Raw genomic sequence first — 288,358 nt, forward strand, 5'->3', positions numbered from 1 at the left:
CAGTAAGCAATTGACTGTCCAACAGTCCTTTGCGAGGAAGGTGAAATATCACAGCAGTCATCCTGCTGCAAAGCAAATAACTCAGGCCTTGGCAGCTGTGTTGGTGTTAGACGTGTGTCCGGTATCCACCGATAATTCACAGGGACTTAGAGAATTGCCTGAGGTAGTGTGTCCCCGGTACTAAATGCCATCTAGGTTCCACTTCTCTAGGCAGGCGATACCGAGAATGTACACAGACGTCAGAAAAAGACTCACCAGTGTCCTAAAAAATGCAGTTGTACCCAATGTCCACTTAACCATGGACATGTGGACAAGTGGAGCAGGGCAGACTCAGGACTATATGACTGTGACAGCCCACTGGGTAGATGTATTGCCTCCCGCTGCAAGAACAGCAGCGGTGGCACCAGTAGCAGCATCTTGCAAACACCAACTCGTTCCTAGGCAGGCCACGCTTTGTTTCACTGCTTTCCATATGAAGCACACAGCTGACAACCTCTTATGGAAACTGAGGAACATCATCGCAGAATGGTTTACCCCAATTGGACTCTCCTGGGGATTTGTGACATCGGACAATGCCACCAATATTGTGCGTGCATTACATGTGGGCAAATTCCAGCACGTCCCATGTTTTGCACATACATTGAATTTGGTGGTGCAGAATTTAAAAAACAACAACAGGGGCATGCAAGAGATGCTGTCGGTGTCCCGAAGAATTGCGGGCCACTTTCGGCATTCAGCCACCGCGTGCCGAAGACTGGATTACCAGCAAACACTCCTGAACCTGCCCCGCCATCATCTGAAGCAAGAGGTGGTAAAGAGGTGGAATTCAACCCTCTACATGCTTCAGAGGATGGAAAAGCAGCAAAAGGCAATTCAAGCTTATACATCTGCCTACGATATAGGCAAAGGAGGGGGAAAGCACCTGACTCAAACGCAGTGGAGAATGATTTCGACGTTGTTCAAGGTTCTGCAACCCTTTGAACTTGCCACACGTGAAGTCAGTTCAGACACTGCCAGCCTGAGTCAGGTCATTCCCCTCATCAGGCTTTTGCAGAAGAAGCTGGAGAGATTGAAGGAGGAGCTAAAACGGAGCGATTCCACTAGGCATGTGGGACTTGTGGATGGAGCCCTTAATTCGCTTAACCAGGATTCACGGGTGGTCAATCTGTTGAAATCAGAGCACTACATTTTGGCCACCACGCTCGATCCTAGGTTTAACGCCTACGCTGTATCTCTCTTTCCGGCAGTCTGCACATGTTCAAAGACCTGCCAGTGAGACACTTGTCAACTCAAGCGGAACGTGACCCATCAACAGCTCCTCCTTCACATTCTCCCGCAACTGGGGCTGCGAGGAAAAGGCTAGGAATTCCGAGCCCACCCGCTGGTGGTGATGCAGGGCAGTCTGGAGTGAGTGCTGACATCTGGTCCGGAGTGAAGGACCTGCCAAAGATTACTGACATGTCGTCTACTGTCACTGCATGTGATTCTGTCACCATTGAAAGAATGGTGGAGGATTTTATGAGTGACCGCATCCAAGTAGGCACGTCAGACAGTCCGTACATATACTGGCAGGAAATAGAGGCAATTTGGAAGCCCTTGCACAAACTGGCTTTATTTTACCTAAGTTGCCCCCCTCCAGTGTGTACTCCGAAATTGTGTTTAGTGCAGCCGGTCACCTTGTCAGCGATCGGCATACGAGGTTACTTCCAGAAAATGTGGAGAAGATGATGTTCATCAAAATGAATTATAATCAATTCCTCCGAGGAGACATTCACCATCAATTGCCTCCAGAAAGTACACAGGGACCTGAGATGGTGGATTCCAGTGGGGATGAATTAATACTCTGTGAGGAGGGGGATGTACACAGTGAAAAGGGTGAGGAATCGGAGGATGATGATGAGGTTGACATCTTGCCTCTGTAGAGCCAGTTTGAGCAAGGAGAGATTGATTGGTTCTTTTTTTGGTGGGGGCCCAAACCAACCAGTCATTTCAGCCACAGTCGTGTGGCAGGCCCTGTGGCTGAAATGATGGGTTTGTTAAAGTGTGCATGTCCTGTTTATACAACATAAGGGTGGGTGGGAGAGCCCAAGGACAATTCCATCTTGCACCTCTTTTTTTTATTTATCTTTGCATCATGTGATGTTTGGGGCCAATTTTATTAAGTGCCATCCTGTCTGACACTGCAGTGCCACTCCTAGATGGGCCAGGTGTTTGTGCCGCCCACTTGGGTCGCTTAGCTTAGTCATCCAGTGACCCCAGTGCAAATTTTAGGACTAAAAATAATATTGTGAGGTATGAGGTGTTCAGAATAGACTGGAAATGAGTGGAAATTATGGTTATTGAGGTTAATAATACTATAGGATCAAAATTACCCCCAAATTCTATGATTTAAACAGTTTTTGAGGGGTTTTTGAAAAAAATCACCCGAATCCAAAACACACCCGAATCCAACAAAAAATTTTCAGGGAGGTTTTGCCAAACCACGTCCGAATCCAAAACACAGCAGCGGAACCGAATCCAAAACCAAAACACAAAACCCAAAAAATTTCCGGTGCACATCTCTACGTATAACTAGAGATGTATGCTGACCATTTTTGTTGGTTTTGGTTCTAATTCATCATCTGGTTTTGGTTTTGGATTCGGTTTTAGATTTCGTTCATGACTGGTTTGGTTTTGGATTTTTCTCATAAATTGACAAAATGGCTAAAATCATATAATCATAACTTTTTTTGTTATCTTCTGTAACATCAATTTCCAGTCATTTCCAGTCAATTTTGACCATCTCACAGCTCACAATATTGTTCACCAACATAGGCCAAAGGTTGGCTGTCTAAACTAAGCAACAGAGCTTCAGCTCAAACACACAGCAGTTATTTCTGTTTTAAAATGCTTTGTAAAATAGTAATTTTTTAGTAATAACCAACTGAACCAACTCATAAGTACTTTCAATATAAAACAATCAAAGATAGAAATTTACTAATAATCATGTGGAATATCATTGCTCAAAAGTAGTAGTAGCTAACAAACAGCAAAGAAAAAAAACCCTATACCATGTGTAAAATAGAAACTGCAGACATGGATGTCCCTTACACAAGTGCACATGTCCCCAGCTCATGCCTATTCTCAGTGCCCAATCTCTCCTGGGGCCCTGGACCACTGAGGACTGGCACTCTGTGCCCATGTAAAGCCCCGATTAATCAGCCTTTTTGTTGAGCAGTTCCCAAAATCTCCCCAACCATAAACATGCATGTACCATACCTGTGGGTCAGATACAGTGCAGGTTACAGTGTGGGTTGGATACAGTGCAGGTTAGATACGGTGTGGGTTGGACAAAGTGTGGGTTGGATACATTACGGGATACAGTGCAGGATGGGTACAGTGTGGAATATACTGTAGTGTGCGTTGGATACAGTGCAGGTCATATTCAGTATAGGTTGGATGCATTGCATTTTGGATACATGTTGGATACAGGGGGTTATTCAGAGATGAATGCAGATGGCTGCATACGCTGCCAGATCTGTGTTCATCTCTGCACATGCTGGGGGCTGCCCAGCACAGGGCAAGGCCACCCAGCATGTTTAATGCCGCTTCCTGATGCTTCTGCAATCTAATTGTGAATGCATCAGATCTAAGGTTGACCCCTGGCAGAGCAACCTGGCTGTGCTGTCAGGCGGTCAGTGGCAATTTTTTTTATTGGAGCACTGCATGTAATGTCACGGAGCCACCCTAAAAACGGTCCTGGGTCGCCCCCATTGAGTGCCGTAACTAGCCATTTGAGCACTGTTTGCAAAAAACAGCATTGGCGCCCCCTATATACAAACCAAGGCCAGTGCGCGCATTAGTCATTTGCCAAAAATATTAGGGCATGGCTTCATGGGGAAGGAGCTTGGCCACATAGCTCCCAATTACGGCAGGCAGAGTCCCCTTTTCAAACATTATTGCAGGTAGAGTCCCCCTTTTTACACAGTACGGCAGGTACAGTCCCCCTTTTTACACAGTACTGCAGGTAGAGTCCCCTTTTTACACAGTACTGCAGGCAGACCTTCCTTTTAATATCTTTTATTTATTGTTAATATTGTTTTTTTTAAACAAAGTACCTGCATCGATTATAATATATGAATTGATTGTGCAAATAATGTAGCACCGAGTGATTACTCAGGTGTGTGGATTACTACTAAAACAGCTGATTGGATACAAAGTGATTTAAATGTTTATTTAAATAACATAACACCGAGTGAAAACTCAGGTGTGCACATCACTATTTTAATGCTGATTGGATACAAAACGATTTAAATATCCATTCATTCTTCCATTGGACATTCACACCTCCTGATGAAACCGCCGTTCGTTTAGGGCGGAGAAATGCGTTGAGGGCTGCGGGCACTGCTTGTCCACTAAAGGAGTTCTCATTCATCCTCCAGTACCCTGCTTTAATCTCGAGGTCTCCCCCTTGTTGGCGCCTGGTGAGACGGTACATCTTTATGCTCCACCGCTGTGCTTGAGAAGCCCCGTCTGCAGACTGACTACTGAGAACTTGCGGCGCTTCCTCCTGACATGCTAAGGAGGTTTACTTCCAGCCGCTCATAGTTCATGCTGCAAATTGCCATCGACGGGAATCAGCGGAGACCAGTTACCACGGGTGAGATCAGTGCCTCTTAAACCAGGAACTTTACAACAAATATAAAGCATTGTCTATCCAAAAAAGCATTGGGACGCTTTTTTCATTTCATATTTAACTATACCAAATTGGAGGACTTCCTTAATAAATAACGCCTTACCTTGGACTGCAGTACTGCTTCTTTTAAACGAGCTAATCAGCTGAATATATACACATTCTGCATATTAAATTATTAATGTGGTTTTATGTTACCTTGTAATTACTAGATAAATTGTTTATACTGTGGTAACTAATTTTGAAAAAATCAATAAAAAATATCACTTTTATGAATATTTTACTAGCGCTCCTTAGTGTTTCTATAGAAACCTAATTTATTATTTTTAGAGCTTCCTTTTACACATTAAAGCAGGCAGAGTCCCCCTTTTTACACATTACAGCAGGCAGAGTCCCCTTTTTTACACATTAGGCAGCATAGTTCCCCTTTTTACACATCACAGCAGCATAGTTTCCCTTTTTTACACATAGATAGCATAGTCCTGCTTTTTTACACATCAGGTAGCATAGTCCCCCTTTTTTACACATCACAGCAGCATAGTTCCCCTTTTTTACACATAGGTAGCATAGTCCTGCTTTTTTACACATCAGGTAGCATAGTCCCCCTTTTTTACACATCAGGAAGCATAGTCCTCCTTTTTTTACATATTAGGCAGCCTAGTCCCCATTTTTTACACATCAGGTAGCATAGTCCCCCTTTTTTACATATTAGGCAGCATAGTCCCCCTTTTATACACATGCAGTCAGTGAGCAGTGCACTCACCCATCGGCATCCTTTTCCTGGGAGTGCTGGCGATCATGGCTGTGGCGGGGGTTGTCCCTGTGTGGGTGATGGCGGAACAGACCCAGTGCAGTTGCTGCTGCCAGTCTGTTAAGTTCATTCAACTGGCTCCCAGCATCCCATGTGCGGCTTCCTGCTGCGAGGAGGCGCGTCCCCGGCCTGCGCTGCATGGCCATTGCCTGTACTGCCACTGACTTGTACTGCTGCTGTAGTCGAGGAGAGGGAGCGGACGGAGCACACGGCAACACAGCCATCACTGCGGCTATAATGTTTTAGCAGCGATGCGTCTGGCATAGAAGGAGCCGGGTGCAATGCTAGTATTATATATTAATGCAGGGAGCGAGGCATTTGGTGGTGGCCAGTGGTGGTGAATGTGGATGGTGCGCCCACAGCACAACTGCGCTGTGAGCGAAGCACCATCTGCCCACACCTAGTTACGGCCCTGTCCCCATTCACCCCGCATTGCCACCCCAAAAACTCCCAACACTGTCAATGATATTGCGGTCATGTGGGATACAGTGCAGGTTGTAAACTGTGCGGATTACATTGTGGGATGGATACAGTGTGGGATACAGTGTGGTTTGAAAACAGTGCAGGTCAGAAACAGTAAGGGTCGGATACAGTGTGGGTTGGATTCAGTGCGGGATACAGTGCAGTTCAGATACACCAATAATGCACTTACTGTGACAGGGGGTGCCAGTGGTATGCTCAGTGCAGGGGTACTGGCAGTTTCCTTAGTGTGGGGCTGCTGGCAGTGTCCTTAGTGTGGGGATGTCAACCGTGTTGGCTGCGCAGGAGTGCCGGCAGCATCCTCGGTGCAGGGGTTCTGGTGGTGTCAACAGTGTCCTCAGTGTCAGTGGTGTTGGCAGTGTGATGGTGCTGTCCATTTCCTTAGTGTGGAGAGCCGGTGGTGGTGTCCTCAGTGTGGAGAGCCGGCGGTGGTGTCCTCAGTTTCTTAGTGTGGCAGGGCGGGCGGTGGTTTCCTCAGTGTGGCGGGGGACACCAACTTCCATGTGTCTGCCCTTTGAAGTCTATAGGGAAGCTCTTATTGGCTGAGAGCCATAACAGATAGCTCTCTCAGCATATCAGCGGTCACCCCATTGATGAGTTTAAAGGGACTTTTGAAATTGGCAACCGAGGCAAAACCACAAGATCCAATAGCAGGATCTCGAGGTTTTGCCTCAGATTGGGATCCGGGGCAGACAGGGAGATTTGAGCCTTGGATCCCTGAAGTTTGGGCGGGCTCAGATTTCTTAAAATTAAAAACAGCTCATCTATATTTATAACTTGCTGTTACAGATCTATTTGGATTAAATGTTTGTACACTTTCACAACTACTGTCTACTATGGATCTTTACATAGGAGCATCATTATGCATTTCTACCACCTGTGGTCACTACTGTGGAACGACTTAACTAAACTGGAAACATGGGCAGCAAGATGGAGAATGAGATTCAACACAGACAAGTGTAAGGTAATGCACTGTGGGGGCAAGACCAAAAATAACACCTACATACTAAATGGGGTAATATTAGGGGATTCTGTACTGGAAAAAGACTTAGGGGTTCACATAGATAACAAATTAAGCAGCAGTACCCAAAGTAGGAGTGCAGCAAAGAAGCCTAATAAGATATTAGCATGCATAAAACGGGGAATTGATTCAAGGGACGAGTGTATTATACTCCCATTATATAAATCACTAGTGAGGCCTCATCTCGAATACTGTGTGCAATTTTGGGCACCATATTACAAAAAGGATATCCTGGAGCTAGAAAAGGTTCAGAGGCGGGCGACCAAACTAATCAAGGGCATGGAGACGCTGGAATACGAGGAAAGGCTTGCAAGGCTAGGCATGTTTACATTGGAAAAGAGGAGACTAAGAGCAGACATGATCAACATCTACAAATATATAAGGGGTCAATACACAGAGCTTGGGAGGGACCTATTTTCTATAAGATCAGCACAGAGAACACGTGGTCACTCGCTTAGGTTAGAGGAGAGGAGTTTCCGCACATTGAAGCGAAAAGGTTTTTCACAGTAAGGATAATACGTGTTTGGAATTCCCCGCCTGAGAGAGTAGTAACTGCGGACTCAGTCAACACCTTTAAGAATGGGTTAGATAAATTCCTATTGGATAAAGATATTCAGGGTTATGGTGTGTAGGCACCATTATAGTTAATATAACTAGTCCTAACATAAAAATAACTAGTCCTATAATAAGACTGCATAGGAGACCACAAATAGGTTGAACTCGATGGACAATTGTCTTTTTTCAACTTCAGTTACTATGTTACTATGTTACTGAGATCAGTGACCTCAGTATTTGTATATTCCAACTGCAATTCATAAAGCTAGTCACCTACATTTAGATAGAGGATAGCTGTAAAGCTGCTTTGCTGATTTGTTGTGTCCTGTTTCTGATTCGATGGACCTTATGCACAGGGCCGACTCCAGGCATGTTCGAATAGAGCGGCCGCGCAGGGCGCCACCTTTAATGGGCGCTGCGCGCTGGCGCCGCCATATTCGTACCTGGAGCCGACCCTGTGCAGCTCTCCCCGGCCTTTATGGTGCGCGCTATGCGCACTGAGCGGCGCCGGCGTCTGACGTCAGACACCGGCGCCGCGCAGCGCGCATAGAGCACACCGCCGTTAGAAGAGTCCTCCAGTCCCACGCCTGCAGAGAGCCACACTCCCCCTCCCGCGCAGCGCGCATAGAGCTGAGCACACAACCGTTGGAAGAGTCCTCCAGTCCCGGGCCGCGCCCTTTGACAGCAGCACTCCCCCCTACCGCGCCGCAGGTATTGTGGGGATCATCTATGGATCTGTCACTGTGGGGTCATATCTGGCACTGTGGGGGCATTTATGGATCTGTCAGTGTGGGGACATATCTGGCACTGTGGGGTCATCAGCACTGTGGGGGCATTTATGGTTCTGTCACTGTGGGGGCATATCTGCACTGTGGGGGCATTTCTTGCACTGTGGGGTCATCTGCACTGTGGGGGCATTCATGGATCTGTCACTGTGGGGTCATATCTGGCACTGTGGGGTCATCTGCACTGTGGGGGCATTTATGGATCTGTCACTGTGGAGGCATATCTGGCACTGTGGGGTCATCAGCACTGTGGGGGCATTTATGAATCTGTCACTGTGGGGGCATATCTGCACTGTGGGGGCATATCTGGCACTATGGGGTCATCTGCACTGTGGGGGCATTTATGGATCTGTTACTGTGGGGGGCATATCTGGCACTGTGGGGTCATCTGCACTGTGGGAGGCATTTATGTATCTTGCACTGTGGGGGCATATCTGCACTGTGGGGGCATTTATGTATCTGGCACTGTGGGGGCATTTATGTATCTGGCACTGTGGGGGCATTTGTGTATCTGGCACTGTGGGGGCATTTGTGTATCTGGTACTGTGGGGGCATTTGTGTATCTGGCACTGTGGGGGCATTTATTTATCTTGCACTGTGGGGGCATATCGGCACTGGGGGGGCATTTATGTATCTGGCACTGTGGGTGCAGTTTATTTATCTGGCACTGTGGAGGCACTTTATTTATCTGGCACTGTGGGGGCATTTATGTATCTGGCACTGTGGGGGCATTTATGTATCTGGCACTGTGGGGGCATTTATGTATCTGGCACTGTGGGGGAATATCTGCACTGTGGGGGCATTTATTTATCTGGCACTGTGGGGACATTTATGTATCTGGCATTGTGGGGGCATTTTAATTATCTGGCACTGTGGGGGCACTTTATTTATCTGGCACTGTGGGGGCATTTATGTATCTGGCACTGTGGGGGCATTTATGTATCTGGCACTGTGGGGGCATATCTGCACTGTGGGGGCATTTATTTATCTGGCACTGTGGGGGCATTTATGTATCTGGCACTGTGGGGGTATATCTGGCACTGTGGGGGCATTTGTGTATCTGGCACTGTGGGGGCATTTTTGTATCTGGCACTGTGGGGGCATTTCTGCACTGTGGGGGCATTTTATTTATCTGGCACTGTGGAGGCATTTTATTTATCTGGCACTGTGGGGGCATTTATTTATCTGGCACTGTGGGGGCATTTTTGTATCTGGCACTGTGGGGGCATATCTGCACTGTGGGGGCATTTATGTATCTGGCACTGTGGGGGCATATCTGCACTGTGGGGGCATTTATGTATCTGGCACTGCTGGGGGGCATTTATGTATCTGGCACTGTGGTGACATATCTGGCACTGTGTGGCCATTTATGTATCTGACATTGCTGGGGGGCATGTCATGTGTTGCTGGCACTGCTGGGGGCATGTCACGTGTTGCTGGCACTGCTGGGGGGCATGTCATGTGTAGCTGGCACTGCTGGGGGGCATGTCACGTGTTGCTGGCACTGCTGGGGGGCATGTCACGTGTTGCTGGCACTGCTGGGGAGCATGTCACGTGTAGCTGGCACCGCTGGGGAGCATATCATGTAGTGTTCCCGCTAGGCATCTGTGGCTAGGCAATGTGTCTCAGGTCATGCCCGCTTTTCCTGGAGAGCACGCATAGGGGTTGTGGGGGGGGGGGGGGGGGGCTTTTACATTTTCTCGCTCAGGGTGCTTATAGGCATGGAGCCGGCCCTGCTTATGCACCAAGCTTTATCACCCACAGAATCCTGTATTTTTTTACCTGTGTTAATGACTATCTACAGGAGCCAGCTTTTCAACCTACTGCATGGAATCCTTGTTACTGGCAAGACTACTTAAGTCTCTGCAGTAAGTACATGCTAAACAGCCTCATTCCTTTATGGACTTTTCTAAACTTATTCAAGTTGTGCATACACTGTACATATAATCAATAGTATTGCCTTTGTACTGTACAGATATTTTTTTCCACATAGTCACCATACTTGTCCACCATACTTGTCTAAGCATTTGTTCCAGTGGTACACCAAGGCATCTATCCCAGCATAGAAGAAATCAGTGTCAAGCACCTGAAACATGATGGCTTGCTAAACTTCCCCGCTGGGTGCAAATTGCGTTCTGCCCAGGTGGTTCTTCAGTGGTCCAAAGAGATGGAAATCACTTGGTGCCAGGTTAAATATACAAAGAAGTATACAGGTGCGCAATCAGCAACAGCTGGTGTAGGGATGGTCAAAGTCCCTTGTAAATGTACTAAAAGAAATAATAACTATTAAATAATAAATATACCAGCACTCCGTCACATGGCGCGTGCGTGCCGGTTCACGATCACGTGACTTTGTTCATGTGGTCGGCATCCGCCGTGTGCCCATTGGCATGAAACTCCGCCCCAGAGCAGAGTACTGATGACGGGGAGGAGGGGGAGTCACCCGGGACACGGAGCGGCGGGAGAGGCGGACTGGCGCGGGCGGAAGAACGGGAATTGGGATGGAAAAGGACCTCCTGCCTTAAGTATATCTTTCTCTCTCTCTCATTTTGCAGAAGGGTAGTCTGCCTGCTATAATGTGTAAAATGGGGACACTTGCCTGCCGTAATGTGTAAAATGGGGACAAATGCCTGCCATAATTTTTAAAATGGGGACACTTGCCTGCCGTAATGTGTAAAATGGGGATTTAATGTAGCAAGGGCACTGCGGTGTGTGGCATAATATGGTGCAGGGGGCAGTACTGTGTGGGGCTTAATATGGTAGATTTTTTATTTTATTTTTTCCTGTGGTGGCCGTGATCTATTGGTGCAGGGTCAAAAACTGGGGTGTAAGGTAGTCTTTTCAGATGAGGCCACACCCATTTTAACGAGACCATGCCCATTTTAATGAGGTCACGCCCCTTGTCTGGAGCACGTGCGCCGGAGGCGTGTGCAATTTTTTTAAATATATATCTATGGGGGGGCGCATTTTTTTTCATGTCAGGGGGGAGGGGGGCGCATTTTTAAATCTCACACTGGGAGCCAAATTGGCTAGAAATAGCCCTGCACGGGAGTGACTATTTGCACGTGCTTGCAAACGTGCAAACAAGTCACACCCATGAATAGCCACTGTTGCAATGGCAACAGCTACATCTGTAATTGTCAAGTCTTAATAATAATAATAATAATAATAATAATAATAATTTTATTTATATAGCACTCTTTCTCCAATAGGACTCAAGGTGCTTAACAGATACATGGCATAATATAGTACAGAAAATAATGAAGTACAGAACAGATTTTCATAAAATACAGAAGCATGGAGATACTAAAGGGACAATTATGGGAATGATTGAGTAAAAAGGAAAGTCTTGAGTCTACTTTTGAAGGATTCTATAGTTGGGGCCCCTCGCACTGTCCGGGGAAGTGAGTTCCATAGAGTCGGAGCCGCATGACTAAAAGCTCGACCCCCAGATGAATTACGGGAGATTCTAGGTACTGCCAAAAGTCCTTCATCTACAGATCGCAGTAATCGAGTGTGGCAGTATGGGGTCAGTAGCTGCTTCAGGTACCTTGGGCCCTGGTCATGTAGTGCTTTGAAACTCAGTAAGCCAATCTTGAAGATGATTCGCCATCTTACAGGCAGCCAGTGAAGGGAGTAGAGTATGGGTGTTATGTGGCTAGAACGGGGCTGGTCGGTTAACAGCCTGGCAGCTGTGTTTTGTAGAGATGAGCGGGTTCGGTTTCTCTGAAACCGAACCCGCACGAACTTCATGTTTTTTTCACGGGTCCGAGCAGACTCGGATCCTCCCGCCTTGCTCGGTTAACCCGAGCGCGCCCGAACGTCATCATGACGCTGTCGGATTCTCGCGAGACTCGGATTCTATATAAGGAGCCGCGCGTCGCCGCCATTTTCACACGTGCATTGAGATTGATAGGGAGAGGACGTGGCTGGCGTCCTCTCCATTAGAAATTAGATTAGAAGAGAGAGAGAGATTGTGCAGTGTCAGACAGAGTTTACCACAGTGACCAGTGCAGTTGTTGTTAGTTAACTTTTATTTATTTTAATATAATATATCCGTTCTCTGCTATATCCGTTCTCTGCCTGAAAAAAAACGATACACAGCAGCAGCCAGTCACACAGTGTGACTCAGTCTGTGTGCACTCAGCTCAGCCCAGTGTGCTGCACATCAATGTATAAAAGGCAAAGCTTATAATAATTGTGGGGGAGACTGGGGAGCACTGCAGGTTGTTATAGCAGGAGCCCCCAGGAGTACATAATATTATATTAATTTAAAATTAAACAGTGCACACTTTTGCTGCAGGAGTGCCACTGCCAGTGTGACTAGTGGTGACCAGTGCCTGACCACCAGTATAGTAGTATATTGTTGTATGTATTGTATACTATCTCTTTATCAACCAGTCTATATTAGCAGCAGACACAGTACAGTGCGGTAGTTCACGGCTGTGGCTACCTCTGTGTCGGCAGTCGGAACTCGGCAGGCAGTCCGTCCATCCATAATTGTATTACAATATATACCACCTAACCGTGGTATTTTTTTTTCTTTCTTTATACCGTCGTCATAGTGTCATACTAGTTGTTACGAGTATACTACTATCTCTTTATCAACCAGTGTACAGTGCGGTAGTTCACGGCTGTGGCTACCTCTGTGTCGGCAGTCGGCAGGCAGTCCGTCCATCCATAATTGTATTATTATTATAATATATACCACCTAACCGTGGTTTTTTTTTCATTCTTTATACCGTCATAGTGTCATACTAGTTGTTACGAGTATACTACTATCTCTTTATCAACCAGTGTACAGTGCGGTAGTTCATGGCTGTGGCTACCTCTGTGTCGGCAGTCGGCAGGCAGTCCGTCCATCCATAATTGTATTATTATTATAATATATACCACCTAACCGTGGTTTTTTTTTCATTCTTTATACCGTCGTCATAGTGTCATACTAGTTGTTACGAGTATACTACTATCTCTTTATCAACCAGTGTACAGTGCGGTAGTTCACGGCTGTGGCTACCTCTGTGTCGGCAGTCGGCAGGCAGTCCGTCCATCCATAATTGTATTATTATTATAATATATACCACCTAACCGTGGTTTTTTTTTCATTCTTTATACCGTCGTCATAGTGTCATACTAGTTGTTACGAGTATACTACTATCTCTTTATCAACCAGTGTACAGTGCGGTAGTTCACGGCTGTGGCTACCTCTGTGTCGGCAGTCGGCAGGCAGTCCGTCCATCCATAATTGTATTATTATTATAATATATACCACCTAACTGTGGTATTTTTTTTTCTTTCTTTATACCGTCGTCATAGTGTCATACTAGTTGTTACGAGTATACTACTATCTCTTTATCAACCAGTGTACAGTGCGGTAGTTCACGGCTGTGGCTACCTCTGTGTCGGAACTCGGCAGGCAGTCCGTCCATCCATAATTGTATTATAATATATACCACCTAACCGTGGTTTTTTTTTCGTTCTTTATACCGTCGTCATACTAGTTGTTACGAGTATACTACTATCTCTTTATCAACCAGTGTACAGTGCGGTAGTTCACGGCTGTGGCTACCTCTGTGTCGGCACTCGGCAGGCAGTCCGTCCAACCATAATTGTATTATATACCACCTAACCGTGGTTTTTTTTTCATTCTTTATACCGTCGTCATACTAGTTGTTACGAGTATACTACTATCTCTTTATCAACCAGTGTACAGTGCGGTAGTTCACGGCTGTGGCTACCTCTGTGTCGGCACTCGGCAGGCAGTCCGTCCAACCATAATTGTATTATATACCACCTAACCGTGGTTTTTTTTTCATTCTTTATACCGTCGTCATACTAGTTGTTACGAGTATACTACTATCTCTTTATCAACCAGTGTACAGTGCGGTAGTTCACGGCTGTGGCTACCTCTGTGTCGGCACTCGGCAGCCCGTCCATAATTGTATATACCAGTGACCTAACCGTGGTTTTTTTTTCTTTCTTTATACATACATACTAGTTACGAGTATACTATCTCTTTATCAACCAGTCTATATATTAGCAGCAGACACAGTACAGTGCGGTAGTTCACGGCTGTGGCTACCTCTGTGTCGGCACTCAGCAGCCCGTCCATAATTGTATATACCACCTAACCGTGGTTTTTTCTTCTTTCTTTATACATACATACTAGTTACGAGTATACTATCTCTTTATCAACCAGTCTATATATTAGCAGCAGACACAGTACAGTGCGGTAGTTCACGGCTGTGGCTACCTCTGTGTCGGCACTCGGCAGCCCGTCCATAATTGTATATACCAGTGACCTAACCGTGGTTTTTTTTTCTTTCTTTATACATACATACTAGTTACGAGTATACTATCTCTTTATCAACCAGTCTATATATTAGCAGCAGACACAGTACAGTGCGGTAGTTCACGGCTGTGGCTACCTCTGTGTCGGCACTCGGCAGCCCGTCCATAATTGTATATACCAGTGACCTAACCGTGGTTTTTTTTTCTTTCTTTATACATACATACTAGTTACGAGTATACTATCTCTTTATCAACCAGTCTATATATTAGCAGCAGACACAGTACAGTGCGGTAGTTCACGGCTGTGGCTACCTCTGTGTCGGCACTCGGCAGCCCGTCCATAATTGTATATACCAGTGACCTAACCGTGGTTTTTTTTTCTTTCTTTATACATACATACTAGTTACGAGTATACTATCTCTTTATCAACCAGTCTATATATTAGCAGCAGACACAGTACAGTGCGGTAGTTCACGGCTGTGGCTACCTCTGTGTCGGCACTCGGCAGCCCGTCCATAATTGTATACTAGTATCCAATCCATCCATCTGCATTGTTTACCTGAGGTGCCTTTTAGTTGTGCCTATTAAAATATGGAGAACAAAAATGTTGAGGTTCCAAAATTAGGGAAAGATCAAGATCCACTTCCACCTCGTGCTGAAGCTGCTGCCACTAGTCATGGCCGAGACGATGAAATGCCAGCAACGTCGTCTGCCAAGGCCGATGCCCAATGGCATAGTACAGAGCATGTCAAAACCAAAACACCAAATATCAGTAAAAAAAGGACTCCAAAACCTAAAATAAAATTGTCGGAGGAGAAGCGTAAACTTGCCAATATGCCATTTACCACACGGAGTGGCAAGGAACGGCTGAGGCCCTGGCCTATGTTCATGGCTAGTGGTTCAGCTTCACATGAGGATGGAAGCACTCAGCCTCTCGCTAGAAAACTGAAAAGACTCAAGCTGGCAAAAGCACCGCAAAGAACTGTGCGTTCTTTGAAATCCCAAATCCACAAGGAGAGTCCAATTGTGTCGGTTGCGATGCCTGACCTTCCCAACACTGGACGTGAAGAGCATGCGCCTTCCACCATTTGCACGCCCCCTGCAAGTGCTGGAAGGAGCACCCGCAGTCCAGTTCCTGATAGTCAGATTGAAGATGTCAGTGTTGAAGTACACCAGGATGAGGAGGATATGGGTGTTGCTGGCGCTGGGGAGGAAATTGACCAGGAGGATTCTGATGGTGAGGTGGTTTGTTTAAGTCAGGCACCCGGGGAGACACCTGTTGTCCGTGGGAGGAATATGGCCGTTGACATGCCAGGTGAAAATACCAAAAAAATCAGCTCTTCGGTGTGGAGGTATTTCACCAGAAATGCGGACAACAGGTGTCAAGCCGTGTGTTCCCTTTGTCAAGCTGTAATAAGTAGGGGTAAGGACGTTAACCACCTCGGAACATTCTCCCTTATACGTCACCTGCAGCGCATTCATAATAAGTCAGTGACAAGTTCAAAAACTTTGGGTGACAGCGGAAGCAGTCCACTGACCAGTAAATCCCTTCCTCTTGTAACCAAGCTCACGCAAACCACCCCACCAACTCCCTCAGTGTCAATTTCCTCCTTCCCCAGGAATGCCAATAGTCCTGCAGGCCATGTCACTGGCAAGTCTGACGAGTCCTCTCCTGCCTGGGATTCCTCCGATGCATCCTTGCGTGTAACGCCTACTGCTGCTGGCGCTGCTGTTGTTGCCGCTGGGAGTCGATGGTCATCCCAGAGGGGAAGTCGTAAGCCCACTTGTACTACTTCCAGTAAGCAATTGACTGTTCAACAGTCCTTTGCGAGGAAGATGAAATATCACAGCAGTCATCCTACTGCAAAGCGGATAACTGAGTCCTTGACAACTATGTTGGTGTTAGACGTGCGTCCGGTATCCGCCGTTAGTTCACAGGGAACTAGACAATTTATTGAGGCAGTGTGCCCCCGTTACCAAATACCATCTAGGTTCCACTTCTCTAGGCAGGCGATACCGAGAATGTACACGGACGTCAGAAAAAGACTCACCAGTCTCCTAAAAAATGCAGTTGTACCCAATGTCCACTTAACCACGGACATGTGGACAAGTGGAGCAGGGCAGGGTCAGGACTATATGACTGTGACAGCCCACTGGGTAGATGTATGGACTCCCGCCGCAAGAACAGCAGCGGCGGCACCAGTAGCAGCATCTCGCAAACGCCAACTCTTTCCTAGGCAGGCTACGCTTTGTATCACCGCTTTCCAGAATACGCACACAGCTGAAAACCTCTTACGGCAACTGAGGAAGATCATCGCGGAATGGCTTACCCCAATTGGACTCTCCTGTGGATTTGTGGCATCGGACAACGCCAGCAATATTGTGTGTGCATTAAATATGGGCAAATTCCAGCACGTCCCATGTTTTGCACATACCTTGAATTTGGTGGTGCAGAATTTTTTAAAAAACGACAGGGGCGTGCAAGAGATGCTGTCGGTGGCCAGAAAAATTGCGGGACACTTTCGGCGTACAGGCACCACGTACAGAAGACTGGAGCACCACCAAAAACTACTGAACCTGCCCTGCCATCATCTGAAGCAAGAAGTGGTAACGAGGTGGAATTCAACCCTCTATATGCTTCAGAGGTTGGAGGAGCAGCAAAAGGCCATTCAAGCCTATACAATTGAGCACGATATAGGAGATGGAATGCACCTGTCTCAAGTGCAGTGGAGAATGATTTCAACGTTGTGCAAGGTTCTGATGCCCTTTGAACTTGCCACACGTGAAGTCAGTTCAGACACTGCCAGCCTGAGTCAGGTCATTCCCCTCATCAGGCTTTTGCAGAAGAAGCTGGAGGCATTGAAGAAGGAGCTAAAAGGGAGCGATTCCGCTAGGCATGTGGGACTTGTGGATGCAGCCCTTAATTCGCTTAACAAGGATTCACGGGTGGTCAATCTGTTGAAATCAGAGCACTACATTTTGGCCACCGTGCTCGATCCTAGATTTAAAGCCTACCTTGGATCTCTCTTTCCGGCAGACACAGGTCTGCTGGGGTTGAAAGACCTGCTGGTGACAAAATTGTCAAGTCAAGCGGAACGCGACCTGTCAACATCTCCTCCTTCACATTCTCCCGCAACTGGGGGTGCGAGGAAAAGGCTCAGAATTCCGAGCCCACCCGCTGGCGGTGATGCAGGGCAGTCTGGAGCGACTGCTGATGCTGACATCTGGTCCGGACTGAAGGACCTGACAACGATTACGGACATGTCGTCTACTGTCACTGCATATGATTCTCTCAACATTGATAGAATGGTGGAGGATTATATGAGTGACCGCATCCAAGTAGGCACGTCACACAGTCCGTACTTATACTGGCAGGAAAAAGAGGCAATTTGGAGGCCCTTGCACAAACTGGCTTTATTCTACCTAAGTTGCCCTCCCACAAGTGTGTACTCCGAAAGAGTGTTTAGTGCCGCCGCTCACCTTGTCAGCAATCGGCGTACGAGGTTACATCCAGAAAATGTGGAGAAGATGATGTTCATTAAAATGAATTATAATCAATTCCTCCGCGGAGACATTGACCAGCAGCAATTGCCTCCACAAAGTACACAGGGAGCTGAGATGGTGGATTCCAGTGGGGACGAATTGATAATCTGTGAGGAGGGGGATGTACACGGTGATATATCGGAGGGTGAAGATGAGGTGGACATCTTGCCTCTGTAGAGCTAGTTTGTGCAAGGAGAGATTAATTGCTTCTTTTTTGGGGGGGGTCCAAACCAACCCGTCATATCAGTCACAGTCGTGTGGCAGACCCTGTCACTGAAATGATGGGTTGGTTAAAGTGTGCATGTCCTGTTTTGTTTATACAACATAAGGGTGGGTGGGAGGGCCCAAGGATAATTCCATCTTGCACCTCTTTTTTCTTTTCTTTTTCTTTGCATCATGTGCTGATTGGGGAGGGTTTTTTGGAAGGGACATCCTGCGTGACACTGCAGTGCCACTCCTAAATGGGCCCGGTGTTTGTGTCGGCCACTAGGGTCGCTAATCTTACTCACACAGTCAGCTACCTCATTGCGCCTCTTTTTTTCTTTGCGTCATGTGCTGTTTGGGGAGGGTTTTTTGGAAGGGACATCCTGCGTGACACTGCAGTGCCACTCCTAGATGGGCCCGGTGTTTGTGTCGGCCACTAGGGTCGCTAATCTTACTCACACAGCTACCTCATTGCGCCTCTTTTTTTCTTTGCGTCATGTGCTGTTTGGGGAGGGTTTTTTGGAAGGGACATCCTGCGTGACACTGCAGTGCCACTCCTAGATGGGCCCGGTGTTTGTGTCGGCCACTAGGGTCGCTTATCTTACTCACACAGCGACCTCGGTGCAAATTTTAGGACTAAAAATAATATTGTGAGGTGTGATGTGTTCAGAATAGGCTGAAAATGAGTGTAAATTATGTTTTTTGAGGTTAATAATACTTTGGGATCAAAATTACCCCCAAATTCTATGATTTAAGCTGTTTTTTAGGGTTTTTTGAAAAAAACACCCGAATCCAAAACACACCCGAATCCGACAAAAAAAATTCGGTGAGGTTTTGCCAAAACGCGGTCGAACCCAAAACACGGCCGCGGAACCGAACCCAAAACCAAAACACAAAACCCGAAAAATTTCCGGCGCTCATCTCTAGTGTTTTGCACCAGCTGTAAGCGGTGCAATTATTTTGCTGGGAGACCAAGGTGGAGGGCATTACAGTAGTCTAATCGAGATGATACAAATGCGTGGATGACTTTTGGCAGATCATTTGAGGGAATTAAGTGCTTGATTCTGGCTATGTTCCTCAGGTGAAAGAATGAGGATTTGATTGTGGCTGATATCTGATGTTTAAGTGTCAAGCCACCATCCAGGACAAGGCCAAGATTCCGCACACGATCAGTGGTTTGTAATTCTGAATCCCCGAGTGTAAGTCCAGTTGGTTGGCTATGCTGCAGTCTTGTCCTTTGATGTTGCGGTCCTATCATAAGGACCACTGTTTTATCCGGGTTCATCTGTCTAAAGCAGGTATTCCCAACCACGGTCCTCAAGGCACACTAACAGTGCAGGTTTTAGTGATATCCAGGCTGCAGCACAGATGGATAAATCAAAATAACTGAGGTACTTATTAAGTGACCTGTGCTGAAGCCTGGATATCACTATAACCTGCACTGTTAGTGAGCCTTGAGGACCGTGGTTGGGAATGCCTGGTCTAAGTATTACCTTCCTTGGAAAATTCAGAACTTGTTTATAATGTGTGGTTATTATTATCTCATGTACCTGATATTCTGCATGGCCTCAAGCCAGAAGTATTTCTATTCTTTGCATAAGTTTAATCTCTGCTGTGTGTAGTTATAATAATGGGGGTAATTCCAAGTTGATCGCAGCAGGAAATTTTTTAGCAGTTGGGCAAAACCATGTGCACTGCAGGGGAGGCAGATATAACATGTGCAGAGAGAGATAGATTTGGGTGTGGTGAGTTCAAATTGCAGTGTAAAAATAAAGCAGCCAGTATTTACCCTGCACAGAAACAAAATAACCCACCCAAATCTAACTCTCTCTGCACATGTTATATCTGCCTCCCCTGCAGTGCACATGGTTTTGCCCAACTGCTAAAAAATTTCCTGCTGCGATCAACTTGGAATTACCCCCAAAGATCTATGTTTTACCACATCCATCAATTTCTGCTACCACTGCTCTCTCACTAACTTCAGTCCACAGGTGAATAACAAAGGGTGGTCATTCCGAGTTGTTCGCTCGCTAGCAGTAAACGCTATGCCGCCTCCCACTGGGAGTGTATTTTAGCTTAGCAGAAGTGCGAACGAAAGGATCGCAGAACGGCTACAAAGTTTTTTTGAGCAGTTTTAGAGTAGCTCAATACCTACTCAGCGCTTGCGATCACTTCAGACTGTTCAGTTCCTGTTTTGATGTCACAAACACGCCCTGCGTTCGCCTAGCCACGCCTGCATTTTTCCTGGCACGCCTGCGTTATCTCGAACACTCCCTGAAAACGGTCAGTTGACACCCAGAAACGCCCACTTCATGTCAATCACTCTGCGGCCACCAGTGCGATTGAAAAGCTTCACTAGACCCTCTGTGAAACTACATCGTTCGTTGTAATAGTACGTTGCGCGAGCGCATTGCGCCACATACGCATGCGCAGAAGTGCCAATTTTTTGCCTCATCGCTGCACAGCGAACGAATGCAGCTAACGATTAACTCGGAATGACCACCAATTAATAGAGTATAAAATCTCTCATACTAGGTAGAGCCTAGTTTTGTGGCTCAGATTCACTGGAATTTGTTTCCTTTTGTACAGCTGGTCGAGACTCAGTACTTACCTGTTTCCATAATAATTTGTCGCAGGAAGGTTTAAATTGTTTCTTGTGACTGATTTCTTGTACTGTGCATGAGATGCTTATGTGTACTAAAACAATTGCTTACTCATAGCTGCTTATTACTGTATAGGGCAGTACAGTACATATATTAAACAGCAATGTAACTTGGGACAAGGGTTTCTTAATGTAAGATAGACAGTAAATAGACAGTGAATAGGTCAACACCAATGGTCGACAGGGTCAAAACAGTTGATGCCAAAAAGACACTTGTTTTTTTATGATTTTTCGTGTGTTTTGGGGGTTAGCGATAAGTTAGGCACTTGGGACAGAGAGGGTGATTCAGAGTTGATCGTAGATGTGCTAAATTTAGCACTTCTACGATCAGTTACTCTGACATGCGGGGGGGGGGGGGATACCCAGCACAGGGCTAGTCCTCCACACATGTCAGGACCTACCCTCCCTGCACAGGTACAAAAGCATTGCACGGTGGTGATGCTTTTGTACCTGATGAGTAGCTCCCTGCCAGCGCAGCTCCTACGCACTGGCGGGGAGCTACTGGCCGTGTCCCGGGTCGCAACGGCTGCGCTTGATGTCATGCAGTCACCACGGCCCGCTCCCCAACGGTCCAGACACACCTCCGTTGTCCCGAACACACCAACGTGCCAACGGCATTCTAATGCCCTCTCCTGCCCCGCGACCGCCTCTGTCTGTCAATCAGGTAGAGACGATCGCACCAGTGAGATGCTGATAGCATCTCACTGGCTGCACATGCGCAGTGCGTCCTGTGCATAGTAATTCAGACAGCGATCGCTGCCACTGCAGCAATCCAGTCTGAATTACCCCCAGTGTTAGGATTAGGCTGTCGGGGGGGACAGTTAGTTTTAGGCACTTGGCCGAGGGTTAGATTTAGGCAGCGGAAGGGGATGGTTAGGGTTAGGCACCAGGGGTAGAAGTAGAGTTAGGAACTAGGTCAGGGCCTAAACTAGGATTTTTGGCACCCGGGGCAAGGCTGTAGTTTGGCACACACCCAGAGGCGTAGCCATAACTTTGCATGCCCCATAGCAACATTTTGAAGTGGCCCCCGTCCCAGTGCTTCTAGAGAGACACTTCTCTGCACCAGTTGTTAATTTTATGCCCTATATTAGTGCCTGTAGTTCATTTTCTGAACCATAGTAGAGCCTTATTTAATGTTATGCCCCATAGTAGTGCCCTAGTTTCTTTCATGAATATCTGTAGTGCTTAATTTCACCCTGTGTCACATTTCAGAGCTGCCAGTACACATTATACCACACAGTACCCCCAATTCACATTATGATATATAGTGCTCCCTGTTCATATTGTGCTTCATTACAGTGCCCTGGTTCATACTATATAACATTAAAAGGCCCTCCAGTTCATTTTATACCACATTACTGGGGCATACCTAGATATATTACAGGCCCCGAGGAAAAAGTTTGAAAGGACCCCTACGTACCACAAAATGGCAAAAAAAAATGTACAGTATATAACACATATAACTTTGACAGGGAATGTGGGCCCCTCTCAGGTCTGGGCCCTCACCCCCACCCCCCCACCCCCCGCCAAAAAACAAACAAACCCTGTCAGACTAAAATAATCAGATTATCACTTTTTTTTTTAAATAGGGGATACTAGTGGACAATATTTTCTTATGTGCCCTAAATGCCCTAGGCATCACATGCCACCCCAGCAGTGTGTTCCACTACATGACTCCCTGTGTATCCCCATACATTGCACAATATCACTGCACTATATCATAACACTTCATCACTGCATTATATTCACCTATCCACTGTACATCACTATACTACAGTACATCCCCTACACGCTGAATTACATCATTACACTACGTGCCCCTATACACTGCACTACAGTACATACCCTATATGCTACACTACATCACTACACTATATCCCCTTATATGCTACACCACATTAGTGCACTACATGCCCCTATATACTGCAATACATTACTACTCTACATACCCTATATGGTTCATTACATCACTACACTACATCCCCCTATAAGCTGCACTAAATCAACCCATATGGGAGGCAAAGCGGAGGTTGTTACTGCTAACTGGGAGCACAGTGCTGATAATAAAGTCTGTCTTTAAACTCACCATAAAGCTGCTGTAGTGATACTCGGTGAGAGCTGGAGGTTGTCCAGGCTCTTAGTTTCCAACGGTAAGTAGATAGCTAGCAAAGTGAGCCTTTGTTTTCTGTAACATCGGTGACTGCACCTGTTAACAAGCAAAAGCCTGGGGCAGCAAGTGTATGTGGTGTGTAACCGGCAGTTTGTTATCAGTTGGTGCTGGGCAGGCAGCCGGGATCATAGTCTGCTGAAAAACACAGCACCAACAGCTCGCTTCTATAGCTTGCACGGTGCACCACACCGCACCTAGTCACAGCACCCCATGGCAAAGAAAAGAGTTTGAGACAGTAGCCGGCATAGGAGAGATCCCAGGTACTGGAGTTCACCTGTACAGCATCGGAGCCAGCTGCAAGCAGACAGGTGGGACAGAGACACTGCCCTGGTAGCCGTCTGCTGTCTCACTGGAGCAGCACAGCACTGCCGGTAAAAAAATCTAAAAAATCCCTGCTCATCTGTAACTTCTCCGCGCCCCCTCAAATCCTGCACCCAGGGCGCATGCCCTTTTAGGCTCCACCCCCCAGTTGAGGGCCTGACTAGGTGTAGTGTTAGGTTTAGGGTTAGGATTATGTTTAAAATACCACAAAAAGCATGTCTCAACCTTTTCTGTGTCGATCATTTGCATGCTGACCGCTTGGGCGCGATGTAAAGCCGTTTGAGTTGAGCGGTCATGTGGGATGGTGGCCAAACTCAGGGTTTTTTTTAAAGAGACAATCACTTGCAAGGCAAAAACATGTCTTCTAAGTGATTGCCCATTTAAAAAAAAAAATCAGAGTTTAGCCACCATCATGCCCTTTGACTGTCGGCCATCTGTTATCAACCTACTGACTCTCTATTTAGACACTGTCAAATTGATATGAATGTATCAGGACCTATGAAGGTACTCAAACTCCCTGACATACTGTCATGGCTCCATCTGTGCCTAATGCCTAGAGCGTCTCCGGGTGGGCGCGTGACAGAGACGCGCCCCATTCACTAGAATGGAAGAGCGTCTCTGTGCACTCCCGGCAGGGCTAGGCGTACGGATCACCTAGTCACGCCGGGAGTGCACGCCTGCGATGGAGACGCACTGGATGAGTGCGGCTCCATCTGTAACAATGAAATCTTGCTCTGGATTTCAGTGCAAGAAATACCAGATTATATGACCATAAATCTTTCAGTATTGGGATCCAATGGATTGAATTTTTAACATGTGCTAATTAGAAATGAGCGGGTTCGGTTCCTCTGAATCCGAACCCGCCCGAACTTCATGTTTTTTTTCACGGGTCCGAGCGACTCGGATCTTCCCGCCTTGCTCGGTTAACCCGAGCGCGCCCGAACGTCATCATCCCGCTGTCGGATTCTCGCGAGGCTCGGATTCTATCGCGAGACTCGGATTCTATATAAGGAGCCGCGCGTCGCCGCCATTTTCACACGTGCATTGAGAGTCATAGGGAGAGGACGTGGCTGGCGTCCTCTCCGTTTAGAGAAGAGAGAGACACAGTAGAGACGAGAGAGACACAGTAGTAGTAATTTTGGGGAGCATTATTAGGAGGAGTACTACTATACTACTATACTACTTGCTGAAGTGATATAGATTAGATAGTGTGACTGTAAGTGTATTGTATTATCTGACTTGTGGGGGAGACACTGACAGTGGGGAGCAGTTAGAGTCTGAGAGCAGGACTCAGGAGTACATATAATGTACAGTGCACACTTTTGCTGCCAGAGTCAGTGCCACACTGCCATTGTTGTGACCATCAGTATAATAATATATTTTGTGATTGTCTGCTTAGGACTCGGAGTACTAGTTGCAAGTTGCAACGTGAGTGACCTGACCACCAGTTTAATGATCAATCACCACCAGTTTAATATATATATATATATATATATATATATATATATATATATATATATATATATATTGTATATAATATATATATATATATATATATATAATATTGTATATCACCTACCCGTGGTTTTTTTTTTTTTCATTCTTCTTTATACATACTACTATAGTAGCTTACTGTAGCAGTCTGCGGTGCTGCTGACCTGACAGTGTCCAGCAGGTCCGTCATCAGTCATTACATAATAAATATATATAGTACCTGTCCGGCTGCAGTACTAGTGATATTATATTGATTTCATCTCATTATCAATAATTTATCATCCAGTCTAGACTCTATATTAGCAGCAGACACAGTACGTTAGTCCACGGCTGTAGCTACCTCTGTGTCGGCACTCGGCAGTCCATCCATAATTGTATACCACCTACCCGTGGTTTTTTTTTTTCTTTCTTCTTTGTACATACTACTATAGTATAGTAGCTTACTGTAGCAGTCTGCGGTGCTGCTGAGCTGACAGTGTCCAGCAGGTCTGTCATCAGTCATCATTACCTAATCAATATATTATCTACCTGTCCGGCTGCAGTACTAGTGATATTATATATACATACATATATATATTGATTTCATATCATTATCATCCAGTCTATATTAGCAGCAGACACAGTACGTTAGTCCACGGCTGTAGCTACCTCTGTGTCGGCACTCGGCAGTCCATCCATAATTGTATACCACCTACCCGTGGTTTTTTTTTTTTCTTTCTTCTTTGTACATACTACTATATTATAGTAGCTTACTGTAGCAGTCTGCGGTGCTGCTGAGCTGACAGTGTCCAGCAGGTCCGTCATCAGTCATCATTACCTAATAAATATATTATCTACCTGTCCGGCTGCAGTACTAGTGATATTATATATACATACATATATATATTGATTTCATATCATTATCATCCAGTCTATATTAGCAGCAGACACAGTACGTTAGTCCACGGCTGTAGCTACCTCTGTGTCGGCACTCGGCAGTCCATCCATAATTGTATACCACCTACCCGTGTTTTTTTTTTTTTTTCTGTCTTCTTTGTACATACTACTATAGTATAGTAGCTTACTGTAGCAGTCTGCGGTGCTGCTGAGCTGACAGTGTCCAGCAGGTCCGTCATCAGTCATCATTACCTAATAAATATATTATCTACCTGTCTGGCTGCAGTACTAGTGATATTATATATACATACATATATATATTGATTTCATATCATTATCATCCAGTCTATATTAGCAGCAGACACAGTACGGTAGTCCACGGCTGTAGCTACCTCTGTGTCGGCACTCGGCAGTCCATCCATAAGTATACTAGTATCCATCCATCTCCATTGTTTACCTAAGGTGCCTTTTAGTTGTGCCTATTAAAATATGGAGAACAAAAATGTTGAGGTTCCAAAATTAGGGAAAGATCAAGATCCACTTCCACCTCGTGCTGAAGCTGCTGCCACTAGTCATGGCCGAGACGATGAAATGCCAGCAACGTCGTCTGCCAAGGCCGATGCCCAATGTCATAGTACAGAGCATGTCAAATCCAAAACACCAAATATCAGTAAAAAAAGGACTCCAAAATCTAAAATAAAATTGTCGTCGGAGAAGCGTAAACTTGCCAATATGCCATTTACCACACGGAGTGGCAAGGAACGGCTGAGGCCCTGGCCTATGTTCATGGCTAGTGGTTCAGCTTCACATGAGGATGGAAGCACTCAGCCTCTTGCTAGAAAAATGAAAAGACTCAAGCTGGCAAAAGCACCGCAAAGAACTGTGCGTTCTTCGAAATCCCAAATCCACAAGGAGAGTCCAATTGTGTCGGTTGCGATGCCTGACCTTCCCAACACTGGACGTGAAGAGCATGCGCCTTCCACCATTTGCACGCCCCCTGCAAGTGCTGGAAGGAGCACCCGCAGTCCAGTTCCTGATAGTCAGATTGAAGATGTCAGTGTTGAAGTACACCAGGATGAGGAGGATATGGGTGTTGCTGGCGCTGGGGAGGAAATTGACCAGGAGGATTCTGATGGTGAGGTGGTTTGTTTAAGTCAGGCACCCGGGGAGACACCTGTTGTCCGTGGGAGGAATATGGCCACTGACATGCCTGGTGAAAATACCAAAAAAATCAGCTCTTCGGTGTGGAAGTATTTCAACAGAAATGCGGACAACAGGTGTCAAGCCGTGTGTTGCCTTTGTCAAGCTGTAATAAGTAGGGGTAAGGACGTTAACCACCTCGGAACATCCTCCCTTATACGTCACCTGCAGCGCATTCATAATAAGTCAGTGACAAGTTCAAAAACTTTGGTTGACAGCGGAAGCAGTCCACTGACCAGTAAATCCCTTCCTCTTGTAACCAAGCTCACGCAAACCACCCCACCAACTCCCTCAGTGTCAATTTCCTCCTTCCCCAGGAATGCCAATAGTCCTGCAGGCCATGTCACTGGCAATTCTGACGATTCCTCTCCTGCCTGGGATTCCTCCGATGCATCCTTGCGTGTAACGCCTACTGCTGCTGGCGCTGCTGTTGTTGCTGCTGGGAGTCGATGGTCATCCCAGAGGGGAAGTCGTAAGACCACTTTTACTACTTCCACCAAGCAATTGACTGTCCAACAGTCCTTTGCGAGGAAGATGAAATATCACAGCAGTCATCCTACTGCAAAGCGGATAACTGAGGCCTTGGCATCCTGGGTGGTGAGAAACGTGGTTCCGGTATCCATCATTACTGCAGAGCCAACTAGAGACTTGTTGGAGGTACTGTGTCCCCGGTACCAAATACCATCTAGGTTCCATTTCTCTAGGCAGGCGATACCGAAAATGTACACAGACCTCAGAAAAAGAGTCACCAGTGTCCTAAAAAATGCAGCTGTACCCAATGTCCACTTAACCACGGACATGTGGACAAGTGGAGCAGGGCAGGGTCAGGACTATATGACTGTGACAGCCCACTGGGTAGATGTATGGACTCCCGCCGCAAGAACAGCAGCGGCGGCACCAGTAGCAGCATCTCGCAAACGCCAACTCTTTCCTAGGCAGGCTACGCTTTGTATCACCGGTTTCCAGAATACGCACACAGTTGAAAACCTCTTACGGCAACTGAGGAAGATCATCGCGGAATGGCTTACCCCAATTGGACTCTCCTGTGGATTTGTGGCATCGGACAACGCCAGCAATATTGTGTGTGCATTAAATATGGGCAAATTACAGCACGTCCCATGTTTTGCACATACCTTGAATTTGGTGGTGCAGAATAATTTAAAAAACGACAGGGGCATGCAAGAGATGCTGTCGGTGGCCAGAAGAATTGCGGGACACTTTCGGCGTACAGGCACCACGTACAGAAGACTGGAGCACCACCAAAAACTACTGAACCTGCCCTGCCATCATCTGAAGCAAGAAGTGGTAACGAGGTGGAATTCAACCCTCTATATGCTTCAGAGGTTGGAGGAGCAGCAAAAGGCCATTCAAGCCTATACAATTGAGCACGATATAGGAGGTGGAATGCACCTGTCTCAAGCGCAGTGGAGAATGATTTCAACGTTGTGCAAGGTTCTGATGCCCTTTGAACTTGCCACACGTGAAGTCAGTTCAGACACTGCCAGCCTGAGTCAGGTCATTCCCCTCATCAGGCTTTTGCAGAAGAAGCTGGAGACATTGAAGGAGGAGCTAACACGGAGCGATTCCGCTAGGCATGTGGGACTTGTGGATGGAGCCCTTAATTCGCTTAACAAGGATTCACGGGTGGTCAATCTGTTGAAATCAGAGCACTACATTTTGGCCACCGTGCTCGATCCTAGATTTAAAGCCTACCTTGGATCTCTCTTTCCGGCAGACACAAGTCTGCTGGGGTTGAAAGACCTGCTGGTGAGAAAATTGTCAAGTCAAGCGGAACGCGACCTGTCAACATCTCCTCCTTCACATTCTCCCGCAACTGGGGGTGCGAGGAAAAGGCTCAGAATTCCGAGCCCACCCGCTGGCGGTGATGCAGGGCAGTCTGGAGCGACTGCTGATGCTGACATCTGGTCCGGACTGAAGGACCTGACAACGATTACGGACATGTCGTCTACTGTCACTGCATATGATTCTCTCAACATTGAAAGAATGGTGGAGGATTATATGAGTGACCGCATCCAAGTAGGCACGTCACACAGTCCGTACTTATACTGGCAGGAAAAAGAGGCAATTTGGAGGCCCTTGCACAAACTGGCTTTATTCTACCTAAGTTGCCCTCCCACAAGTGTGTACTCCGAAAGAGTGTTTAGTGCTGCCGCTCACCTTGTCAGCAATCGGCGTACGAGGTTACATCCAGAAAATGTGGAGAAGATGATGTTCATTAAAATGAATTATAATCAATTCCTCCGTGGAGACATTGACCAGCAGCAATTGCCTCCACAAAGTACACAGGGAGCTGAGATGGTGGATTCCAGTGGGGACGAATTGATAATCTGTGAGGAGGGGGATGTACACGGTGATATATCGGAGGATGATGATGAGGTGGACATCTTGCCTCTGTAGAGCCAGTTTGTGCAAGGAGAGATTAATTGCTTCTTTTTTGGTGGGGGTCCAAACCAACCCGTCATTTCAGTCACAGTCGTGTGGCAGACCCTGTCACTGAAATGATGGGTTGGTTAAAGTGTGCATGTCCTGTTTATACAACATAAGGGTGGGTGGGAGGGCCCAAGGACAATTCCATCTTGCACCTCTTTTTTCTTTAATTTTTCTTTGCGTCATGTGCTGTTTGTGGAATGTTTTTTGGAAGGGCCATCCTGCGTGACACTGCAGTGCCACTCCTAGATGGGCCCGGTGTTTGTGTCGGCCACTAGGGTCGCTTATCTTACTCACACAGCTACCTCATTGCGCCTCTTTTTTTCTTTGCGTCATGTGCTGTTTGGGGAGGGTTTTTTGGAAGGGCCATCCTGCGTGACACTGCAGTGCCACTCCTAGATGGGCCCGGTGTTTGTGTCGGCCACTAGGGTCGCTTATCTTACTCACACAGCTACCTCATTGCGCCTCTTTTTTTCTTTGCGTCATGTGCTGTTTGGGGAGTGTTTTTTGGAAGGGCCATCCTGCGTGACACTGCAGTGCCACTCCTAGATGGGCCCGGTGTTTGTGTCGGCCACTAGGGTCGCTTATCTTACTCACACAGCTACCTCATTGCGCCTCTTTTTTTCTTTGCGTCATGTGCTGTTTGGGGAGGGTTTTTTGGAAGGGCCATCCTGCGTGACACTGCAGTGCCACTCCTAGATGGGCCCGGTGTTTGTGTCGGCCACTAGGGTCGCTTATCTTACTCACACAGCTACCTCATTGCGCCTCTTTTTTTCTTTGCGTCATGTGCTGTTTGGGGAGGGTTTTTTGGAAGGGACATCCTGCGTGACACTGCAGTGCCACTCCTAGATGGGCCCGGTGTTTGTGTCGGCCACTAGGGTCGCTTATCTTACTCACACAGCTACCTCATTGCGCCTCTTTTTTTCTTTGCATCATGTGCTGTTTGGGGAGGGTTTTTTGGAAGGGACATCCTGCGTGACACTGCAGTGCCATTCCTAGATGGGCCCGGTGTTTGTGTCGGCCACTAGGGTCGCTTATCTTACTCACACAGCTACCTCATTGCGCCTCTTTTTTTCTTTGCGTCATGTGCTGTTTGGGGAGGGTTTTTTGGAAGGGACATCCTGCGTGACACTGCAGTGCCACTCCTAGATGGGCCCGGTGTTTGTGTCGGCCACTAGGGTCGCTTAGCTTAGTCATCCCGCGACCTAGGTGCAAATTTTAGGACTAAAAATAATATTGTGAGGTGTGAGGTATTCAGAATAGACTGAAAATGAGTGTAAATTATGGTTTTTGAGGTTAATAATACTTTGGGATCAAAATGACCCCCAAATTCTATTATTTAAGCTGTTTTTTAGTGTTTTTTAAAAAAAACACCCGAATCCAAAACACACCCGAATCCGACAAAAAAAATTCGGTGAGGTTTTGCCAAAACTCGGTCGAACCCAAAACACGGCCGCGGAACCGAACCCAAAACCAAAACACAAAACCCGAAAAATTTCAAGTGCACATTTCTAGTGCTAATCAATAAAGCTGATTATAATGGAAATGCTATATACAGATATATCCACGCTCATTGTGGCTACATCTGTGGCAGTTGGGCAGTCTCAGTGTAACTAGGTGTGCCCACGCCTAGCCATACGAGCTGCGTATTCAGTCATCCAATACATTGCGAATGGTGTGCGTCTAAGGCTTGTGGTAGCGCATAATAAGGCAGCTTTACCAAGATGTAGCCACTAGCCAGGATGAGCTTGGCTACATCTGTATATTTACTTATATCTGTGGATGAGCTTTCATTAATACACTGGTACAGTATGCCTGACTAATAATAATAATAATAATAATAATGTTTATTTATATTTGTACACCACTTTTCTACCAATATGACTCAAAGTGTTTTACATTTACATTTAAGAACACAAGATACAGAATAAGCTTAACAGAAAAAAAACTAAGCATTTGGGTTGTATTTTTTACTAATAGTCCTTCATCAACATATCCCAGTAATTGACGTAAGGGAAGCTGCTTCATGTAATTTGGATCCTGGTCATGTAGAGCTTCCAAAGTCAGTAAGCCAATCTTGAAACAGATTCACCATCTTTTAGACAGCCAGTGAAGGGAGTAAAGAATTGGTGTTCTTTGGCTGGAATGGGGCTGGTTGGTTAATATCTGGCAGCTGCATTTTGTGCCAGCTGCCAGCGGTGCAATTGTTTTACTGGGAGACAGGTAGAGGGCATTGCTGTAGTCTTGGCGTGATTATACAAATGCATGTATGGGTGTAGGCAGAACTTCAAAGGAAAGAGAATGGATTTGTTTGTGGCTAATACCCGATGTTTAATTATATACTTAACAAATTAACTGTGTATCCAAATGGTTTCAGTATTTCACTTACCCTTTAGTTAAAAAAACAACAACCCAGATGCTTCATGCTTAGTTCTCTTTTCTGTAGTCTATTCCTAAGCCTTTAAAAGTGATAAAGTAGAGAGAGTAAAACTACCAACCAACCAGCTCCTGTCATTTTTCAATCACAGCCTGTGACATGGCAGTTAGGAGCTGATTGGCTGCTACTTTATCACTCTCCACTTTATCACTTTTGAAGGCTTAGTACATCTCTCCCTATTGTAAGTTTTTTTTTTATTGTGTGTACTGTAAGTTTATTTTGCATTGTGTGTTTTTTTAATCTTCATGGGTACGCAATCACTATATAGATAACTTTATTATTAATATTGTACTATGGAATGTACAGGGTTATTGCAGCCTGACCTGATGAGTCCTCCTAACAAGGCCAGTACAGTAATTGTATGATGCACCATCTGTACATATGATGAGTGCAGTGTAAGCAGAACAAGAAAAGGTCATACGCACTAGTAGGAGATGTGAAACTCAAGGGTGCACTAACGTTTCCAGCTGCTTTGGAAGGTGCTGGAAACACTGCATTGATTTGCTCTAGTTAGCAACTACAAGACAGAGTTGGTATTCAGCCATGATGAATGCTCCTAAAGATGTTCAACATATGTTATATTTGAATAATATTTCTAAAAATAGGTAGAAAATCAGTAATAGATCTCTTGTAGGACAACGTAGCTCTTAATCATCCCCACCACAAATCTGCTGTTATTCTATGTAAATTGTGGTCAAGGTTAATAGCTTGTTGCCATTGGTACTGTAATACAAAAGTGCAGCCTAACCTTGTAGAGTGCTTATTCCCATCTCATTTTGTCCAGCACAAGCAATTCCATATTTACAGTGTAGTTATTAGAATTTTATGGCAAGGACACGATTTTTTTTGTCAGTTTTTTGTTGTTGTTGTGTTTTCTGATATGTTAATAATTAGAGATGTACAAAAGATGCAGTTTTAGGGCCTAATTCAGCATGGGTCGTAAATGTGGGAGAAGCCGCACATCTATAACCCATTAAACTGATATGCGGGGGGGGCGCCCAGCACAGGGCAGGTCCTGACCCCCTGCAGACATGCAAGTGCATCACACAGCGGCAGGGCTGTTGCTCGTTTAGGGTTGCCCTCTGCCTATGCAGCCTAGCTGCTAGCGCAGATAGCAACCCACCATCTTTTGAGTCACATGCAGCCGCTGCGGCCCGCCCCGCAAACAGTCCAATCACCCCAGCGTTGTCTAGACCGCTCCCCCCCCAATACCGCAATGCTGCCCCAAAACACCAACACGACGCCCGCCCTACTGCCCGGGCATTCACATATGTGAGATGCCATTGCATCTCACAGTGTGCGCACACATAGTGCAGCTTCTACACATGCGCACACTGTGGAGGGACCACTGAGCATCAGACCAGTTCTTTTTTTCTTTAGCCCAGGTAAGACGCTTCTGACGTTGTTTGTTGTTCAGGAACGACTTGACAAGAGGAATACAACATTTGAAGCCCATGTCCAGGATCTGTCTGTGTGTGGTGGCTCTTGATATACTAACTCCAGCCTCAGTCCTCTCCTTGTGAAGCTCCCCCACAATCGCCTGACCCGAACCCCATAGAGAATCTATAGGGCATTGCCAAGAGAAAGATGAGAGACATGAGACGGAACAATGCAGAAGAGCTGAAGGCACCTTTTGAAGCATCCTGATCTTCCATAACACCTCAGCAGTGCCACAGGCTGATAGAATCCATGCCACACCGTATTGAGGCAGTAATTCATGCAAAAGGGGCCCAAACCAAGTACTGAGTACATATGCATGATTATACTTTTCAGAGGGCCAGCATTTCTGTATTTAAAATCCTTTTTTTACTGATTTTATGTAATATTCTAATTTACTGAGATTATGGATTTGGGGTTTTCTTAAGCTGTAAGGCACAATCATCAAAATTATGACAAATAAAGGCTTGAAATATCTCACTTTGCATGTAATGAGTCTATATAATATATTAGTTTCACCTTTTAAGTTGAATTACTGAAATAAATGAACTTTTGCACGAGGAGTTTCACCTGCAAAAGACAGACCTGGGCTTTCAATTATAAAATAAACACAATATTTTCTTAAACATTTATTTATTCAATATGTCACCATCTTAAAGGCAAATTGCATAACTGAATCCCCTCAATGCTGGATGCTCATGGTCTGGGTACACTTTGTATACTGGAAACACAGACGTTTTGCTGAGCTAACAGGTATTGATGTAATGGCAGTGGACTATGAAAATAATGCCCTTACTTTATGGGTTCTCCCTAGACTTATCTGATATATGGATGGACCATAGTTATAGTAAACATTCCCCGTTCCATGGTGGTGGTTTATCTTTTTCTGGTCAGCTAGATTGATCTGGAGACATAGTAAATAATAACCCCTGGCCCTAGTACTATAAGAGTTACACATTCTCTTTCAGAATAGTTGGGGCAGAGAGAGTGAATATTATGGTCCCAGCCATGTGTCCTTCCACCACAGGTGGCCAATAGGGTGTTCCTGATTATTATATACATACAGTATTGTGCACAAATTTTAGGCAGGTGTGGAAAAAGTGTCGCAAAGGAAGAATGCTTTAAAAAAATAGACGTGTTAACAGTTTATTATTAACAAAATGCAAAGTGAATGAGAAGAAGAGAAATCTAAATCAAATCAAAATTTGGTGTGACAACCCTTTACCTTTAAAGCAGCATGAATTCTTATAGGTATACTTGCACAGTTTTTGAAGGAACTCAGCAGGGAGGTTGTTCCAAACATCTTGGAGAACTAACCACAGATCTTTTGTGGATGTAGGCTGGCTCATATCCTTCTGTCTCTTCATGTAATCCCAGACAGAGTTGATGATGTTGAGATCAGGGCTCTGTGGGGGCCATATAATCACTTCCAGGACTCCTTGCTCTTCTTTACGCTAAAGATAGTTCTTAATGACATAGTATGTTTGGGGTTGTTGTCCTTCTGCAGAATACATTTGGAGCCAATCAGATGCCTCCCTAATGGTATTAAATGATGGATAGGTACCTGCCTGTATTTATCAGCATTAAAGCATAAAGAAACGGGCAACGTTGAGGACCATAGATGCAGTGGTTGGCCAAGGAAACTTCAGAAAGTGCATCAGATGAAAGACACATCATGCTTACTTCCCTTCAAAATTGGAAGATGTTAAGCAATACTATTAGCTCAGAACTGGCAGAAACCAGTGGGTCCCAGGTACAGCCATCTACTGTTGGAGAACTTGGGCCAGAACTGGTCTTCATGGAAGAACTGTGGCCAAAAATTTGTACCTTCGACATGGAAACAAGGCCAAGCACTCAACTATGTACGAAAACATATGAACTGGGCTGCAGAAAAATGGCAGCAGGTGCTCTGGACTGATGAGTAAAAAATGTGTAATTTTTGGCTGTAAAAGAAGGCAGTTTGTTTGCAGAAGGGCTGGAGAATGGTACAATTATGAGTGTCTGCAGGCAACAGTTAAGCATGGTTGGGGTTCCTTGCAAGTTTGGGGCTGAATTTCAGCAAATAGTGTTGGGGATTTGGTCAAGATTAATGGTGTCCGCAATACTGAGAAATACAGGCAGGTACGTATCCATCAGGAAGCAGTGGCGTAACTAGGGGGGTGCGAGCAGGGCTCATGCCCTGGACATCAAGGCAGACCCAGAAGATGGGGGCGCCACTAGGGTGGTGTATCCAAAGGGTTTTTATTTTATGTCTGCAGCCACTGCGGCTCTTGGTGCGGGCTTCCCGCTAAAGCGGAGTGTGCTGCGGGCAGGAGGCTCTCTCTCTCCTGGGTCTCCTCTAGCTGCAATGCTGCAGCCACCTGGACATGATACTGGCTGCCAGATGTGTGGAGCTCCCGGGCTGCAGCATCGATCTTCCCGGATGGCCTCAGCCCCTGGGACACTGTGGCCCTGCTGCTGGGGAATTAGCCCTGGTTCTTGGAGGCCTGGTTCAGGATAGCCAAGCTGGAGATGGTCGCTGCCTACCTCAACTACATCTGGACACTGGAAGGGACCTCTGATGCACTGCTTGGGATCCAGCAGCCTCATCACCAGCCCAGGTCTATCTCATCTGTTAGCCTCATGTATGCATCATGTACTGTGTGTGTCATGTATGTATCATGTACTGTGTGATGTATATATTATGTATGTTTATGTCATGTATGTATCATGTACAGTTCTGTGTGTGCCATCTATGTATCATGTACTGTATGATGTATGCATCATGTACAGATGTAGCCACGCTCATCTATGCCGCAATGTGTGTGCACACATCGCGCCATTGTGCGAACATGCCACTCTGCAACTGACTGCAGCGTGCGTTCTCACCATAGATTTTAATGTGTGCATGTACAGACAGTCACAGACACACTAGACGTAAAATCACTGCGCATTGTGGCAACGATAAGTGTGGCTACATCGGTATGTGTGTGTCACGTATGTATTACGTATAGGATGCAGTACTCTGTACTGTGCACTGTAGGGATCTCTAAGGCTTCCTGTGAGGGGGCTTCTAATGTCTGTAATAATGTCATCTGGGGACTGGTATTGTGTATAATACACCTGTATTACTGTACCACATATAACACACACAGATGTAACACAGCACCACATACATATACTGACACCTATACATTCTCCAACATACACACGCTGACACCTATGCGTACACAATAACATACACATGCTGACACGTATACGTAAAGATGCTGACATCTATACATACACCGACATACACACACTGGCACCTATTCATACACTGACATACACACTCTAACACACCGACATACACATGCTGACAAACCGACATACACACACTGACACTGATACGTCATACACTGACATACACAGGCTGACACAGGATCTTGTGCTTTTTACACTATTTAGTTTATATTGTCTCCTATCTTTCTGTCTTTCTATCTCCCACTGCTTTCAGCCTCTCCCTGGTGTTACCCTCATCCTGTTATCCACTTCTGTCATTCTCACCCTGTCATGCACTGCTGTCATCCTCAACCTGTCAGTGAAACAATGCAGCAGGGAGATGATGGTGTGCTGAGAAATGACACAGAGGGAGATGATTGTGTGCAGAGAGATGATGCAGGAGGAAGTGATTGTGTGCTGACTGACGATGCAGGGGGAGGTGGTGTGCTGAGAGATGATGCAGAGGGAGGTGATGGTGTGCTGAGAGACAACACAGTGCAGGATGATAGTGTGCTGAGAGATGACGCAGGGGGAGATGATGGTGTGCTGAGATAAGCAGGAGGAGATTGTATGACAGGAGGCAACGCAAGGTGAGATGGTGTGGCTGAGAGACAAAAGGGGAAAATGATGTGGCTGAGAAATGCAAAGGGAGATGATAGTGTGCTGAGAGACAACACAGGGGCGAGATGGTGTGGCTCAGAGAAGCATAGAGAGATTGTGTGGCTGATGAATGCATGGGGTAGATGGTGTGGTTGAGAGACAATGCAGGGGTCAGGAAGTGACACAGGGGGAACGAGTTTGGTTGAACCATTGTTGTATGATGATGATCTTGTTAATATTCTTACATAAACAGACATCTTCCAGACGATGTGATCTCCTACATGATTAGTGAAAACGAATGAAGGCACTATCTTTCAAGGGAGAATACATTTCTTTAGAGGGTCCCCATTGTGGAAAACCATCATATAGGATAAGGTACATATGGAAAGGAAAGTAATGTTTCCGGAGTGAGTAGAAATGCATGGTGAGCCATGTTGACATGCCCCATATTCAGTGACCTTTCACCTTCTGGAATGTGGCAGCACCCTTTTTTTGGTATGTGCCTTTGGCACGTACACAAAGTTTCTTAAGGGTGAAGTGGTAGTGGGGTGCCATTCACCATCTTTCCCTGGGTTCCAAAGACCCTAGTTACGCCTCTATCAGGGAGGCATCTGATGGCTCCAAATTTATTCTGTAGCAGGATAATGGCCCCAAACATACAGCCAATGCCATTAACAACTATATTCAGCATATCCACGCCTGGTCCAATGTACAGATAAGTCCCCCCACTTTCTTGCTGCTAGTTGCAGCAATGGCAAGTCATTTGCTGTGACTAGAATTGCATTGGAACATATGCACCCGTGGCTATTTGTGAGCAGGTGTGAACAGTCGCTTCTGCAATCCATTCGAATGTGCAAATAGACCGTGGCAAGAATGAGGGAGGGCACATCTTTATGTCAACACTTATGACAAGTAGAAAATAGTGAGGGAGAGTGGGAATTACATATACCATAAAGAGATGTGACAATGTTCAGCTTGCATATAAATGTCTGCTGTGTGCATACGCATTGCGGCATCAATTATGTGTGACTAGTCGCAGCTGTGCATACACACCATTCATTCCTATAGAAGCCAATGCGTACGTATGTGTCCACGCACAGCCATAGGCACACCGGGGCTAATTCAGACCTGATTGCTGCTGTGCGTGTTCGCACAGCAGTGATCAGGTCTGAAGTGTGCATGCACCGGCGCATGGCAGACAGCCGACGGCTGTTGTAGCCCAGCGATCGCATCTGCCTGATTGACAGGCAGAGGTGGTCGCTGGGCGGAAGGGGGTGCACTGGCTGGGAGCTACTCTTACAGTACAAAAGCATCGCTGCTGTGCGATGCTTTTGTGCTTCTACGACGGGGTAGGGCCTGACATGCGGGGGCGGACTAGCCTTGTGCTGGGCATCCCCCCGTATGTCAGGGAAGCTGATCGTAGATGTGCTAAATTTAGCACATCTACGATCAGGTCTGAATCACCCCCACTATTCATGGATAACCTGCCACTAATAGCTGCTACTGGCTGCAAGATGAACACTGTCACATCTGTATGCCCTTTCCGTCCTCCCATTGGGTATGATTCAGAGGTGCACATAATGTTTATGTTGGATGCAGATGTTGGAGAGATTTTTGTTTAACCACTGTACATGTGCCAAAGTCGTCCTGTGTATATGCAGAGATTCATTACTTATAGCGCATGCACAGAGAATATATTTGCAAAGTGAATGACAAGCAGAAAAACCAGACATATTGAGCAGACAGAGATACAACAGATACGACAGATACAACAGATACGACAGAGATACAATGTAGTGCCTATGTGCTCCATTGTAGCCAATGGTGGGAACTTTGCGGTCAGCGGTTGACCGAAAGTAACCTCACCGCTGACCGCAAAGTTCCCACCATTGGCTACAATGGAGCGCATAGGCGCTACATTGTATCTCTGCCGTGTGCTGCCTCACAGACACTACAGGAGCACACACGACGTGGCGCTCCCTGATTGGCTGAAGGGACCCTCTGACAGGAGTCAGGAGGGGTCCTGGCAGTCGGGGAAAGGGGTCCCATGTGTAAACATGGGACCCCTTTCAGTGTGTGGTCGGGTTTCCGTTTTTTTGTTTTGCCAAGTACGTGGATTATACATTGGACACAATCTACACTGGATTATGTGAGTATAATTTTTTTCACAGGTACCCCAAGGATTCTACAGGGACAAGAGGACAGAGCCTCATGTGAACATAGGTAAGTATGTATGTTTGGAGGTGTGCATGTATGTAATAAAATTATACTTTCACGGTGTGTGTGTCCTGTTTTTTTGGGGGTATTTTTTTAGTAGTAGTACTACAGGTACCAGCAGGCCCGGTTTTCCACCGCATGCTGGTACTTGTGGTTCTCCAAGTACCAGCTTGCGGGGGAGGCTTGCTGGGACTTGAAGTACTGCTACTAAAAACAATATTCACATTTTTTCAAAAGGCTATCTGCCCCCCATCCGCCGCCCTTGGATGGGGGGGACAGCCTCGGGCTTCACCCTTGGCCCTTGGGTGGCTGGAGGGGGGGACCCCTTGATTTAAGGGGTTCCCACACCTCCAGGATACCCCAGCCAGGGGTGACTAGTTGGGTATGTAATGCCAGGGCCGCAGGGACCACTATAAAAGTGTCCCCCGGCTGTGGCATTATGTACCTGGCTAGTGGAGCCCGGTGCTGGTTTCAAAAATACGGGGGACCCCTACGCTTTTTGACCCCCGTATTTTTGGAACCAGGACCAGGCGCAGAGCCCGGTGCTGGTTGATTAAATATGGGGGTACCCCTGTCATTTTCCCCCCCATATTTTTTCAACCAGGACCGGCTCAAAGAGCCCGAGGCTGGTTATGCCTAGGAGGGGGGACCCCACGCAATTTTTTTTTTCAGTTTTTACACTAAGCAGACCCTTTCCCATAGATAACCATGCACAGATCTCACTGATCCGTGCATAGTTATCCAAACTCGACTGGAAAAAGCAGGTCTATTTTTTTGCTGCTTTTTTAACGAATCGAAAAAAAAAGACCCGCACTTGAGCACTCAGAAACTAACACCGAAATACGAATGAATAGTGATTGCCCGTATTGTATGAAATAACAGCCGCATTTGACCGATGGTCTATTCATTCGTATTTCAGAACTTTGCCAATCAAACCATTACGAATAGACCAGACACTGCCGAGTTTTCTACTTAGTGAATTCCCGGATTGGGACTTAGAAAAAAAAACACAAATCGGCCAAACTCGGATTTTTAGTAAATACTGGCCCAGGTGTCAAGCTGTAATAAGTAGGGGTAAGGATGTTAACCGCCTAGGAATATCCTCCCTTATACGTCACCTGCTGCACATTCATCAGAAGTCAATGTCAAGTTGTGAAACTTTGGGTAAGAGTGTTAGCAGTCCACTGACACCTAAATCCCTTCTTCCTCTAGTACCCAAGCTCCTGCAAGCCACACCACCAACTTCCTTAATGTCAACTGCCTCCTCAGTCAGGAACATCAGTAGTCCTGCAGGCTATTTCACTGGCAAGACTAACCGGGATTCCTCCGGAGGATCCTTGAGTGGTACTGCTGTTGCTGCTGCTGCTGCTGCTGTTGTTGCTGCTGGGAGTTGATCGTCATCCCAGAGGGGAAGTTGGAAGACCACTTGTACTACTTCAACTAAGCAATTTACTGTCCAACAGTCCTTTGTGAGGAAGATGAACTATGACAGCAGTCATCCTTTTGCAAAGTGGATAACTGAGGCCTTGACAGCTATGTTGGTGTTAGATGTGCGTGCAGTATCTGCCATTAGTTCAGTGGGACTTAGAGAATTGTTTGAGCTACTGTGTCCCCGGTATCAAATCCCATTTAGATTCCACTTCACTAGGCAGGCGATATTGAGAATGTACAGAGACGTCAGAAAAAGTGCCCTCAGTGTCCTAAAAAATGCAGTTGTACCCACTGTCCACTTAACCACGGACATGTGGACAAGTGGAACAGGGCAGACTAAGGGCTATATGACTGTGACAGCCCACTGGGTAGATGTATGGCCTCCCACAGCAACAACAGCAGCAGCACCAGTAGCAGCATCTCGCAAATGCCAAATCATTCCTAGGCAGGCTAGGTTATGTATCACCGCTTTCCGTAAGAGGCACACTGCTGGCAACCTCTTACGTAAAACTGATGGACATCATCGCACAATGGCTTACCCCACTTAGACTCTCCTGGGGATTTGTGATATCGGACAACGCCACCAATAATACATCTGGGCAAATTCCAGCACGTCCCATGTTTTGCACATACAATTAATTTGGTAGTGCAGATTTTTTTGTAAAATGACAGGGGCGTGCAGGAGATGCTGTCGGTGGCCCGAAAAATTGCAAGCCACTTTTGGCATTCAGCCACCGCCTGCCGAAGAATGGAGCACCAGCAAACACTCCTGAACCTGCCCTGCCATCAACTGAAGCAAGAGGTGGTAACGAGGTGGAATTCAACACTCTATATGCTTCAGGGGATGGAGGAGCAGCAAAAGGCCATTCAAGCCTATACACCCACCTATGATATAGGCAAAGGAGGGGGAATGCACCTGACTCAAGCGCAGTGGAGAATGATTTCCGTCTTGTGCAAGGTTCTCCAACCCTTCGAACTTGCCACACGTGATGTCAGTTCAGACACTGCCAGCTTGAGTCAGGTCATTCCCCTCATCAGGCTTTTGCAGAAGCAGCTGGAGAAATTGAAGGAGGAGCTAAGACGGAATGATTCCGCAAAGTATGTGGGACATGTGGATGGAGCCCTTCATTCGCTTTGCCAGGATTCAAGGGTGGTCAATCTGTTCAAATCAGAACACTACATTTTGGCCACCGTGCTTGATCCTAGGTTTAAAGCCTATGTTGTATCTCTCTTTCTGCCGAGGTTCAAAGACCTGCTTAACCAGGATTTACTGGTTTTATTTTAGCTAAGTTGTTCCCCTTCCAGTGTGTACTCCGAAAGACTGTTTATTGCAGCCGGTAACCTTGTCAGCGATCGGCGTAGGAGGTTACTTCCACAAAATATGGAGAAGATGATGTTCATCAAAATGAATTATAAATTCCTCTGGGAAAACCTTGACCAGCAATTGCCTCCAGGAAGTACACAGGGACCTGTGATTGTGGATTCCAGTGGGGACAAATTAATACTCTGTGAGGAGGAGGAGGATGTACACACTGAAAGGGGTGAGGAATCGGAGGATGAGGTCGACATCTTGCCTCTGTAGAGCCAGTTTGTGCAAGGAGTGATTGTTTGCTTCTTTTTTGGTGGGGGCCCAAACAAACCAGTCATTTTAGCTACAGTTGTGTGGGAAACCCTGTTGCTGAAATTAAGGGTTTGTTAAAGTGTGCATGTCCGGTTTATACAACAAAAGGGTGGGTGGGTGGGAGGAAGACAATTCCATCTTGCACCTCTTTTTCTTCTTTGCATCATGTGCTGTATGGGGCCTAGTTTTTTTAAGTGCAATCCTGTGTGCAACTGCAGTCCCACTCCTAGATGGGCCAGGTGTTTGTGCCGCACACTTGTGTCGCTTAGCTTAGTCATACAGCTACCTCATTGCACCTCTTTTACTTCTTTGCATGATGTGCTGTTTGGGTACTAGTTTTTTTAAGTGCCATCCTGTCTGACACTGCAGTGCCACTCCTAGTTGTGTAAGGAGTTTGTGCCGCACACTTGTGTTGCTTAGCTTAGTCATACAGTCACCTCGGTGCAACATTTTGGCCTAAAAACAATATTGTGAGGTGTGAGGTGTTCAGAATAGACTGCAAATGTGTGGAAATGAATGTTATTGAGGTTAATAAATACCGTAGGATCAAAATTACCTCCAAATTCTGTGATTTTAGCAGTTTTTATGTTTTTTTTTTTAAATCTTCCAGATCCAAAACCAAAACTCGAAAGGGTGGTTTTGGCAAAACCAGTCCAAAATCAAAACACGAGCGGGGAATTAGAACCAAAACCAAAACACGAAAAGTGCCTGCCGCACATCTCTAATTTTTATGACACGTCTCTCAGATGTAGCAGGGCACGCCCACACTTATAGATGTTACTTTCATAATCTCCCTGACATGCTGTTTCAAAAGTAGGCAAGTATGCTCTTGCGTAAACGCACTCTACAGTCATAATATGTCCCTGTGAAAATATCACGATGTAGATGTGGAGGACTTGCCTTCTCTCTTAATTAAAACCTGTGTATTTCCTGAAAATAATGAATTCCATTTAAAGTTCACAGACTCACCAAGTTCCTATATGGCTTCACTGGGCTTCAAAGAACATTATCTAAGAGGCAGATGGTAAAACATTTTAAACATCTCTGCTAATAAGTTCTCACTTTGATGCTTGCACTGACAATTTCTCTTTTCTCTCTTTAATGGACATGGAAAAAAAAATAAGCTACAGTCATCTACCATTTCACAAATCTGTAGAATCCCATAATTAGAATTGATATAATATGTAATTGTATGGTAGTAATTCCTTTAAAAATCTAATGCTGTGGCCAGGGCTACGCGTATATTGAGGCTGATTCAGAAGTGAGTGCTATTGTTGGCAAGGCTGCATCCTTGTACGTAGAGGCTGTGCAACAATTTGCAGATGCCACAGGAGGCGTTTTATGGAAATAGAAGCCTGCAGTGTCTGAAGACACAGCATCAGATTATCTGCGTGAACATCGGACATCTGATTAACTCATGTCCATTGTGGAGGCCACTAAATCTGTGTCGGAAGACGCAGTCTCTGGCCTCCGCACTCCTACAAAATCAAGGTGATGCACCTCTGTTTTCTGAAATAGTTCCCATCTCCTCCCCCAAGCAGCTGCAGCCTGTCAATCAGGCTGCAACTTCCCCTACAACGCTTCTGGAGCCGCAGCAGTATCGTGGCACATGCATGCGCACTATGGCTCTGGCACAATTTAAAAAAACATTAACTCAATAGATCCAACGTCCTTCTATGAATCAACCCCATTGTCCTTAAAAGCTGTTTTGATGCAGTATTTTGATGGTATTTAGGGGGTTGCTCAGTTAACAAACCAATAAAGCTAGCAACTGGGCAAAACAATGTTGCACTGCAGGTTGGCAGATGTAATATGCGCAGAGAGATTTAGATCTGGATGGGTTATGTTGTTTCTGTGCAGGGTAAATACTGGCTGCTAAAATTTTACATTGCAATTTAGACTTCAGTTTGAATCACCCCATCCAAATCTTTTTCTTGCTTGCTTTGTGTGCTAACAAACCTGAAAAAGGCGTTTAGGGGTCTATTCATGAAGCAGTAAAAACATACCCTCCAAATGCATTTTTTTTAGCAGATACAGTACCTTTTTTATGGTGTGTACCGATTTTTGGCTCTCCAAACTTCCACTGAAAGCAGTGGCGTAACTACTGCCCCCGCAGTCCTCGCGGTGGCTTGGGGGCGAGGGGCTGCGGGGGCGCCGCCACTGATTTAGAGCAGATTGACATGCGGACGAGCTTCCGCATGTCAATCTGCTGTCTCCTCTCCCTCCCTGCTGTAAGGAGGGACATGGAGGGAACAGCGCGCGCCTCTCCCGTGTCCCTCCTGCATCTCCGTCTGGTCTAATAAAGGAAGTGCCGGTTCGTGAGCTCTGATTGGCTCACGAACCGGCACTTCCTTTATTAGACCAGACGGAGATGCAGGAGGGACACGGGAGAGGCGCGCGCTGTGCCCTCCTTGTCCCTCCTTCACAGCAGCGAGGAAGCGCGGGGGGGGGGGGGGCACTGAGGGGACATATATGGCACTGGGGGGGCACTGAGGGGGCATGTATGGCACGGGGGGCACTGGGGGGGCACTGAGGGGGCATATATAGCACTGGGGGGGCACTGAGGGGGCATATATGGCACTGAGGGGGCATATATGGCACTGGGGGGGGTACTGAGGGGGCATATATGGCACTGTATGTGTACCTGGCACATGGGGGGGCTATATTTGGCACTGGGGGCATGTGAGTACCTGGCACCGTGGGGGAATATCTGGCACTGGTGACATATGTGGCACTGGGAGCACAGCCCTAGCAACAAGCACTACCCCCTAGCAACGAGCATGACACCCAGTGCATGAAACCCCTGGCAACGAGCATGACACCCAGTGCAAGAAACACCTGGCAACGAGCATGACACCCTGAGCATGAAAACCCCTGGCACCGTGCATGGAACCAAGAGCATGAAACCCCTGGCAACGAGCAGGTAATTTAAAAGTAATTAGAAGCCTTACTGTAGGACTTAATGTGTAATGGGCATTACGGTGTGTGGCATAATGTATCACGGACATTGCGGTGTGTGTCATAATGTGTCACAGGCATTACGGTGTGTGGCATACTATGTCACGGGCATTGTGGTATGTGGTATAATGTCTCAGGGGCATTGCAGTGTGGCATAATGTATAACGGGCATTTCGGTATGTGTCACAGGCATTACGGTGTGTGGCATACTATATCACAGGCATTGTGGTATAATGTCTCAGGGGCATTGCAGTGTGGCATAGGGTATAACGGGCATTGCGGTATGTGTCACAGGCATTACGGTGTATGGTATACTATATCACGGGCATTGTGATATGTGGTATAATGTCTCAGGGTCATTGCAGTGTGCGGCATAATGTATCACGGACATTGCGGTGTGTGTCATAATGTGTCAGGCATTACGGTGTGTTGTATACTATATCACGGGCATTGTGGTATAATGTCTCAGGGTCATTGCAGTGTGGCATAATGTATAACGGGCATTGCGGTATGTGTCAGGCATTACTGTGTGTTGTATACTATATCACGGGCATTGTGGTATGTGGTATAATGTCTCAGGGTCATTGCAGTGTGTGTCATAATGTGTCACAGGCATTGAATGTGCTATAATCTATCAGGGGCATTGCAGTGTGTAGCATAATGTATAACGGGCATTGCGATTCCTGTCATCATATGTCACAGGCATTACGGTGTGTGGCATAATGTGTCACAGGCATTACGGTGTGTGGCATAATGTGTCACAGACATTGTATGTGCTATAATGTATCAGGGGCATTGCAGTGTGCAGCATAATGTATAACGGGCATTGCGATTCCTGTCGTCATGTGTCACAGGCATTACGGTGTGTGGCATAATGTGTCACAGGCATTACGGTGTATGGCATAATGTGTCGGGGGCATTATGGTGTGTGCATATTGTGTCATGTGCATTATTGTGTGTGGAATAATGTCTAAGGGCCATTGCAGTATGTGGCATAATGTATACTGGGCATTACTATAAGGAGGAAAAATGACAAATAATGTAAGGGGCATGAATCAGGATTATTTTTCTTTCCTGTGGTGGCTAACGTCTGGGCGTGCAGGTTGCAAAACTGGGGTATAAGGAAGTCTTTTCCTGCAATGCCATGCCCCTTTATGCAAAGCCACGCCCATTCCAATTAAGCCACGCCCCATTTTGGCACGCACATGTTTGTCCCTTTAATAGTGCCAATTATGGGGGATGGGGGGGGGGGCGAATAATTTTTTGGCTTGGGGGAGAAAAACTTCTAGTTACGCCACTGACTGAAAGTATAGGAAAATGGGCGTGGCCACTCCCCCTTTGCCAATGACCACACCTCCTTTTCTAATTTGTACCGATTTTAATGTGTAAAATGTTGGAGGGTATGGTGAAAAGTGTGTCATGGGCAACTTCTCCACAGGCTCACTTCTCCATTCTTTTCACTTTTCTGAATAGACCCCTAGTCTGGTAATGTTAAACAAAGCTTAAACAAAGTTTAAAGGAGAACCTCCTTATAAATATCTTCACAAAAGCCTGCCCTCTGTTTTGGGCGAACTCCCAGAAAAGTGGAGTTTCGTGGAGACAGCTGATGGACTGAATTACTCGCACACTATTTTATATATACACTGCTCAAAAAAATAAAGGGAACACTAAAATAACACATCCTAGATCTGAATGAATGAAATATTCTTATTAAATACTTTGTTCTTTACATAGTTGAATGTGCTGACAACAAAATCACACAAAAATTATCAATTAAAATCAAATTTATTAACCCATGGAGGTCTGGATTTGGAGTCACCCTCAAAATTAAAGTGGAAAAACACACTACAGGCTGATCCAACTTTGATGTAATGTCCTTAAAACAAGTCAAAATGAGGCTCAGTAGTGTGTGTGGCCTCCACGTGCCTGTATGACCTCCCTACAACCCACACAAGTGGCTCAGGTAGTGCAGCTCATCCAGGATGGCACATCAATGCGAGCTGTGGCAAGAAGGTTTGCTGTGTCTGTCAGCGTAGTGTCCAGAGCATGGAGGCGCTACCAGGAGACAGGCCAGTACATCAGGAGACATGGAGGAGACCGTAGGAGGGCAACAACCCAGCAGCAGGGCCGCTACCTCCGACTTTGTGCAAGGAGGAACAGGAGGAGCACTGCCAGAGCCCTGCAAAATGACCTCCAGCAAGCCACAAATGTGCATGTGTCTACTCAAACGATCAGAAACAGACTCCATGAGGGTGGGATGAGGGCCCAACGTCCACAGGTGGGGGTTGTGCTTACAGCCCAACACCGTGCAGGACATTTGGCATTTGCCAGAGAACACCAAGATTGGCAAATTCGCCACTGGTGCCCTGGGCTCTTCACAGATGAAAGCAGGTTCTCACTGAGCACATATGACAGACGTGACAGAGTCTGGAGACGCCAAGGAGAACGTTCTGCTGCCTGCAACATCCTCCAGCATGACCGGTTTGGCAGTGGGTCAGTAATGGTGTGGGGTGGCATTTCATTGGGGGGGCCGCACAGCCCTCCATGTGCTCGCCAGAGGTAGCCTGACTGCCATTAGGTACTGAGATGAGATCCTCAGACCCCTTGTGAGACCATATGCTGGTGCGGTTGGCCCTGGGTTCCTCCTAATGCAAGACAATGATAGACCTCATGTGGCTGGAGTGTGTCAGCAGTTCCTGCAAGACGAAGGCATTGATGCTATGGACTGGCCCGCCCGTTCCCCAGACCTGAATCCAATTGAGCACATCTGGGACATCATGTCTCGCTCCATCCACCACAGACTGTCCAGGAGTTTGCGGATGCTTTAGTCCAGGTCTGGAAGGAGATCCCTCAGGAGACCATCCGCCACCTCATCAGGAGCATGCCCAGGCATTGTAGGGAGGTCATACAGGCACGTGGAGGCCACAGACACTACTGAGCCTCATTTTGACTTGTTTTAAGGACATTACATCAAAGTTGGATCAGCCTGTAGTGTGTTTTTCCACTTTAATTTTGAGGGTGACTCCAAATCCAGACCTCCATGGGTTAATAAATTTGATTTTAATTGATAATTTTTGTGTGATTTTGTTGTCAGCACATTCAACTATGTAAAGAACAAAGTATTTAATAAGAATATTTCATTCATTCAGATCTAGGATGTGTTATATTAGTGTTCCCTTTATTTTTTTGAGCAGTGTGTGTATGTATATATATATATATATATATATATATATATATATACATATATAATCCTCTGTGTGGTCCGGCACTCACCCGACAGGTTACTTGCCCCGGTGCCCTCCTTAGAGGTTGTTGCTACCTCAATGCATGTGGAGAAGAAAGGCGGCACTCGGAGACTGATAATGTGGTGAAACGAAACCAATCAGTGTTTAATCAGTGTTTAATCACGTCTATTAAACACTGATTGGTTTCGTTTCACCACATTATCAGTCTCCGAGTGCCGCCTTTCTTCTCCACATATATACATATATATATATATATATATATATATAAAAACAAAAAGTTCAGCACTCACCAAAATGAGCTCACTTATCCTCACAACATCAATGGATAAATGAATAAATGATGGAGGTTTAGTTAGTGAATTGGCCAATGCACGGAAGCCTGCATACCGCTTGCCAAGGTACCCCACCTTCATGCAGGTCCTACACTATCACAAAATCATAAAAATTAAAACCTGGCAACTGTATCACATAATATAACTGCAAATATGCCCACTTGGTGTAAGGTGTACCTGCCATGAACTGCATGGTTTTTAAAAGGTACACTAGTCACCTGACACTGGCTGATAACTTACTAAAGGCAGCTGACACAGGTTTAAGATAATTGGGGTGCATGAACAAAGTTTGTGGCCACAGTTAATGAGTTAACCAAGGATTAACCATGAAATATACCAGCAAATAGAAAACCACAGCACTCGCCACCCCAGAAGCGGGGTGCAGTATCCGCACTCGCCACTAATAAGGTGGGGTGCATGTAGCCCATGGCCACCTACTCAAAAATATAGAAACAGAAAGTTCAGCACTCACCAAAATGAGCTCACTCATCCTCACAACATCAATTAATAAATGAATAAATGATGGGGGTTTAGTTAGTGAATTGGCCAATGCACGGAAGCCTGCATACCGCTCGCCAAGGTACCCCACGTCCTCTCCATTCAATCTCCAATGCACAAGTAAAAATGTCGGTGACGCGCGGCTCTTTATATAGAATACGAATCTCGCGAGAATCCGACAGCGGGATGATGACGTTCAGCCTCGTTCGGGTTAACCGAGCAAGGCGGGAAGATCCGAGGTTGCCTTGGAACCGTGTAAAATAGGTAAAGTTCGGGGGGGTTCGGATCTCAACGAACCGAACCCGCTTATCTCATATATATATATATATATATATATATATATATACCTGTATATATATATATATATATAAAAGGTAAAGAAGGAGATTGACTCATCACGAAATCTCTTAAACCACAAGGCCTGCAATCATGAAACTTGCCAGGTAGTCTCTCTTTAGGTCCCAGGTGCTTCCTAAGAACCGGTTTTACAAATGTCACAGACACAGACTATGGGGGTTATTCCGAGTTGATCGCTAGCTGCCGTTGTTCGCAGCGCAGTGATCAGGCTAAAAACAGCCATTTCTGCGCATGCGTATGCACCGCAATGTGCACTTGCGACATACGGGTACAAAGTCCTTTGTGATTTTGCACAGGTTCTAATGAAGCTTTCAGTCGCACGGCAGAACGCAGGAAGATTGACATGAAGTGGGCGTTTCTGGGTGACAACCGGATGTTTTTAGGGAGTGCTTAGAAAAACGCAGGCGTGTCGGAGAAAACGTAGGCGTGGCTGGGCGAAAGTTGGGGGGGTGACGTCAAAAGCCGTCCCTCTGTCGTTAGAATCAAAGCACACGAAGAGTAACTACAGGGCTGGTCTTGTTTTGCACAAAATTATTTTGCAGCCGCTCTGCTGCACAAGCGTTTGCACTTCTGCAAAGCGAAAATATACACCCCGGTGGGTGGCGACAATGCATTTGCACGGCTGCTAAAAGTAGCTAGCGAGCGATCAACTCGGAATGACCCCCTATATTAGGACAAGCATGATATGTCAATGACGACAGGGCTTCATGTGACAGTGGCAGTGACATGATGTGAGAAGGGGAATGGAGATAGCAGGAAGCCACACGCTGAGAGTTATATAGTGGGAGGAGCAGGGTCCCCAGCATCAGAGTATATCAGGAGATGCATAATGTGATGCGCTATATAAGAAATGTAAATGTAAAATAATCGATCATTTCACAGGGGCACTGACATGATGTGAGGAGGGGAATGGAGGCAGCAAGAAGCCACAGACTGAGAGTTGTATAGTGGTAAGAGCCAGTGCCAGATTAAGGTGCTCATGGGCCTGGAGCTGAAATTTATGATGGGCCTATTGTGTGCTGTTGCAGGGGCGGGGGCGCTGGTGTATCTATAATGGGTGCAAGGTGTACAGTGCTTATGGGACACTGGGTCCAGGGGGACCCACACACTGCACCCATTTGATTATACTCACCGCTCCATCAGTCCGACTCCAGCTGCAGAGTTCAAATATCACTCAGAAAGTGGCAGCCGTGGCCATTTTCCTGTGATTCGTGCATGCACAATGAAGTTGTCCCAGGGAGCGCAGAGCGGTGTGTGACCAGCATGGCGTGGGGAGGGTAGTGGGAGGCTACTGATACGGGTATGTCACCAGTTGTGCATTTAATGTGTGTGTGTGTGTGTGTGTGTGTGTGTGTGTGTGTGTGTGTGTGTGTGTGTGTGTGTGTGTGTGTGTGTGTGTGTGTGTGTGTGTGTGTGTGTGTAGAGGCAAGTTTGAAAAATATAAAGATGTATCTATTTATCAAGAAAGGTAGATATAGGAGAAGACAGACAGAAGAGTGTCACTGGGTGGGGGGGGAATTAAAAAATTTTGATCGCCCAACAGAACTAATAAATTGTTTTGCTGATAGCGCATGACTGCATGATTTCCGCTCACAGCTTCTGCAAAAAATTGCCATTTCATCAGCATGCTGAATAGTTTATATGGGTTTAGCGATTTACGTAGCTAAACCCAGTGCTTTTGGGTGTGATAAGTAATGGGCGTCCACGATACTCGCTTCCATTACCGTTGAATAGTTGTAGGGCACCCAAGGACCATTTGGATTTCCCCAACTATGTTCAAGGACACAGTGCGTCTCATACAAAATACTGTTATACACATTTTGCACAACAATAGTAGGACCCCTTATACTATCTAGTACTGGTGCCCCTTTCACATTATACCACACAGTATGAGCCGAATTTCACATTATAGCACTTAGAATGAGCCGAAATTCACATTATAGCACACAGTAGAAGCCAAAATTCACATTAGAGCACGCGGTATGAGCCAAAATTCACATTAGAGCACGCGGTATGAGCTGAAATTCACATTAGAGCACACGGTATGAGCTGAAATTCACATTAGAGCATGCGGTATGAGCTGAAATTCACATTAGAGCACGCGGTATGAGCTGAAATTCACATTAGAGCACGCGATATGAGCTGAAATTCACATTAGAGCATGCGGTATGAGCTGAAATTCACATTAGAGCATGCGGTATGAGCTGAAATTCACATTAGAGAACGCGGTATGAGCCAAAATTCACATTAGAGAACGCGGTATGAGCCAAAATTCACATTAAAGAGCGCGTTATGAGCCAAAATTCACATTAGAGAACGCGGTAGAAGCCAAAATTCACATTATGACACATATCTACATACTCACACACAGCCACATACAGTAGATACACACACGCACACATATATACATATACACACAGCTATATATATATATATATATATACATACACACACATACACACACTGTATATACATTTACATACAAAGTCACATATATATATACACACACACACTGTCCCCACCATGACACTCCATGAGTTCCCCACTGCTCACCAGTTGCCGGGTAGCCGGGGTATCAGCATGCGGGTGCCGGGCAGCTGTGCTATGGAGCGTGAGCTGGCCACCCGGGTTGTCATCAGGCGAAAGCCGGAGATGGCAGCGGAGCTGTCAGGGGGGCGGGATCCGGAGACCTGGCATTATCAGGCCGCATGCGGAGAGCCGAACCACCACACTTTTGACAGGGCCCAGGGAAGGGAGCTGGACACTGTACTATTTCAAATCTGCCGTAGCCGCTCCTGATTGGCTACCGGTCCTCGGCTCCACGGCAGATTTGGAATAGTAGCGCTGCGGTCAGCTTGCTGCTGCGGTGGCCCGTCACCTCAGAGGGATCAGTCAGTTTCCCAGGTAGTGGTCACTGGTCGGGATGGGCAGCCCATTTGCGCCGTCACTCGTTTCCCGTCACTCTCTCCCTCCCTGCGCGGCTGCGCCTCCTGTAAGCGTATGGGGTGCAGGGAGGGGGGCTAGTGAAGCCTTTCCGCTGCGGCTCCATATAGATTACGCCGGTGGCCGTGTTTAGTTCGGCGGTGCGACTGGAGGGGGGATCACAACTTCTGTGCAGGGGGACCGCGGACGGGCAGTAGCAGGCTGCTGTAGCAGGAAAACATTTTTTCCTGTCTGCAGCAGCAGCACAGCTGAAGCTATGGGCCTATTTTGATGGGGGGCCTGGAGCTGCAGCTCCATCCGCCCCATTGTTAATCCGGCCCTGGTAAGAGCAGGGTCCCTTGGGGGACCAAAAAGGGGTCCGGCCACTACACAAAGTGGGTCAGGCGAAGCAAGATATGTCTATATACTAGATCTCCAACCAAAGAAATTTAACGAACAACTATAATTCTAATTTAGCATCCTCATCCCGTAGTGAAGCACGGGTATTCAACTGGTAATTAATATAAATCATGTAAATATAAAGATTAATGTAAAGATCACCTTTCATTTCAGTATCACAGATTTGGATTTGCAATGAGTTTTAAGCAGCATTAACACATACCTCCCAACTTTTATTTTAGATTCGGAACTCCTCTGTGCGGCAAAGTCTGTGAGCTGCTGACCATGCCCCTAGTACCTCTGTCTCCCATGAATAGATGCTGTGCGTCTACAGCAGAGCATCGAGTGACAGGAGTTTCCCAACTGTCCCCCCCACCCACCATGGTGCGACACTGAGGCCCGTGGGTGGGACAGCGGGACAGTCTCCAAAAAAAAGAACTGTTGTGCGAAAATTTTCATGGGACAGTTGAGAGGTATATGAACACACTAGGGGCATGAGTCAGATGCAGTAGTGAAGTTGTACACAAATGGCTAATGGGGGTAATTCAGACCTGATCGCTGCTGTGCTTTTTCGCACAGCGGGCAATCAGGTCCAAACTACGTATGCGTATGCACCGCAATGCACAGGCGTGTCACATGGGTACAAAGCGGATCACCGCTCAGTGATGGGTTTGTTTGACGGGTCCGTTCACACGGGTGATTGCAAGGAGATTTACAGGAAGAAGGCGTTTGTAGGTGTCAACTGACCGTTTTCAGGGAGTGTCTAGAAAAATGCAAGCGTGTCCATGCGTTTGATGGGAGGGTTCCTGATGTCAATTCCGGTCGAACAGGCTGTGTAGCTCTTCTACACATGCGTTTGCACATTTGCACAGCTAAAATAACCTCCCCCTGTAGGCGGTGACTATCTGATCGCAGTAGTGCAAAAATCGCTTGTTAGTGATCAGGTCTGAATTAGGCCCATTGTTTTAAGTCTGTGCGTGCATCTGAGTCGCACTTTGCTTTCGTCCAGGTACTTCAGATTGAATTTCGGAAACTGAATTTCAATTAGAGATGTGGGGCGGGCACTTTTCGTGTTTTGTGTTTTGGTTTTGGTTCTAATTCCCTGCTCGTGTTTTGGTTTTTGCTGGTTTTGCCAAAACCACCCTTTCGTGTTTTGGTTTTGGTTTTGGATTTGGATAATTTTGGGGGAAAAACATAAAAACAGCTAAAATCACAGAATTCGGGGGTAATTTTGATCCTACGGTAATATTAACCTCAATAACATTCATTTCCAATCATTTCCAGTCTATTCTGAACACCTCACAATATTGTTTTTAGGCCGAAAGGTTGCACCAAGCCGGCTGTATGACTAAGCTAAGTGACACAAGTGTGCGGCACAAACACCTGGCCCATCTAGGAGTGGCACTGCAGTGGCAGACAGGATGGCAGATTTAAAAAATAGACCCCAAACAGCACATGATGCAAAGAAGAAAAAGAGGTGCAATGAGGTAGCTGGATGGCTAAGCTAAGCGACACAAGTGTGCGGCACAAACACCTGGCCCATCTAGGAGTGGCACTGCAGTGTCAGACAGGATGGCAGATTTAAAAAATGGGCACCAAAAAGCACATGATGCAAAGAAGAAAAAGAGGTGCACAGAGGTTGCTGTATGACTAAGTTAAGCGACACACCCACCTGGTCTATCTAGTAATGGCATGCAGTGGCTGAATGTCGAAAATGGGCCGCAATTTTTCAGTCTACTGACAGCATCTCCTGGACGTCCTTGTAATTTTTCAAAAATTCTGCAATTGGTGGACTTATAAGTAGTGATGAGCGGGTTCGGTTTCTCGGAAACCGAACCCCCCCGAACTTCACCCTTTTTACACGGGTCCGAGCCATACTCGGATTCTCCCGTATGGCTCGGGTAACCCGAGCGCGCCCGAACGTCATCATCCCGCTGTCGGATTCTCGCGAGATTCGGATTCTATATAAGCAGCCGCGCATCGCCGCCATTTTCACTCGTGCATTGAAAATGTTAGGGAGAGGACGTGGCTGGCGTCCTCTCCGTTATTGTTGAACTTGATTGTGCTGTGCACTATTGCTTAATTGTGGGGAGGGCTGGGGAGCAGCTGTATATAGGAGGAGTACAGTGCAGAGTTTTGCTGATCAGTGACCACCAGTTATCCCTTCTCTGCCTGAAAAAAACGCTCCATATCTGTGCTCACAGTGTGCTGCATATATCTGTGCTCACACTGCTTAATTGTGGGGACTGGGGAGCAGCTGTATTATATTGCAGGAGTACAGTGCAGAGTTTTGCTGACAGTGACCACCAGTATACGTTGTCTGCCTGAAAAACACTCCATATCTGTGCTCAGTGTGCTGCTTTATTGTGGGGACTGGGGACCACCAGTATAATATTATATAGGAGGAGTACAGTGCAGAGTTTTGCTGACCAGTGACCACCAGTATATAATATATAGCATTACGGTACAGTAGGCCACTGCTGTACCTACCTCTGTGTCGTCATTAAGTATACTATCCATCTACATTCTATACCTGTGGTGCATTTTAGTTTTGCAGTTTGCTGACACAGTGACCACCAGTATACTATATATAGCAGTACGGAAGGCCACTGCTGTACCTACCTCTGTGTCGTCATTAAGTATACTATCCATCTACAGTCTATACCTGTGGTGCATTTTAGTTTTGCAGTTTGCTGACACAGTGACCACCAGTATACTATAGCAGTACGGAAGGCCACTGCTGTACCTACCTCTGTGTCGTCATTCATTAAGTATACTATCCATCTACATTCTATACCTGTGGTGCATTTTAGTTTTGCAGTTTGCTGACACAGTGACCACCAGTATACTATATATAGCAGTACGGAAGGCCACTGCTGTACCTACCTCTGTGTCGTCATTCATTAAGTATACTATCCATCTCTTTTATCCGCCTCTTTTTTTCTTTGCATCATGTGCTGTTTGGGGACTATTTTTTTGAAGTGCCATCCTGCCTGACACTGCAGTGCCACTCCTAGATGGGCCAGGTGTTTGTGTCGGCCACTTGTGTTGCTTAGCTTAGTCACACAGCGACCTTGGTGCGCCTCTTTTTTTCTTTGCATCATGTGCTGTTTGGGGACTATTTTTTTGAAGTGCCATCCTGTCTGACACTGCAGTGCCACTCCTAGATTGGCCAGGTGTTTGTGTCGGCCACTTGTGTCGCTTAGCTTAGTCTCACAGCGACCTTGGTGCACCTCTTTTTTTCTTTGCATCATGTGCTGTTTGGGGACAATTTTTTTGAAGTGCCATCCTGCCTGACACTGCAGTGCCACTCCTAGATGGGCCAGGTGTTTGTGTCGGCCACTTGTGTCGCTTAGCTTAGTCTCACAGCGACCTTGGTGCGCCTCTTTTTTTCTTTGCATCATGTGCTGTTTGGGGACTATTTTTTTGAAGTGCCATCCTGTCTGACACTGCAGTGCCACTCCTAGATGGGCCAGGTGTTTGTGTCGGCCACTTGGGTCGCTTAGCTTAGCCATCCAGCGACCTTGGTGCACCTCTTTTTTTCTTTGCATCATGTGCTGATTGGGGACTATTTTTTTGAAGTGCCATCCTGTCTGACACTGTAGTTCCACTCCTAGATGGGCCAGGTGTTTGTGTCGGCCACTTGTGTTGCTTAGCTTAGCCATCCAGCGACCTCGGTGCAAATTTTAGGACTAAAAATAATATTGTGAGGTGTGAGGTGTTCAGAATAGACTGGAAATGAGTGGAAATTATGGTTATTGAGGTTAATAAAACTATGGGATCAAAATGACCCCCAAATTCTATGATTTAAGCGTTTTTTTAGGGTTTTTTGTAAAAAACACCCGAATCCAAAACACACCCGAATCCGACAAAAATTTTTCGGTGAGGTTTTGCCAAAACGCGTCCGAATCCAAAACACGGCCGCGGAACCGAATCCAAAACCAAAACACAAAACCCGAAAAATGTCCGGTGCACATCACTACTTATAAGGCAGTACCCCTGGACTTATACGGCAGTGTCAGACAGGATGGCACTTTAAAAAACCATGCCCTAAACAGCACATGATGCAAAGATGAAAAAGAGGTGCACCAATTGCTGTATGACTAAGCTAAGCAACACAGGTGTGCGACAAAAACACCTGGCCCATCTAGGAGTGGCACTGCAGTGTCAGACAGGAGAGGCACTACAGTGTCAGATATAAAAAAAGGCCCCAAACAGCACATCATGCAAAGATGAAAAAGAGGTGCACTGAGGTAGCTGCATGACTAATTTAAGTGACACAAGTGTGCGGCACAAACACCTGGCCCATCTAGGGTTGGCACTGCAGTCCCACTGCACTAATGACGGATACCGGATGCACATCTAATGCCAGCATACTTGTTATGGCCTCAGTAATCCATTTTGCAACAGGGTATATATATATATATATATATATATATATATATATATATATATATATACGGCAGTATCACTGGACTGGATTTATATGCCAGTACCACTGTAATTATACAGCATGATCACTGGATTTATACGTCAGGATCACTGGAATTATACGGCAGTACCGCTGGACATATACTGCAGTGTCAATGGAGATATACAGCAGTATCACTGGACATATACGGCAGTATCAATGGACATATATGGCAGTATCAATGGACATATACAGCAGTATCACTGGACTGGATTTATACGCCAGTACCACTGGAATTATACGGCAGGATCACTGGAATTATACGGCAGGAACACTGGAATTATATGGCAGGATCACTGGAATTATACGGCAATATCACTGTAATTATACTGCAGTATCACGGGAATTATATGCCAGTATCACAGGAATTATACGGCAATATCACCGAAATTATACGGCAGTATCACGGGAATTATACGGCAATATCACGGGAATTATACGCCAGTATCACAGGAATTATACGGCAATATCACTGGAATTATATGGCAGTATCACAGGAATTATATGGCAGTATCACAGGAATTATACGCCAGTATCACACGAATTATACGGCAATATCACTGGAATTATACGACAGTATCACATGAATTATACAGCAATATCACTGGAATTATACGCCAATATCACAGGAATTATACGGCAATATCACTGGAATTATACACCAGTATCACGGAATTACATGCCAGTATCACTGGAATTATACTTCAGTATCACAGGAATTATACGCCGGTATCACAGGAATTATACGCAGGTGTCACAGGAATTATACGACAGTATCACAGGAATTATTCGCCGGTATCACAGGAATTATATGCCAGTATCATGGGAATTATATGGCAATATCACTGGAATTAGACGTCAGTATCACATGAATTATACAGCAATGTCAGCGGAATTATACGCCAGTATCACAGGAATTATACGCCAGTATCACATGAATTGTACACCAGTATCATAGGAATTATATGGCAATATGACTGGAATTATACGCCAGTATCACAGGAATTATACTCCAGTATCACGGGAATTATACGTCAGTATCACAGGAATTATACGTCGGTATCACAGGAATTATACGACAGTATCACAGGAATTATACGACAGTATCACAGGAATTATACGCCGGTATCACAGGAATTATATGCCAGTATCACAGAAATTATACGGCAATATCACTGGAATTATAAGCCAATATCACGGGAATTATACGGCAATATCACTGGAATTAGACGCCAGTAACAAGAATTATACGCCAGTATCACATGAATTATACGGCAATATCACTGAAATTATACGCCAGTATCACAGGAATTGTATACCAGTATCATAGAATTTATTCAGCAATATCACTGGAATTATACACCAGTATCACAGGAATTATACGCCAGTATCACGGGAATTATACGCCAGTATCACAGGAATTATACGGCAATATCACTGGAATTATACGTCAGTATCACGGGAATTATACGCCAGTATCGCAGGAATTATACGGCAATATCACAAGAATTATATGGCAGTATCAGAGGAATTATACACCAGTATCACAGGAATTATACGCCAGTATCACGGGAATTATACGCCAGTATCGCAGGAATTATACAGCAATATCACAAGAATTATATGGCAGTATCAGAGGAATTATACGACAGTATCACTGGAATTATACGGCAGTAAAACTGGATATATGGCTGCAGAGGACACCACCACTGTGACTGGTCACTGGACTGATGCTGCACAAGACACTACCCCTGGTTTAATGCAGGACAAACACAGCAAAACTGCAAGGGACTTATACAGCAGCACTGGGGACATATAGCAGCAGAGGACACCACCACTGTGACTGGCTGGACTGATGCAGCATAAGACACTACACTGGACTGAGCAGCACAAGACAGCACTGTAATCGCCACCCCACTTTCCCGTCCACACAGACACTGAGGGCAGAGACATGTCCTCTCACTACACTCTCGGAGACTGGAGTGGAAATGTCGGCAACACACGGGTCCTTATATGGAATCCAAAGCCCACGAGAATCTGACAGCGGGATGATGACGTTTTGCCTCGTTCTGGTTTCCAATTTACGTGGGAATACCCGAGCCTGACTCGGATCCGGGCTCGTGACGTGAAGTCCGGTAGGGTTCGGTTCTCTGAGAACCGAACCCGCTCATCTCTACTTTCAATGGGTGTTCCTGAAAAGGTAAGAGGGGGTGGCTCCCCAGATGGTGGCAAATTGCTGGCTGCAGCTGCATCTAAAGAAGCAGTAGCACTAACACAGGATGCCATACTCAGATGGTAAAATTTAAGATGCAGACACTGATGCAGCAAAAGACGCTGTCTGGATTTGTATTGAGACGCTCACTGGGAGCTTTGCAAATCCTAGTGGCTGCTTACAAAGATGCAGTATTCGTCGCAAATAAGTACTATATCAAATGTATAAGAATCCCTATTGTTGCACAGTATTGCAGCAGGTAGTATTACTCTCCCAAATAATTTGAATGTTAAGGTAATTAAACCTACTGTATGAGCCTCATACCAAGATTACTGTGTGAGCTGATCACTGAGCACTTTTTCCATTGCAGTCTGTATGGCAACAATGTGCAGTTTGTGGCAATTAACCTCATGTAGTAAACTCCTATTTAATTTAAATTGTAATCTTGTATGAAGTACCCACTTACCATTTTGTGCAATCATTATACATATTGCTGCATTTATTCCCGACTTTGAAAAGCTGGGGAATATGCTCTTGCTAAGAAATAAAATAAATGTTAATATATTATAAATAAATTACTAGCATTATTGGTGTATCTATAATGGGTGCAGTGCACACGGCCCCTGGGACTAGCGGGCACACCATGCACCCATATAATTCTACTTATCCCTACAAAGTCTTGCATTGGTTAGTGCTACAGAGTAGCAGGAATCACCGGGAAAATGGTGCAGTGGCCACCTTACTGGAGAGTTGCAGTAGGGAAGTAACCAGGAACAGGAACTGCAAGTGCAGTAGACTCTGGCCGGCGGCTCAAAGATATACAGGAAATGTGGTTGTCATGCATGCATGCAAAAACTTAACTTCCTGCAGTCACTGTGACATTTTTGAAGAAAAAAAGCTGGAAAATGGTGGAAAGGACTTTATGTCAGAATAAAATATCTCCTCCCAAAATAATAGCCAGAAAGGTCTGGGCACCCTTATTATTATCGCATACATTACAGAAAAATTGTGAAATCCAGTGAATGGGAAGATTTTCCCTAACCTGGCATCCATAAATTCAGAGGCAACCACATTTGAAAGAGATAGAGGGGCCAATTCATACCTGATCGGTGCTGTTTTCGCACAGCAGCGATCAGGCCTAAACTGCGCATGCGCCGGTGCCGCAGTGTGCCGGCACATGGCAAACAGCTGACGGCTGTCTTAGCCCAGCGATCGCCTCTGCCTGATTGACAATCAGGCAGAGGCAATCACTGGGCAGGCTGTACTGTTGGGCGGGGCGGGCCGCGGCGGCTGCGTGAAATCACACACAGCTGCTGTGATCCCGGCCTGCGACGAGGAGCTACGCTGGTAGGAAGCTACCCTTCCAGTACAAAAGCATTGCCGCTGTGCAATGCTTTTGTACTTGTGTGTGTGTGTGGGGGGGGGGGGGGGGAAGCGGCCCTGACATGTAGGGCGGACTAGCCCTGTGCTGGACATCCCCTCGCATGTAATGGAATCTTATCGTAGATGTGCAAAATTTAGCACATCTACGATCAGGTCTGAATCTCCCCCAGAGTACCCACTTTGAAAAGATTAGTACTATAGGACTTATTGTCTGGTGAGGACCTGTGACCCGTTGGTACAGAAGTTATTGTCTTGTGATTAGTAGACAATGACTGAAACAGTGCACAACAAAATTACATTTTCCTCAGATAGGGAAGTCCAGATCTCTCCCATCCTGTTTAAAAAAAAAAGGGATCCCTCAATTTAATATGTTAGCTTTTCAAGTTTATAAAATAGTAGTCTTTGTTGGGCTAACATATTATTAGTAGACATAATAACTAATAAGTGATTAAATTGAGATGTTGAAAATTAGCACAAAACATGTACTATTGTTTTCAGGTGCCGATTGTTTTACAGTAGTCTCCTGCTTTTGATACAGTATTTTGAAAAGGTTGATTAAGATCAAAACAAAGGACCTGATTCAGTAAGGATTGCAATGTCCATGGTGCTAGCTGGTGCTCATCTCCTCAGCTGCAATTTCAGGAGACTCCGGTTCCTTCCACCATAGGGACATGTTCAGTGTAAGATTTAAAGGGACAGGGTTGCAAAAATGTGACATCATGTTGGTGTCAAATTTGAACTTACCCTATTTACCTAATCTTAAGGCCGCTCTCCCACTCCTCACTCCTTGGCCCTCTCTGCCTTACTTACTTGCTGACACCAGACCACCTTCCACTTGCTTGCACCTCATGTCACCTGCCTGTCTCCCTCTCCCCCTAGATTGTAAGCTCCTTAGAGCAGGGCTCTCTTCCCTCCTGTTCTCACAGACCTCTTCTATTGCACTTCAATTACAGCTCTCTCCCACTCAATGACTGTCTATACCTGCATTTCCTCTTGCTCATGACTTTTCATCTCATTCCAGTGGCTGCCTGCCCCCCAGTAGTATGACGACTACTCCTTTGCTTCCTTGCATCTCAGCTGTATTGTGCACTGAGAACTGTGGTGCTTATTGTTACCTGTGCTCTGTTTTACTTTTCTGTGATACTACATTCTGTATACCCAGTATTGTCCTAATGTGTGTTGTATGTACGGCGCTGCTAAAAACTTGTGGGGCCTTATAAATAAATTGTAATAATTGTAATAATAATACAGAAGTCTCTGAGTACTATTCAGTGCCAGATTATTTTGTTCATATCCCGCATTCCAGCAATTGGCCTGTTTGATTACTAGTGTAATTCTCAGTGCTCTGATCTCGTCCGCCAGATGATTTTCCTTGCCTGCTCCTTCGGTACCACTAGCACACGCAGGGGGGGTTTCTGAGTACCCAGAACCCCCCCCCCCCCCCCCCCTGACAGACCAAATTGTTTTTTTAAGCCAAAAAACCCGGAGCTACGGTCCGCTATTTAGGCTTCGCCCCTTACGGAATTTGGCCCCGCCTCTTCAAACACCCGCGAATCGCGGGTTGTGCACTTGCCCAAGCACTGCTGTGTGTGTATTGGAAGCTGCTCTGATTGCCTCAGTCCCCACTGGCTACTGGTCCTCTTACTACCCAGCCCACTGTCTGATCTTCACTTGTAAGTGCAACTATTATACTTGCATATATTTTTCATCAAGCAGTATCATTATATATATATATATATATATATATATATATATAGATATGTAGATCATGTATGGCCCGGCACTCCTCCTCTGAATATAGCGCCCCGGTGCCCTCAGCAACTCTCTCACATCTTGACAACGGGGTTAGATCCCCCGAAACGTTGATGTTCTCTGTCATGTATTTCTAATACATCTTTACACTAATACAAGACCCTGAGTGCCGCAGTCTTTTTCCCGGCTATATATATATATATATATATATATATATATATATATATATGTATTTGTATGTGTGTATATATATATATATATATATATATATAGCTAGCCGGCACTCCCTTATGTAAAATATAAAGCTCTGGTGCCCTCCAGCAACAGTCCAACAGAAAAGAGGCGGCATTCTGAGATTTAAAATAGTGTGAATAGTGTGTTAAACACACATATTGACAGATGACGTTTCGGGGCCACTCGCACACCTTTGTCATCTCATCTCATGTAGGTCTGTCTATCTACAATAGTTTAACGAACCCAACATAGACCGGGTCACTCCAGTCTCCACCACTGTGCTTGGCTCCTCCCCCTCTGGAAACCCCCTCCTGCAAATCCTGCGTTTGCCCCTGGGTACTGCTTTGAGTGATCTCCTGGTTCTGACTTTGTCTATTCTACTGACCTGATTCTCCACTAGTACCACATTGCCCATCTGCTTCTGACCTGTTTCTGTAGACTACACTCTAGTGTGCCTCACTGCGACCAGTCTCTCTGTTCTTCTGCCTGAGTCCACCAGCACTGTACAATAAGAACCCAGTCAGAGGGCACAACCTGTGTATCAGGCGCAGCAAAGCCCAAACCACCGTGTGGGGGTCCCTGGAGGAAACCACCTGATATGCACCTATGCCCTTGGTGTTAACAAACCCTACAGGTTTGGCCAGCATCCATACAATCACTGTGAGAGTCTTGACAGTTTCATTAAACGCTAACATTTTTAAGTTCAGTGTATTGTGACTGCTGAAATTTCTTTAATAAGTAAAAAAAACAGCATTCTACAGTAAATACAAAAACAGCTCTTCCATGCACAAAAAGGATTATACACACTAATCTCATGTGTAGCAAGATTTGGTAAAATTTAGCAAACACTGGGGGTAATTCAGACCTAATCGCTAGGCTGCGTTTTCTCAAAGCATGCGATCAGCTCCGAACTGTGCATGCGTATGCACAGCAACGAGGATCGCTGCATAGTGACATGATGGTGCGAAAAAAGCGATTGCATGGACGATCGCAAGGTGACTGACAGGAAGAGGGCGTTTGTGGGTGGCAACTGACCGTTTTCAGGGAGTCTCTGGAAAAAAGCATGCGGGATCAAGCGTTTTCAGGGAGGATGTCTGACGTCAATTCCGGTCCCGGACAGGCTGAAGTGATCGCAGCGGCTGAGTAAGTCCTGGGCTGCGCAGAGACTGCACAAAATCAGTTTGTGCAGCTCTGCTACACATGCATTCGCACGCTTGCACAGCTAAAATACACTCCCCCAGTAGGCGGCGACTACCTGATCGCAGGGCTGCAAAAATCGCTGCCCAGCGATCAGGTTTGAATTAGGCCCACTGTTTTATTGCTCTAATCAGTGTCGGACTGGGGCATGTAGGGCCCACCGGGGGAATGCAGTGGTAGGGGTGTGGTCAGTCTCTAGAGGGGGGGTGGCCAGCCGCTACAGTGGTTTGCCTAACCATTAGTGAGTGCATGGGCTGGGACCCTTGACAAATATATAAATACTGCTAATTTGTGATAATGTACCAGATAAATATTGGCAATACACTGTAGAGAATACATCATAGTCCTGTGCAGTATAAGGTAACATATGCGTAACGTATAATTCGAAAACCTGATCACTAGAGGAGGAGGAGGGCCCACAGGCAGTGGGGCCCACCAGGGGTTTCCTCTGTACCCCTGTGGGCCAGTCCGACCCTGGCTCTAATGTTAGGAATACTTTCCAGCAGGTGTTATTTACTGATAGTCTAATAAAATCCCAATCATTTCTGTGTATACTGCATTGTTTTGTGTCTGAAATAACATCATTTGGCAGACCAATGATGAACTCAGTGAAATTAGCTGTTTACTTTTTTATATATAGGCAGCTGCCACTGTGCAATAGAAAACCTCGAGCAGTGTTTTTTCGAAAGTACAAATAAAAATGAACGTAGAAATGTAATTACCTTTGTTTAACTAATGCTTTAATTAACAAATTAAATATTTAGTTTCTACATTTTTGTATCAGAAGCTTTCTTTTCCATTTTTTCCATTTTTAATAACTTCTTATTAACTGTATTTGCGGTTTCACATGAAATAGAACTAATAGAATTGTTTAGTATATCTATGTTTCTTTGATCTTCTTAACCCCAGTCTGAGTTTAATAAAGGAAAACTCCAGAACTCAGTATGTGTGGCAGAAATTTAAAGATGGCGAAATACTATGGGGTTATAGAACACATGGCAGAATGGGGGTAATTCAGATGTGGTTGGAGTAGTTTTGTCCATTGCAAAGTACCGATTAGTGGTACTGTTCGTATGCACAAACAGGTCTTGCAACGATGGTTGCAGGAATGCATCATGTGACTGACTGACATTACTATGTCGTTTGTGGGCAGGTAAGGGGCGGTGATTGCCTCTGTTTTTCCAAATGGAGTGTCGCCACTATTGCAGGGAAGAGAAGATGCCAGGATCCGTCACAGGATAGGGTTCTATTGGCCTCTAGATAGCAGCTGCGGCAGCCGCCTTGCGTGTCCCCATGGGTTACACAGCTGGCCGATTGTGTCGGAGATGATCTGATACTGTATCCTAGGAAGCAATTTAGAGCAGTAATGCAGCAGGAGGTGTGACGCCTCATGCTGTATTACCATATTAGTGCTGTCGCTGCTGCTTCTGTGTAAGCAGAAGTGATAGCTACTCCATCCACATCTGAATTAGGGCCAACATGCTTTGTATACCAGGGTACAAGTTGCAGCCATGCTGCAAGTTCTTGATACATCACTTTGGCCTTCAAATACAATAGCGTCAAGGACTTAACCAGGATGCCTGAACTAACCTTCATTTTATATTATTATAATCATGTTTGCTGATATTATGCTGATAAGGCATAACTCATATGTATTGTAATTTTATTGTTATACATGCAGACCCTTCCAATTTAAAGCATACTGTAAGACCCCTTTCACTTAATGAGAATTATGCGTACCTGTAGTCAGTTCCTCCAAGGTCAAATGTGTTTATTATTTTGGTTGGCATTGACTGACAAGTTTGGGGAGTCTCAATTGTTCAACGCCAGATAGACAGGCACCAAATCAAGAGTCAACTAAGTCAGAGTAAAGCTACACACTTTAAGGTATATCATACAATCGAAACAATGTATTGTAATTGTAAATATAGTATAGTGTATACCCCGATCTGTCGTTCCGGCCTTCATTCATTGGATTGTCCCATTGAATGTGCTGTACATTCAATGAGACGATTTCATGTCTGACGCAAAGTTGTTACATGCAGTATACAGTATATACATAATACAGTGGATTGTTTAGCTTGTGCAGTGGATGCGATGTATCATAACATTGCAATAACGCGTCACTAGGTCGCACCATCGCATGGTGTGTACCCAGTCTAAGACTAAGAACCATGGTGATGGCAATATACCAAAAGAATAAACCAAGAGAGTGGTCAAAATATAGGCAAAGGTCAGAGGTGCATAAACAAGGTCCAAGTCAGGCAATTGTTAAAAACCAACAATTGTCAGAGGAATAAGCACACTGATGTCTCTATCACGGGTATGTGCTAAATGAGAAACCTACTGTAGGTTTAAATAGGTGGACTTATGGGATGTAGTCAGGATCCCAGCGGTCAGAATCCCGGTGGTCAGAATACCGGCCTCGGGATCTCGACCGCCAGAATGCCGGCAGCGCCGCAATAACTATTCCCACTGCTGGGTGTCCACGACACCCATGGAGTGGGAATAGAATCTGTGGCGAGTGCAGCGAGCCACTGAATCCGCATCGTGGCGAGTGCAGCAAGACCTCAAGGGGCTTTGTTGTGCTCATCCCCCTGCCAGCATTCTGGTGGTTGGGATCCTGACAGCGGTATTCTGACCGCCATGATCCCGAGCGCCGGGATCCCGTACCCAACCTGTACTTACAAATGCTGTACCTACAGTATATTAGTTTACTCAGTTACTGTTTAACAGGATGTACAGAACTTAGGATCCCGACAGTGGAATCCAGACATCAAAATCCAGATGGTCACAATTCTGACGGATCCCAGCAGTGAGTGCTAGCGTTAGGCTTAGGCACTGGGGGGACAGTTAGGGTTAGAGTGCCTAAGGGGACAGTTAGGGTTGTGGGAGGGGTGAGTTAGGGTTAGGGTTACAATATTCACTGGGAATCGTTGGCATTGTGACCGTCGGGGTTCCACTTTTCATCAGGATTCTGCCTGCTGGCATGTTTTACGCCATTCTTGTTCAACATTGTTATACGAAGGTAAAGGACACAGACTGACTGAGCGTCCATGTGGCCAGAATGGTCAAACCTCACATTTACTTTGTATGACAATTATTTATTGCAACTTGACTAAAACCTGGATCAAACTTCAGCTTGTTGTTTGAAGTTGAGCAAATAAGATTAAAAGAATTGACACATGCTTGGGATAAACACATCTGTTCTGAATACTAGACAAAATATGCCAAAGGGTTTATGTCTTCTATCAATGTTTTATGTCTAACATTTAATTCATTTATAGTTGTTTCCATATTTGATGTTTATATGCCAAAATACATTCCCTGCTTTGTCTCAATACAACAGCACATGATGAATATCTGAACAGTTTCATTTATTAGTGATCTATTGAATCAGGTTAGTTCTATCCAAGCCTTTTTCAGTAAAAAAAAAAAAAAAAAAAAAGAGCTCAGAATTACTATCTCTTCCTCTATTCCCAAAGGACTGTATTGACATCAATAATACCACAGAATTTTAAAGCACAAAGGCTTTTGACCTTTCCATCCTCTGATATTTCGAAAAGGACTTCCACTGATCCTTTGGCAGTTATCATAAAGCTGTCAGGCAGTAGAGTTTACAGAGCATTTTGGCTAACCTTTCATGTGGTCTCAGCAGAAATTGTATTTTGTAGTTTGAATTAAACTGAATATACCAAATCAGCTTTCTAAGTAATCAATACACTGCTCCAGGCTGGGTCATTACGAGATCACCAAGCAGAACAGGGATTAAAGTCAGCTTTATGCATGGCATCTCCCCATAGTCCTATTAGAACTGTCTTTCTGTTAGTACATGAGAAATAACAAGATACAGTAATACTTTTCTTTATTATTTAGAAGATGTTAAATGTAATATGTATTTTATTGTCATCTTTCACTAAAAACATATTTCTATGCACAAAAAATGAATGAATAATGTATCCATAATATTGAGGAAGTTAAACGTGTGATATAGACCCCATAGTCTTTTATACTATTTCCATTATTGAATCTTTAGTGCATGTTCTGAATCCCGGTAAAGATTTAGTTATAACAAGATGTTCTTCACAAATTGGAAATAATGTTCAACAACAACATTTAATTAATGAATTACTTAGTTATAATTTAAGTGGCGTTTTCACATACACACATAACCCACTTCTTTTAATTAGTAATATGTCATGTTTGCTTTGTTTTTAATAATACAAGTACTGCATAGCTACAATTAGAATGCATACAGTTTTATCCTGTTTAAAAATAAGTACATAGTAACATTAAAAAAATGCTACAAAGGGAAGGAAGAACTTTATCACATGAAACATAAAATCAGGGAGATGTATCAAAGGATAGAGAGATACAGGGGTGTATATAGGGGTCAGAGCGCCCCTGGCAAAGTAAGGGACTGTCCCCCCCCCCCCCCCCAATTTTAAATAGGAAAGGCTGAAAAAGGTACATGGCCACACAATAGTACCCCCAATTCAAATTATAACACACAGTAGTGCCCCTTATGCACATTACACTGCACAGTAGTGTCCGTTATTCATGTTACGCATCACAATAGTGTCCCGTATACCGGTTACGCTACACAGTAGTATCCCTTATACATGTTACGCATCACTGTAGTATCCCTTATGCATGTTACGCATCACTGTAGTATCCCTTATGCATGTTATACATCACTGTAGTATCCCTTATGCATGTTACGCTACACAGTAGAGCCCTTATTAACATTATGCTACACAGTAGTGCCCCTTACACACTGTGTGCGCTCTCCAGCTCCTGCCGGGATGTCATCACCTACGGTACATGCTGGGACATAGGAAATGTCATTCACCTGTTCTCCCTCCCATGGCCAGTAGCAGCAGCAGCCCACCACCACAGCAGACACTGGAAGATATAGAGCTATAGATGCGTTGGGTACGAAATGCCGGCGGTCGGGATGCCGACCGCGGCTTCCCGATGCTTAGACTCCCGACATGGGCAAGGCAAGTATACTTACCTTATCCCAATGCCAGCTAGCCCCCCCCCCCCCTCCTACAGCCTAAACCTATTCCACCCTCATTGCAACCTAACCTGAACCCTCCATATTCCACAGCCTAACCCTAACCCTCCCTTTTTCCGGAGCCTAACCCCAAGGCTACCATCAGAAATGGCGGGACTCAGGATTGACAAATTAGGCAGGGCCCCTCTACTGGATAAAGTAGGTGGATGCGCAGTCCCGTGGAAAAATATTTATATTCCTTCTAGTCCAAAGGACAGTAGCATAAAAAAAAAAATGTCAATGTACATATAGCTGGCTTCCAATCATATTATCCAATTTTTGAATGCCCATATGATCACAGGGGGAGTTGTAAGGGAGTCAGTAATGGCATAATTTCCACTTACCCTACTTCTGTAGGTCACAGTTTGTGACTTTGCGTTGGGGTATGTGGAAGGGTTTTACCAGCAAAACTGTGAGTCATGTGTTTCAGTATCGGCTTATACTTATATTAGGTTTATTTTTAACTAACATTGTTTTTTATCCTCTGTAAGAGGGGTGCACAGCAGCAGCTAGTCTCACGCTCGGCAGCCTTGCAACGCAGCATAGTCTGCAGAGAGGGGCGCATGATCCGCAGCAGTAGCCGGTCTCATGCACGCATAACAGCCTGGTGCCGCAAACACCCTCATCAGCAGTGTCAGAGGCAGGCCCCCTGTCTATCTGGGGGCCCCGGGACTGCAGTCCCATCCGTACCCTCTGAAGATGGACCTGCATAACCCAAAGATTCCATATAGAGATTTAGGGAGTTAATTATATATATATATATATATATATATATATATATATATATATATATATATATACACTGCTCAAAATAATAAAGGGAACACTAAAATAACACATCCTAGATCTGAATGAATGAAATGTTCTTATTAAATACTTTGTTCTTTACATAGTTGAATGTGCTGACAACAAAATCACACAAAAAATAAGATTTTACTTACCGGTAAATTTATTTCTCGTAGTCCGTAGAGGATGCTGGGGACTCCGTAAGGACCATGGGGATAGACGGGCTCCGCAGGAGACATGGGCACTTTAAGAAAGAATTTAGTTCCTGGTGTGCACTGGCTCCTCCCTCTATGCCCCTCCCCCAGACCTCAGTTAGAGAAACTGTGCCCAGAGGAGATGGACAGTACGAGGAAAGGATTTTGTTAATCCAAGGGCAAGATTCATACCAGCCACACCAATCACACCGTATAACTTGTGATAACTACCCAGTTAACAGTATGAAAACAACATATCCTCAGTTCAAGACCGATGCAACTATAACATAACCCTTATTGAAGCAATAACTATATACAAGTATTGCAGAAGACGTCCGCACTTGGGACGGGCGCCCAGCATCCTCTACGGACTACGAGAAATAGAATTACCGGTAAGTAAAATCTTATTTTCTCTAACGTCCTAGAGGATGCTGGGGACTCCGTAAGGACCATGGGGATTATACCAAAGCTCCCAAACGGGCGGGAGAGTGCGGATGACTCTGCAGCACCGATTGAGCAAACATGAGGTCCTCTCAGCCAGGGTATCAAACTTGTAGAATTTTGCAAAAGTGTTTGAACCCGGCCAAGTAGCAGCTCGACACAGCTGTAGTGCCGAGACCCCCACGGGCAGCCGCCCAAGAAGAGCCCACCTTCCTAGTGGAATGGGCCTTGACCGATTTTGGTAATGGCAAACCAGCCGTAGAATGCGCTTGCTGAATCGTGTTACAAATCCAGCGAGCAATAGTTTGCTTTGAAGCAGGGGCACCAATCTTGTTGGATGCATACAGGACAAACAGCACTTCAGTTTTCCTGACTCTAGCCGTTCTGGCTACGTAAATTTTCAAAGCCCTGACCACATCAAGTAACTCGGAATCCTCCAAGTCACGTGTAGCCACAGGCACCACAATAGGTTGGTTCATATGAAAAGATGAAACCACTTTTGGCAGAAATTGCGAACGGGTCCGCAATTCTGCTCTATCCATATGGAAAACCAAATAGGGGCTTTTATGTGACAAAGCCGCTAATTCAGACACTCGCCTAGCCGAAGCCAAGGCTAATAACATGACCACCTTCCACGTGAGATATTTCAACGCCACCGTTTTAAGTGGTTCAAACCAGTGTGACTTTAGGTAACTTAACACCACGTTAAGATCCCAAGGTGCCACCGGAGGCACAAAAGGAGGCTAAATATGCAGCACTCCCTTTACAAAAGTCTGAACTACTGGGAGAGAAGCCAATTCTTTTTGAAAGAAAATGGATAGGGCCGAAATCTGGACCTTAATGGAACCTAATTTAAGGCCCAAATTCACTCCAGTTTGTAGGAAGTGAAGGAAACGACCCAGATGGAATTCTTCCGTAGGAGCATTCTTGGTCTCACACCAAGAAACATATTTTCGCCATATACGGTGATAATGTTTTGCTGTTACTTCCTTCCTAGCCTTTATCAGCGTAGGGATTACCTCAACCGGAATGCCTTTTTCTGCTAGGATCCAGCGTTCAACCGCCATGCCATCAAACGCAGCCGCGGTAAGTCTTGGAACAGACAGGGTCCCTGTTGCAACAGGTCCTGTCTTAGAGTAAGAGGCCACGGATCTTCTGTGAGCAGTTCCTGCAGATCTGGATACCAGGTCCGTCTTGGCCAATCTGGAACAATGAGGATTGTTCTCACTCCTCTTCTTCTTACTATCCTCAACACCTTTGGTATGAGAGGAAGAGGAGGAAAAACATAGACTGACCGGAACACCCACGGTGTCACTCGGGCGTCTACCGCTACTGCCTGAGGGTCTCTTAACCTGGCACAATACCTCTGTAGCTTTTTGTTGAGGCGGGACGCCATCATGTCTATCTGTGGCAGTTCCCACCGACTCACAATCGGTGCAAAGACTTCTGGATGAAATCCCCACTCTCCCGGGTGTAGGTCGTGTCTGCTGAGGAAGTCTGCTTCCCAATTGTCCACTCCCGGAATGAACACTGCTGACAGTGTGCTTACATGATTCTCCGCCCAGCGAAGAATTCTGGTGGCTTCCGCCATTGCCACTCTGCTCCTTGTGCCGCCTTGGCGGTTTACATGAGCCACTGCGGTGATGTTGTCTGACTGGATCAGAACTGGTCGGTCGTGAAGTAAGTTCTCCGCTTGACGTAGGGCGTTGTATATGGCCCTTAGCTCCAGGATGTTGATGTGAAGACAAGTCTCTTGACTAGACCAAAGACCGTGGAAATTTGTTCCCTGTGGGACTGCTCCCCAACCTCGGAGGCTTGCGTCCGTGGTCACCAGGATCCAGCCCTGAATGTCGAATCTGTGGCCCTTGAGAAGGTGAGCACTCTGCAGCCACCACAGTAGTGACACCCTGGCCCTGGGGGACAGGGTGATCAACCGATGCATCTGAAGATGTGACCCGGACCACTTGTCCAGTAGGTCCCATTGGAAAGTCCTCGCATGGAACCTGCCAAAGGGAATGGCCTCGTATGACGCCACCATCTTTCCCAGGACTCGAGTGCAATGATGCACTGACACCTGTTTTGGTTTCAATAGGTTCTTGACCAGAGTCATGAGTTCCTGGGCCTTCTCTATCGGGAGATAAAGCCTCTTCTGGTCCGTGTCCAGAATCATGCCCAAGAAGGGCAGACGAGTCGTAGGAACCAACTGCGACTTTGGAATATTGAGAATCCAGCCGTGTTGCTGTAACACTGTCAGTGAAAAAGATACGCTGTTCAGCAACTGCTCTCTTGATCTCGCTTTTATGAGGAGATCGTCCAAGTACGGGATAATTGTGACACCTTGCTTCCACAGGAGCACCATCATTTCCGCCATTACCTTGGTGAAAATCCTCGGGGCCATTGAGAGACCAAACGGCAACGTCCGAAATTGGTAATGACAATCCTGTACCGCAAATCTTAGGTACGCCTGATGAGGTGGATAACTGGGGACATGAAGGTACGCATCCTTTATGTCCAGTGACACCATAAATCCCCCCCTTCCAGGCTTGCGATGACCGCTCTTAGCGATTCCATCTTGAACTTGAACCTTTTCAAGTATAGGTTCAGAGATTTTAAATTCAATATGGGTCTGACCGAACCGTCCGGTTTCGGGACTACAAACATGGTCGAATAATAACCCCTTCCCTGTTGAAGGAGGGGAACCTTGACCACCACCTGCTGAAGATACAATTTTTGTATTGCGTTTAACACTATTTCCCTCTCTTGGGGGGAAGATGGTAGGGCCGATTTGAAATACCGGTGAGGAGGCACCTCTTCGAATTCCAGCTTGTAACCCTGAGACACAATTTCTATTGCCCAAGGATCCACCTGGGAGTGAACCCACATGTGGCTGAAATTCCGAAGACGTGCCCCCACAGGGCCCGGCTCCGCCAGTGGAGCCCCAGCGTCATGCGGTGGATTTTGTAGAGGCCGGTGAGGACTTCTGTTCCTGGGAACTAGATGCGTTGTGCTGCTTCTTTCCTCTGCCCCTACCTAGGGCAAGAAAGGACGCACCTCGGACTTTCTTGCTTCTTTGTGAACGAAAGGACTGCATTTGATAATGCGGTGCTCTCTTAGGCTGTGAGGGAACATAAGGCAAAAAATTTGACTTTCCAGCTGTAGCTGTGGAGACCAGGTCCGAGAGACCTTCCCCGAACAATTCCTCACCCTTGTAAGGTAAACCCTCCATATGCCTTTTTGAGTCGGCATCACCTGTCCATTGCCGAGTCCACAGGACCTTTCTGGCAGAAATCGACATAGCGTTTATTCTAGAACCCAGTAGACTAATGTCTCTTTGAGCATCTCTCATATATAGGACAGCGTCCTTTATATGCCCCAGGGTCAATAATACAGTATCCTTATCTAGGGTATCCAATTCCTCAGATAAGGTATCCGTCCATGCCGCTACAGCACTACACACCCAGGCCGACGCAATTGCCGGTCTAAGTAAGGTACCCGAATGTGTATAAATGGACTTCAGGGTAACCTCCTGTTTGCGATCAGCAGCATCTTTGATGGTAGCCATATCCTGGGACGGCAGGGCTACCTTTTTGGATAAGCATGTTAAAGCTTTGTCCACCTTAGGGGAGGATTCCCATCTTAACCTATCCATTGGCGGGAAAGGATATGCCATAAGAATCCGTTTGGAAATCTGCAGTTTTTTATCTGGAGATTCCCAAGCTTTTTCACATAACTCATTCAGGTCGTGTGAGGGGGAAAAGTTACCTCAGGCTTCTTTCCCTTATACATATACACCCTCATGTCAGGGACAGGGGTTTCCTCTGTTATGTGCAAAACATCCTTTATTGCTATAATCATATATCGAAGGGATTTAGCCAATTTTGGCTGTAACTTTGCATCATCGTAATCGACACTGGAGTCAGAATCCATGTCGGTATCTGTGTCAACAATTTGGGATAGTGGGCGCTTATGAGACCCTGACGGTCCCTGCGACATAGGGTCAGGCATGGGTTGAGACCCTGACTGCCCCAATGCATCAGCCTTGTCAAATCTTTTATGCAAGGAATTAACATTATCATTTAAAACCTTCCACATATCCATCCATTCAGGTGTCGGCGCCGTCGGCGGAGACAACACATTCATTTGCTCCCGCTCCTCTCCCACATAGCCTTCCTCATCAGACATGTCGACACAAGCGTACCGACACACCACACACACAGGGAATGTCCTTTCTGAAGACAGTTCCCCCACCAGGCCCTTTGGAGAGACAGAGAGAGAGTATGCCAGCACACACCCCAGCGCTATAATATCCCAGGAATAACACAGTAACTTAATGTTAACCAGGTAGCTGCTGTATGTTATAGTTTTTGCGCCTAATTATGTGCCCCCCCTCTCTTTTCAACCCTCTGTTACCGTGTATTAGCAGGGGAGAGCCCCGGGAGCTTCCTCTCAGCGGTGCTGTGGAGAAAAAATGGCGCTGGTGAGTGCTGAGGGAGAAGCCCCGCCCCCTCGGCGGCGGGCTTCTGTCCCGCTTAAACAGTAATTTTGGCGGGGGCTCATACATATATACAGTGCCCAGCTGTATATATGTGTTCTTTTTGCCAATATGAGGTCCCAAATGCTGCCCAGGGCGCCCCCCTGCGCCCTGCACCCTTACAGTGACCGGAGTATGTGAGGTGTGTGGAGCAATGGTGCACAGCTGCAGTGCTGTGCGTTACCTCTAGTGAAGATCATGAAGTCTTCTGCCACCTGTGATGTCTTCTTTTCTTCTCATACTCACCCGGCTTCTGTCTTACGGCTCTGCGAGGGGGACGGCGGCGCGGCTCTGGGATGGACGGCGAGGGTGAGATCCTGCATACCAATCCCTCTGGAGCTAATGGTGTCCAGTAGCCTAAGAAGCAGGACCTAGCTTCAGAGAGTAGGGCTGCTTCTGTCCCTCGATGCAGGGAGTCTGTTGCCAGCAGAGCACCCTGAAAATAAAAAACCTAACAAAATACTTTCTATCAGTAAACTCAGGAGAGCTCACTGAAAAGCACCCAGCTCCTCTGGGCACAGTATCAAACTGAGGTCTGGAGGAGGGGCATAGAGGGAGGAGCCAGTGCACACCAGGAACTAAATTATTTCTTAAAGTGCCCATGTCTCCTGCGGAGCCTGTCTATCCCCATGGTCCTTACGGAGTCCCCGGCATCCTCTAGGACGTTAGAGAAATTATCAATGGAAATCAAATTTATTAACCCACGGAGGTCTGGATTTGGAGTCACACTCAAAATTAAAGTGGAAAAACACACTACAGGCTGATCCAACTTTGATGTAATGTCCTTAAAACAAGTTAAAATGAGGCTCAGTAGTGTGTGTGGCCTCCACGTGCCTGTATGACCTCCCTACAACGCCCGGGCATGCTCCTGATGAGGTGGCGGATGGTCTCCTGAGGGATCTCCTCCCAGACCTGGACTAATGCATCTGCCAACTCCTGAACAGTCTGTGGTGCAACGTGGCGTTGGTGGATGGAGCGAGACATGATGTCCCAGATGTGCTCAATTGGATTCAGGTCTGGAAAACGGGCGGGCCAGGCCATAGCATCAATGCCTTTGTCTTGCAGGAGCTGCTGACACACTCCAGCCACATGAGGTCTAGCATTGTCTTGCATTAGGAGGAACCCAGGGCCAACCGCACCAGCATATGGTCTCACAAGGGGTCTGAGGATCTCTTCTCGGTTAGAGATGAGCGGGTTCGGTTCCTCGGAATCCGAACCCCCCCGAACTTCACCCATTTTACACGGGTCCGAGGCATACTCGGATTCTCCCGTATGGCTCGGTTAACCCGAGCGCGCCCGAACGTCATCATCCCGCTGTCGGATTCTCGCGAGATTCGGATTCTATATAAGGAGCCGCGCATTGCCGCCATTTTTCACATACAGTGCATAGTTTTGCTGACCAGTGACCACCAGTATTATACGTTGTCTGCCTGAAAAACGCTCCATATCTGTGCTCAGTGTGCTGCATATATCTGTGCTCACACTGCTTTATTGTGGGGACTGGGGACCAGCAGTATTATATAGGAGTAGTACAGTGCAGAGTTTTGCTGACCAGTGACCACCAGAATACGTTGTCTGCCTGAAAAACGCTCCATATCTGTGCTCAGTGTGCTGCATATATCTGTGCTCACACTGCTTTATTGTGGGGACTGGGGACCAGCAGTATTATATAGGAGGAGTACAGTGCAGAGTTTTGCTGACCAGTGACCACCAGAATACGTTGTCTGCCTGAAAAACGCTCCATATCTGTGCTCAGTGTGCTGCATATATCTGTGCTCACACTGCTTTATTGTGGGGACTGGGGACCAGCAGTATTATATAGGAGGAGTACAGTGCAGAGTTTTGCTGACCAGTGACAACCAGTATTATACGTTCTCTGCCTGAAAAACGCTCCATATCTGTGCTGTATTGTAGTATATAGTAGGAGTACAGTGCATAATTTTGCTGACCACCAGTATATAATATATAGGAGTACGGTAAAGAAGGCCACTGCTCTACCTACCTCTGTGTCGTCAAGTATACTATCCATCCATACCTGTGGTGCATTTCAGTTTTGTACAGTTTGCTGACCACCAGTATATAATATATAGCAGTATGGTACAGTAGGCCACTGCTCTACCTACCTCTGTGTCGTCAAGTATACTATCCATCCATACCTGTGGTGCATCTCAGTTTTGCACAGTTTGCTGACCACCAGTATATAATATATAGCAGTACGGTACAGTAGGCCACTGCTCTACCTACCTCTGTGTCGTCAAGTATACTATCCATCCATACCTGTGGTGCATTTCAGTTGTGCGCAGTAAACAGATGTGTCCACATACATCTTTGCTATATCCCGCCATGTATGGCACAGTTTTGCATGCCATAGACTCAGAGATTTAGCCATGCCTTGTGATTTTTCTTAATTTGCTACTTTAATATGTTACTTTATACATATTCTATTATGGCAAACAAAAATGTTAAAATTCATCCACTCGCTACTCGTGAAAAACAGCTTAGCCGTGTTTTGCATATTGCGCCAAATTTGTAAAAAAGCAAAGATGTAAGTGGACACATCTGTATATAGTAGTAGGCCATTGCTACTGATACTGGCATATAATTCCACACATTAAAAAATGGAGAACAAAAATGTGGAGGGTAAAATAGGGAAAGATCAAGATCCACTTCTACCTCGTGCTAAAGCTGCTGCCACTAGTCATGGCCGAGATGATGAAATGCCGTCAACGTCGTCTGCCAAGGCCGATGCCCAATGTCATAGTAGAGAGCATGTAAAATCCAAAAAACAAAAGTTCAGTAAAATGACCCAAAAATCCAAATTAAAAGCTTCTGAGGAGAAGCGTAAACTTGCCAATATGCCATTTACGACACGGAGTGGCAAGGAACGGCTGAGGCCCTGGCCTATGTTCATGGCTAGTGGTTCAGCTTCACATGAGGATGGAAGCACTCATCCTCTCGCTAGAAAAATTAAAAGACTTAAGCTGGCAAAAGCACAGCAAAGAACTGTGCATTCTTCTAAATCACAAATCCCCAAGGAGAGTTGTGTCGGCTGCGATGCCTGACCTTCCCAACACTGGACGGGAAGAGGTGGCGCCTTCCACCATTTGCACGCCCCCTGCAAGTGCTGGAAGGAGCACCCGCAGTCCAGTTCCTGATAGTCAAATTGAAGATGTCACTGTTGAAGTACACCAGGATGAGGATATGGGTGTTGCTGGCGCTGAGGAGGAAATTGACAAAGAGGATTCTGATAGTGAGGTGGTTTGTTTAAGTCAGGCACCCGGGGAGACACCTGTTGTCCGTGGGATGAATATGGCCATTGACATGCCTGGTCAAATTACAAAAAAAAATCACCTCTTCTGTGTGGAATTATTTTAACACAAATGCGGACAACAGGTGTCAAGCCGTGTGTTGCCTTTGTCAAGCTGTAATAAGTAGGGGTAAGGACGTTAACCACCTCGGAACATCCTCCCTTATACGTCACCTGCAGCGCATTCATCATAAGTCAATGACAAGTTCAAAAACTTTGGATGACAGCAGAAGCAGTCCACTGACCACTAAATCCCTTCCTCTTGTAACCAAGGTCCTGCAAACCACACCACTAACTCCCTCAGTGTCAATTTCCTCCTTACACAGGAAAGCCAATAGTCCTGCAGGCCATGTCACTGGCAAGTCTGACGAGTCCTCTCCTGCCTGGGATTCCTTCGATGCATCCTTGAGTGTAACGCCTACTGCTGCTGGCGCTGCTGTTGTTGCTGCTGGGAGTCGATCGTCATCCCAGAGTGGAAGTCGGAAGACCACTTGTACTACTTCCAGTAAGCAATTGACTGTCCAACAGTCCTTTGCGAGGAAGATGAAATATCACAGCAGTCATCCTGCTGCAAAGCGGATAACTCAGGCCTTGGCAGCCTGGGTGGTGAGAAACGTGTTTCCGTTATCCACCGTTAATTAACAGGCAACTACATACTTGATTGAGGTACTGTGTCCCCGGTACCAAATACCATCTAGGTTCCATTTCTCTAGGCAGGCGATACCGAAAATGTACACAGACCTCAGAAAAAGAGTCACCAGTGTCCTAAAAAATGCAGTTGTACCCAATGTCCACTTAACCACGGACATGTGGACAAGTGGAGCAGGGCAGACTCAGGACTATATGACTGTGACAGCCCACTGGGTAGATGTATTGCCTCCCACAGCAAGAACAGCAGCGGCGGCACCAGTAGCAGCATCTCGCAAACGCCAACTCATTCCTAGGCAGGCTACGCTTTGTATCACCACTTTCCAGAAGAGGCACACAGCTGACAACCTCTTACGGAAACTGAGGAAGATCATCGCAGAATGGCTTACCCCAATTGGACTCTCCTGGGGATTTGTGACATCGGACAACGCCAGCAATATTGTGCGTGCATTACATCTGGGCAAATTCCAGCACGTCCCATGTTTTGCACATACATTGAATTTGGTGGTGCAGAATTATTTAAAAAACTACAGGGGCGTGCAAGAGATGCTGTCAGTGGCCCGAAGAATTGCGGGCCACTTTCGGCATTCAGCCACCGCCTGCCGAAGACTGGAGCATCAGCAAACAGTCCTTAACCTGCCCTGTCATCATCTGAAGCAAGAGGTGGTAACGAGGTGGAATTCAACCCTCTATATGCTTCAGAGAATGGAGGAGCAGCAAAAGGCCATTCAAGCCTATACATCTGCCTACGATATAGGCAAAGGAGGGGGAATGCACCTGACTCAAGCGCAGTGGAGAATGATTTCAAGGTTGTGCAAGGTTCTGCAACCCTTTGAACTTGCCACACGTGAAGTCAGTTCAGACACTGCCAGCCTGAGTCAGGTCATTCCCCTCATCAGGCTATTGCAGAAGAAGCTGGAGACATTGAAGGAGGAGCTAAAACAGAGCGATTCCGCTAGGCATATGGGACATGTGGATGGAGCCCTTAATTCGCTTAACCAGGATTCACGGGTGGTCAATCTGTTGAAATCAGAGCACTACATTTTGGCCACCGTGCTCGATCCTAGATTTAAAACCTACGTTGTATCTCTCTTTCCGGCAGACACAAGTCTGCAGAGGTTCAAAGACCTGCTGGTGAGAAAATTGTCAAGTCAAGCGGAACGTGACCCGTCAACATCTCCTCCTTCACATTCTCCCGCAACTGGGGGTGCGAGGAAAAGGCTAAGAATTCCGAGCCCACCCGCTGGCGGTGATGCAGGGCAGTCTGGAGCGAGTGCTGACATCTGGTCCGGACTGAAGGACCTGCCAACGATTACTGACATGTCGTCTACTGTCACTGCATATGATTCTCTCACCATTGAAAGAATGGTGGAGGATTATATGAGTGACCGCATCCAAGTAGGCACGTCAGACAGTCCGTACGTATACTGGCAGGAAAAAGAGGCAATTTGGAGGCCCTTGCAGAAACTGGCTTTATTTTACCTAAGTTGCCCCCCCTCCAGTGTGTACTCCGAAAGAGTGTTTAGTGCAGCCGCTCACCTTGTCAGCAATCGGCGTACGAGGTTACTTCCAGAAAATGTGGAGAAGATGATGTTCATCAAAATGAATTATAATCAATTCCTCCGTGGAGACATTCACCAGCAATTGCCTCCAGAAAGTACACAGGGACCTGAGATGGTGGATTCCAGTGGGACCGAATTAATAATCTGTGAGGAGGGGGATGTACACAGTGAAAGGGGTGAGGAATCGGAGGATGATGATGAGGTGGACATCTTGCCTCTGTAGAGCCAGTTTGTGCAAGGAGAGATTGATTGCTTCTTTTTTTGGTGGGGGCCCAAACCAAAAAGTCTTTTCAGTCACAGTCGTGTGGCAGACCCTGTCGCTGAAATGATGGGTTCGTTAAAGTGTGCATGTCCTGTTTATACAACATAAGGGTGGGTGGGAGGGCCCAAGGACAATTCCATCTTGCACCTCTTTTTTCATTCATTTTTCTTTGCATCATGTGCTATTTGGGGACAATCCTGCCTGACACTGCAGTGCCACTCCTAGATGGGCCAGGTGTTTGTGTCGGCCACTTGTGTCGCTTAGCTTAGTCACACAGCGACCTTGGTGCGCCTCTTTCATTTTTCTTTGCATCATGTGCTGTTTGGGGAAAACATTTTTGAAGTGCCATCCTGCCTGACACTGCAGTGCCACTCCTAGATGGGCCAGGTGTTTGTGTTGGCCACTTGTGTCGCTTAGCTTAGTCACACAGCGACCTTGGTGCGCCTCTTTTTTTCTTTGCATCATGTGCTGTTTGGGGACAATTTTTTTGAAGTGCCATCCTGCCTGACACTGCAGTGCCACTCCTAGATGGGCCAGGTGTTTGTGTCGGCCACTTGGGTCGCTTAACTTAGCCATCCAGCGACCTCGGTGCAAATTTTAGGACTAAAAATAATATTGTGAGGTGTTCAGAATAGACTGAAAATGAGTGGAAATTATGGTTATCGAGGTTAATAATACTATGGGATCAAAATGACCCACAAATTCTATGATTTAAGGTGTTTTTGAGGGTTTTTTGTAAAAAAAAAACGAATCCAAAACACACCCGAATCCAACAAAAAATTTTCAGGGAGGTTTTGCCAAAACGCGTCCGAATCCAAAACACCGCCGCGGAACCGAATCCAAAACCAAAACACAAAACCCGAAAAATGTCCGGTGCACATCACTAATATATATATATATATATATATATATATATATAGTCATGTGAAGGCTGGCACTCTCTCCAAACAGCAACAAGTGACCCAGGTGCCTCCTGAAAAAGTTGCGACTGAATATAGCAAACGGAAGCAGTGGCACTCTCAGGCTTTACACAGAATTAAATACAGGACACGGCGGTCTCTGCTTAAAGTTCAACGTTTCGATAATTTAATATCGTCATTAGGATAGCAAATATAGATACATACGCATAATATATACTTACTCACCCCACCTCGTGCAAACCCTCACCGCGGGCGCCGGGTCCTCTGACGACACCCCCCTGCGTCGCGCACTTCCTGTGCGCCCGGCGGCTCACGCGGTAACCTAGCAACCAAACAAAACAACACATCGTGATTCACTTGGCATAGGAACATACACAATATCCCACAGAGAGACGTCCAGAGAAACACTATAGTGAAACACAGTAGGGAGACACAGCAGTGATCAGATAGTATGATATTGTCAAAGTCAGAAAAATATCTCTATGCACACTACCATATTTGCACCTCACACAGGTCCGTGCTGCGCATGCGTACGCTCTCCCGTGCGTGCGCATACTCACAGTCGCGGGCACCCGCAGGCGCACGGTATGCGTATTTACGGTAGAGTTTATGTGATCGTAGCGTGCGACTCAATCGTTACATATTTTCAGTAATAATGTATATTGTAGATCATGGTCCCTTTGATAGATTCTGAAAGTTTAGTTAACATAGCATGTTCCTGAACAGAGAGATCCCTCTTTGTATTGTACGAAGGGTCTAACAGGGGTCATACAGTGGTGTTTGGTACCCATCGGAAGAGTATTTAAATAGCAATATTCCGGTGTTGGTTTGGAGCAGATTAATCGCTCGTGCGAATAGTTATGGACATAAGAAGTTTATGTCCATTTACTATTATTTGTTCTTATTTAGTCATGCGGCGGGAAACTCAGTATCCCACCCACCTGAACAGTTGGAAACAGTCACAACCCACCTGTATGAATCAACCTATGACCTTTTGTTATAATGCGAAGCCGAATTCCTGTGTCCAATGAACAATAAGATTGTAGGGACCATTGAATTGCATTGTGTGTGGGGCATAAATAGGCAGGCCGATCATATCCAGTTCACTCTCTTCAACGGTTCTCATTGCTGATAATCGGGAGCTGGATATCGAGGCGCATGCGATCGTTTCCCATTGTGCGTAAGTGTTTCTCCGCAACTATATTGATCTTCTTGTTATTGTGGGCCAATCTCTCTCATTCTCTCTCTCTCTCTCTCCTTCCCTTTCTCTCTCATTTTCCTTTAAATTGTATTGTATTGTATTTCCTGTGTAGTTATCTGGTTAGGTAGTCTATGTTATATTGTAGTGTATGACTTGTATTGTGTTTAACTCTTATGCAAGTATAGCATTCATAATATATATTTTAGGCGTTGGACCCTGAGCACGGTATCTGTGTGTTTCTTATAGTATTAAGTATTCTCAGAGCGTCGGTGACGCTCAAACAGCTTTTAAGGTAATAAGGTTATACTGTGTTGCATTTACTCTCTAACATTACACTAAGGTTTTACTGCACAATACACTGTTTATGGTTTAGATACAAAGGTTTAATATAGTGAGCGTCAGCGCCGCTGGTGATCTCCTCGTGGTCCCGAGCGTTTGCTACGCTATAGCGAATCATTACGTTAGTTAACAGCCAATAACGTGCCTGCCTGTGATCTCTTGGCCGTGAGTGAACGTGACGCTTGAGCGTCTCAATCACGGCAAAGCGATTGTTACGCAACTAGCGTACCCTTACGGTACTTCATACATAAATAGCGTACAGTGTTCTTAGACCTCATAAAGGGTATTATATACGATAAATATTTAGCTTTATCAATTGGCGGCTCGCCCGTCCTTCACATATCTACACTAGGTAATTTCAGCAGACATTATCCAGCAGCAAAGGGCGGGAGATCATATTCCTCGTAGTGCTGTTTGGATAAGCGTCTGCTTCTCTTAGTAAAGGGTGCTGAAGGAATCCGGGAACCGGAGGTAAGAACAAAACAATAGTGTCTTTTTAAAACTGTTTATTTTTCTGTCTTGCGTACACACTCACGCACACATATATATCTGCATTTCCTTTTCATTGGTGTATTTTCGTATGTCACTCTCCTGTTTGCCAGTTCTATAGTTGATAAACGTATAAATTGTGTTACGGTGGATCTTTGCTTTGCGTACACGTGTCTCTAACAAAAGACTGAGACTTGCGTACGCAATCCAAGGGCCGACGCACGCAGCGTATATTACGCAACGGAGCGTACCGGTACGCCCACGTAACTCAAATCACAAGTTTTTTTTTCTCTCTCTCCTCTCAACGCGATAAGTAGCGCCACGCGGTAAATAACGCCAGGCGATAAATCGCGCAAAAAAAAAAAAAATTAAATTCCAAATTTAAATTAATAGATCCTTCTCCTAATTTGTAAACACATCTGGTTTAAAGAGAAATTTCTGCGCAGAAATAGAAATAGAAACAAAAGTGTACATGTGGTGAGTGAGTGTGTTGTATACAATTTTACAGGTTGAACCACAAGAAAAGTCGAGTTCTCGTGAGGTACATGTGTGTAAGTGACGTACATGGTGGCTAGGGAGGCATCCCTGGTTAAAACATACAATTTGAGCATTAGAGTGTAGCAGACCAGGAGGTCATACTGTAACAGACCAGGAGGTCATAGCAGACCAACAGGTTCAGGTACAGCAGACAAGGAAGTCCGCTATACAGTCCACAGGCACAACACCAAGAAAGGGTTGGTGCAACACCCATATAGGCCATATAAGCTCTGGCTGAAGGAATTTGCAGCCGAAATTTTCGATTCCACTGGTCGCTCAGTACATAAGATTAGTTGCTTGTGTACTAAACGATTGTACCGCACGTAATTGTGTGCATTAGTAAACCTGACCGGTACTATTTGTGTACGAAGGTCATAAACGCTATTTGTACATTCTAACGTGATTTGTGTAATTTTTTTTTTAATTTTAAGGGAAGTTCGCTGCTCACTCAGGAACTATCCAGCAACCAATAGTTACTGGAAAGAGTAAGTGTTCTTCGGATCACCCTCACAGGTTCCAGTAAATAGAGGTTCAGGTCGCAGGGGCCCTAGGTCGAGTACGCCAGCACCATATCGGTGTGATCAGGTCGTATTGGTCGGCGTGGGCGAGTGAGTGGGGTACTCGGTAAACCGCCACCGTCAGCCTATTTTGGACATTTGGTTTGCGTAAGGGTTGGTTAAATAAAGCAACACCTTCGAACTATGGGGGCCACTTGTTCAGGTAGGGGGCGATCAACCTCGGTTCGGGTTGATTCAGTGAACCGACCAATTGGGTCGGCAAGGTATGTAATGTGTGAGAAATACGGAAGTCACACAGAAGCTTTATGTGATGAATGGGAGAGAATGACAGTACATGACGGGGAGAAATTCCCAAGAGTAGGTAGCTTCAGCACAGAAGTGTTAACGAATTTAAGGAGAAGGATATGTCTCATTAAATCAACAAAGAGACGAATCAAACATTACGATTATTTGCAGTTGTGGCAACAGGAAGGTGACATACAGAGAGGATTGGCTCAGGCGGCGGGATCTGGCTCAATCAGAAAACTGATAGCCACGGCCCCACCGCCACCATACATATCGGGAGAGAAATTGGTTGCGGAGAATGACGCACTAAGGTTTAACACACAAACACTTAGCAACTGTGTAAATATTAAAGATAATGTTAACCAATTAACCAATACAAGTATTAACCCGTGCAAGTTGTACCCTGTTTTGAACTTTCCTCAGGAGTGTGATCAAGAAGACGAATCGGCAACAATTTCAGCGCTCTCTCTAGCAGCCACCATAGCAGAGACCACAGTAGGCACAGCTCCACCCACGAGATTAGTAACAAAGGCCCCTAGCGGAGGGATAGGTGAGGTCGTATCTACAGGTAAGTACGGCACCATACACTATGCTGAAGCCATTTCACCACAGGCTGTAGAACCCACACAGAGTGATGTTGTTAGAGTTACTCCTGTTAGGGTAATAGCTGTTCCAAATGGGAAAACTGACACATCAGGAGTCACCCCTGTGAGGAACATTGCCATGTATAGCCCATTTTCCAGAATGGAATTAAGGACCATAGTGTCTGAATTCCCTGACCCTAGAAAAGACTTAGTTGCCAGTCAAAAATACATCAGAGACTTAGGTAACACTGTAGAGCCCAACAATAAAGACTGGCAGATATTGCTGAGAGCATGTTTACCCTCCAATGTTGACGCAACTCAATTTTTAGCTGATTGCGGATTAGATCAGGATGTACCTCTTACAGATGTGTACAACAAAGACAATGTAAAAAGAATAAACTTACAGTTAAAAGAGTATTTCCCAGCGGTAGTCAGATGGAACAAGATATTCTCCATTAAACAGAAGGAGTCAGAGACAGCTGCAGAGTATTTTCACAGAGCATTATCAGAAATGGCAAAATACACAGGCATAGAGGACATTAAAACAAACATAAACCATTGAGAAGTAGCAGTATCGGTACTGATGGATGGTTTAAAAGAATCATTAAAGACTAGGGTACAGACCACACAACCATGTTGGCAAGGTCTGTCTGTGGCTACTTTGAGAGAGGCTGCTATTGATCACGATAGGAACATCACCAAACACAGGGAACAACAAAGTGATAAGTTAATGGCCGTAAGTATACAGGCCCTGACCACAAGGCAGCCTTTGTTTGTATCACCAAACCCTGTGGGTAAGTCAAGTGTGGTTACTTATTATTCTTGTCATAAACAGGGACACATGGCACGAGATTGTAGAGTAAAGAATGTACGAAACTCATACCAACCCCCTAGACAACGACACGACACACGACATTGGGAGCAAGGTCCGCAGAAACGGAGTTATGAGACACATGCAGGGGAAACAAAAAGATACCCCCCAAACAGAGATTGGCAAACCTCTGGTAGTTCCCAGCTAACTCCCTCACAAGTAGTTGCTGCCAGCGGGATTCAGGGAGGTCACCATACCCAATAGGGGTGTGGCCATACCTGTAATCTGCAGCCAGTAAAATTGATTGCAAGTCTTGGAAGTGAACCAGAAATTGCAATCAATGTAGCTGGTAAATCATTAAACTTTCTTGTAGACACAGGGGCGGCCAAATCAGTGATAAATTCGACAGTGGGCATGAGGACCACTGGTAGGACAATTCCATCCGTGGGAGTAACAGGAGTAGTCCAGCATTACCCTGTTAGCAAACCAGCAGAGATTACAATAGGGCCTTTACATACCAAGCATTCCTTTTTGCTGGCTGCATCGGCACCGACCAATCTCCTGGGAAGAGACTTACTGTGTAAAATGGGGTGCGTCATTTATTGTACTCCTGAAGGTGTATTCTTGGACATACCTGAGGATCACGCTCAGGAAGTACGAGACATGTTAGACTCCCCGTCAAAATTAATGTCACATACCACTATGACAAATAGGACTCCCTCCCAAGTAGAATAAATGACATCTCAGATACCAGAGTCGCTTTGGACTAAAGATGGACAGGACACTGGATTAATGGCAAACGTAGCTCCGGTAGTTGTACAAGTAAAAGATGGTAGGATAGCTCCAAAAATCCCACAGTACCCTCTGAAGCCAGCGGTGGAGTTAGGAGTTTACCCAGTAATAGAGCGCTTGCTACAACAGGGCATTCTGGTAAGAACGTCCAGCACTGCTAATAGTCCCATCTTCCCTGTGAAAAAGAGTGGGGGGAGGGGTTACAGGCTAGTGCAGGATCTAAGGGGGATTAACAAAATAGTTGAGAGTCAGTTCCCCGTAGTGCCAAATCCAGCTGTCATCCTAATGCAAATCCCTCCCACTGCGAAATTTTTCACTGTTATTGACCTCTGCTCCGCTTTCTTTTCGGTACCTCTGCACCCTGACAGTCAATATTTGTTTGCATTTACATACAGAGGAGTCCAATACACATGGACTCGATTACCACAAGGATTCATAGCTAGCCCAAGTATATTTTCTCAGGCTTTGCATGATTGTTTACAGTCTTTCCAACCAGTGAGTGGATCAGTATTAATACAGTACGTGGATGATCTACTACTGTGTTCTGATTCATTGGAGGCATCCCTGAAGGATACGAAACAGCTCCTGTTTCATCTTTCAGACACAGGACACAAGGTTTCCAAAGACAAGTTGCAATTATGCCAAACTAAGGTAAAATATTTGGGACACTGTTTAACACAAGGACTGAGATACCTGACCGCTGATAGAATTCAAGCAATTAGAGACATGACTCTGCCACAAACCCAGCAACAGATCAGAACATTTTTAGGAATGTGTGGGTATTGCCGTAATTGGATCCCAGGGTTTTCCATTTTAGCGTTACCTTTGCAGGAAATGGTCTCCTCAAACAAACCTGATCGGATTTCGCATACAGACGAGTCTGAGGCAGCATTTGAGAGACTTAAACAATGCCTAACGCAGGCACCAGCATTAGGTATGCCGGACTATGGGAAACCCTTTGAACTATACGGAACAGAAAGTGCTGGTTGCGCGGCAGGCGTACTAACCCAAAAGCACGGTGATGCCAGCAGGCCAGTAGCATATTACAGCGCTCAGCTAGACACGGTAGCGCGATCCCTCCCCACATGCTTGCGAAGCGTTGCTGCGATAGCATTACTAGTAACGAAAAGCGAAGACGTCGTGCTAGGTCACAACCTCACAATTCATACACCACATGCAGTGTCAGCCTTGTTAAATTCTGCCCAAACCAGGCACGTCTCATCAGCGCGGTTTACAAGATGGGAATTGGCACTAATGGCCCCCGTAAACATCACCATAAGGAGATGCAGTGCATTAAACCCTGCAACATATCTCCCAGGTGTGCCTGGACAGGCACAAAGGGTGGAAGATGAGAGTGGTGGGGAAGGAGGATTTAATACAAAGGAAGACACCCATGATTGTATGGAATATTTGACCCAAAATTTTACCGCAAGGCCTGACATCAGTGACAACCCACTGGAAGATGCAGAACTTACGTTCTACACGGACGGTAGTTGTCATAGACAGTCAGACTCGGGAGACTTGTGTACTGGATACGCAGTCGTAGATGACCAAGGCACCATAGAAGCGGAACCGCTAGGCCCACCTCACTCAGCCCAGGTTGCTGAACTGGTCGCCCTAACCAGAGCATGTGAATTGGCTAAGGGCAAATCAGCCAATATCTACACCGATTCTAGATACGCATTCGGGGTAGTCCATGATTTCAGAGCCCTATGGCGCCTCAGAAATTTCATGACGGCAGCTGGTACACCGGTAGCGCATGCAGCTCACATAAAAAGGCTTCTAACAGCGATACAGGAACCCGACAGAGTGGCTGTTATCAAATGTAAAGCACATACATATAGCCAAGACCCAGTATCACTTGGTAACAGCCGAGCAGACGAAGCAGCTAAGTTAGCAGCTGCTACCCCCAGACAGACAGACACCACACAACTGATGGTATTTAATACCATCAACACACAGAAGTTGTGTGAGATGCAAAATTTGTGTTCCACACAGGAAAAGGCAGTCTGGAAGGCAAAGGGATATGGCCAGGAGTCCTCAGGACTCTGGACGGATGGACATGGTAAACCAGTGGCCCCCAGAGCATACCTTCCATGTTTGGCTGAAGCAGCTCACGGGCTGACTCATCTAGGCAAGGAAGGGATGTGCAAGTTGGTAAGAGCATATTGGTGCACCCCAGGATTCTCCTCTCATGCGAGTAAAAGAGCCATGTCATGCCTTACCTGTTTGAGAAAGAATATTGGAAAGGCAATACCTACAGAACCATCCCATATCCCACCTGCCGGCGGCCCTTTCCAGGTAATACAGATTGACTTCATTCAATTACCCCCTTGTCGAAATTTGAAATATGTACTTGTTTGTATAGATGTTTTTTCAAATTGGGTCGAAAGCATTTCCGGCGGCCACAAATACCGCTATGTTTACTGCTAAGAAAATTGTGCAGGAATTTGTATGTAGATATGGTATCCCTAGAATTATCGAAAGTGATAGGGGTACCCATTTTACAGGTCATGTCTTTCAAGGAATGTGTAAATTGATGGGAATTGATAGCAAGCTGCATACTCCATACCGTCCACAGGCGAGTGCGAAAGTGGAAAGAGTGAACAGCACTATTAAAAATAAACTGAGTAAAGTGATGGCAGAGACAGGATTGACATGGCCAGAAGCTTTACCCATTGTACTGTACAGCATCAGAACCACTCCCAGGTCCCCTCTCAATCTGTCTCCCTTTGAAATCTTGTTTGGTCGACAACCGCATGTTATGATTAACCCTCAGGATGATTTGAAGTGTAACAATGAAATGACTGTAAAATACTTGATTAACATGAGTAAACAGTTAAGGAATCAAAATGATAATCTGAAGTTAGTGATTCCTGATTTACCAGATAGTAATTGTCATGACATTGAACCTGGGGATTATGTAATGATACGGAATTTTCTACGCTCAGGTTGCCTTATTGACAGATGGGAAGGACCATACCAGGTCTTATTGACTAGCACTACAGCATTGAAGGTTGCTGAGAGAGAGACGTGGGTTCATTCGTCCCACTGTAAGAAGGTTGCTGATCCAGAGAGGTCCCGTGATAAGGAACAGACGGTAGAGGTTGTATCACTGGAGTGTCTGTTCCAGGAAGATTGAGGCGGCACCTGAGCATTGAAAATCACAAGACCAAAAGCAGTTGTCGATCCCCTGTTCCCTTTTATTGTTTTTCTCCAACTTCCCATCCCATCTCCCTCAATTATTTTTTTCCCCCTCTCATTCTTCTTCGTCTCCTCCTATAAGATGGACTTGCCCCAAGAGACTGTGATCCGGATTTTCCTGTTGACCATGATGTTGACCAGAGCAGTCTGTTCCGGCGAGAGTACCATGGAGGTCGAGAGAGGTTCTGGAATGGGTTCTGATGATAAAGATGGAGGCGTAGTTTTCCGAGAACAACATAATCAACAAGCAAAGGCGAGTATCAGAAAACGATCCGATAGCATTGACCATAGAAGGAATTGTGAAGGATTGTTAGCTGAAGAAAACTGTATCTGTAGGCTCTGTAACAATGTCATTGAGGATGGGTGCATTAAGAAATGCCAATCCAGTTTTAATATCCATATGGACCGGCATCCATTGAGTGACTATCACTCCTTAGTGGGTAATGTGTTAAACAAAACAGATTGTTGGGTATGCTCTCAAGTACCTCAGGGTCATAGCAAATCAGGGCTAGTACCATTTCCTTTAACGATAGAGGAGGTACTTGAGTTAAATGGTGGGAGACCGGTGGACCGGAGGTTTAATATCTCCAGCCCTCCTAGTTTGAAGCTCCACCAATACCATGTGGATAGGTCCCTATTATGTTTCAACATCTCCAATCCCCGAAAGCCGGGAAATTGGGAAGTGTCATGGAGTAACCACACCATGACCTTTTCGCATAGAGCATATAGAATGCATACAGATACAGAGCTTGTACGCCACATAGCCAGTAAAGGAAAATCTTTCCGGTATAGGTATACCTTAGGAAATAGGATTACTAAAGTTGGAGAGGTATCACCAGGATACTGTGCACATATCGTACAACCTGATACGTGTACTAAGCAGATGGAAGAATTAGGGTTAGGAGATTTCACATGGAAGGTGTGTAATATGGTTATGTCCTACTCCGTCCCATATGTTCTCCCCGATGATGCATATTTCATATGCGGGAGAAAGGCGTACAAGTGGCTTGCCCCAAACTCTGAAGGATTGTGTTATATTGGAAAAGTACTGCCTGAAGTAATGACTGTATCACATGACAAAATGAAAGACATACACCGTGGTGCCCAAGCTCCTTATACTCACACCCATTACGAGCACGTTGTTAAAAGGCACCTGATAGAGAAGACAGAGCATCCGGCCTCTGATCTGATAAGTGAATCCACCGGGATTCAATTCTTAATCGCGTTAGATTTCACCCGCACCGCTAGAGGAGTGCTGAATTATAAATACATTTCTGCGCTCGCCAATTTGTTAGATAATATCACTGAAATGTATGATGACACGTTTAGGTATACTGGAAGAGAACTTCAGGCTTACAAAACAGAACTGGTACAGCATAGAATGGTTCTCAATTACCTCACAGCAGTGACAGGCGGATATTGTGTCACACTGGCAACACAATACGGCGTGAAATGTTGCACATATATTACAAATAGCACCGAGGATCCGGTCGAGGTCATAGACCAAAAGATGGACGATATTCTCCAACTGAAGTGGGAATTTCGCAGGAGACACAATCTCACTCTTGCTGCTGTAGGTAATGAGCTGACTGGTTGGGTGTCATGGTTGAACCCGCGAAATTGGTTTTCTGGTTTAGGAGACTGGGCTCAAGGAGTCATAATGGATGTTGGGAAGTTTCTCCTATGTATCTTAGGTGTTGTCATATCGATTGGATTGATATTTAGATGCGGTCAGGCTTTAATGAAGTGCAAACATAGTACAAGAGTGATGAGTTTGAGGAGTGAGGAAACTGTAATTAACCTGGACTTGATTTACGACCCAAATGTAGAAACAATGATGTGATGAAAATGCGATTTCTACGGTCCGTTTCTTTCACCTGTTTTTCCGTTTTCTCCAAGGTAACAAGACCCACTTGGACGAGGAATTTGATGAGCCGATATACAGACAACAGAGGGATTAAAGAAGAAGTTTTGACAACCTGATACACAGATTTTTGATGAACTATGCCATGGATCCCCAGTTTCCCTAGAAATTTTAAAATTACGCTAGCCCAACACTTTTGTAAATCTATGGACATTGACAGCTTTTGCTCGCACCTTATGGGCAAAAGCACAAAGAAGACTGCATTCAACAGACACCAAACAAGACCTCAATCGACGAATGTACATTTACCTGACATAGAATACCACCGCATTTACCGTAATTATGTCTTTTCTTCATTTCTACAACCCTCAGGTAATGACACACATAGTCGATAGGGAATACAGGCACAGATATCAGCAATCACATATCTCCCCCATTCATGTATCATCAACTAAAATGTGCTCCACCATTTTGTTACAACCAAAGCCGAAAAGAGCTCGGTAAAGTTTGACAGCCCATCCACAGACCCGTACCACGGGATAAGAAGGAATTCACATGTATACTTCGCAATACCTCGAAGCTTGATTTAAAACACGTACGGCACGATGATACATGACCCCCAAGCACGGATTCATACACACATGCTTCTGCTATCTCACTAGGTCATACCCTTTTCCTACCATCTCCTCTCCTCCCTTACCCAACCATGTAAATGTATTAACCCCTAACATATATTTTTCTTTTTTTGAAATGTTTTCAGGAAGTGGCAGTTATTGTTGACTGCCAAAGAGTGGACTGTCAAAGTCAGAAAAATATCTCTATGCACACTACCATATTTGCACCTCACACAGGTCCGTGCTGCGCATGCGTACGCTCTCCCGTGCGTGCGCATACTCACAGTCGCGGGCACCCGCAGGCGCACGGTATGCGTATTTACGGTAGAGTTTATGTGATCGTAGCGTGCGACTCAATCGTTACATATTTTCAGTAATAATGTATTTTGTAGATCATGGTCCCTTTGATAGATTCTGAAAGTTTAGTTAACATAGCATGTTCCTGAACAGAGAGATCCCTCTTTGTATTGTACGAAGGGTCTAACAGGGGTCATACAGTGGTGTTTGGTACCCATCGGAAGAGTATTTAAATAGCAATATTCCGGTGTTGGTTTGGAGCAGATTAATCGCTCGTGCGAATAGTTATGGACATAAGAAGTTTATGTCCATTTACTATTATTTGTTCTTATTTAGTCATGCGGCGGGAAACTCAGTATCCCACCCACCTGAACAGTTGGAAACAGTCACAACCCACCTGTATGAATCAACCTATGACCTTTTGTTATAATGCGAAGCCGAATTCCTGTGTCCAATGAACAATAAGATTGTAGGGACCATTGAATTGCATTGTGTGTGGGGCATAAATAGGCAGGCCGACCATATCCAGTTCACTCTCTTCAACGGTTCTCATTGCTGATAATCGGGAGCTGGATATCGAGGCGCATGCGATCGTTTCCCCTTGTGCGTAAGTGTTTCTCCGCAACTATATTGATCTTCTTGTTATTGTGGGCCAATCTCTCTCATTCTCTCTCTCTCTCTCTCCTTCCCTTTCTCTCTCATTTTCCTTTAAATTGTATTGCATTGTATTTCCTGTGTAGTTATCTGGTTAGGTAGTCTATGTTATATTGTAGTGTATGACTTGTATTGTGTTTAACTCTTATGCAAGTATAGCATTCATAATATATATTTTAGGCGTTGGACCCTGAGCACGGTATCTGTGTGTTTCTTATAGTATTAAGTATTCTCAGAGCGTCGGTGACGCTCAAACAGCTTTTAAGGTAATAAGGTTATACTGTGTTGCATTTACTCTCTAACATTACACTAAGGTTTTACTGCACAATACACTGTTTATGGTTTAGATACAAAGGTTTAATATAGTGAGCGTCAGCGCCGCTGGTGATCTCCTCGTGGTCCCGAGCGTTCGCTACGCTATAGCGAATCATTACGTTAGTTAACAGCCAATAACGTGCCTGCCTGTGATCTCTTGGCCGTGAGTGAACGTGACGCTTGAGCGTCTCGATCACGGCAAAGCGATTATTACGCAACTAGCGTACCCATACGGTACTTCATACATAAATAGCGTACAGTGTTCTTAGACCTCATAAAGGGTATTATATCCGATAAATATTTAGCTTTATCAATATATACCAATATAACCTCCGAATCCACATAGTTATAAAAATATGGTATTGTGGTACTTTACCTTCTAAACAAGGAGTGATGCAAGAAGAGATTAGGCAATGTAAATGTGTACATCAGTACATATGAATTAAACTGATGATATGCTGACTACCTTGACTGGAACCCACAGCATTGTAACCCAGTCGTGTACCCACTCCAGGTTAATCCATCACCCAGGGTGGTGTGCACGTACTGGGTCCTGATGGTGCAAGCTGTCAAAACACATTAACACAAAAGGCATTTATAAAAAGCAATTCAGAGGAAGATACTCATTAAGTCCTTTAGGTGCAATCGTGTTGAGCCGATGTATCCAACGTGTTTCTTTCTGAAGGAGGGCTTTACCTCTGTCACCCCCTCTGAGTCGTTTAGGCTCAGAGTCGATGATTTTATACCTGAGTGTCGCAAGGCCATGATTGAGGAGTTTAAAATGTCTGGCAACAGGTTGATTAAGGCCACCTTTGCCCCCCTCAAGAGCACTGCGAATGGCAGACCTGTGAAGCGCCATGCGCTCTTTAAACTGCCTGGTGGTCTTCCCAACATAAAGAAGACCACAAGGGCAGCGAATAATGTATACCACATATGTGCTGCTGCACGTTAATATCTGTCTGATGGCAATCCGTTCCCCCGAGTGTGGGTGGGAGAACGAGCTGCCAGGTTCCATGTAACTACATGTGGTACATCCAGTACACCGATAGCACCCCGGCTTCCTCGAGAGAAACGTGATGGGACTGCTGTCTTTTCTACCTGAAATGTCATTCTTGACTAACAAGTCCTTCAAGTTGCGATTTCTGGTGTAACTGGCCATTATTCTGGAGTTGCTCAACATCAGAAGGTCTGGATCGGAAGTAACCACAGGCCAAAGATTCTTCGTCGCCTTGGCAATAGCGGGACTGGCCGGGTTGAAGCGTTGTACGAACGGTACAATGTCCTTCCGCTGTTTGCTCTTTCTTGTTGACGGAACCAGGGTGTCTGAACGAGGAATGGCTAATACCCTCCTCTCCGCTTTGATCAAGTTGTTGTAGTCATATCCTCTCAGGACAAACTGTTTGATCATGGTATCAATTTCTTTGTTAGTCTCGGACAGATTGTCAGAGATACGGTGGATTCTTAGGAACTGGGAGAACGGGAGACCATTCTTCGTGGCAGCTGGATGTTGGCTCCTTCCATGCAAGATAGTATTCCTATCTGTGTCCTTTTTGTATAGTCCAGTGTATAGTCTGCCATTCGAGAGGGAGATCTTAACATCTAGATAGTTCACAGATTGTGTACTCATCTGGTAGGTAAATCGAATGGTACCTTCCATGGAATTGACCCCTGCCATCAGATCGGAATATTCCGCTTCTGTTCCTGTCCAAATTAATAGCAGGTCGTCAATATAGCGTGTAAAGAATAAAATCTTTTTTGCCACGTTGCTGTCACTGAAGAATGCCTGTTGTTCGACCTCAAACATATACGTGTTTGCGAATGCTGGCGCCACGCAAGACCCCATAGCACAGCCCTGCTGTTGGACAAACCAACGTGAATCAAAAAGAAAGTAGTTCCTTTTGAGGGTTAGTTCTAGTAGTTTCAAGAAGAATGACACATCTGGACCTGTATAGATGGGGCTAGTTGACAGGAGCCGAAAGACTGCTTCCAAGCCCCCTGAATGGGGAATATTGGTATACAGGCTGACAATGTCCAGAGTACATAGAAAGGCATCTGCAGGTAGTACTGGTAAGTTCTGCAACCGGGTAATCAATGTGGTAGTGTCCTTTAAGTAGGTCCTCTGTGCTTGAACCACGGGCTGAAGAAACATATCAAGGTATTGGGAGACTTTGTAATAAATGGACTCTCTCGCCGAGATGATGGGGCGACCAGGCGGGGCCACTGGATTTTTGTGTATTTTCTGCAAGGTATATAAAACCGGGGCCACAGGGTTTTCTTGTATCAATGATTGCATGAGAGAGTTTGTGATAACTCCATCAGACGTTGCTTGCTGCAAAACCATTCTCAGTTCCTGGTTAAATCTTGATGTGGGATCAGCTGTTAATTCCACGTATACTGTAGTATCCTCCAGTTGACGATAAATTTCGTTTTTGTACATCTGGAGATCTTGTATAACAATCCCGGTCCCCTTGCTGTCGTCACTGCTTAAATTTTTCAAGGTTGCCCATTCAGACTTAGACATATTGGATCTGGATGGTTTCAGCAACTGGACTACCCCCTTGGCGGCCTTATCCAAGGACCGGTTAAAGTAGCGTAGTGAGGGTTTCATGCTGATGGGGTCAAATGTAGAGATGAGCGAGTTCGGTTTCTCTGAATCCGAACCCGCACGAACTTCATGTTTTTTTTCACGGGTCCGAGCGACTCGGATCTTCCCGCCTTGCTCGGTTAACCCGAGCGCGCCCGAACGTCATCATGACGCTGTCGGATTCTCGCGAGACTCGGATTCTATATAAGGAGCCGCGCGTCGCCGCCATTTTCACACGTGCATTGAGATTGATAGGGAGAGGACGTGGCTGGCGTCCTCTCCATTTAGATTAGGAGAGAGAGAGAGAGATTGACCTGAGGCTGATACTGTAGAAGAGAGTGCAGAGTTTAGTGACTGACCACAGTGACCACCAGCAGTGCAGTTGTTTTATTTAATATATCCGTTCTCTGCCTGAAAAAAACGGTACACACAGTGACTCAGTCACATACCATATCTGTGTGCACTGCTCAGCCCAGTGTGCTGCATGCCTGCATCATCTATGTATATATTATATATCTGACTGTGCTCAGCTCACACAGCTTATAATTGTGGGGGAGACTGGGGAGCACTGCAGTGCCAGTTATAGGTTATAGCAGGAGCCAGGAGTACAAGACAGTCACATACCATATCTGTGTGCACTGCTCAGCCCAGTGTGCTGCATCATCTATGTATATATTATATATCTGACTGTGCTCAGCTCACACAGCTTATAATTGTGGGGGAGACTGGGGAGCACTGCAGTGCCAGTTATAGGTTATAGCAGGAGCCAGGAGTACATATTATATTAAAATTAAACAGTGCACACTTTTGCTGCAGGAGTGCCACTGCCAGTGTGACTGACCAGTGACCTGACCACACTGACCACCAGTATAGTTAGTAGTATACTATATTGTGATTGCCTGAAAAAGTTAAACACTCGTCGTGTGACTTCACTTGTGTGGTGTTTTTTTTTTTATTCTATAAAAAACTCATTCTGCTGACAGACAGTGTCCAGCAGGTCCGTCATTATATAATATATATACCTGTCCGGCTGCAGTAGTGATATATATATATTTTTTATATCATTATTTATCATCCAGTCGCAGCAGACACAGTACGGTAGTTCACGGCTGTAGCTACCTCTGTGTCGGCACTCGGCAGTCCATCCATAATTGTATACCACCTACCCGTGGTTTTTTTTTCTTTCTTCTTTATACATACATACTACTACATCTCTTTATCAACCAGTCTATATTAGCAGCAGACACAGTACAGTACGGTAGTTCACGGCTGTGGCTACCTCTGTGTCGGCACTCGGCAGTCCGTCCATAATTGTATACCACCTAACCGTGGTTTTTTTTTCTTTCCTCTTTATACATACATACTACGACATCTCTTTATCAACCAGTCTATATTAGCAGCAGACACAGTACAGTACGGTAGTTCACGGCTGTGGCTACCTCTGTGTTGGCACTCGGCAGTCCGTCCATAATTGTATACCACCTAACCGTGGTTTTTTTTTCTTTCTTCTTCATACATACATACTACGACATCTCTTTATCAACCAGTCTATATTAGCAGCAGACACAGTACAGTACGGTAGTTCACGGCTGTGGCTACCTCTGTGTCGGCACTCGGCAGTCCGTCCATAATTGTATACCACCTAACCGTGGTTTTTTTTTCTTTCTTCTTCATACATACATACTACGACATCTCTTTATCAACCAGTCTATATTAGCAGCAGACACAGTACAGTACGGTAGTTCACGGCTGTGGCTACCTCTGTGTCGGCACTCGGCAGTCCGTCCATAATTGTATACCACCTAACCGTGGTTTTTTTTTCTTTCTTCTTTATACATACATACTACGACATCTCTTTATCAACCAGTCTATATTAGCAGCAGACACAGTACAGTACGGTAGTTCACGGCTGTGGCTACCTCTGTGTCGGCACTCGGCAGTCCGTCCATAATTGTATACCACCTAACCGTGGTTTTTTTTTCTTTCTTCTTCATACATACATACTACGACATCTCTTTATCAACCAGTCTATATTAGCAGCAGACACAGTACAGTACGGTAGTTCACGGCTGTGGCTACCTCTGTGTCGGCACTCGGCAGTCCGTCCATAATTGTATACCACCTAACCGTGGTTTTTTTTTCTTTCTTCTTCATACATACATACTACGACATCTCTTTATCAACCAGTCTATATTAGCAGCAGACACAGTACAGTACGGTAGTTCACGGCTGTGGCTACCTCTGTGTCGGCACTCGGCAGTCCGTCCATAATTGTATACCACCTAACCGTGGTTTTTTTTTCTTTCTTCTTCATACATACATACTACGACATCTCTTTATCAACCAGTCTATATTAGCAGCAGACACAGTACGGTAGTTCACGGCTGTAGCTACCTCTGTGTCGGCACTCGGCAGTCCGTCCATAATTGTATACCACCTAACCGTGGTTTTTTTTTCTTTCTTCTTTATACATACATACTACGACATCTCTTTATCAACCAGTCTATATTAGCAGCAGACACAGTACAGTACGGTAGTTCACGGCTGTGGCTACCTCTGTGTCGGCACTCGGCAGTCCGTCCATAATTGTATACCACCTAACCGTGGTTTTTTTTTCTTTCTTCTTCATACATACATACTACGACATCTCTTTATCAACCAGTCTATATTAGCAGCAGACACAGTACGGTAGTTAACGGCTGTAGCTACCTCTGTGTCGGCACTCGGCAGTCCGTCCATAATTGTATACTAGTATCCATCCATCTCCATTGTTTACCTGAGGTGCCTTTTAGTTGTGCCTATTAAAATATGGAGAACAAAAATGTTGAGGTTCCAAAATTAGGGAAAGATCAAGATCCACTTCCACCTCGTGCTGAAGCTGCTGCCACTAGTCATGGCCGAGACGATGAAATGCCAGCAACGTCGTCTGCCAAGGCCGATGCCCAATGTCATAGTACAGAGCATGTCAAATCCAAAACACCAAATATCAGTAAAAAAAGGACTCCAAAACCTAAAATAAAATTGTCGGAGGAGAAGCGTAAACTAGCCAATATGCCATTTACCACACGGAGTGGCAAGGAACGGCTGAGGCCCTGGCCTATGTTCATGGCTAGTGGTTCAGCTTCACATGAGGATGGAGGCACTCAGCCTCTCGCTAGAAAAATGAAAAGACTCAAGCTGGCAAAAGCAGTAGCACCGCAAAGAACTGTGCGTTCTTCGAAATCCCAAATCCACAAGGAGAGTCCAATTGTGTCGGTTGCGATGCCTGACCTTCCCAACACTGGACGTGAAGAGCATGCGCCTTCCACCATTTGCACGCCCCCTGCAAGTGCTGGAAGGAGCACCCGCAGTCCAGTTCCTGATAGTCAGATTGAAGATGTCAGTGTTGAAGTACACCAGGATGAGGAGGATATGGGTGTTGCTGGCGCTGGGGAGGAAATTGACCAGGAGGATTCTGTCGGTGAGGTGGTTTGTTTAAGTCAGGCACCCGGGGAGACACCTGTTGTCCGTGGGAGGAATATGGCCGTTGACATGCCTGGTGAAAATACCAAAAAAATCAGCTCTTCGGTGTGGAACTATTTCAACAGAAATGCGGACAACAGGTGTCAAGCCGTGTGTTCCCTTTGTCAAGCTGTAATAAGTAGAGGTAAGGACGTTAACCACCTCGGAACATCCTCCCTTATACGTCACCTGCAGCGCATTCATAATAAGTCAGTGACAAGTTCAAAAACTTTGGGTGACAGCGGAAGCAGTCCACTGACCAGTAAATCCCTTCCTCTTGTAACCAAGCTCACGCAAACCACCCCACCAACTCCCTCAGTGTCAATTTCCTCCTTCCCCAGGAATGCCAATAGTCCTGCAGGCAATGTCACTGGCAATTCTGACGAGTCCTCTCCTGCCTGGGATTCCTCCGATGCATCCTTGCGTGTAACGCCTACTGCTGCTGGCGCTGCTGTTGTTGCTGCTGGGAGTCGATGGTCATCCCAGAGGGGAAGTCGTACTCGTAAGCCCACTTTTACTACTTCCACCAAGCAATTGACTGTCCAACAGTCCTTTGCGAGGAAGATGAAATATCACAGCAGTCATCCTACTGCAAAGCGGATAACTGAGGCCTTGGCATCCTGGGTGGTGAGAACCGTGGTTCCGGTATCCATCATTACTGCAGAGCCAACTAGAGACTTGTTGGAGGTACTGTGTCCCCGGTACCAAATACCATCTAGGTTCCATTTCTCTAGGCAGGCGATACCGAAAATTTACACAGACCTCAGAAAAAGAGTCACCAGTGTCCTAAAAAATGCAGCTGTACCCAATGTCCACTTAACCACGGACATGTGGACAAGTGGAGCAGGGCAGGGTCAGGACTATATGACTGTGACAGCCCACTGGGTAGATGTATGGACTCCCGCCGCAAGAACAGCAGCGGCGGCACCAGTAGCAGCATCTCGCAAACGCCAACTCTTTCCTAGGCAGGCTACGCTTTGTATCACCGGTTTCCAGAATACGCACACAGCTGAAAACCTCTTACGGCAACTGAGGAAGATCATCGCGGAATGGCTTACCCCAATTGGACTCTCCTGTGAATTTGTGGCATCGGACAACGCCAGCAATATTGTGTGTGCATTAAATATGGGCAAATTCCAGCACGTCCCATGTTTTGCACATACCTTGAATTTGGTGGTGCAGAATTATTTAAAAAACGACAGGGGCGTGCAAGAGATGCTGTCGGTGGCCAGAAAAATTGCGGGACACTTTCGGCGTACAGGCACCACGTACAGAAGACTGGAGCACCACCAAAAACTACTGAACCTGCCCTGCCATCATCTGAAGCAAGAAGTGGTAACGAGGTGGAATTCAACCCTCTATATGCTTCAGAGGTTGGAGGAGCAGCAAAAGGCCATTCAAGCCTATACAATTGAGCACGATATAGGAGGTGGAATGCACCTGTCTCAAGCGCAGTGGAGAATGATTTCAACGTTGTGCAAGGTACTGATGCCCTTTGAACTTGCCACACGTGAAGTCAGTTCAGACACTGCCAGCCTGAGTCAGGTCATTCCCCTCATCAGGCTTTTGCAGAAGAAGCTGGAGACATTGAAGGAGGAGCTAACACGGAGCGATTCCGCTAGGCATGTGGGACTTGTGGATGGAGCCCTTAATTCGCTTAACAAGGATTCACGGGTGGTCAATCTGTTGAAATCAGAGCACTACATTTTGGCCACCGTGCTCGATCCTAGATTTAAAGCCTACCTTGGATCTCTCTTTCCGGCAGACACAAGTCTGCTGGGGTTGAAAGACCTGCTGGTGAGAAAATTGTCAAGTCAAGCGGAACGCGACCTGTCAACATCTCCTCCTTCACATTCTCCCGCAACTGGGGGTGCGAGGAAAAGGCTCAGAATTCCGAGCCCACCCGCTGGCGGTGATGCAGGGCAGTCTGGAGCGACTGCTGATGCTGACATCTGGTCCAGACTGAAGGACCTGACAACGATTACGGACATGTCGTCTACTGTCACTGCATATGATTCTCTCACCATTGAAAGAATGGTGGAGGATTATATGAGTGACCGCATCCAAGTAGGCACGTCACACAGTCCATACTTATACTGGCAGGAAAAAGAGGCAATTTGGAGGCAATTGCACAAACTGGCTTTATTCTACCTAAGTTGCCCTCCCACAAGTGTGTACTCCGAAAGAGTGTTTAGTGCCGCCGCTTACCTTGTCAGCAATCGGCGTACGAGGTTACATCCAGAAAATGTGGAGAAGATGATGTTCATTAAAATGAATTATAATCAATTCCTCCGCGGAGACATTGACCAGCAGCAATTGCCTCCACAAAGTACACAGGGAGCTGAGATGGTGGATTCCAGTGGGGACGAATTGATAATCTGTGAGGAGGGGGATGTACACGGTGATATATCGGAGGGTGATGATGAGGTGGACATCTTGCCTCTGTAGAGCCAGTTTGTGCAAGGAGAGATTAATTGCTTCTTTTTTGGGGGGGGTCCAAACCAACCCGTCATATCAGTCACAGTCGTGTGGCAGACCCTGTCACTGAAATGATGGGTTGGTTAAAGTGTGCATGTCCTGTTTTGTTTATACAACATAAGGGTGGGTGGGAGGGCCCAAGGACAATTCCATCTTGCACCTCTTTTTTCTTTTATTTTTCTTTGCGTCATGTGCTGTTTGGGGAGGGTTTTTTGGAAGGGACATCCTGCGTGACACTGCAGTGCCACTCCTAAATGGGCCCGGTGTTTGTGTCGGCCACTAGGGTCGCTAATCTTACTCACACAGTCAGCTACCTCATTGCGCCTCTTTTTTTCTTTGCGTCATGTGCTGATTGGGGAGGGTTTTTTGGAAGGGACATCCTGCGTGACACTGCAGTGCCACTCCTAAATGGGCCCGGTGTTTGTGTCGGCCACTAGGGTTGCTAATCTTACTCACACAGTCAGCTACCTCATTGCGCCTCTTTTTTTCTTTGCGTCATGTGCTGATTGGGGAGGGTTTTTTGGAAGGGACATCCTGCGTGACACTGCAGTGCCACTCCTAAATGGGCCCGGTGTTTGTGTCGGCCACTAGGGTCGCTTATCTTACTCACACAGTCAGCTACCTCATTGCGCCTCTTTTTTTCTTTGCGTCATGTGCTGATTGGGGAGGGTTTTTTGGAAGGGACATCCTGCGTGACACTGCAGTGCCACTCATAGATGGGCCAGGTGTTTGTGTCGGCCACTAGTGTCGCTTAGCTTAGTCATCCAGCGACCTTGGTGCAAATTTTAGGACTAAAAATAATATTGTGAGGTGTGAGGTATTCAGAATAGACTGAAAATGAGTGGAAATTATGGTTTTTGAGGTTAATAATAATATGGGATCAAAATGACCCCCAAATTCTATGATTTAAGCTGTTTTTTAGTGTTTTTTAAAAAAAACACCCGAATCCAAAACACACCCGAATCCGACAAAAAAAATTCGGTGAGGTTTTGCCAAAACGCGGTCGAACCCAAAACACGGCCGCGGAACCGAACCCAAAACCAAAACACAAAACCCGAAAAATTTCAGGCACTCATCTCTAGTCAAATGTCGATTTGTTTTTGATCTTATGTAATGGGTTCACTGGATTGAGAATAGTTTCCTCCGTCTTCCCAAAGTGCTCTCGCAATCTTAATTTTCTCTTGAAGCGGTAGGAATCCAGTTTCCACTGGAAGTCGTCAAATTTGGTGGTGGGTATGAAGGTGAGGCCTTTGTTTAGCAGGCTCTTTTCTTCAATATTCAGGGACCTGCTGGATAAATTGAAGATCATTTCTTCACTGTAGTTTTCTTCTTTTTTTGCTTTGAGGAGCCTTTGCCACTGTCGTCCTCTTCTGGTAAAAGGTCTCCTGTGGCCTCTCGCTGTGCACGAGTGCTTACCCCTAAAGGGGGCTTGCCAATGTTGGGTCTGTTCGATGCCTCTCCCTCGCTCTGTGTTGACTGACCTCCACTCGACGTCTCCGTGTCACCAGCGAATTTCCTAAACCGCCGCTGTCTTGGTCTGTAGTCCCTCTTGTGTCCAGGGAATACTGCCCAGGGATATACTTTGCCTTCTGCGTAATCCTTTTGGACTAGTGCTGATTTGTTTGATTTAAATTTAATTAAATCTCGGCGATATGACTCGACTTGTGTGTTCAACTTGGTCAGCCAATCTGTGTTGGAGTCCTGCTGTAGAGTCGGAAGATGTAGTGTTTCAAATTCTACTTTCTTGAGTTTGATCTCTTTCAGTTCTCTTGATGCTTCAGCAATCACCAACAATATAAGATCCAGACTGCACTTATTTAAGATGGCAGCCCACCTCCGGCAGAATTCTGTATTGAATTTCCCTATCGTAGGGGTATTTCTGATTCTAAATCCCCTGGGGATTTGGCCGCTCCGGTGGTAATCCGATAAAGTGACTCCGTGCAAAAGGAAGTTAATTTCCTTTTTAGACAGTCTTAGTAGTTGGGTATACAATTGCTCAGCAGACTCATTTTTCACAGATGGATCAAAATGTTCTGCGAAGCGTATGGATTCGGCATCTGCATCAGAGAAGCTCCAAGTTTCTCCAGCGGGCAATGTGATGTTCCTGATGCCAGTATTATCCTGCATAACTGCAGGCTAAAAACAATAAGTGCAAGTGTGCACGTAGAGGAAGATGAGATATAAATCTACAGACAGGCGGTGCCTTGCCAGCCGGTGTGTCAAAGAACAGTCTGTCAGAGACGTCATGTATCTTGATTACACCAATAGACAGTCATGTGAAGGCTGGCACTCTCTCCAAACAGCAACAAGTGACCCAGGTGCCTCCTGAAAAAGTCTTGCGACTGCATATAGCAAACGGAAGCAGTGGCACTCTCAGGCTTTACACAGAATTAAATACAGGACACGGCGGTCTCTGCTTAAAGTTCAACGTTTCGATAATTTAATATCGTCATCAGGATAGCAAATATAGATACATACACATAATATATACTTACTCACCCCACCTCGTGCAAACCCTCACCGCGGGCGCCGGGTCCTCTGACGACACCCCCCTGCGTCGCGCACTTCCTGTGCGCCCGGCGGCTCACGCGGTAACCTAGCAACCAAACAAAACAACACATCGTGATTCACTTGGCATAGGAACATACACAATATCCCACAGAGAGACGTCCAGAGAAACACTATAGTGAAACACAGTAGGGAGACACAGCAGTGATCAAATAGTATGATATATACCAATATAAATTATCGAAACGTTGAACTTTAAGCAGAGACCGCCGTGTCCTGTATTTAATTCTGTGTAAAGCCTGAGAGTGCCACTGCTTCCGTTTGCTATATTCAGTCGCAAGACTTTTTCAGGAGGCACCTGGGTCACTTGTTGCTGTTTGGAGAGAGTGCCAGCCTTCACATGACTGTCTATTGGTGTAATCAAGATACATGACGTCTCTGACAGACTGTTCTTTGACACACCGGCTGGCAAGGCACCGCCTGTCTGTAGATTTATATCTCATCTTCCTCTACGTGCACACTTGCACTTATTGTTTTTAGCCTGCAGTTATGCAGGATAATACTGGCATCAGGAACATCACATTGCCCGCTGGAGAAACTTGGAGCTTCTCTGATGCAGATGCCGAATCCATATGCTTCGCAGAACATTTTGATCCATCTGTGAAAAATGAGTCTGCTGAGCAATTGTATACCCAACTACTAAGACTGTCTAAAAAGGAAATTGACTTCCATTTGCACAGAGTCACTTTATCGGATTACCACCGGAGCGGCCAAATCCCCAGGGGATTTAGAATCAGAAATACCCCTACGATAGGGAAATTCAATACAGAATTCTGCCGGAGGTGGGCTGCCATCTTAAATAAGTGCAATCTGGATCTTATATTGTTGGTGATTGCTGAAGCATCAAGAGAACTGAAAGAGATCAAACTCAAGAAAGTAGAATTTGAAACACTACATCTTCCGACTCTACAGCAGGACTCCAACACAGATTGGCTGACCAAGTTGAACACACAAGTCGAGTCATATCGCCGAGATTTAATTAAATTTAAATCAAACAAATTAGCACTAGTCCAAAAGGATTACGCAGAAGGCAAAGTATATCCCTGGGCAGTATTCCCTGGACACAAGAGGGACTACAGACCAAGACAGCGGCGGTTTAGGAAATTCACTGGTGACACGGAGACGTCGAGTGGAGGTCAGTCATCACAGAGCGAGGGAGAGGCATCGAACAGACCCAACATTGGCAAGCCCCCTTTAGGGGTAAGCACTTGCGCACAGCGAGAGGCCACAGGAGACCTTTTACCAGAAGAGGACGACAGTAGCAAAGGCTCCTCAAAGCAAAAAAAGAAGAAAACCACAGTGAAGAAATGATCTTCAATTTATCCAGCAGGTCCCTGAATATTGAAGAAAAGAGCCTGCTAAACAAAGGCCTCACCTTCATACCCACCACCAAATTTGACGACTTCCAGTGGAAACTGGATTCCTACCGCTTCAACAGAAAATTAAGATTGCGAGAGCACTTTGGGAAGACGGAGGAAACTATTCTCAATCCAGTGAACCCATTACATAAGATCAAAAACAAATCGACATTTTACCCCATCAGCATGAACCCCTCACTACGCTGCTTTAACCGGTCCTTGGATAAGGCCGCCAAGGGGGTAGTCCAGTTGCTGAAACCATCCAGATCCAATATGTCTAAGTCTGAATGGGCAACCTTGAAAAATTCAAGCAGTGACGACAGCATTGTCATCCGCCCCGCGGATAAAGGGGGCGGGATTGTTATACAAGATCTCCAGATGTACAAAAACGAAATTTATCGTCAACTGGAGGATACTACAGTATACGTGGAATTAACAGCTGATCCCACATCAAGATTTAACCAGGAACTGAGAATGGTTTTGCAGCAAGCAACGTCTGATGGAGTTATCACAAACTCTCTCATGCAATCATTGATACAAGAAAACCCTGTGGCCCCGGTTTTATATACCTTGCCGAAAATACACAAAAATCCAGTGGCCCCGCCTGGTCGCCCCATCATCTCGGCGAGAGAGTCCATTTATTACAAAGTCTCCCAATACCTTGATATGTTTCTTCAGCCCGTGGTTCAAGCACAGAGGACCTACTTAAAGGACACTACCACATTGATTACCCGTTTGCAGAACTTACCAGTACTACCTGCAGATGCCTTTCTATGTACTCTGGACATTGTCAGCCTGTATACCAATATTCCCTATTCAGGGGGCTTGGAAGCAGTCTTTCGGCTCCTGTCAACTAGCCTCATCTATACAGGTCCAGATGTGTCGTTCTTCTTGAAACTATTAGAACTGACCCTCAAAAGGAACTACTTTCTTTTTGATTCACGTTGGTTTGTCCAACAGCAGGGCTGTGCTATGGGGTCTTGCGTGGCGCCAGCATTCGCAAACACGTATATGTTTGAGGTCGAACAACAGGCATTCTTCAGTGACAGCAACGTGGCAAAAAAGATTTTATTCTTCACACGCTATATTGACGACCTGCTATTAATTTGGACAGGAACAGAAGCGGAATTTTCCGATCTGATGGCAGGGGTCAATTCCATGGAAGGTACCATTCGATTTACCTACCAGATGAGTACACAATCTGTGAACTATCTAGATGTTAAGATCTCCCTCTCGAATGGCAGACTATACACTGGACTATACAAAAAGGACACAGATAGGAATACTATCTTGCATGGAAGGAGCCAACATCCAGCTGCCACGAAGAATGGTCTCCCGTTCTCCCAGTTCCTAAGAATCCACCGTATCTCTGACGATCTGTCCGAGACTAACAAAGAAATTGATACCATGATCAAACAGTTTGTCCTGAGAGGATATGACTACAACAACTTGATCAAAGCGAAGAGGAGGGTATTAGCCATTCCTCGTTCAGACACCCTGGTTCCGTCAACAAGAAAGAGCAAACAGCGGAAGGACATTGTACCGTTCGTACAACGCTTCAACCCGGCCAGTCCCGCTATTGCCAAGGCGACGAAGAATCTTTGGCCTGTGGTTACTTCCGATCCAGACCTTCTGATGTTGAGCAACTCCAGAATAATGGCCAGTTACACCAGAAATCGCAACTTGAAGGACTTGTTAGTCAAGAATGACATTTCAGGTAGAAAAGACAGCAGTCCCATCACGTTTCTCTCGAGGAAGCCGGGGTGCTATCGGTGTACTGGATGTACCACATGTAGTTACATGGAACCTGGCAGCTCGTTCTCCCACCCACACTCGGGGGAACGGATTGCCATCAGACAGATATTAACGTGCAGCAGCACATATGTGGTATACATTATTCGCTGCCCTTGTGGTCTTCTTTATGTTGGGAAGACCACCAGGCAGTTTAAAGAGCGCATGGCGCTTCACAGGTCTGCCATTCGTAGTGCTCTTGAGGGGGGCAAAGGTGGCCTTAATCAACCTGTTGCCAGACATTTTAAACTCCTCAATCATGGCCTTGCGACACTCAGGTATAAAATCATCGACTGTGAGCCTAAACGACTCAGAGGGGGTGACAGAGGTAAAGCCCTCCTTCAGAGAGAAACACGTTGGATACATCGGCTCAACACGATTGCACCTAAAGGACTTAATGAGTATCTTCCTCTGAATTGCTTTTTATAAATGCCTTTTGTGTTAATGTGTTTTGACAGCTTGCACCATCAGGACCCAGTACGTGCACACCACCCTGGGTGATGGATTAACCTGGAGTGGGTACACGACTGGGTTACAATGCTGTGGGTTCCAGTCAAGGTAGTCAGCATATCATCAGTTTAATTCATATGTACTGATGTACACATTTACATTGCCTAATCTCTTCTTGCATCACTCCTTGTTTAGAAGGTAAAGTACCACAATACCATATTTTTATGACTATGTGGATTCGGAGGTTATATTGGTATATATCATACTATTTGATCACTGCTGTGTCTCCCTACTGTGTTTCACTATAGTGTTTCTCTGGACGTCTCTCTGTGGGATATTGTGTATGTTCCTATGCCAAGTGAATCACGATGTGTTGTTTTGTTTGGTTGCTAGGTTACCGCGTGAGCCGCCGGGCGCACAGGAAGTGCGCGACGCAGGGGGGTGTCGTCAGAGGACCCGGCGCCCGCGGTGAGGGTTTGCACGAGGTGGGGTGAGTAAGTATATATTATGTGTATGTATCTATATTTGCTATCCTGATGACGATATTAAATTATCGAAACGTTGAACTTTAAGCAGAGACCGCCGTGTCCTGTATTTAATTCTGTGTAAAGCCTGAGAGTGCCACTGCTTCCGTTTGCTATATATATATATATATAGTGCTGCAGTGGTGGTGGGCTGCCTGGCGGTGCCCGTCCACTGCTGGCGTCCCTGGCGAGTGCCATCCTGATTAAGAGGTAGATACGCCCCTGGAGAGATACACAGTGGAGAAACATCAAGTACTAACCAATCAGTTCCTGTTATTTTTCACACACAGCCTTTAAAGTAACAGGAGATGATTGGTTGCTACTTCATCTCTCTTCACTTTATCTCTCCCCAAGCTTCGATACACCTACCCCAAGTCTGATTCGCATCTAAAGTAGTAGCTATGCTCAGAAATCCTATGAACATCTGCAAGTATTCTGAGTCAGCTGTATTTATGCAAATGCACTGGACCCCCAATTTGTGACAAGAGTCCTCTTTGCTATTACAGTATCTGCATTTGCACTGAAATGGGACGGTCTCTGCATACACTACACTTACCTTTAGAGAGCCTTCAACTCCAGCTGCGCACCCACAGGCATAGCCAGATTAAGGGGGGGATGCAGGGAATACTGTACCCCGGGCCCCCCATTGTCAGGGGGCCCCCCGGCCAGAGCACACTGACATCACTAGCTTTACCTCTTAAGCAGCAGTAGAACCAGCAGCCAGAGTATGAGCAGGACAGTATGCAGTGTAGGTAGAGACATAGGAGTATCATGTTTCATGAACTACTGACAGAGCTTTCTGACCAGAGGAGAGATAGTAGGGTGGAGAGAGCTGTAAGTGACCCAGTGATCCCAGCTTCTCCTCCTCCCCACCTGGGTGTCTGAGTCCTGTGTAAACAGTTATGCAACTAAACCATTTGGGTCTAGAGATAGAGACACACACAGAGTCCTCCTGTGTCCTGTCCCAGTGTGTAAGTAGTACAGAGGCTGCTGCTTCCTGCATGTGACAAGATAAATTATTTTATTTTTCTATGTGTATTTTAAGTTGTTTTTGTTCCACTACAAGAAAAGTTTATAAAATAGTTGTCTTTCAGTTAGGTGGAGCTATAAACAGTACCCAGGCATTATTAAACTATTAGTATTATACACCATTAATAATAATAATAATTTTATTTATATAGCGCTCTTTCTCCAATAGGAATCAAGGCGCTTAACAGATACATAGCATAATATAGTACAGAAAATAATGAAGTACAGAACAGCTTTTCATAAAATACAGAAGCATGGAGATACTAAAGGGATAATTATGGGACTGATTGAGTAAAAAGGAATGTCTTGAGTCTACTTTTGAAGGATTCTATAATTGGGGCTTCTCGCACAGTGCGGGGAAGTGAGTTTCATAGAGTCGGAGCCACATGACTAAAAGCTCGACCCCTGGATGAATTACGGGAGATTCTAGGTACTGCTAAAAGTCCTTCATCTACAGATCGCAGTAATCGAGTGGGGCAGTATGGGGTCAGTAGCTGCTTCAAGTACCTTAGGCCCTGGTCATATAGTGCTTTGAAACTCAGAAAGCCAATCTTGAAGATGATTCGCCATCCTACAGGCAGCCAGTGAAGGGAGTAGAGTATGGGTGTTATGTGGCTAGAACGGGGCTGGTCGGTTAACAGCCTGGCAGCTGTGTTTTGCACCAGCTGTAAGCGGTGCAATTCTTTTGCTGGGAGACCAAGGTAGAGGGCATTACAGTAGTCTAATCGAGACAATAAAAATGCATGGATGACTTTTGGCAGATCATCTGAGGCAATTAAGTGCTTGATTCTGGCGTTGTTCCTCAGGTGAAAGAATGAGGATTTGATTGTGGCTGATATCTGATGTTTAAGTGTCAAGCCACCATCCAGGACAACGCCAAGATTCCGCACACGATCAGTGGTTTGTAATTCTGAATCCCCAAGTGTAAGTCCAGTTGGTTGGCTATGCTGCAGTCTTGTCCTTTGATGTTGCGATCCTATCATAAGGACCTCTGTTTTATCCAGGCCAGTACTGGAGTTCAGCTAGACAGCCATTTAGGGTTGCTATTTGGTTATCAGTGCCCGGAGCAAAGGACAAGTACCATTGGTTTAAATTTAATATACACAATCTATACCTCCCACCATGACCCATTCCAGGAGGGACAAAATGCTTTCTACCTGGACTTCCTTCTTAATTTATGATTGCAAACACCTGTGTTGAAATACCTTTCTTATCCATTAAATAGTTCAACACAGGTGACGCCAATCATATATTAAGTGGGAAGTCCAGGTAGAGAGCATTTTGTCCCTCTTGGAATGGGACATGTTGGGAGGTATGCACAATTTAATATACATCCCCCACCTTTCATCGGGGCCCCCCTGTCTTAAGTGCCCCGGGCACCCCCAAGGCTTAATCTGGCCCTGCCCACAGGATATTTCTTCTATGTGTGAGTGCCCTATTGCCGCCCCATTGTCACTCAGTAATGTCCATTAAAAAATAATAATAATAATAATAATAATAATAATTATTATATATATATATATATATATATATAGCAAATACCACTTATTTTTCACAAAGTGTCCTGAACCATAAGGACTAGATACTTGAAATATTGGACAGTAGCTTGCTATTGTAAGATAGGCACCCACCAACAAGGGCTTTATCAAATTTTCACCCACAAAGGGATTAAAAGGAGTGAGATGATTATTGTGAATTTCCCCCTCACAGAGGAGAATTACCCAGCCGGGTCTTTAAAGAATGCATAGTGCCGGCGATGCCAAGTCGCGGAGGGGAGAGGACACAATGCTCTATTCCTGGACTTCCTTGCCAGTGCCAGTTGCAGAGCAGTCCATTATTCAAATAGGGGAGCCACATCAACTGCCACCCCTAAACACTTAAACATCGCTGGGTGTGCCTCCCCTATTTGAATAATGGACTGCTCTGCCACTGGCAAAGAAGTCCAGCCCAATGGTCCAGGAGATTTTGTGATGAATCAGAGGTATTTGCCATGTATATATATATATATATATATATATATATATATTATTTTTTAGTTCAGATATAAGTACTTAACTAACCTATTTCCAGTCAGGAGAGAATAGTGTCTCACTTATCAGAGGTTGACCTATCACTTGAACTAAACATTGACAAACCTCTCAGAGAGCAATAGAAGAAAAGTAGACATAGATATTTTGAATCTTAAATGCATTAAAGGAATAATTGATAGTCAGCAACCGCTTATCTGCTGTGTACAGGGCACCTGCAGCTCTCCCAGTGGCCTTAAGTGTTTTGTAAAAATATTTACCTTTTTACCTCAAAGGAGGATCCCTAAAGAGAGTGACAAGCCATGCAAGGAGACCTAGGACCCTTAGAAATACAGTCAGCCTTTCCTTGCAAACCTTACATATTTAACATACAGCGGGTGGAGCTTGGACTGTCGTCCCAGCATTTTCAGCACTGAGCAGGGCAGCATCAGAGACAGGACGGGGCAAGGAAGAAAGCAGATTATTTTCCAGCCTTTTGACAGCATCAATCCGGGGAAAGCCCGCCCAGAGGTGCGGCCTGCCAAAGATTGGCAGCGGAGGGCACAGCATATCCTGTTGTAAGTCTAAATGCTGATATTCTGTGATAAATTAATCAGTTAACTTTAGGAATATCCCATTGTCCAGAAAAGAAGACACAAAGATCCGAATCCATTCGAGTTTGTCTTTTTTTTTGAAGTGTCATCTCGATAATTTACTAAGCACAAATCTCAGCAGCGTTGGGGCTATTCGTATTGCGATACACTGCCGTCCACAAAAATATGAATCAATAGACCATCAGTCAAATCTGTTATTTTATACAACACGGGAATTTACTAAGAATTCGTATTCCCAATCACTGTCGACAATGGGAGTCATTCCGACCCGATCGCTCGCTGCAGTTTATCGCAGCGCAGCAATCGCGTCAAATCTGTGCATGCTGGATGGCCGAAGGCTGTTGTACCCTAGCGATCGCCTCTGCCTGATTGATAGGCAGAGGCGGTCGCTGGGCGGGAGGGGGCTGGACGGCGGCGTTAAGTCGCCGTTTAGGGGGCGCGGTCCGGCCAACGCAGGCGTGGCTGGACTGTTGGGGGGGGGGGCGGGCCGCGGCGGCTGCATGACGTCACACGCAGCCTCTGCGACCCGAGCAGCGAAGAGGTTCTCCCAGCCAGCTGCAGTTACTCCTCAAATGCAAAAGCATCGCCGCTGTGCAAAGCTTTTGCATTTTGGGGGGATGGGGAGGGCGCACTGACATGCGGGGTGGACTAGCCCTGTGCTGGACGTCCCCCCACATGTCTGAGTGCCTGATCGTAGCTGTGCTAAATTTAGCACAGCTACGGTCAACTCGGAATGACCCCCAATAGCAAAACAGTTGCGGAAAAGCATGGAATTCGTACAGAAATAGAACTTTCAAGCAGAACTGCTTAGTAAATATACCCCAGAGATTCCTATTCAGTAAAAACCATTTATTGTTTTGGTGTGTTCTCGGGTGGATTCATGGAGGGGCACTTTCATTCTACCAGCTCTCAACGACATCTTACCACACGTGAGCCTATTTTAAAAGCAGTATTAAATTTGCTTAAATACCAGAGCTTTTCATCCCTTTGTGATTATACTTGATATTCCGTAGCGAAGGACAGGTATTCAGCTAAATTAGAGATGAGCGGGTTCGGTTCCCTGAGAACTGAAGCCTACCAGACTTCACTACCTGAGCCTGGATCCAATCCCGGCTCGGGTTTTCCCACCTGACTCGGAAACCAGAACGAGGCAAAACGTCATCATCCCGCTGTCGGATTCTCGCGGGTTTTGTATTCCATATAAGGAGCCGCACGTTGCCGCCATTTTCACTCCGGCATTGGAGAGTGTAGTGAGAGGACGAGTCTCCGTCCTCAGTGTCTGTGTGGGAGAGAAAGTGGGGTGACGATTCCAGTGCTGTCTTTTGCTGCTCAGTCCAGTGTAGTGTCTTATGCTGCATCAGTCCAGTCACAGTGGTGGTGTCCTCTGCTGTCATATGTCCAGTGTGGGTGATAATCAATATACTGGCTGTTGGGATCCCGGCGCACAGTATACTGACACCGGAATCCCGACACCCGGCATACCGACACCTTTTTTCCCTCTTGGGGGTCCACGACCCCCCTGGAGGGAGAATAGATAGTGTGGCGTGTGTGGCGTGCATGCCAGCAGCATGGCGAGTGCAGAGAGCCCGCAAGGGGCTCATTTGCGCTTACCCCGCTGCCGGCAAGCCGGCGGTCGGGATCCCGGTGCCGGTATGCTGGTCACCAGGAACCCGGCCACCGGCAACTCATGCCACACCCATCCAGTGTAGCTGTATAAGTCCAGTACAGTGGTGCTGTGTTGTCCTGCATCAGTACAATGGTAGTGTCTTGTGCTGCATCAGTCCAGTCACAGTGGTGGTGTCCTCTGCTGCCATATGTCCAGTGCTGCTGTATAAGTCCAGTCCAGTGGTGCTGTCTTGTGCTGCATCAGTCCAGTGGTGGTGTCTTGTGCTGCATCAGTCCAGTCACAGTGGTGGTGTCCTCTGCTGCCATATGTCCAGTGCTGCTGTATAAGTCCAGTCCAGTGGTGCTGTGTTGTGCTGCATCAGTCCAGTGGTGGTGTCTTGTGCTGCATCAGTCCAGTCACAGTGGTGGTGTCCTCTGCTGCCATATGTCCAGTGCTGCTGTATAAGTCCAGTCCATTGCAGTGGTGCTGTGTTGTCCTGCATCAGTCCAGTGGTGGTGTCCCTGTGAAGCTGTATAAGTCCAGTGGTACTGTCGTACATGTCCAGTGATACTGTCGTATAAGTCCAGTGATACTGCCTTATAAATCCAGTGTTACTGGTGTATAAATTCAGTCCAGTGATACTGTTGTATATGTCCAGTGGTACTGCCGTATAAATCCAGTGGTACTGCCGTATAAATCCAGTGGTGCTGGCGTATAAATACAGTCCAATGGTACTGCAGTCTAAATCCATTCCAGTGATACTGTCGTATATGTCTAGTGATAATGCCATATAAATCCAGTGATACTGCCATATTTGTCCAGTGGTACTGTCGTCTAAGTCCAGTCCAGTGATACTGTCATATATGTCCAGTGGTACTGCCGTAAAATTCCAGTGATACTGCTGTATATGTCCAGTGGTACTGCCGTATAAGTCCAGTGACACTGCCATATACAGGTATGTCCAGACTGCCGTATATGTCCAGTGGTACTGCAGTATATGTCCAGTGGCACTACCGTATAAATCCAGTGGTACTGCCGTATAAATCCAGTGGTACTGGCGTATAAATCCAGTCCAGTGATACTGCCGTATAAGTCCATTGAAACTGCAGTATGTGTCCAGTGGTACTGCAGTATAAATCCAGTGGTACTGCCATATATGTCCAGTGGTACTGCCGTATAATCCAGTCCAGTGATACTGCCGTATATGTCCAGTGGTACTGCCATATAATTCCAGTGATACTGCCGTATATGTCCAGTGGTACTGCTGTATAAGTCAAGTGGTACTGCCATATAAATCCAATGGTACTGCCGTATAAATCCAGTCCAGTGATACTGCCGTATAAGTCCAGTGATACTGCCGTATATATCCAGTTATACTGCCGTATAAATCCAGTGGTACTGCCGTATATATCCAGTGGTACTGCCGTATAAATCCAGTCCAGTGATACTGCCGTATATGTCCAGTGGTACTGCCATATAATTCCAGTGATACTGCCGTATAAATCCAGTGGTACTGGCATAGAAATACAGTCCAGTGATACTGCCATATAAGTTCAGTGATACTGACGTATATGTCCAGGGGTACTACCGTATAAGTCCAGTCCAGTAGTGCTGCCATATAAGTCCAGTGGTGCTGTCCTATGCTGTATATTATTTACTCCAAAAAAAGGGGTTATTAATATTTAATCCAAATAATTTTTACAGGTTTTGCCCTGTGTGGTGTAGAGGTACGCTCTCCTTTGCTTTTGTTATATAACTCAAGAAAAATAATGGAGAACAGAAATTTGGAGGATAAAAAAAGGAAAGATCAAGGACCACTTCCGCCATCCTATCTGACACTGCAGTGCCACTCCTAGATGGATCAGATGTTTGTGCCGCACACTTGTGTTGCTTAGCTTAGTCATACAGCTACCTCATTGTACCTCTTTTACTTCTTTGCATGATGTGCTGTTTGGAGCCTATTTTTTTTAAGTGCCATCCTGTCTGCCACTGCAGTGCCACTCCTAGATGGACCAGGTGTTTGTGCCGCAGACTTGTGTTGCTTAGCTTAGTCCCACAGCCACCTTGGTGCAACCTTTTGGCCTAAAAACATTATTGTGAGGTATGAGGTGTTCAGAATAGACTGGAAATGAGTGGAAATGAATGTTATTGAGGTTAATAATACCATAGGATTAAAATTACCCCCAAATTCTGTGATTTTAGCGGTTTTTATGTTTTTTACAAAAATCATCCAGATCCAAAACCAAAACCCGAAAGGGTGGTTTTGGCAAAACCAATACAGATCCAAAACACGAGCATGGAACCAGAGCCAAAACACAAAACACGAAAAGTGCCCGCTGCACATCTCTAATCTAAATGTGCATCTAAACATACCTAAACATATATATCAAGGATGAGACATGAAAACTTATTTTAAAATTTATCATGGATGACATATGAAGACCTCCTTTTAAATTCTTACCTTAATGGCAATGAAAATGTCATCAACACAGAAAGTCAAAGCTGCTAAACTGAACAATTCAAATATTCATACTAGCTAAATGGAAGTATTTAACAATATGTCAACATTTATCAGTTAAAAAAAAGTTTTTAACACTCTACTGCTACATAGAGAAAGTGTGTAAGTAGTCAGCGCTTGGTCTGTAACATCCATATAATACAACCGGTACTAAATCAATAAAACATATGGCGCTAAATGCAAGCATGCAGCGTATACAAACTCATCTCTATTTAATATATAAAGATTTATTACATGATCATTCATGAATATAATTAAAATCTTATAGGCCCCATTTATCAGCGATGGATTGGAGCAATTTCCCTGATCACCTGATGCTGGGGTTGGGGATTTAGAGATATCCAACAGGGTGGATTCCCCTTATTTGCCTTTGCCGATACCGATCTAAACTTGATTGTGATTGGCAAATGGGGATTTTTAACATGCAGAATTTCCTCGATTCCCCGACAGATCACATGGCAACTGACTGATATTTTTTAATGGTGGATCGGCGGAACAAATCATACTTGGGAATCAGTAACTTATGGCACACATTACACGAGATTCTAAAATAATATCTTATAATATAATAAATATAATATAAAATAATAATACAATTCTAAAATAATATTGTAGAAATGTATTATTTTGTCAGTGCATCTCTTAGTCTCACTACAAACAAATGGGAGTTTGTGTTATAGATATTAACAGCTGAGGATAGTCACAGTTAGGACAAAGTGGAGTTAACATGAACGTTATCTTGCTACTTCATATATCACAGGCACATTATGTGAACATGCCAGAAATGAACTCTTCTGGGAACTATAGCAAGTACAGTATATCTAACCCTCAATCTACCAGTGACGTGCGGTGTCATACTCCAGAATAAGCCAGAGTTCTGAGTATATATAGTAATAAAAAAATACAAAGAATATATTAGAAATATCTTCTGTGTATTATTCTAATAATTTTTATAGTCAAAACAAAAAAAGTCTATGGCAGGTGAGGCAGTACCTTCCATGCCTACCTTGTCTGCACATCTCTGATCAACACTCACCAAATTTCCAGCTGTAAATACTGCTGCACCTGTGTGTAATGCCCACATGAACCTTTTGGCTTGTATATAGGGGGTAATTCCAAGTTGATCGCAGCAGGAATTTTGTTAGCAGTTGGGCAAAACCATGTGCACTGCAGCGGAGGCAGCTATAACATGTTCAGAAAGAGTTAGATTTGGGTGGGTTATTTTATTTCTGTGCAGGGTAAATACTGGCTGCTTTATTTTTACACTGCAAATTAGATTGCAGATTGAACACACCACACCCAAATCTAACTCTCTCTGCACATGTTAAATCTGCCTCGCCTGCACTGCACATGGTTTTGCCCAACTGCTAACAAAATTCATGCTGCGATCAACTTGGAATTACCCCCATTGTGTGCAAATCTAGCTTTGCTACTAGCCTGAGCCTCCTGAGCCATTTAACTCCCCGCATATCCCTGCAATCTACTACACACTGGTGGTCATTCCGAGTTGTTCGCTCGCTAGCTGCTTTTAGCAGCATTGCAAACGCTAGGCCGCCGCCCTCTGGGAGTGTATCTTAGCTTAACAGAATAGCGAACGAAAGAGTAGCAGAATTGCTACTAAATATTTTCTTGCAGCTTTTGAGTAGCTCCAGACCTACTCCTAGATTGCGATAAGCTCGGTCCGTTTAGTTCCTGGTTTGACATCACAAACACGCCAGCCACTTCCCCGTTTTTCCAGACACTCCCGAGTTTTTCCCTGACACGCATGCGTTTCTTAGCACACTCCCGGAAAACGCTCAGTTACCACCCAGAAACGCCCCTTTCCTGTCAATCACTCACCGATCAGCAGTGCGACTGAAAAGCGCCGCACAAGGAACAGCAAAACTGCTAAGTTTTTAGTAAAATAACTAAGCGCATGCGCGTTGCGTGCCATGCGCATGCGCATTTAGCAACAAATCGCAGCATAGCGAAAATCGGCAACGAGCGAACAACTCGGAATGACCACCCCTGTACGGTCTACCTGGTAATTTTACCTTCTATTTTTACTCATCATTGCCATATGCATCCCAATGGGGCATTAGCAGTGCTTAAAAATGCAAAAACAAAATACAGACATCATCCAACTTCAGAATGAATTCTATGGGAGCTGACATCCTAGTGTGGTAGTACACCTAGTCGTGCAAATGTGCAGGTACACCTGATTACGGCGTACCCTTAAGAATTTGGCAGTGGTACGCTGTACTGACTGACGCACATTTTGCAGCGCACCTGAGACCCGCCCAGCCCCACCATTACTCCCACAGCTTCCTCCCACCTTGCCAGAGTTGCTGGTAGGCGGGTGCACGAGACCGACACACTGGCCTACATGCAGTGCTGCGAAGAAGATCCAATTCTCTTTTCTTATTGCATCTGCCTGGCCTCACTGTCTGCCAGCTCCCACAGACCTACAGGTGAGGGTGGGGGTTCTGAAATACTGAGTAAAGGGGGCAGGTTGAGAGACACAGAATAAAAAAGGGGGGGAGGGGCAGGCTGAAAGCCAGAGTGAAGTGGGGCAGGCTGAGACTCAGAATGAGGAGAGGGGGAGGCTGAAGAACTCAGAGTGAAGGGTACACCTATATATGATGTGCTCTCTGATTTGGATTCCCTACTCACACAAAACACATCCGAATATTACTGATTTTTCTTCACTCTCCATGCGTCTTATGTTTTCAGTCAACTTCAATCTAAGAAGCCTGAAAGCTGCAAGTTCTGCTCTTCTGTACACAGCTTTGGCTATACAGTACTAAAGGAACAGTCAGCTTCACTTATTCTATTCTTGTTTAAATATAACAATTTCCTTAATTGCAGCTGTTGTCCATGTTACTACAGTATTTTTCCTACTAATTACAGTACTGTGGTCAAAGCCTTCAACATCTTTCACCACAGCATGAAACATCCATTCAGAAGTAAAGCCACATAAAAAATAATGCAGCAAGTAATTGAGGATTTACAGAACTAATCTATAAATGTTAGAATATAAACTCAAACATTTCTAAACCACAATGCATTTGAACCTCGGAATCAATTCACAAGCAGTTTATCACAGCATAAACCGCTGCTTCCTCGCTCTGCATTGCAGTTACACTCTATCACTACCTGGGGAATTAATCCACATTAATATCTAATAATAAATGGGAAGACATACAGCAAAGAAGAGAATGTATGACCTACTAATAAAACGATGTAGTCATACACTAATGTAAATATTTATACTGCACCATGCCATTAGCTCCTGCAGTTAATCTATTTCTCCCGCTAATGGATTGGAGTAGAATGTGTTCCCATAGCAGTTTACATTAAAAAAAACTATTGATATATCGTGCAATGTGCCTGCCTTACCACATTTTTAAAGTTGGTTGTAATTGTAATATATAGCAGAAATAGTTCCAAGCACTTTACTTAAATGGATTGTTTAATTAGTGGTCAGTATAATGACTGGAGTGTTATAGCTTAAAGTGGTAGTGAAAATTTCAAAATAAAGAGTTAAGATTTTTGACAGTTTTAAGACACATTTCATTTTAAACTGAATATGGCAATGTTTTGTTGTGATACGGTCAGGATCCCGGCAGTCGTGATCCCGACAGTCAGAATAGATGGTCAGAATCCCGATGGATACCAAAGGTAAGTACTGGGGTTGGTGTTAGTGCTAGACACTAGAGGGGAGGGTTAGAGTTAGGCTGTGGGTGTTGGTTAGGGCTACGCAGGGGCGTAGCCACTAGCCAGAACTTTCTGGGCCCCATAGCAATATTTTGAAAGGGGCCTTGTCCTAATGCTTCTAGAGAGACACCACACCGCAGCAGGGTTAATTTTATGCCCCATAACAGTGCCCTAGTTCATTTTTTGAACCATAGTAGTGTCCTAGTTCACGTTATGTTACATTATAGGGCTGCCAGTACACATTATGCAACACAGTACCCCCAATTCACATTATGACATAGTTTCCGCAGTTTTTATTATGCCACATTACAGTGGCCCCAGTTGACATTATGCCATGTTATAGTGCCTCCACTTCATATTGTGCCACATTACAGTGCCCCAGTTCATATTATGAAACATTATATTCCCTCCAGTACATTTTATAACACATTACAATGGGCAGGTCCAGGGGCACACTTAGACGTATTGCAGACCACAAGGTAAAAGTTTGTAAGGGCCCCTTTGTACCATACAATGGTAAAAACTGTATATACAGTAACACATGTAACTTTGACAGGGAAGGTGGGCCCCTCTCAGCTCTGGGCCTCATAATGTAGCAGCTGCACTCCCTGCGCCTATGGTAGATACACCCGTGGGGTTACAATTAGGGGAAGGGATAAAATACAGTACTTACCTGAATTAGTTTTAATATTTACTTACTTAACTTGCAATATACTGACTGTGCTGCATCTTTAACCAGTTCTTTGCAGTGTTCCACATGTTCCTCTGTCCCAGCTGGAGGAACAATTGGATCCAGAAGTGGCAAATTTAGGTTAAATTAGGGCACTGGATGTTTTGCATTAAAGAGCAATCCAATAGCTGTATAAAACAACATTGTAAATCAGTCTGAAGTAACTAGCCAATAATATACTGTAGGTGACTCTTCCAAATGGAGCTGTCTTCACTAATTGAATGGTGTGATTTAGAAATACTGAACTAAAATGTAAATTCATTGTTTTGACTAAATTAGGTTCCTGGTAACCCCTTCGCAGCTTGCTATACACCTCAGGTAGCCTGCTTGGGTTCAATATATTTTGCCGAAGGTTAGAATTTCGACATGCATCATCCTATATGAAAATGGTGACATGCTTATCAGGTTGACATGTAACAATGTTGACATGTGCAGCATGTCGACACACCGATGAAACGTGCTAACGATGTTGACAATCAGCAAGTACAGCGGTGGTTGCAAAGGTACTGTAAGTACACTATATCTAGTGCTAACCTTAACCTAACCCTGCGACTGCAGCTAATGTTGCAGGTTACGGCTCATGTGGTAAAGCCGTGATTGCGGCAGTAAGTTTGCCCCATCCCCATTTCATAGAAATCAACATTTCAACATGGTCGACATCTTAACTGTCAACATTGATTGCGCAGTTATAATTATGAATGTTGATATTATTACAGTGGACATGGTGATACATGTCTTTGTAATAGGGCCCATGCAGACCAGTCTCCTTTAGGCAATGCAGGGCTTTCACCTAAAACTTCTGAGCTGCAGACTGACAGAAATGTGTCACCCACAGTAAAACATTACAACTTTAGGTGTTCACATGTTTGAGCAGCTATCATCCGGGTGTCTGGAATGTGCCTATATCATTAAGATATGTTACTGTAGGTGCAAATATAAAGGAATTATTGCTCAATATGTACGTAGAAGGAGATGTACTGGTTGTCATGATGTCCAGGCTTTAGCACAGATGGTTACAGATGTGTTCTCATACAACTGTATCTCGTGTCAGATCCGGGACTGCAGTGGAAAAGGGGTATTAGTGTTACTTGGGGACCGAGGTAGGGAATGCCTGCACTAAAAGAGTAATGGCCCCCACATATTAGAATGACTTGCAAACAATTCAATGTCATTAACGATTTCGCTTGAACTCCCCGACAGTTCTGGACAATTGATATAGTGCATACACACTGTGCAATCCACAAAAGATATAATCATTGGCCACATCCACGACTATGCTGTAATTAACAAGCTGAGCAGATCTTCCAAGCAGTAGGTAAGATCTGAAGTTACAACAAATGACCTGCGAGGCCGCGTATCAGATCCATACGATTAGTGGAAGCAAAACGATCACTAATGGTATATCAATCCTATATACTGTATACTGTATCAAAAATCACAATATCGTTTTAATGTGTGGGTCCTTAAAGAAGTGGGGCAGCAAACAATCAGTTTCTACAATCAGAGAATGCACTTGAAAAATGCTAGTTAGATGCTGATTAGTTTATGGACAGCTTCTCCACCCAGGGTCGGACTGGCCCACAGAGGTACCAGGGAAACCATTGGTTTGTCAGCGGAATACTACATGGGTCCGTACTTGGGCCACTACTGTTCAACATATTTATCGACGACCTGGAAATAGGCCTGGAAAGCACAGTGTCAGTCTTTGTAGATGATACTAAATTATGTAAATTAATTCATTCGGAAATAGATGTGGAGTCTCTACAGAACGATTTATCTAAACTTGAAACCTGGGCGTCTAAATGGAAAATGGGATTCAATATAGAAAAATGCAAAGTTATGCATTTCGGGACCAAAAACAAACTTGCAACCTACATATTAAATGGGGAAAATCTCGGGGTAACAGTATTGGAAAAAATTTGGGGGTACTGATGGATAATAGGCTAAACAACCGTACACAATGTCAAAGTGCAGCAAAGAAGGCAAGTAAGGTGCTAGCGTGCATAAAACAGGGAATTGAGACAAGGGACGAGAGTGTAATCCTGCCACTGTACAAATCATTGGTACGTCCGCACCTGGAATATTGTGTTTAATTTTGGGCACCATATTATAAAAAAGATATCTGTGAACTCGAAAGAATTCAAAGGCGTGCTACTAAATTGATTAGAGGGCTAGAGGGACTGGAGTATGAGGAAAGGCTTACTAGGTTGAAACTGTATACACTAGAAGAGGCGTCTAAGAGGAGACATTATCGATATCTTCAAATATATAAAGGGAAATTACAAAGAGTTATCAGAAGAATTGTTTATTAAAAGAACTCTGTATAAGACGCAAAGGTCACTCGCTGAGGTTTGAGGAGAGAAAATTCCATACGCTACCTAGGAAAGGGTTCTTCACTGTTAGGGCAATAAGGATCTGGAATTCCCTGCCAGTGAAGGTGGTAATGGCGGACACTATATATGCATTTAAAAACGGATTGGGTAAATTCCTGACTGAAAAAGATATCCAAGGCTATAACATTTAAAATATTGACATTTTTAATCTGGGACATTATAATGAACTCGTTTTAAGACAGATTACAGGTTGAACCTGATGGGCATTTTGCCTCTTTTCAACCTCATTAACTATGTAACCGGTTAGCCCCACTACCTGAGTGCCCACTCCTTCCTCTAGGGATCAGGTTCCAGACTGTGCACTTGTATTATACGTGGTAGATATGTTGCATTACACTGTATTTCAAGCCTCTGTGGAAACTGGTCACACCCCCTTTGTAAGCTGGCCACACCCTTAAGTATGAGCCCCTATTACTCCATTACCCCGGTGGGCCCTTCATGCCCCAGTACGACACTGTCTCCACCTGTTCACTTCTTCGCTCTTTAGTAGGTTTACAATACAATACAATATATAGGGAAGCTTTGGGAACATAAATGCTATGCAAAATACAAAAGGGATTTTTACTAACAAGTGTGGCTCTCATTTTTATGGAGTATACTGTACACTTTCACTTAGGATTCCTGATGAGATAGTCTAGCCTCCTTGCAAACCTAGGGGTAAATGTACTAAGATGGGAGTTCTATTTAAGATGGGATGTTGCCCATAGCAACCAATCATGTATCTAGAACCTTCTAGAAGATAATACCTGGAATATGATTGGTTGCTCTGGGCAACATCCCATCTTAAATAGAACTCCCATCTTAGTAAATTTACCCCCTAGACTCTCATAAAAAAAGTATCTCTTCATTTACCATAAAATACGCTGTATGTGATTGTGTACCAGTGCAAGAAACTAACATGTTTGGCACAGCACATTCACTGCACTTAGCAGATGAGGTCTCCTGTGCATAGTGCTATGTTAAATTGTATTCACAGTAGACAAAAAAACTATTCATAGACTTTTACATTTTGGATGTGCAGTGAGAGAATGAACACAAAAATTTAATATTTCAGCCATTCTGTAGATTTGCACATAGAGTACTATAGATAAGTAAGCCAAAGCATGCCTACCCATGTAACTTAATGCAGCAAGGTTTTCAGAAACCATTTTGTGTAAAATGCCCTTGAATTTTTTTCAGCGAGCAATAAAGGTGTTTTACAAGAGTTCATTCAATACCTTCCTTTGTTACATCATTTCAAAGCTCCCATAAACTGGGAACAAAGGAAGCTGAATCATTGGGGGAAGGAAGATAAGTGATGTCTTGGAATGAGAGCAGCACACAACTAAATCATTTCTAAAAGGCTGGAATTTGAAATAGGAAGGGGTTAGAAAAGCAGCATAATTTTTATGCCATGCGGGTTTATATCCGCACCACTTCCTTTGCTCTCCTCTCCTGTACATAGTTACCAGCAGAGAAAATAATTTTGCAGTCTACAATTTGCAGGCTTTAACACTGCCCTGTGCAATGCATTAAAGACAAACTATGGAAACACAATTTAGGCTTCTCTGACAATTATGGGCACTGAAAGACAAAACAAAGTACAGGCATAACTTCTGGTCAAAATAACATTGTTTGTAGCACTTTGGAAAGTGTTTTGAAGACACTGTATCTAATACCTGCATCAAATGCATTAAAGTGGACTGGTCTGCAAAATTCATAAAATGTAACCTACTGTATTATTTTAATTGAAACTAGTAAAATCACTGAGGTGCGAGATACTAGTGCAATTCACCTCAATATTTCCTAGTGAATTAATAGAATGCTTTCTGATACAGCACTATTGATTCAGGACACATAATGGCTGTCTCCACTGCACGTAGTCAACATATTATTTTTAAGGGTATCAATTTGGTTGGAATTAATTTTCAGCTATTTTACTAGAGTTATAAAGTATTGTTTTTCCTCTCCCTCCATGTTTGCTAAGATAATACCATATACACCAAAGGTAGCAGGGTTCATTTAAAATCATTCAGTTCTCTGCGCATGGACCATTTTACATGTTATCCACTGCATTTTGCAGTGTGGATAACCCTCCACCTGAATTCCTCCACAGTGCTCTGCTATTGCTACTGGATAGGGACTGATACAAAATGTAACATGTTATATAGTGAGATTGGATGGTGATTTCTCACAAAATTTGAGAATTCTGGACAAAGATGAGATTTGCCCCTGCCCAGAAAGTGAAAAGGAGGAACACCACATCATCTTTATCCAGGACTGAATTAAGCCTTCAGAGGGCCCAGGGCACTTAAGACAGCACTGCCGCCCATCCGGGGGTGGTACTGTGGATATTGGGGTTTCCTGGGGCTTCCACACTTACGAGAGTGCTCAAAGGCATGTAGATGACGAATGGAAAGGAGAGGAAGAAACAGCGGGATGCAGAGCATGCACCAAAGGTGCATGTAGGAAATCAAGACTCATTGGAAACAAGCTGGGTCCTAGTGCCTGGTAGCTGCTATGTGATTACAGCCTAAAACTGCACAGTGCAGTACTGTGCTCTGACCTGTGTTCGAGATGGAGGAAGCATGGAGTTGGGAGGCCCAAGTACCAAGTCCCTCTGCCTATTCTCCTTAATCTGGATCTGCCTTAATAACACACATACAGTGACATTACTGGAATATACATGATGCAAAGAATATTACACATACCCAGTACCCAATAACTCTTGTGCACATATCCATGGCTAAGTGGATTGTGGGACAATTACATTTCCTAAGGAATTATGACACTGTCTTAACCTCCCCATGCAGCTAAGGAATTGCTTTTCAGGAGAAATGGAAGAGAGATGGAATTTTGTAGCATGGACACATGACCTCGGCTAATACATGATGCATTGTTGGTGAAAATTGGACACAGTACCAATGCTAAAACTGCTGTCTTCGCCTTAGTGATCTGTTGTTCAACAGGAAGCTGTCTGTCTTATTGGTATCTTTTGTAAATTATTGTTTCACAAAAAACTACTGTTGTTTAAAAATATCCTTAAGCTGGGTACACTCCTATGCAATCATCGAGCTGATCACCCGATATCAATTGACTGGCCCTATAATTGCACAGGTGTGTGTGCAAGAACATTAGCCAGCAAACGACTTCAAACATTCCTGCAACTGAGAGATTGGGAGGAGTGGATTTTTAGTCCTGCTTAAAAATTGCGATCGTCAACCTCTTAGTCCCCTTGTAAAAGCACAAACTATTATTATTAATACCAGTTTTTTATATCGCACACATATTCCGCAACGCTTTACAGATAATATTTGTCCATTCACATCAGTCCCTGCCCCAGTGGATCTTACAATCTATATTCCCAACCACAGGTACACACACACATTCACGCTAGGGTTAATTTTGTTGGGAGTCAAATAACATACTAGTGTATTTTTGGATTGTGGGAGGAAACCCACGCAAGTACGGGGAGAATATACAAACTCCACACAGTTAGGGCCATGGTGGGAATCAAACCCATGACCGTAGTGCTGTGAGGCAGTAATGCTAACCATTACACCATCCGTACTGCCCTAATGTGTAACAAACTATGCTAAACATAGTTCATTGTGTACAAAGTGCATAGCTGAACTAAAAATCGCTCTCAGGATTGTAAAATTTTTTGGATCTGCAAAGTGATACGAGCAGTGGGCTTTAGTCTTCTGTAATGAATTTCACCCCCAGCAGAAACAGCCTTAACAAATAAGAATTTTTCTTTGGAATCATGCATTGCATTAGGAGACTCGGCATTTGAAAATTGTATGATGAAGGTGTTGATAGTGAAGACTGCATGAGGTATATATATCCGTGTTGCTATTAACTAGGGTTGCCACCTGTCTTGGATTTCTCTGGACAGTCTAGAAATCGGGGGGATGTGGCCATGGCCCTTAGTCATGGTAGTCTTGTATGGGCGGTGTCCTCAAATCTGACTGACTGCAGAGTGAGAGCTCTGGCATAAGATGCATGAGGGGACTAATAAAGGGGCATATAGGGCTCGGATGTCATATAAGGTGCACGTGAACCTGATGGCATATAATGGGGCATATTGCTGTGTCCTAGTCATGACCCCTCTCTGTGACTGAGAATGAAAAGTTGGTATACCTACTGGTAGCTGATGGTGGATTGCTTGCATTAGGTATGTTAGATGGACACTTGCTAGAAAATGAAACTAGTGTCACATACTGTAGCAACATCAATTATTTCACAAAAAATATTCAACATGAGTACCTAATGTATAACATTTATGGTTTCCTGGAGGATTTCCTATTCTAACAAGAAACTGAAACAGAGTATATTTTCAGCACATTATATGGATTCTTGCCAGAAAATTAAACTAATGTCACATAGCAACATCAATTATATCACAAAATTCTTCAACATGAGTACCTAATATAATGTCAAGATGTTACTAAATGATGTTAAACTCTTACTTAATTATGAGATGTGTCATAATGTTATCTGGAAAATAATCCAGTTTTCAAATTACAGTGAATGCACACATCAAATTCAATGTCAGAATATCTAGGGGTGCATTCTGGAAACCTAAAAGTCTTTATCGATCAAGGGGGTCTTCTAATTATTCTTAATTTACAATTAGCATTTTCAGGAAATAAAAAAGAACAGTCAGTCATGGCAACAGTCAATTAATCAGATACTTAAGTTTCACTAATCAGGGAGCACAGCTGTGAAAGCTTCAGCTACAGGTAAAACACATGCAGATGATGTCCATCTGGTCATACATTATTGGAGCAGAGGACAGTTGAACATTAATGTTTCAGGAATATTCAGGAGGGTTTAGCTAGAAACTATGGGTCAAGCAGCGAAAATAGTAAGGATGGACGTAGTGAGCTGATTGGGGGTGGAGAAGCGGGGAGGGAGAGAGCAGCCGGAAAGGGTTTTACGAAATTAAGGATAACGATGGATCATTAAAAATGCATATAGATGATGAATTTCTGAACAGTAGAGGGAATGCTTATCTTAATTGTATGTATGTAAAATCTAGAAGCCTTACAGGGAAAAGGGGGAAACTAGAAGTCCTTGCAGCAAACAGTATGATATTATAGGTATTAATGAAACTTGGTGGGACAAATCTCATGATTGAACAGTTAATCTGGAGGGTAATACGCTGTTCAGGAGAGACAGATTAAATAAACGGGGTGGAGGGGTTTGTCTTTATGTAAAGCCTTTTTTCAAACCTGATATAAAGGAAGACACTAGTGATGGGACTGTAAATACTGTGAAGACTTTATGGGTAAAAATTGCATGCGGGGGGAAAGGGAACTAAAAAGAAACTTATAGGGATATGCTACAAGCTGCCTGATATTAATGTGTCTGATGAGGAATTGTTACTGAAGCAAATTGAAAAAGCTACAGGATTAGGAGACGTAATAGTGATGGGAGATTTTAACTATCCAGAGATAAATTGGACAAATGATTCATGTGATACTTTTAAGCGTAATAGGTTTTTAAACACACTAAATAATTACTACTTACTTCAACTAATCAAGGAACCAACTAGGGGGGTAATTCTGTGTTGATCGCAGCAGCAAGTTTGTTAGCAATTGGGCAAAACCATGTGCACTGCAGGGGGGGGGGAGATATAACATTTGCAGAGAGAGTTAGATTTGGGTGGGTTATTTTGTTTCTGTGCAGGGTAAATACTGGCTGCTTTATTTTTACACTGCAATTTAGATTTCAGTTTGAATACACCCCACCCAAATCTAATCTCTCTGCACGTTATATCTGCCCCCCCCCCCCCTGCAGTGCATATGGTTTTGCCCAACTGCTAACAAAATTGCTGCTGCTATCAACTCAGAATTAGGCCCTAGGTACAATGAAATCTTAGACCTGGTATTAACAAACAATGGGGATTTGATATCAAATATTATAGTAGGGGAGCCCATGGGAAACAGCGACCACAGTATGGTCACATTCAATATCAGTTTTCACAAGCAGCCTTATATAGGTTCAAATAAGACTTTAAACTTTAGCAAAGCCAACTTTGACAGTATGAGGGAAGCTTTAAGTGACATTGATTGGGAAATTTTGTTTCAAGGCAAGAATACAACAGATGAATGTATTAAAACTGTTGCTCACTAATTATACTCGAAAGTTCATTCCCATGAGCAGCAAATGAAGAAGTAATAATTCCAAACCAATGTGGCTTAACAAAAAGATTAAGTAACTAATGGCTACTATAAGGATTGTAACAAAATATGCAAAAAATAAATCAAAGCGTCTAAAATTTAAACAGAAAAGCTAATAGCAAAGGAAAGTAAATCAGACCCCAAAAAAGTTTTTTTAAACACATCAACAGCAAAATATTAAAGAAAGAGTGTATAGGCCATTTAAAAGGCAAGTTGGGCATGCTAATCAAAGATGACAATGACATAGCGGAAAAATTAAATTAGTTTTTCTCATTTGTATTCACAAGAGAGGACCAGATTGCGGGATTGATGCATAACCTCAACAATGCTAATGTCCCACTACTAAATGTTTATTTAAGTAAGTTAGTACCTGTAGTCTGTGACCGATTAAAAAAAATTAAGATTAATAAGTCACCTGGTCCCATCGGAATTCACCCAAGTATTCTCATGGAGCTACACTCGGAAGTAGCAAGTCCCCTATATTTGATTTTCAAAGACTCAATTACATCAAGCATGGTCTCCAAAGACTGGCGTATAGCGGAAGTAGTGCCAATATTTAAAAAGGGAAATCAATCTGAACCGGATAATTATAGACCAGTAAGTCTTACATCTATATTGGGAAAAGTACTGGATGGTATTTTTAAGAGATAGAACACAGGAGTTCCTTGAAACCAATAAGGTTATTATTAGGAACCAACACAGATTTGTGAAAGATAGATCATGTCAAACTAACTTAATAGGCTTTTATGAAACAGTTAGTGTGAACCTAGATCAGGTTAAAGAGGTGGATATAATCTTTTTAGACTTTGCAAAAGCTTTCGATACGGTACCTCACATGAGACTTATCTACAAATTAAGAGAACTTGGGCTATGGAGCACAATATGCACTTGGGATAGAAATTGGTTGGATAAAAGGGAGCAGTAAGTGGTGGTAAATGGAACATATTCGAATTGGTCTAAAGTATTAAGTGGCCACAAGGGTCTGTATTTGGACCACTATTGTTTAACATTTTCATAAATGATCTAGAAGTAGGTCTAGAGAGTACAGTGTAAATTTTTGCAGACGATTCCAAATTGTGTAACGTTATAAATTCAGAGGGGGGTGCTAAGTCTTTACAAAATGACTTATTTAAATTGGATTCATGGGCAGCTAAATGGAGAATGCAGTTCAAAAAATGTAAGGTAATGCACATTGGTGGAAAGAACAAAAATACTACATACATGCTAAATGGGGAGAAACTAGGGGATTCTGTATTGGAAAAATATATAACAAACTTAGCTGTAGTACCCAAAGTAGTAATACAGCAAAAAAAGGCAAACAATGTATTAGCATGCATAAAGCGGGGAATTGATGCAAGGGATTAGAGTGTTATACTCATTATATAAATCACTAGTGAGGCCACATCTTGCACTGCGCACAACTATGGGCACCATACTACAAAAAGGATATTTTGGAACTAGAAAAGGTTCAGAGATGGGTGACCAAATTGATTAAGGGGATGGAGACGCTAGAGTACGAGGAAAGGCTTGATAGGCTAGGCATGTTTACATTGGAAAAATGGAGATTAAGAGGGGACATGATTAACATTTTCAAATATATAAGGGGTCAATACACAGAGCTAGCGGGGGATTTGTTCTTGGTAAGATCATCACAAAGGACACTCGCACACAGAGATGGAAAGGTTTCTTCACAGTAAGGACAATACATATTTGGAATTCCCTGCCTGAGAGAGTAGTAATGGCGGACTCGGTCACTTCTTTTAAGAATGGGCTAGATAAATTCCTAATGGATAAGGATATACAGGGATATGGTGGGTAAATCATGCACTATAGTACAGGTTGAGTATCCCTTATCCAAAACGCTTGGGACCGGAAGAATTTTGGATATCGGATTTTTCCGTATTTTGGAATAATTGCATACCATAATGAGATATCATGGCGATGGGACCTAAGTCTAAGCACAGAATGCATTTATGTTTCATATACACCTTATACAAACAGCCTGAAGGTCATTTTAGCCAATATTTTTAATAACTTTGTGCATTAAACAAAGTGTGTGTACATTCACACAATTCATTTATGTTTCATATACACCTTGTACACACAGCCTGAAGGTCATTTAATACAATATTTTTAATGACTTTGTGTACTAAACAAAGTTTGTGGATATTGAGCTTCAGAAAACAAAGGTTTCACTATCTCACTCTCACGAAAAAAGTTCCGTAATTCGGAATATTCCGTATTTCGGAATATTTGGATATGGGATACTCAACCTGTAATAGAACAAAATATATAAAAATAAAAAACAAGGAGTACTTGAAATAGCAGCTAAAAATTCACCCAAGCTAAAATTAGTCTTAAAAATATTACAGTGTAGGAGATCACTAACAGGTTGAACTCGATAAACAACTGTTTTGTTTCAACCTCACAAACTATGTTACTATGTTACTATGTACAGTATGTAACTCCTATACAGTAGTAACTAAAGGATGGCTGTAATTTGGAAAGAACAAAAGAGCAGAAGCGTAGTTCAGCATCAAGCATGTTTACATTATTGTGTTCAGGAGCTTATTTTCTGAATTCTCTGATCATCAGATTTTCAATACTTTCTATTAGTAACCACCTCTCCTGGCCTTGCGGAACAATGCCAATCTAGGGATAAACTCTTTATCTTCCACAACAATGGAATATTGAGTCTGTTCAGGTCATGTCAGACCTGTGCCCATCGTAAAAAAGTACAGATGAATCTGTTCTGCTCATGCATGATCGGGTCCTGCAACATAGGACGCAGAGCGGCAGTCAGTGATTGATAATCTACTGACATCTGGAGGGTGGGCAGGGGGCAGTGAGGGCCTCTCTTTGTGAAAACAGAGTCATGTCACCACCGTTTAGGGGTGGGAAGAAGTCAGGGATCTCCTGTCCTCTGCAACAGAAGGCTTGTGCGCACCATGGGTGCCGTAAGCAGCCCAGTGATGACTGAGTGATCTGATGCTGCATCCTAGGATGCAGGTTGGATCACTACTGCAGAAGGAGGTGTCTTCTTATAATAGATGCCTCCTGCTAAAACTGCTGCTTCCAAGGAAGCAGCAATGATAGCAACCCCAACCACATCTGAATCAGGCCCATTGATTCTTGGGGCTATTATTTATTTTGTTTTTATTTACAGTTATTATTTATATTGCACACATATACCTTAGCACTTTATAGAGTATATTTACATCAGTCCATAACTTTAGATGGGGTCAGTATGGTATCCCGGCTGTCAGGATCCCAGCGGTCAGGAGACCAACACAGGGATCCCGACACCCAGAATACCTGTGGCGAGCGCAGCATATCCCCTCATGGGGGGTTATATTCCCCCTCGGGAGGTGGCATGGGCCACCACCCGAGTGGAGATTTCAGCCGGCGGACGGAATTCCGACTGCAGGTATTTCAACGTGTGTTGGGATTCCTGCGTCGGTCTCCTGACAGCCGGGATCCCGACTACCGGCAAATTAAATGCATCCTCTTTAAACATACCACTTTAGGAGCATGTTTAAAGTTATAATGTCACTATGGTGATGCACCTGTGTGCGGTGACGTCGCCGACCAAGCAATAAGCCAGGTCCAGCCGCCAGTCTGAAAGGGGTCTCAGCATCTGGGTGGGATCCTTGTAGACAATCCTGGCTGCCACCTGGCATTTCTAATATGAAAAGGGCATTACTGTAGATTAGAGATGTGCGGCTGGCACTTTTTGTGTTTTGGTTTTGGTTCTAATTTCACTTTTATGTTTTGGTTTTGGCTTGGTTTTGCCAAAACCACCCTTTCTTATTTGGTTTTGGTTTTGGATCTGGATGATTTTTGAAAAAAACATAAAACAGCTAAAATCACAGAATTTGGTCGTAATTTTGCTCCTACGATATTATTAACCTCAATAACATTAATTTCCACTCATTTACAGTCTATTCTGAACACTGAACACCTCACAATATTGTTTTTAGGCCAAAAAGTTGCACCGAGGTTGCTGTATGACTAAGCTAAGTGACACAAGTGTGCGGCACAAACACCTGGCACATCTAGGAGTGCCACTGCAGTGGCAGACAAGATGGCACTATTCAAAAACTAGTCCCCAAACAGCACATAATACAAGAAGAAAAAGAGGTATAATGAGGTAGCTGGATAGCAAAGCTAAGCGACACAAGTGTGCGGCACAAACACCTGGCCCATCTAGGAGTGGTACTGCAGTGTCAGACAAGATGGCACTTTTCAAAAACTAGGCCCCAAACAGCACCTCATACAAAGATGTAGAAGAGGTGCAATGAGGTAGCTGTATGACTAAGCCAAGTGACACAAACAATTGGACCATCTAGGAGTGGCACTGCAGTGGAAGACAGGAGAGCAGATATAAAAAAAGGCCCCAAACAGCACATGATGCAAAGAAGAACAAAAGGTGCACCGAGGTTGCTGTATGACTAAGCTAAGCGACCCAACCACCTGGCTCATCTAGCAGTGTCACGCAGTGGCTGAATGTCGAGAGTGGGCCACAATTGTTCAGTCCACTGACAGCATCTCTAGCATGCCCCTGTCATTTAAAAAAAATTCTGCAATTGGTGGACTTATACGGCAGTACCCCAGGACTAATACATCAGTACCCCTGGACTCATATGGCAGTGTCAGATAGGATGGCACTTTTCAAAAACTAGGCCCCAAACAGCACTTCATGCAAAGATGTCGAAGAGGTGCAGTGAGGTAGCTGTATGATTAAGCCAAGCGACATAAACAATTTCCACTGGAATTATACGTCCAAATCACTGGAATTATACGTCCAAATCACTGGAATTAAATGGAAAAATCACTGGAATTATACGTCCAAATCACTGGAATTATACGTCCAAATCACTGGAATTACATGGCAAAATTACTGGAATTATACGTCCAAATCACTGGAATTAAATGGCAGTACCACTGGACATATACGGAAGCAGTGTCGGACTCGGGCATGAAGGGCCCACCGGGGGATGCAGTAAGAGGAGCCCATACTAAGGGGTGTGGCCAGCCTAAAAAGGGGGTGTGGTCAGCCTCCACAGAGGCTTGAAATACACAGTAGTTTAGTGCAGTGTAATGCAACATATCTACCATGTATAACACAAGTGCACAGTCTGGAACCTGATCCCTAGAGGAAGGAGTGGGGCCTCAGGCAGTGGGGCCAACCGGTGGTTTCCCTGGTACCTCTGTGGGACAGTCCGACCCTGTACGGAAGTGTCAGACAGGATGGAACTTTAAAAAAAATAGTCCCCAAACAGCACATGATGATAAGAAGAAAAAGAGGTGCAAGATGGAATTGTGGGCCGTCCCACCCACCCTTACGTTGTATAAACAGGACATGCACACTTTAACAAACCAATCATTTCAGCGACAGGGTCTGCCACATGACTGTGGCTGAAATAAGTGGTTTGTTTGGGCCCCCACCAAAAAAAGAAGCAATCAATCTCTCCTTGCACAAACTGGCTCTACAGAGGCAAAATGTCGACCTCATCTTCATCCTCCGATTCCTCACCCCTTTCACTGTGTACATCCTCCTTCTTACAGAGTATTAATTCATCCCCACTGGAATTCACCAACACAGGTCCCTTTGTACTTTCTGGAGGCAATTGCTGGTAAAGGTCTTCCCGGAGGAATTTATAATTCATTTTGATGAACATCATCTTCTCCACATTTTGTGGAAGTAACCTCCTACGCCGATCGCTCACAAGGTTACCGGCTGCACTAAACACTCTTTCAGAGTACACACTGGAGGGGTACACACTTAGGTAAAATAAAGCCAGTTTGTGCAAGGGCATCCAAATTGCCTCTTTTTCCTGCCACTATACATACGGACTGTCTGACATGCCTACTTGGATGCTGTCACTCATATAATCCACCACCATTCTTTCAATGGTGACAGAATCATATACAGTGATAGTAGACATGTCAGTAATCGTTGGCAGATCCTTCAGTCTGGACCAGATGTCAGCACTTGCTCCTGACTGCCCTACATCATCGCCAGCGGGTGGGCTAGGAAATATTATCCTTTTCCTTGAGTCCCCATTGGCGGTTGAAATTGAAGGAGGGGCTGTTGACGGGTCACGTTCCACTTGAGTTGACAATTTACTCACCAGCAGATCTTTGCACTTCTGCAGACTTGTGTCTGCCGGAAAGAGAAATACAACATAGGCTTTAAACCTAGGAACGAGCACGGTGGCCAAAATGTGGTGCTCTGATTTCAAAAGATTGACCACCTTTGAATCCTAGCAAAGCAAATGAAGGGCTCCATCCACAACTCCCACATACTTTGCAGAATCGCTCCGTCTTAGCTCCTCCTTCAATTTCTCCAGCTGCTTCTGCAAAAGCCTGATGAGGGGAATGACCTGACTCAAGCTGGCAGTGTCTGAACTGACTTCATGTGTTGCAAGTTCAAAGGGTTGCAGAACCTTGCACAACATTGAAATCATTCTCCACTGCGCTTGAGTCAGGTGCATTCCCCCTCCTTCGCCTATATCGTAGGTGGATGTATAGGCTTGAATGGCCTTTTACTGCTCCTCCATCCTCTGAAGCATATATAGTGTTGAATTCCACCTCATTACCACCTCTTGCTTCAGTTGATGGCAATGCAGGTTCAGGAGTGTTTGCTGTCGCTCCAATCTTCGGCACGCAGTGGCAGAATGTCAAAAGTGGCCCACAATTTTTCGGGCCACTGACAGCATCTCCTGTACACCCCTGTCATTTTTCAAAAAATTCTGCACCACCAAATTCAATGTATGTGCAAAACATGGGACGTGCTGGAATTTGCCCACATGTAATGCACGCACAATATTGGTGGCGTTGTCCATTATCACAAATCCCCAGGAGTGTCTAATTGGGGTAAGTCATTCTGCGATGATGTCCCTCAGTTTCTGTAAGAGGTTGTCAGCTGTGTGCCTCTTATGGAAAGCTGTGATAAATAGCGTAGCCTGCCTAGGAATGAGTTGGCGGTTGCGAGATGCTGCTACTGTTGCCACTGCTGTTGTTGCTGCGGGAGGCCATACATCTACCCAGTGGGCTGTCACAGTCATATAGTCCTTAGTCTGCCCTGTTCCAATTGTCCACATGTCCGGGGTTAAGTGGACACTGGATACAACCGCATTTTGTAGGACACTGGTGACTCTTTTTCTGACGTCTTTGTATATTCTCGGTATCTTCTGCCTAGTGAAGTGGAACCTAAATGGGATTTCGTACCGGGGACACAATACCTCCATCAATTATCTAAATCCCACTGCACTAATGGCGGATACCGGGTGCACGTCTAACACCAACATAAGTGTCAAGGCCTCAGTTATCCGCTTTGCAACAGGATGACTGCTGTCATATTTCATCTTCCTCACAAAGGATTGTTGGACAGTCAGTTGCTTACTGGAAGTAGTACAAGTGGCCTTCCGACTTCCCCTCTGGGATGACAATCGACTCCCAGCAGCAACAACAGCAGCGGCAGCAATGGCAGGTGTACCACTCAAGGATCCTCCGGAGGAATCTCGGTTAGGAGAGCACTCCTCAGTCTTGACAATGACATGGCCTGTAGGACTACTGACGTTCCTGACTAAGGAGGAAGTTGATGTTGAGGGAGCTGGTGGTGTGGATTGCAAGAGCTTGGGTTCAACAGAAAGAAGGGATTTAGGTGTCAGTGGACTGCTTACGGTCTTACCCAAAGTTTCACAACTTGACACTGACTTATGATGAATGCGCTGCAGGTGACGTATAAGGGAGGATGTTCCGAAGTGGTTTACATCCTTAACCCTACTTATTACAGATTGACAGAGGCAATAGATGGCTTGACACCGGATTTGTGGAGAAATAATTCCACACCGAAGAGGTGGTTTTTTTTGTAGTTTGCCCAGGCATCACAATGAGCTTCTTCATCCCACGGACAACAGATGTCTCCCCCGGTGCCTGACTTAAACAAACCACATCACCATCAGAATCCTCATCGTCACCTTCCTCCTCAGCGTCAGCAACACCCATATCCTCATCCTGGTGTACTTCAACAGTGACATCTTCAATTTCAATATCAGGAACTGGACTGTGGGTGCTCCTTCCAGCACTTGCAAGGGGCGTGCAAATGGTGGAAGGAGCCACCTCTTCCGGTCCAGTGTTGGGAAGGTCAGGCATCGCAACCGCCAACACACTTGGACTCTCCTTGGGGATTTTTGATACCATCTCAGAACGCACAGTTATTTTCTGTGCTTTTTCCAGCTTAACTCTTTTAATTTCTCTAGAGGATGAGGGCTTCCATCGTCATGTAAAGCTGAACCACTAGTCATGAACATAGGCCAGGGCCTCAGCCATTCCTTGCCACTCTGTGCCGTAAATGGCATATTGTCAAGTTTACATTTCTCCTCAGACCATTTAAATTTCTTTTTTTGGGTCTTTTTACTGAACTTTGGCTTTTTGGATTTTACATTCCCTCTACTATCACATTGGGCATCGGTCTTGGCAGACAACGTTGATGGCATTTCATCGTCTATGTCATGGCTAGTGGCAGCAGCTTCAGCACTAGGAGGTAGTGGTTCTTGATCTTTCCCTATTTTATCCTCCAAATTTTGGCACAGGAATAACTGATGGCTGATGGCCAGGACACTACCACTGGTCTGATGCAGCCCAACACAGCAACACTGTAAGGGACTTGTTGTTGTTGTTGTTATTATTATTATTATTATACAACAGCAGTGAACATATGACTGCCTGGTCACTGGAATGACTGATGGCCAGGACACTACCACTGGTCTGATGCAGCACAACACAGCAACACTGTAAGGGACTTTCGAGTTTTCCAAACACTGGAGAGAGTACCACTCTACTCCAAGTTGGGCAGGGGCGGATCCAGAAAAGAATGACAGGGGGGGCACCATAAGTGGTTGTGCTATCAAGGAGGGGTGGAGTTAGAAGTGGAGTGGGCGTGGCGAAGTTTCAGTGCGTGTGACCAATTGTGTGAGGGGGTGTGGTCAAGTGCTCAATGTGAGTATCGAGTGTGTCTATGATCGAAATGCATTGCTGGAGGGGGTACAGGTCCACAGTTAGTTCTTATACGTTATGGGGATCATTCCGAAACGTTCGCACGCTGCTGGTTTTCGCAGCCGTGCGAACGGGTCGAAACTGCACATACGTAGCGGACGCAATGCGCAGGCGCATTATTGCTCAGCGACGGCCGTTGCTGGGCAACGACAAGAACACAGAAGAAAGCGATCGCAGGGGCGATCGCATGAAGATTGACAGCAGGAAGGTCACCCCCACTCCCCCCCCCCCCCCAGCAAAAGACCGCTCACAGCAGCACCATTCTCTCTCCCCAGTTTACCCCCACTCCCCCCCCTGAGGGGGAGATACAGGGAGAGGGAGGGTGCTTAGTGATAGTCACAGGAAGAGTGAGGGTAAGGGTACTGAGGGTGAGATACAAGGAGGGTGAGGGTGCTGAGGGAGAGTTACAAGGAGGGTGAGGGTAAGGGCATTGAGGGGGAAATATGGGGAGGGTAAGGGCGCTGAGGATAGTTACAGAGAAGGTGAGTGCTCTGAGGGGGAGTTACAGGGAGGGTGAGGATAAAGGCGCTGAGGGGGAGATACAGGGAGGGTGAGGGGGAGAGTAAGGGCGCTGAGGGGGAGTTACAGGATGAGGACAGGGACACTGAGGGTGAGCTACAGGGAGGGTGAGGGGGCTGAGGGGGAGATACAGGGAGGGTGAGGGGGCTGAGGTAGAGATACAGGGACAAAACATTTGTTTCAAGAAAGAAAAATATATTATATACACATGATGTGACTGTACATACTATTCTCAAAAAACCATACTTTCCTATTCAAAATAATCTAAATAATGAAGCATTCCCTGACAATATCGCACGCCCATGCCTCCCTCCCGGCATCACATTTACTATAATACTACAAGTGCATGGACTGTAATATAATGCTACTAGTGCCTGTAATATAATGCTACAATGCATGGGATATAATATAATTCTACAAGTGCATTGTAGCATTATATTACAGGCACTTGTAGCATTATATTACAGTCCACGCACTTGTAGTATTATATTATAGTCAAGGCAGTGGGCATTGTTTTGGAGCAAATACCTTACAGCAGGTTTGCCCCACTGGCTGGTACCTGAGGACTGGAAGGAGCCGACAGCGCATGGCGGGTACAGGTCCTAAGGGAACAGGAGAAGACAGCTGCTGCGGATGGCGTGATGTCTTCACATTACGTTGCGGGCACCAGGTTCCCTTTATTATTCCCGTTATTAGGCAGGGGAGGATCGGCGCCGGCGGCTAAGAGTGAAAGTGTGAGTAGTACACTTTCACTGCACAGCGTACACGGCGTGGTGTCAGTGGGGAGCACAGCACCACGCCGGAGATCGGTAGCAGAGATCCCCAGCGGCAGCGGGCTGCATCTGTAAAGTTCCTCCTCCTGCTCGGCTCCTCCGTGTGAGCAGAACAGCAGCAGCAGGTGACAGGAGAGCAGGGGCAGGGGCAAACGCAGGATTTAGTGAGGGGGGTTTCCATGTGTGGGTGTGTGTGTGTATGTGTGTATGTATGTATGTATGTATGTGTGTACGTACATGTGTGTGTGTGTGTGTGTGTGTGTGTGTGTGTGTGTGTGTGTGTGTGTGTGTGTGTATATATATATATATATCTAATGACAAAAAATAGGCACTCACTGAAGATGTTGCTTAATACCAAGGTGCCCTCCATATATGTAATAGGTGGCATGCCCCCCCCCCCCCCATGCAGTAGAACCAGGCGGTACTCAGCGGTCTCTGTGAGTAAATCAATGTATTACAGTACAAAAGGCATAGTGTACCGACGTTTCAACGCCACATAAAGCGTTTTTTTTCCTTCAAGCCTACAGTAAAGCACCTTGAAAAAAACGCCCATTGAAACATCGGTACACTATGCCTTTTGTAATACATTGATTTACTCACAAAGGCTACTAAGTGCCACCTGGTTTCCACCGCATGGAGGGGTGCATGCCAGTCTCCACCCAGGGAACTACTGCACCAGGGACATGCAGTATTGCACCATATAATACACACAGAGTAACACACAAACACATATACACAAACACACACCCAAACATACATACACAATCACATACATACACACATACATAAATTACTACAAATACAAACATACATACAGTTACAGTATTTAATTACCCTTCCACCAGGCGCTAGCAGCACTGTAAGGACGGAGGGAACTTGAGCAGCCAGCAGCTCCCCCTTCACCCCTCCGGACTGTTTATAGTAGAGAGCTATGGTAGCTCTCTGCTGCCGCTGCAGTGCAGCGGCTCCGCGGTCGCGATCGCGAACGCGATCGCGGCTTTTACCTGAGATGGAGACAGCTGTGTCTCCATCTCAAGAACAGGAGATTCAACTCATCAGGGGGGCGTGCGCCACTGAGGGGGACATGTCGGGTGCCGGAGGCGGATGCGCACAGCGGCGGGGGACATGTCGGGGGCGGGTGCGCACAGCAGCATGGACAATACAAAACATCTATTAAAAATGACAGGGGGGGCACGTGCCTTGGTGCCCCCCCCCTAAATCCGCCACTGAAGTTGGGGGATAACCCGCACCAAGATGTAATCAATCCAAATAGTTTATGTGCTTGGGATACCTTTTCAGTAATGAATACCACTATCACTTTATAATGAATAAATCATGAAAAAAAAATTTTTTATATCAAGGTCATTATAGGTGCTACCAACTGATTTAGGTTAAAGTATAAAGTCAAATCCCCAAAGAAAGGGGAAAAGAAAAAAGAAATCAGTTACTTATATGGTGCACGCAACCCAATAAGCATTAAATTTAAAATAAATCCTTTATTGTAAATTCATTAAAATCCCTATAATGTACTCAGATCTAGGCAAAATGCCACAATAAATGTATGATAATTCAGTCTTTAATTAATTTTATTTTTCAGACTTGTATTGTCCTTTATTCAAAATCAAGCGAAGTATTAAAAACGTAGTAAGGAAAGTGAAAAAAGAATGAAAATAAGTGAATAAAGATTAAAAACAAGACTAGTGTGTCAGATATATTGTGTGCTCTTATTATCAATTAATCCTAATATGTATAGACCGTAATGATTCTTTCTATATTGCACTCAAATTAATTATTCATATTGAGAGATTTGTGGGTGATCGACTCAAGTGGGACTCTTAATAGGGTGTATCCCGGAAATACAGTCTAATATATTAATGTGATGATGGATATAATGTTTAATATTTTGTATCGCCTTTCAAATAACTTCAATGATAGGCAATTGCTGTATTTCAATGATTACCAGGACCTTACGAAGTCACACCCTTAGGATATTGCAACTAAACCTGCATCATTATAATGCTGACGACAAATACTTGTATTTAACCACTGTAACTACCTATGATATGCACTCCAGATCACTTCATGTGTCACCTAGAGTTCTAATACTGCCCATTCCTAGTATTATATAGGTGCGGTTCCCGTAACAATGCGGACAATACAGGCTGTCTGATACGCTGTATACTAGTTCTAATGAGATAACTAGTATAACTGAGCCAACACTATTATATTATGTAACCGCGTATCCGGATAGTATTTTATTAGTCCTGGCCACTTAAACTGTAATAAATTCCAGTGTGGTCTGCAGCTGTGCTTAACACAGATATAATCAGCTGCTTCAGTTATTAGGGCTTATAGCGGCACCTTTATAATCTCATACCAGACATTTGTATCACTGTGTTATAATAGAGCCTGCGGTTACACTGAATAGAGCTAGAGCTAAAGCTCTTGTGGCCACTATAGTATAATTCAGGATTCCGCACTGGATGTAATATCCATTTTTAAATGGCAGTACGTACTCCACCGTTTGTGCGGTACATCTATATTTAGGTTATTTGTAACTGCTGCCACTGCTACGTAGTTCAAAGTGTCATCACAAATTTCTCTTTTCAGATGAACGCGTATATTCTACCACTAGACGGGCCGTTTAAGCTCCTCAGCTAGTATGCTGTTAACTGCTGGCTATGATGATTCCTATATCATGCAGTACATTGATGGGGCATTAAACCGATAAAATCATAGATTGTTGCAGCCAATGCCGCCTGATTCACAATGCCGTCACTGGTCTCTCACACCAAATGACCACATATATTTTACAGCTGGGTTAACCGTTAGGCTGCTCGTTTAGTATACCATAAACTGTTTGATATAGTGAATCCTATATCGTACACTGCATTAATGGGGTATCAGATAGAAATAAGTTATTAATCACTGCAGCCACTGCCGTGCAATTAACAGTGCCGTCACCAATTTATTACTTCTAATAACCCCGTGTATTTTACAACCAGACGGGCCGTTATGCCACTCATCTGATATGCTGTCAGATGCTGATTATAGTAAATCCTATATCATACGGTACACATATACATATATTTTAGTAGGACATAAACATAAACATTTATATTATGCACATAAGACACACTAGCTCTAAGCCAATGCACATTTCGCTCATAGGCTTCCTCAGGGCACTATAGTAATCCGCGCCCGCCGGACATGACATATTTATGGGGAGCCGTGGACATGAATGAACCCCATTACTTTCAAACGTTTTGTTTTTAAACACAAAAGACGTTACTCATCATTAGCCGTATAAGCTCCTGTCTGCAGTGAACGTAAACTGCAGCACCTGCTGTCTATTAATCGGAGTGATAGGACTATGATGTGAGTCCTATGCTCCTATGTTAACACATACGTCCTCCCTACCATAACGAGAGGACATGGTAATTAAGATATTTATATCAATCCTGCAATCTTATGTGTCCCTCCCCTCTCATATATGTATTTAAATAAATAAATTGTTCACATATCAAGGTATAATAATCTCTAATGCAAATATATGGTTCTATACGTATTATAACCCACCCATTTCTTCTTTCAACAACACATAAGTGGTTAAGGGGTGTAATTATTTATATTCCAAGGTGCAATCTTAAATACCAATATATTACTTTGTACATATGACCTATCAGCTTCTATTTAGAAACCCATATACTGTCACATCTGAAATATTATAAAATTGATTTTTTGAGTTAAATCCCTGCTTTCTGAAATATATACTCCTGATCCTACGTATGCAACGTAATAAAAATAGATCCAATTATAGATATGGACCTTTTAATAATACAGTCCAATTATCTATATATACTTACTGTAATATAGAATCCGGCAAACAATATATCAGCAATTTGTAGCTACCACGTGATACACTATATCAAAATAAAATTACATTTAATTAAAAGTATACAAACAAATGATACAATCAATATGTGTGACATACACGAGAGACTGTGTATATAGATTGACTGTATCATAGTCAGCTCTGTGAAAACTATTAATACACAGTGTTAGTGATATGTGATTACATCACTAATGTGATAAACGTGAAAAAGTATTATCATCCATTAAGTGGTTCTATGAGCTGCTCCCAACTATTATATAAAATAGTGACAATTTTTTAAATTTTCATATACTGATTAGAGAGTGAATCCATATCCAAACTATAATGTGATATCATATTACAAAAATGCCATTAACTACGTGTTTAGTGACATAACATTCATATGTGATAGATACATAGATCGATATATACGATATATGTATCCACAATCCAAACCTTTGAAAATGTAATTGTGTAATTCATAAATTAAATTAAAGTGTACAATGTGAAAGTGCAAGTCAACCTACATGGCCTATTATCATATTCTATATACAAAACATTTCTCGTGAAGTGTACATATGTCCTTACACTGAAAGATTATTAGATAAAGGATTAGTTAAAATTTAATATATTTTTGCATTACTAGAGATATATCCCAATCATATTCCTGATATAAGGTTAATATCATTACCATCCAGATTCATTGCTTATGAGAATCTAATTATTATTATTCATTAAATATAGTATAAATCATTACATTTTGTGGATACATCAGGTAAGTATAATATAGTAACACTGGTGCTATGCATAGCTCCAATATTATTGCCTTACATAAAGTAAGCATAGTGGGTTAATTATGGCTGTAGTCCCATGTTGGTCATGGTCTACTACAGAAGTATAAGCTAATAATGTGCTCCTGATCTCTTCATAAATATATCCATAGATAGGGAGCTAGGCATCAGATCATATGGGTAGGGTTATTAAATGGTAAGTACATATAATTTGTTGTTAATATACCTAAAATTCCAATTTTGCCTCCACATATTTCTACCCCATCATACTAGCATAATCTGATTCAGGTGTCAATTAGTCAAATCAATTAACATCAATTCTCCATTCGTTTATTAATGTATTTATACTAGATATAATGAGGTACCATAGCTTATAGCTCCCCCATGGATATATATTCCAAAAATGTAATTATATATATCACATTGTATCAAATTCTACCACTAGAGATGCATGGTTCAAAGAAGAAAGAAAGGATTATTCTCTAGATATGTGTATTATATTATATTAGGAGATTTTAACTTTTACCATTTTGAGTACATGTTATATTTCATTCCACACTGGTTATAACATACTATGTATGCTTGAGTGTCAAAGTGACAGGTTAGCAATTCATAAGCCCATAAAGAGGTAAGTATTCACAATATATAAACTGGTATGTTCCATAACCAGGGGCTAGGTTTTAGTAAGAGATAGCATCCTTATCTAAATTAAAACATATATTATCGTATATTTATGCTTGTGCTTAGAATTGATCCAGATAACAAGAAAGTCGGAATAATTTGCGTCCATGATAGCGTGTCAATCTTATGGACATTATGAGATGTTCTTCCACAACTAGAAATTAGAGTTATTTGATATGGAGTACTAAAGGAGTCCTAGTTCAGTGCTTCCATAGATGCACTGGATCTACTCAGGACTTCTATTGTGAGATACATACGATTTACCTGTTATTTATGATTCAATATCATGATATTAACTGATCTTATGGTTAGATCACAACATAGTGATCTTTTAAATTATAATGGCATTCATACCGCATAAAAGAAAAAAAGTACAAGAAAATCATATAAACGCTGAATAGTGTATCTCCTCATTTAGTCCAGAGGGAGTCAGAGTGTTCAGCAGGAAGATATATCTTGACTCCTTTTTTAAAAGTTCTTTCACCATATTGCCTCCTCTGATTCCCAACTCAATATGTTCCAGTCCATATATTTTCATTTTTTTGTGATCACTCTCATGGAATCTCAAAAAATGTCTCGCTACACTGGTGAGTTTTTTCAAATTGTTCAAATCTCTTTGTGCATTCTTAATGTTATATGCATGCTCTAGAATGCGTTTTTTAAAAAGTCTCTTTGTCATTCCAATGTACTTATATCCGCATGGACATGTAAGACAGTAAATTACTCCTTGTGTGGAGCAATTAATGAAACTGTTTATCTTGATCTTGTTTTGATACTTATCCTTGAACTCTGTGGTAATGTCAATATGCTGACATGCTTGACACTTTCCACACGGATAACAACCAGATACAGAGATAGCTCGCTTCTGATGTTTAACAAAGTGACTTCTGACCGTATGATATAGGATTTACTATAATCAGCATCTGACAGCATATCAGACGAGTGGCATAACGGCCCGTCTGGTTGTAAAATACACGGGGTTATTAGAAGTAATAAATTGGTGACGGCACTGTTAATTGCACGGCAGTGGCTGCAGTGATTAATAACTTATTTCTATCTGATACCCCATTAATGCAGTGTACGATATAGGATTCACTATATCAAACAGTTTATGGTATACTAAACGAGCAGCCTAACGGTTAACCCAGCTGTAAAATATATGTGGTCATTTGGTGTGAGAGACCAGTGACGGCATTGTGAATCAGGCGGCATTGGCTGCAACAATCTATGATTTTATTGGTTTAATGCCCCATCAATGTACTGCATGATATAGGAATCATCATAGCCAGCAGTTAACAGCATACTAGCTGAGGAGCTTAAACGGCCCGTCTAGTAGTAGAATATACGCGTTCATCTTAAAAGAGAAATTTGTGATGACACTTTGAACTACGTAGCAGTGGCAGCAGTTACAAATAACCTAAATATAGATGTACCGCACAAACGGTGGAGTACGTACTGCCATTTTGAAAATGGATATTACATCCAGTGCGGAATCCTGAATTATACTATAGTGGCCACAAGAGCTTTAGCTCTAGCTCTATTCAGTGTAACCGCAGGCTCTATTATAACACAGTGATACAAATGTCTGGTATGAGATTATAAAGGTGCCGCTATAAGCCCTAATAACTGAAGCAGCTGATTATATCTGTGTTAAGCACAGCTGCAGACCACACTGGAATTTATTACAGTTTAAGTGGCCAGGACTAATAAAATACTATCCGGATACGCGGTTATATAATATAATAGTGTTGGCTCAGTTATACTAGTTATCTCATTAGAACTAGTATACAGCGTATCAGACAGCCTGTATTGTCCGCATTGTTACGGGAACCGCACCTATATAATACTAGGAACGGGCAGTATTAGAACTCTAGGTGACACATGAAGTGATCTGGAGTGCATATCATAGGTAGTTACAGTGGTTAAATACAAGTATTTGTCGTCAGCATTATAATGATGCAGGTTTAGTTGCAATATCCTAAGGGTGTGACTTCGTAAGGTCCTGGTAATCATTGAAATACAGCAATTGCCTATCATTGAAGTTATTTGAAAGGCGATACAAAATATTAAACATTATATCCATCATCACATTAATATATTAGACTGTATTTCCGGGATACACCCTATTAAGAGTCCCACTTGAGTCGATCACCCACAAATCTCTCAATATGAATAATTAATTTGAGTGCAATATAGAAAGAATCATTACGGTCTATACATATTAGGATTAATTGATAATAAGAGCACACAATATATCTGACACACTAGTCTTGTTTTTAATCTTTATTCACTTATTTTCATTCTTTTTTCACTTTCCTTACTACGTTTTTAATACTTCGCTTGATTTTGAATAAAGGACAATACAAGTCTGAAAAATAAAATTAATTAAAGACTGAATTATCATACATTTATTGTGGCATTTTGCCTAGATCTGAGTACATTATAGGGATTTTAATGAATTTACAATAAAGGATTTATTTTAAATTTAATGCTTATTGGGTTGCGTGCACCATATAAGTAACTGATTTCTTTTTTCTTTTCCCCTTTCTTTGGGGATTTGACTTTATACTTTAACCTAAATCAGTTGGTAGCACCTATAATGACCTTGATATAAAAAAAATGTTTTCATGATTTATTCATTATAAAGTGATAGTGGTATTCATTACTGAAAAGGTATCCCAAGCACATAAACTATTTGGATTGATTACATCTTGGTGCGGGTTATCCCCCAACTTGGAGTAGAGTGGTACTCTCTCCAGTGTTTGGAAAACTCGAAAGTTGTGTAGAGTCGGTCTTGGAACCCCTCTGTTCTTACCCAGCACAAGATTATAGTAATACTATATATAAATATATTTATATATATACGTAAATACTAATCTGGTTAATATCTCTTTATATTACGGTACTAAGTGGCGCCATGGCTGGATTCAGCCTAAGTTAAGATCTTGGTAATAGACGTGACAAATGGAATAATGAACAAAAAGATATATTTGGGGAGGAAAATATAAGTACTAAATCTCGTGGATGGATGGAGGACCTTATTGTTTTAAAAAATTTGATGTATAAACAAACTAAGGTCTATTGGAACAAGACAACGTTTGATAACTATATTAAATTTGATATGACCCCTAGAGGTCTTAGACCTAAATTGTTCCCTTCCTTTGATTTGGATGATGACCTTAAAAAGGAATGGGAAACAGAGTTGTTAAAATGTTCCAAAAGTTTAATTGGAATACTCATTAAACATGACACCAGGCTCCTTAACCAATATACTAATGAAATTGACGCTTTAGGGGAAAAGCTCAAGTCCTATGAAAAAGAAGAAGAATTTCAAAAATCATATGAGAAGTATGTCCTAGATTTGGATAAATTTGAAAAAGACCTATTGGAACGCAAACGGGGAAAATTTATCAGGGATAAAAATGACTATGTTCACAACACGGTATACAAATGGACCACCAGACCCAAGAGGAGGGAACCAGGCGGTGCATCCAATTACAGTTCATCAGAACTCGAATCCTCTGAAGGTGAAGGTAATAATGATAGCACCTCTTTAAGATGGCAAAGGGCACATTTTTTAGGATTTGGCCCAAGGACAAGAGAAAACAATTTAGACCATTCAGATTCAAGAAAATCAGAAGAGGAGGAAAGAGGTGGAAAAAGAAAGAAGACCAAAGGAGAATGGGAGAGAAGACCACAGAGAACCAAACGGCCATACAAGAGGAATTAATTCAGGAAGATCTACAGGTCATTAACCTCACCAAACGTATGCTTGATCCCACATACATTGCGGTTCTTTCTAAAGGTTTAAGCTTTTCCCCGGACAAAAATATGGATAGGTTTGAGATTCAGAAGGACCTACAATTATTTGCAAGGAAAATTCTCTTAAAAACATTTCATTGTAATCGGAGTAAAGGGTATCCTCAAAGGGACCAATCAGGAAGGAATATAACTTGGAATGATGAAGAAAATGATGCTATCAATATGTTACAGGAACTAGCAGAAGAATGTGAGGAACAAAATGTAGAGATAGATGATCCGCAGAGGCCCATTTTACGAAAAAAATCAACCTTTTTCCCTAACCCACAAATATGCCCAACAAGTCCAAATTTTTATGGACCTAGTATCTAAGGATTTGGACACTATATATAATGCTAGAAACCATAGAAGAAATAATCTCAGTGACTCTGAGCGGAAAATCCTGAAAGAGATCAACATGTGGGAGGACACTGTAGTTAAGCCCTCCGATAAGGGGGGCAACATCGTCCTGTGGGACAAAGAAATGTATTTGAAGGAAGCATATCGCCAATTAGCGGACACTACCACATATAAAAGATTGTGGTTCAATCCTACTGCAAATTTCCTGAAATTCTATGAAAATTTGATTCAGGGAGCTCTGAGAGATGGTGTGATCAATAAAACAGATTTTGATTTTCTGAAAGTGACTGATCCGAAAATTTCAACTCTTTATTTGCTACCGAAGGTACACAAGAACCGTGCCTGCCCACCTGGAAGACCTATTGTCTCAGGTATAGGGAGCATAACTGAAAAAGCCAGTATATTCGTAGATAAAAACTTACGTAAATTTGTGGTGGAACTTCCATCATACATACGTGACACCATGGACATCCTGAATAAGTTGGATGGCATCAGTCTTTCTGCCAATACATGGCTATGTACTTGTGATGTGGAGTCTTTGTACACCAGTATAGGTCATAGCAATGGATTAAAGGCTGTACAATACTTTCTCAGTATGAGTACACATCAAGATTTCAATTACTTCCTCATACAACTCTTGGAATTTGTATTATCAAAGAACTTCTTCACTTTTGACGATAAATACTTCCTCCAGGTACAGGGTACTGCTATGGGCAGCACTTGTGCGCCTACCTATGCTAACCTGTACCTGGGGTGGTGGGAGAGGGAATACGTCTTTAATACCTGTAATGAGAAATATACAGAACATATACTGGGATGGCACAGGTATATAGACGACATTTTCATCCTATGGGAGGGCGATCGTGAGCTTTTGGAGGATTTCATTCAACATCTCAATGATAACATCTTGAACCTGAGATTGACCTCAGATATCAGTCAAACATGTGTTAATTTTCTGGATTTAAAAATCTCCAAGACCATCAATGGGGAGATCGAAACAGATGTTTTCCGTAAGGTCACAGCCACGAACAGTATCTTACACCACAGTAGTTCTCATAATCCCTCTACCCTAAGAGCTATTCCTAAAGGTGAATATATCCGTACAAGAAGGAACTGCTCTGATGACGAAGTTTATAGAAAAAGAGCTAAGGAAGTGAAAGAAAGACTTGAGAAGAGAGGTTATAAAAAGCAAACCTTACAAAAAGCCTATAAAGCCACCAATCAAGTGCCTAGGAGCACCCTATTAATTCCAAAGACAAATAGGAAGCCAGATATGGGTCAGGTAAGATTTATCGGCACACATTGTAAAGAGTGGAGACAAATTAATACGACACTTCAGAAATATCGTTACATCTTAAACACGGATGAAGACTTACAGAAAGATTTCAAAGATAACATCAAAATTAGTTGGAGAAAATCTCCTAACTTACGAGATAAGCTGGTCAGAAGTCACTTTGTTAAACATCAGAAGCGAGCTATCTCTGTATCTGGTTGTTATCCGTGTGGAAAGTGTCAAGCATGTCAGCATATTGACATTACCACAGAGTTCAAGGATAAGTATCAAAACAAGATCAAGATAAACAGTTTCATTAATTGCTCCACACAAGGAGTAATTTACTGTCTTACATGTCCATGCGGATATAAGTACATTGGAATGACAAAGAGACTTTTTAAAAAACGCATTCTAGAGCATGCATATAACATTAAGAATGCACAAAGAGATTTGAACAATTTGAAAAAACTCACCAGTGTAGCGAGACATTTTTTGAGATTCCATGAGAGTGATCACAAAAAAATGAAAATATATGGACTGGAACATATTGAGTTGGGAATCAGAGGAGGCAATATGGTGAAAGAACTTTTAAAAAAGGAGTCCAGATATATCTTCCTGCTGAACACTCTGACTCCCTCTGGACTAAATGAGGAGATACACTATTCAGCGTTTATATGATTTTCTTGTACTTTTTTTCTTTTATGCGGTATGAATGCCATTATAATTTAAAAGATCACTATGTTGTGATCTAACCATAAGATCAGTTAATATCATGATATTGAATCATAAATAACAGGTAAATCGTATGTATCTCACAATAGAAGTCCTGAGTAGATCCAGTGCATCTATGGAAGCACTGAACTAGGACTCCTTTAGTACTCCATATCAAATAACTCTAATTTCTAGTTGTGGAAGAGCATCTCATAATGTCCATAAGATTGACACGCTATCATGGACGCAAATTATTCCGACTTTCTTGTTATCTGGATCAATTCTAAGCACAAGCATAAATATACGATAATATATGTTTTAATTTAGATAAGGATGCTATCTCTTACTAAAACCTAGCCCCTGGTTATGGAACATACCAGTTTATATATTGTGAATACTTACCTCTTTATGGGCTTATGAATTGCTAACCTGTCACTTTGACACTCAAGCATACATAGTATGTTATAACCAGTGTGGAATGAAATATAACATGTACTCAAAATGGTAAAAGTTAAAATCTCCTAATATAATATAATACACATATCTAGAGAATAATCCTTTCTTTCTTCTTTGAACCATGCATCTCTAGTGGTAGAATTTGATACAATGTGATATATATAATTACATTTTTGGAATATATATCCATGGGGGAGCTATAAGCTATGGTACCTCATTATATCTAGTATAAATACATTAATAAACGAATGGAGAATTGATGTTAATTGATTTGACTAATTGACACCTGAATCAGATTATGCTAGTATGATGGGGTAGAAATATGTGGAGGCAAAATTGGAATTTTAGGTATATTAACAACAAATTATATGTACTTACCATTTAATAACCCTACCCATATGATCTGATGCCTAGCTCCCTATCTATGGATATATTTATGAAGAGATCAGGAGCACATTATTAGCTTATACTTCTGTAGTAGACCATGACCAACATGGGACTACAGCCATAATTAACCCACTATGCTTACTTTATGTAAGGCAATAATATTGGAGCTATGCATAGCACCAGTGTTACTATATTATACTTACCTGATGTATCCACAAAATGTAATGATTTATACTATATTTAATGAATAATAATAATCAGATTCTCATAAGCAATGAATCTGGATGGTAATGATATTAACCTTATATCAGGAATATGATTGGGATATATCTCTAGTAATGCAAAAATATATTAAATTTTAACTAATCCTTTATCTAATAATCTTTCAGTGTAAGGACATATGTACACTTCACGAGAAATGTTTTGTATATAGAATATGATAATAGGCCATGTAGGTTGACTTGCACTTTCACATTGTACACTTTAATTTAATTTATGAATTACACAATTACATTTTCAAAGGTTTGGATTGTGGATACATATATCGTATATATCGATCTATGTATCTATCACATATGAATGTTATGTCACTAAACACGTAGTTAATGGCATTTTGTAATATGATATCACATTATAGTTTGGATATGGATTCACTCTCTAATCAGTATATGAAAATTAAAAAAATTGTCACTATTTTATATAATAGTTGGGAGCAGCTCATAGAACCACTTAATGGATGATAATACTTTTTCACGTTTATCACATTAGTGATGTAATCACATATCACTAACACTGTGTATTAATAGTTTTCACAGAGCTGACTATGATACAGTCAATCTATATTCACAGTCTCTCGTGTATGTCACACATATTGATTGTATCATTTGTTTGTATACTTTTAATTAAATGTAATTTTATTTTGATATAGTGTATCACGTGGTAGCTACAAATTGCTGATATATTGTTTGCCGGATTCTATATTACAGTAAGTATATATAGATAATTGGACTGTATTATTAAAAGGTCCATATCTATAATTGGATCTATTTTTATTACGTTGCATACGTAGGATCAGGAGTATATATTTCAGAAAGCAGGGATTTAACTCAAAAAATCAATTTTATAATATTTCAGATGTGACAGTATATGGGTTTCTAAATAGAAGCTGATAGGTCATATGTACAAAGTAATATATTGGTATTTAAGATTGCACCTTGGAATATAAATAATTACACCCCTTAACCACTTATGTGTTGTTGAAAGAAGAAATGGGTGGGTTATAATACGTATAGAACCATATATTTGCATTAGAGATTATTATACCTTGATATGTGAACAATTTATTTATTTAAATACATATATGAGAGGGGAGGGACACATAAGATTGCAGGATTGATATAAATATCTTAATTACCATGTCCTCTCGTTATGGTAGGGAGGAAGTATGTGTTAACATAGGAGCATAGGACTCACATCATAGTCCTATCACTCCGATTAATAGACAGCAGGTGCTGCAGTTTACGTTCACTGCAGACAGGAGCTTATACGGCTAATGATGAGTAACGTCTTTTGTGTTTAAAAACAAAACGTTTGAAAGTAATTGGTTCATTCATGTCCACGGCTCCCCATAAATATGTCATGTCCGGCGGGCGCGGATTACTATAGTGCCCTGAGGAAGCCTATGAGCGAAATGTGCATTGGCTTAGAGCTAGTGTGTCTTATGTGCATAATATAAATGTTTATGTTTATGTCCTACTAAAATATATGTATATGTGTACCGTATGATATAGGATTTACTATAATCAGCATCTGACAGCATATCAGACGAGTGGCATAACGGCCCGTCTGGTTGTAAAATACACGGGGTTATTAGAAGTAATAAATTGGTGACGGCACTGTTAATTGCACGGCAGTGGCTGCAGTGATTAATAACTTATTTCTATCTGATACCCCATTAATGCAGTGTACGATATAGGATTCACTATATCAAACAGTTTATGGTATACTAAACGAGCAGCCTAACGGTTAACCCAGCTGTAAAATATATGTGGTCATTTGGTGTGAGAGACCAGTGACGGCATTGTGAATCAGGCGGCATTGGCTGCAACAATCTATGATTTTATCGGTTTAATGCCCCATCAATGTACTGCATGATATAGGAATCATCATAGCCAGCAGTTAACAGCATACTAGCTGAGGAGCTTAAACGGCCCGTCTAGTGGTAGAATATACGCGTTCATCTGAAAAGAGAAATTTGTGATGACACTTTGAACTACGTAGCAGTGGCAGCAGTTACAAATAACCTAAATATAGATGTACCGCACAAACGGTGGAGTACGTACTGCCATTTAAAAATGGATATTACATCCAGTGCGGAATCCTGAATTATACTATAGTGGCCACAAGAGCTTTAGCTCTAGCTCTATTCAGTGTAACCGCAGGCTCTATTATAACACAGTGATACAAATGTCTGGTATGAGATTATAAAGGTGCCGCTATAAGCCCTAATAACTGAAGCAGCTGATTATATCTGTGTTAAGCACAGCTGCAGACCACACTGGAATTTATTACAGTTTAAGTGGCCAGGACTAATAAAATACTATCCGGATACGCGGTTATATAATATAATAGTGTTGGCTCAGTTATACTAGTTATCTCATTAGAACTAGTATACAGCGTATCAGACAGCCTGTATTGTCCGCATTGTTACGGGAACCGCACCTATATAATACTAGGAATGGGCAGTATTAGAACTCTAGGTGACACATGAAGTGATCTGGAGTGCATATCATAGGTAGTTACAGTGGTTAAATACAAGTATTTGTCGTCAGCATTATAATGATGCAGGTTTAGTTGCAATATCCTAAGGGTGTGACTTCGTAAGGTCCTGGTAATCATTGAAATACAGCAATTGCCTATCATTGAAGTTATTTGAAAGGCGATACAAAATATTAAACATTATATCCATCATCACATTAATATATTAGACTGTATTTCCGGGATACACCCTATTAAGAGTCCCACTTGAGTCGATCACCCACAAATCTCTCAATATGAATAATTAATTTGAGTGCAATATAGAAAGAATCATTACGGTCTATACATATTAGGATTAATTGATAATAAGAGCACACAATATATCTGACACACTAGTCTTGTTTTTAATCTTTATTCACTTATTTTCATTCTTTTTTCACTTTCCTTACTACGTTTTTAATACTTCGCTTGATTTTGAATAAAGGACAATACAAGTCTGAAAAATAAAATTAATTAAAGACTGAATTATCATACATTTATTGTGGCATTTTGCCTAGATCTGAGTACATTATAGGGATTTTAATGAATTTACAATAAAGGATTTATTTTAAATTTAATGCTTATTGGGTTGCGTGCACCATATAAGTAACTGATTTCTTTTTTCTTTTCCCCTTTCTTTGGGGATTTGACTTTATACTGTAAGGGACTTGTTGTTGTTGTTATTACTATTATACGGCAGCAGTGGACATATAGCAGCAGCGTATAACACTGTGACTGCCTGGTCACTGGAATGACTGATGGCACTGGACATATGGCAGCAGAGGACACAAGCACTGTGACTGGACAGATTCAGCACAACACACGGACACGCACGGCTCCTTATATGGAATCCAAACCCCACGAGAATCCGACAGCGGGATGATGACGTTTTGCCTCGTTCTTCTTTCCGAGTCAGGCGGGAAAACCAGAGCCTTGCTCGGAACCGAACTAGAATGGTGAAGTTCGGTACGGTTCGGTTCTCTGAGAACCGAACCCGCTCATCCCTACTGTAGATACTGCTTTGTGTTGATGCATGCATGTACCCATGCCAATTATAAAACTTTGACCTAATGTAGTCAAAGTTTCTTCTGCAACTGCTTTTTGCTGATGCATTTTTAGCTAGATCTGAATGTCACAAGACAGCACATTCTCCTCTAGTCTAATAGGGTATAATGTCATTACACAACACACCACAGAGAAGAGAGAGAATATAAAATCTATCTATTGTAAAGATGGATGAAATAAATGGTTTGTTAGAGCAACCTGACAGTAATTTTCAATTACAACACTTACAGTGAGATGTATCAAAACTTTTGATTGAGATAATGGAGAAAGTTGGCCATAGCAACCAATTAACCTACAGATGTAGCAACACTCATCGTGGCTACATCTGCCGTGGACGGGCACTCATTGCAAATGGGGAGCGTGCACATCTGAGCGCACTAAATCGACATGCAGTCACGCCTAGCAATTTGCGAATACGCTGAGATGTAGCTACGATAAGCGTGGCTACATCTGTATAGCTACCATTTATCTAGCACAGTCTATAAAATGACAGAAGTGCATTGGTTGCTAAAGGTTTCATATCTTTCTGCTTAATAATTAACTATCACCCATTAATTAGTGTACATTGGGGGAGATTCAGGTTTGATCGCTAATGGCGATCGAACTGCAAAAATTACGATAAGGATGCATGCACATCGCCCGTCCTGCGCATGCGCCCGCATTTTCTGAAAATGTAAACGCCTCTGCCTGTCAATCAGGGAGAGGCGTTCACGGGACGGGGGGCAGCAACGCTCCAGTTCCTAGGCGGAGACGGAGCATTGTGGGGGTGTGGCTACAAAATATGGGAGGTGCAGTGTGAACAGGGCAGGACAGGGGCATGATCGCGGCATCTGCATGATGCCACACACAGCCACCGTGATCAGAAAGATGGCTGGAGGCTATCCTAATTTCTACGATCAAGCAGAAATTGCGATGAGATCACAATTTCTGCTTGATCGAGGTGGGGAGCAGCGGTCAGCATACCGGGCAGCCTTGTCCTGCGATGGGCGGCATCCAGCATTCTTTCACATGGATTGCAAATTCTGCCACTTAGCAGAATTTGCAATCCAACCTGAATCAGGCCCATTAGCTGTGAAGCAAACAGTTTTTACGAATTACACATTGAGAAATATTTTTCGCAGCACTAGTTTTTCTTGTTTCATTTTCTGTATTCACTGGACAACATGTCAGCTTATCCTGGGCTAGATACCTATACAGTACCACAAATATCCCCTATTAACCTTTCTCAGATGCCACTTGTAAAAGTATTAATGAGTACTGACCCCACCATCACCTTTCCTGCCTTCTCAGTGAATTTCATTACTCTGGCACTTTTATGGGTTTTTTATTTTTTTACTCCATTTTGCTGTAACTTCATCCTGTTGGAAAATTAACCAGTTCATTCCCGGAATAACCTTCCACCTAAAAACTGGCTTCGAAAACATAAAGAAAAGGTTTAGTTGTGTTTTCCTAAGTGTTTTTCTTTCAACTTTTCCTATTATTTTATTTTTGGTACAGAGCCGTGTCTTGTTTATGCTACTATTTAGTCAGTGGGTAGCACATTAGAGCAGGAAGAGCTGAAAAGAGGGATTAGCATGGGCAGATGTAATATCAGGTGGAGAGCAGTGGGAAAGCATCCTTGCTGGCTAGGTTAGTTTAGAAATAATTACCTCTGCATTTAGCATGCTGTTCTTAAGTGACCTTTTCATGTTCTACCTACAGTATGCATATTAACACCCAAAATCCAGAGACAGAGGTTAGTTTTACATTTCTGCATATTGTATGTAAATTACGGTATTTATATAGTGTAAATTTAACAGCCTATGGACTTTAAAGTTTGCATTTAATTTAATTTAAATTCTTCAGTGCATGGTGTTTAAGCATGAAAACTAAATAAAAAGAATTGCTGTGATAACACCGACAGGTAAAACTGAAAAGTTTGGTATATGAAATAAATTGTCACCATGACGATGTTCATTATATCAACATTTGAAAGTTGACAAAACAGATTGATGTGTTTAGCATGTAGAGATTGAGCATGTCGACATTTAGCAAATGTCGATGTGGTGACAATGTCAACAATTTGTTTTTACAGTAAACCTAAAGTCATCTTTTGACAGATTGGGTGGTATCCTATAAGCCCCGATGGCACTTCAGCCAATCAAAATGGCCGTATTTCGCGATGTATGACCAATGGTTATTATTGCGGTATCCAATTAGAGGCCATTTTGATTGTCTGAAATTGGACCCACGATCGCACAAAAACATATAGAATCGGGGGAAAACACATGGTATCGGTGGCCCCATAATTGCAGATTATGCTTTGAGTACCTGAGCCACCCGAAGCATTATCCCAGATAAGTGCCGGCATCAGGCAAAAACGATGCCAGCATCAGGGCTAATAGTATAGCCCCCAGTGATATAAGATACCGCTCTTTGTCTATGTCTGCATTTCAACCATGTCAACATCATAACATTAGACATTCTGATGTCTACAAAATGAATGTCAACATAGTGTCGACATCCTAACTGCATACCAGACTTAAGTGTCTATGGGCAGGATGTACCAACCTTGTGCAGTACATCCTGCCACTTAGCGTGCCGGTACTAATTGTATATGTACAAGCATATTAGTATCACAAAGTGCAGCTCTCCCAGTAAGAATGAAAGATTTATGGGTCCCACTTAACTCACAAGAATTCACACTAGGAAGTATACGAGATACTGACCAACCAGAATGCAAGTTTCATAATGCGAGTTGCACAGTTTTAAAGAAAGTTTCCCATTGGCACCCAAAAGTTGTACCTCACACACCCTATACACTAAGTCAAAGCTCAGACCCAAAAGTTGTACCTCACACACCCTATACGCTAAGTCAAAGCTCAGACATTTTGTCCTTTGATAGATTTGAGTAGGTGTTTGGGAAAGAGAGAAGTATACTGTATTTGAGGTATTAGAGAGAGAGAGAGAGAGAGAGAGAGAGAGAGAGAGAGAGAGAGAGAATTAGTTTTCCAGCTTGTGCTTTGTGAAAACATGTATTTTAAACTGCGTACCAGGGGTGAAGAGAGCCAGGGGAAGGAGATGCTGATTCTCACCCGGGGTCACACTGAGGAGGAGAGCAGAAAGGAGATGCAGAAGGAAGGGAGCCAGGAGGTGGAGGGGAGGCCAAAGGAAGAGCCAGATACTCGAGTCCTTTCAAAGGCTCGCAATAGGAGGAATGTGCTATATTCTTATGATGAAAATTGTGTGCTTATTCACGCAATGGTGCAGGTATTTCTGCAGCTTGCATTGTGGTGTTTTGATTAATTTAATGGAATCCCTACTGAATGCATCTGTGCAGATTGGAACACATGCATTGTTAGGTGGCCTGAGTTTCCAGGAACAGTATTTTTTGTACAGTAGAAGTATGTTTACTTACCATTATTTTTCTCTTTTCAGGTCCTTCTCGCGCACAGCTGCCTCCACTAATATATATTAATAATAATCGTCAGTGACCTGACTTATTGCTGCCATGTGAAGTGAAAAAGACCAATCTCCCACCCCCACCCCCTCCCCAACAGCTCCCATTGCAGCAACAAAGACAAGACAGAACAGAAGAGGAAGCAACAGAGTAAGCCTAGCGGGGTGGGGCATGGCGGGGTTGACACATCCTGTGCTGCAAACATATTTTTATTAGTAAACAATAACTGTCTTCAACAAATGTGTTTTGTTTTACCACTGACTCATAAGATGAAAATGATTTTCCTTTCAAATATTAAATATAAACAACTTCTATCTTTGGTTGCTAAACATATTCCAATTACCTCAAGTTAGTCATTTTTGGGTCAATGCTGAGATAAATGCAAATAAGTTTTGCGGGTGGAACTTTGCATGTGCTCTCATTGTACAGCCTCTGAAGCAGAGAATATGCATCAATGAGCACACCCATCATTAAAGGCCCATCATCTATCAATCTATGGCCAATTCAGAGTCAGTCACAACTCAGTCAATTCCACATGCAGCTGAAGGGGTGTAACTGGGTGGTACTGGGTTGTTCACATGTAAGCTTTGTTGACAGAGGGAGAGTCGATGGTGTGCAGTCAGAATGACAGTCGGCTGCAGCTGACATGTGCAACTGGGAATCAGCTTCTATGTGATCAGAGCATCACTACTAAGTAAGTTCAAAAATCCATGCAATTCACCAGAGAACTGGGGGTTGAAGCACTTTCTCCTGTCCCTTGTCTCACAGACTTTGCCAAAGAGGGTGTGCATTGCAAATCCAATTTGATTGATAAAAGGTCTGCCAGGTTAGGATGTTTGGACAACTTGAAATAGCTTATCTGAAAAAAAAAAAATGATATTTGTTCACTAAATGTATTGCAATTTAACTGAAGCAGAAAAAAAAGTAATGCAAAACACAAAATATAAATTTGTGTTATTTATTGATAGTTGTACATTTTCTTTGTGAACTTGTATAGCAGTTAGACAATTAAGAGGGTGATTCAAGATAACAAGACCTCTCACATGTGTAATGTTCTCTATTCATTCTAATTTCCCACCAGGTAGACCACTGCTTCCCCTCACGCCCATTAGACTGCGCCTCATATCAGTCATACTGTCCCAACATCAGACGTAAGATGATGGGGCTGGTGGAAATATGGTCAAACATTGAGGTACGTAGTATGAACTAGGGTGGCCAATCCCGGGATTGGGATCAGCGGGATCCTGGGATTTAGGCATAAAATTGGCTGGGATTCAATCCTGGATTTGGAGCTTCCAATCCCGGGGATTCGGGATTAGAAAGCTCCTTGTTTTTTCAGTGTAGGGCAGCGTTGAGCATCACGCTGCATAGCCAGTCGCCCGTCAACCGCCGCACCCGGAGGACGTGAGCCGCCCTCCTGCCCATGTGGTATAATGAGCTATGTGTGCGGGTGGAGGGTGGGAGGGCGGCCACACAGGAAACAAACAAGCCAATCCCGGGTATCCCAGGAATCCCGGGAATCCCGGGAATTACCATTTTTGAATTCCGGGATTGTAAATGGCCTAGGATTGTCCAGCCTAGTGTGAACAGATTTCTGCACCTAATGGGTACATCAGCAGCTGAAATTCATCACCAACTTGTCGGTGTGTACAATGATAATGTCTTGTCACGTAAGCAGCTGTATCTTTATCTTCATATCCAATCATTGAAGTGCTAGTGAATTGTGGTGGAGCTGGCAAACTCTGTTCACTTTATAGTGAAGCAGTGGGATGACGGGCCTTATGCCAAAAATATTAACCTACTGTATCTGACTTTAATTGGGCATGGGCCTTGCACTAGAAGTTAACTTCAGCACAGGCCTAGCATCCATAATTATTACAGATATGTGCCGGCCCCTGTATGGGTTTTGGTTTTGGATCTGTATCTCGTTTGTATTTTGATCTGTACTTGGTTTAGCCAAAAAGGCCCTTGCAGGTTTTGGTTTTAGTTTTGGATCTGTATTTTTTTACTAAAATCACAGACTTTGGGCCTGTTTTAGTTCCTGTTAATTTTGACCGCTTCACAGCTCACAATATTGTTTTCATCTAGTTTAGGTCAAAAGGTTGCACCAAGGTAGCTGGATGACTCAGCTTAGCAACAGCAGTGGGAAGCACAAAAATGTGGCACTTAAACTTCCAACATTGCACATCTAGGAAACAGAATGGCACTGCAGTAGCAGACATGGTGGAAGTTTAATAAACTGTTAAAATGTTTGTCATCTAGACAAGATGACAGTCAGCAATTCTCCAAACAGCGCATAATGTAAAGAAAAGAGGTGCAAGATGGAATTGTCCTTTGGCCCTCCCACCCAGCCTAACATTGTATATATTAAACAGGACATGGACAGTTTACCAAACCAATCACTTCAGCGACAGGGAATGCCACTTGTAGCTGAAATGAATGGTTTGTTTGGGCCGCCACAAAACAAGCTGCCAATGGTCTTTACATACACAAACTGACTCTACATAGGCTAGATGTAACCATCGTCATCATCATCTGATTCTTCACCTCCATCAGATTGTACATCTTCTTCTTCACACACTATTGATGCATCCCGCTGGAATTCATCATTACAGGTGCCTCTGTATTTTTTTTAAAAGTAATTGCCGGTAATAGTCTTTCTTGTAGAATTTGGCGACTATCTGATCGTATGGCTGCAAAAATCGCTGCCCAGCGATCAGCTCTGAATTAGGCCCCATGTCATATGCAGTTACAGTAGAAATGTCACTAATTATAGGCAGTTCCTTCAGTCTGGACCAGATGTCAAACGTTTCTGCTGACTGATCTGTATCACCACCAGTGGGTCTCTTAGGAAAATTTCGTTTTTTCCTGGCAGCCGCACTTGCCGGAAAAACTGAAGTAGGAGATGTTGCCGTGTCACGTTCCACTTAAAGTGACAATTTGCTCACCAACAGCTCTTCAAATTTGTGTCCGCTGTAAAGAAAGACACAAAGTATGACTTAAACCTAGGATCAAGTATGGTGTTTAAAATATAGTGATCTGATTTCAAGAGATTTACGACCCTTGGATCCTGCCAAAGCAAATGAAGGACTTTATCTACAAGTCCAACCATGCTTTGCAGAATCACTTTGTTTCAGCTCCTCCTTCAGTTTCTCCAGCTGCTATTTCAAGAGTCAAACTACAGGAATTACTTCACTCAAGCTGGCAGTGTCTAAAATAACTTCACATGTGGCAAATTCAAAGGGTTTGAGAACCTTGCACAACACAGAAAATATTCTACACCGTGCTTGGCTAAGGTGCATTAACCCTCATTTCCCTATATCATAGGTCATTGTGTAGCTTTGGATGGCCTTTTGCTGTTTCTCAGTTCATTGAAGCATATAAAGGGTTGAATTCCACATTGTTACTGCCTCTTGCTTCAGCTGGTGGCAGAGCAAAATCAACAGTTATTGCAACTGCTGCAATCTTCTACATTTACTTGCTGAATGGTGAAAATTTACCAAAATTGTTCAGGCCACAAAGAGCATATCCTGCATGCCCCTGTCAATATTTTTTTTTTAATTTGCACCACCAAGTTAATTATGTAAGCAAAACATGTTGGAATTCACCCAGCTGTAATGCTCTCACAATATTGATGGCATTGTCAGAAATCACAAAGCCCGAGGAGAGTCCAAGTGGGGTAAGCCATTTTGCAATGATTTCCCTGAGTTTTTTTTTTTTAAAGGTTGTCAGCGGTATGTCTCTTAGTAAAACCAGTGATACCCATAATATCCTGCCTCTGAAAGAACTGGCATTTGTTAGATGCTGCTGCTGTTGGTGCTGCTGAATGCAGTACATCTACCCAGTGGGCTGTCACAGTCATGGAATCTTTTGTTTGCCCTGTTCCTCTTGTCCACATATCTGTGGTTAAGTGAGAAGTAGGTACAATGGCATTTCCAAGGACATTAATTATGTTTTTTTTAACATCCTTGTACATACTATCTTTTCTAGTGAAGTGGAATCTAGATGAGATTTGGTAGCAGGGACACAGGACCTCAATTAACTCTCTAAAATCAACTGCATTAATGGTGGATACTGGATGCACATCTAATACCAGCATAGCTGTTATGGAATCAGTAATCCGCTGTGCAACTGGGTGACTGGTGTAATAGTTGTTCCCCCTTGCAAATGATTGTTTAACAGTCAATTGTTTTGTTAAACTACAATTAGTCTTCCTGGTCCTTCTCTGGAATGAAGATCCATAGCAGCAGTTTTCAAGCGTCCTTCTGAGGAATCACAGATAGGAGGGGAGTCAGTCATGCTTATGAAATTGGATTGAAGACTACTTCCGTTCATGATTGAGGATATCAACAATGGTGTTCATGGTGGAGATTGCAGGTGCTTGGATCTAACAGAGAAAAGGGGGCTAGGTGATGCTGTATTGGTTGTTATGATTTTAGCAAATAGTTTCTGAATGTGTCAAAAACTTTTGATGAATGTGCTGCAGATGACATAACAGGTTCCTAGATGGTTAAGGTCCCTACCTCTACTTACTATGGCTTTTCAAATGGTACAGATGGTACAGATGGCTTGACAAATGACAATTGTCTGGATTTGGGTAGATATAATTCTACACAAAAGATGTGTTTTTTTGCTCAAATATGACAGTGGGCTTTTTTATATCATTGGCAATATTGCCGGCTTCTTCCTCCACCGCCGGCAATTTCCATCTGCATGCTGAGCCTGTCACACTCGGTCGGGACCAGCCCACGGAGAGGTATTTATTTATACAGCAGTTCTGCTTATTGCCGTACTCAGACTTCCCATTACGGCTTCCGTTTATAGATACCTGTTATTCAGCTGCTCATCTGATTGTGGATTCGCATATGGACATGCAATTTGACTTGCTTCCTCATTAAAACCGGAGGATATTATTTTCTTACACATCTATAAGCTCAAGGTGTCTTTGCTTTGTATCTTGTTTTATTGCACCATAATATTGTTTTTATGTGCTAAACTAATGCTATCTATATATTAAAACATTTTTATATTTTCACATGTCAGCTCCTAATTAGTATATACATGCTCTTACACATTGCGCAGCCATTTTCTTTTCCTTACCTTGCTCTTGTATCTACCAGGCTCTGCTCAGTTTCTGAATTCACTAACACTCCTTTCTCTCTATACAAAATTTAAGCAAGGAAAAAATACTCATAACAAGAAAATAATCAGAGACCCAAGGTGCAATGACACTTATGCAGCTACTCGAGAATGTAAGGGCCACTTCACCCTCATATAAATACAAAATACGATAATGAATACTCAAATACAAGCGCTCAGTGTTGTATCCTAAGCAAAAATACTTAATGTCCATAAAGATTGTAGAAGAAATCCAACTTCCAAATGGCTCCTGCTTCTATAAAGTGGATCCAGAAAAATCCTCTGCTCCGTGAAATATCTCAATATACAATAAAAACAGAAATAAACCATCATAGTGCAATATGTCCTTATACAATAAAGGTGATGTTATTTCTGGCAGAGATTAATCTACTGAGACATGGATGGCGTACGCCACTCACAATGTATACAATAAGTCTCCGCACGTAAAGGTATCTTTGCCTCTATTACACAAATGAGCCGTGGCAATAAATGCGTACCGTTACTCACTCAGGAATAGGCGACGATCCTCATATACTGGTTTCTTTTCAAGCTGCTCCAAAGATAAACGTAAAGGTGGTAGTATAAAATAAAAACACTTTATTTTAAAATACATAGGCAGGGGACCCCACATACAACAACTCAGGGGTGGAAAGTGAACAACTGGTAGGCCGTAGGCCGAAAACGGCAATAGCCAGCTAGATGAAAAGACACAATTCCAGCCTCAAGAGGAGAAATGTGTATAAAATCCACCTGTCAAATCTTTCCAACGCGTTTCTCCCCATTAATGGGGCTTTTTCAAGGAACAAGAATGCTCAGTAAATGAGACTATATAAATAAGATCACAGGAAATTGATGCAAATAAGAATTTAATTTAATTAAATTGAAAGCAGACAGGTTACTATAGTAACGCGTCTCCACGTGTACCCAGAATTCAGTGCGGTCCATTTAACCAGTATGGGCGTTCGTGCTCCCAGACGGAAGAACACTTCCACCCGTACTGAGCATACTTCCTGTCAGCGTCTCCATAGTAACATATCAGGACGTGCTGACGGACTTCCGCCCTTACCTAGTATGTAAAAGCTAGATACCGCACTGAGGACTTCCGCCCCTATCCAGAATATGAAAAATAGGTACCACCCATATTAATCTTAAATTCTGTTCGCGTTTCCATGGCAACATGCCTGGAAATCGAGCAGGCTGATGTCACCACGGATTAAATAAAGTTTTACTGGATACTTTTTATTTCATAAACATTTCTACATAAAATCCACTATCTTGGATGTTTGATTACCAAGGCACTTCCCCAATATATAATAGTAACCGTGACAACCCTTCTAGACAAACCTACTTGAGGCTGCAATTATGTACTTAAATAAAAAATACAATACAATAAACTCACATTATAAAAAGCACCTTAATTCAAATTCATGATTTAGGCCATTTGGCACTAGGGTTTGTAGATTAAAAATCCACTTCATTTCGCTTTTTGCTAATCTAATATCTCTATTGTTACGCCGCCATAGATCCTTAGTCAATTCTATACCCCAGAATGATGTGATATTGTCAGTAGAACAATTATGTATCTCCTTAAAATGAAGGGAGAATGGATGGGTAATCAATCCCTTCCGTATATTTCGTAGATGTTCTACGCCATCCAAGATTCATCTCTGCCAGAAATAACATCACCTTTATTGTATAAGGACATATTGCACTATGATTGTTTATTTCTGTTTCTCTAACGTCCTAGAGGATGCTGGGACTCAGTAAGGACCATGGGGAATAGACGGGCTCCGCAGGAGACATGGGCACTTTAAGAAAGACTTTAGACTCTGGGTGTGCACTGGCTCCTCCCGCTATGCCCCTCCTCCAGACCTCAGTTTTAGACTGTGCCCAGAGGAAGATGGGTGCACTGCAGGAAGCTCTCCTGAGTTTCCTGCTAAGAAAGCATTTTGTTAGGTTTTTTTCTTATTTTCAGGGAGCTCTGCTGGCAACAGACTCCCTGCATCGAGGGACTGAGGAGAGAGGAGCAGACCTACTTAAATGATAGGCTCTGCTTCTCGGCTACTGGACACCATTAGCTCCAGAGGGAGTGGAACACAGGTTCGTCCTGGGCGTTCATCCCAGAACCGCGCCGCCGTTCTCCTCACAGAGCCGGAAGAAACGAAGAAAGAAGACTACTGAGGCGGCAGAAGCCCTCGGGTGCTTCACTGAGGTAACGCACAGCACTGCAGCTGTGCGTCATTGCTCCCATACACCTCACACACTCCGGTCACTGTAAGGGTGCAGGGCGCAGGGGGGGGGGGGCGCCCTGGGCAGCAATAGAATACTTCTCCTATGGCAAATGACTATATACATGTACAGGTGGGCACTGTACATGTATATAAAAGAGCCCCCGCCATATTTTCGTAAGTTTGAGCGGGACAGAAGCCCGCCGCCGAGGGGGCGGGGCTTCTCCCTCAGCACTCACCAGCTCCATTTTCTCTCCACAGCACCGCTGAGAGGAAGCTCCCCGGACTCTCCCCTGCTTGACACACAGTGAAAGAGGGTTTTAAAGTAGAGGGGGGGCACATAATTGGCGGTTATACATTACAGCAGCGCTACTGGGTAAACATTCTGTGTTTTTATCCGGGGTCATATAGCGCTGGGGTGTGTGCTGGCATACTCTCTCTCTGTCTCTCAAAAGGGCCTAAAGGGGAACCTGTCTTCAGAAAAGAGTTTCTCTGTGTGTGTGGAGTGTGTCGGTACGCGTGTGTCGACATGTTTGACAATGAAGGCTTGCCTAAGGAGGAGGGGGAGTGCATGATTTCAGGTCGCCGTCGGCAACGCCGACACCGGACTGGATGGATATGTGGAATGTCTTGAATGCTAATGTAAATTTATTGCATAAGAGATTAGACAAGACTGAGGCTAGGGATCAGTCAGGTAGTCATACCATGCCTGTCCCAGTGGCACCGGGACCTTCTGGGTCTCAGAAACGCACATTATCCCAGATCACTGACACAGATACCGACACGGATTCAGATTCCAGTGTCGACTATGAGGATGCAAAATTACAGCCAAGAGTGGCTAAAGGTATTCGTTACATGATCATTGCTATTAAAGAGGTTTTGCATATTACTGAGGAACCCCCTGTCCCTGACACGAGATTACACATGTATAAAGAGAAAAAGCCTGAGATCACCTTTCCGTCCTCATTTGAGCTAAGCGAATTGTGCAAAAAGGCTTGGGAATCTCCAGACACGCTTATCCAAGAAGGCAGAGCCAGATTAAGGGGGGGGTCCCGGGGATACGTACCCCGGGCCCCCCTTTCCAAAAGGGCCCCCTTCCACACTACAGATCGGATCTCTCTTCAATCCGATCTGCGGTTCTGCGCTCACGAGCCCCGGCTCCCCGCTGCCCTGTCCCTCCTCTTCCTTCAGTTCAGTGTGCGGCACGCCAATGACTGAACCGCAGGTTTGCTGAGCCGGACAGCAATTGGACAGCTGAGCCGTCGCTCAGCTGCACTGACTACAGCTCTAAGAAGAATGCTCCAACAGCTGTAGTCAGGGCAGCTGAGCGACGGCTCAGCTGTCCAATTGTTGTCCAGCTCAGCAAGCCTGCGGCTCAGTCATTGGCGCGCCGCACGCTGAACTGGAGGAGGAGGGATTCTTAGTGATGTGGATATATATATATATATATATATATATATATTTTTTTTAGTCCATGGGGGCCCCCTGCTCTTTAGTGCCCCAGGCCTCCCGGGGCCTTAATTCGGCTCTGCAAGAAGGTGGCACTGCCTTCCCAGGATACTGCTACCCTCAAGGATCCTGCGGATCGTAAGCAGGAAGTTACCATGAAGTACATTTACACACATTCTGGTACTATTGTTAGGCCGGCTATGGCATCAGCCTGGGTTTGTAGTGCTGTCGCAGCATGGACAGATTCCTTGTCTACGGAGATTGAGACCCTAGATAAGGATACCATTCCAATGACCCTAGAGCATATCAAGTATGCTGTGTTATATATGAGGGATGCTCAAAGAGACATTTGTTTACTAAGCTCCAGAATAAATGCTATGTCTATTTCTGCTAGGCGACTCTTGTGGACCCGACAGTGGACGGGGGATGCCGACTCAAAGCGGCATATGGAGTCGTTGTCTTACAAGGGGGAGGAGTTGTTTGGAGAAGGCCTCTCGGACCTTGTCTCTACTGCTACGGCTGGTAAATCGAATTTTTTACCTTATGCTCCCCCACAACATACTAAGAAGGCACCTCGTTACCAAATGCAGTCCTTTTGTTCAAATAAAAGCAAAAAGGTACGGGGATCGTCCTTTCTTGCCAGAGGTAAAGGCAAGGGAAAAAAGCTGCACACAGCTAGTTCCCAGGAGCAGAAGTCCCCCCCCTACGTCTGCAAAATCCACCACATAACACTGGGGCTTCCCTGGGGGGGGGGGCAGATCAAGTGGGGGCACGTCTTTGATTTTTCAGCCACGTCTGGGTTCACTCACAGGTGAATCCCTGGGCAATAGAGATTGTTTCTCAGGGATACAGGCTGGAATTCGAAGAGATGCTTCCTCGCCGGTTTTTCAAATCGGCTCTGCCAGCTTCTCCATCAGAAAGGGAGTTAGTGTTAACTGCAATTCAAAAATTGTACCTGCAACAGGTGATAGTCAAGGTTCCTCTTCTCCAGCCAGGAAAGGGGTATTACTCAACCCTGTTTGTGGTTCCGAAACCGGACGGTTCGGTCAGACCCATTTTGAATCTGAAATCCCTGAACCTGTACTTGAAAAAGTTCAAGTTCAAGATGGAATCGCTCAGAGCGGTCATCGCCAGCCTGATGGGGGGGGGAGATTGGATGGTTTCCCTGGACATAAAGGATGCTTACCTTCATGTTCCGATTTTTCTTCCTCACCAGGCGTTCCTGAGATTTGCGGTACAGGACTGTCATTACCAATTTCAGATGTTGCCGTTTGGGCTTTCCACGGCCCCGAGAATTTTCACCAAGGTAATGGCGGAAATGATGGTGCTCCTGCGCAAGCAGGGTGTCACAATTATCCCATACTTGGAATATCCCATACTTGAACTATCTTCTCATAAAGGCGAGATCTCGAGAGAAGTTACTGGACAGCGTTTCACTGTCAGTGAGGACGTTGCAACAGCACGGCTGGATTCTCAATATTCCGAAGTCCCAGCTGGTTCCTACAACGCATCTGACCTTTTTGGGCCTGATTCTGGACACAGAACAGAAAAAGGTTTTTCTTCCGATGGAAAAGGCTCAGGAGCTCAAAGCTCTGGTCAGGAACCTATTAAAGCCAAAAAAGGTTTCAGTGCTTCACTGCACCCATGCCTGGGGAAGATGGTGGCATCGTACGAGGCCATCCCCTTCGGCAGGTTCCATACTTTTCAATGGGACCTACTGGACAAATGGTCCGGGTCTCATTTACAAATGCATCAAAGGATCACCCTGTCTCCCAGAGCCAGGATATCTCTCCTGTGGTGGCTGCATAGTGCTCACCTCCTGGAAGGCCGCAGGTTCGGCATTCAGGACTGGATCCTGGTGACCACGGACGCGAGCCTCCGAGGTTGGGGAGCATTCACACAGGGAAGAAATTTTAAGGGCCATATACAACGCCCTACGTCAAGCGGAGATCTTACTTCGCAATCGACCAGTTCTGATCCAGTCAGACAACATCACCGCAGTAGCTCATGTAAACCACCAAGGCGGCACAAGGAGCAGAGTGGCAATGGCGGAAGCCACCAGAATTCTTCGCTGGGCGGAGAATCATGTAAGCACTCTGTCAGCAGTGTTCATTCCGGGAGTGGACAACTGGGAAGCAGACTTCCTCAGCAGACACGATCTGCATCCGGGAAAGTGGGGACTTCATCAGGAAGTCTTCGCGCACATTGCAAGTCGGTGGGGACTACCCCAAATAGACATGAAGGCATCCCGTCTCAACAAAAAGCTACAAAGGTATTGCGCCAAGTCAAGAGACCCTCAGGCGGTAGCTGTGGACGCCCTAGTTTCACCGTGGGTGTTCCAGTCGGTATATGTGTTTCCTCCTCTTCCTCTCATACCCAAGGTGTTGAGGATAATAAGAAGAAGAGGAGTGAGAACAATTCTCATTGTTCCAGATTGGCCACGAAGGACCTGGTATCCGGATCTGCAAGAAATGCTCACAGAAGATCCGTGGCCTCTTCCTCTAAGGCAGGACCTGTTACAACAAGGTCCCTGTCTTTTCCAAGACTTACCGCGGCTGCGTTTGATGGCATGGTGGTTGAACGCCGGATCCTAGCGGAAAAAAGTATTCCAGATGAGGCCTTTCCTACGTTAATAAAGGCTAGGAAGGATGTGACGTCTAAACATTATCACCGAATATGGCGAAAATATGTTTCTTGGTGTGAGGCCAGGAATGCTCCTACGGAAGAGTTCCATCTAGGCCGTTTTCTTCACTTCCTACAAACTGGAGTGAATTTGGGCCTAAAATTAGGCTCCATTAAAGTTCAGATTTCGGCCTTATCCATTTTCTTTCAAAAGGAATTGGCCTCTTTACCTGAAGTACAGACTTTTGTGAAGGGAGTACTGCATATTCAGCCTCCTTTTGTACCTCCGGTGGCGCCTTGGGACCTTAACGTGGTGTTAAGTTTCCTTAAGTCACATTGGTTTGAACCACTTAAAACTGTGGAGTTGAAATATCTCACTTGGAAGGTGGTCATGTTGTTAGCCTTGGCTTCGGCTAGGCGAGTTTCGGAATTGGCGGCTTTATCACATAAAAGCCCCTATCTGGTTTTCCATATGGATAGAGCGGAGTTGCGGACCCGTCCTCAATTCCTACCTAAGGTGGTCTCATCCTTTCATATGAACCATCCTATTGTCGTGCCTGTGGCTACACGTGACTTGGAGGATTCCGAGTCCCTTGATGTGGTCAGGGCTTTGAAAATTTACGTGGCCAGAACGGCTAGGATCAGAAAAACAGAAGCATTGTTTGTCCTGTATGCAGCCAACAAGGTTGGCGGCCCTGCTTCAAAGCAGACTATTGCTCGCTGGATCTGTAACACGATTCAGCAGACGCATTCTACGGCAGGATTGCCGTTACCGAAATTGGTTAAGGCCCATTCCACTAGAAAGGTGGGCTCGTCTTGGGTGGCTGCCCGAGGGGTCTCGGCACTACAGCTGTGCCGAGCTGCTACTTCGTTGGGGTCAAAAACTTTTGCAAATTTCTATAAGTTTGATACCCTTGCTGAGGAGGACCTCCTGTTTGCTCAATCGGTGCTGCAGAGTCATCCGCACTCTCCCGCCCGTTTGGAAGCTTTGGTATAATCCCCATGGTCCTTACGGAGTCCCAGCATCCTCTAGGACGTTAGAGAAAATAAGATTTTACACTTACCGGTAAATCTATTTCTCGTAGTCCGTAGAGGATGCTGGGCGCCCGTCCCAAGTGCGGACTTCTTCTGCAAGACTTGTATATAGTTATTGCTTACATAAGGGTTATATTATAGTTTATCGGTTTGGACCGACACTATGGGGGTAATTCCAAGTTGATCGCAGCAGGATTTTTTTTAGCAGTTGGGCAAAACCATGTGCACTGCAGGGGAGGCAGATATAACATGTGCAGAAAGAGTTAGATTTGGGTGGGTTATTTTATTTATGTGCAGGGTAAATAATGGCTGCTTATTTTTACACTGCAAATTAGATTGCAGATTGAACACACCACACCCAAATCTAACTCTCTTTGCACATGTTAAATCTGCCTCCCGTGCAGTGCACATGGTTTTGCCCAACTGCTTAAAAAAATCCTGCTGCGATCAACTTGGAATTACCCCCTATGTTGTTTGTTCATACTGTTAACTGGGTAGTTTATCACAAGTTATACGGTGTGATTGGTGTGGCTGGTATGAATCTTGCCCTTGGATTAACAAAATCCTTTCCTTGTACTGTCCATCTCCTCTGGGCACAGTTTCTCTAACTGAGGTCTGGAGGAGGGACATAGAGGGAGGAGCCAGTGCACACCCAGAGTCTAAAGTCTTTCTTAAAGTTCCCATGTCTCCTGCGGAGCCCGTCTATTCCCCATGGTCCTTACGGAGTCCCAGCATCCTCTACGGACTACGAGAAATAGATTTACCGGTAAGTGTAAAATCTTATTTTTTATTTTATATTATCCTGAGATATCTCACGGAGCAGAGGATATTTCTGGATTCACTTTATAGAAGCAGGAGCCATTTGGAAGTTGGATTTCTTCTACAATCTTTATGGACATTAAGTATTTTTGTTTATGAAACAACACTGAGCACTTGTATTTGAGTATTCATTATTGTATTTTGTATTTATATGAGGCTGAAGTGGCCCTTACATTCTCGAGTAGCTGCATAAGTGTCATTGCGCCTTGGGTCTCTGATTATTTTCTTGTTATTTCTAGTACACTTATATTAGTAACCTAGGCTGCAATATGTTTCATCATAGGACCAAACGTAATGGTTTGGTAGATACTGTTTTTGAAGGAAATTCTGTTCTAGACCTGGAAGATGAGACTCTAGAGAATATTATGGGTAAATTGGAAAAAAATACTCTTGAAAGAGAATTGCATTTGGTGGGAAATTGTCACACTTGAAAAATATCTTATGTTAAAATTGATCCCTAAGGGTTTACAGATACAAAAACAAGCCTCCTTCACAGATATGAATTATTATTTATCCACCAAATGGGATAGCATCTTACAAACATGCTCTTTTTCATTAATGGAATTGATCATCCAGGAACGGAGAAAGGAGGCAGATTCCTTGGATGCTCAAATTAAGTCCTTAGAACCTCTTCTTATACCATTTAAGGATTTAGATGAGTAAATGAGTATGGAAGATACCATCACAAATAGAATTAGAAAGAATGAGAGGGATGTCATACAGCAAAAAATGAAAAAATTAGCACGAGATAAAAATAATACAGAACCCCTTTCTTTGTTGACTGGAGATGGGCAGACCATTGGGCAGGCTAGGTGCGATTCCAACTCGCTTGCTCAAACTACCACACCAGTGTACAAACAGAAATGGAGGAAAAATAAAAATAAAATTGATCAAAGCAATGCACCAAATCATGATAGCCATAAGAATGGAGCTCGGTATAAAAACAGGGTTCAATATGATGCCCAGGTAGATATTACTCCCTTAAGGCCTACATATCTCCATCGGAGACAGTTGATGCCTGCTCAAAGAGGACAATATCCAAACCGTACAAAATACCAATCAAAAAGTTCTGATTGGAATACTGTTGGTCCTAATCATAGTCGGTATAAATGAAGGGAGAATTACTCCATTCCGGTTCGGACAAACAACAGATTTGTTGTACTTACAGAACAAACCCAATCACAGGATTTTTTAGATGTAAGAAGGGACAATTGGAGAAATCGGTGGTGTTCCAGATCCCCCATTATTGATAAAACCTCACATTAAAGACGAGGGAAAAGAGGTGGACAAGAAAGAGAGTAAAAAAAACTGCTAACAAAATGGGTTCTAATAAGAACCTTCAAATACCTGTTGAAGAAGCTATCACTAAGATCTTCAACTTGAGTGATCGTATATTAGATGAAGATTAAATCTCAGTGCTAAAAAAGGGCCTAAAATGTTGTCCCTCTAATGAAATTCATTTTTTCAATTTATATATTGACATTCAAAAGTTTGTATGCAAATTATCTCTAAAAAAAATTTTTGCAACTAATAATGCACAAACTGAACAGGCCCATAATGAAATCAAGTTTAAAAAACAATCCCACTTTAACCCTAGTCATGTTAAAGGCTGTTTTGTGGATACATTCCACAAGATAGTAAATGAAGAGATTAATGCCCTACAGGGTAATATTCCAGCCCATAGACATAACCTCCAAAAATGAGCGGGATGCCTTAGAGAGACTCAAGAAAAATGAGTCAATTATAATCAAACCCGCAGACAAGGGTGGTGGGGTTGTTATGAGTAAGACCTTTTACGTAAAAGAGGCCATGCGCCAACTTAAGGATGGTGTTACCTATAGGAGTTTAAGAGCAGACCCTTCGGTTAAAGTCCTTAATAGTCTGAGGGATCTAGTAAAAGAGTATACAGATAATGGGACACTTGAAAAATCAACCTCAGAGTTTTTGATTTATGAAGAGTATACGGTACCGGTTTTGTACCTTTTGCCGAAGGTGCACAAGGATGAACACCATCCCTCAGGCCGCCCTATAGTGGCGGGTACAAATTCTATCACTGCGAATATGTCACACTACATTGATTTCCAGCTTCAACCTTTTGTACTGAAGGGCTGTTCCCATCTTAAAGACACAAGAGATGTCTTGAATAAACTTAAAGAAGTGAAATGGGAGAGTGACAAGTGGTTAGTGACAGGTGATGTTACATCTCTGTATACAATCATCAAACATGCAGATGGGATAGAGGCAGTGAAACAGACCTTGATGACTGCTGATATACAAAATGATCTCCGGGATTTCATTCTAAAGGGAATTGCTTTTATTTTGCAGAATAATTATTTTAATTTTGACGGAGAGTATTATAATCAGGAGGTTGGTACCGCCATGGGGACCAGGTTCGCCCCCAGCTATGCTAATCTTCTCATGTCCAGGTGGGAAGACGCCTCAGTATGGGGTGGTCATGGCTGGGGGTCGAGCCTGGTTCAGTGGTGGCGGTACATAGATGACGTCCTCTTCATATGGAAGGGGACGTGAATACCCTAGGATATTTCTGTCTCCATCTTAACAATAACGATCTAGGAATTAATTTGACCTTTATCCAAAGTAACACAAAGGTCAATTTCCTAGATCTAAATATATATATTGTGGATAACAAAGTTGAATCCACGGTATATATCAAACCGACAGATTCTAATACTTTTATTAGTACACAAAGCAATCATTTACCACAGTGGCTAAGGAATGTACCAGACGGCCAGTTCACTCGTCTTAGACGTAATTGTTCGGAAAATCAGAATTACATTGCAGAGGCTCAAGTTATGAAGAAGAAATTCATTTAAAAAGGTTGTAAGCCCCTTCGTTTACAAGAATCTTTAGAGAAAATTGCAGAGATTGACAGGGAAACTTTGCTTAGTACAAAAACGAAAGAATCCCAATCAGGGACACATCACAATATAGCTTTTATTACTCAATTTAATGGTTATCATAAGCAAATTGAGAGGGTGTTCCAGAAGAACTGGCATCTCCTTAAAAGGGATCCGGTTCTGGCTTCCATTTTACCGGAGAAACCAAAGTTTATATATACAAGAGCACCTAACCTGAACGATAAATTAACAGCTAGTGCATATATACTATAGATAAACCATTAAGGGGTACTGTGAGAAATCAAGGTTTCCATAGGTGTGGGGATTGCAGTATGTGCAAGAGCTGCCCTTCTATGGTCAGAAAACTAAATTCCTTCAAATGGAATGGAAAAGAATTTAAGATTCAGCAGTTCATTACCTGTAATAGCAAATATGCTATTTATGTGATACAATGTTCATGCAATAAATTATATATAGGTAAAACCAGTAGGTTGTTAAAAATTCGTTGGGCAGAACATCTATGAAATATACGGAAGGGATCGATTACTCATCCATTCTCCCTTCATTTTAAGGAGATACATAATTGTTCTACTGACCATATCACATCATTCTGGGGTATAGAATTGACTAAGGATCTATGGCGGAGTAACAATAGAGATATTAGATTAGCAAAAAGCAAAATTAAGTGGATTTTTAATCTACAAACCCTAGTGCCAAATGGCCTAAATCATGAATTTGAATTAAGGTGGTTTTTATAATGTGAGTTTATTGTATTGGATTTTTTATTTAAGTACATAATTGCAGCCTCAAGTAGGTTTGTCTAGAAGGGTTGTCACGGTTACTATTATATATTGGGCAAGTGCCTTGGTAATCAGGCATCCAAGATAGTGGATTTTATGTAGAAATGTTTATGAAATAAAAAGTATCCAGTAAAACTTTATTTAATCTGTGGTGACATCAGCCCGCTCGCATTTCCAGGCATGTTGCCATGGAAACGCGAACAGAATTTAAGATCAATATGGGTGGTACCTATTTTTCATATTCTGGGTAGGGGCGGTATCTAGCTTTTACATACTAGGTAAGGGCGGAAGTCCGTCAGTGCATCCTGATATATTACTACGGAGATGCTGACAGGAAGTGAGCTCAGTACGGGAGGAAGTGTTCTTCCGTCCGGGAGCATGAACGCCTATACAGGTTAAGTGGACTGCACTGAATTCTGGGTACACGTGAAGACGCGTTACTATAGTATCCCATCTGCTTTCAATTTAAGTTAATTAAATTCTTATTTGCATCAATTTCCAGTGATCTTATTTAAATAGTCTCATTTAGTGAGCATTCTTGTTCCTTGAAAAAGCCCCATTAATGGGGAGAAACGCGTTGGAAAGATTTGACAGGTGGATTTTATACACATCTCTCCTCTTGAGGCTGGAATTGTGTCTTTTCATCTAGCTGGCTATTGCCGTTTTCGGCCGACGGCCTACCAGTTGTTCACTTTCCACCCCTGAGTTGTTGTATGTGGGGTTCCCTGCCTATGTATTTTAAAATAAAGTGTTTTTATTTTATACTACCACCTTTACGTTTATCTTTGGAGCAGCTTGAAAAGAAACCGCTATATGAGGATCGTCGCCTATTCCTGAGTGAGTAACGGTACGCATTTATTGCCACGGCTCATTTGTGTAATAGAGGCAAAGATACCTTTACGTGCGGAGACTTATTGTATACATTGTGAGTGGGGTATGCCATCCATGTCTCAGTAGATTCATCTCTGCCAGAAATAACATCACCTTTATTGTATAAGGACATATTGCACTATGACGGTTTATTTCTGTTTTTATTGTATATTATCCTGAGATATCTCACGGAGCAAAGGAAAAAATACTCATATAAGCGTTTAATAGAAAGGTGAAATATACATTCCTTATATGTTATGTAATATGTGTCCTTGTTCCTTCTATCAGTCTCCCGTCCATGATTGTTTTGAACAGTAGGCTCTCAGATTCAGCAGATATAAAAAGATAAATAAAACAAAACAAAAAAATGTATAGGATTATCTTATCACAAATTAATTCTGTACAGCCCACTGGACCCCAAGAAGGAAAACAATACAAGTCAGGAGAGCATACCCCGACTCACAATGAAGCCCTAACAAATATGTGCATAAAGGTTTCTTTGTTTCTTTAAGCCCTCATGTGACCTTCACCACAGAGAATAGAAGGTGATGCGTACCCTACTCACTTTATGAGCAAGGAATATATGCAACAAAATGTTTCTTTTATCTATGCAGTTATTTTCACACTTTTAGATGCGTACCACACTTACAGGCCAGGTAGTGATGTAAATCCTATCTGAGTTTCTTTAGCCCCCATCCTAGGCAATCATTCCGATCCATAGACCACAGACATTCAAAATACAATTGATAGTGTATAGTTAAAAAAAAAAATTCAAAGCAGAAAAGTCCTGACCACTTTAGAAGTTCTTTATATTAAAAGTAGCATTGACTACACAAACCCCATAGTTGGGGTAAATCCACATAAAAAATAAAAACAATAATGAAAAAGATCGTACATAAATGATTAAAAATCAGGCACAGAGGAAAAAAAAAAATCACCTTGAATTAGGAAATCCGGACCCCCAAACAGGTAAGTGATGGAGTATTACCTTTGGTCGCTGATGATAGAAAAAATTAAAATGTCATAGTGCCCAGTCCTGTCAACGTGTTTCAGCTCTATTGGAGCCTTTGTCAAGACATGTTTCCACTGTGAGAACCCCTACTATTTAAATAAAAGGTAGCCAATCGGATAACATCAGGAAGTGACATCATATTTCATGAAACCATGATAGAACATGACAAAAATAAATAATATAACAATTCCCAATAATAAAACAAATTCATAACATACAATGTTGTTGTTACAATTCCCTTTATCTCAACTTTACACAAAAATACATGTACTTCGGGGAATTTAACCCGTAAGTTTGACTCCAGAAGCAAATACACATCACATTCCAAAGATAATATTAATTACAATCACATAAAACTGTGCCCCAATTGTGTATCAGGCCATACATATGTATTCCATGGTCCTCAAATGAAGATCCTTTAGTTTAAATGTCTTGACCGTCGATAGAAAACACAACACGGCGGTGCCTTATGCATTCCACCGCCGCGTCTCTGCATTCCAAATGGCCACCCACTTCCGTCTCAACGGAAATGACATATGCGCGTCATGATCATATGATGTAATGTACTGTGGCACCACATGCATTCCACCACGGTGCCGCTGTGACCCAAAGAAAACCCTCCGGCTTCCATCGCTTCTGAAATGACATGTGCGTGTCAGCCAGTCTCCGCACTGCATTCCACATATGCAGAAGTATACACTATTTATAAACATGGCAATACTTATGTGGCATGACACACAATAAAAAATATAAATTTGTACTAAAAAACAAATATTACTTTTCTATAACTTTTTTTACATGCATAATAAAATTCATTATGTTTATCCACATGGGGGATCAACGATTGCCGCATAGCCCGGGAACAGGCGTCCGAGGCAAACCATTGTCCCCACCGTTAGAAGACACAGGACAGAATAAATAATATTCAAGAGGAAAAGAAAAACTGTACAAAAAAAGAATTATATAGCCACATAATGGTTATCCAAAATGATCAATTGGTAGAGTTTTTATTCGGAAAATCCCATGTTCATATTTAAAACAAACTGAAAATAAGTGTTAACACAATAAACACAGCTTCACCATAACACCTTACATATTTATATGGACAGTGCTATGATTACCTACAAAGGCAAAAAAAAGAAAAAGAGGCATAGATAGGCTCTTTTATTAAAGAAACCACTTCAAACTCGAAGTCTTTATTAAGACCCCGAGGCTGAAGTATTTTATATAAATAGATACAGTTCATTTCTTTCTTAGCCAACATTCTAGAAATATTGCCCTCTCTTATGTTGCCTTTAATTTGTCTAATTCCAAAAAAGCTTTCAATATGTTTTGGTGAGCACCCATGGACTTCATTAAAATGGAGAGATAACGCATGCATCTCTAACCCCTTTTTTATATTTCTTAAGTTCTCACCCAGATGGGTTTTTAGAGGTCTGGAGGTTCTACTGATGTAAAATTTATTACACGAACATTTGATGGTATAAATAACATTCTTAAAATGACACGTTATAAAGTCCTTAATATGGACTTCAATCTCAGTAATTGTAACTTTTTAAAATTTACTAATGCCCTTATAGTCAGTATTTTTACATGCCTGACATCCTCCACACCTATAGAAGCCCTGTGATTTTATTGCCGCTTCTCTGGGTTTAGATCGAAAAGTGCTTGACACTAGTTTTGTTTTTAGATTAGGTGCTATCCTGTAGATAAGTGTGGGTCTTTCAGGGAGTACAGTGCCAATATCTGGATCTTTCTTTAGAACACTCCAGTGCTTCCTTATAATCCTCTCTATTTTTTTATGTTGGCCTGTATATTCAGTAATAAAGGCCCATTGGAATTTATTATTTCCAGTCTCTCTCTTAGCTCTAGGTTCTAAAAGTTGCCTTCTGTCTGTTTCTTTCACTACCGTAATTACTTCCTCCACACGTTTTTTGTCATAGCCACACCTTTCAAAGTTATTTCCCATTACTGTAGCCTGATCCAGAAAAACTCTCTGTTCTGTACAGTTCCGTTTAAGACGTTTAATCTGACCATTTGGAATGGAGTAAATCCAACTCTTATGATGACAGCTATCTATAGGAATGTATGAATAGGAGTCTGTGGGTTTGGTATAATTCATGGTAAGAAATTTGCCCTCTTTCACATAAACAGTAATATCCAAGAAATCAATCCTTGTTTCACTGGACTCAAAAGTCAATTTGATGTTGTATTTTTTGGCATTAAGAAAGGTGCAAAATTGCTCCAAAAGATCCACTCCCCCGTTCCAAATAAAAAAAATATATAATCTATATACCGCATATAGGACACTAGGTTCGCTCCAAATGGATTATTACTCCATACACTTTCAAGTTCCCATAGACCAATAAAAAGGTTAGCGTAGCTTTGAGCTAACCTAGTGCCCATTGCGGTTCCAGTCTTTTGGATGAAGAATTCATCCTTAAACAGAAATGTATTATTAGTCAAGATGAAACGAATACCATCAATGAGAACATTTTGGAGATCTTTCGAAATGTCGGACTGACCCAGAAAGTACCTGGATGCTTCAATACCTTGTTCATGGTCTATTATGGTATAGAGGGAACTCACATCGGCAGTAACCAACATGAGTCCCTCCATCCAAACAACCTTCTCTAAATTAATAAAAAAAATTCTGTGTTCATCAAATGAGATTTATTATTTTTAACTAATGGCTGCAAAAAGAAATCTATATACTCCTTTCTCTCTCTCTGATCACATTATCACCTTCTTGATCTCTTCCATTACCCCAAACTCTATGACACTGAAATCAAGCAAGCATCCTCTAACTTGCAGAAATAGTAGCACTATTAATTTTCAACAACTTTCCTCTCTGCAACAAATGCTCCCACCAATTTCTACATTTACCTCACCTGAGACTGCTGTATCCCCCCTGAACCAGACCCTAGAGAGATCCCTTGATTAAATGGCTCCCAGGGACATGTGGTGAGCTATATGGCTTAGGAGCCACTGGCTAGCACAAAAGCCAGATTTACATGCAATATTTGAGCCAAAGGGTACATATGGGCATTATACACAGGTGCAGCAGTATAAATTCCTGGAAATTTGGGTAGTGCTAATCATAGATGTGCAGAAAAGATAAGCACCTCACCTGCCATCAACTTTTTACTCCAGAGTTTTGGCTATAAAAGTTATTAGAATAATGCAAAGAAGATATTTCAAACAAATTCTTTGTATTTTCCATATACTTTATACAGTCAAAATGTTGGCACAAACGTTAGTATGGCAGGAAAGGCTCTGCCTCACCTGCCTCACCCCACCGCATGTCACTGATGGCTCCGGCTACCCATCACAATCCACGTAGACTTAGAAGCCAACGGTGGCACTCTTAATCAACAAAAAACTTACAAAAACTCAAGTAAAATAGAACATCAGTGGCGTAAATCTCGGAATCCAAGTGCCTTCCTCACATATAAGACCACATAGACTACCACTCCTATCGTAATGCCCTGGACACTGCCAAACAAATATATTTCCAATCTCTCGTCTCTACTCATGCCACCAAACCCAAGCAACTATTTAATACATTTAAATCACTTCTCTACCTTCCCTCACCCTCCTCACTAGCTACTATCAGTACACAAGTACTTGTTTCCTACTTCAAGGACAAGATTGATAAATTTCAAGATGAAATGGTATGCTCTTTGTCAGACACTGGCCTGATCAATTCCCTACCTGAACCCTCTATCACTTTCTCTTCATTCGAACCCACAAATGAAGATGAAGTATCAACAAACTTCTTATCCTCCTACTTCACTACCTCTTCTCTTGATCCTATACCCTCACAAGTATGTAAAAATGTGTCTCCTGTGCTTATGCCAGCCTTAACTAAAATCTGTAATTGTTAGAATCATAGGGTCTTCTTCTTGACAATGTATGGCTTGTTGAGAATCTTCTGGACAGTGACCCCTATACAAACAGGGCTGAGACTCGTAGAAGTCACCAGCCAGTCTTCTTGCCTATAACAGCCGCTTTTCCCATAAGACTGAGTGTGCCTACTGATACTGGGATGCTGCCAGGACTTATGCCGCTGGTGGTAGTACGAGCTCAACCCTAAATGACCTGGATCAATGATTGTAGAGAGATGGGGTACGAAAGCAAGATAGGAGTTGGGAAGAGTGAGGCAAAGGGAAGGCAAACAATGGAGACAGGGCTGAGACTGAGGTGCAAGAGAATGGAGGAAGGACTGGGAGGAGCAATAACTTCTGCTTAACACTCGTGCACAAGTGTACTAGAGACAAGTATAATGAAATCAAAATGCAAAAGTTTGCTAGCAGACACTGGTGCTGAATAGAGACTGGACACAGGAATGCTGTTCAAAGATGGGAACAAACAGGAGAAGAGGTACATAAACTTAGACTTTGAACCCAGCGACAAGGGCTCCCACAGCAATCTGGAACTATGACCAGCAGTGAACAATGGGCAGGCTGAGAATATAAAGGAGTAGAAGTTTGATTACCCAAAGGGTACTCAGGCGCTTTAGGTATAAGGTGTTTCACCGAGCTGCTGCCTTAAATAAAGGGGAGTCACCCCCACAAGATAAACAAACAGGAAAAATGGAAGGCTGCGCTAGATTAATGTAATGTGACAACAATAGTATTCGTCTAATAATTGTACAATTTAATAATAAAATATATTATCACTAAAATAAAGTGATAAGTGTATCATAAAATACATGCAACATCAATATAGCTTAATAAAAACATACAGTTGGGGTATGAAAAAAGGGTTACCCAATTGGCCAGCAATGAAAGAAGTTGGTAGGTGGAAAGTCCGTTCCAAAGTATTCCCCCAGGTTGGTCCGAGTCTGGTATAGGTTGGTATTTGAGAGGTAAGCAGTGTCCCATATAGTAGCAAATTGCCGCTAGAGGATGTAATGCTCCTGAATTTTGGATAGTGAGCTCCTCATGCAGTGCGGTGTATGAAAATCATCGGTCCAGTCTGCTATTGGAGTCCTCAAAATACGTATGATGATCCGGAACTTGGAGGGGGTGGTTCGGTCTTCCAGCAAAGTAGATCTGGCTTGGGTCCCTTGTGCACCTAAGGGGCTGAGACTGAGGTGCAAGAGAATGGAGGAAGGACTGGGAGGAGCAATAACTTCTGCTTAACACTCGTGCACAAGTGTACTAGAGACAAGTATAATGAAATCAAAATGCAAAAGTTTGCTAGCAGACACTGGTGCTGAATAGAGACTGGACACAGAAATGCTGTTCAAAGATGGGAACAAACAGGAGAAGAGGTACATAAACTTAGACTTTGAACCCAGCGACAAGGGCTCCCACAGCAATCTGGAACTATGACCAGCAGTGAACAATGGGCAGGCTGAGAATATAAAGGAGCATCAATCAATAATAAGGCTCAATGCAGCCAGGCCCCCCTTGATTAACAAAACTGTGCAGCTGAGCGCTGCACATCCAGGCTCTTTCCTAAATTAAAAGCCTGTGCAGTTTGGGTGCTGCACGTCACACTGACTTCCACCCGGCGTCCTCATAGCTAAGTGACTACAGGAAGCCACCAGGCGGAAGCTTTTCAGTGTCCCGGTTACCTAGCAATGGCCAGGACACTAGGGAGAGCGAGATGGCGGCTCACGTCTGCAGCAGGCCATAGGCTCATAACAGTAATCTCTCTCACTCTTTACTGGTATCTTTCCTTCTCTGTTCAAGCATGCAAATATTACTCCTGTTTTGAAAGAAACAATTCTGACACAAACTGTCTCGCTAACTACTGTCCCATATCTCAGCTCCCATGCCTCTCCAAGCTTCTTCAGAGACTCGCCTATACTAGCCTCAAAAACTTTCTTAACCCACACAACTTATTGGACCCACTTCAGTAAGGTTTTCAGTCCCACTCCACAGAGACAGCGCTGACTAAAGTAGTGAAAGATCTGGTCACTGCTTACTCTAAAGGCCATTACTCACTTCTTGTTCTTCCAAATCACTCTTCTGCTTTTGGCACTGTTGACCACTCTCTTTTCATACAAACACTACAATCCCAAGGTCTTCAGGACACAACCCTTTCTTGGTTCCCATCCTACCTATCTAATCGCTCTTTCAGTGTTTGCTTCTCTGATTCCACTTCCTCTTTGCTACCTTTATCAGTTGAAGTTCAGCAAAGCTCAGTCTTAGGTCCTCTGCTTTTCTCAATCTACACCTCATTTCTTGGCAAACTTATCGGCTCCTTAGGATTTCAGCATAATTTGTGCACTGATGATACTCTAATCTATCTATCCTACCCAGAGTTGTCACCATCGGTTTTGATCCGTTTCTTTGAATGCCTTTCTGCAATTTCATCTTGGATTCAAACTCAACATTTCTAAAACAGAATTATATTCCTTCCCACCAGCCAAGAGTAATCACTAACCTAATATCGCCATAACTTTGACAACTCGACAATCTACTGTACCCTACCCCACAAGCCTGCTGCCTAGATGTCATCCTTGACTCTGAACTGTCCTTTGTACTACACATTCAATCTGTTTCTAAATCATGTTACATTCATCTAAAAAATATATCCAAAATATACCATTATCTTACACAAGACACTGCAAAAACTCGAATCCATGCGCTTATTATCTCCTGCATTGTTTATTGCAATAGTCTCCTTATTTGTCTTCCAAAAAAAAGAATCTCACCACTACAATCCATTTTAAATGCAGCTGCAAGGCTGATCTTCCCAGAAAGATCTTCATTGTCTGCTGATCCACTCTGTCAGTCCCTCCATTGGTGGCACATATTCTACCGTATTTAATATAAAATACTTCTATACACATTTAAAGCTAGTCACCAAACTACAGTACATCAAAATATATCTCTTCGCTTATCTCAAAATATCTCCCAACTCTACCTCTCTGCTCTGCACAAAATCTGCATCTCTCATCTGCATGGATTGCTTGCTCCCATTTACAATTGCAGGACTTTCATTGGGCAGCACCCACCCTATGGGATGCTCTGCCACGCAAATCCCTAAAACTCCCACATAACCTTCAGAAGCATTCATATCTAATTACATTCAATCAGGACTATCTTTACAATCTGGTGGGACTGCTATGTAGAGGCATAACTAGGGTTCTTAGAGCCCAGGGCAAGATGAAGAGTGGCGTCCCCCCATAATATAATACCCATAAAACCAACTACAGTATGTGTGCGCGCCTAAGGCGCGCACCGAATAAATGGCCATGGCCATCCCACGCACTAGAAGAGGTGGGGTCACATGGTCACATACCAGAAGGGGCATGGCCACTGAAAATGAGGCGTACCAACATGACTATCACCTACCCCCTGTGTAGCCTCTCAGCACAATATCACCTCCCCCTGCATCTTCTCTCAGCACACTATCACCTACCTCTTGTGTCATCTCTCAGCACACTATCACCTACCCCTTGTGTCATCTCTCAGCACACCTTCACTCAATTTTTGCACATTACGGCAGTAGAGTTCTCTATTTATACAGTATATAGGCAGAGTCCCCTTTTTACACAGTACGCAGGCAGAGTCCCTTTTTACACAGTACGCAGGCAGAGTCCCCTTTTTACACAGTGCACACAGTGCCAGATACACATTGACCCACAGTGCCAGATTCACAAATGCCCCACAGTGCCAGATACATATTACCCCACAGTGCCAGATACATATTACCGCACAGTGCCAGATACATATTACCCCACATTGCCAGATACACATTGACCCAGCAGTGCCAGATACACATTACCCCACAGTGCCAGATACACAAATACCCCAGTGCCAGATACACATTACCCCACAGTGCCAGATACATATTACCCCACATTGCCAGATACACATTGCCCTGGCTGCCAGCGGCACCCCCCTCTGCTCGACCTGCCAAGGCAACCAGGGCACGTGCCCTGCTTGACCTCCCTTAGTTACGCCTCTGCCGCTATGCTATAGATAGTACTTATCCTTGTGTATCCTTCATCTTTCCCTATAGATTGTAAGCTTGAGGGGTGGTGTTCATGTGACCTGCAGTCAGCAGACCAACAGTCACATGACCTCACCCAAAATCCCAACCCCTCTCTATCCCAATGGTCGGCATGCCGACCAACAGGGACTATTCCACTCATGGGTGTCCGCGACACCCATAGAGTGGGTACAGAACCCGCGGCGACCACAAGTCACCACCGAGCCCGCAGCGTGACGAGTGCAGCAAGCCCGCAAGGGGCTTGCGGCACTCGCCCCTCCCAGCTGGGATCCCAGCATCGGTATGCTGACCGGCGGGCAGGAGATCATCGGTCAGCCATACCACACCCAGCTTGCGAGCAGGGCCTTCCTATCTCTATGTCTGTCTGTTATTACCCAGTTTACCTTATCACTCTTGTTTCCAATTGTAAAGTGCAATGGAATATGCTGCGCTGTATAAGAAACTGCAAATACATTTTTTTTAAATCATAGCATTGAGCAGCATTGATGTGCTGTAATGATAAGATTCACTATACCACACCTCCCATACCTCCCTTATGTGTTTGCCATCTGGGATATCCTAAAGGAATTTAAGAAATATTAGAAATCTTACTAACAACAGTACCAACGCACAAACTATTATTAGGAATTTATTATCCATGCATGATAACATTACAGGTTCAGCAATTGACTTGGACTTTACATGGTCATGAATATGTGAACACTTGAATTGACTCACGCAAGAAAAAAAAATCTAATTGTCATGGGTCAGAAATTTGTATCTGTAAAATGGCTAATAATCTGCCCTTAAGGTGGTATATTTACTAAAGATCTATTCTCATTGATTTTTAACAATTTCAAATCGTTGAAAATCAACCTTTAGTAAACCCCCAGGTGTCTGATCTTCACCTTTAACTATGTTGCTTGGAAATGTGAGTTAGACAGTGTAAATAATAAATAGCATGGAGTTCTGCATTTCTGCATTTCAGTATTGTATACTTCTTTTCAGCAGAATTTACACACCCCAGTGATATTTGTGTAAATGCATTACAATAAAGAAAAATGAAAGCGTCACAAATAAACTATGTTGCTTCATCATAATCTCTGTACTAATGGCAATATAAGAAAATACATTATGTACATGTAATGTGCCTGTTTGTAACATACAGCTTAAAAGCTTGCACAAACTCCACTCATTTTCAGAATTCTCCAGATAGGAACTGCAGAAGAGAAGAAATTGAGCTGGGTCAGAGGTGAGGAAAAACTTGTCTCTAGCCGCAGTGGTCCTGAGGAAAGGACCCACACCATTTCCTGTCGGGGAGATGGCGTAATGAAAGTGGAGTGGTCCAGTAATGAATATTGCCGTCCTGTGAGATTCCAATTCATATGTATCAACTCGCCCTTTGTAACTGACCCCCAGTTTGTTCTAAACACTTGTTGGGGATCAATGCTTACATAGTAAATATATACTCCTTAATATGGACATACTAAAAGTGACAACTTAATTCCTGTGCTTTCTGGATAGATTTGCTTTAAATGCATCAGCAATACCAGCTCCTACCAAATTGGTATCTTGGGAGTGTGAAGGCTATCTCTTTCTTGATTAGGACCTTGCAGTGTTATCTTCCTTAATGCATTTTATTGATTTATCCATCTTTGTATCTAGACAGAGTGAGTATCACGTAACATCTAATATCTCATTTACTACAGTAATTCTATCTATCTGTCCGTCCGTCCGTCCGTCCGTCCGTCCGTCCGTCTGTCTGTCTGTCTGTCTGTCTATCTATCATGATATGTGTATTGTATATGGTATAGTTGTTATTAGAACACAATGCAAAGTATCAGTATATTTCTATAAAACAAGGTGCAAAAGACAAAGTTTTAGAGGTAAATGTATCTTCAACATATAAATGAGTAGCATATAATGCCATGAAATGAGGAAAATATGACCCCGCTGAGCCTTAATGGGTGTGGATGCATGGGATGTGAGTGGGACCACAGTCATCTAGGCTTTCCCTCATCCTTTCTACACAAGTTCAGGGTGGGTAGTGGCCTCTGACCACTGACATCACTTCGAAATATCAAATAAAATGCTTACAGTACATGTATATGTAATGCGAGAAAGGATACATGCATTCAGTTGTTAGGGTTCAGCTTCAGTACTGCTGGTATACACATTAGTGGTTATACTAATAATACTAAGGGGGGTATTCAATTGTTTGAAAAGTCAGTTGGGTGTCTGTTTTTCCTATCTAATAGACAGGAAAAAAACAGACACCCAACCAACTTTTCAAACATTTAAATTCCCCCCTAAGAGTCATGATTAACTACTCAGTAAATAAAATGATTTATTGTGCACTTACATATGGTAACCAGACAAAAGTGCAGTTTAGATGGCAAACATGCGATTACATAGGGCCCGATTCAAGCCAAGCTGCAGCGGCAGGAGGAAACCTTAATTTCTGTGATCAAGCAGAAAATACGGTGCAATTGCAATTTCTGCTTGATCAAGGGGAAGGGCGGTAGTCAGCATGCTGGGCGGCCTTGCCCTGCGATGGGTGGCACCAGCATGTGATCACAAGGATTGCAAATTGCGCTACTTAGCAGAATTTACAACCCTTACTGAATCGGGCCCATAGTCAGTGTCAGGCATTCCAGTGTATACTGTCCCTCCTTGATTGTTTGGATTTGCTTAGATGAGGGCCAATAAAAAAGAAAATGGGTGTGTCTGAGTGCCCAAAACGTTTTGTCTTTTTAACCCTCCATCAGGCGCACCTCTGGGACTCCCGGGTTCCGGCACAGTGCGCCTGACAGGTGCCTGTTAGAAAATCGTCATTAGCACCTAATTAACTCAATTCTTACTCTCTTAAAGTGATCAGTGACCTTCATTAGGACATAGAAAGAGAGAATGTTAGAAATCTGATTCAAAAAACCTCATTTATTAACCTCAAAGTAAGTAAAACAAAAAATACTGAAATTTAAAGACGCAGTGTGCCTGAGAGGCAACCCTGGACAAACCTACATATTTTCGCTAAATATCCACTACCTTTGTAATTTTCATTTATAAAATGAGCACAATAAACAATTAATAGATGAAAATAAAAGGAAATACGAACCTTCGGACGAGTTCGGACGCAATGGGCCTGAGAGGCCAGGAGAGTCACTACTGCACTCCACGCAGGCGGCGGGAAAAATGATAAGGGGGGTTTCGAACAGCACCTAGAGAAGGAAGGTACTAGAAGGGACAGGCTCCTGTGCCCCCTTGGGGCAGAGCGGGGAGCGAGAACAGCTTTGCTGCGCCTGTCAGGACAGCTGCGCCTGACTGAGTGTTAAGACTACCTCAGGGAAGAAAAAGTGAGAAAAAAGTGTGTGCTTCTGTGTTTATATCCTGCCTGATAAGCTCTGTGCTGGTGCTGTAAATTGATAATTTGGTATTTGCAATATTTACTGAATTAACATGCTATCTTTTAGCATGATTGCTTCGGAACAGCTTTGCCACAGCAAGCTCAGAATCAGCCAACACCAAGAGCTAATACTGCTACTAATACTAGTTGCTTGAATGCTTACAGCTGAATTAAGTTTTTCAACAATCTCAATGCTGTTTGGCAGTGTGACGACAGGAAGTCTGTCTTTGTACACAGTGAGGGGTTGCTACAGTTTGGCAAAATCCATTAGCTACGATGCCTGCTAAGTTAATATTCCTATTAAATTTTATAGTACAGCAATGGAAGTTACTCAAGCAATTTATACATTTTGGATTCAATATAATCCCTACTATGGAGATTTGGTCGCCAAATCACACAGATTAATGTGAGGACACTTTTTGAAAGGCACCAATATGTCCCTATGTTAAAACTGGCCAAGCTAGAAGCATGTAGACAGCAAAACATTCTTTTTTTATTTTTATAGTGCAGGAACACCTATATTACTTGTATTTTGGCTAGAGATGTGTGGCAGGCACTTTTTCGTGTTTTGTGTTTTGGTTTTGGTTCTGGTTCCATGATCATGTTTTGGATCTGGATCGGTTTTGCCAAACCACCCTTTCATGTTTTGGTTTTGGTTTTGGATCTGGATGATTTTTGGGGAAAAAACCCATAAAAACAGCTAAAATCACATAATTTGGGGGTAATTTTGATCATACTGTATTATTAACCTCAATATCATTCATTTCCACTCATTTCCAGTCTATTCTGAACACCTCACACCTCCCAATATTGTTTTTAGGCCAAAAGGTTGCAACATGTCTAACGCTCTCTGCACATGTTATATCTGCCCCCCCTGCAGTGCACATGGTTTTGCCCAACTGCTAACAAACTTGCTGCTGCGATCAACTCTGAATTACCCCCTAAGTCCAGAGAAAAATGAGCATACAATAGAAGGTGACCCAGCAATTGAAGCACCAGTCTACCCAGCACCTGAATCCCCTCTAAACTAACCGGACTCGCTGCCTCTCCACAAACTGAACAGACTGTAAACATTATTGTTTCCTTTCAGTCAGTATTTGATGTGGATGGATCTCGTTCCTTGCAGCAGTGCCGTGTGGTGCTGAGTATCAGGATGGTGTAAAGCTAGGAAGCTTTATATACTGTAGTTCCTTCATATCAGTGACTGAAGTGCTAGCTACTGTGGAGAATTAGTAGATGGAGTACATAAACTATCACCAGGTAGTTGATTAAGGAGGTCATTCCGATTTGTTCGCTAGCTGGTTTTGTCGCAGTGCAGCGTTTAGGTATAAAAGCGGCACTTCTGCGCATGCGGCGCAATGCGCATTCGTGACGTACTTTCACAACAGCCGAAGTAGTTTCACACAAGGTCTAGCGACGCTTTTCAGTCGCACTGCTGGCCGCAGAGTGATTGAGAGGAAGTGGGTGTTTCTGGGAGGTAACTGACCGTTTTCAGGGAGTGTGTGTAAAAACGCAGGCATGTCTGATACAAACGCAGGCGTGGCTGGCCGAACGCATGGCATGTTCGTGACGTCAAAACAGGAACTAAATAGTCTGAAGTGATCGCAAGCTAGGAGTAGGTCTGGAGCTGCTCAGAAACTACACAATCTTTTTTATCAGCAGCGCTGCGATCCTTTCGTTCTTCTGCTAAGCTAAGATACACTCCCAGAGGGCGGCGGCTTAGCGTTTGCACGGCTGCTAAAAGCAGCTAGTGAGCGAACAACTTGGAATGAGGGCCTAAGACCCAAGACAGGGCCCATCGGTGGTAATTACCAAGGGATCCTGCGCAGGTATTCATGCAGCACTTAAACATTTGGGGAAATGCAGTAAGGATTGCATCAGCGATCCTTGCAGAGTTAGCCCCACAGTCACTGTTGCATTTGCAGCCTGAACTCAGTTGCCCATATTACAATACTACGTACTGTGGGTATAGTTTAATGTGAACTAAAGTCTGTCCTATAATTCTCATTTGATATACTGTATGGGATAACTGTTCTATGATATCCCTGCATTACTTCATTCTATCAGAGACCTGAAACCGAAACTTTATCATTTAGGGGTGTATTCAATAAGAGTCGGAAACTGCCGTCTTGTCATAAAGACGGCAGTTTCCGACTGGACTAGGTCGGAAGGGGTTCCGATCTATTCAATAGGGGCACATTTTTTCCGACAAGTCGGGAAACCCGACTTGTCGGAATGCTGTCGGAAAGCAGGTGGATCGGCGGAATATCCTCCAATCCACCTGCTGCTGTCGGCCAAATCCGACAGGTTTTTGCCCCCTTTCCGACAAACTCAATCCGACTTGAAAACAAGTCGGATTGAGATGAGGAGACGGGGAGCGGAGCGGCGGGCTATGGGGATGAGAGGTACCTTGATGGCCGTCCCCCGACCAGGCAACTCTCTCCCTGTAGTGCTCTGGCCGCCGATCGCCACATTTCTCCCCCCGCCGGCCACCTCACGCTGCTTCCCCTGCCGGCCGCCTCACGCTGCTCCCCCCGCTGGCCGCCGCACACTGCTCCCCCGCCACTCTCTGCTCCCACCACCGCTGCTGTCAGTACACCCGGCAGCCGCTGATAAGTGGAAAGTGATAACACACCAGCCAATCAGCGCCCAATTCTCAATTTACATATTGAAGCTGATTGACTGGTGCATTCTCACCTTGCATTTATCACTGCTTTATCACTGCTTTATCACTTCTACAGGTTAATACATCTGCTCCACAATTAGTAGAGGTATGGACGTTAACCATCTGGGCAAATTTAATGAACTCATTTGTGGTGAGTTCAATAAATGTATGTTACAATATTATAATGTAATTAACATCCCCATCATCAACATCCTCAATAGTGATCGGAGGTAGTCTTTCCAAAAAACTGTTTTGTGGGTGCCCAAACAAACCAAGCACTTCAGTCACAAAAGTGTGAGTCCCTGTTGCTGAAGTGCTATATATTTTAACCTGTACATGCCCTTTTTAATAACCAGTATAAGGTTGGGTGAGAGAGCCCAAGGGCAATTCCACCTTGTACCACTTTTCTTTTCTGACACTGCTGTGTTGTAGCGTTTCATAGATGTGCTATAAACTGCCGTACAGATCGAGCCACGCTCATCTTGGCTTCTCTGCTACGCCTAGGTGCACCATGGTTTATTAGCATAAACCTTTATCTATTGTTCTCAGCTGCAATACAATCCAGAGAGAACAATACATCAGGGGATTAAGTCATTACAGCAGGAGATTAAGTCCGACTGGCCTGACTCAGTTAATCCAATTAAAGGCAAAGATGAAGAGGGCTCCATCTGTATGTTTGTACTACCTATCTGTCACTTGGTAACCATCCAGCTTGCTTCAGCCTTTGACCTAAACTTGATGAAAACAATATTGTGAGCTGTGAAGTGGTTAAAATTGACTGTAAATGACTGGAAATTAATGTTATTGAGGTAAATAATACTGTGGGAATACACAAAGACTCAAATTATTTGATTCTAGCTATCTTTTTTTGCCATTTAAAAAAAAAATACAAAACCACAACCAGTCACAGCATTTTTGCAAAACCAAAATAGGAAAACAAATTAGAACGAAAACTAGCAAAAAATGGCCCGGCGCACACCTCTAAAAAAAATACACACTTAAGCAAGAACTGTATAATTGACTGAAATGACAGTTTATGTTCTTCCTCTTATATTTACAGAATATCTAAATCCTATGTTGTTACTTGTCATTTTCTCTGCATAAACATTTGCATGGAATCAAATTACTCTTTGTGTTGGAAAGATTGGACAATATAAACCTATAAACTTTCATGCAAGAACATTTCTTAACTTGCCCCCCCACCAGCATCTTCTCCATTCTCTCTCTCTTACTAGAGAGAGACAGAGCGACAGATACACACTAAGAATAGATAATTAATAATATGGATGATAACCTGAAATGATTGGTTTGTTAAAGTGTGCATGTCCTGTTTCAACAACATAAGGGTGGGTGGGAGGACCTAAGGACAATTCTATCTTGCACCTCTTTTTCTTTGCATCATGTGCTGTTTGGGGACTAGTTTTTTTAAGTTCCATCCTGTGTGACACTGCCGTACAATGCCAGGGGTACTGCTGTATAAGTCCAGGGGTACTGCCGTATAAGTACAGTCCAGTGGTGCTGTCTTGTGCTGCATCAATCCAGTGGTGCTGTCTTGTGCTGCATCAGTCCAGTGGTGGTGTCCTGTGCTGTATATTATTTACTCCAAATAAAATGCCAAATACATTACTTATAGTATTATCCAAATAATTTTTACAGGGTTTGCCCTGTGTGGTGTAGGGGTACGCTCGCCAGTGCTGCATATTATTATAATAGCTCCAAATAAAAGGGTTATTATTATCCAAATTAATTTTACAGGCTTTGCCATGTGTGTGTGTGGTTTAGAGGTACACTCTCCTGTGCCACCAATATTGTGTGTGTATTACATCTGAGCAAATTCCAGCACGTCCCATGTTGTTTGTGCCACACACTTGTGTCGCTTAGCTTAGTCATCCAGCTACCTCATTGCACCTCTTTTTCTTCTTTGCATAATGTGCTGTGATAAAGCTAAATATTTATCTTACTTAAAACCCTTTAAGAGGTCTAAGAACACTGTACGCTATTGACGTATGGAATACCGTAAGGGTACGCACGTTGCGTAACAATCGCTTAGCCGTAGTCGAGACGCTCAAGCGTCACGTTCGCTCATGGCCAAGAGATCACAGGCAGGCACGCTATTGGCTGCCGACTAACGTAATGATACGCTATTAGCGTAGCGGACGCTCTGGACCACGAGGAGATCACAAGCGGCGCTGACGCTCACAGTGTAAAACCTTTATATCTATACCATAAAACAATGTATTATGCAGTAAACCTTGGTGTAGTGATAGGGTGTAGATGTAACACAGTGTAACCTTATTAACTTAAAAGCTGTTCGAGCGTCTCCGACGCTCTGAGAATACTTAGAAATATAAGAAATACACAGATACCGATCTTAGGTTCTAACACCTTCTATGAACGTTATATTTGCAAAAGAATAATACAATACAAGTCATACACTACCAATATAACATAGACTAACTAACCAGATAACTACACATAAAATACAATACAATACAATTGCGTTTAAGGGAAAATGAGAGAGAAAGAGGAGAGGAGAGAGAGAGAGAGATATGGCTCACAATAACAATAAAGACAATATGATTGCGGAGAAAACTTACGCACAAAGGGAACGATCGCATGCGCCTTTCTGAATATCCAGCTCCCGATTATCAGTGATGAGAACCGTTGAAGAGAGTGAGCTGGATCAGATCGGCTTGTCTATTTATGCCCCACACACAATACAATACAATGGTCCCTACAATCTCATTGTTCATTGGACACAGGAATTCGTCTTCGCATTATAACAAAAGGTCATAGGTTGATTCATACAGGTGGGCTGTGACTATTTCCAACTGCTCAGGTGGGTGGGAAACTAGGTTTCCCGCCGCATGGATAAGTGAGTGCAAATAATAGTAAAAGTACATAAACTTCTTATGTCCATAACTATTCGCACGAGCGATTAATCCGCTTCAAACCAACACCGGAATATTGCTAATTAAATACTCTTCCGATGGATACTAAACACCACTGTATAACCCTTGTCTGACCCTTCGTATCAAACAAAGAGGGATCTCTTTGTTCATGAACATGCTACATTAACTAAACTTTCAGATTCTATCAAAGGGACCATAATCTACAAAATACATTATATGGTTAAAATATGTAACGATCGAGTCGCACGCTAGGCGCACATAAACTCTACCGTAAATGCGCATACCGTGCGCCTGCGGGTGCACGTAACAGCGGGTATGCGTACGCACGGGAGAGCGCACGCATGCGCAGCGAGGACACGCATGAGGTGCAAATATGGCAGTGTGCATAGTGATATTTTTCTGACTTTGACAGTCCACCCTTTGGCAGTCACCAATTACTGCCACTTTCTAAAACATTTCAAAAAGAGAAAAATATATGTCATGTGTAAATACATTTCTATGGTTGGGTAGGGGAGGAGAGGAGAAGGTAGGAAAGGGTATGACCTAGTGAGATAGCAGAAGCATGTGTGTATGAATCCATGTTTGAGGGGTCATGTATCATCATGCCGTACGTGTTTTAAAATCAAGCTTCGAGGTATTGCGAAGTATACATTTGAATTCCTTCTTATCCCGTATTTAAGGGTCTGTGGATGGGCTGTCAAACTTTACCGAGCTCTTTTCGGATTTTAGTTGTAACAAAATGGGGGAGCACATTTTAGTTGATGATACATGAATGGGGGGATATGTGATTGCTGATATCTGTGCCTGTATTCCCTATCGACTATGTGTGTCATTACCTGAAGGTTGTAGAAATGAAGATAAAGAACAATTATGGTAAATGCAGTGGTATTCTATGTCAGGTTAATGAACATTTGTCGGTTGAAGTCTTGTCTGGTATCTGTTGAATGCAGTCTTCTTTGGGCTTTTGCCAAAAAGTGTGGGCAAAAAGCTTTGTCAATGTCCATAGACTTACAGAAGTGTTGGGCTAGCGTAAATTTAAAATTTCTAGGGAAACTGGGGGTCTATGGCATAGTTCATCAATTATCTGTGTATAAGGTTGTCAAAACTTCTTCTTTAATCCATCTGTTGTCTGTGTACAGGATCATCAAATTCCTCGTCCAAGTGGGTCTTTTTACCTTGGAGAAAACGGAGAAACAGGTGAAAGAAATGGACCGTATAATCGCATTTTCATCACATCATTGTCTCTACCGTTGGGTCAAAAATCAAATCCATTGGAATTACAATTTCCTCACTCCTTAGACTCATTACCCTGGTACTACGTTTGCACTTCGTTAAAGCCTGAACACATCTAAATATCAAGCCAATCGTTATGACGACACCCAAGATACATAGGAGAAACTTCCCTACATCCATTATGACTCCTTGAGCCCATCCTCCTAAACCAGAGAACCAATTTCGCGGGTTCAACCATGACACCCAACCAGTCAGCTCATTACCCACAGCAGCAAGGGTGAGATTGTGTCTCCTGCGAAATTCCCACTTTAATTGGAGAATATCGTCCATCTTTTGGTCTATGACCTCGACCGGATCCTCGGTACTATTCGTAATATAAGTGCAGCATTTCACGCCGTACTGCGTTGCCAGTGTGACACAATATCCACCTGTCACTGCTGTGAGATAATTAAGAACCATTCTATGCTGAACCAGTTCTGTTTTATAAGCTTGAAGCTCTCTTCCAGTATACCTAAAAGTGTCATCATACATTTCTGTGATATTGTCTAATAAATTTGCAAGCGCAGAGATATACCTATAGTTCAGCACTCCTCTAGCGGTGCAAGTGATATCTAACGCGATTAGGAATTGAATCCCGGTGGATTCATTGATCAGGTCAGAGGCCGGATGCTCTGTTCTCTCTATCAGGTGCCGTTTAACGATGTGCTCGTAATGAGTGTGAGTATAAGGAGCTTGGGCACCACGGTGTATATCTTTCATTTTGGCATGTGATACAGTCATTACTTCAGGCAGTACTTTTCCAATATAACACAATCCTTCAGAGTTTGGGGCAAGCCACTTATACGCCTTCCTCCCGCATATGAAATATGCATCATCGGGGAGAACATATGGGACGGAGTAGGACATAACCATATTACACATCTTCCATGTGAAATCTCCTAACCCTAATTCTCCCATCTGTCTAGTACACGTATCAGTTTGTATGATATGTGCACAGTATCCTGGTGATACCTCTCCAACTCTCGTAATCCTACTTCCTAGGGTATACCTATATCGGAAAGATTTTTCTCTACTGGCTATGTGGCGTATAAGTTCTGTATCTGTAGGCATTCTATCTGCTCTATATGAAAAGGTCATGGTTTGGTTACTCCATGACACTTCCCAATTTCCCGGCTTTCGGGGATTGGAAATGTTAAAACATATTAGGGATCTATCCACAGGATATTGGTGGAGCTTCAAACTAGGAGGACTGGAGATATTAAACCTCCTGTCCACCGGTCTCCCACCCTTTAGCTCAAGTACCTCCCCTATCGTTAAATGAAATGGTACTAGCCCTGATTTGCTATGGCCTTGAGGTACTTGAGAGCATACCCAACAATCTGTCTGATTTAACACTTTACCCACTAAGGAGTGATAGTCACTCAATGGATGCCGGTCCATGTGGATATTAAAACTGGATTGGCATTTCTTGATGCACCCATCCTCAACTACATTGTCACAGAGCCTACAGATACAGTTTTCTTCTGCTAACAATCCTTCACAATTCCTTCTATTGTCAATGTTATCGGATCGTTTTCTGATACTCGCCTTTACTTGTTGATTAAGTTGTTCTTGGAAAACTACGCCTCCATCTTTGTCATCAGAACCCATTCCAGAACCTCTCTCGACCTCCATGGTACTCTCGCCGGAACAGACTGCTCTGGTCAACATCATAGTCAACAGGAAAATCCGGATCACAGTCTCTTGGGGCAAGTCCATCTTTTAGGAGGAAATGGAGAAGAATGAGAAGGGGGAAAAAATAGTTGAGGGAGAGGGGATGGGAAGTGGAGAAAAACAATAAAAGGGAACAGGGAATCGACAACTGCTTTTGATCTTATGATTTTCAATGCTCAGGTGCCGCCTCAGTCCACTTGGAACAGACACTCCAGTGATACAACTTCCTCTACCGTCTGTTCCTTATCACGGGACCTCTCTGGATCAGCAACCTTCTTACAGTGGGACGAATGAACCCAAGTCTCTCTCTCGGCAACCTTCAATGCTGTAGTGCTAGTCAATAAGACTTGGTATGGTCCTTCCCATCTGTCAATAAGGCAACCTGAGCGTAGAAAATTCCGTATCATTACATAATCCCCAGGTTCAATGTCATGACAATTACTATCTGGTAAATCAGGAATCACTAACTTCAAATTATCATTTTGATTCCTTAGCTGTTTACTCATGTTAACCAGGTACTTTACAGTCACTTCATTGTTACACTTCAAATCATCCTGAGGGTTAATCATAACATGTGGTTGTCGACCAAATAAGATCTCAAAGGGAGACAGATTAAGAGGGGACCTGGGAGTGGTTCTGATGCTGTATAGTACAATGGGTAAAGCTTCTGGCCATGTCAATCCTGTCTCTGCCATAACTTTGCTCAGTTTATTTTTAATAGTGCTGTTCACTCTTTCCACCTTCGCACTCGCCTGGGGGCGGTATGGAGTGTGCAGCTTACTATCAATTCCCATTAACTTACACATTCCTTGAAAGACATCACCTGTAAAATGGGTACCCCTATCACTTTCAATTATTCTAGGGATACCGTATCTACATACAAATTCCTGCACAATTTTCTTAGCAGTAAACATAGCGGTATTTGTGGCCGCAGGAAATGCTTCGACCCAATTTGAGAATACATCTATACAAACAAGTACACATTTCAAATTTCGACAAGGGGGTAATTGTATAAAGTCAATCTGTATTACCTGAAAAGGGCCGCCTGTAGGTGGGATATGAGATGGTTCTGTTGGTATTGCCTTTCCGATATTCTTCCTCAAACAGGTAAGGCATGACATTGCTCTTTTACCTGCATGAGATGAAAATCCTGGGGCGCACCAATATGCTCTTACCAACTTACACATTCCCTCCTTGCCCAGATGAGTCAGCCCGTGTGCTGCCTCAGCTAAACATGGAAGGTATGCTCTGGGGGCCACTGGTTTACCTTGTCCATCCGTCCAGAGTCCTGAGGACTCCTTTTGGCCATATCCTTTTGCCTTCCAGACTGCCTTTTCCTGTGTGGAACACAAATTTTGCATTTCACACAACTTTTGTGTGTTGATGGTATTAAATACCATCAATTGTGTGGTGTCTGTCTGTCTGGGGGTACCAGCTGCTAACTTAGCAGCTTCGTCTGCTCGGCTGTTACCAAGTGATACTGGGTCCTGGCTATATGTGTGTGCTTTACACTTGATAACAGCCACTCTGTCGGGTTCCTGTATCGCTGTTAGAAGCCTTTTGATGTGAGCTGCATGCGCTACCGGTGTACCAGCTGCCGTCATGAAATTTCTGAGGCGCCATAGGGCTCCGAAATCATGGACTACCCCGAATGCGTATCTAGAGTCGGTGTAGATATTGGCTGACTTGCCCTTAGCCAATTCACATGCTCTGGTTAGGGCGACCAGTTCAGCAACCTGGGCTGAGTGAGGTGGGCCTAGCGGTTCTGCTTCTATGGTGCCTTGGTCATCTACGACGGCGTATCCAGTACACAAGTCTCCCGAGTCTGACTGTCTGTGACAACTACCGTCAGTGTAGAAAGTAAGATCTACATCTTCCAGTGGGTTGTCACTGATGTCAGGCCTTGCCGTGAAATTTTGGGTCAAATATTCCATACAATCATGCATGTCATCTTTTGTATTAAATCCTCCTTCCCCACCACTCTCATCCTCCACCCTTTGTGCCTGTCCAGGCACACCTGGGAGATATGTTGCAGGATTTAATGCACTGCATCTCCTTATGGTGATGTTTACGGGGGCCATTAGTGCCAATTCCCATCTTGTAAACCGCGCTGATGAGACGTGTCTGGTTTGGGCAGAATTTAGCAAGGCTGACACTGCATGTGGTGTATGAATTGTGAGGTTGTGACCTAGCACTACATCTTCGCTTTTTGTTACTAGCAATGCTATCGCAGCAACGCTTCGCAAGCATGTGGGGAGGGATCACGCTACCGTATCTAGCTGAGCGCTGTAGTATGCTACCGGCCTGCTGGCATCACCGTGCTTTTGGGTTAGGACGCCTGCCGCGCAACCAGCACTTTCTGTTCCGTACAGCTCAAAGAGTTTCCCATAGTCTGGCATACCTAATGCTGGCGCCTGCGTTAGGCACTGTTTAAGTCTCTCAAATGCCATCTCGGACTCGTCTGTATGCGAAATCCGATCAGGTTTGTTTGAGGAGACCATCTCCTGCAAAGGTAACGCTAGAGTGGAAAATCCTGGGATCCAGTTACGGCAATACCCACACATTCCTAAAAACGTTCTGATCTGTTGCTGGGTTTGTGGCAGAGTCATGTCTCTAATTGCTTGGATTCTATCAGCGGTCAGGTGTCTCAGTCCTTGTGTTAGACAGTGTCCTAGATATTTTACTTTAGTTTGGCATAATTGCAATTTGTCTTTGGAAACCTTGTGTCCTGTGTCTGAAAGATGAAACAGGAGCTGTTTCGTATCCTTCAGGGACGCTTCCAATGAATCTGAACACAGTAGTAAATCATCCACGTACTGTATCAATATTGATCCACTCTCTGGTTGGAAAGACTGTAAACAATCATGCAAAGCCTGGGAAAATATACTTGGACTGTCTATGAAACCTTGTGGTAATCGAGTCCATGTGTATTGGACTCCTCTGTATGTAAATGCAAACAAATATTGGCTGTCAGGGTGTAGAGGTACCGAAAAGAAAGCGGAGCAGAGGTCAATAACAGTGAAAAATGTCGCAGTGGGAGGGATCTGCATAAGGATGACAGCTGGATTTGGCACTACGGGGAACTGACTCTCAACTATTTTGTTAATCCCCCTTAGATCCTGCACTAGCCTGTAACCCCTCCCCCCACTCTTTTTTACAGGGAAGATGGGACTATTGGCAGTGCTGGATGTTCTTACCAGAATGCTCTGTTGTAGCAAGCGCTCTATTACGGGATACACTCCTAACTCCACCTCTGGCTTCAGAGGGTATTGTGGGATTTTTGGAGCTATCCTACCATCTTTTACTTGCACAACTACCGGAGCTAGATTTGCCATTAATCCAGTGTCTTGTCCATCTTTAGTCCACAGTGACTCTGGTATCTGGGATGTCATTTCTTCTACTTGGGATGGAGTCCTATTTGTCATAACGGTATGTGTCATTAATTTTGATGGGGAGTCTAACATGTCTCGCACTTCCTGAGCGTGATTCTCAGGTATGTCCAAGAATACACCTTCAGGAGTACAATAAATGACGCACCCCATTTTACACAATAAGTCTCTTCCCAGGAGATTAGTCGGTGCCGATGCAGCCAGCAAAAAGGAATGCTTGGTATGTAAAGGCCCTATTGTAATCTCTGCTGGTTTGCTAACAGGGTAATGCTGGACTACTCCCGTTACTCCCATGGCTGGAATTGTCTTACCAGTGGTTCTCATGCCCACTGTCGAATTTATCACTGATTTGGCCGCCCCCGTATCTACAAGAAAGTTTAATGTTTTACCAGCTACATCAATTGCAATTTCGGGTTCACTTCCAAGACTTTCAATCAATTTTACTGGCTGCAGATTACAGGTATGGCCACACCCCTATTGGGTATGGTGACCTCCCTGAATCCCGCTGGCAGCAACTACTTGTGAAGGGGTTAACTGGGAACTGCCAGAAGTTTGCCAGTCTCCTTTTGGGGGATATCTTTTTGTTTCCCCTGCATGTGGCTCATAACTCCGTCTCTGCGGGCCCTGATCCCAATGTCGTGTGTCATGTCGTGGTCTAGGGGGTTGGTATGATTTTTGTGAATTTTTCACTCTACAGTCTCGTGCCATGTGTCCCTGTCTATGACAAGAATAACAAGTTACCACATTTGACTTACCCACAGGGTTTGGTGATTTATACAAAGGCTGCCTTGTGGTCAGGGCCTGTATACTTACGGCCATTAACTTATCACCTTGTAATTCCCTGTGTCTGGTGATATTCCGATCGTGATCAATAGCTGCCTCTCTCAAAGTAGCCACCGACAGACCTCGCCAACATGGTTGCGTGGTCTGTACCCTTGTCTTTAATGCTTCTTTTAAACCATCCATTAGCACAGATACTGCTACTTCTCTATGATTTATGTTGGTTTTAATGTCCTCTATGCCTGTGTATTTAGCCATATCTAGTAATGCCCTGTGAAAATATTCTGCAGCTGTTTCTGACTCCTTTTGTTTAATGGAGAAAATTTTGTTCCATTTAACTACAGCTGGAAAATACTCTTTTTACTGTAAATTTATTCTTTTTACATTGTCTTGGTTGTACACATCTGTAAGGGGTACATCCTGATCCAATCCACAGTCAGCTAAAAATTGAGCTGAGTCGACATTGGAGGGTAAACATGCCCTCAGCAATATCTGCCAGTCTTTGTTATTGGGCTCTACAGTGTTCCCTAGGTCTCTGATGTATTTCTGGCTAGCAACTAGATCTTTTCTAGGATCAGGGAATTCAGACACTATGGTTCTTAATTCCATTCCGGAAAATGGGCTGTACATGGCAATGTTTCTGATAGGAGTGACTCCTGTAGTGTCAGTTTTCCCATTTGGCACAGCTATTACCCTAACGGGATTAAGCCTAACAACATCATTCTGAGTAGATTCTACAGCCTGTGGTGAAATGGTTTCAGCATAGTGTAAGGTGCCGTACTTACCCGTTGATACGACCTCACCTGTCCCTCCGCTAGGGGCCTTTGCTACTAATCTTAAGGGTTGGGCCATGCCTACTGTTGTTTCTGATAAGGTGGCTGCTAGAGAGAGCGCCGATATTGTTGCCGATTCGTCCTCTTGATCACACTCCTGGGGAAAGTTTAAAACAGGGTACAACTTGCACGGGTTAATATTTGCATTGGTTAACTTATTAACATTATCTTTAACATTTATACAGTTGCTAAGTGTTTGTTTGTTACACCCTAGTGCATCATTCTCCGCAACCAATTTCTCTCCTGATATATATGGTGGCGGCGGTGCCGTGGCTATCAGTTTCCTGATAGGGTTGGATCCCGCCGCCTGAGCCAATCCTCTCTGTATTTCACCCTCCTGTTGCCATAACTGCAAATAATCATAATGTTTGATCCGTCTCTTTGTTGATTTAATGAGACATATCCTCCTCCTTAGATTCAGTAACACATCTGGGCTAAAGCTGCCTACTCTTGGGAACTTCTCCCCGTCATGTACCGTCATTCTCTCCCATTCATCACATAAAACCTCTGTGTGTGAACCGTATTTTTCACACATTACATACCTTGCCGACCCGATTGGTCGGTTTACTGAATCAACCCGAACCGAGGTTGATCGCCCCCTACCTGAACAATTGGCCCCCATAACTGCAGGTGTTGCTTTCTTCAGCGAACCCTTACAAAAACCAAAATGTTCAAGATAGGCTGACGGTGGCGGTTTACCGAGTACCCCACTCAATCGCCCACGCCGACCAATACGACCTACACACTGCCCTAGTGCTGGCGTACTCGACCCAGGGCCCCTGCGACCTGAATCGCTATTTACTGGAACATGTGAGGGTGATCCGCAGAGCACTTTCTCTTTCCAGTAACTATTGGTTGCTGGATAGTTCCCAAGTGACTGGCGAACCTCCCTTAAAATAAAAAAAATTACACAAATCACGTTAGAATGTACAAATAGCATTTATGACCCCTTTCGTACACAAATGGCACTAGGTCAGATTACTAACTAATGCACACAATTACGTGCGGTACAATCGTTCAGTACATAAGCAACTAATCTTATGTACGGAGCGACCAACGGAATCGAAAATTACGGCTGCGAATTCCTTCAGCCAGAGCTTTATGGCCTATATGGGTTCCGCACCAACCCTTCTTGGTGTTGTGCTACTTGTCTCTATAGCGGACTTCTTAGTCTGCTGTAACTGGACCTCCTGGTCTTGTTCCGGACCTCCTGGTCTGTGCTACAGTAGACCTCCTGGTCTGCTATACTCTAATGCTCAAATTTTATGTTTAACAAGGGATGCCTCCCTAGCCACCATGTACGTCACTTACATGTATGTACCTCACGAGAACTCGACTTCTTGTGGTTCAACCTCAAAAATTGTAGAACGTATATAATTTCAAACACTCACTCACCACATGTACACTTTTGTTTCTATTTCTATTTCTGCGCAGAAATTTCTTTCCTTTAGACCAGATGAGTTGTAAATTGGAGAAGGATCTATTAACTTAAATTTTGGACACTAAAATCGATTTGCGCTATTTATCGCATTGCCACTTTTTCGCCTGTTAAAATAACACTATCGTGTGATTTGAGTTACGTGGGCGTACCCGGACGCTCCGTTGCATAATATACGCTGCGTGCGTCGGCCTTTGGGTTGCGTACGCGAGTCTCAGCCCTTTGTTAGAGACACGTGTACGCAAAGCAGATATCCACCGTAACACAATTTACACGTTTATCAATGTAGACGATCCTCGATCATCTACCGAGCACCACACAGATCTCTCCTTGTATCTTTAGGCAGAGCTGTGTGCGTGCTTTGCAATTTACACCTTAATGTATTACTTTTACTCTTTAACTATTAAATAGCGACAAATCTCTCTTAGCACGTTTATCAATTTATAAAATGGCAAACAGGAGAGTGATATGAAAAATACACGAATGAAAAGAAATGCAGATATATGCGTGCGTGCGTACACAAGACAGAAATAAACAGTTTTAAAAGACACTAGTGTTTTGTTCTTACCTCCGGTTCCGGATTCCCTCAGCACCCTTTACTAAGCGAAGCAGACGCTTATCCAGACAGCACTACGAGGAATATGACCTCCCGCCCTTTGCTGATGGATAATGTCTGCTGAAATTACCTAGTGCAGATATGTGAAGGACGGACGAGCCGCCAATTGATAAAGCTAAATATTTATCTTACTTAAAACCCTTTAAGAGGTCTAAGAACACTGTACGCTATTGACGTATGGAATACCGTAAGGGTACGCACGTTGCGTAACAATCGCTTAGCCGTAGTCGAGACGCTCAAGCGTCACGTTCGCTCACGGCCAAGAGATCACAGGCAGGCACGCTATTGGCTGCCGACTAACGTAATGATACGCTATTAGTGTAGCGGACGCTCGGGACCACGAGGAGATCACAAGCGGCGCTGACGCTCACAGTGTAAAACCTTTATATCTATACCATAAAACAATGTATTATGCAGTAAACCTTGGTGTAGTGATAGGGTGTAGATGTAACACAGTGTAACCTTATTACCTTAAAAGCTGTTCGAGCGTCTCCGACGCTCTGAGAATACTTAGAAATATAAGAAATACACAGATACCGATCTTAGGTTCTAACACCTTCTATGAACGTTATATTTGCAAAAGAATAATACAATACAAGTCATACACTACCAATATAACATAGACTAACTAACCAGATAACTACACATAAAATACAATACAATACAATTGCGTTTAAGGGAAAATGAGAGAGAAAGAGGAGAGGAGAGAGAGAGAGAGATATGGCTCACAATAACAATAAAGACAATATGATTGCGGAGAAAACTTACGCACAAAGGGAACGATCGCATGCGCCTTTCTGAATATCCAGCTCCCGATTATCAGTGATGAGAACCGTTGAAGAGAGTGAGCTGGATCAGATCGGCTTGTCTATTTATGCCCCACACACAATACAATACAATGGTCCCTACAATCTCATTGTTCATTGGACACAGGAATTCGTCTTCGCATTATAACAAAAGGTCATAGGTTAATTCATACAGGTGGGCTGTGACTATTTCCAACTGCTCAGGTGGGTGGGAAACTAGGTTTCCCGCCGCATGGATAAGTGAGTGCAAATAATAGTAAAAGTACATAAACTTCTTATGTCCATAACTATTCGCACGAGCGATTAATCCGCTTCAAACCAACACCGGAATATTGCTAATTAAATACTCTTCCGATGGATACTAAACACCACTGTATAACCCTTGTCTGACCCTTCGTATCAAACAAAGAGGGATCTCTTTGTTCATGAACATGCTACATTAACTAAACTTTCAGATTCTATCAAAGGGACCATAATCTACAAAATACATTATATGGTTAAAATATGTAACGATCGAGTCGCACGCTAGGCGCACATAAACTCTACCGTAAATGCGCATACCGTGCGCCTGCGGGTGCACGTAACAGCGGGTATGCGTACGCACGGGAGAGCGCACGCATGCGCAGCGAGGACACGCATGAGGTGCAAATATGGCAGTGTGCATAGTGATATTTTTCTGACTTTGACAGCTGTTTGGGGCCTAGTTTTTTTAAGTGCCATCTTGTCTGCCATTGCAGTGCCACTCCTAGATGGGACAGGTGTTTGTGCCGCACACTTGTGTCGCTTAGCTTAGCCATCCAGCTACCTCATTGCACCTCTTTTTCTTCTTTGCCTCATGTGCTGTTTGGGGTCTATTTTTTTAATCTGCCATCCTGTCTACCACTGCAGTGCCACTCCTAGATGGGCCAGGTGTTTGTGCTGCCCACTTGTGTCGCTTAGCTTAGTCATCCAGCCACCTCAGTGCAACATTTTGGCCTAAAAACAATATTGTGAGGTGTGAGATGTTCAGAATAGACTGGAAATGAGTGGAAATTAATGTTATTGAGGTTAATAATACCGTAGGATCAAAATTTCCCCCAAATTCTGTGATTATAGCTGTTTTTATGTTTTTTTTTTTAAATCATCCAGATACAAAAACAAAACACGAAAGGGTGGTTTTGGCAAAATCAATCCAGATCCAAAACACGAGCATGGAACAAGAACCAAAACCAAAACACAAAACACAAAAGTGCCCACCGCACATCTCTAGTTTTAAGTGTTAGTTTTATGCTAAATGTTGAAAGAGATTCTGTAGATGTTTTTCCAGTCAATTTAAACACCCATACTGTAAACATAACTTGACATGAAAGGAACTGAAATCTCTTAGTTAAAGTATGGAAAACTACAGGATTATTATAAAATTGACTAACAAAGGGGGAAAGAGGGGTTGTTATATAAAATATCGAAGCTTATTTGTTAGAACCCAATTGTATGCTAGGCTACTCAGAGGCGTCACCAGGTATGGTGACACCCGGTGCACACTCTGCATTGCTACTCACCCCGCTGGAAGCCATGGCCGACCAAAAAGGGGCGTGGCCTCACAGATCTCATCTTTTTCACTCCGGGGTCGTGTCCAGCTTTCCCGGAGATGCTGGCTGCCCCTGGAGACTGGGCAGCGTGCAGTGCCGCTCCTTATGTGTGACAGAAGCCGAGTGCTGCATAGGATTATCACACTGCAGCACTCGGCTCCTGTCACTGTAGAAGAGCCAGCACTTTGGTGTCACTCCTTCCGAGCACCCACCTGAGGCTCGGAAGGAGGCACCCCCCGCACCCACCTGAGGCTACCCCTTTTTTAAGGACAGACTCCGTAGCTGACCTTCAGCTTTTACAGATGTGACCTCATATACCTTTACTGTAATTGCGCCAAGAACTTTAGCTCCCCTCGACGAGCCATGCACCTTGCAACAAGCATAGATTGCAAGCATGCACTGACCACTCTGACTTGTGGCACTTCTGTATACAACTAAGTAGCAAATCTGTGTAAAAAAGTTCCAATAAGAGCAGCCGATGATATTCCTCCTGCCACTATTTCTATGATTAATCTGCGACTTTTTTTTATACATTTTTTTTAGTCGATTTACAGTAATACACAAAATCAGAATGTTGTACAAGAACAGTAAAAATTACGGTACACATATAAACCCTAAAAAGGAATAATCTAGCAAGCGAGTAAATCTTTTTTTGTTTATTTAAGCAAGTTGACAGAAATAGTGTAATAGAGTAGAGAGTCCCTCAGCCCCATGATGTGGCCAACCAGCCTAGAGGAGTGAGAGAGCGGAAAGAAAAGAGACAGGAAGAAAAAAGAACGAGGTCGAGAACAAAGAGAGAAATAGAGAGAAGAGGAGGAGAGGGGTCCAAGTGGCGGGGTCTGGGCAGTCAACACAAAAAGAAGGGAAGGTAACTTAATTAGCTACAGAATGGGGAGGGGGCATTTTGAGAAACTATCCAAGGTGTCCAGACTTTGTCAAATGCCCCAGTAGATTGCCTAATGATACTGGTCATATATTCCATCTTATACACATACCAAATGTAAGAGACAACGGATTGCAGGGATGGTGAAATGGGAGATTTCCAGGCTTTTGCTATTTGGCATATCGTAGTGGTAGCCACATGATGCAATAGCTTGTTCTTATGTGTAGTTAAGGTCGGGAGGTCTAGAGGCCAGAGCCGGCCCTAACCAATATGATGCCCTAGGCAAAATTTTGGCTGGTGCCCCCTAGCACCACCGCTGGTTCCGCCTCTGATCTTGCACCTCTTTCCCAGCACCATCACCCCTCACCTATAGCAGTCCTTATTTTGGTGTTTGTACCCCCTATATTTTAAATAGGAACAGTTCGCACATTTGGCGCACAGCAAGGAGCGTATTCTTGCTGGAAGGGGCATGGCCACACGATAGTAACCCCAATTCCAATTACGCCACACAGTACTGCAACTTTATTCACATTTGATCATGTGATAGTGTCCATAATTCATATTACATCCCACAGCAGTACCACTTTACCTTATAAACGTTACTCCTCACAGTAGAGCCCCTTATTCACATTACATCACACTGAATTGTTCCTTATTCACATTACACCACACTCTATTGCTCTTTATTCACATTAGATGACACAGTAGTGCCCTTTCTATATGCAACGCCACATAGTAGAGCACCTTATACACATAATGCCACACATTAGTAATGCATTTATACACCAAATTCCACACAGTAATGCCCCTTACACATATGAGACACTTTATTAATGTCTTTATAAACATAATGCGCCTTACACATTATAACAACCTTTATTAATGCCCTATTACACATAATGTCCCTTACACATATGATGCACATTATTAATGCCCTTATACACATAATGACACACATACAGTAGTACCCTGTTACACATATGCCACACATTATTATTGCCCTTATACACATAATGACACACATAGTGCCCCTTACACATATGTTGCACATTATTAATGCATTTTTACATGACACACATAATGCTCCTTACACATATTCCAAACACTACTGCACAACCAACCTACTCACATGAACACAGCACTCACACTGCCACTAACACTGTGACCTCTGCCTCTGCTTGGATACAGATGTGTCCTCATAAATCTTGCCTCAATACTAACGTTGGGCACACCTTTTTTATGAAAATGCATCTTATTTGCATTGCTACGTGGCTAGGATGCACAAGCAGCTTCTGCTGATTAAAATGATATGCAGCATGTCTATATACTGTGTGAGACTGGCTGTATCTGCATACGAAATGCTACACACAGAATATAGGCATGCTGCATATCATTTTAATCAGCAGAAGCTGCTGATGCCCCTAGGCATATCAAATGCCCTAGGCAATTGCCTAGTTTGCCTATACCTACGGCCGGCTCTGCTAGAGGCAGTAGGAAGTATTTAGGGTCCAGGGGTATTGGGACAGCGAATAGGCACGAGAGAAGTCGAACAACATCTTTCCATAAAGATACTAATTTCGGACAAGTCCAGCAAATATGCATGTATGTCCCTTCAGCGGCGCAACCCCTCCAGCAACTGTATGTAACATCGGGGTACATCACCTTTAAATAAGAAGGTACATGGGCCCTCATTCCGAGTTGTTCGCTCGCTAGCTGCTTTTAGCAGCATTGCACACGCTAAGCCGCCGCCCTCTGGGAGTGTATCTTAGCTTAGCAGAATTGCGAACGAAAGATTAGCAGAATTGCGAATAGAAATTTCTTAGCAGTTTCTGAGTAGCTCCAGACTTACTCAGCCATTGCGATCAGTTCAGTCAGTTTCGTTCCTGGTTTGATGTCACAAACACACCCAGCGTTCGCCCTGACACTCCCCCGTTTCTGCAGACTCTCCCGCGTTTTCCCCAGAAATGCCAGCGTTTTTTGCACACGCCCAGAAAACGGCAAGATTCCGCCCAGAAACACCCACTTACTGTCAATCACAGTACGATCACCAGAACGATGAAAAATCCTCGTTATGCCATGAGTAAAATACCTAACTTTTGTGTAAAATAACTAAGCGCATGCGCTCTGCGAACCTTGCGCATGCACAGTAAGCGACTAATCGCAATATAGCTAAAATCAGCAACGAGCGAACAACTCGGAATGACCCCCATAATACCAATGGTATAACAGTTTATACACATTTTCCTTTATCCGAACACAGATAGAACTGGAGGACGCATTACTCCATATTTCTCTCCATTCCTCCTCATCCAAAGTGACACCCAGATCTCTCTCCCAGGCCAATTCTCTGTTATCTTTGGGAGCGGCAGAGCCCTGCAATAGCAAAGCATAGAGGTCAGAGATAAGACCTTTCATAGAAGAGCGTCTCAGGCATATATTTTCAAGAGTGGTGAGAGGCCTAGAAGAGAGAGTGGTATGAACCCTGGAGTGGAAGTGTCTAAGTTGGAGGTATCGAAAAAATTCACTATGAGGGAGAGAGTATTGTGTCTGAATCTGGGTAAACAAAGGAAAAGGTGTACTAGAGGTGATGTCATTGAGAAAATAAACGTTCCCCTGTTTCCAGAGTAAATAAGCAGATTTAACCATGTCCGGAGGGAAGGCAGGGTTATGGAACAGAGGTATAAGGGGGGATGGGTTAGGGGCCAATTTTAGTTTCCTCAGCACGAGATCACAAATACACAGAGAGCGGGCCACCACTTGGTGAAGTGAGGTGGCACTAGGACGGGCAGATCTCAGAAGCCATAAGAGGGAGGAAAGTGTGGAGAGTCCCAGCTCATCGGCTTCAATAGTTATCTAAATCTTGTCCATCCCAAAACCACACCACTGAACACAGGAGGCTATCTGAGCTGCATAGTAATAGTATTTAAAATTGGGTATGTCTAAGCCTCCGCACCAAGAAGGCCGTTGTAACAACGAGAGTTTAATTCTAGGGTGTTTATTGGCCCAAACGAAGCGGGAAGTTTGATGCTGCAAGAATTTAAAGACGTAGGAGGGAATATAGATCGGGAGCATTTGGAAAAGGTATATAATCCTAGGAAGGACATTCATCTTTACAGAATTGGCACGTCCAATCCATGAAATGAAATAGGTGGACCAGGTTTGGAGATCCGAACGAATTTGGTCCAAAATTCGTGGGAAGTTCGCTTGAAAAAGTTGGTGGTGTCTGTTGGTAAGGTAAATTCCTAGGTATTTGATTTTACGGTTATGCCAGAAGAATGGGAATGTTGATTCAAATTGTGTCCTAGACGCAGGAGTAATGTAAAAATCAAGTACTTCTGTTTTAGTAGTATTAATCTTATAACCAGAGTATTGTAAATATAGGTCTATCTCAGAGAGGAGAGAGTGACGACGTTGGATTTGTAAGAGAAACCAATAAATTGTCAGCATAAAGTGCAATTTTGTGTTCCGCATGGCCGATTTGAACCCCTTTGATATACGGGTTGAGACGAACCCTGGCCGCTAAAGGCTCCATGACGAGGGCAAAAATCAATGGCGAGAGCGGGCATCCTTGCCTGGTCCCATTAGATATGTCAAAACTGTAAGAAGTGACCCCATTGACAGAGACCCGCGCTGAGGATACAATGCCGAGACACCATCATAAAACTTACCGGAAAAGCCCATGCGTTGAAGAACGGAGAAGGCAAAAGGCCATGAAATGCGATCAAACGCCTTCTCTGCGTCCAAAGCTAATAACAGGGAAGAGGACTTTTGCCAATGGATAGAGTGGATAATATCAGTGGCCCTTCTAGTGTTATCAGAGGCCTGTTGGCCTGGAATAAATCTGACCTGATCGGGATGTACCAATACAGAAAGAAGGGGGGCCAATCTCAAAGCTAGGATTTTGGCGTAAATGTTCAAATCGACATTGAGCAATGAGATAAGCCTATAATTGCCGCACTGGGTGGGGTCTCTGTCAGGTTTTGGTATCACAACAATATCAGCTTGAGTGGTTGCTGGAGCAAAGGATGCGCCCCCCCAAGATCTGGTTAAAGAGGGCGGTAAGGTGAGGGGCTAATACTTTAGCAAAGTGTTTGTAATAGTTCACCATGTAACCGTCAGGGCCGGGGGCAGCTGAGGGCTGCATGGATTTCACGGCTGTTAACGTCTCCTCTACTGAGATATCCTGGTTCAGTTTATCTAATTGGGCTGCGGAAATGCTTGGGAGAGGGGTCGAGGATAGGTAGTAACTTAGTCTCCCTGGGTTGAGGGAAGGGGAGTGGGTTGGGGCCGCCAAGTTATAAAGAGAGCTATAGTAGTCCTTAAACTCTTCGACCATTTGTTTAGGGTCGTAAGTGAAATCACCCAAGATTCGGGAATACAATTTGTCAATTGCACCACTCGCTTGTTTACGTCGGTTTATTCGGCAGTAGGTAATCGAATTTGTTCGCTTTATCACAGAACTTCTGATTTAATTTACGGAGAATGAGAGCCGCACGACGAGACAAAAGCGCGTTCAATTGGCCTTGCAAGTTAGTCAGTTGCGCAAGTAAAGCAGGGCAGGAATTTAGTTTATGTTGGGTGGCTAGGGTAGCAATTTGCGTTTCTAGCAAGTGTATCACCTGCATCACTTTTTTGCGAAGCGAGGAGGTCGTGCCATAAGAAGACCCCTCAAGGTGGCCTTATGAGCCTCCTAAATAATACCAGAAGAGATGTCAGGTGTGGTATTCTCAGTAAAGTATTGTTCTATCACCAGTTGTATTTCTACGGAAACTGACGGGTTAAGCAACAGGGATTCATCGAATCGCCATTTGCAAACAGTGTGTGCGGAATGATACAGATCTATGAGAATATAAACACCAGAATGGTCAGTCCAAGTGAAAGGGGTTATTCCCGCATCAGTAATTCTAGAGGCAATGGAGGAAGAGATGTGTAGCATATCAATCTGGGTGTAGTGCTGGTGCGGGGCTGAATAGTGGGTATAGTCTCTGGCAACCGGGTGGCAGAGACACCATGAGTCTCGGAGGTCGTGAAATTTAAGGGAGGTTGCGAGCATGCGTGAAGCTCTAGAGGCAATGGGGGGGGGGGCAGTCTTATCTAATAGGGGGTCAAGAATAGTGTTAAAATCCCCACCCAATATGATGTGACCCTGTGCAACTTTGCCAATGTGACGGAAAAAGGAGTGGAAAAACTGAGGTTGATCTTGGTTAGGAGCATATACAGAGATAAGTGTCAGGATTTCAGAGCGGAGTGTACCAATAACCATCAAGTATCGACCGTCTGGATCCGCCACAGTTTTGCTATGTGTAAATGGAATGTGATGATTAATTTAAATTGCAGCCCCACATTTTTTACAGTCTGCTGAGGCGAAGAAAGTTTATGTAAATTGCTTACCACGGAGTTGGGTATAGGAGCCCGCGAGGTGAGTTTCTTGGAGAAAAACTACATCAGCTTTCTCACGTCTACAGGCACTCAGGAGCACCATCCGTTTTTTGGGGGAATTGAGGCCGTTTACATTAACGGATAATATATTTAGGGGCATGGTGGCCTGAGAAACAATATCTCATTTAAAATAATAAAAAGGGGGTACAAAAACAAAGGCCTCCTGGGGCCAAGCTACCCATAAAAGAACGATGGCAAGTAAAATGGATACCCGGAACCCACCACAAGGACAATGTGAGAAAAAGGAATTGAGGGAAAAGAAGGCCACAGAAGGAAAGCAAGGAAGAGCAAGAAGAGAGAAGAAAAAGCCCACTTGGGCAGAAACCCTGTAACAGTGGGGCCATAACAGGACCGCCAAACAAAGGAAAAATGCAATCAATAGAGTATTCAAATAAGGGAGCATGGGGGTAGTGGCACGCACCAACACATCAGGTTGGCGGCCTGACCGAGAACAAAATGGCAGAGGCCAAAAAAGTATGCAACATGAAGACAAAACCTGTGTCAGGAAGGGAGGGAAGGGGGGGGATTTTGAATCCCGGGTAAGACTCATACCAGCCACACCAATCACACCGTATAACTCGTGATACCATATCCAGTTAACAGTATGAAACATAACTGAGCCTCTCAACAGATGGCTCATAACAATAACCCTTTAGTTAACAATAACTATATACAAGTATTGCAGACAATCCGCACTTGGGATGGGCGCCCAGCATCCACTACGGACTACGAGAAATAGATTTACCGGTGAGTAAAATCTTATTTTCTCTAACGTCCTAGTGGATGCTGGGAACTCCGAAAGGACCATGGGGATTATACCAAAGCTCCCAAACGGGCGGGAGAGTGCGGATGACTCTGCAGCACCGAATGAGAGAACTCAAGGTCCTCCTCAGCCAGGGTATCAAATTTGTAGAATTTAGCAAACGTGTTTGCCCCTGACCAAGTTGCAGCTCGGCAAAGTTGCAAAGCCGAGACCCCTCGGGCAGCCGCCCAAGATGAGCCCACTTTCCTCGTGGAATGGGCTTTTACTTATTTAGGATGCGGCAATCCAGCCGCAGAATGCTCCAGCTGAATTGTGCTACAAATTTATTGAGCAATAGTCTGCTTAGAAGCAGGAGCACCTATTTTGTTGGGTGCCTACAGGATAAAAAGCGAGTCAGTTTTCCTGACTCCAGCCGTCCTGAAAATATAATTTTTTAAGGCCCTGACTACGTCCAGTAACTTGGAATCTTCCAAGTCCCTAGTAGCCGCAGGCACTACAATAGGTTGGTTCAAGTGAAAAGCTGATACCACCTTAGGGAGAAACTGGGGATGAGTCCTCAATTCTGCCCCATCCATATGGAAAATCAGATAAGGGCTATTACATGACAAAGCCGCCCATTCTGACACACGCCTGGCCGAAGCCAAGGCCAATAACATGACTACTTTCCCTGTGGGGCCGACACCAGAGTGGATGGATAGGTGGAAGGTATAAACAGCCAAGAGGGCTAAAAGATATTCAATATATGATTATTGGAATAAAAGATGATTTGCATATCACTGATGACTCATCTGTCCCTGACACGAGAGTACACATGTTAAAGGGAAGAATGCTGAGGTAAATTTCCCTCCTCTCATGAGGAAAAAGAGCGGGAATCTCCAGACAAGAGACGGCAGCTTCCCACAAGAGAATTCTCAGGCTGTATCCTTTCCCCACTAGGGCCAGGATGTGTTGAGAATCTTCCCCTTGGGTGTCCTGTTTGCACTAGCTATTCTCAGGGATCCTGCAGATAGTGTGCACATTCTAGTATACTACCCAGACCGGCGATTGTGTCGGCATGGGTTTATAGCGCTGTGGCAGCGTGGACAGGTACCTTATCAGCAGAGATTGAGACCCTAGTATGCATATAAATATTTTAAGATGCTGTCTTAAGTGATAGATATATAATTATAAAGCATGCCCAAAAGGACATGAGTATACTGGGTCCTAGAGACAAAAGCTATGTCGATTTCTGCTTGACGTGTCCTGTAGAATATACATTGGACAGATGATGCTGACTTAAGAGGCATATGGAAGGCTGAGGATTGTGTGGAGAAAGGTTCTCGGGCCTGGTCTCCACAGCTATAGCTGGTAATTCTGATATTTTGCCTTATATTCCTGCACAGCCTAGGAAAGCACGACATTATTAAATGCAGCTTTTCGAATAAAGAAACAAGAAAGTCTGAGGTGCGTCCTTTCTTGTCAGAGCCGGGGGCAGAGGACAGAAGCTGTACAACACAGCTAGTCCCCAGGAACAGAAGTCCTCCCCGGCCTCTACAAAAATGGAGGGAAGGGGGGAATAGCGGCTCCGCAGGAGACTGGGCAAAGCTGTGTCAGCAGTGTTCATTCCCGGAGTGGACAACTGAGAAGCAGACTTTCTCAGAAGACACGACCTCCACCCGGGAGAGTGGGGACTTCATCCAGAAGTCTTCCAAATGATTGTACACCGTTGGGAAAGGCCACAGGTGGACATGATGGCGTCCCGCCTCAACTAAAAGTTACAAAGATATTGCGCCAGGTCAAGGACCCCCAGGCGATAGCTGTGGACGCTCTGGTAACACCGTGGGTGTACCAGTCGGTGTATGTGTTCCCTTCTCTGCCTCTCTTACCCAGGGTAATGAGAATAATAAGAAGGAGAGGAGTAAGAACTATACTCATTGTTCCGGGTTGGCCAAGAAGAGCTTGGTAACCAGAACTCCAAGAAATGATCTCAGAGGACCTATGGCCTCTGCCGCTCAGACAGGACCTGCTGCAGCAGGGGGCCTGTCTGTTTCAAGACGTACCGCGGCTGCGTTGACGGCATGGCGGTTGAACGCCGGATCCTGAAGGAAAAGGGAATTCCGGAGGAAGTTATCCCTACGCTATTTAAAGCTAGGAAAGAAGTGAACGCAAACCATTATCACTGCATATGGCGGAAATATGTTGCGTACTGTGAGGCCAGGAAGGCCCCAAAGGAGAAATTTCAGCTAGGTCGATTTCTGCACTTCCTACAGTCAGAGGTGACTATGGGCCTACAATTGGGTTCCATTAAGGTCCAGATTTCGGCTCTATCGATTTTCTTCCAAAATGGAACTGGCTTCACTGCCTGAAGTTCAGACATTTGTCAAGGGAGTGCTGCATATTCAGCCTCCTTTTGTGCCTCCAGTGGCACCGTGGGACCTCAACGTGGTGTTGGGTTTCCTAAAGTCACATTGGTTTGAGCCACTCAAAACCGTGGATTTAAAATATCTCACGTGGAAAGTGGTCATGCTTTTGGCCTTGGCTTCGGCAAGGCGGGTGGCAAAATTGGCGGCTCTGTCATGCAAAAGCCCCTATTGGATTTTCCATATGGATAGGGCAGAATTGAGGACTAGTCCCCAGTTTCTTCCTAAGGTGGTATCAGCTTTTCACTTGAACCAACCTATCGTGGTGCCTGCGGCTACTAGGGACTTGGAGGACTCCAAGTTACTGGACGTAGTCAGGGCCTTGAAAATTTATGTTTCCAGGACGGCTGGAGTCGGGAAGACTGACTCGCTGTTTATCCTGTATGCACCAAACAAGATGGGTGCTCCTGCTTCAAAGCAGACTATTGCTCGCTGGATTTGTAGCACAATTCAGCTTGCGCATTCTGTGGCTGGCCTGCCGCAGCCTAAATCTGTAAAAGCCCATTCCACGAGGAAAGTGGGCTCTTCTTGGGCGGCTGCCCGAGGGGTCTCGGCTTTACAACTTTGCCGAGCTGCTACTTGGTCAGGGGCAAACACAGGAATAGAGAGAGAGAGAGAGAGAGAGAGGAAAAAAAGGGGGTGGGGAGAGTTGGGAAGGAAGGAGAGGGGAACATCAAAGGGAGTACTGAAGCAACAGTATGTGGTCCGTATAGTAGGCTAAGTCTCAAGGACCAAACCGCAAAATGACCAGTCAAATTTTGACCAGAAACCTAGAGGCAAAGTGAACAGTTATAGATGTAACGGGTGAAGCATCTGTAGGACTAACATACAGAGTGCCTGAGATAAACCAAGGGGGTCCATGGAGCAGGGACCAGGGCAACCCGCTCCGAGGAGGGCCCTCAGCTTTCAAAAAATCTATTGTCATTAGATATATAACATTAACAGCATTATATCAAGTCAACATAAAAAAACAACAAAAAAAACAAGGAGGTCCGGAGAATAAAGGACGAACAGTCTAGTCCAGGGGGAGCCTCCAGCAAATAGATGCAATGGCACAATGAAAACAATGGGAGAGCAAAGGGTGGGAGATCAGGGGGGAGTACCATCTTCATCCCCATGACGAGACACTCTCGTCCAGTCCGGTTGGGGCGGACGGGGTCGTTGTGATTTTGAAGAGGCAGATGGGTCGACAGAAGAGGACGATGATTCTGGGAGAAGATCAAGCTTGTGAAGCAGTTCCTGCCCTTGTGGCAGGGTTTTAATTGCATAATTGGTGCCTTTAACAGAGAGCTGCAATTGGAAGGGGAATCCCCAGCGATATCGAATTTGGTGTTGGCGTAGAAGCCTAGTAATCGGTTGGAGGTCCCGCCATTTCTGAATGGTCGAGGGCGCCAGGTCTTGGTAAATCTGCAACTGCATGCCTCAGAATATATATGAAATGGAAGTCAACACATAGCATCAAGCGCCAGAAAAAAATATAAATGAAAGACTTCCCTTAAATACAGGAATGCTGTGGAGGATAGTTCTCTCTATCTCCCAGTCGAAGATCTTTCCTTCCACTCTCATTGAAGATGGTACATGTAAAAGGATATCATACAATACAATAGTGTAGTAGGTTTACAACAAGTCACACTACACCCAAGTGATTGGTTTTTGAATTAGGGAGTAGTGCAGAACCTTCACCACGTCTATTCATAAATCTTCCCTTTAAGTTAGATGGTCATATTTGGGTATGCATACCCCAACTCACAAGAAGAACTGTATTTTCAAACATGTAAAGGTATCTTTAAACAGATGTATTGGATCCCAAAAAATAGCCTGATGGGCGTACCTCAACTCACAACAAGTGATGATAAATGAAGCACATAAAGGTTTCTTTCTGAAGTGGCAAAGATAACAGCATACCCCAACTCACAGTTCAGTTGATTTTCGTAAACACATAAAGGTTTCTTTCAATATCCGAAAAACCAGACAACACCGTAGATTATAATATGTTATATGCAGAGGAGAAGTGAATAATCAGGATGTCGCCTACCATTTGGTTTAAGATGAATAATATCAAGAATAAAGAGAGAAAAAAATTTTTCCTAAAGATTAAACCACAAGTTTCTTATACAGTTCCATTATTACATACATGCACCTAACTGATATATATCCTACTACATCCAAACCCTATACATGTGAACTGAATGTCAACGTATAAAATACATATACATAAACATACCCTATAGATAGAAGGCAAGATATCGGTTGAAATTGATTTTATGGTAATATAAACATAATTATTTATACAAATATTCCTGATTCTAAAAAAGATATATGTAAATAATATCTATGCAAATACATATATGCATGAGACACATGCCCATACAAATATCTACCCCTAATAGACATATTTACAACAATACAAGTGTCAGATGTTATTCAACTCTACTGTATCATTAAGTCCATGAGGTACTAGCGTTTCTAGTCTATAAATCCAAAATGCTTCTCTTCTACAAAGCAAATTAAATCTATCACCACCTCTTTTTGTACATTTGATGGATTCTATAGCCCTGATGTTGATATTACTGAAGGTGTCAGATTTCATACATTGTGAGATATGACTTGAAAGGGGATGGGTCTTAATTCCTTTATTTATATTCCGCCAGTGTTCCATGAATCTGGTATGCAGCATACGAGTGGTCCTCCCCACGTATTGTTTGCCACAACCACATTGAATTATATAAATGATATATGTAGATCTACAATTCATAAAACTTTTTATAGTAAACACTTTTCCATTACTGTTTGAAGTAAAGTCAGTAGTTTTTCTCAAAGCATGTCTACAAGTGGTGCAGGTGGATTTCCCACAGACATGAAAACCATTTGGACGATCTGGTATCCAGGTTTTATTAACAGCCTGTTCCTGTTGGTAATGACTCTTAACCAGTAATGAATGTAGATTTGTGGACTTTCTAAATATAACTGTACCTTCCAAGTCTACATTTTCGCGTAATATATTATCTAATTTAAGTAGGGCTGAATTCTTCTTTATAATAGACTTAATTTTAAATGCACAGTTGTTATATTGCGTGGTAAATAAAGCAGTCCTATCTGTATTACCCTTACTATCAAGATTTCTGGAAGTTTTCAAAAGATTTACTCGATCTATTTGATTAACCTCTATTAGGGCCTTTTGTAATATGTTTTCCGGATAACCCTGTTCTAAAAATGACTGGTATAGTTTGGCCGCCTGTTCCTTAAAGCTACTATCTGAATCACAATTTCTTTTTATCCTTATAAATTGCCCCTTGGGGATGTTGATTTTCCATGAATTTTTATGTGAACTGGTAAAGTTCAAATAACGGTTTTGATCAACCGGTTTGATATAAGTTTGTGTAGTTAATTTGCCCTCAGTAACATGTAACGAAATATCCAGAAAATTAATAGAAGTTTCATGTATATTAAACGTAAAATGCAAACCAAATTCATTGTTATTTAGATTCAAAGCAAACTGTTGTGCAGAAAATAAATCCCCATCCCAAATAAAAAACAAATCATCTATAAATCTGCCATAGAGGGCGAGGTTCGCTTCATATTGCCCTCCCCATATATGGTGTTCTTCAAATCTACCCATAAAAAGATTAGCTAGGCTCGGAGCGAACCCCGCCCCCATCGCAGCACCCCGTGTCTGCAAAAAAAACTGTGAATTAAACGTGAAACAGTTGTGACTCAAAATAAATTGTATAGATTGTAAAATAAAATTACGTAACTGTACTGACATGTCGGTATCTTGCAAAAGGTAATATTCTACTGCTTTTACTCCCAATGTATGCGAAATATTGGAATATAATGCCTCTACATCACATGTCATAAGTAGGTAATTTGATTTCCATGAAACTGTATTCAATAAATTCAAAAAATGCGTGGTGTCTTTAATATGGGACCGAAGATTTTTGACATGATCCTGTAAATAGTGATCAACAAAAAGTGATAAATTACTAGTGAGGGACCCCACACCAGAAATTATAGGACGACCGGGGGGTGCTGTGAGGGACTTGTGAATCTTAGGTAAATAATAAAAAGTGGGAACAATAGGGTGTGCATTAAATAAAAAACAATAAGTATTTTTGGTTATAGCATTATCTTCCAGACCCAGATTGAGTAGGTCTGAAAGTTGTTTTTGGAAAAGGAGGGTGGGATCGCGATCCAGTTTTTTATAGTACTGTTCATTAGAAAGTTGTCTGTTTACCTCCAAGAGATAATCATCTGTATTAAGTATCACGATCCCACCCCCCTTATCCGCTGGCTTAATGATAATCGTTTTATCAGAATATAAGGTTTTAATAGCTTTTCTTTCCCCTTTATTCAAATTATCACTAAACTTTTTCTTTTCTGACAATTCACACATGTTTTTGAAATGTTCTAGCGTGCTGTTGTAGAAACTCTCAATGAACAGACCTCTGTATTGTAAAGGGTAGAATTCTGATTTTTTCCTTTTTGTAAAGTTCTTTTTGATGTCATATATTTTTATCATTTTATCATTATAGTCTCCCTCTTGTTGTAGAAGCTCTAATGCCTCAATAGCTGAATCATCCTCCTGATCTAGGATAATTGGTGTACCTGCAATTTGTTTTTGTTTAATAATTTTCAATGCAAAATAGCTTATTTTTAATTTATCTAATAAAAGTTTAAATGAATATGAACTTGCCCTACTTGAAAAGGGACTAAATTTTGCCCCAGTAATGAGACCCAATCTTTTTAGCCTGTTTGTTGATCTTAACAGGTATGTTAGAACCCTTAGCCGCAAACGCTATTTTGCATTGAAAACTATTAAACAAAAACAAATTGCAGGTACACCAATTATCCTAGATCAGGAGGATGATTCAGCTATTGAGGCATTAGAGCTTCTACAACAAGAGGGAGACTATAATGATAAAATGATAAAAATATATGACATCAAAAAGAACTTTACAAAAAGGAAAAAATCAGAATTCTACCCTTTACAATACAGAGGTCCGTTCATTGAGAGTTTCTACAACAGCACGCTAGAACATTTCAAAAACATGTGTGAATTGTCAGAAAAGAAAAAGTTTAGTGATAATTTGAATAAAGGGGAAAGAAAAGCTATTAAAACCTTATATTCTGATAAAACGATTATCATTAAGCCAGCGGATAAGGGGGGTGGGATCGTGATACTTAATACAGATGATTATCTCTTGGAGGTAAACAGACAACTTTCTAATGAACAGTACTATAAAAAACTGGATCGCGATCCCACCCTCCTTTTCCAAAAACAACTTTCAGACCTACTCAATCTGGGTCTGGAAGATAATGCTATAACCAAAAATACTTATTGTTTTTTATTTAATGCACACCCTATTGTTCCCACTTTTTATTATTTACCTAAGATTCACAAGTCCCTCACTGCACCCCCCGGTCGTCCTATAATTTCTGGTGTGGGGTCCCTCACTAGTAATTTATCACTTTTTGTTGATCACTATTTACAGGATCATGTCAAAAATCTTCGGTCCCATATTAAAGACACCACGCATTTTTTGAATTTATTGAATACAGTTTCATGGAAATCAAATTACCTACTTATGACATGTGATGTAGAGGCATTATATTCCAATATTTCGCATACATTGGGAGTAAAAGCAGTAGAATATTACCTTTTGCAAGATACCGACATGTCAGTACAGTTACGTAATTTTATTTTACAATCTATACAATTTATTTTGAGTCACAACTGTTTCACGTTTAATTCACAGTTTTTTTTGCAGACACGGGGTGCTGCGATGGGGGCGGGGTTCGCTCCGAGCCTAGCTAATCTTTTTATGGGTAGATTTGAAGAACACCATATATGGGGAGGGCAATATGAAGCGAACCTCGCCCTCTATGGCAGATTTATAGATGATTTGTTTTTTATTTGGGATGGGGATTTATTTTCTGCACAACAGTTTGCTTTGAATCTAAATAACAATGAATTTGGTTTGCATTTTACGTTTAATATACATGAAACTTCTATTAATTTTCTGGATATTTCGTTTCATGTTACTGAGGGCAAATTAACTACACAAACTTATATCAAACCGGTTGATCAAAACCGTTATTTGTACTTTACCAGTTCACATAAAAATTCATGGAAAATCAACATCCCCAAGGGGCAATTTATAAGGATAAAAAGAAATTGTGATTCAGATAGTAGCTTTAAGGAACAGGCGGCCAAACTATACCAGTCATTTTTAGAACAGGGTTATCCGGATAACATATTACAAAAGGCCCTAATAGAGGTTAATCAAATAGATCGAGTAAATCTTTTGAAAACTTCCAGAAATCTTGATAGTAAGGGTAATACAGATAGGACTGCTTTATTTACCACGCAATATAACAACTGTGCATTTAAAATTAAGTCTATTATAAAGAAGAATTCAGCCCTACTTAAATTAGATAATATATTACGCGAAAATGTAGACTTGGAAGGTACAGTTATATTTAGAAAGTCCACAAATCTACATTCATTACTGGTTAAGAGTCATTACCAACAGGAACAGGCTGTTAATAAAACCTGGATACCAGATCGTCCAAATGGTTTTCATGTCTGTGGGAAATCCACCTGCACCACTTGTAGACATGCTTTGAGAAAAACTACTGACTTTACTTCAAACAGTAATGGAAAAGTGTTTACTATAAAAAGTTTTATGAATTGTAGATCTACATATATCATTTATATAATTCAATGTGGTTGTGGCAAACAATACGTGGGGAGGACCACTCGTATGCTGCATACCAGATTCATGGAACACTGGCGGAATATAAATAAAGGAATTAAGACCCATCCCCTTTCAAGTCATATCTCACAATGTATGAAATCTGACACCTTCAGTAATATCAACATCAGGGCTATAGAATCCATCAAATGTACAAAAAGAGGTGGTGATAGATTTAATTTGCTTTGTAGAAGAGAAGCATTTTGGATTTATAGACTAGAAACGCTAGTACCTCATGGACTTAATGATACAGTAGAGTTGAATAACATCTGACACTTGTATTGTTGTAAATATGTCTATTAGGGGTAGATATTTGTATGGGCATGTGTCTCATGCATATATGTATTTGCATAGATATTATTTACATATATCTTTTTTAGAATCAGGAATATTTGTATAAATAATTATGTTTATATTACCATAAAATCAATTTCAACCGATATCTTGCCTTCTATCTATAGGGTATGTTCATGTATATGTATTTTATACGTTGACATTCAGTTCACATGTATAGGGTTTGGATGTAGTAGGATATATATCAGTTAGGTGCATGTATGTAATAATGGAACTGTATAAGAAACTGGTGGTTTAATCTTTAGGAAAAAAATTTTTCTCTCTTTATTCTTGATATTATTCATCTTAAACCAAATGGTAGGCGACATCCTGATTATTCACTTCTCCTCTGCATATAACATATTATAATCTACGGTGTTGTCTATCTAAATGATGGTCTAGAGCATATCTAAATGAAGCTTGATAAATATTGATATTTAAATGTTTGTATTTTTTATATTTGTGGCTTTTATGTAATAGATACAAATTGTATAAAGCTATCTATATTAGTAATAACATACTGGGAATATATCCCTTGAAAATTACCCCAAGAGTTAAAATGGGAGGGGATAATTCCCAATTGTGAACAGGTGTATGGAATCTGGAATGTTTTAAAAATACACCTCCATAGAGACAGCATTATTATGTTCTGAGGAAGCTGCCGAGTTGTTCTAAAGGCAGAGAAACGCGTAAACCTTCATCTAATTGCTACAAGCCGGCATGTTCATCCATTTCACCATTTGACCAGACGACTATGGTTTATATGCTCTGAAAATAAACCACCTTTTGAGGAGAGAACGGCACGGGGACGAGCATTTACTGTGCGGCTCAGGTGCGGTGCAAAGCCCGACACTGCAACACAGGAGGGAATAGCAATTGGACAGCTAGAGGAGATCTGAGCGCTGGAGGCAGCGCCGACAGCCTGGTCCGGGAACGAGCGGTACGAGGAAGCACAGTACGGGACGGCTGCAGGAGAAACGAGCGCCCGAAGCGGCGCCGGCAGCTGTGCCCGGGAGCGGGGCATTGTTGAGCATATAATAACGAGGTGAGCACTATATTATAAACACCTCGTCTGTGTGGAACTGCTGCCTATAAGCTCCTTTATTATCAAACTATTATCTCCATTTCCATGGATAAATAGTGCTTTGTTCCCTCCCTGCTGCGGTGATTAAGAAGATTACTCATAGTGACTTCTACGGGACAAGTCAAAAAATATATTCTGGTCATCAAGCAGTTTATATTTATCTGATTTCCTGATATGTCCACATAAAAAGGAATTGCTACCAGTGGACGGGAAAAGTGACCACGCTTATAAAATTGGGCTCACACATGAGTTAAATATACCATTAATATCCAGATACGTGTGTACTCTAAAGGACATTTTGCACTATAGCTCTGCTATTGATTTTTAGATACAGTAATTGATCTGTTTTTAAATTGTTTATTTTTAGGATTGCATAAATAATGGAACATCTTTGATTATACTTGCCGGCCGGTACTAATATAAATGATCAATTTTTTCTTTGTTTTAATAAATCAAAAATCAAAAATTATATATATGCTGTATTGTATATCTATTTATAAATATTTTCATATCAGCGCCTCTACTTTTCTCCATTAGTGGAGAAAATTCTTTTTGTTCGTTTTTGCTATATTGTGGGAGGAGCATACCCACTATAGAGGCTGCAGATATTTAAATATTATCAGCAGGCGCTGGGTATTTCTTTTTAAATATACTTTTTCTGATAGTTAATACATACAGTTACAGTTACAGGCCAGCAATACAATTACCATATCTTTCTCATATAAATTTGTCCCTCCATATGACTCTCTCTCTCTCTCTCTGTAAAATCATGCAGGAACTCCATCATCGTCTTATACAAAACAGCAACTGACTTCCTGTGTGATCAGCAATGTGTTATCTAGTTTGGGGGAGGGAACTTACTCATTCATGATGAGTCACTAGTCTCTTTGTATATGCTAATCAGGTTCAGCCTTGAGGACGTCCAAAGGGGCTGGCCGGAGCTTCCTGTCTACTTCCTGTTTGGAATATCTATTCTAATAAAAGTGATTTTAGATTTTATACATTTAATCATAATTATTTGTTGCAATGTCCTACAACTTAATAACAAGTATCAAATGAATCTACACATTAATCTTCTTGCTTTAATACCAAATATGGCAGGTGTATCTGGTTTCATTCAAATAATACACATACATGACATTACTTCATTATATAATTTTAAATCATCATGATGTCTGGCGCTTGATATTATTATAATTATGTACTGTATGAAATAAGTGTTGAATTCATCTCTGTGGCATGTCCGTGTAAATGCGTGTGTTACCATATATTGCTGTGCTCGCTGCGCGTATTTGCAAGTATAGCAACTCATAATGTGTGTAGTTTGTATGTTCTTTTTATGTAATATTTTTGACTTCGACAGTCCACCCTTTGGCAGTAAACAATAACTGCCATCAATTATTAACATACGAAAAAAAATATTTCATACAATAATCGGTGACCTAGACACAAGTATGTATGCATTTTCGCAAATCAGACACTTGACTATATTTGGGGAAGACAGGGAGGAGGACGAGACATCCTCTATATGCACTCGGCGGTGACGGGACCACTGGTTGGGTGTGGGACAACATTCAACCTATAGAGTATGCTGGGACAGTGCTTTGGCCTATAATGTCTGATTTGCGACGAACATTTCACACATACATGTACCTACGTCTTTGTACACTGATGTTTGGGTTCGATTGAGGTTCTGCTGGGTAGATGAAGAAGACACAAACAAATCGTGAAAGTGACATAAAATTTTCATGATCTACATATTCCTATCATTTTCTGAACATTGTTTCCATTTCTGGAACATATGCTAGGTCTGTTTAATAATTGAACAAGGGTTATAAGTTGTGTCCTTCCTAAATAACATAAACCTTCGGAGTTCGGGGAGAGCCACTCATAAACCTTTCTTCCACATATATTAATGAGCTCTTTATCTGCAATGTGTGAATAGCCATTGTCTGATTGTTCCTGATTACCTCCGAACTCCATAACTACTAGACCTTTGATTTTTCTCTGATTTTAATAAACTGATCGGCTAATCCTGGGATCCTATAAGGAAATCACTCCTTCCCCCAGAACCAGTTCCAGTCCCACACTCGACTCCTCATAAAAAAAACCTCGCAAAAATAGAATAGCCTGAAAACAAATGTTTGTCAGCGGGAAAGAGAGAAAAGAGAAATAGAACAAAACAACTCTTGTTCATAACAAATCAATTACAATGACTGGTCTTTCTGCAATCCTTTAGTATGCTCAGGTAGTGTTCAACAGTGCCGCCTCTCAGTCTTCACGGAACAGAGTCTCTGGTGATACTTTTGCGATCTCACTCCATTTACGAGTTCCTTCCGGACTACCGACTTTCCTGCAATGGGAATCGTGGACCCAAGTCTCTCTCTCGGCTTCTTTCACTGGGATAGTGCTGTCAACAAAACTTAGTATGGTCCTTCCCACCTGTCTATTAGGCAACCTGAGCGTAAGAACAATCACGTAGTCTCTTGATTCACAATCAAGATAGTTAGTATTTGGCATACCAGCAATCAACAGTTTCAAGTTCTTTTGTCAAGTTCTCAAATGCTGGCTCATCTCAATAAGGTACTGTACTGTCACCTCATTGGTGTATTTCTGATCATTGTGCGGATCAATCATGACATGGGGTTGTCTTCCAAAAACAACCAAAAATACACAAATACCAAAACCAAAACCAAAACAAATTTCGAAGAGGGTGATTCGTTGAGTGAAGATCTGGGAGTGGTTCCAATGCTATATAATACTAGTGGCAGTATCTATGATCACAATAGTACAATTTCAAGCTTTGCTCCTACTTCTCGGGGTACCATTATCTACACACAAATTTCTGTGCAATCTTTCTTTGCGGTAAACACAGCAGCATCCGTGGTGGCAGGAAATGCCTCTACCCAGTTTGAGAAAACATCAGTGCACACCAATACATAACAATAATTCCTAAAGGGTGTTAACTGTACGAAGTCGATTTGTATTTCCTGAAAAGATCCATTTGCAGGAGGGATATGGGATGGCTCTGTTGGTATTGCTTTACCAATATTCTTCCTCAAGCAAGCAAGACAGGTCATTGCTCTCCTACCTGCATGAGAATAGAATCCTGGCACACACCAGTAGGCTCTCATCAGCCTGCACATACCCTCTTTGCCTAGATGAGTCAGACCGTGTGCCATCTCAGCTAGACTTGGAAGGTATGCTCTGGGGGCTACTGGCTTACCGTGTCCACCTGTCCACAATCCTGAGGACTCCTGGCCATACCCCTTTGTCCTCCAGACTGCCTTTTCCTGTAGGGAACACAAATTTTTGTATCTTAATTTACTATCGTGTGTTTGCAATGTAGAGTACCATGAGCATAACTCAAAAAAAAGAAAAAAGAAACATCTCTAGAGGAGAGAAAGAAGAAGAAAATAAAAAAGAAAATGTCAGGTTTGCCATTCACCAACAGGCATATCAGTGTCTATACAAAATTTCCCTTCACCAGTATTCCCATTCTCCACCCTTTGTGCATGATAAGGTACACTGCAGTAATACTGGTGTTATCGTGCTGTTGAGATATACTGGGTTCGGGCAGAACTCTGAAGGACCTAGGCATGTGGAGTTTGAACTGTACTTGGGTCCATGTATTGTACCACCGTGTGAATGCAAAAGATGAAGAGGAAACTGTTGAGAAACAGAATAGAGGTTGGTGACAGATGAGTGTGTAGAGGTGAAGAAGATTTTATAAAAATTTGACAACTGGATTGGGCACTACGGGGAAGTGATTCTCTATTTGGTCTACTCCCCTTAAAAAAAATTTCTGTGTTTGTCGTATCGCTATTGGGACTATCCCAGCCATCAATCCAGTGTCCTGTCCATCCTAAGTTCATAGGGAACCCGGTATCTGTGAGATAATTTCCTCTACCTGTGATGGACATGCATCTAGAACAGTAGAATGCAACATTAGTCTTCGTGGGTGTCTAACATACTTTGAACTTCCTGAGTGGGAGCACAGTATACTGTATGTATATCATATCTAACAAAATTAAGTTAATCAGGGGCCTTTTCTGCTAGTAAAAAGAAGCAAAAGTTTAGAGGCCCCATCTTAACCCCAGCAAGTTTTGTCAAAGGGTAATGTTGCATTTATTTTGTTCTTCCCATTAGCCGAATCTGTGTTTTCTATATGGCTTATGATTCCTTACTATATGCCCCTTGTCCCGTCTATGTGTTTAATAATGTGGCTTGTGTTTTCTGTCTAGGGGGTCTATATTGACTATGTGTCCTACTACTCCTACAATCTCTGGCAAAATGCCCTTCCTTCCTACAAGTGTAACATATTATTGACCATTAGGGATCTGGGGTTTGGACTGATGGGTCTTTCCTGTATGTGCCAGTATACTTACCGTCCTCAACCTCTCCACCTGTTGTTCTCTGCACCTAGCACTATTCTTGTGATGTTCAATAGCACACTATCTAAGATTAGCTACTGTGACCCCTTTCCAATTTTGCAAAGAAGTCTGCACCCTGACACTCAATGCATTATTGAGCCCGTCCATTTGCACGGAGACAGCCACCTCCCATTTGCCGAATTAGTGTTTACCAGTGATCTTATCCAGATGGAGAGTTTTCTATTTCTGCAAGAGACAAAAACAAAAAAAAAGTTTAACAAGCTTCTAGGTCATGCGAAGTATTCATTCAATCCTTCTCATCCCGATTAAGGGTCTGTACATGGTCCAACAAACATTTATGAGCTCATATTGACTAGGGACATTACTAGGAATGAATACTTCTTATATGGTAACTGAAAAAAATACCCTGGGGTTACCTTGTCTCTGTCCGCTTTCCTACTGGCAAATACTAATGTGCGGACAAGTTTTTCTCCATTTCTGATGTTACTTTCTTGATTTTTTTGTTTTGTTTTTGTTTTACTATATATGTACACGAATGATACCATACTTACCTGTTCCACTGGTCTCAGCCACTTCCCCCACAGGCTACTGCTCTTCTCTTACCGGTTGGATACTCCTCTGGGTGCATGAGAAATGGCTGAAAACAATCAGGTCACCTTCTCCTCCTAAATAAAACTTCAACATTCATTAGTACATATATAGGTTACAGTCATATTTTTCATATTTTTATTATTTTCTACAGTTTGTATGCTGGCCGCAACTGCTTCCACATCTACATATGGCGGTGTACTTGCATTCTCTTTTTTTCTTCCTACTTGTTTATTGTTGCTACAAGTTAAAACAGTTCCTATATTTCCATTCTTTTCTTATATGACTTTGGTTAGACATACCACCTGCAATACCTTAGGATCAAACTCACCAACCCCTCTTGCTGCCACAGGTTTAAACACTTTGTATGTCTGACCCTTTGTTTTCGGGATTTTATCAGACATATTCTTATCCTTAAGTTCTGCAGTACCTCTGGTTCAAAGTTGCCCACCTTAGGGAATGGTACCCTATCTTTGTCAGTCATACGTAACCATTCATTGCAAAAAGCCTCCGTGTGTGAACCATACTTTTCACACATAATAAACCTTACTGACCCCCTCGGTCGCAATTCTGACCTTTTCGGTCCCACTTCTTCAGCCTAAACCCTAGCTACCAAACGCCCACTGCTTGTGCAATTGGATCCCATCGCGGTCTTTTTGCCAATAAACGCAATCCCCAATGCAAACCGCAGATAGACGGTGATAGACACCTAGCGCTTTCACTCGCTCCTTCTCCGCTGAGTACCACGACTCACTCCACTAGTGAACACCGCGTACCCAGTGAGGCCCTATTGGTTTCTATTTACTGGAAGTGTTAGGAGTGACTTACCTTTTCCAGTAAATATCCGCCGCTGGAGATTTTCCTGAGAGAGACCAGCGAAAACTCCCTATACACTTATACACAAATCACACTTGCGTATGCTCTATACAGCGCTAATGATACCGCGATTCTACGCAAAAAGCTCGTAAAAAGGGTATCACGTTGCGCTTTATTTATCGCACCCAAAAATGCACGGTCCAGTCGCACAGCGTATAGGTACTTGTTACCTATCTGCCGTACAACCACGGGTCGATGTACAAACTGCGACCCTTCAGCCAGAGCTACAAAAATTGATAGAGATACCCTCCTGACATACAAACACAAAAAGACAACTAGTGAGGACTTTAAGACAGTCTTTCTAACACAATACAGTACCAACAACAGACAATTGGAGAAGATCCTATCCAGACACTGGCACATTCTTCTAGAAGATGACACATTAGCTGACACTCTCCCTTCCAGGCCAAAAGTAGTGTACAGAAGAGCACCGGATTTGAAATCAAAACTATCACATAGCCATCTAAATAGGACAGAATCAATACAGACCACCCTAACAGGACAGAAACTCAGCAAGGGCTTCTTTCATTGCGGCTCCTGTAGCTACTGCAAAACACACAAAGTCAGCACAAAGAAAATAGTTAGTTTTGAATCCACCAGAACAGGAGAGAGTTTTGACATACAGGAACATATCTCCTGCCAAAGCAAGGGAGTGATATATCTCATAGAATGCCCATGCCGACTACAGTATGTAGGAAGAACTATAAGACCACTGAAAGTGAGAATATCGGAACACATCAGGAACGTGAAAAAGGGCCTAGAGACACATAACCTGTCCAATCATTTCAAAGAAATGCATGACAGGGACCCTGCGGGACTGAGAGTTTTGGGGATCAAATCAGTATCACCCCACTGGAGGGGAGGGGATTTTTTGAAACAAATCAATAAAGAAAAGTTGAGGTGGATCTACACTTTAAAGACACTTAGACCACGAGGCCTCAATCTAGATAACGAGGTGAGATCAGTAGTTACAAATTGAATTCCCGCCATGGCAGTGTTTTGACACGGACTGAACTCATTACCACAATACAGAACCAACCAGTCCACAAATATTTGTAGACCCCATTTCCATATCAGCAATAGCCTTTATAATTTAATAGTTTTCATTAGACATCTTTCTCTCTTGTAGTTTTAGATGGTAAAGTCCCCCAAGGACAATTTAGGAATTACATATTTGCTCACCAAATATAGTTTTCACCAATGTAATATCATATCAAGACAGATCACCACAAGACTTCCAACATCCAATATTAGTCCTATCTCTATCTATACCCCTAATCTTTTTTATATTTATATTTATATTCATTTTTATTTTATTATTTTTTCTACCGAATTCTCTCCTATATACTGTCTCATATATAGGTGTGAATGTCAGGCATTCTTCTTAACCCGTGGTGCAAACCAAGGAACATACCCCTACCCCTTTTCTGTGACACAAGCAAGTATTGGCATAAATAGCCCATACTCAAGATGGCATCCAAGGACTCCCAGAAGAAGACCCGGAAGGGTCGACACGCGTAGGAGCAGATTTTTCATTTACTATCATTACATGCCATATCCACTATCAATCATCTACAGAGCCGTGGAGAAGGAGAGGAACAGAGGACGAGTGAAGGGACAGCAAACCGAGTGAACAACTGCTGCGGTCACATGACCGGACCGACCCGGAAGGAAGAGAGGTCACCAAGGAGAAGCGACAACAGCTGCGGGCAAGAAGAGGACAGACGGAGCTGAGGGAACAAGGTAAGGGACCCCGTAGGAGAGGAGAAGGCAAAGCGGACAGCCCAACAGGGCTAGAAGCATTTTCCCTTCTCTCTCTCCAAGACGGTGACCGCGTCCCCGCTGCCCTGAGGACCACAGTGCGCTTGTCAGAGCGACACTGCGGCTGGTTGGGGCGCAAGGGAAGACGGTGCATGCGGAGTCCTGATTACCATAGTAGCAGCCCTAGTCACATCCCACATTGCCAGCAGCCCACCAGGGGTACCCCACACCATATTCTGGAACCTCCACAGGACATTTTTATATACTACCTCATCGGCTCTGATTATATAGACATTCAGAAGGACATTATCACTGCAGAAGTGGGACGCCACCGGTCTGGGTGTACTGCAGAATAATCACTGCAGTGTATATCACTTCCAAACATACCACACAATAACAGTTCTGTTATTGTTTTTTCCCCCTTGAACACTGCAGAAACTGTGTTTCTTTCCCCGATCAAAACCCCCTCTCCCCCCTTCCCTTTATATTTTTCATTATATTCTTATATGCATGCACCACTTTTTTGATTAAAAATACGTTTTAATTCCCAAAAGAATACATCATGTAGGTCATCATTTCAATTGATATTTGTATTGACGATTTGTCATTGACAACATTCATGACAGTTATTTGTGCACACATTTATTGTGTTTATTGACTCAGGCGCAGTTGTATAGCTCCATTTTGGAGCGTAACAAAAAACCTTTTCACTTTAATACTACACAATGCACAATTCCCTATTACGCTCCTCTGCAAATCTCCTCACGATTTGCGTATTTCAATCTATATTTAACGTGAGTCAGCCGCCTCACGCCACCAAGCCTCCACTTACTTGGTGTACCACGGGACCCGATTTCCGGGGTTCAAATCCACTCACTCCTACGTTCGCTCACTCAAATATACTTTGGTTTTTCTGTATAGAAAATTTTAATTCATTCAGATAGGCAGCTTTACCCCAGAGGCAATACAGTTTAAACAAAAGTTTTATACTAATCTGCTTTAGAAACCGAGTAGTTTTGTGCTATAACAGCATGGCTACTGTCCCACCTTTGAACTAAACGACACTATTGTGTAATTTGTACTTAGCGCCCGCACTCTTACGCACTTTGCGTAAACACGCGACCGTGCGTGTCTCTTACGCTGCGTGCGCAGTCCTGTACTTTGTCCGAGACACGTGTACAAAACCCTGCGTCCGCAATAAAACAAATCACACAACTCTATAAATGTGAACAATACTAATTACTATTGCCCACTAGACACAACTTGTTCTGTATAAACTTTGATGCAGACCTGCGTTTGTGTCTTTACACTTACTTCCTTAAAATACTGTTATTTCAAATGTACCTGTAGAGCAACAAATGTATCCTATTTCACACAGATCTATAATGACTGCAATAATCTATAATTTAAATGATATGATTCAGATTGGATAACTATCTTGCAGAACATACACTGATATAAATATACACATAATTATAATAATATTATATATATATGTATCATTCACTTGCCTTCTATGTGACTCATTTACCCATTCAGTGCTTCTAATTTGCATATCAAAGCTATTTGGTTTTCACTGCTAAGATAAAGCAGATACACAGGTTAATTTGCATTTCAGTGGCTTTCCTCCCTGTAAGCAGATTCTACAAGTCTTGGAAGGAAAAAAAAAACAAAAAAACTCTTTCTTTCCTTTTTCTATCTGTGTGCAACCCCCTCACTTGATGTAAAGTAATTACGCACAGACAAGAAGGACAGGAGAAACAAAAACTTATCTCACCATTTACTCTCACTAGGCCCAACTGAAACTATTTGTAATTGACTATGGCATGGGTTAAATAAATGCATTGGTAACTCATAAATTGTGCTTGATGTGATCAAGGATACTGATTATTCTGAGCAGACTGAAATTCAGCTATTTAGAAAATTACCTTCCTAAAATGGACACTGCTCCTCCCCTTCCACATCCATGAGGTTTACACAAAATGGTGGACAGGTCATGTGGTTAGTCCAAAATGGAGGACAGACCATGCGGCTTCCTTTATCACAAAGAAATCACACATTATACAAGCACCAGAAGTTATTTTAGGCCAGAGTTAAAAAAAAACTATATCAAGGCTATGCAGCAACTTTTAAATGTGCTTTTAAAGCTACTTAACAGATAAACAATCCAATCTGAATCAAACACAATATGACTTATTTGAACTTTGTTTTGCAACAATAAAAATACATATTAGCATCTTAAATATTATGAGAAACGCATTGTCCCTTGAAATTTCATATCATTGGCTTACTGATAACACAACAATACACGTGGATGTTATTCATCAGCGTCGCGATGCATCCATCGGAGCCGGTCGATCACAGCCGCGTTTGTAATGTACAGTGCATCATTAAGACCCTGATAACGCGGACCAGCCACCATCTGTGAATGCCAAATTGCTTTCTCACAAATATTTAAAAATGCCCGCTCTAATATATATTGTAAATGCCTGCACATCTTATTTGCATATGCCATGAATGTGCGCTATACTTAGCAAAACACTGCATCCCATAAGAGAAAACAATACACCCACACATTATCTGAGTTCCAAAGCTCATTGATGTATATATTTGTTATTAAAAGGATATGGATTCAATATATTACAATGTACAGCATACACATAATTACATGATTACAATCTATACAGTAAGCAGTTAATACATACAGTTACAGTTACAGGCCAGCAATACAATTACCATATCTTTCTCATATAAATTTGTCCCTCCATATGACTCTCTCTCTCTCTCTCTCTCTCTCTGTGTAAAATCATGCAGGCACTCCATCATCGTCTTATACAAAACAGCAACTGACTTCCTGTATGCGCTTGATATTATTATAATTATGTACTGTATGAAATAAGTGTTGAATCCATCTCTGTGGCATGTCCGTGTAAATGAGTGTGTAACCATATATTGCTGTGCTCGCTGCGTGTATTTGCAAGTATAGCGACTCATAATGTGTGTAGTTTGTATGTTCTTTTTATGTAATATTTTTGACTTCGACAGGTTTTAATGGAGACAGGCTATAATGTCCCGAGGAGACTGGGATGTTGACGGTTTGGCCCGCAAGGCCCTGTGTGCTCTGTCAAAGAGGCAATCTTCATCAGACAAATCCGGGACCAAATGCTGGAAAAGGTCTTTCAAGAAGGAGGGCAACGTAGAGCTCTGAACTGATTCCGCCACATTACGTATCCGCAAATTATTGCGACGGGACCGGTTCTCTTGGTCTTCTTGGCGCTCCTTCAGGGTCTCCACTTCAGCATGGAGCCTTGAGAGCTCGTGGTCTAGATGCAGTTGCGAGCGGCATAAATCGACGGTCTTAGTCTCCAAGGCATCTGTACGATTTCCAAGCGAGGCAATCTCTGATTTGAAATCCAGGACCGCTTTGGACAGTTCCTGTTTGAAGGCTGTTTGCACGCCCTCCAAGAGGGCAGACATCACTGCCTGTATCTGAGGGTCAATACTCAACTGTGAAAATCGCGGGGACAAAGGAGACTCCGGAGAGTGTGCCAGGCTCTGGGAACCCTTAGACTTGCCGCCCAAAAGAATTGTGGGTGCTTGGGGAGCCTTCTTGTTCCTTTGTGACATAATGAGAGCTGGCAGGGGATTGGTCTATCTTCTCCAGTAAAGATGCAATATAAAGGGGAAAGGAGTAGGGAGGTAGAGAGTGGTAGTTGACACAGGAGAGTTATGAGGCGGTCAGGCCGACCATGGGGTGCTATTCATACAGATACCATCGCGGCCACGAGGAGCACCAGGGCCAGACTGTGGAGGTGGCGAAGACGAAGAGAATATATTGCAGCTGTGGGAAACAATTATCGCTGCCAATCAGATGAGCAGCCACAACAGCGTAGTCAAAGCACAGCCCAGGGGATCGTCCCAGGGTCCGGTCACTGGAACTCAAAGTGGTGGGTCGTCCAACTGTGGCAAGAGGGAGTGGAGATTCATAGGCGGCTGTAATACAGAGTTGGAGCTGCCGCATCTACTTTCCGACATCCCCCCTCCCCCATTGCATAGTGCATCAGGGACCCCTAGGAATCACCCATTAGGGGCCAGGAGGCGGTGGGCCCTGGTCACGGACCAGCCAGAGACCGGGGTGCCCCACAGGAACCTCCAGGAACAAGCAGTATAAGCAGGTGGTCAAGCAGGAATATAATATGAGCCAGGTCAGAGGGTATTGCAATAAATCACATGCGTGGGACGCGCACCCCAGGTTAAATATAGGAGGTTGCAGGTAGTCCCTAACTACCCTGATGGCAGCCAGCCTAGCCCTAACCAGCCCAGAAGCAGCACTAAGTAAAGCACACCCAGGGATAGTAGTAACATAGGCTGTCACAGCCCTGCTCACTCCACAATCCAATGCACTCCCGGCAGCTGGTATAGAGAGCCCCGGATCCAGTGCAAAGGCGATGTGCCGTGGGGACCCACCAGCCGCACTGACAAGCACGCTCGGGTGCCGGTCAGCAGCGGAGGTTGTCAGTGGGTCTCTCCTCCACTCACGATCAGCGGCGGGAGTCGCACGGAGGGACGGAGCTGTGAACTGCACTCACCTCCACCAGTAAAAGCAAGGTAGGAGACTCCTGCAGCAGCGTCAGCGTGGAGAGAGAGTGGTGTCTGCTGCCCGGGTCTCGATCAATGATCCACATCCAGCATGAATCGAGGTCCTGGCTTCTCCTGGGCTGCCAGGCCGCAACCCGCACAGACGCAGGAGGCATCTGCCGGCTCCGCAGACCTCAGCACCCAGTGCAGGGGGACCCCAATAGGTAGAGAGGGCACCCCAGGACCAAATACAGGCAGCAGGAGAGGGATATTGAGGCGTTCAAGGCAGGAGCACCAATTCCTCACATCTGCCTGGATTAGTTAGCAAACCCCGCCCCAATTAATCTGCGACTTTATTTATATGTTATACAAATTTATTTGCAACAAAAGTAGTAACCTGGTGTCCCTAGTACATTGTGGTTATGATTCGACCAGTGCAGTATTTAGGAAAAAATTATGCATGGTACAATATCTACAACAGAGGGCCTAATTGAACTGTGGTTTTTGCTATATTTTGCCATATGCAGTTGCGATTATCTGCTAATATGGGCAGAAGCTAACCTGACCATATGGACACCCACTTCTATTGCATAATTTCTGTCCAATGGCATATCATTGCTGATACATCAGTACCATCGTCGCAAATCGGGTCATGTCGCAGAGTCTGGGTGGGTAATTCAGAGTTGATTGCAGCAGCAAATTTGTTAGCAGTTGGGAAATACCATGTGCATTGCAGGTGTGGCAGATATAACATTTGCAGGGAGAGTAAGATTTGGGTGGGTTCAGTGCCGTAACTACGTGTGTGCCAGGTGTGCCTGGCACACAGCGCAGTTGCCCTGAGGGCGCAACGGCCCCCATTACCTAAAGTCAGAGGCTGTAATGAGTCAAATTGACTCATTACAAGCCGCCTGTGCCGGAGGTGGAGAGGAGTAGCGGAGAAGGAAGAGGAGGGAGAGGAAGGAGGGAGTCATCGCAGCGCTATGTAATTGGCTTCCCTCATCCCAGCATTCACAGCGGCGGCGGCCAGCCAATGCGGAAGGAGAGGGACAGCTGCAGTGGCGCCGTCAGCAATTACAGTGTGCTGCTGCGTCTCCCTCCTCCCCCTCCCTCCTCTTCCTTCTCCCCCAATCCCAGAGCTGCCAGCATCGAGGAGCCTGACTGCCTGAGCTAGCGGAGACATGGTATGTATCATCTATTCTATCTATCTATCTATCTATCTATCTATCTATCTATCTGTCTGTCTGTCTGTCTGTCTATATATCTGTCTGTCTACCTAATGTGTAAAAGGGGGACTCTGTCTGCCGTAATGTGTAAAAAAGGGATGCTGTCTGCCGTAATGTGTAAAAAGGGGACGCTGTCTGCCGTAATGTGTAAAGAGTGGATGCTGTCTGCCGTAATGTGTAAAAAGGTGACGCTGTCTGCCGTAATGTGTAAAAAGGAGACGCTGTCTGCCGTAATGTGTAAAAGGTGGACTCTGTCTGCCGTAATGTGTAAAAGGTGGACCCTATTTTACATAAAGGGGGGGGGCGCCGATGCCCTATCTTGCACACAGCGCTAAAATGTCTAGTTACGGCACTGGATGGGTTATTTTGTTTCTGTGCAGGGTAAACAATGGCTGCTTTATTTTTACACTGCAATTTAGATTTCAGTTTGAACACACCCCACCCAAATCTCACTCTCTCTGCACATATTATATCTGCCCCCCCTGCAGTGCACATATCTGTAGGTGGTCATTCCGAGTTGATCGCTAGCTGCATTTGTTCGCAGCGCAGCGATCAGGCTAAAAAAATGGCAGTTCTGCGCATGCGGCGCAATGCGCACGTGCGATGAATGGACACAACGAATGATGCAGTTTTGCACAGGGTCTAGCGATGCATTTCAGTCGCACTGGTTGCCGCAGAGTGAGTGACATGAAGTGGGCGTTTCTGGGTGGCAACTGACCATTTTCAGGAGTGTTCGGAAAAACGCAGGCATGCCAGGGAAAATGCAGGGGTGGCTGGGCAAACGCTGGGCGGGTGTGTGACGTCAATTCCGGAACTGAATAGTCTGAAGTGATCACAAGCGCTGAGTAGGTTTTGAGCTACTCTGAAACTACACAATTTTTTGTTTGCAGGCGCTCTGCAATAAAAACGTTTGCACTTCTGCTAAGCTAAAATACACTCCCAGTGGGCGGCGGCATAGCGTTTGCACGGCTGCTAAAAACTGCTAGCGAGTGAACAACTCGGAATGACCCCAATGGTTTTGACCAACTGCTAACAAATTTGCTGCTGCGATCAACTCTGTATTAGGCCCTGAGTTTCTCTGTAGATGTGCAGGCTGAGATGCTCTCTGAGATGCAGAGGGCTCTCCAGTAGCAAGTAAGATCTCACATGCTGATTTATGCATGCCCAAACAATGCCGTATGACTAGCCATGACACGCCTGCTTTTGGCCAACCACTCCCCCTTACTTCCAAGCACTGTCTTCATGTCACTTTGTGACTAATTCCTCAGTGCAACCGTAATCACATTTCACTCACTGCCAGGGGCGGATTGGGAACAAAAAGCGGCCCTGGAAAAATTTGTAAAAGTGGCCCTACATGGGCAGCACCAGAGGTGTAAGGTCTAGCCATGGGCCATGGCAGCACACCCCCCCCTAAGACTTTCCAGATAGTGGGCATGTCCTGCATCAAGGGGGAAGTTAAAAAGAAATAAAATTACATATTATGAGCACATTATATTATACACCTTCAGAATTTAGGAAACTATATCATTCTTTAGAAAGATATATTTTCTTGCTTATTACACCAACCGTATACTAATCACTAGTCACTCAATCTTATATGTCAGCCAAGCAGGCAGACAGAGCATACACTAGATCATCTGCAATCACAGGCTAAGTGGCAAAGTAATTTTCATGAGTGCAAATTATTTTGCATCTTATTCATTATGTCTATAAAAAGGACCACATGTCCTCAAACTGAACAGGCCCCGCGGGTGCGTCGGCCCACCGGGGAACTTCCCTGTAAACCCGATGGCCAATCCGCCTCTGCTCACTGCACATGCACACTGTGGCTCAAAAAGCATGCAAAATAAGAAATTAGCTGATTTGCATACATTCGTATCCCTCCCAGCACTCACTGTGGCGGTGCTGGGAGATGTGAGTGCGTGAATTAAACTTCTACTTTCATGGTGTGTGTGTGTGTCTTTTCTTTTTTTATCTTTTTTTTTTACAGGGGTACTATAGGAATCAGTGGGTCCTTCAATGCCCTGCATGCTGGTATTTGTGGTTTTCCTACTACTGGCACGTGGGGGAGGCTTGCTGAGACATGTAGTCCTCCTATAAGAAACAATGGGGTTCATTCCGAGTTGTTCGCTCGTTAGCTGCTTTTAGCAGCATTGCACACGTCAGACCGCCGCCCTCTGGGAGTGTATCTTAGCATAGCAGAGTAGCGAATGAAAGATTAGCAAAACTGCTACTAAATAATTCGTAGCAGTTTCTGAGTAGCTCCAGACCTACTCCTAGATTGCGATCAGCTCAGTCCGTTTAGTTCCTGGTTTGACATCACAAACACGCCCTGCGTTCGGCCAGCCACTCCCCCGTTTCTCCAGACACTCCCGCGTTTTTCCCTGACACGCCTGAGTTTTTTAGCAAACGCCGTGAAAATGCTGAGTTACCACCCAGAAACGCCCCTTTCCTGTCAATCATTTACCAATCAGCAGTGCGACTGAAAAGCGCCACAGAAACCACAGCAAATCTAAGTTTTTAGTTAATCAACTAAGCGCATGCGCCCTGCGTGCCATGCGCATGCGCAGTTTGCAACAAATCGCAGCATAGCGAAAATCGGCAACGAGCAAACAACTCGGAATGACCCCCAATATTACTTTACAAATAAAACTCCCTGAAAGCTATCAACTCACCACCCACAGCCCAGCGGCACCAGGTATAGCCCCAGGCTTCAGCCTAGGCTTTGGGTACCCTGGAGGGGGGACTCCTTTATTGGGGGGTCCCCACTTCCCTAGAAACCCCGGTCTTACCTCCCTGCTAGTGGATTGTGGTGCTGGTGCTAAAAATATGAGGGACCCCTTTGTCAAAGTCGAAAAATATTGCAGTACACACATCATGTACAAACTACACACAGATGGCCTCCCTGCGTGCACTTGTTTTGTCATGCATGCACATATCTGCAATTTGCGTATGGTCGCTCCCGCGGTCCTGCGCATTAGCGCGTGGTATGAGTATTTACGGTAGAGTTTGTGAACGCACGGAAAGCTATCAAAACACATTACATATTTAATCCAAATAGTGCACAATGTACACATAGTATCCCTGCACCACATCAGAAAGTAACAACAGTTTAAATGGTAACAGAACAAAGGGATTCACCTTTACAGAATAGGAGGGGACAGAACAAGGTCATAAGGTGGTGTTTGGAATCCAGCTGAAGGGTATTTTAAGGCTAACATTCCGGTGTTGGTTTGAGAAAGATCGCATGTTCCAGCGGATAGTTATGTGCAGGAGCAGAATATAGATATAAACTGTATTTACTGTACATTATGTATGCGGCGAGAATCCAGAGGAGACCACCCACAAGAGCAGTTGGGAAAGACATCGCCTACCTATTCAAACCGACCTATGACCTCTCCTGTACTGTAAATGTGCATTCCTGTGTCCAATGGACAAAGAGATTACAGTATCTACTGTACTGCTTTTTGGAAGAATTGTATAAAGAGAGCTGCTGCAGGCCTGGTCTGACACAAGACTCACAAAGTTATCTATCAGATGACCGAGGACCGGGCCGGGAAGCGCAAGCAAATCTACTCACGTTGGTACCATTGAATGTAGCCATTTACTCTGTTATATTATATTGTATTGTTTGTATTGTAACCCCCTTTCAGCAATAATCCACTGTGGTGTTGGAACCCAGCGGTAAAATCACAATTGGTGTCGTGTCTTCATTGCCCTGCTAAGGTTTAAAGTGTATTTTCATTGCATTGCATAACTGTTCAGGGTTTGTGGTGTATCTCTGGGTGTGTACGCGCTGTGAGTACTTTGTACCGTCAGCGCGGCATTTGTATGTGAAGTCCGTATGCAGTACGGGACTTTGTACGCTAATAGCGTACAGAGTGCGCAGAGTGTGTGTTAAGTACAGCGGCCGCAGTGGCTCCATGGTAAAGTGTATTTAAGGTGTGTTTAAGGTATAGCTTTCTTTCCTAAGGATATTTCAGCATTATCAATTGGGGGCTCTCCGGTTTTCTACATACTTACTACGTAATAGGTCACAGCAGACTTCACCTATCAGCAAAAGGGTGGACAGAAAGTATCCTACGTATCCTATTCTTGGTTGATGGATGCTGAAAACCCTGCTTGATTGCTGATTAGATGGCATCTGCTCTGTATGGTTTGTAGAGATGCTGGTAGAACCCGTAAGGTAAACAGAAAAAAAGCTATTTAAAATCTGTGAATTTCTTTTTGGCGCCAAAACCATACACAGCACCCATACTCTTTGCATACTCTCTCACATTGTTGCCATAACATTCAGATTGCTAGATTCATTTAGACTTGTGTGAAACCGGAGATATTTGTTGCTATATAGTTAAAACTAAAATAAATATTTAAGGAAGTAAGCGTAAAGCACAAACACAGTCTGGCCTAGTTGTAAAGGTTTATACAGAAAGAAACTGTGTTGTGTGATCTGTTTTATTGCGTACGCACATTGGTATACGTGGTACGGAACGTGAGGACAGCGTACAAAAATGTGCACGTAGCGCAAGACCGCACACGTGGCATAGAGGTACGCACGGTTGCGTAATTATGCAAGCTTGCGTAGGGTTGTGCGCGCATAATAAAACCACACGATAGGTTCATTTAGTTTAAAGGTGGGACAGTAGCCACGCTACAATAGCACCAAACCACCCGGTTTCTAAAGAAATTTAGTATAAAAACAAAATTTAGTATAAATATTTTTTTTTAAATTGCCTCTGGGGGTAAAGCTGCCAACTTGAATGAATCCGAATTTTCTGTACAGAAAAATAAAGTGTATTTGAGTGAGCGAATGCAGGAGTGAGTGTATACTGAACCCAAGAACTGAAGTGGTCTAGGTGGTCTAAGCTAGGTGGTCTAGGTGGACACACTGGGTTAGTAGTGGTCCGGTGGCGTAGGGTTCGCAACCCTGCGTTAATAACTAGGTGGTCTTAGTGGACTGAGTGGTATCCCATACAACTCTTAGTGGTCTGAAGTGGTCTAGGCTAGGTGGTCTACAGCAATCATAGGGCATATAGATAACTAGTATCTATAGGCTGTGCTATTGCATCACATGTCCGTTTGTTCTGCACAGCGCAACGTGATATTATTGTGTCATATGCGCTGTGGAAGAGCATACGCCGACGTGATTGTATAGACAAAGGGGTTTTTCTTTGATAACTTCAGGAAATCTCCCTGGTGGGCTTCACTGGAAAGGGTGAAAGATAGTTATCTAATTTCTCTGTTTTTCACCCTACAAACAATTCCAGTTGAAAGATACCGAAAAGGAAATTTTCACTGCCTCTCTCAGGAAAAAATTCCAAACAGAACTTCCACCGAAATAAATTACGGTGTAAGGTCTGATAGGAGCCCTAAGTTGGGTACATTGCGATCCGCTACCAACAGTGTATCGTTGTACTGACCAGCGTGGGCGAGAGTGGAAGGCGCTCGGGTATACTTCCACCGTCTACTTATATTGAGTATTTTGGTGTTTGTGGGAATTTTTTTTAAATTATTAGAAGAGACCCACAAATATGGGAGCCAGTTGCTCAAGTAAGAGACGTTTAGACAGGGTTCAGGTAGAATTGTGGCCAAAATGCTCAGCAAGGTTTATCATGTGTGAAAAATATGGTTCACACAGAAGTTTTATGCAATGAGTGGGTTTGTATGACTAACAATGATAGGGAACCATTCCCTAGGGTGGGCAGCTTTGAACCAGAGGTACTGCAGAATGTAAGCAGTAGAATATGTCTTCTTAAATCCAGAAAACAAAGGATTAGACATAATGATTGTTTAAAATTATGGCAACAGGAGGGGGATATGCAAAGAGAACAGATTCGCAAAACAGGTTCAAAACCTAGCGGGAATGAGAACACAAACACACCAGTGTCGACACAGGTCGAAGGGGAAGAGATGGCTACTACAGTCAATGGTATATCCGTAAATGATAGTAGTATGCAAAAACAATGTATTAACCCTAATTTTTGCAAGATGTATCCTGTTTTTAAGTCTTTTCAAGGTTATAGGTCACAGGAAGATGAAGGATCCAGCCAAATTCCAACTCTCCTCCAAGCAGTCACTTTGCAGGACACTCAGGTGGGGCCTGTCCAACCAGGAAGAGCAGTAACAATATTCCCCAATGAAAGAACTAGTGAGGTCACAGCTACCAGTAAGTGTGAGACAGTTCATTGCACAGAGACAACAACACCTCACAGTAAACAGATTAGGAACAGAATGGTAGAATTACACCCTGTCTTGGAAATAGTAACTCCCAATGGGGGAACCGATAGTCAGGGAGTAATCCTCACCAGGAATAATGCAATGTATTGCCCGTGGCCCAGAGATGAGCTGCGATCAATCATTTCAGAATTCCCCGACCCTCGGAAGCATTTAGCCAGATGTCAGAAATTTATCAGAGATCTGGGTAATGCGTATGAACCGACGGATAGTTTTGAAAGCGTGCCTACCCCCTAATATTGACACCCAAAAATTTATCACTGATTGTAGATTAGAGTCGGATAGTCTTATGACTGACAGAAACAATCAGGAAAATATAGAACGAATTAATAGGCAACTAGAGTTGTGTTTCCCCATTGAGTGGAGAAGAATTTTCTCCATAAAACAGAGGGATAATGAAATGACATCTGAATATTTCCATCGGGCCCTGCAAAGAATGGATAGATACATTGGGATATCAGATACAGGGAACGATGCGAATTATAGGGAAGTGGCTGTTTCTGTGCTAATGGACGGACTCAATAAGACAGTAAGGGACAGGGTACAAACATTTTTGCCTGATTGGAGAGGGGTCACAGTAGCTTGCCTTAGAGAGTGCGCGATTGAACACCATAAGAATATTGCTAGGCATAGAGAACTGCAGGAGGAGAGGCTGAGGATTGAAAGAATACAGGCTCTTACACCGAAGTCTCATCAACCTAAACCCCAAAACACGGATAGTAAGAAAGGACCTAGGGTATGTTACACTTGTAGGAAGGAAGGGCATGTTGCCAGAGATTGTAGGAGTAGTAGAACACATAGGCAATATAGACCCCTAGACAGAGAAAACAAGCCACGTTATTAAACACATAGACGGGATCAAGGGGCATATAGTAAGGAATCACGAGCCATATAGAGAACACAGATTGGTTTAATGGGAGAACAGAAAAAATCAACTTTACCTTTTGACAGAACTTGCTGGGGTTAGGAGGAGGTCTCTAAACTTTTGCTTCTCTCTCTAGCAGAAGTGACCTCTAAGTAACTTAACAGGAGTTTTGTTAGAGATGGTATACATATAGAGTGCTCCCACCCAGGAAGCACAAAATATGTTGGATACCCACGAAGACCAATGTTGCATTTCACTGTTCTAGATACATGTCTATCATAGGTAGAGGAAATTATCTCAAAGATACCGGGTTCCCTATGAACTTAGAATGGACAGGACACTGAATTGATGGCTGGGATAGTCCCAGTAGAGATATAACACACATAGAATTTCTTTTAGGGGAGTAGACCGAGTAGAGAATCATTCCCCCGTAGTGCCCAATCCAGATGTCAAATTTTGTAAAATATTCTTTGCCTCTACAAACTTATCTGTTACTAAACTCTATGTGATTTGTCTTCAAAGTTTCCTCTTCATCTCTTACGTTCACTGACAGGATTATAGTTCAAACGCCACATGCCTACTCGGTCTTTCAGAGCTCCGCCCAAATCCAGTATATCTCACCAGCATAGGGACACCAGTATTTACGCAGTGTGACTGGTCATGCACAAAGGGTGGAGAATGAGAATACTGGTGAAGGGAGACTGTGCATAGACACCGATATGCATGATGGTGTGACAGCCTGATGGTGAACGCAAATCTGACAAATTTTCTTTTTATTATTTCCCCTCTCTTTTCACTTTCCACAGATGGTTTACTTCACACAACTGATAATACACAACAGTTAAACACATCGAAATGCAAGATTTGTGTTCATTACAGGAAAGGGCAGTCTGGATGTCAAAGGGATATGGCCAGGAATCCTCGGGACTGTGGACAGGTGGACAAGGTAAGCCAGTAGCCCCCAGAGCATATCTTCCAAGCTTAGCTGAGGCGGCACACGGTCTGACTCATCTGGGTAAAGAGGGTATGTGTAAGCTGATGAGAGCCCACTGGTGTGCGCCAGAATTCTCTTCTCATGCAGGTAAGAGAGCAATGACATGTTTTACTTGCTTGAGGAAGAATATTGGAAAGTCAATACCAACAGATCCATCCCATATCCCTCCAACAGACGGTCCTTTTCAGGTAATACAAATCGATTTCATACAGTTACCACCCTGTAGGAATTTAAAATATGTGTTAGTTTGTATTGAGGTATTTTCAAATGGGGTAGAAGCGTTCCCTGCTGCCACAAATACTGCTACGTTCACTGCAAAGGAAATTGTGCAGGAATTTGTGTGTAGATATGGTATCCCTAGAATAATTGAAAGTGATAGGGGTACCCATTTTACAGGTGAAGTCTTTCAGGTCATGTGCAAACTGATGGAAATTAATAGCAAGCTGCATACTCCGTACTGTCCACAGGCGAGGGCAAAGGTGGAGAGAGTGAATAGCACTATTAAGAACAAGCTGAGCAAATTAATAGTTGAAACTGGATTGTCGTGGCCAGAAGCTTTGCCACTAGTGTTGTACAGCATCAGAACCACTCCCAGGTCTCCCCTTAACCTATCACCCTTTGAAATTCTTTTTGGTCGACAACCTCATGTAATGATAGACCCCTAGGATGATTTGAAATGTAATAATGAAGTGACTGTGAAATATTTGGTTGGGATGAGCCAGCAGCTGAGAAATCAACAGAGAAATTTAAAGCTGGTGATTCCTGACCTACCGAACAGTAATTGTCATAACATTGAACCTGGGAATTATGTGATGTTTCGAAATTTCTTACGCTCAGGTTGCCTCATAGACAGGTGGGAAGGACCATATCAAGTCTTGTTAACCAGCACAACAGCATTGAAGGTCGCCGAAAGAGAGACGTGGATCCACTCGTCCCACTGCAAGCAGGTCGCTGACCCGGAGAGAACTCGTGCAGTTCCATCAAGTTTTTGTGGTTTGGTAACTGTGTGTCCAAAGAGCAAAGCAAAGAGACACTAGAGTATTTGTTCCGGGAAAGTTGAGAGGCAGGACTGTTGAAGGGCATCTGAGCACAGAGAGTAAAAAGAGCTAGAACGGTTGTCATACCACTTTCTTTTTTTCACCTCCCCCTACATTTTTTCCTTTCTTTTCTCCTTCTTATTTTCCTCCTTTCCCCTAACGAAATGGATCGATCACAAGAGACTGCGTTTCGGGTTCTGTTAGTAATTCTGGTTTTGATAAGGACAGTTTGTTTTGGTGAGGGTCCCAGAGAGGTCGAGCAGGGATCTGGAATGGGTTCTGATGGCAAGTACGAATTTGTAGGATCTCAGGATCAGCACATCATTTTGGTAAAGGCTGGCATCAGTAAGCGCTCTGGTAGTCAAGGAGCTCGGAGGCACTGTGAGGGGTTATTGTCTGATGAATATTGCATTTGTAGGAATTGTGAGAATATAGTTGAGGATGGGTGCATCCAGAGATGTCAGTCCAACCTTAATATCGACATGGACCGTCATCTGTTGAGTGATTACAACTCTCTAGTGGGTAAGGTCTTAAACCAGACAGAATGTTGGGTGTGCTCACAGGTACCTCAAGGTCAGAGCAAGTCAGGATTAGTACCGTACCCTTTAGCAATAGATGAGGTACTCGAATTACGGGGTGGGAGACCGGTGGACAAGAAATTCAATATTTCTAGACCCCCTAGTTTGAAGCTCCACCAGTAAGGATATCCAGGGGTATGGTGCATAGTCATGCATTATAGCTACTAGAAATACAGATAAAATGCAACGGCTGACATCAGCATCAGTCAGAAATTTTAGTCAAATCATCATGCATAGGAGACCACAAATAGGTTGAACTCGATGGACAATTGTCTTGTTTCAACCTCAGATACTATGTTACTATGTTTCATGTAGACAGATCCTTATTATGTTTCAATATTTCCAATTACCGAAAACCGGGAAATTGGGAAGTGACGTGGAATAACCAGACAATGACCTTTTCACACAGAGCTGATAGGATACCCATAGACTCTGAACTTGTACGCCAAATAGCCAACAGTGGGAGGTATTTCTGGTATAGGTATACTCGTGGAAGCAAGACCATGTGGGTTGGAAAAGTATCGCCAGGGTACTGTGCTCATATCATCCAGCCCGATACTTGTACTGAGCAGATGGGAGAACTAGGGATTGGTTTCTTCACTTGGAAAGTTTGTAATATGGTGATGTTATATTTTGTCCCCTATGTTCTCCCAGATGATGCCTATTTCACATGTGGGAGGAAGGCGTACAAGTGGCTTGCCCCGAGCTCAGAGGGCTTGTGTTACTTTGGGAGAGTACTGCCAGAGGTCATGACCATAACCCATGATAAGATGAAAGACGTTCACCGCAGTGCTCAGGCTCCTTATACTCATACTCACTATGAACACATCATCAAGAGACACCTCATAGATAGGACAGAGCACGCAGCCTCTGATTTGATCCACGAATCCACCAGGATTCAATTCCTTCTCGCATTAGACATCACCCGTACTGCCAGAGGAATTATAAATTATAGGTATATCCATGCGCTAGCGAACTTGATAGATAATATCACTGAGATGTATGACGACACCTTCAGATATACGGGAAGGGAGTTACAAGCTTACAAGAAGGAACTGATTCAGCACAGGATGGTCCTAAATTATATCACAGCCGTGACAGATGGGTACTGTGTTACTCTGGAGACTCAAAATGGGGTGAAGTGCTGTACGTATATTACGAACAGTACCTACGACCCAACGGAGATTATCGATCAAAAGATGGACGATATCTTGCAGTTGAAGTGGGAGTTCAGGAGGAAACACAACCTTACCTTGGCGACTGTGAGTAATGAACTGACCGGCTGGGTCTCATGGTTGAACCCACGAAATTGGTTATCAGGTTTAGGAGAGTGGGCTCAAAATGTTATTATGAGTGTAGGGAAGTTTCTCCTTTGTATCCTGGGAGTCGTCATAATTATTGGTTCGATATTTAGGTGTGTTCGAATTCTAACACTGCGCAAGCACGGCACAAAGTTGATGAGTCTAAGGAGCAAGGGCGCTGTTATAGCAGCAGATTTAATTTATGACCCATCCATAGAGACCGTGTTATGATAAGGATTGCAAATGAATTTCATGGCCTGTTTCTTTCACCCGTTTTTCTTTTGTTTCCCCCTCTGCCCAGATACATCCATCCGGAAAAGACATCAGCCCTACCCAAAATGTTTATGTGAATGTATTTTAGATATGTGTCTTATCTTCATCTCTGCAACCTCCAAGTAATAGCACACATAGTCGACAGGTGATATCCACATATACTAGCACTCACATATGTCTCCCCTCCGTGTATCATCAACTAAATGTGCACCCCATTTGTTGGAACAATCCGACAAGAGCTCGGTAGTGTTTGTTGGCCCATTTACAGACCCTTAGTACGGAATGAGAAGGATTTAATGTATACTTCGCAATACCTCGAAGCTTATTTAGAACATATACGGCACGATGATACATGCCCCTCAGACATGGATTCATACATACATGCTTTTTACTATCCCACTAGGTCATACATTTCCCACCTACAACTCTCTCCGATCATCAAAGCTTCTGTAGATATTGTATAGATATTATTCTGTTTAGTGATTAGATAGTGGCAGTTATTGGCAACTGCCAAAGGGTGGACTGTCAAAGTCGAAAAATATTGCAGTACACACATCCCGTACAAACTACACACAGATGGCCTCCCTGCGTGCACTTGTTCTGTCGTGCGTGCGCATATCCGCAATTTGCGTATGGTCGCTCCCGCGGTCCTACGCATTGGCGTGTGGTTAGAGTATTTACGGTACAGTTTGTGAACGCACGGAAGGCTATCAAAACACATTAGATATTTAATCCAAATAGTGCACAATGTACACATAGTATCCCTGCACCACATCAGAAAGTAACAACAGTTTAAATGGTAACAGAACAAAGGGATTCGCCTTTACAGAATAGGAGGGGACAGAACAAGGTCATAAGGTGGTGTTTGGTATCCAGCTGAAGGGTATTTTAAGGTTAACATTCCGGTGTTGGTTTGAGAAAGATCGCATGTTCCTGCGGATAGTTATGTGCAGGAGCAGAATATAGATATAAACTGTATTTACTGTACATTATGTATGCAGCGGGAATCCAGAGGAGACCACCCACATGAGCAGTTGGGAACGACATCACCTACCTATTCAAACCGACCTATGACCTCTCCTGTACTGTAAATGTGCATTCCTGTGTCCAATGGGCAAAGAGATTACAGTATCTATTGTACTGCTTTTTGGAAGAATTGTATAAAGAGAGCTGCTGCAGGCCTGGTCTGACACAAGACTCATAAAGTTATCTATCAGATGACCGAGGACCGGGCCGGGAAGCGCAAGCGAATCTACTCATGTAGGTACCATTGAATGTAGCCATTTACTCTGTTATATTATATTGTATTGTAACCCCCTTTCAGCAATAATCCACTGTGGTGTCGGAACCCAGCGGTAAAATCACAATTGGTGTCGTGTCTTCATTGCCCTGCTAAGGTTTAAAGCGTATTTTCATTGCATTGCATAACTGTTCAGGGTTTGTGGTGTATCTCTGGGTGTGTACTCGCTGTGAGTACTTTGTACCGTCAGCCACAGCGGCTCCATGGTAAAGTGTATTTAAGGTGTGTTTAAGGTATAGCTTTCTTTCCTAAGGATATTTCAGCATTATCACCTGCTTATTTTGTACCACGTATTTTTACGACCAGGACCAGTCCAAGAGCCAGGTGCTGGCTCTTAAAATACAGGGGAACCCCACACATTTTTTCCCTGTATTTTCTGAACAAGGATTGGCTGAAAATCCCGGGGCTGGGTATGCTTTAGAGCAGCGGTCGCCAACCTGACGCTCGCGAGCGACGGGTAGCTCGGCACCGCTTCCTAGGTAGCACTCGGTGGCCATGAGGAGAGTCCACTGGCAGGCAGCCACATCGCGTCTCCTCGCTCTGAAGTAAGAGGGGCATTATTTGTGTATCTGTGTCACAAACCGATCTCTCACCTCTGCGGGTTCTGGGGTTCATCCATTGCCGGTGCGGTTGCTCGCGGTGCTGTGCGGCCGTGTGGGGACACGGCGGGATCGGTGGCACAGGTGATGCAGGACCTGGAAGCTGGGAGTGCAGGGACCAAATGGCCAAAGGCACCGCTGTGTGTCTGCAGTATAGGAGGCGGCCATGTTGGAGACCAAATAAGCAATACAGAGCACTTGTGAAAACACCTGTGGGTAAGTGTAGCCAATCCCGTGCTTGTGCTGCCTTTAAGTAGGCTGGGATTATGCTACTCTGGGCCAGTGCTTTGTTGTATCTACGCTATGCCCTAGCTCTGTGCTCTCTACGTGCATTCCTGTGTGATTCCCGTGGTCCAGATATCGCCTCCGCTCCCAGAGGTCCGTCTGCAGCCTTCACTGCTAAAGATCCTCCAGCTCCCTGCTGTGCTGTCAGTCAATCACTCTCCCAGTGGCAAACAAGTGGATTCCCAGAGTCTTGCAAGAGGTTACCCTGTCTGCCTGCTTCAACCACACAGACTTTGGAGGATTCTACTAACATCAGCTGTTCGTTTGCTCTGCTCTAAACTTAACCCATTCATCACCATTGTCGTCTGCTGCAGTTTCACAGTGATCTTTAGAACTCGCAAGTAACCCATTTCAGTATTATATTTTCTGTGTTGCTACAATCAAGGACAATTCTTCACAGCCTTTCAGTTAAATCTCTAAACTTCATTACAAGTCTCTACAGTTACTTATTTTTGTCTGCATTATCCAGTTAACACACTTTACAGTTCAGCATCAAATCTTGTTTCTTTTGGACAATTCATCATTCATTCACAAGCCTTCTTAAAACTCAGTTCTATGAACATTTCCTCAATGTATCTTTAAGATTGAGTCTGCTTATCGTTTCTACCACTTTATGCAATACGTCAGTTTATGTATGGTGATTTATAATTTGTCATTTAACTCCTTACTGGAATTGTTGCTTACAATAAATATATGAAACGGAACTTTCTTCGTCCTCCCTGCTTTCATCATACCCCAGCACCTACACCTTTGGTTGGTCCAGGGTTAACGGATTCACAAAAACACCCGGCCCTGACAATCTGGCACTTCTGAGGGGCATTTTTTGTGTGTCTGGCACTGCTGGGAGGCATGATTTGTGTATCTGGCACTGCCGAGGGGCATTATTTGTGTATCCAGCACTGCTGAGGGGCATTATTTGTGTATCCAGCACTGCTGAGGGGCATTATTTGTGCATCTGGCACTGCTGAGAGGTATGATTTGTGTATTTGGGACTGCTGAGGGGCATTAATTGTGTATCTGGCACTGCTGGGGGCATTATTTGTGTATCTGGCACTGCTGAGGGCATTATTTGTGTATTTGGCACTGCTGGGAGGCATTATTTGTGTATCTGGCACTGCTGAGGGACATTATTTGTGTATCTGGCACTGCTGAGGGGCATTATTTGTGTATATTGCACTGCTGAGGGACATTATTTGTGTATCTGGCAGAGCTGGGAGGCATGATTTGTGTATCTGGCACTGCTGTGAGGCATTATTTGTGTATCTGGCACTGCTGAGGGGCATATATCTGGCACTGCTGGGGGGCATGATTTGTGTATCTGGCACTGCTGGGAGGCATTATTTGTGTACTGGCACTGCTGTGGGGCATTATTTGTGTATCTGACAGGCATTATTTGTGTATCTGGCACTGCTGTGAGGCATTATTTGTGTATCTGGCACTGCCGAGGGGCATTATTTGTGTATCTGGCACTGCTGGGGGGCATTATTTGTGTATCTGGCACTGTTGAAGGGCATTATTTGTGTATCTGGCACTACTGGGGGCATTATGTGTGTTTCTGGCACTGCTGGGAGGCATTATTTGTGTACTGGCACTGCTGTGGGGCATTATTTGTGTATCTGGCAGGCATTATTTGTGTATATGGCACTGCTGAGGGACATTATTTGTGTATCTGGCACTACTGGGGGGCATTATTTGTGTATCTGGCACTGCTGTGAGGCATTATTTGTGTATCTGGCACTGCTGTGGGGCATTATTTGTGTATCTGGCACTGCTGCGAGGCATTATTTGTGTATCTGGCACTGCTGAGGGACATTATTTGTGTATCTGGTACTGCTGGGAGCCATGATTTGTGTATCTGGCACTGCTGAAGGGCATTATTTGTGTATCTGGCACTGCTGAGGGGCATTATTTGTGTATCTGGCACTGCTGGGAGGCATTATTTGTGTATCTGGAACTGCTGAGGGGAATTATTTGTGTATCTGGCCCTGCTGGGAGGCATTATTTGTGTATCTGGCACTGCTGAGGGGCATTATTTGTGTATCTGGCACTGCTGATTGGCATTATTTGTGTATCTAGCACTGCTGAGGGGCATTATTTGTGTATCTGGCACTGCTGAGAGGCATGATTTGTGTATTTGGAACTGCTGAGGGGCATTATTTGTGTACCTGGCACTGCTGGGGGCATTTTTTGTGTGTCTGGCACTGCTGGGAGGCACGATTTGTGTATCTGGCACTGCCGAGGGGCATTATTTGTGTATCTGGCACTGCTGGGAGGCATTATTTGTGTATCTGGCACTACTGGGGGGGGCATTATTTGTGTATCTGGCACTGCTGTGAGGCATTATTTGTGTATCTGGCACTGCTGGGAGGTATTATTTGTGTATCTGGCACTGCCGAGGGGCATTATTTGTGTATCTGGCACTGCTGGGGGGCATTATTTGTGTATCTGGCACTGTTGAGGGGCATTATTTGTGTATCTGGCACTACTGGGGGCATTATGTGTGTATCTGGCACTGCTGGGAGGCATTATTTGTGTACTGGCACTGCTGTGGGGCATTATTTGTGTATCTGGCACTGCTGGGAGGCATTATTTGTGTATCTGGCACTGCTGAGGGACATTATTTGTATATCTGGCACTACTGGGGGCATTATTTGTGTATCTGGCACTGCTGTGAGGCATTATTTGTTTATCTGGCACTGCTGAGGGACATTATTTGTGTATCTGGCACTGCTGGGAGCCATGATTTGTGTATCTGGCACTGCTGAGGGGCATTATTTGTGTATCTGGCACTTTTGGGAGGCATTATTTGTGTATCTGGCACTGCTGAGGGGCATTATTTGTGTATCTGGTGTTGGATACCTTTTTCAGGGTTAATTAAATGAACCCTCATGTTGCTGTATGGGTTGTTAGGTAAAAGAATGAATTGAAAATAGATTTATAAAAATCAATAATTATTTATTAAAAAGGCCACGCCCGTATACAGGTTGAGAGGGAACATCCTCTCAAGCCTGGGTCAAAATGCTTCAACAACAGATACACGTAAAAACAATGATTTTTATAACATACCAGTTATGCCCCATTCTTATAACCCTCCCATATGAGTTCATTCATCTGGAATACAGTGTTATGCAATATTAGAACAATTGGCAATGAAAACTAAAAGATACTCGTGATCTTCAACTACGTGTCCATATTAGGAATTAAGCTGGACACTATGAGCTTTTCGGATGTGCGTATGTGGAATTAATACTTAGCCAACAAAGTTGTTTTTCGTCTTTCTTTCAGTGTGTACAAAGTTCAAGATGAATTTGCTGTATCATCTAGCTAGAAACAAAATGGATTCTCTTATGCTTTTATACTATACTAGTGGATGTATATCACCTTTGATATTGTGATTATTAGGTGTATGCATAATATACGTACTATCCCGTAGTACCTATATATGGCTGTTAGGCCTTCAGCAGGTTGTCTCTGTCACAGTATTCGACAGCTCCACCCTTTGATCAGGGACATTATCCATGTGCCCTGTCATCTCAGGAGAATTTCTGGGAACGTATAGTTCGCTAATAATCATTTCATGTAGTATTGCTATTCTGCGTCTGACAGTAGCCTTCTAAATACAACATAGGCCGCACCTGTAGACAGTGAACATCAAATGAATGGCTATAATCACATCGGGGTCACCAAAGAATAAACCTCATCACAGAATACATCATCACATACAATCACATACAATATACTTAAAAAACATTTTCCTAATCCTGAAAATTGAATACTAGGATTTAAACATTTATCCTTTCCAGGTCCATATCATAATGCCTTGGTTAAAGTGCTTCTTTTATATCATGGGCCTCCTTTAAATACTTGGCAATACACGTATCAGGATCCGTAATGTCTTTGGTCAAATAAGCACAGCAGTGAGCTCAAAGTGCTGTTTCCGGAAATCAACAATATCCTCCAATTTGTGGTATTAAAGAATGTAGAACAATGTGGTATCGTAATAGTTCATGTCCAATGTCCTGGAATCATCATAAAGTTCAATTATGTTATCAATAACTTAAATGAAATAAAACGTCGACTCCCAGTTGATTAATCACACGACTTCATTAGCCATAGGAGAACTTATTAGCCACCTTTACCAATTTGAGGTTTTAGTGATGCTCTGGTGGCAGGAACATGTTTCCTGATTACTGAGTCAATTACTCTTTTTAGGAATAGTTCATCCTGCAAGAAAACTTTTCTCAAGTTATTATGTGTTTTTGTATAAGATTGCTAAATCAATCTTCTTAAATAACAAACATCTTCAGAATTAATAGGTAACCAATTGTATATCATATCCTAAGGACATAATGACAACTAACATTCCCCGTTATGTATGATATCTTCTTTAGCTTTTGAATCTACTCCTGGTAAAATACATTTACTAACTCATAAACTTTAATGAACATCCTATGTATCCATTACTATTTATTATTATTATTATTATTATCCTTTATTTATATGGCGCCACAAGGGTTCCGCAGCGCCCGATTACAGAGTACAAATGCACATAAAAAATAGGAAAACAGTGACTTACAGTTGAATACAATATAGGACAAGTACAGGGCAGCTAAGCATAACTACACCAGTAAACATAGAGATAAGTTCCAGGTGGTCAAAAAACTGTGGGATCTGGGCGGTTGAGGATTATTAAAGTAAGAAAAGTATAAGCACATGAGGGAAGAGGGCCCTACTCGTGAGAGCTTACATTCTAAGGGGAGGGGTAGACAGACAGGGATGACACAGATGGGGTACATAGAGAGCGTGGAACAGAGGGTTATGTTGAGATTTGGCTACGTTTGGTAAAGAAATGGGTCTTAAGAGCCCGTTTGAAGTTTTGTAGAGAGGTGGAGAGTCTGAGGGGGAGAGGTAAAGAATTCCAGAGAAATGGAGCAGCACGTGAAAAATCTTGGAGATAGGAGTGGGAGGAAGTAATCAGAAGACAGGAGAGACGGCGTGCATTAGCAGAGCGAAGAGGACGGGTGGGAGAGTAAAGGGAGATAAGGTCAGAGATGTAGATGGGAGAGGAGTGGGTGAGTGCTTTGTAAGTGAGTGTGAGAAGTTTGAATTGGATTCTGAAAGGGAAGGGAAGCCAGTGGAGGGCCTGTAGGAGGGGGGAGGTAGACGTAGTGCGTTTGGTGAGGAAGATGAGCCGGGCAGCAGCATTGAGGATAGATTGGAGTGGAGAGAGGTGATTGTCAGGGAGGCCAGTTAAGAGGAGATTACAGTAGTCCAGTCTGGAAATAATCAGTGAGTGAATAATGATCTTAGTGGCATCCTGTGTGAGAAAAGGTCTGATTCTAGAAATGTTTTTGAGATGAAAATGACAAAAACATTTCTAGAATCAGACCTTTTCTCACACAGGATGCCACTAAGATCATTATTCACTCACTGATTATTTCCAGACTCGAAATACCTAAATTTATATACCTAACTCATTATATCTAGCACATCTAGAAACTTTAGGTTAGTATATTGTAACAATCCTTTCACATTCCCTTAAATCAACCTTTCCTATCTTCATAAGTTAATTTTTTCTTTATTATTGACCTATTTTATTTCCACTAACTGAAATACAACCGATATGTGTAGCTGATATTATCACCAGTGGTTCTTTCTTGAGATACTGTTGTTTCTATACACATGTACCGTGTTTCACTATTATCACAACTCTATAAAGTTTTGGTAATCGCATCAAATGTAACTTGCATAGAGAACTTTGGCCTGCTACTATACAATGCTAGTGTTTATGTATACATATCTAACAATTATAATAATAATAATTAGCAATAATATTTATTTAGCAGCAGTACCCAAAATCTTTCCAACAATTAATGGTATTGCTGGACTGGATACTCCTCAGAATAATATCCTAAATTATTAAATTATCCATACATTAATCTATACATCTCTCTTCAAGTGGAGTATAATACTCACAACCACGTTTTTCAAAGTGTGTTCGTTACACCGGTCATAAATCTCTCTGGATTTCCTGCTTAGAAAAGAAAAGAGGAAGGAAGGGTCTTATTGAAATAATTCCCATCCACAATAATGGATGAGTACTCATACCTACACCACACGTTTGCTCGCTCTCTCTTCAAAGAAAAATAAATTAAGTCCTAATGCTGTTATAAATAACGTCGCTTCCGTATACTTTCAGAAATGTTAAAAGTTCTGTAGGATATTAGCTTGTAAGCACATAGTCTATTATCAATGATCATAATCATCTCCATCTCGATTGAAGGGTTCATTCAAATATAACTCTGTGGTAGTAACAGTAGTAACAGTCTCTGTATCTCCATACAATTGTTTTTTTGGTTTTTTTGTTTTAGGTTCCTTTAAGCTCTGGTCTCTGACCTTTTCATTTCATTGCAAGCTCATGGATCTAGGTGTCCTTTTTCAGCAGCCTTTGCAACGGCTGTATCAGTAGTCAGCGGTATTTGCCAAGGACCATCCTATGCGATCTGTAATGGAACCGAAACATAAGCAACTTCTCACCATAACACCGTCTTCACTCTCTTAGTGATTTGTCCTGTGCCGGACTGTGTGTTTTCGTGTTGGTTAAATATTTTTCCAAGGTTCTTGCAGCTTTTGATATTCCTGTAACTGTTTAAGTAATTTGTGTGACACATTTGAACCGTCAAATCATTTTGTAGTTTTGAATCAGTCTCTGGATAATATATCTTTGCTCTAGATAATATATCTTTGCTCTGAATAATATATCTTTGCTGGATTCCAAAAAGAATAACAAAAAATTATATAGAAGAGAGACTAAGCTGAGGCTTAGGTGTAATTCTACCACTATTGAACCAACAATTGGACCATGCCATGATTCAAATTCTGCCTTTCCTGTCTCTTTTGTAGATTAATAATGCTTGATTCTTTAAACCTTCCTTGTCAAATTATTTTTTTTCTCAACATTACACATATTAAACACAAAATATTTTCCAAACTCCTATAAACTCTTTCTATCAGTGAAACAATAGATCACACATCTGGCCTTATTTAATCATTTCTCACATAGAGCAGCAAACTCCGTTGCTTTACTTTACCCATTAAAACCTGTTACACATACTATAGTTCCTTTTTTTTTTTTAACATTAAACTATGTTGTATTAAAACAATGTTGTTTTTAATCAACCCAAACATCTGCAGTAAACATGCTATAGCTTTCTTTATCACCATCACTATCCCTCTCATTATCACATAATTTGTTATTCTGGTAACATGCCAAAACACAATGTACACTTCTCCATTAAACTTCATACTACCATAGAAAGCTTGTGAATCTATTTCATGCTAGTTACCCTTAGATGTGCATAACTCATGACATTTCCCCTTAATAAAAGTTGGCAACAACACTTTATTATTACTAATACTAATTCACTAATTCACATACTAATTTCAGTTAACACACTGTAATTCACCATCCTATTATCCCCTATGGATGCTAGAGAAATTATTCTCCTGTTACTGTCAGTTTTTTTTTAAATGCAATATAAAATGCAATGTAATCATTATAATTGTCTTACTCATCCACATTATATTCCTTATACTCACCACTTTTGGGGGTGAGGAAGACAAGTATGCAGCTGTATCTAAGTTGTATACTGTCAGAGGTAAGATGTACACATCATACAATATCTACTGCTTAACCACAGTCTTAAACATATTTTTTTTTCTTTTGTTCTTGCTTATACATAAGTTGATGGTTTGGCTCTGACTGTGTATCCATAATGTCTTATTCATGATAAAGTGTAATATTGTATTACCTTCTATAATTTATTTGGTTATGAACTTGAATGCATGCACATAGCATTTACAAAAAAAAATTACTGTATCTAGAGATTTATCATCTGGTCATACATATATATCTATCAATAAATGTATACCAAGGCTCCACCCTCTAAGGGTTTTAACTATCTTTGGCCTAGCGCCAAATAATGACCTAGGTAGTTAACTATGTCAGCACACCGTTGACTTTTGTCTTGCGACACCTTGTGTCCTGTTCTGCAAGAAAACACAACTGTTTAGTATCTAACACCAATACTTCAAATAATTTATAGCACAAAGGTATATCATCCACATACTGGTTACACCATCTGTAGGTAAAATGAATGTAGGTTGTTTTTGCAAGTACAAAGAAAGATTGTATATAAATCTTTTGCATAATCTAGTCCAATACAGTGTAATTTATTCCATCAACATTACATTTTTCTCATTGGGTAGTCTGTATTCTACCATTACTTACACACCAGGTTAGTAATCATACTACATCCACATACTATACTTTTTTTTTTCTTATCTCAAAATATCTTTCAGACTGGCCAGTCCACTCAATCCAGTTTTCACAAGATCTACTTCTCTCATCCACACTCCTTACTTGCATCCAAGCACAACTACAAACTTTCCTTGGACTGCATCCATTCTATGGAATGCCTTGCCACATACACGGATTTCCTGAAAACTTACAAACTTATCAACCTACAAACTTAACAATTTACAAACTTAATCCCCACACTTTCTGGCTACGGAACCTGGTTCATCACTGCATATTGTGCAGTCCACTAAGAACTTCTGCAATCTATATCTAATATATCAATGCCTATACTTTGTTATGGATTTTAGCAAGCATATCCTTTACCTCCATTCATAGAATCACAGGGTAAGTGATATATATATGCTATGTATCCAACTGAATCTGTCCCTACTTTAAACTTCCTGCAATTTGTAGAAATACCTCCTCCGTGATACAATATATTTTACACTGTAACTTACAAATTAGGTTTCTTCCGACTAAATTTGAAGAATTGCCTAAAAGTATGTTAATACTGGAATCGTAGTGATTAATTGCTTGTCGCAATCTTTAGATTTACAGCATATACTTTACAGAATGATATCTTTATCTTTCCCTATGATTCTAGCTGCTGCTGCTGCTTTGAAAAACTCTCCCCCCCCCCATCTGAGAGGGAGAAATCGGTATCGTGTACAGCAATAGGGCGTTGTCTTCTTGACTGTCTGCCAGATGCAGATCTGTTAGCTTTAACGCTGACATTGGCAGCTTTCTCTACAGACTATCTGTTTAAGATATTAGTTCTTATATTAAAACTAGAGTAGATTGTTTGTATAACAAACATTTAAAATTGCAAATTTATTATTATTTTTTTCAACAGCATTTGTAGCACAAAATATATTTAGAGTGCTGCTTATTGTGATCCATCTTATTAGATGAAAAAAAAAATCAAAAGTTACTGAACACTTTTTTTTCTCTTTTTTTTTTTCTTACTAAATCATGATAGATGCTGCAGGAAGGGGGGCACGCTTCTAGGCTGTTACAGCCCCCTAACTCTCCGTGCTACACAGCGTTGGAAACTGAAGGCTTTTTTTTTTTTTTTACAGGAAGAAAAAAAACTTTTTTTTTCCTTCTTTATATTGCAATACAACACACGGCATCCAGCCATTAATTTGCTGGCAGACCTTCTCACAATATATTGCATTAAAAATATTTACGTATTAAACCATATGGGAAAATTTGCTTCATAGTTAAATACTAACATCAGATAAACATCAGATAAACACATATTTTTAACAACAGATCTTCCAAAAGCCATTTGAACACGGACATTATCTCTTTTGTTTCCTCAGTTCACCACATATATATATATAAACCTTATTTCAAAACTTGTAACCATGCCAAACAATCACAGACAGAAGGTTTCTATTAGACACAGATCTGAGAATATACTTAACGGAACAAACACTGAACTTTTATGTCCCACACACAAGACACCATAAAACACAAAACATACAGATTCGCCAGCTCAAGGGCATGTTCCTTTGGCACCTGTTGAATACCATAGTTTTATAGTTTCATAAGTTGAACGCCCATAAATTAAATAAAAAATCAGTTTGCAAATTTTAACTGTTTGCAGACTTTAATATCTTGCAGATTTCAACAGTTTTGCCGATTTCAAAATACGCTTAGTATTGGTTGATCAGGCCAATATTATACAGCATAATTGAAATGCATAATTGAAACATAGTTTATTTTTCTTTCACATTTTTTGTAGACTGTAACCTTAGGTCACAGTACTGTACAAACTCTATGCATATATGGAATATTTCTTCCATAACATGACATGCACACTTAGGGTTAATCCTCCCTGCCCTTCCCATACGCTGAAACATTTGCAATCCCTGCAATCTTTCACACACGCGACACGTCTGTCAACTGAGAAACTGCAGTAGTCCCTCTTATCATAAACTACAATCACAAAGCACCATGCCAATTTAATGCCAATTTAATGCCAAGCAACATGCCAAGTTGCTTGTGTCTTCGTGCACTACAATGTTAGCAAACAGACTTAGGTTATGGTTAACACAACACCTCTTTAGAGTTGCTCAGTTCTTTTGTGCACAAATAAACAATGTTAATAAACAGACTCAGAATATACTTGGGACTTTAGTCCGTAGATTCCGTTATTTACCAGAATCCATATATGATTAAAACAATCAGCAGCTCTTTCTAGCTTAGTATTACAATATAGTTACACTCAATTACATATAATCAACTATAACCTCGGGTAATCACCTTATTTATTTCATTTACCCTTCTTGCACACATGTAGCTGACTAAAAGGGGAAGGTGGTCTATGTGCTTTTACTTAATTTGGCCCCTATCTTATCTGACACTCACAGCGTTAACGAGGGCACGTAATACTGCAAATTCAGATTGGAACTCATTCAGACTTCGTGAAGATGGTCCACAGCACTTATTCACACAATTACTCAAATTACTCGTAGAGTGAAAAACCCAGGTCACTATTTCTCTGCCCAAATACAAACTTTGAATTAATTAATTTTAGTATTCTTATTTTCATGCAACAGCATCTGTCAATCATCATTCCCGAGTTACTTTTCCTCGCTACTTGGTCCTTCAACCGACTTAAACACAACTAATCAGTAATGCAATTACTAAGTACATCACACGGGTAACCAGTAAGTATAAAAGCACCATGCATAACATATTAGCATGTCATATATTATACTCACCAGTGCCCATAGTAGTGATGTTAGGATTGGTGCCGTCCTCAGCTCTTCTGGCTGGTCGTCTCCACCCTTTGTGAGAAGTCGATGAAAGGACCAATTCGAGTTCCTTCGGAGAGCCCCCACCTGTTGGATACCTTTTTCAGGGTTAATTAAATTAACCCTCATGTTGCTGTATGGGTTGTTAGGTAAAAGAATGAATTGAAAATAGATTTATAAAAATCAATAATTATTTATTAAAAAGGCCACGCCCGTATACAGGTTGAGAGGGAACATCCTCTCAAGCCTGGGTCAAAATGCTTCAACAACAGATACAAGTAAAAACAATGATTTTTATAACATACCAGTTACGCCCCATTCTTATAACCCTCCCATATGAGTTCATTCATCTGGAATACAGTGTTATGCAATATTAGAACAATTGGCAATGAAAACTAAAAGATACTCGTGATCTTCAACTACGTGTCCATATTAGGAATTAAGCTGGACACTATGAGCTTTTCGGATGTGCGTATGTGGAATTAATACTTAGCCAACAAAGTTGTTTTTCATCTTTCTTTCAGTGTGTACAAAGTTCAAGATGAATTTGCTGTATCATCTAGCTAGAAACAAAATGGATTCTCTTATGCTTTTATACTATACTAGTGAATGTATATCACCTTTGATATTGTGATTATTAGGTGTATGCATATTATACGTACTATCCCGTAGTACCTATATATGGCTATTAGGCCTTCAGCAGGTTGTCTCTGTCACAGTATTCGACACTGGCACTGCTGGGAGGCATGATTTGTGTATCTGGCACTGCTGATGGGCATTATTTGTGTATCTGGCACTGCTGAGGGGCATTATTTGTGTATCTGGCACTGCTGAGGGGCATTATTTGTGTATCTGGCACTGGTGGGAGGCATTATTTGTGTATCTGGCACTGCTGAGGGGCAATATTTGTGTATCTGGCACTGCTGATGGGCATTATTTGTGTATCTGGCACTGCTGAGGGGCATGATTTGTGTATCTGGTGCTGCTGAGGGGCATGATTTGTGTATCTGGCACTGCTGGGAAGCATGATTTGTGTATCTGGCACTGCTGAGGGGCATTATTTGTGTATCTGGCACTGCCGATGGGCATTATTTGTGTATCTGGCACTGCTGGGGGGCATTATTTGTGTTTCTGGCACTGCTGGGAGGCATTATTTGTGTATCTGGCACTGTGGGGTTGCATTACTTATGTATCTGGCACTGCGCAGGGGGCATTACTATTGCAAGGCCACAACCACTTTTGTGAGCCCGCACCCACTTTCACAGGAATGCGTGCACATTGGGGGGAGGGGGGAGCTCTTCCAGAGGTTTTTTTTTCCGAAAGTAGCTCACACCCCAATTAAGGTTGGATACCACTGCTTTAGAGGATGGACCCCGTGTTGTTTTTTGTCTGTTTTTAGCTACCTTTACACACAGATGTAGTGCAGTGTGCACACATTCAGTCTGTATTCTAGTGTCGCCGGCACAGGGTCAGTTAGTCGAATATAGGGGGTCATTCCGAGTTGATCGCTCGCTAGTGATAAAGGTAGCCCCAGGAAAGGGCACCCCTTGCTTAACCAAGTTCAAGCATGCATTCAGTCAGTCAGCATCAGGTTCATACACAGCTGCAGCCAGTGAATAGTCAACAAAATAACCTTTGTAATTACTAGCCACACGTGTCTAAAGTGGAAAGTAATAGAGCATAGAGCTTTATTTCCTACAAGCCGTACATTATAAAGTGATACAAATTAACATATGGTGTCGTCGATTCCTGAAACGAAGCTTAATCCTATTGGCTAATAAAACTCCTATCTTATACGTAATATATTTGCCAACGTCTATATTTTTTATACTGTATGTGCTTTTAAATGGGTTAGTTAGGGGAATTTTGCTAAAAGTGAGACATGCTATGTCTAGTTATGTTTTCACACCTTCCATACCGCAAACTACTGGACACCTGTGAAGCCTATATGTCTAGCTGCTGACATTTATATTTTACTCAGAAAAGTAATAAAAATAGATCATAAGAAGGTTTCAATATAGTTCACTCAAATTGCAACGCCTTGCAGTTCTTTCCAATATCAACTCTGATCTGATAAACAATTATAAACAGCTTAGCGATATGGAGTCTATGAACAAAGATGGTTTCCATCTTTATCAATTTCCGCTCTTTGTTTACAATTTTTACCTCTATTCTACCCTTCCTTTACCTGGCCATTGATTCTATAGGGACATCTACTTTCACATCAAGTGTGCCTTAAGGGCACTCGAGACATGGGCTAATCCATTCAACACCCCTATACTTATGCAGAATCAATGTTCCCTATTCTTTTTTCCCTAACTTCTAAATTATTATAAGAGTTCATAAATCAGAGGTATCTTCTGAAGATGGAATCATCATAATGTCCATAGTCCTTGCTCAATAGTCCTTGAAAGTCTTTTTGACTCAATATTGTGACAGCAAAGTTCATTAGATTACGTCATCATAACAGTAGGGACAGCTGGAAGCTTCTGTATATCTGGTGTGGCAGGTATCACAGTAGAAGAATGTGGAATTGTATATTATAGCTCCTCCAATAAGTTTCATCTAAATTGGTTGCAGTTTAGCAGTTTCAGCAATACCTTAGGTAGAAAAACATTTTAGTGTCAGTATCCACATAATAAGCCTTACCATAAAATATGCAATTAACAGCAAAACAAGTCCCTTAGCAACAATAGATAATATTCCTGAAAAGCAATTGGTTGTATAGTGTTTATAAAACCAAGAAAAGAAAGAATCTGGAAATACACTGGTATAATTATGATTAGTAGCAAACTGATATTTCAACTGTATTACTTAATTTATCTTTTCATTAATAATATCCTTTGGGTTAGTATCATTAGTTAAATAAGTGCAACATTTAACTACATACACAGTTTGCAATGTGACACAATAGCCTGCAGATACAGTAAACAATTGGTGACAACTGTTTATATTGGTCCTGTTTTACATTTAATGACTAGCATCTTCTATGCCTATTTGTCTTTACCTGGGTAATTGTTGACATCCTATGTGTATTCCCTTTTGTTCTGTTATTTTTGGCATAGTTACTGATTATTGCACTATCACTTGACTCCTCATATAAGTAAGGTTCAATCATTACTGTTTATATAAGAATAACCATGCTAACAAGAAGAACTAAGTTACACATTATACATCCCCCAGACCCTTATATGGCCTGGGGCCTATTAAATTGTATCTATATATTTTGATTATGTATCGTGATTGGATAATACTTCCTTTGTCACTTTCTTGCAATGAGATGCGTTTATTTACGAGTTTCTTTCACTCAACGTGACTGAAGTGGCGGTAGTCAACAGAACTTAAAACGGTCCTTTGAATTTGGGTTCAAGAGACTTTCTCTTTCTTAGTGACCACCCAATCACCTTGCTTTAGTTCATGTGAGTCTTGGGAACAGTTGGTGTCTGGAATAGAATCAAAAACTTTGCCGTGCAATTTGGTTAGTTGCTGTTATATATGCATTACATAATAAGTTAAGTCACCGTGCTCATGTTGCAGTTGCTGTGGAAAATAGCATACTGTCCCAGCAACAATACCAAAATAAGATATCATATGGTATTAACCCATGCTTTGCCTGTTTCTATAACTAATTTTTATAGCTTTAGTTTTAAGGTAATAGATAAGTTTTTCTACATGTTTACTACTCTGCCTATAGGAAGTGTAAAAGGCCTGAGTAACACCTAAATCTGACAGAATTTTGCCTAATAATTTTCCTGTGAAATGGGTACCTCTGTTGCTTTCAATAACTTAAGGTACTCCATATTTACATATTACTTCTTGCATTAACTTCTTTGCAACTGTTTTGGCGTTTGCTGCCCTGCAAGGCCAAACCTTGACCCAATTTGAAAATAGAACTTTGCACACAAGTACATTCTCATACCCAGAACATTTAGGTAACTGGATAAGGTCTATTTGTAATCGCTGAAAGGGGTAGCAGGTTTGCGGGGTACTTTTTGCTGGTACCTTCACAACCTTTCCTGGGTTATGTAAAGCACAAGCTACACACCCTGCAACATAAGCCTGTGCTGCCTGTGTGAAACCTGGTGCCACCCAATGCTGGTTCAGAATCCTCACCATTGCATCTCTTGATTGGTGAGTTTTTTATGCAATATTTGCGCTAAGACTGGGTAAAGTGAGTGTGGTAAACAGAGACGGTTTCCCACCATCCAACTGTCACCTTGTATTCGCCCACCTAATTTTTCACAATCTTTTTCTCCTTGCCTAAGGCTTGTGCTTGTAATTTGCACAATAACTGTAAGTCTAATGACTCTAGTGTGACAGTTAACATCACCTGAGTGTTTGGCAGAGGCTGGACTGCTGCAGCTTTTGCCGCCTGATCAGCTAAAGCGTTTCCTCTGACCTCTGCAGTATCCTCTTTAGTGTGCGCTTTGACCTTTATGACTGCTAATTTCTTTGGCAATTGAAAGGCAGCAAATAATGCCCTAATACAGTCTGCATGTTTTATTGGTTTTCCTGAAGAGCTTATAAAATCTTTGCTCTTCCAGATAACTGCATAGTCATGGGCAATACCAAAGCAGTACCTTGAGTCTGTATAAACGTTAACTGTTTGACCTTCAGCATAAATACAGGCTGCTATCAGTGCCTTAAGTTCTGCCTCCTGAGCTGAACTACCTGATGGCAAGGGTTCCTGTATTAAGATGTCTGTTTCTGTGGTAACTGCAAAACCTGTATGCGGTTCCCCATCCACATAGTACCTGGAGCCATCCACAAATAATTGTAAATCTGCATTTAGTAGAGGATGTTCCTGTATGTTCGGTGTACTTGCGGTTTCAAGATTCATTAACTCTATACAATCATGTTCTTGATCGTGTATAGAAATTGAAAAATTTGATTGGTTTTCTGTGCCTGTCATTTCATCATCACTTGCACCATTCCCCTCTTTTGAAACAAGCGGCAATAATGTAGCTGGGTTCAAAGAAGTACAACGTTTGATAGTGACATTGGATGGTGTAAGCAATGCTACTTCATATTTGGTTAGTCTAGCAGCAGATAAATGTTTAGTCTGCGCTTGGTTCAGAATTTCAGTCACTGAGTGAGGCACCTGTACAGTTAAGGGATGACCCAGAACAATATCAGCAGCCTTGTCTAACAGTAACGCTGCTGCTACTGACTTGACACATGTTGGTGCTGCCCGTATGACTGGGTCTAACTGTACTGAGTAATACGCTAGGGGTCGCTGTTTGTCACTATGTACCTGTGTTGATATTTTTTTTCGCATGGCCTGAAATTTCACAACAAAACAAATTGAAAGGCCTTGCATAATAAGGAAGTCCAAATGCTGGTGCTGATATTATGTCTGTTTTTAACTGACAAAAAGCATCTAGCTGTTCTTGTGTCATGAGTAATGCACCTTGTGCATTTTGTCCCTTTAGGGCATCATATAACACTTGTAGTTTCTGTGATGTGCCTACAATCCACTCTCTGCAATAAGTGATTAGTCCTAAAAGGATATGAGTTGTTTACATGTTTGAGGAGGTTTAACTTCTGAAATAATTTTCCTCCTTTTTGTAGTGATATGCTTACTATAAGCAAAAATGCAGTGTACTTTGTTTTGTGCATATTATAACTTATTTCTATGTACCCTACATTTCTTTTTTAATATAGGAATAGCAATAAGGGTTGACATTTGGGTTCTATTTAAAAATACCTTACACTTGTTGTTCTTTTGATGGCATCATATAAAACTTAGTTTTCTGTGATGCCCTTGGAATGTATTTTGTAAAATAGGTGATTAATTCTAGAATGACTTAAGCTGTTGTAAGGTGCGTCATAGAGATATTTCTAAAATAAACCTCCCTCCTTTACTGTTATATGCCAAGCATCAACAGTGATGCAATGTTAATGTATGTTCACCTAACATCTTTTAGAGGTATCATTTATGGATTGTTACAGTTTACAGTTACAATCTTGATTTTATACCATGTAAATGTAATTGTATCATGAGGGCAGACTTTTATCTTAGGGGTATGGACTATAACTACAGTTCTGCCCACTTCTCATACCTAGTTTACTTCATCACTTGGCCCCACCCCTTGTAATAGTTACCCAAACACTTCCTGATTCTCTGGCATTTAATTACACACTGTAACTGGAACAGTAACGAGCTGTACATTAAAGAAAATATTTTTTTACATCTGTAACATGTTTCTAATTATCTACCTATGAACTGTTACTCTTTTAGACACAGAGATATTAATTTTACTGTGGAGATTTGTTTAATGAAAAATACATGTCATATTTTTAGTCTTATGACAGCCCTTTGCTATTGGCTGGGGCAATATTCATTTGGCCACAACACATTTCATTATACTTATCCAAAACTTTATATTAAGAGAATACTATTTTACACACACAAATAAAACACTGAGAGTGAGCCAGCACTCTCCCAACTCCGAACAGGGGTTAGCTGGAGTTTAATGATAAACCATTAGAACTTACATAATACATTATATTACACACTTCCATTGAAGTCTACAAGTCATTTGTAGCCACTGATTCAATACATATTTACCAATATAATTTACAGACTATATATTTTGCTATTCTGTGGCACAAAATGACAGAAAAGTGCAAACACACTGATTACAATTTATGAATAATCTCTTTACACAATTTGATAAGCATGCAGTTTCAGAGACAAAAGCAGCCTGAAACTGAGACTTTTGGACCCCAGTTTTACCTAATGATGGACCAGACCAACCCACATGGGAAGGCAAAAAGGAGTAAAGAATAGATTACTCCACCAGCTGGATTTATGTTTGCATTTCCATGCCACCTGAGTCCAATTGTCCATCACTAAGCAGGATCCAGAAAACTCATAAGCCTTTTTGGATTCTATTTCTAGGTTTAAATTATTTTAAATTTTCTTACATGTCTAATGAACTGCATACATTGTTGTTTAACATCAGGGAGTTCTGTAACTGTTGTTATGTTAACAGTTCTGAATTTTTTTATGGCTTGTACCATGTTGTGGTTCTGCGCCGCTCTGCCTGCGCTGCATTACCATCCACAGCTGCTACAGCAGGTGTGATTGAATCTTGTGTACATACCGGATACAATCCATAGGGGACTGGTCCCTCGGGTACAGTATATGCTGGAGGTGCAGATGCCAGACTAGAGACCACACATCCAGTTTGTTTAGGATGCACTCCTGGTCTTTTGACATTACATGCTGTGCACTCTTTAGTTTGCCAATGTATAAGTTTAGGGCATACACATTTTCAAATATAATTAGTAGGTCTTTTATTTTTTTAACACTGGCAACCATTCACTGATTAACTTTTTAGATTTAACAGATTTTCTAACATTTGGTTCTTTACAGGGTTTACATTTGTAAGACCAGGGTGTCTGACAAACTGGACATATTGTGTCATCTGGTGGGTTACAATGTCCACAATTTGGACATCCCCAGTAAGGATACCCTTTGGTTTTCTTGGGACCTCTATGTCTCATTGTTTCCTGTCTTGTTGTGTCTGCATCATTCCAGTCATCCAAACTTATTAGGGACAGTTGTTCCTGAATTTGGTCTACCTCTTCTAACTCTTTTTTCATACTGAAGTAATTCAGCCGTGTCAATCCACAACTCAAGCCTACGCTCCAGTTTATTATCCTTCACATATCTCCCATAGGTTACTCTAATCTGTTTCAACCTATCCGGGTCCAGAGTGCCATCAATAGTCACTCCTGCCCGTTGAAACAACCGTCTCATACCCTTCAAGCATTGCTCACCATGTACATTCTTCATAATGTCCATGGCACTCCAAGGTGCTTCATCCGAAGGATAAGTATTTGTATTTCCCATTCTTATGGCCAGTAAGTATTCAAAATCCGGGAAATATCAGTAGCCTGGATCTAACGGATCCTCAGAGATATAACTGAGGAAAACTGCCTGGAACGGAGGTGATTTGTAACCAATTTTTACCTATGTCACTATCATTTGGAATGAAATGACATCCCATCAATATGAACACATCATCTAGGTTTTCTCTATTTTCCCAAACCCCTTGTTCTGCAGAGTACACTACTGCTTTTAAAACAAATGGATGTCCCTCCCCTAACTTATGTATGATTGCTATGCAGACACAATCCTGACAGGACATTTAACTTGCATTCTTGCTTGCACCAGTCTGTGGTTACAGCTCACGGAAGAGAGAAAAAAAAAGAAAAAGTTTTAAATGAATTCCGTTCCTGATTTTTTCCTTAACTCTGTACACTATAATTTTTAAAGCGACAGGACGTACTTTATGGTACTAACAAGGTATGCAAGTCAGATGCAATGATATTCTACTGTGAGTACAACTTAGACTCTTATATTGTGTGCAATATACTGCTCTGAATCTTTCAATTCAGAAAGTATAGCTGACCACTTCCTTCCAATGTCTCTTACTGTAGGAATGAAATGGCAACAAATTGGTGCAAAAATGTCAAATCCTTCTTCCCAAGTTTCAGAAAATAGGGGAGATTCTCCTGGACTACAAATATAATGTAAATAAAATGTCTGATCGTGGTGTTCCTTTACTAAAAGTACTACACACTTACCAAGGAGACATGTTTGTTTCATAACTCTGAGTTCTTTCTAAAGTCTGCCTACACTATTTTACATTTATACTGCTGTAGCAATGACTTAACCTACATTCTAATTCTCTTTATAAGACAAACAGGACAGTGTTCCAGCCCTCAAATGCCACATGGGTCATTTGAGTATGCGTGTAGGATCGCTACCGCACCAGATCACCTGACCAGACTCATTGGACGTTTTAACTACGCCACTCCAATTGCCTGTTATTTGAGGTATACAGATCAAGTACACGGGTCCCAGGAGCCACTACCACCAGTGAAGGCAGCTGCAGCAACATCCAGTTTAACAACCCGTCAGTTCATTATGTATACACACTCTAAATACTCAGGATAAATTCACACTCACATTCATTGATTCATACGCCTTTGTAACATATATAAGCACATATAAGCAAGAGATAGAAGGAAAATGAGAAAATCAACCTGTTTACTGAGTGAACTTTGTGCGCGCAATCCCGATCCCTGTCTCCCAGCGGAACAGATTGGACAGTTAACAGGAATGAGAGCCTACAGAGAAATATCTCTACGTACCATGCATGGGTTTTGAGTCTCAGTCCAGGAACCGTCCGCCCAGTCGTCCGCTGTTCAACAGGTGATGTGGGATCTCGGATTCGGAACCTCCATATTGATAAAGGCAGCCCCAGGAAAGGGCACCCCTTGCTTAACCAAGTTCAAGCACGCATTCAGTCAGTCAGCATCAGGTTCATACACGGCTGCAGCCAGTGAATAGTCAACAAAATAACCTTTGTAATAACTAGCCACATGTGTGTAAAGTGGAAAGTAATAGAGCAGAGAGCTTTATTTCCTACAAGCCGTACATTATAAAGTGATACAAATTAACATATGGTGTCGTCGATTCCTGACACGAAGCTTAATCCTATTGGCTAATAAAACTCCTATCTTATACGTAATATATTTGCCAATGTCTATATTTTTTATACTGTACAGTATGTGCTTTTAAATGGGTTAGTTAGGAGAATTTTGCTAAAAGTGAGACAAGCTATGTCTAGTTATGTTTTCACACCTTCCTTACCGCAAACTACTGGACACCTGTGAAGCCTATATGTCTATCTGCTGACATTTATATTTTACTCAGAAAAGTAATACAAATACAGATATGTCCTGCTATAACGTTGCTGCGTACCGCATAGCGGGCGCCATGCAACTCGCGCCAGCTCCTTGCGCTATAACTCCCGTTATAAGATGCGTTGTAAATTATACATCACGTTATAATTGTAACATGCATTCTACTTTCTGTCCACCAGATGTTGTTTTTCCTAAACTCTATGGCGAATGCCTCAAATAGCCAACGGACCCTTCGTAGCGCTACCTGCTGATTGGCTGATGGGTTCGAATCCTAGCAGGACCAGAATTTTTTTTTTTTTTTTGGAAAAGTCAGAAAAAAATTGCGTTGGGTCCCCCCTCCAAAGCGTAACCAGCCTCGGGCTCTTCGAGCCAGTCCTGGTTCTAAAAATCCGGAGGGAAAACGGACAGGGGATCCCCCGTATTTTTAAAACCAGCACCGGGCTCTGCGCCTGGTGCTGGTGCAAAAAATATGGGGGACAAAAAGAGTAGGGGTCCCCCGTATTTTTTACACCAGCATTGGGCTCCACTAGCTGGACAGATAATGCCACAGCCGGGGGTCACTTTTATACAGTGCCCTGCGGCCGTGGCATTAAATATCCAACTAGTCACCCCTGGCCGGGGTACCCTGGGGGAGTGGGGACCCCTTCAATCAAGGGGTCCCCCCCAGCCACCCAAGGGCCAGGGGTGAAGCCCGAGGCTGTCCCCCCCATCCAAGGGCTGCGGATGGGAGGCTGATAGCCTTGAGAAAAATGACAGAATATTGTTTTTTCTAGTAGTACTACAAGTCCCAGCAAGCCTCCCCCGCAAGCTGGTACTTGGAGAACCACAAGTACCAGCATGCGGGAGAAAAACGGGCCTGCTGGTACCTGTAGTTCTACTGGAAAAAATATCCAAATAAAAACAGGAGACACACACCGTGACAGAAAAACTTTATTTCACACATGTCGACACACATACATACTTACCTATGTTGACCCGCCACGTCTCGTCTCCGACGATCCGGGGTACCTGTGAAAAAAATTAGGCTCACCTGATCCTGGATCCGGGAGATAATCCACGTACTTGGCAAAAATACAAACCGCAATTACCCGTGCCAGCGGACTGAAAGGGGTCCCATGTTGACACATGGGACCCCTTTCTCCGAATGCCGGGACCCCACGTGACTCCTGTCACTGAGGTCCCTTCAGCCAATCAGGAAGCGCTACTTCGTGGCGCTCACCTGATTGGCTGTCTCGCGTCTGAGGTCAGACAGCGCATCGCAAAGCCTCTCCATTACTTTCAATGGTGGGAACTTTCCGGGCAGCGGAATTTGTATCACTTTATAATGTACGGCTTGTAGGAAATAAAGCTCTCTGCTCTATTACTTTCCACTTTACACACGTGTGGCTAGTTATTACAAAGGTTATTTTGTTGACTATTCACTGGCTGCAGCCGTGTATGAACCTGATGCTGACTGACTGAATGCGTGCTTGAACTTGGTTAAGCAAGGGGTGCCCTTTCCTGGGGCTACCTTTATCAATATGGAGGTTCCGAATCCGAGATCCCACATCACCTGTTGAACAGCGGACGACTGGGCGGACGGTTCCTGGACTGAGACTCAAAACCCATGCATGGTACGTAGAGATATTTCTCTGTAGACTCTCATTCCTGTTAACTGTCCAATCTGTTCCGCTGGGAGACAGGGATTGCGCGCACAAAGTTCACTCAGTAAACAGGTTGATTTTCTCATTTTCCTTCTATCTCTTGCTTATATGTGCTTATATATGTTACAAAGGCGTATGAATCAATGAATGTGAGTGTGAATTTATCCTGAGTATTTAGAGTGTGTATACATAATGAACTGACGGGTTGTTAAACTGGATGTTGCTGCAGCTGCCTTCACTGGTAGTAGTGGCTCCTGGGACCCGTGTACTTGATCTGTATACCTCAAATAACAGGCAATTGGAGTGGCGTAGTTAAAACGTCCAATGAGTCTGGTCAGGTGATCTGGAGCGGTAGCGATCCTACACGCATACTCAAATGACCCATGTGGCATTTGAGGGCTGGAACACTGTCCTGTTTGTCTTATAAAGAGAATTAGAACGTAGGTTAAGTCATTGCTACAGCAGTATAAATGTAAAATAGTGTAGGGAGACTTTAGAAAGAACTCAGAGTTATGAAACAAACATGTCTCCTTGGTAAGTGTGTAGTACTTTTAGTAAAGGCACACCACGATCAGACATTTTATTTACATTATATTTGTTTTGCTATCAGCCTCCCATCCGCAGCCCTTGGATGGGGGGGACAGCCTCGGGGTTCACCCCTGGCCCTTGGGTGGCTGGGGGGGGACCCCTTGATTGAAGGGGTCCCCACTCCCCCAGGGTACCCCGGCCAGGGGTGACTAGTTGGATATTTAATACCACGGCCGCAGGGCACTGTATAAAAGTGACCCCCGGCTGTGGCATTATCTGTCCAGCTAGTGGAGCCCGATGCTGGTGTAAAAAATACGGGGGACCCCTACTCTTTTTGTCCCCCATATTTTTTGCACCAGCACCAGGCGCAGAGCCCGGTGCTGGTTTTAAAAATACGGGGGATCCCATGTCCGTTTTCCCCCCGGATTTTTAGAACCAGGACCGGCTCGAAGAGCCCGAGGCTGGTTATGCTTTGGAGGGGGGACCCCACGCATTTTTTTTTCTGACTTTTCCCATTCCTTTAAAAATGACATTAAATAAATTCACAAAAAAAATAATAATTCTAGTCTCAACAGGATTCGAACACGGGATACACGCATTGCAAGCAGACACTGTAACCATTATGCCACTGCTGACCATGATATGAGTTGGTACTCCAGGTAAATATATGATGTGTTTTGATGTGGTGTACTATTAACGGATTTTGTCCGGTGTCTGTGTACAAACCAAATTTATATTAGAAGGGATTAGGTACTTGGTTTGTCTTTTTTGGAGGCACAAGTATTATTTATATATTTTTAAAAAGATTATTTTTTTTTATCTTTTATTTTATTAAATGGAATGGGAAAAACCCGAAAAAAAATGGCGTGGGGTCCCCCCTCCAAAGCATAACCAGCTTCGGGCTCTTCGAGCCGGACCTGGTTCTAAAATCCGGGGGGAAAACGGACAGGGGATCCCCCACCGCTGACCGGAAAGTTCCCACCATTGAAAGTAATGGAGAGGCTTTGCGATGCGCTTCTGTCACTTCAGAGGCGCATACAGCCAATCAGCAAAGTGCAAGGACGTTGCGCTCGCTGATTGGCTGAAGAGACACTTCTGTGACAGCAGTCATGGGGGTGTCTTTGCATTCGAGGAAAGGGGTCCCATGTGTAAACATGGGACCCCTCTCAGTCCGCTGGCACGGGTAATTGCGGTTTGTTTGTTTGTTTTTACAAGTCCGTGGATTATACTCTGGACCCTGGATCAGGTGAGTATAATTTTATTCACAGGTACCCCGGATTCTACAGTGACGAGGGAGACGTGGCAGTCGGCGGGTCAACATAGGTAAGTATGCATGTGTCGGCAGGTGTGAAATAAAGTTTTACTGTCACGGTGTGTGTCTCCTGTTTTTATTTGGGTATTTTTTTTTCAGTAGAACTACAGGTACCAGCGGGCCCGTTTTTCTCCCGCATGCTGGTACTTGTGGTTCTCCAAGTACCAGCTTGCGGGGGAGGCTTGCTGGGACTTGTAGTACTACTGGAAAAAACAATATTCTGTCATTTTTCTCAAGGCTATCAGCCTCCCATCCGCAGCCCTTGGATGGGGGGGGACAGCCTCGGGCTTCACCCCTGGCCCTTGAGTGGCTGGGGGGGGCCCCTTGATTGAAGGGGTCCCCACTCCCCCAGGGTACCCCTGCCAGGGGTGACTAGTTGGATATTTAATGCCACGGCCGCAGGGCACTGTATAAAAGTGACCCCCGGCTGTGGCATTATCTGTCCAGCTAGTGGAGCCCGATGCTGGTGTAAAAAATACGGGGGACCCCTACTCTTTTTGTCCCCCTTATTTTTTGCACCAGCACCAGGCGCAGAGCCCGGTGCTGGTTTTAAAAATACGGGGGATCCCCTGTCCATTTTCCCCCCGGATTTTTAGAACCAGGACCGGCTCGAAGAGCCCGAGGCTGGTTATGCTTTGGAGGGGGGACCCCACGCCATTTTTTTTCGGGTTTTTCCCATTCCATTAAAAAAAAAAAAAAAAAAAATCTTTTTAAAAATATATAAATAATACTTGTGCCTCCAAAAAAGACAAACCAAGTACCTAATCCCTTCTAATATAAATTTGGTTTGTACACAGACACCGGACAAAATCCGTTAATAGTACACCACATCAAAACACATCATATATTTACCTGGAGTACCAACTCATATCATGGTCAGCAGTGGCATAATGGTTACAGTGTCTGCTTGCAATGCGTGTATCCCGTGTTCGAATCCTGTTGAGACTAGAATTATTATTTTTTTTGTGAATTTATTTAATGTCATTTTTAAAGGAATGGGAAAAGTCAGAAAAAAAAATGCGTGGGGTCCCCCCTCCAAAGCATAACCAGCCTCGGGCTCTTCGAGCCGGTCCTGGTTCTAAAATCCGGGGGGAAAACGGACAGGGGATCCCCCATATTTTTAAAACCAGCACCGGGCTCTGCGCCTGGTGCTGGTGCAAAAAATACTGGGGACAAAAAGAGTAGTGGTCCCCCGTATTTTTTACACCAGCATCAGGCTCCACTAGCTGGACAGATAATGCCACAGCCGGGGGTCACTTTTATACAGTGCCCTGCGGCCGTGGCATTAAATATCCAACTAGTCACCCCTGGCCGGGGTACCCTGGGGGAGTGGGGACCCCTTCAATCAAGGGGTCCCCCCCCAGCTACCCAAGGGCCAGGGGTGAAGCCCGAGGCTGTCCCCCCCATCCAAGGGCTGTGAATGGGAGGCTGATAGCCTTGAGAAAAATGACAGAATATTGTTTTTTCCAGTAGTAATACAAGTCCCAGCAAGCCTCCCACGCAAGCTGGTACTTGGAGAACCACAAGTACCAGCATGCGGGAGAAAAACGGACCCGCTGGTACCTGTAGTTCTACTGGGAAAAAAATATCCAAATAAAAACAGGAGACACACACCGTGACAGTAAAACTTTATTTCACACATGTCGACACACATACATACTTACCTATGTTGACCCGCCGAACGGCACGTCTCGTCTCCGACGATCCGGGGTACCTGTGAAAAAAATTAGGCTCACCTGATCCAGGATCCGGGAGATAATCCACGTACTTGGCAAAAATACAAACCGCAATTACCCGTGCCAGCGGACTGAAAGGGGTCCCATGTTGACACATGGGACCCCTTTCTCCGAATGCCGGGACCCCACGTGACTCCTGTCACTGAGGTCCCTTCAGCCAATCAGGAAGGGCTACTTCGTGGCGCTCACCTGATTGGCTGTCTCGCGTCTGAGGTCAGACAGCGCATCGCAAAGCCTCTCCATTACTTTCAATGGTGGGAACTTTCCGGGCAGCGGTGAGGTCACCCGCGGTCAGCGGCTGACCGCGGGTAACCCCACCGCTGACTGGAAAGTTCCCATCATTGAAAGTAATGGAGAGGCTTTGCGATGCGCTTCTGTCACTTCAGAGGCGCATACAGCCAATCAGCAGAGTGCAAGGACGTTGCGCTCGCTGATTGGCTGAAGAGACACTTCTGTGACAGCAGTCATGGGGGTGTCTTTGCATTCGAGAAAAGGGGTCCCATGTGTAAACATGGGACCCCTTTCAGTCCGCTGGCACGGGTAATTGCGTTTTTTTTTTTTACAAGTCCGTGGATTATACTCTGGACCCTGGATCAGGTGAGTATAATTTTATTCACAGGTACCCCGGATTCTACAGTGACGAGGGAGACGTGGCAGTCGGCGGGTCAACATAGGTAAGTATGTATGTGTCGGCAGGTGTGAAATAAAGTTTTACTGTCACGGTGTGTGTCTCCTGTTTTTATTTGGGTATTTTTTTTCCAGTAGAACTACAGGTACCAGCGGGCCCGTTTTTCTCCCGCATGCTGGTACTTGTGGTTCTCCAAGTACCAGCTTGCGTGGGAGGCTTGCTGGGACTTGTAGTACTACTGGAAAAAAACAATATTCTGTCATTTTTCTCAAGGCTATCAGCCTCCCATCCGCAGCCCTTGGATGGGGGGACAGCCTCGGGCTTCACCCCTGGCCCTTGGGTGGCTGGGGGGGGGGACCCCTTGATTGAAGGGGTCCCCACTCCCCCAGGGTACCCCGGCCAGGGGTGACTAGTTGGATATTTAATGCCACGGCCGCAGGGCACTGTATAAAAGTGACCCCCGGCTGTGGCATTATCTGTCCAGCTAGTGGAGCCCGATGCTGGTGTAAAAAATACGGGGGACCCCTACTCTTTTTGTCCCCCGTATTTTTTGCACCAGCACCAGGCGCAGAGCCCGGTGCTGGTTTTAAAAATACGGGGGATCCCCTGTCCGTTTCCCCCCCGGATTTTTAGAACCAGGACCGGCTCGAAGAGCCCGAGGCTGGTTATGCTTTGGAGGGGGGACCCCACGCCATTTTTTTTCGGGTTTTTCCCATTCCATTTAAAAAAATAAAAGATAAAAAAAAAATAATCTTTTTAAAAATATATAAATAATACTTGTGCCTCCAAAAAAGACAAACCAAGTACCTAATCCCTTCTAATATAAATATGGTTTGTACACAGACACCGGACAAAATCCGTTAATAGTACACCACATCAAAACACATCATATATTTACCTGGAGTACCAACTCATAACATGGTCAGCAGTGGCATAATGGTTACAGTGTCTGCTTGCAATGCGTGTATCCCGTGTTCGAATCCTGTTGAGACTAGAATTATTATTTTTTTGGTGAATTTATTTAATGTCATTTTTAAAGGAATGGGAAAAGTCAGAAAAAAAAATGCGTGGGGTCCCCCCTCCAAAGCATAACCAGCCTCGGGCTCTTCGAGCCGGTCCTGGTTCTAAAAATCCGGGGGGGAAACGGACAGGGGATCCCCCGTATTTTTAAAACCAGCACCGGGCTCTGCGCCTGGTGCTGGTGCAAAAAATACGGGGGACAAAAAGAGTAGGGGTCCCCCGTATTTTTTACACCAGCATCTGGCTCCACTAGCTGGACAGATAATGCCACAGCCGGGGGTCACTTTTATACAGTGCCCTGCGGCCGTGGCATTAAATACCCAACTAGTCACCCCTGGCCGGGGTACCCTGGGGGAGTGGGGACCCCTTCAATCAAGGGGTCCCCCCCCAGCCACCCAAGGGCCAGGGGTGAAGCCCGAGGCTGTCCCCCCCATCCAAGGGCTGCGGATGGGAGGCTGATAGCCTTGAGAAAAATGACAGAATATTGTTTTTTCCTGTAGTACTACAAGTCCCAGCAAGCCTCCCCCGCAAGCTGGTACTTGGAGAACCACAAGTACCAGCATGCGGGAGAAAAATGGGCCCGCTGGTACCTGTAGTTCTACTGGGAAAAAAATATCCAAATAAAAACAGGAGACACACACCGTGACAGTAAAACTTTATTTCACACATGTCGACACACATACATACTTACCTATGTTGACCCGCCGACCGGCACGTCTCGTCTCCGACGATCCGGGGTACCTGTGAAAAAAATTAGGCTCACCTGATCCAGGGTCCGGGAGATAATCCACGTACTTGGCAAAAAAACAAACCGCAATTACCCGTGCCAGCGGACTGAAAGGGGTCCCATGTTGACACATGGGACCCCTTTCTCCGAATGCCGGGACCCCACGTGACTCCTGTCACTGAGGTCCCTTCAGCCAATCAGGAAGCGCTACTTTGTGGCGCTCACCTGATTGGCTGTCTCGCGTCTGAGGTCAGACAGCGCATCGCAAAGCCTCTCCATTACTTTCAATGGTGGGAACTTTCCGGGCAGCGGTGAGGTCACCCGCGGTCAGCGGCTGACCGCGGGTAACCCCACCGCTGACCGGAAAGTTCCCACCATTGAAAGTAATGGAGAGGCTTTGCGATGCGCTTCTGTCACTTCAGAGGCGCATACAGCCAATCAGCATAGTGCAAGGACGTTGCGCTCGCTGATTGGCTGAAGAGACACTTCTGTGACAGCAGTCATGGGGGTGTCTTTGCATTCGAGGAAAGGGGTCCCATGTGTAAACATGGGACCCCTTTCAGTCCGCTGGCACGGGTAATTGCGGTGTTTTTTTTTTTTTACAAGTCCGTGGATTATACTCTGGACCCTGGATCAGGTGAGTATAATTTTATTCACAGGTACCCCGGATTCTACAGTGACGAGGGAGACGTTGCAGTCGGCGGGTCAACATAGGTAAGTATGTATGTGTCGGCAGGTGTGAAATAAAGTTTTACTGTCACGGTGTGTGTCTCCTGTTTTTATTTGGGTATTTTTTTTTCAGTAGAACTACAGGTACCAGCGGGCCTGTTTTTCTCCCGCATGCTGGTACTTGTGGTTATCCAAGTACCAGCTTGCGGGGGAGGCTTGCTGGGACTTGTAGTACTACTGGAAAAAACAATATTCTGTCATTTTTCTCAAGGCTATCAGCCTCCCATCCGCAGCCCTTGCATGGGGGGGACAGCCTCGGGCTTCACCCCTGGCCCTTGGGTGGCTGGGGGGGACCCCTTGATTGAAGGGGTCCCCACTCCCCCAGGGTACCCCAGCTAGGGGTGACTAGTTGGATATTTAATGCCACGGCCGCAGGGCACTGTATAAAAGTGACCCCCGGCTGTGGCATTATCTGTCCAGCTAGTGGAGCCCGATGCTGGAGTAAAAAATACGGGGGACCCCTACTCTTTTTGTCCCCCGTATATTTTGCACCAGCACCAGGCGCAGAGCCCGGTGCTGGTTTAAAAAATACGGGGGATCCCCTGTCCGTTTCCCCCCCGGATTTTTAGAACCAGGACCGGCTCGAAGAGCCCGAGGCTGGTTATGCTTTGGAGGGGGGACCCCACGCCATTTTTTTTCGGGTTTTTCCCATTCCATTTAAAAAAATAAAAGATAAAAAAAAATAATCTTTTTAAAAATATATAAATAATACTTGTGCCTCCAAAAAAGACAAACCAAGTACCTAATCCCTTCTAATATAAATATGGTTTGTACACAGACACCGGACAAAATCCGTTAATAGTACACCACATCAAAACACATCATATATTTACCTGGAGTACCAAGTCATAACATGGTCAGCAGTGGCATAATGGTTACAGTGTCTGCTTGCAATGTGTGTATCCCATGTTCGAATCCTGTTGAAACCGGAATTTTTTTTTTTTCTGGTGAATTTATTTTTATATATTTTTTTTTATATAAATACACTTGTTTGGTCTGTTTTTTCTTTCCCGCTGGGCTCCATTATGTTTTGTACACAGACACCGGATAAAATCCGTTATGGGTATACCACATTGCAGGTGGTGGGGAAGCAAATTCAGTTTGCACGCATTGTGGGCTACAGATTCAATCCACGGTTTGTGGACTGCATCCGGCGTCTTACTGTACATCAGGCAAAAATGGCAGGGAGACGCTACGTTAGAGGGGAGCTTCTGATCCTGCTTAGGTGGCGGGACCGGCCATTTACTACAAACTCGGAGAAGCGGCGGGCTTACAATAAAGCCCACCTTTAGATACGAGCAAAATATGGCCAGTCCTGCAGCCTCAGGTCACTCCAGAGGAAGTGGAGTGATCTGGTCACCAGGGAGCCCAGGAAACTGGAATTACTGCGGCTGTCCCTAAGGAGTAAGTACAGTCCAGTACTGCACATTATTACTACTGTATTTAAGCAATGTACATTTCTCTAATGTCCTAGAGGATGCTGGGGTCCATTTAGTACCATGGGGTATAGACAGGTCTGTAGGAGCCATCGGCACTAAATGACTTTAAACGTGTGGGCTGGCCCCTCCCTCTATGCCCCTCCTCCAGACGTCAGTTTAGAAATTGTGCCCGGAGGAATCAGTTTGGATGGGCGACCATGTTAAGGTCGACAGTCATTAGGTCATTAGGTCGACCACTATTGGTCGACAGTGACATGGTCGACATGGACTCATGGTTGACACATGAAAATGATCGACATGACAGGTCAGCATATGAATACTCACCACTCTTCTGACTTCTGGCTCTGTTAGGGGGTGGCGGCAGTGCTGCGGGAGTGAGCACTGGCCAGGCTTGGGCTATGTTCAGTACCCTCAGGAGCTAATGGTGTCCTGTCAGCGGAAGCAGAGCCATGGAACTTAATGAGAAGTTGGTTCCTACTTCATACCTCCCAACTTTCTTATGTTCTTAGGAGGGACACATGCGTGGCGAACCCGCGTGCTCCCGAAAAGGGGATAGGGCCTATGAAAAGGGGCGTGGCTTCGCGGATGCCCCGCAATTGCTAGCCACGCTAAGCAGGGCAGCGAGATCTAGCATGCAGGCCAATCTAGCACCAGCGATAGCGATGCGCAGAGCTGCGCATCGCTATCGCAGTGGGAGGTACACACGGAGCGATCATGCGTAAAATCTAAGCAATCTAGTCAAAGCTAAGTGATCGCTCCGTGAGTACCCCCCTTAAGTCCCACAAAGCAGGGAGACTTGCCAGCAGCATCCTCTGAGTGAGCCTAATAATGAGTATACTGTGAGATACTGTATGACATACTGTACAGTATGCTGTATCCGAAGTGGTGCATTCATGAACAAACTCCATATGCAGTAACCTTTTTGGTTGCTTTAAGAAATATCCTTCACAATATGGCAATCCCTGCCCCCCAGTCAAAACCTGTTTCTGTAGACACTAGTGTTCAATTAGCAGCAATTGAATGTGTATTCAGATTAAAGTGGATTAACTAGTGTCTGCAGAAATGGTGTTTGACTGGGGGGAGGGACAGCCATACAATACTGTATAGCAGTGATTTTCAACCTTTTTTTAGTCACGGCACACCGAACACTATTTTAAAATTCCCAGGGCACACCATCAGTTCCCCACAGAAAAAAAACAAAAAACACACATTGGCCCTCACAGTAAAGAAAAATCCACACAGACATTGGCCTACACAGTTGCTCCCCACATAAATCATGTTGCTCACACATAAATCAATCACATTTCTCCCCACATAAATCGTATTGCTCCCCACATTAATTATTCACATTGTTCCCCCCATAAATCCATATAAATCCTTATTCTCCCCACATAAATCTTATTGTTCCCCACAGGAGAAATAAAATAACAAATATTAGCCCCTACCGGTCAGCTGTCCTCCTCCCTGTCCCTCGGTTGCGGGCGTTCATAGTGGAGTGCTGAAAATACTGAGCAGGGGGCGGTTGGGCAGGTGTGGATGTGGGTTGGCAAGGAAAGCTGTGTATGCAGGCGGGAACTGGAAGATGTGTAAGCAGGCAAGTGGGCTGGCTGGGTGGTAGACGCAGCAGCAGTGACCTATGATATCACACCGCCGCGTCTTCAAGTCATAGGTTACGGCCGGAGCATGACTGATCCTCTAAAAAGAGCCCGGGCCAACAGTTCACTCTGAAGGTGCAGGACACTGCTCTGGCTCCGCGGCACACCTTGCAACTGGTCGCGGCACACTAGTGTGCCACGGCACACTGGTTGAAAAAGCCTGCTGTATAGTATACTGTAAATGACATTTCTTAGCAAACAGAAAGCCCTCCTTGTGATACATTTCTCTGTGAGTGAAAAATTGCACCAGCAAATCAGCTCATACAGTAACTGTCAATTTTCAAAAACAGTCTGCACCATGACAGTTAGGAGCTGATTGGCAATGGCTGAAACATTACTTACCGAGTAACAATGCAATGGTACTGATCATCAGGGCAGCGGGCGGCAGTGGAGCATAAACCGAGAGGAGCAGCTGCAGCAGTTTATCACTGCTGCTGGGCTGCCCCTGTCACCCCAGGATCAGAGTTGGCAGCAGGTGTTGTGGCAGCCTGGATGGTGTGCATGGCTTATTACACCTGCATTAAAATAAATGTTGCCAGCATGAGGGGTATCAAATGCAAAAAGGATATACTGTACAGCATATTCTCTTGCATACTGTATATCAGTGTGCCTAAGTTCACGGCTCCCTTATATTATAAATTATCATATGTCACTTCAAATGCTGCCATAATATCTAAAAGGGGGAGCTCTGCCTGCCGTAATATCTAAAAGGGGACTCCACCTGCCGTAATGTCTAAAAGGGGGCTCCGCCTGCCATACTGTGTAAAAGGGGGCTCCACCTACATACTGTACTGTAGGGGTGTCCCTTATTCATGTTATGACACACATTAGTGCCCCTCATACACAAAGCCCACAGCAGTAGCACCCCTAATACACATAATGCCCACAGCAGTACCGCCCCTTATACAATGCCCACAGTAGTATTGCCCCTTATGCTATGGCCACTGTACTGTTAGTGCCCCTTATGTACAGTAGAGCCCATAAAAGAAATGCCCCAAGTAGTAGTGCCCTTTATGTCCCCAGGAGTGCCCCTTATGTCCCGCTTATAAAGTGACTCATATGCAATGCCCATAAATCTCAAAAATAAAAATAGACGCTTGCAGGGGTGATCAAATATTTATTGTCACTGTAATAGGCACTGGAACTTGGCCGGTACCTGTTTTATGGGAAAAAAAATAAATGACTGTAAATACTGTACTGTAACAGGCCCCCAAGGAACCCTATAAAGTACAGTTTACGTGACATCATGATGGTCCACAGCAGAGACATGGGGAGGCTCAGCCACAGGAGCAGGGAAAGGCTAAAGGGGAAGCTGAGGCACAGTGGGAGGTGTAGGATAAGAGGCACAGGGTGGGGAATAAGGTTTAGAAACAGTGGTGAAATGAGCCTTAACTTAACAAAAATGTCTTACCAGGACGAGGCGGGTCCGCAAATGCCGGCGGCGGAGGAATTGGTCCAGGGGTGCCTGTATTAAACACATTGGCCACAGCATTACCATTGTCCCCAGCAGTAATCAAACAAAAGCATTCATACCCTCATGGTTTACTGTACATTTCACAAGGTGCAAATCGCACCTGGGGCCTAATTCAGATCAGATCGTAGATGTGCTAAATTTAGCACATCTATGATCAGTTTCACAGACACTGGTAAATCTCAAAAATAAAAATAGACGCTTGCAGGGGTGATCAAGAACCAATTCAAATATTTATTGTCACTGTAATAGGCAAAATCAGTGCTGGGGTCTTCCAATCATAAATTACAGTACAGTATTTACTGTTACAGCATTCAGTATGTGCAGTAATGTACTGTACCCAGGGCGTCAGCAGCGGATAAGATGGCGAAGGGCCCAGCAGCAGATAAGGTGGCGAAGGGCTCGGCACCACTCTTTCACTGCCATAGCGGGGACCAGCGCCACAAGCAGTAAGTCTTGTACTCTCTTTATTGGGTACTCTTTATACCAGTGGTTCCCAAACGTTTTTGAGTCACGGCACCCCTAGGCCAAAAGTTTCTTATTGAGAAATTTAGAAACAAATAAATAAACAAAAGTAAAATGTGCTTGTACAGTACTGTATGTCATCCTTAAGGTTCAATTACTGTATGTGGTGAGGGACAGGATTCACTTCTGATTGCCCAAATACTGTACTGCTATGGAATATGCTGTATATCCTTTTTGCATTTGATACCCCTCATGCTGGCAACATTTATTTTAATGCAGGTGTAATAAGCCATGCACACCATCCAGGCTGCCACAACACCTGCTGCCAACTCTGATCCTGGGGTGACAGGGGCAGCCCAGCAGCAGTGATAAACTGCTGCAGCTGCTCCTCTCGGTTTATGCTCCACTGCCGCCCGCTGCCCTGATGATCAGTACCACTGCATTGTTACTCGGTAAGTAATGTTTCAGCCATTGCCAATCAGCTCCTAACTGTCATGGTACAGACTGTTTTTGAAAATTGACAGTTACTGTATGAGCTGATTTGCTGGTGCAATTTTTCACTCACAGAGAAATGTATCACAAGGAGGGCTTTCTGTTTGCTAAGAAATGTCATTTACAGTACACTATACAGCAGGCTTTTTCAACCAGTGTGCCGTGGCACACTAGTGTGCCGCGACCAGTTGCAAGGTGTGCCGCGGAGCCAGAGCAGTGTCCTGCACCTTCAGAGTGAACTGTTGGCCCGGGCTCTTTTTAGAGGATCAGTCATGCTCCGGCCGTGACCTGTGA

At 43.5% G+C, this 288,358-nt stretch overlaps 1 long non-coding RNA gene across 1 annotated transcript; it reads left to right on the forward strand.

The window, feature by feature from the left end:
• The first annotated feature begins 23,309 nt into the window (after window positions 1-23,309).
• LOC134986508 (uncharacterized) lies at window positions 23,310-160,910 on the forward strand. Its single transcript, XR_010192382.1, has 3 exons — window positions 23,310-23,565; window positions 109,814-109,910; window positions 160,668-160,910. It is a non-coding gene; the product is annotated as an uncharacterized LOC134986508 (long non-coding RNA).
• The last annotated feature ends 127,448 nt before the right edge of the window (window positions 160,911-288,358 follow it).

The sequence above is a fragment of the Pseudophryne corroboree genome, chromosome 2 (genome assembly GCF_028390025.1).
Source record: "Pseudophryne corroboree isolate aPseCor3 chromosome 2, aPseCor3.hap2, whole genome shotgun sequence".
NCBI classification, from domain to species: domain Eukaryota; kingdom Metazoa; phylum Chordata; class Amphibia; order Anura; family Myobatrachidae; genus Pseudophryne; species Pseudophryne corroboree.